This window comes from Vidua chalybeata, chromosome 3 (assembly GCF_026979565.1).
Source record: "Vidua chalybeata isolate OUT-0048 chromosome 3, bVidCha1 merged haplotype, whole genome shotgun sequence".
NCBI classification, from domain to species: Eukaryota; Metazoa; Chordata; class Aves; order Passeriformes; family Viduidae; genus Vidua; species Vidua chalybeata.
Window position 1 is genome coordinate 25,023,580 of NC_071532.1, and position 288,358 is coordinate 25,311,937.

The 288,358-nt window shown below is 39.7% G+C and overlaps 3 protein-coding genes and 1 long non-coding RNA gene across 6 annotated transcripts; 1 reads left to right on the forward strand and 3 right to left on the reverse strand.

The window, feature by feature from the left end:
* Positions 1-3,790: 3,790 nt before the first annotated feature.
* Positions 3,791-9,694, reverse strand: LOC128786368 (uncharacterized). The gene is made up of 4 exons (XR_008430260.1): positions 9,587-9,694; positions 8,586-8,700; positions 6,311-6,416; positions 3,791-4,018 (listed from the first exon to the last, which is right to left on the reverse strand). It is a non-coding gene; the product is annotated as an uncharacterized LOC128786368 (long non-coding RNA).
* A 6,719-nt stretch (positions 9,695-16,413) lies between these two features.
* Positions 16,414-50,235, reverse strand: CENPF (centromere protein F). The gene is made up of 20 exons (XM_053939306.1): positions 50,174-50,235; positions 49,525-49,729; positions 47,983-48,179; positions 46,558-46,673; positions 45,452-45,543; positions 42,841-43,108; positions 41,343-41,545; positions 38,468-38,593; positions 36,691-36,819; positions 34,950-35,072; positions 32,208-32,343; positions 28,290-31,741; positions 25,495-27,792; positions 24,800-24,940; positions 23,577-23,753; positions 22,821-22,982; positions 22,420-22,606; positions 21,245-21,724; positions 19,743-19,936; positions 16,414-17,212 (listed from the first exon to the last, which is right to left on the reverse strand). Exons 2-20 carry the CDS (start codon positions 49,684-49,686, stop codon positions 17,012-17,014), a joined length of 8,844 nt encoding a protein of 2,947 aa, XP_053795281.1. The 5' UTR covers positions 49,687-49,729; positions 50,174-50,235; the 3' UTR covers positions 16,414-17,011.
* A 13,010-nt stretch (positions 50,236-63,245) lies between these two features.
* Positions 63,246-173,173, forward strand: PTPN14 (protein tyrosine phosphatase non-receptor type 14). Its single transcript, XM_053937962.1, has 19 exons — positions 63,246-63,356; positions 102,628-102,952; positions 109,182-109,351; positions 132,416-132,513; positions 134,614-134,681; positions 137,623-137,693; positions 139,343-139,430; positions 141,857-141,945; positions 143,549-143,636; positions 144,305-144,387; positions 146,606-146,663; positions 149,896-149,974; positions 151,630-153,119; positions 155,581-155,724; positions 156,752-156,970; positions 160,033-160,161; positions 161,103-161,337; positions 163,302-163,465; positions 167,457-173,173. Exons 2-19 carry the CDS (start codon positions 102,779-102,781, stop codon positions 167,583-167,585), a joined length of 3,576 nt encoding a protein of 1,191 aa, XP_053793937.1. The 5' UTR covers positions 63,246-63,356; positions 102,628-102,778; the 3' UTR covers positions 167,586-173,173.
* SMYD2 (SET and MYND domain containing 2) lies at positions 162,000-203,530 on the reverse strand. 3 transcript variants are annotated; one of them, XR_008429866.1, is made up of 13 exons: positions 203,315-203,530; positions 200,578-200,641; positions 193,611-193,721; positions 191,967-192,027; positions 189,394-189,518; positions 185,692-185,759; positions 183,913-184,015; positions 180,713-180,823; positions 178,844-178,964; positions 178,471-178,645; positions 176,973-177,081; positions 174,836-174,996; positions 162,000-162,259 (listed from the first exon to the last, which is right to left on the reverse strand). XR_008429866.1 is itself a non-coding variant. In XM_053937963.1 (12 exons), the coding sequence occupies exons 1-12, from the start codon at positions 203,494-203,496 to the stop codon at positions 174,916-174,918; spliced, it is 1,311 nt and encodes a 436-aa protein (XP_053793938.1). In that variant the 5' UTR covers positions 203,497-203,530; the 3' UTR covers positions 173,585-174,915. The 3 variants fall into 3 exon arrangements, 1 of the variants encoding a protein (XP_053793938.1); XR_008429865.1 differs by lacking the exon at positions 162,000-162,259 and adding an exon at positions 165,836-166,757; XM_053937963.1 differs by lacking the exon at positions 162,000-162,259 and having other exon boundaries at positions 173,585-174,996.
* Between the last annotated feature and the right edge of the window lie 84,828 nt (positions 203,531-288,358).

Genomic DNA, 288,358 nt, shown 5'->3' on the forward strand with positions numbered 1-288,358 from the left:
ATTTAACAATATTAGCTGGAGAAGCTCTTACTTTCATTTGATGATCTGATCTGATTTTCTAAGTCCTCTTTCAAAAACACAAATGTATTTTGCATGCTGTTCTAAATAAAATGCTGTTGTATTTGTATGGAATCTGTAAAGATTTTCAATTTTGACACAAATTCTGATTTTCTTTATATTTGCTTCCTTTCTCTCAGGTTATACTAGCTGATTTCAATTTCTGCTAACATGAACCTACCCAATAATAATACTTATTCATTATTTACATGAGTGATTGACACCCAAGACATTTACTTCACATGAGCTGGAATGTGATATAGTTGTAATTTTGGTATATTGTGAAATCAGATTTCCCCTGGTACTCTGAATGGAAATAAATAATGATAATCCAAAGATAGTTAAATTATTTCCTTTTTCTCCTTTTCATTTTTGTGGCAGAACCATGAATTGTGGACTCATGATTCTGAAATGCCACTTTCTCCAGGATTACAACTTGAACAAGTGTAAGTCAAATGTTTGTTTGTCCCTTTCAACTATTTCTAAGCTTCATATCAAAATATTAAACTGGAAATGTAGTGGAAAATTGAAAACATTACACAAAAGCCTATTTTCAATGGCTGTATGCAGTGAGTAGAGGGATTCAATTGGGAATAAAGGATTCAGCTACTTGCTTGGGAAATGAGGGATCAGAAAGCTGGAAGAGTTTTTCTGGGTCATGCCACCCCTCCTACTGTAGGCAAGCTAAATATGTTAAGACTAACTAATAAATAAACAAAATTAAAATTATCTTCTGGTACCTACACTTTGTTCACTGGAACCATTTTTAACTGATTATTCACAAAAGGCATAGATCTTTTAGATTAATGAAATTTATGGATTAGAATATTTTGAGAGTTGATCAACAGAATTGTCAAAAACAGTTATTTAAAAACTTTTAAGCCTGATTAGCAAAAACTGAAGACTAGTAAATAGATTAAGCACTTTTGTTTAATTACTCTAAAACCACTGCATCTTTAATTGGTATTGTAAACCTTATTTGTATTCTGTGTATGTTAAAAAAGATGCTGACAGTTTGTGTGTTTGTATAGAGAAGAAGAATACCTTTGTTTTCTCCAGGATCTTACAAATGATATTTTGATTAGAAGTTGTTACCAAAAAGAGTGAGTGCTTTGACTTTAATATTTATTTATTTGAGAAATAAAATTTTGATGTATCAGTGTAAAGGACTGGTAGTTTTAATGACAGCAAAGTGTAACTCTGATTCAGCTTAATTGGATGAATACTTTTGTGACTGAACTGTATGGGAGTCATGATCTAAATTGAGTAGCTGAACAGAAAATACTCTCAGCCAGCCTCGTATTTCCCACTGACTTCTAGTAGAAACATGGAAATATCATGTTCGCTAACCCTGTTCTCAAGCTCATTCCTTTATACAGGATGGTGATGGATATTATTGTTACAACTGTCTCATTCCAGTTCCCAGCCAAACTTGAGCTAGCAACCCATGGAGTCTTCCCTAGCAAAGTTCATCAGAGCAAGATTCCCTGTTTAGAGTTCTTCCTCCCTCCTATCAAAGCAAAATAAATAAATGCAATGATTACTTTCTTTAGGATATGTGCAGTCTCAAGTTAATGATCCACACAAAGGTTAGAGCCAAACACACCTCGTGCTGCTGGTGTCTAAATGCAGCCAAAACTGGGTGTCCCTTTCCTAAGCAATTTCTTGTCTGCATCTTAACTGGAAGAAACTCCTCCTTTGATAGAGGATTTTATCTCAATGTTTAAGGTTTTAAGTGCTTGATGCTAGAGAGGTGCCAATCCCCCAGAATCAATCCATCTCAGCCTGACACCATGGTATTTCTTTTCCAGTTTAGAGGATTTGAGTTAAAATTCTTAAGACTCTTTAAAAAAAAAGTGGTCATTGACACAATGTTGTTAGTTTGTTTTCTGAGCAATCAATTAAAGGTAGGAGTTCCCCTCCTTCCTTCTAGGTATTATAGTTTTCAGACAAACATAAGGTCCAAATTAGAAGTGAATTTTCTAGATACACTGGGAGGAATACTAGCAGATTTGAAAGACACCGATTAATTTACATTGAAAAGATCACAAAGCACGGGGCCAGCCCATAGATACAGTAAAAAAAAGTTAAGGGTCTGTGTGTTTGTGTCCCCGCTTTGGCCTGCAGGGTGAGAGGACTACTCTTCTGGCTTTAGAGGGAGGTGGTTTAGATGCTGTGTACTCCTCCCTCAAAAGTAAAGTTTACTAAAAATATGTGAAAAATCACCCACTGTTGTTCTCGGGTTGTCTCTAATAACAGAACTTACTTGGTCTGAAGAAGAAAAGTGAACAATCAATAATATCCTTTCATTTTAAAGCACAATAATTTCTAAGTAGGTTTTATGTCTAACTAAGAAAGAGACACAACTAGTAGCCTTAGCTACCCTGCAGGATTAATATTACAGACACATTTTAAAGTTTCCATTTATTTAGGCTAGTATTCTGTAGATAAAATCATGAATGCCCTCTCAATTCTAATACAGGGTATAAAACCAAACCAGCTCTGCTGAGCCCTCCAGCTCATTGCAAGCATTGCTGGAAATGGGTTAGATTTAATTATGATTGCAGAACCTGGAGACCTAATTTCCCTAGTCAGATAGTTCTTTATTTTTATGAATTCACAAGTCTTTTGCTCATAGCTGTTCATGGCTCTAAAAATTTATTGGGAGAACTTTCTGACCATATCTGCCTTTCCCTAGTACACCTATTAAGCAACCTATGAGCACGAAAGTCCACCCTTCAGTGTTTCCCTAAGTTACTGAAAAGGAGACCCAAGAACAAAGAGATCACGCAAATGACCTTCAGAGTCTAAAAAGTGCTGGCTAGAGGCAGTTCCAAAGCCCTCTTTGAGTAGCACCATATATTGGACAAAGGAACAAGAGCTATAAATGAATCTAGGAGGCTGCTTGCAGTACTGCCCAGCACCCCAGTACCCCCAGCAGTTTCACTCAGTCAATGTGGTGGAACAGAACTTGGCAGTAGCAAGAGAGACTTAGGCCCCACCAAAACACAGAGGGGGACTACTACATTGTGATGGGGAGCACCAATACTTCCCATTTTAATTTTTTTATTAAAAGTAGGAGAAGAAATTAGAATTATATACACGAAAGTCTTTCCCTAACATAGTTCCTGCCAAACAGCAAGCACTTGGAATGAGAATATCCAACAACCTTAAAATGTTTAAGATTTTAGTTTTTAAATCCACTTACAGGAGGATGGGGAGGAGATGGAACAAAAGTGGAAGGTTGGGGTGTATGTTAAGTGATCTGAAAAACAGGCTGAGTAGTTATTTTTCATTTTGAAAGTATATGGACCTTGAACAGTTGAATTTTTTTGAACTGATGTTCCTTTTTCTTTTTTTTTTTAAGGGCACTAGAAGATATATTTCAAATGCACATTAAAAGTAAGAGGCACAACCTTGATGAGGTGAGCAAAAAAACATCTAATATTAAATATTCTGTCACCTCCAGTAGAAATGCTGTACATCAATGCTGAGCAACAATTTATGGCAGATCGACTACTACACAATTTTAATAAAAAGCAAGGAGAAATTCCCCCTACTAAGGCAGCAGTAAGGGTGTTTTCCATGGAGAGCTGGTAAAGAGAGATTTTTCTGTATATTTTTGTGTATTGCTCTAATAATGTTTCTAAAAGACAGATAATGTAGTTAGTATGCAGAATGACTTTAATTACATAAAACCTGTTCACAAAGAACATTTGTTGCTGCACTTTTTTGCTGTGACTGCCATTTTCTGGAGCAGACCAGCAAAATAGGCTTGGAGGCTGTGACTAGATCCAGTAAGAAGACTTTGCAATTTAATAGCTTGAATTTAGGAGTTTGGTCACCAGAACAAAATGTAAAATTCTAAGTCCAACATTAAGGCTCCCCAGGTGGTGCCTGCTGAGAATTATACACCTCAAAATGCTTGTCTGGACATCTCCCACGCTGAGAGGGAAGAGGCCTGTGGAGAAACAAAAAGAAATGCCAGGCACAAATACACAGCCACAGTCCTGTCTCTCCTGTCTGCAAGTCTGGCACCTTATCTAGGATGAGCAAAAGCACATTTGCCTGTGTTAATCCAGGGTTTAGAGCCCTCTCCTGAGAGCACAGCTTATAAGTGCCCTCTGAAAAAATTGGAAAGAAGATGCTGTTTTCCTTTTAAAAGTCATTTGCAGAGAAAGTGGTATTAGTGGCATTGCCATTGTCTTTGCTGTTATTCCAGTTTGGTTGAAGCACTTGCCCATGAAATGGGGAAAGCAGATTCCAAAGGCTGAAAAGACCAAAATCCAACACCTTATGAGCAGATGGTCCAACTGGGCTTTTGAACTAATTCCTCTAGGTTAAACTGTAGGAGCAAAATGAGGGACATGAGCACTGCAAACTGAGGCCGTAGCACTGATTTAAAAGGCACTAATTTTTTCTGCTTCCCAGTAACTGATAATAGAAATTCCTTCTTCTTTACAGACTCTGAATTAAAGGGAAAAAAAAAAGATAAAAACACATTCCCAAGGGCCTGCTGCAAAACCATGGGCTCTGCAGAGGGTGCAGAAATTCACTCACAGCTTTCCTTGCATTATCTGCCTACTGCTAATTGGAGGGACCCTGCCCAGTGCACAGGGCTTGGGGCTTTTTCATCCTGTGTTTCTCCCATGTCCCACAGGGACTGAGCCTGCTTATTCCAGCATTGAGAGGCATCTGATGCTTGAGTTCCTCTCTAGGTCCTACCTTAAAGGCCTCTGCACAAAAAGACATTTCATTGGGTCAGATGATCCAAAGGTTTCATGGTCAAGGACTCGGAGATTGCATTCTAAAGCACACTCAGGTGGGAACTTTTCTGAGAAACTGTCAGAATTCGGCTTTTAGACAAGCTACCTTGACTTATTTTTTTCTGCAAATTTTAACCATATAGAATCATGCTTCCTTCAACACTAGGTATGTGGGAGTTGCACATGATTTGCACATTGAATAAACAACAATCAAATGAATTATAAAATAATTAGAAAGCAGAATGTTATTTTGTCTTTTAAAGTGCTACAATTAGGGGAGAGGTGGTGTTTTGGTAACTGTTTAGTTGCTGGACTGACAGGCAGTAGGTGGAAAAACTGTTTAGGGAATGATCTGAGTTGAAATTAGTGAAATTTAAGTTGGTTTTGTGGGAAAAGAATCAGCAGCTGCACCTCAATTTGAGAGGATATGTATTTTACATCTGACTAGAGGATGCTGAGCATATTTGTAAGGTCAGCTGTTGCCTTAGAGATAGAGCTGAGAAACCTTTAATAGGAAACTGAAGGTATATGATTGCTTCTAGAAGGATGAGTTTGCAAGCTGTGGCAGATTTCCACTATGTCCCACTGCAACATGTTTGATATCTAGGAACACATTGTTCTGCACCTGAGTTGAGCTTAAGCCTGGTGTCTTCCCCTTCAAAAAAACTGACTAAAAATTTTAAAGAAGCTCAGAAGAGGGGAATAAAATGTAAAGATTATTTTACATTTATTTTTATGAGAACTGATGCAAAGATTATTGTTAATCAAATATTTGCATGTTTAGCCGTGCATCAATGAAAGGAAAAAGAACCAAACTACCTCTGTATAATAGAAGAACACAGCAAAAACAGGAGAAAGAAGTGTTCTTTGGAAAGGTTAAATATGAAGTGTAAGCATAACTTACACCACAAGAAGCTTGTGAGCAGTGACATTTATTAGACCAGGCACAGTTCCCACAAGAAAAGTAATGGAAGCTGAATCACTTTGTGGCTTTTAAAAGTGAACTGGCCAGTGGATGGAAATGAATTTCATAGTGAGTGGACTTTTGTCCTAGAAAATTTTTTCTCTTTTATTTTGTTGACTTTGGTTTTTTTTTTTTTTTTTTTTTTTTTAAAAAAACTCTTTCTATTTCCTATCACTGCTTTCTGGACCAGACAGACAAAATAAGAAGATGGAAACACTTATCAAGGTCTTTGCAATGTCTTTTTTTTACCCACACTGGATGCCTCAAAATTGTTATTTGGGTACTTCCTTCACTGGGCTCTGCTCTTCTGTGTACTTGCTATCCAAAACCAACACTCTCCTCTCCAAGTTCTTGCTGGCATTTGCTCCAGCACAGTGTCTGAGATCTGTTCCCTGAAACAACCTCCACGTTGGTCTACTGCCTGCTAAACATCATGAGGGTGCTTAAACCCCCCCAAACATGTTGCCTGACCCACTGTCCATGTTTGTCCACACACCATGTCCAAGCAATCCTCACGACTTACTAGGGAATTCACGGCTCTAGTACCTGCAGCCTCTTCTCCAGCTCTCAGAAAGAGAGTTGCTTTTCCAGGGAAATGGTCACACACTCAATAGGATGTTACATGGGGACTGAGGGAAAGAAGAATGCAATTAGTTGCCTAATTAAATTAGGAAATATAGATAGATAAGTTTTTTTGCTTTAGAACATGCAATCTCAAACAGCATGCCCAGGAGAAAGCATGCACCAATCCCTCCAGCAAATTTTTTTTCTGCTGTTCACACTATTTCACTGCCTCTGCAGACTGTATTCAGTGGTCTGCTTAGAAGATTTCAGCTGAGGGCTCTTTTCACCTGGCCAGTTCTGGATATTCAAACATTATTTTATGATTGAGTATAACAACTTTTTTTTTCTACCACATAAATTAAGAAACTGAAGAGTTTTTCCAACAAATTTTCACAGAGGAAACAGGTTGCCCCATTTTCTGTAGTAATGAAATGGTCTCCACTCAAGAAAGCTTGTAAAAATTGTCTAGACACTCGAATTGCTCAAATACACCATCAGTTTTATACCTTTAGAAGTGCAAGGATGACATATCTGCTGCAGAACCTGATCCATACTCAGATACATTTCAAGAAGCTATCAGTTCCATAAAAAATATTTCATTGAAAAGAAAAAAATGCTGGTCCTTGCTAAGAGGTACAAGTAAAAGGGTAGCTCTTATAATCCAGGAAAGTGGAAAATGTATCTCCTGGGTTTGAAATAGCCACTGAAATGGGTCTGTAAGTGCATTTCAGGAAATTGATGGGAAACTAACACAGCACCTGCAGGGGTGAGGGATCCAGTGCCCATCAGTCTTCCAATGAGCAAACTGTTCCAAGTAACTTATTTCTGGGAATTTTATAATATAAAACCAAAAGCTTCTGAAGACACAAAGTAATATCTTACACTTGTTTTATGCCTTTGCTTTTAGGAGGATCATAAAGTGTTCATTTTGAAAAAAAATACAGTGTAATGACACCAAAAGTTTTATCTCAGGTGAGGGGAAGATGGAAGACACCCGATAAATGGCACCCTGCAGTGTTACCAAACATTTCAGGACAGGAACATAAAACAGCATAGGCAGCTGAATATCACAGTGGTGTGGAAGCCCAAAAGCTGCTTTATTCAACCAAATAAAATCATTTCCTTTGATTACCATGCAAGTATGGCCTCAGTGATAAGGCCTGGCAGAAAGTGTCATAGCGTCTTTCACAGCCATTAGTGGAAATGTCTATTTTTACATTTCTAAGGGGGAAAAAAAATCCTTCTTTTTGATGTACCACACCTCAGCACTATCTTGAGTCACACTGAAGCAGACACAGGAGAAAGCAACCTCTGCTTAATCCCTGGCACTATCTCCTACATGTCCTTGGCCCTTCCCTTCTCAGATACTCTGCCATACTCTTTCTACTTAGCCCATGGTGCCTCATGGGATTGCCTAAGGAGGAGACACATCACAAACGACTGTGGTTTGGGATGCTAATGCAATAATTAGTGGCTTAATCATCAAAGCAACTTACAAACAGTCCCTTTCAGCCCTGTGCACTGTTACCATTTAAATACAGCATTTTGTAATGGACCATAATTAGATACTGCACATGAGAAAGTTTTAAAAGTAAACCAGTAAAAATGAAAATGACTGCTCTGAGATGAGCACAAGACCCAAGTTTATTCTTCTCACAACAGAAAATGTCAGTGATCTGGTATGTGGAAACTTTCTTCCAAACCTGTACTGACCCAGTGGCCCCATCACAGGCAGAAGGGGAAACGTCCTGTGAAACAAGTTCTCTTACCCATGTGACTTAAAGTAGGAATATTCTATCTTGGCAAAATTTTAGAAATTCCAGATCAAATAGTTTAATTTAAATTTCTTCAATTTCTTCTGAAGTTTCAACTGGATGTACTGATTTCACTGCCTGCTCTGGCCATTTATACAACAGAGCTCATCCCATTTCAAGTGGACATTCAGTGGTGTGGCTGCAGAGGCAAACACCCTTTTCTTCAAGTTGCCTATGTAAACCAGAGTTTCCAAACTTGAAGACAACTGGAAAACTGGACAAGTACCACCCAAACACAATCCATCTCCCTATTAGAGGACACATGTACGGTAGATTCTTCACACCTGCATTGGTTACTTTGGCCACTGAGACCAAGCCTAACCCAGACCATGATTTATTTATAGGTCACCAAGCTTTAAAATTAGGTCTAGAGGGGAAACTCTCATAGGTAAAACACACTTTTGTAAAACGAACACTCACCTAGTTAAACACAGGCAGCTCAGAACTGTGCAGGCCTGGCCACCAACTCTCACACTTCCCAGCCTTCCATAGCCTTGGCTGCTATACTGGATTTTTTCCTCTTGTTGAAGATTCACTTTAGCAGTCAAGTCAGCAAAACAGACCACAGAAGATAAAAAAATCACCTTATAATATGTACAAAAAGCAGTCTTGCAGATGGGTTTGAATAACTTTTATATTCATTCAGAAATTTTTGTGAGAATTTCTATAGAGTAATGGAAGAGGTTTTAAAGTTGCTCTTTTCACTTTCTTGGGTATTTCTTAATGTCTATCATAATACATTAAGGGCATAAACTTCTCAAAAGAAAAAAAATGCTGAATATTGCAAATCTCATCAGTCAGTTTGACAAAGTACATGCATGAAGAAATTCACTGGATCTATATCACAAGGAGTTTGCTCCTTATTTTCTGAACACTAGTTCTGAAAATGAGTAGTCTCAGCTACAAAAGTGACTTCTTTTGAAATACTGGATGTTTTGTGTTTCCAGCTTATAGAGTGTCCATTATCTTTAACATGTTTTAAAAGAACAAGTACTTTTCTCTTAAAGTGGTCAAGATTGAATCCTTGTCATAATGACCTTCAAATTGAACCAGAGTTTTAAAATTTTCCCAGTAAGCTCCTCAGAGTCTGCCCATTTTTTTCCCTTGCTGTGTGACAGCTTCCAGACTCCATTCCGTGCCATGAATACCCCCAGGTCTTCCTCCACAGAACAAAGAGGCCATCATGATTATTATCTCTTAATAAAGCAAAGTTCAGTGACAGTGCTCTAGGAATGCTAATTGATTAAACTGTAATCCATTTTCCCCTAGATTCATTCTGACAGTGATACTAATAATTTTCTCAGTCTTGAGCAAGTCAAACCACACTGGTCAGGTGCTCTCAGTCTACTCTGCAATCATCTGCCATTCAAAATCTATTCTTGTACTTTCCAAGATAGGTGAATTGTTTGCTTACTAACTACCTGCAATCCAGACTGCTGACTGCGCATTTCATCACCATTTTCCCTTCTCCCAGTATGATTATACTGGATCACAGAGGTTTTTTAATTCCAGTGGTCTTGGCTCTTTGTAAGGCTGAAATAGAGAAACACATGGGGTCACAACAAAATATGAAAAAGCACCTGTTTTTCTCCAATGAATTCTGGATGTTTAAGCTGGTGTCTTACCTATGAGGAACCTGAGCACATGGTAGGCCTAACCTTGGGCTACATGCAGTCCCAAGCTATGATGCAGCAATCTGCCACATTATTCTCACACAGAAAAGGTTAATTTGCTGCTACTTTATGCTGTGTGTTCCATGGAGCACTACTCCATGGGAGCTTATTGTAGGCAGACACTTCCCATAGAACATACTCCACCAAAAGAAGTTAACTTACTCTTAAAGGTAAGAGCCAAGTGCTTTCTAGCAGTTACCTGCATTGCAGGTGCCTAAGACACCCCTGTAAAGGCACAAAGTACCACAGATGATGCTCAAGCACTACTCATACTGCAACAGCTGTGATCTGGAAAAGAGGTTCTTGTTTCTAGCCTTTTCTGGTATTTAACATAGATGGAAACTGCATCTTCCAGAATGGGATTTTCCAGGAGAATTTAGCTAAAAGATAGATAATCTAGCAAAATGGAAGATAACTGCAAATAACTTGCAAATGGAAGACAAAGTCTCTGGGACTTGAGTGAGCTAGAGGAAATAAATGAATGAGGTAGTAGGGACAGAAGTGAAACACCTACTTAACTGAAACCTCATTTCAGTAGTTTTCTCCAGTTAATTAAGTATTGAGGAAAATGGATGCAGAAAGTACATTTTAAAGCAATCAAGTACTGCCAGAAATCAAACCAGCAATTTGAAAAGAGAACAACACTGCTCTCTGGCATCTGACAAAATAAGATATTTGACAGGGAACAATATGTGCAGTACTGGTTAATTGGGAGGCAAGGAGAAGAATAATCATAGCTGCATTACTGAATTTATGTAAGTGTCTCCAGTGTACCACAGGGACGATGTGAATTTGTGGAATCCTCCTGCCTGCTACAGCAAGCCAGCAATCACTTACATTCCCATCAACATTTTTTTCAATGTACCCTAGACAGCAATGCAGAAATAGCAACTGTGGTGGCTGAGCCCAGGAGAATTGCCTCTAAAATGACTGTAAAATCCCCCACTTTCCTCTATTGATGAAGAGATATTGGATAGGAAACAAGTGGGAAAGAATTAATACTTGGTCTCCTATGCTAAAGCTCATCAGAGCAGGGTACAACCCCTTCCCAGTTATCTGACTATGGAATATGGCTATTCCAGCATCAGTTCTAAACAGGGTAGGTTGACTGTGTGTTTTTGCAAAGCATCAGCTTTAGAGCAAAGACAAGACCTTAATTTCTTTCTCTTTTACTTCTAAGCTGTAGCCAAGCACCATGGGAACTCAACCCATAAACTCAGCTACATTTTGGAAGCTCTGGCAGAGCATTCAAGGCTATATTGTCTTCCCTGCAGCTGGTTCACTGACTTTCCATTTTTAACATGTCATTTTAAGCACATTAAAAGGATGCTTTCAACACAAGAGTGCTGCTTTGTCAAAGAAATCAGCAATGGATGGAGACACCTGAGCAAATCAATCATTTGGTACCCTTCCCAATCACACTTAAAGCAGTGTAAGGGGATGTGCACTTTGTGGGAGATTCTTATTTAGATTCTTTGATATAAACTAATACTTTAATGTGTCTCAGCAGTAAATTTGCTGACTTGAAGATAATATCAGGAACCAGATACCAAACACTTATATAAAAAGAGAAGTAAAGGGCAGCTAACCAAGTTAAACAAGCAGTGAAGCAAGTAGGAGATCTGGAAATCACAAAGATTCACATCGATTCTTTCCTCTGTAATTGCTCACAAGAATTTGAAGAGAAAGAAAAATCCCTTAGGATGAAATATCAGTCTTCTCCATTACTACTTTTAGCCTCTATGATCAGAATCTAAGGTAATTATGTTAGTTCAAAATTAAGTTAATCCAAACTATGTTTCCCTCAGAAGAACTAAAATCTTCAGTCCCTCAGTACCAGGCAGTGCCTAAAACCACACATAAGTTTAAATATCAACAACAGTGCTGAAAACAGAGTATTTTTCAATTTGAGGTCAAAAGAATACAGAACATTTCCCTTTCTCTTCCCATTTTGCCTCTAGAAGAAAAAATCAGTAGTCAGATGTGGATACACAGTCTTCATGAAAAAGTTAATCTTCCTTCACAAGTTCAGATGTATTTACACTGTATTTTATGTGATACTCAGCAGGCCACCTAAATAAAGAAGCCCTGAAATAAAGGAACCTCTGTATCCAGCACAGAACAGATTCTCACTAAGCTTCCATCTGCTCAATTTATGAAGCACAGAGCAGAAAAGCAAAATACAAAGAGCTGCTGATTTTTCTATGCACCCATCAGACCTTCCACTGAAATATTTCAACAGCTGTATTGTCAATAGAGACCATGATTTGTCTGCTGTTAAAAAAGCTTCCAGGAATAAAACCATGCAAAAAGCCAAACAAATTTAGCTGTTTCATAGCTACATCTTAGCTGTTTCATAGCTACATCCTGTTTTTCTATGTTCCATAGATTTTCTGAACTTGACACTGAAATAACTGCTTGGGTGTGCATATAAGTATGTCAGAGAATATGTACACACACAAATATATTCTATTTTATATACATGTAAATGATACAGATATTATATATATAAAAAGCTATCTATCTATCTATCTATATGTTTACAGAGATCATCTTCTATCTCCTGTCCCTAGAACGATAGACAAACTAGTCCATATATCAAGCAAGTCCACAACATTGCCTTTGAATACTACAATTGCAGTCTGCTTTCACCACAGTCCACCTTGCATCCAGTTGTCAACATTGTTAAGTTCCAAAAGCTGTTTTCAATTGCTGTTTTCTGCAGAAAATTACTGGCAGCCTTTTGTAATTTATGGCTATTTAGGATAAGATAGACAAAGCAGAGGGAGGTGGAATCATTTTAAGGGCTAGACAGCTGAAATCTTAAACAGCAAGAACAAGGCACCTGAAACTAGTTCTGGGACAAATCTGGTGTGTTCTCCAGCACTGGGCCATGCAGTGGCAAGCTTGTTTTCTCTTTTTCCTTACAGTGTTTACATTGTTCAGCAATATTACCCTGTGTAAAGGGAACTTGTTTGGCATGTGTTGCATGGAGAAGTTCCCCATTAGGTGTGTGTTGATCTTTTCTCTGTCATCACCTTCAAGGTTTTAGGGCACTATTTGCTTTGTTGTTCAATACACATTTCTGAGACCAGGCACGTTTGGATTCATTGCTGCTTCCCTGGTATTTTTCTTTCTCCTTAAAAGTTTATTAATTTGAATCAACTGAAGGGCACACCAAAAACATCAGCTGGATAGTAAGAGTGTGATTTTTTTTTTCAGCTCCATCTCTCCCTCCCACCGGCCATCACTGGATGTAGGCACACAGTATGTGGTAATTGGGAGTGGGGCTGTGGCACAGCCTCATCCCTAATGGGCTACAGCTGTGCAGGACAGGTGACCAGCACTGAAGGTAATGAGGCACTCCATGTCTCATTACTGAAACACTCCTGTGCCACTCTCTGTGCCGAGGCACTGACCAATCACAAAAGGGTAGAGAGGGCACACAGGTGCAATGCATGTAAGATGAAGCGTATAAAAGGTTGTGCTGAAGACCAATAAAGGGCTGATGCTTGAAGTCTTCTTTGGTGTCAGCTATACTCTGTACAGTGACAACTGGATGAGCAGATGCTTCCAAGTGGTCCCAGTGAGCCAACAAGCGTAGGAATGGCAGCACTGTCCCCAAGAGTGGAAATGCAGGGCAGTGCAGAGAACTCATGATCACCCCTGCAGCCAAGGGGGCTGCGTAAGTCACAGCAGGATCTGACATTTCAAACATTTTAAATTCTAGGAACATTTTAAATTATAACACCTGAGAGATCAGTTCAAACATTGGCTATTAATAATAAGAATCCAAGAAGAACAGCTGACAAACCAATCTCCTTTTATGTTTTTCTTTCATTACTAGGTAAAAATGAGAAGAATAGTTCAAAGTCTGAAGAAAGAGCTGAACATCACAAACCACCCAGACCCTTCCATCAGCTGTGGGGGAACATGGCAGAAGGATGGCAGCATTCCTGCAGCATGCTTTTAATGTACAGCCCTGGGCATTTCAGGGAGCATGCAAAACCACTTGGGACAGCAAACTAGATTTTACACCAATTATAATGTAAACCTTGGGTAAACAGGAAAGTGAAGAAGAGATCCAGCTAATGCATCTTCCTGTGATGTAAGACAGTATCACTATGGCAACAACCAGGTTAGCATGCTAAGAACAATAGTAGAGCACCAAAGACATTTTTACAGTCAGAATAGAAAGCCACATATAAGTGTCCTTTCATTCATTAGAGAGAGATGACAAAGCACGTCCTATGCAATCCTACTAGGAATCCTGATGAGGCCCTCTGATTCTTTTGTTCTGCATGTTTGATATACGTATAGGTTGGAAATTATGTTCTTGATAGAGCTTCCCTGTGTGGATTGTGACTTGAAGTCTCATCAGTTTGCAAGGGAATGTAAAGTATGAAGTCCCACTTTCAATAGATTCAGGCATTAATCTAAGACCTCTTAAAATCTTAACCTACAGCAAAATACATACATACCAGTACTCCAATACATACTAGACATTGTAACCTTTCAAAATGCAAACATTTCACACTTAATGAAATATAAAGGCTTATAAAATACAAATGCAGCTATGTAGGAAAACATGTAACAACTAAAGTCTCAATGCTTTCTTTTACTGATGATAATCACTTCTTTTGTTATAACATAGTTGTTCAAATTTGTCTGTTTAAGATTAGACAGTGTTCTAAAGATAGATATTTTTCCACACTCTTCTCCAAGTGGGACACTTTTCAAGGCATCAGATTAGAATAGAAAAACAATGATTTGGATAAATAAAACACACCAGCTTTGTTTGGGTTTTTTCTATTATCGGCTACCAAAGCCTCTTCATACCCATGCTTCTATCTCAAGACACTTATTTTTTTAATTGCTAATTCCACAGATGATTCCTTTGTCAAGATACAAAACTTGATCTGAAATAATTTAGCTTTTTTGAGCTTTGACAGTATCCTGACATAAGATGAGGAAATAAAATGCATCCTTTAAGATCGATCCCTTTCAGTCTACAAGGATTGCTTTAACTACCTAACACTTGAGTTAACAAACAACTTGAGATATTTAAGAAAAAGCCACAAGATCTACTGCTGTGACCCCAAGCACTGGTAATATCTAGTTACTGAAGGATAGTTTGTCTGGCAAGATTTTGACCTTTTGAACAATGAAAAATATTTTCATTTGCTGATTCTGTTACACATATTTCATACCAATGTTGAATTTCTTTAAAGATGTTTTGGTTAGACTGATGAGTAGATCATTTTTCTCCTAAACTGACTGCATTCTGACAGTACTGTAAGAAAGGCAGAATAATGGCGTGTATGTATATGTAGAAAAGAGAAAACCACTCTGCTCTGAGGGTGAAACTAACCATGAAATAGAAGGTATAATTATATTCTGAAAGTTCAGCTTGAAACATAAGTATTGTCTTTTAGTTTAAGAAAAATTTTTCAAGGTGTAGAAAACATTATTACACAGTTTTGTTGAAAGAAGAAACAACATCTTTCTGACACAGTAACAACAACAATGTGAAAATGCCTCTCTGCTGTGTATCTTGGAGCTTTAGGGCACTACTGCTCATGTACAGGAGCTTGATTTCCCTAATACCTGGCCAGGCCAGGTGAGCATAAGCAATATGAATTATCAGCAAGTAATTTCTGCTTAGGAGGGTAATGACTGATGTGGCTGTAATGTTAAATTAGTCTGTGCTGCTGGGCAAGTCCAGTTAGACCTCTGAAATTCACAAGCTGGGGTGAGCATTTTTGTAATGAATCATTCTAAATTCAAGTGCATGAAATGAATCCATGAACTGGATGGAGTTATTTCTCTTGTATTGATGATAGCAGAATCTTCTATGCTATTTCCAGAAAAGTCACTGTCAGTTGATATCTCAAAGATCTTTCCTGGATGAAAAGGAGGTAACCTAGGGCATTCCACACAGACATTTCTTGACACCTGAACATTTCCCAACACATCCATTCTCCTTACATCAGCTACAGATCTTCAGTGATTTTCACAGAGACAGATTTGAGGCTAAGAATTGTCAAAGTGAAGGGTGACCTGCAGCAGAGAAGTAGGCAGCCATTGCTGGTAGAACAAAACCAAATTTGTTGTTATAGGGTCCTTTCTGGCCTAGTACAAAGTGCTCATGCCCATCTTACTGAGGTTTACTGGCTGGCCAAGGGCCATTTGGCAGATGTGAAGATCAAAAAAAGACCTTCAGCTAGGGAAGTACATTGTCAGATGCTTAGTTTCAGGGAAACAGACAGTCCTCTTTGGCTTTGTTTGAATCATGTCTCACCCCTATTTGCACAGTATTATTCCATCAGGAAGAAGGGCTACCAAGACAGAGAACACTAGCTAGACCTGTGCACTGGATGCACTTTCTATCTGGTTCTATATTTTTGTCTTGCACTTAGAAAGTAAGTCACTGCTTCATTTTAAATCATCCAATAGCATTTGCCACATTTTTCCTGGAAACTAGTCTTTTTAGATATTTAAGTAAGTTTATTTTCCATTTGTAAATCAACCATTGGTACACAATAAAAATGACAACAATTAACTACATGGCAAAATGCGGCCACTTTTTCTATGTTTTAATTTTTTAACAGCTTTATAAAGACATATTTACAGAAAATTCTACAATTACATCTAAAAAGACATTCTAGCCAGGTGGGGGTTGGTCTCTTCTCTCAGTTAACCAGCAATAGGACAAGAGGACATACAGACTCAAGCTGCACCAGGGGAGGTTTAGGTTGGCCATTAGGGAGAAGTTCTTCACAGAAAGGGTGATTGGGCATTGGAATGGGCTGCCCTGGGGGTAGAATCACCATCCCTGAAGGTGTTTAAGAAAAGAATGGATGTGACACTCAGTGCCATGGTCTGGTTGACAAAGTGATGTTAGGTCATAGGTATGACTCAATGACCTCAAAGGTCTTTTCCAACATAATTGATTCTGTGATTCTATAAAAGGATCAATTATATCTGTTCACTATTATTTCAAAAGTTTGTGTGACTATTGGTATTAGTAAAGATTCACAAAGAAGCTCTACAGAATTCATATATTGTTATTCATTGGAGAAGAGAAAATGGTGCCCTCCATATAGCTCTCTGATATTTATTTTACAGACTGGTTTTCATCACCAGTTATTCTGAGTAGTGACTAAGTCAGGTTTACTGCACCTTACAATTTTCTTTTTGCTCATCTTGCCCAGATAATCCTTGTTCATTTAGGGAATTTTTTGCTTTGTGCATTGTACGACTCTCCCTAGTATTATCAGAGAGAGGTTTTGGGGATTGTTTATGCAGGCAAAGCGGTGACCTTGATGTAGAAGTCATCGGTGGAAAAGCTTGGGACTGCTGCTCATCATTTTCCTGTAATACAAACAAAAACATCCTTGTTTACTGGTAATAGAAAACCATATTAGTTTTCTGCCTTGGGTCAAAAGAGTTGCTGCAAAAGACTAAATATTGGGAATTTGCTAAAGACATAGACATATTGAAAGCAGAAAAATGTATTTTTAAGGCACTTATCACTCTGAATACACAACACAGTGAGGCTTGATAACTCTTGTTTTGTTGTGGTATGAGACGAAATATCTGCTATACTGTTGGCAAGCTATTTTCCAGGAGCAGAAAAAAGCTACACAAGGAACAGACAGTACTATTAAGCTGTTTACTAAAGTACCTGGTATTATGTATCAAGAGCTGTATTTAATTTTTTCCCTTCATATTCTGCAAATGTAAAGCATAGGTGTCACTTTTTTTGCTGACATCCGGGCAGAAACCACTGCTTTCACATTTTGACCGATGTGCAGTCAAAGCACTCAATTTAAATTCTACATTAAATTCACATAGAAAAGTGAATAAATTTGCATATGAACATGACAGGTACTTTTTAAACACCTTGAGAAATTTGAAACAGTTTGAAACTAGGTATTTGAAACAAAGTAGATACAAGTACCTGTCAAAGAGAAGGAAACAAGTTTGATTTCACTTTTAAAACAAGACACACCTTTTACTGCATTAATATAAAGAGTGAAACAACACGCTTTAATGGTTTCAACAAATGATGAAACAATATGAGCAATTCCTCCAGAAATTCCCAGATGTACATCATCTTGAACTAAAATAAACACACATATTCAAGCAGTGTCCAAGAGAAGGGTACAAATTCCTGGGACTGATGACTTTTGCATATTTACACTTGGGGGGAACAAAACCAACACTGAAATTTTAATTACTGCAATCTAGTTGAAGGTGAGGAGTAACCTGTCCTTGGACCTAGACAATACAATTTTAGACAACGAGGAGGAATGTTTGGGAAATCCCTCCTTCAGTTAAATGAGAAAATATTATTACTGATTAATTGTTACTTGCTATAACCCTGACTATGGTCAGCAAGAGCCTACAACAAGCTTACGCCATGCTGGCAGGTGATTACTACACAACTTTCTGTGACTAAGGCTTCCTTTCCTTTTTGCACTACTCAGATTCTTTACAAGCAATACCATTTGTTTCTAAGGTTATAGGGAAACAGACAAAGGAGTATAAATAAAATTTATTGGCATCACTTAATGAAACAGTAATAAAACACAGACCTCCAGGCAATGTCTGTAAGAAGCAGCAACCCTTGGCAAGTGGGGTAATTATCCCTTGAAACAACATACACAAATTCAGTGGATTCACTCTCACTGCCAAACACTGATTTCCTATTGCTGTAGCTCAAAAAATTATGGGTCTGATCCAATTTGTCTTCCCAGTGGTGCTTTCTGGCCTCAAAAGCTATACATCCACTAAACTATGTGGCATTTGCCTTTACTTACTTTTGGTATCTTGCCAACATACTTTATGTGCTAACACAAAATAACTGGATTTTTTTAAAAAAGGAAATCAAAATAGAAAAAAACCAAAAAGCTATGTGCAAGATTCTGCTGATTGTCAAGAAAATACTTTTGTGTAACCTGGCAAACTGGAAGGATTTTTATCTACTGACATATTTCTGTGTAGCCCTCATACAAAGAGCTACCAATAACTATTCTCTTACTGCTCAACTTGAGACAACATGGTTACAAACTTTGGAGGAGGTTTTGGACAACAAAAGGTTTATTTCTGTCCCAAAGTTGGAACAATTTTCTATAATCTGCAAAGCATTTGCATCATCTTAGAAAGAACACATTGCTCTGATATACTGTGAAACATTTAGCAATGTGGCTATTACTGAAAACACAAAGCTAACGTAAACTTCAGTTACTAACCTCTTTTTAATAACAATCCACTTTCAAAACATAACTCTGTAGTGTTTATTTGTTTTGGTAACATCCAAATCTGGTAAGCATGGCCAAGCTGGTCTAGTGGAAGGTGTCCTTGTCTGTGGCAGGGAGGTTGGAATTAGCTGATCTTTAATGTCCCTTCTACCACAATCCACTCTTTATAATCCAAATGTTCCCTATTTACTTGTTTAATAACCTCTCAAATATCTGTAGTTATTCTAGAAATTCCAAGAAGAGCTGTTTTCTGCAAACTTCAAGCTCAAACTCCCAAAGGTTAGTCTTTTTGGTGGTTACTTTCTCTATAACCTAAGAAGCCACAAGTATAAGGAATATCTGCTCTTTAATATCCATTATAAGAAATTGAAAATGTACCTGTATTGAATTTACATTTCTCACTGGTTGTTCCTATGAGTTCACAAATAAAAGCACATGAACAATTTGCACATTGATACTTTGGTAAGACCCATGTCATGTTTCAGTCATTCAGTATTTATGATCTTCTCTCCACTCTATTGTTGAGGAACACAAAGAATGACATGTCCTCAAATTCACTTGGCAAGATGAATATATTTAGTGAGTGCATTAAGTCTTCCCCATGACTTTCATACCCAGATAAAATTTTTCCAAGTTACCTTTTGTGGTTTGCTGCCACCAGGTGTCAAACAGCAGCGCTCACCAAGATGGTCTGGTCTGCACTTCTGTGAGTCCTGTGTAGGCAAAGGCCTCTTCTCACTTGAGGCAGCCAGATGGGGACTGGATCTGAGGTGCAGCGTTGTTCTACGTAAAATATAAGGGCTGACCTTGCCACTGGGGATGTCAGCAAACCCTGAAAAATAAACAGCTTCTATAAAAACCTAAAGTAATCACACTTCTTCAAATGGATTTCTTTTTTCACAATAGGAATAAAATAGCTAATTGAAATAAATCATCTGTTCCATTAGAGAAAATGGAACAAAGAGACTGCTGAACAGATCTTGCATATTCCAAAATTCAAATGCAAAACTTGTATATCACAGAAGAACCATTGAATTACAAGAGCAATTCTATAGAAAAATAAAAAAAATCAAACAAGTGTTAGGTCTTTTTCTTTACAGGCACATTATTATGTGAAGAGTAATTTCAAACTGAAAACTAGTACTGGTTAATTCATGATACCGTGACATGATGCTCTTGATTTTTAATACTTTTTTCTGTGTAGAACTATTTATGTATAGACTGGTTATTATCTCTTTATCTAGCCTAAAAGTCAAACATGAACTGACACATTTGTCCTCAGAACAGGGCTATTTTTAGAAGATATAGTAATACTGGTAAGAAAGTGAAACGCAAATAAAGTTTAGCTTTAGAAATCCTGACTTCTGGGAGTGACCAAAGTTGAGGCTATTCAGTATCCTTATGGTCTGTCCTTTAATGATGGCAATTACATTAATTATAAAGGGCAACTTAATAGATATTACAAGATATTTTTCAAGCCCTGATTTGTGTAGTCTTCTCAGTTACCCCCTGCTGCAGTGAACCCTTAAATGGAGTACTAGGTTGCCTAATTTCATGGCATTCATAGCAGACAGAAAGTGAACTCCCATAAAGATGAGAGTTTAATTAATTAATCTTCTCATGAAGATTAACGTCTAACTGCTGTGAGCAAGTCAGTTTCAACTCCAGGAATTTTAGTTGATTTAATGTTTTGCAAATTAACACACTTTTAATTACTGGTATTGAAAGAAATAAAAGCCTACAAATAGGCAAACACTTGGGGAACACACATGGGCTTCCCCCCAGACACCATTCCTCCCCAGTTTCTGGTCTTCAGTTTCCTCACTGCACACTACACCTGTGAGTGAGGTGATGGGAGCACAGAAGACTGCCAGGACCACTTAACTCTTAGCAGAATTGGAGTTATTAATCCAACAGAAATGTGTTCTGCTGGTCTAACACCGGCACTCCACAAAAGCTAACTTAGCACCAACTGCCACATCTGTCATTGACTCCTTTCAGCTTCCATCACTATCACCAAAAATGTTTGCATTGTCACCATTGTCTAATTGGCTTTAGAGTGGAAGCCATTCAACAAAACAAAAGAGAAAAGCACACCTGCTGTGCTCAGAGAACATTTGCCTTCACAAGATATAAATACCTTTTTTCACTATTTCTGGAAGCCCATCCAGCTCACAGTCAGTATTGTCCCGACCCTGCAGATTTTGAGAGATATCATACTTCCTTTTCTTTTTCAATGAAGTCTCTGGAGCAGGAGATCTTGGTTCTCCATTGTCTTTCCTGCTGTCTTCACATCTCTGCCTTTTACTTGAAAGCTTAGTGGTATCTTCGTCTGACCTTCTGTCTTTGACAGAGTGTTTGCTCTTCTGTGTTAATGACTTCTCTGAATTCAGCAAAGGAGTGCTGACAGCATCACTTGCTCGCCGTTTCAGCTGAGTACTCAACAAACTGACTTGTGTTTTTAGCATCTCATTTTCCTCCTCTAGTTTATGATATTTAACAATGAGAGAGCAGTATTTCTCCAAGTTCTCATTTGCTTCTCTGGTCTTCACTTCCATAGATTCCTGCAATTCTTCCAATTTTAACTTAATTTCTTCTGTAATGGCATTATCATCAGCATCTTCCAAAGAAAAACATGATTATTAACATAACTGACATAATAAAAGATGCATATGTAAGAATTTATAATGCAATGGTCATGCATCTTTTAATTACATGTTTTGTGACACTGCAACTATTAAAAAATGACTGTGAAACAAATTCAGTAATATGATAGACATAATAATGTCCCTGTTAAATAGACCACAAATATACAAATTTTGAAAAGAAGCCTTGACCAGTGCATGGGGAAACATTTTCCCTCTCATTTTGTAATTTCTGAACACTCTGTTTGTACCCTTAACTTGCTTTAAGTATCACTTACAATACAGTGCATCTCATGAGGTGAGCGAAAATATTCAGAACAAAGCATGAGAATCAGCAGGGAAAGCTTGTTAGAAAATAATAAAAGACTCGCACTTATTTAATAAGAAAAACATCCTTTTCTTCCTTAAGTCACTTATACCAAAAATGTAAGACTTAAGATATTTATTCAGAACCTAGTATTGTTTCTGAGAAAAAAAATAACACCATAAGAGAAAAAAGATTAGCTAGATTTTGAAAATGTTTGACGTTTGCACTTGTAACTTTTTATCCTTGTTAAGATTCATGCTCTGTACTAGAGCTGCATATGCAAGTGGACATTTTAGGGAACAAGAAAGTTTTACAGATTAATGCACCACTAAGAAAGCATTAAGACAATCTAGATTCAGTTACCTTCCTTATTATGCTTTGCCATAGTCAGATTTTCCTTCTTTAGCAGCTCATCATGTTCAGCAAGTTGTTTCTGCAACATTTCCTTTTCCTGTTCCAGCTGCTTACAGGATTTCATCCACATCTGCACTTTACTGTGGGCATATTCATTTTCCTTCTTCAGCTGAATTATAATGTTACTATTATCAGCCTAAAAAATAAGAAATTTGGTTATTTCACCAGAAACATAATTCTTCCTTTTAAACATTATAATTTTCTCCAGGCTCTATGTTCTCTTTAGTGAAACAAAGGCTGTATCAAAGTCAAGCCAAAGTTCTGGAGCACTGTTTCCCAATCCTATGTTTATTTTACAACACAGTGTCTGGAATCTCATGTAATTGGTCATACTTAAGGGTTTTTCTTACCTTAGTTTTTAGGAGTTCTCCTAAGGATTGATTAGCTTCTTTAAGGGAATTATTTAGCTGTTCTTTATTTGATTTCAGATGCTCAATTTCCAATTTTTGTGAGCTGATAATGTGCTCCAGTGAACTAATCTTCTCATGACAGGCCTCAATTTTTACTTCATTCTAAAGAAAGAAAATATGCCTAATTACTATGACACCAAAAAGGACACTGAGTTTTATTTTAAAGATGTACCTAACAGCATATCACAAACCCACAGGAATTCCACAGCAAATTTAATAATTATGTTTTAAGGAATTGAACATTGAAAGGGCAATTTGTCTCAAGTATATATTTTGAATACTAGAATCTTGCCTCTAAGAAGACTGACAGAAGAAAATCCTTATATATAGCACATCTGACAAATGTATTTCCAACAAATATGTCCTTATATCCTGAACTGGTTAAATTTTCTTTCCACTTCCTACCAAAACAACCATTTCCTGGATTAAACATACTGTTGCTTTCCCTTTTTCAAGGTTATAGTCCTAGTCAATTTTTATATAGATTAAATGCTTACTGAGTTGTGATTCACGTTTTAGAGCTTGCCACATGGAAAAAAGTTAACACTTACTGAGCTCCAAGGTAAGTATATGTAGATTTTTGAAATATTGTTAGGAAAGATAATTTTTTTTTGTAATAGGATGAGCAAAATTTTGTAAATTAGACAGAACTGAATTAAAAACTCACAGCACTACTTTTCCTATTTTCTGACTTACCTTTCGGTTTGCTTCTGTCAGAGCATCCTGATGTTCTTTCTCTGCTTGAAGTAGTCTGTCTTTGTATTCTGATACCTCTCTTTTAATTTCACTCTCTTTTTCTTGAAGTTGATTCTGGACCATCTCCAAGCACCTGGCCAGTTCACTTTTTTCTGAAGTTGTTAGATGCAGCTGAATCTGTAAATAGTAATAGTGCATCCTTTGGTATTTGGAGTTATCTCAACGGAGAAAGAGTCGACCCATTACACTGTTTAAATCTGAAGCATCTTTGAGTTTTCCAAAACAACTTGGTAAGAAAAAATATTTAACAGTGGCTAAACACACTGTAATCAAAGAAAAGAACATCTGAACTCAAAAGGTAGGACAGGACACAAAGGAAGGTTCTCTTAAAAGAAAGCAAGTGCAAGTTTGCCAACAGCATTAAATCAAGCAGTACCGCCAAAATCAAAGCTTAACCTCTCCCAGTGTTGTTCCCTCAGAGTGACTTGAGAGGTTAAGGGTCACTTTTTCACGTCTTACCTCTTTAAGACAACAAAACTTTTTAAGCATTTTCACCCATTTTTATAACTACTTTTTGGACAGCTGGCCTGTATTTCCATTTAGGATTTCTGAAAGTTGCAGAAATATCTGTTCTTTTCCCATCCCACTCAAAATCCTCAATGCCACATTAGAAACAATCCCCTGGTTAGAGAATTCTGTAAATAAAGTTCATAGGTCAGATGACCACAAACTGGTTTAAAGACATAAGATTGCTCACAAATAAGACCTAAAGTTTTCTAGATGATAAAATAGCCTCTAAGAATTAAATGCAAACAATTTATAAACAAAAGCTCCAAAACAGTTTCTTCCTTGACTATGTCCTGAATTAAATTAGCACTATTGATACACTGAAAGTAGTTTTGAGAAATGCTATATTTTTTATCTGCCCTCCTGAGTCTGATGACTGAAAGCCTGTAGTAGAGAATTTCTCAATACTGAAAAATGTCTAGATAACCAGAAGTGGCCTTTATGCTAAGAAAACATACTTTGGATGGAAGGAAGAGGGGGAAAAACTATTACATAATCATTTTATCCCAGAAGAGAACATTGTATTTTTTGAAATTTGGAAGCAATAACCTCTAATACTGTACATTATCACAGATCCCCTTGACCAGTCTCCACACAGGTACTGTACTTGAGCATCTGGCTTTGAACACAGAAATAATGCAGATGGAATAACTTACTTTGTTCTTTTCTGAATGTTCTTGAACACATTGCATTTCTTCAGCAAGCTTATTTCTTTCTTCCTGTAATTTGGCAATCTTCTGTTCAGTATTACTTAGCTGGACTTGCAGCTCAGTTCGACTTTCAGCCAGTTCATTTACCTGAGATAAAATTTTCCAGAATTATTTTTAATACATGTGCCATGACTGCCAAAGAATACACTTATATGTAACAAGCAGTTTTTAAGATGGATTATTTTATTCCCAGTTTGTCAAGTTTTAAGCAAAAGTCACAATAGGGTAATGATGTTTTCACATGGCAAGTGCACTATTGTTATTTCACTTTCTTTGGAGCTTCCAAAGTATTTATTCTTGATATGAAAACTCAGTCACCCAATACCAATTTGTTCTTCCTCCTTTTCTTCTAGAGGAAAGAGGAAACTAACCTGCATTATTTGACTGCTTAAACTTCTATGTCTACTTTCAAGCTACCTTCTCCTTCATTCTATGCAAAACAATGCCCTGCTTTCTAGCTCTGTAACTTCAATGAAAATTTATGATTGTATGGAAAACAATTTTAAAAATAGGATGTTTCCTGCAAAAGTCTGAGGTTAAAATTATTTTAGGATTTAATTTATTAAGGAAGTGGTAAACCCAGAGGACACTCTATCCTTGCTCCTACAAAGGGAACTTTACCCCAATGGAAACGATATTACCTTTTTACATAGAGTGCTCTTTTCAAAAAGTGTAGATTCCAGTTCCTTCTCAAGGTCCTTATAAGACATTTTTAGAACATTCAGGATATCTGGAGAGGTTTCGCCATCAGAAAAATGTTGCTCCTTCAGCTTCAACTCAGCAATCAAGTTCTGCAGCCTCTCTTTTTCCTGGTGCCAGCATTCAAGTTCATGCTGCATGTGAGTCAGCTGCAAAGAGAGTGCTTCTGTTTCTTTCACCTGCTTTTCAAGAGCACCATTTTCCTGCACTTTTTCATTGAGTTTTTGTTTACAATCCATCAATTCTTGAACAAGTACTTCCCTTGCTTGATCCAATTTGATGTTTTCATTTTTTATTTCCTGACATTCCTGTAACAGCGTTATTTTATCTTGCTCAAGACGAGCCACCTGACCAATCAAGATTTGCTCTTTTGCTCTAGCATCTGCTTCCTCCTTGCATGAAAACTCTAATTTCTCACTCATATCTTTGAGCTCAGATCTCAGCAATGCCACAGTATTTTCAAACTCATCTTTGATTTGTAGCTTTTCTTCCTCCTTTTCTTCCAACTGTTTTGCTGTAGCCAAATTTGAAGACTCCAGTTCAAGGAATCTTTCTTGCATTTCTTTTAATTCTTTAGCCAAACACTCTTTTTGTGAGGTGAGGACATCAATTTGTAAGTTAGAACATTTAAGCTTTTCAGTCATCTCTTCCATCTCTGTTGCTAATGTTTCTGCCTCTGCTTTGGCAGTCTCCAACTCAATAACTGTATCTTCTAGATTTTTCTCTGACATCTCCAATTCCCTTTCAAGCCTCTCTATTTTATCCTGAAGAGAGTCAGCTTTCCGTTCATTGTCTCTCAGCTTTTCAGCAATGTGACGTTTTTTCTTCTCATCAGACTCAATTTTTACTTTCAGCTTCTCAATTCCACATCGCAATTGGTCTGCTTCTTTCTGTGCTGCGCTGAGTCTTGCAGCAAGTTCTCCTTTTTCCATCAACAAGCCTTCCAAAGATTTGGAAAGCTTTGAATTTTCCATTTCTGATGTACCTAATTTATGCTGCATCATTCCCAACTCTCTTGCAATCAGCTCTTTTTCTTTCTTTGAATCTGCTGCTTCATTCTGGAATTTTTCTTTTTCTATGGTGAAAGATATAGCATCATTTTCTAAACTTTGCAGCTTCTGAAGAAGACTGTCTTTTTCATTGGATAATTGATCTGCATCAGATTTTGCAGCCTCAAGCAGATTTGCTTGTGTCCTCACTTCATCCTCTAACCTTCTAATGAATTCAGTAGAATCCATTTTAGTTAACTTGAATTCATTTAATTTCTCTTGTAGCTTTTGATACTTCTGATCCAGCTCTTTTTTGCTTTCAGACAAAATACTCAGTTCTTGGCCAATATAGTTTCTCTCAGCTGTAACCAAAACAAGGTGCTCTCGAAAGCTAGAAATAGTTTTCAGATTAACTTCCCTCTCCCTTTCTAATTGCTGACATTTTGCCTGAAGCATTTCAATGTCATGCTCTATGAACAAGGCATGGTTGTCAATATTAACTTGCTCAGATTTCAGACTCCTCCATTCATTTTCGGCTGCAAGAAATTGTTCCTGACCAGCTCTCTTGGTCATTTCTATATCATCAAACATGTCTGCTGCATTAGGCAATCTAACTTTACATATCTCCAGCTCAGACTTTAGGTTCTCAGGTTCTTTTTCTGATGAGACTACATGAAGAGATAATTCCTGCTTATTGACAGAAACTGATCTGTGTTTTTTATTTATGCCACAGTTTTCTTCCTTAACAGCTACAGTAGCTTCCTCCAGTCCTGCAAAAGCTGAGCTATTTGAAATCATTTGTGCCTCCTGGAAGTTCATCTCTGAGTTTGATTGCTCAACTCTTATTTTCAAATCTACATGGTTTTGTTCTTTTTCTAGTTCATAGATCAGCTTCAAATTTTTAGCAGTCTGTTGTTTTGCCTCTTCCTGAAGCATTTCAGTGGTTACTTGATTTTCACAGAAATCGCCAGCACTCAAAACCCTACTACTGGAAAATGACAATGCACTGGCATGGTCTGAGGGGCTGGTTATTTTTCCTGATGTATTTCTACACTCATGTTCTCCAGAAATTTTCTCAGTGTAATCTTCCATTAATCTTGCTTCTGCAGTGTCAGTTTCATTTTCACACACAGAGGCATCTCCTGCAGCCATTTTCTCAATGGGGATTATTTTAAGATTATTGTTTTTCAGAGCTGAGTTTTCAACAGGCACTCTTAATTTATAAGGAGTATTGTTTTCTTGTTCTATGTTCTACAAGGAATAAGAATCAATCAATTAAAAAAAAAGAGGGGGAAGAATACATATAAGAAAAAACAAAGTAAGTTTAAAAACTTTTCTTAAATTAGTAAAGCTCCTGCTCTTATGTAAAATAAATAGATATCCCTCCCTACTTCACAGTCTCCTTTCTTACATAAACATTTGACACTTATTTATAAACACATCTTTGGCCAAAAAGGTTTCAAAGGTATTGAGGGAGAAATTTCACATAAATTTGCTGAAAGACTATGTGCAAAGATACCACATCCCTCTGTATTTTGGGAAAATAGGTGTCCACATGACAAAGTGAATTATTATTAGCATTACTGAAGGGACAAAGATTACTGCTCAAGTATGGATTATTTTTCTTCTTTCTTCCACTGCTTCTGTGGGGCACAATTTTAAATAGAATTTTTGCAGTAAAATCTATCTGGGTGACCACAAATCAAAGGATTTACATAAAACTCATTTGCATGACAGCAATTACTCACATTTTCAATATCTGTGCAGAGCAGTGAATGAGAACTTAAATCAAGGACCTGTAGTTGGAGTCTTGCTGCTTCCAGCTCCAAAGAGAGATTCTGAGTTTGTTTTCTTTCTGCTGCCAGTTTGCACTCCATCTCCATGGTCACATTATTCAGCTTCTGCTGCCATTCTTCCTTTTCAGATAGATTTTGCTGTTTGAGATGATCTATTTCTTTCCTTTCAGAAAGTATGACTTCTTTCAGCTCTTGTATTTCCTCATTTTTCATATTCTCTTGAACATGAAACTGATCTTCAAGCACTTTGATGGCCTTCTCATATGTCTGACAGAGCATCTGAAGCTCTTCAATTCTATTTTCAAGGTTAGATTTTCTTGGAGTAATACTCCTGAGCTCTCTAATAGAATCCAAATTGTGATCATTATGACACTTTTCAACCAAAACTTCTGTTGCATCCTCTGAAATTACTTCTACAGAACTGTCTGTCTGATTCATTTTCTCTGTCCATTTGCAAGAAGCACTGTTATGAGACTCAACCACCTCACTTAGTTCTAATAAATGGGGATTTACAGAAAGGTCTGAGGAAGAATCCGTGGCCTTAGTTTCATCTAATTTAGGCAGCGTGTCATCTTGGCTGGATGACAGTGACACTTGCACAGAATCTACATGAGCACTGCTCTGACTTGCTGACAGTGAAGAATTTTCTGCTTTTAGTATTTCAATACAAGACTGCAGCTCACATATCTTTGAGCTCATACTACAGTGCTGTTCATATAATTTTAGGTGTTCATCCTGAAAAGTCAAAAGCTTCTCTCTTACTTCTGCAAAGTGTACCCTAACTTCTTTGCTGGACAATTTTAAATCTTCATAGTCAGAAGAACTGCATTCTTTAAGCCTGAAGTTCACTTCCTTATTATCAGAACGCATTCTCAGATCACTGTTATCACTTTGATCCATAAGTTCATCAGGAAGAACAGCTTTCTCAGCTTTTAAATTGCTATCTGCATTCATGATATCATCTGTCTCCTCTTCCTCTTTATTAATACCTGTGGTACCATTGGTTTTAGCATCTTTGAATCCAGAGGCTAATGCAGTGTTTTCATTCTGCAACCTCTCACACATTTTCTCAAGCTCACTCAGCTGGTTTATTGTTACCTGCAAAGAGGATGCCAGCAACACTGATGAAGGACTTTCATCTATTCCTCTTTTGCCACAATCCTGGGAAATGTCACTGTAATTATACTCCAATGAATGGCCATCTTCCTCTAACACTGTAAGTGAAGAATCTGCAGTTTTCAGTTCTTTAACAGACAGTAATTCTTGCTGCAGTCTCTCTTTCTCTCTCACATTTTTCTCAAGTTCTACTTCCATACCTTTTAAAGCCGTCTCCAGCTGCATCACTTCTAACCTGCAGTTCTTTAGAGAGAGTTCACTATCCTCAAAATCCATTTGAAGAAGCTCAAGTTTAACTTGGTATTTATTCAGCTCAATGTCCTTTTCTTCCATGGACTTTCTCAACTGTTCTGAACAGTGTCTTTGTTCACAATTAACACTGCACATTAGAGGTTCATTTTTTATTGGTAGTTCCTTCCCCAGTTGCTCCTTTTCTTGAAATACAAAGCCACATTTCTCGTGCATTGTATTTTGTGTTGTCCTAACATTTAACTTTTCCTGGCTTAAACAGTCAAGCTCCACAAAAGGCACATGTTGGATGTTGGAAAATTCTGACTGCAGTTGCTGGAGTTCATGAACCAAATCCTTTTTTATTTCTTCTGAGGCTATTAGTTTATGTAAGATATCTTTGTTCTCACTAAGTACCTGTTTCTCTTGTTCTAATTTTGCTTTTTTGTCATCTAATTCAGTTGTCTGCTCTCTCAGAATGTTCATAATTTTTCCATTTTCTTCTTCTACTAATTTATACTTTACCTGCAAAACTTCAAGCTCTGTTTTGATTTCTTCTGTTCTTGATTCAATACGCTGTCTTTCCTCCTCATGTTTTCCAGACATTTCAGAAATTATTTCTTCTCTTTCCTTTAAACTATCATAAATATTTTTATTTGCCTCCAGTAAAGTTATTTGTTCCTGCTTTAAAGCACTGCTTAAATCCCTAAGGGCTGTATTTTCTTCAGTAAGTTCACTAATTTTTTTACTGTATGAGCAAATCATTGAAGACATGTCCTTCTTCTCTGAATCCCATGTTGCAGACATAAGCTTCAGCTGTCTTAGTGAATCCTCAAGCAATTTATTAGTGATCTTTAAATTCTGAAGCTCAACTTGTTGGTTCTCTAATCTTTCATTCAAAGTTTGCAGTTGCATGTCCTTTTCCTCAAGAATAGCTGAAGTTTTTTCAACTAATTCTTGACGTGCTGAAATATCCGCTTGCAAATTACTGATGTGCTGCTCAGTTTCTGTCATGAAGCTTTTGTACATCTGTTCTACTGCAAATAACCTTTGTTCTGTTTCACTCTTTATTTGCAGTAAGCCTTCATACTGCTGCTGCTGATTTGAATTCAGCTGCTTTTGAGCCACTAAAGAACTCTCAAGAAACGAGATCTGCTCTTGTAAATTGGCCAGATCCTTAGTTTTTCCCATTTCTAGAACAGCTCCTGCACATCCATGATCCAACACTCTAGTGTTGGAATTAGTTGCTACAAATTGTATATTCTCTAAAGGAGTCTTTTCCTGTTTGCTTTGTAGATTAACTCCTCCATCTTCTGTCATTTCTGAAATATCTTTTGCTTTTACAAGACAACAGATTTTTTCATATTCACCAAGCAGGTCTTGATAGCACTGCTCCCTTTGCAGTCCTTGACTTGCTGCCAGCTGTAACTTTTCTTCCACTTCAGCAACTTGGTTGGTGAGCTGGAATATTTTACAGGACATATTTTCTATATCTTTGCAGTACTTTTTATCAGAACATTCTGCTTTCTGCTTAAGTTCATCAAAAGCTTTTTTTTGTTCTTCTAATTCTGCACTTTTACATTCCAGCATATCTTTAAGTTCTCTAATCTCTCTGGATTTCCTGTCACTTTCAGTTTGCATCATTCTAAGTTTCTCACTATGCTCGTGATTTTTGCTTTGCTGACTTTGAAGGGAACTCTCCAAGTCATTAATATGAGCCAGCATACCTTCCTTTTCAGACTTAAGTTTATTTATAAGATTATTAGTTTCATTTTTCCATTGAGAAAAAACAGTAGCCTCTTTTTGCAATTCTTCACATTCTCTCTGCTTTAATCCAAGAAGTCTCTGCAAAGCTTCTGATTCTCCCTCCATCTTACTTATTTTACAGTCTTGTTCTTTAATATGATTATCTTTTTCCTTGAGGAGACCTTGGGTAGACTCTCGTTGCTTTTCCATGTCATCTAAAGCTATTTTCAGGTTCTCCAGTGAAAGTGAGCTCTCTTGCCTTTTCAATTTCTCTTCCAGTAACTTCAGATCAATTTCCAGAACAGCATTCTTATCTGTAGAAGAAAATACCATCAAATCTTTGTCAGTCAATACTGGCAAGTCTACTGATAACTTTATAGATGAGGTGATACTATTTACTTTTACTATTTTCAATTCTCATTCTACTGCAAAGCATCTCTCAAGTTATATCACTGGATGAAGGATGTTTATATTACTTTACGCTATCACACAGTCAGCTTTCCATAAAGGAACTGCAAAACAGAAGTTTTCTATTTAAAAGAGATTCTATGAAAACAAATTTCCTGAGAAGTTCAGTACACTTTGATTTTCAAAGCAGTGTATCTTCAGGAACCGTACACATTCACAGACAAAAAACTCATTTTCGTTGACAAACTCAAAGTTCTTAAAAAACACTAATCATGTCCCCCAGCAGAAACTTTTAACTTAATTCACAATGAAACTTACAGCATTGCAGGAAACATTCAGAAAGAGTTCTGTAAATTTAAAATCATAACTCACTTTTCATCTCTTCTGCAAAATTTTGGCTTAGCTTTAGAGATTGCTTGATCATATTTAGTTCTTCTTCAAGCTGGTGGATCTCTTGTGATTTCTTTTCAAGTTGACAATTGAGAAGATTTTTTTCCTGCTTCACTTCCTAAACCAAAACCAAATGAGGCCATATTTCATGTAAATTGATAAGGAGATCAACGGACTCAGTTCATTTAAATCAAAGTAAAGATATTCCATTAGATCCTGTTAAGACTTTGGGAATCTATGCCTGGGTTCTTAAGCACTGCTTGGAAACATAAGCTGAATTTTTTATTCTTAGCAAATTGACAGCATCTGAGAGATGCTGCCAGTTGATGCAGCCAGTGCACTCCCTGTTAGCATAGAACAAACAGCTCCACATGACTTCACAGAGATGGGACAGGACAGATTCTACAAAATCTGAGCTGATTAAATCAGGCTACTTTCCCAAAGCAGCTCGGTAAACAAATCTCTGCAATGACATCAAAATTAACATGAAATGTGTAGATCAGATTTTACCTGTCATCTCATGTAGAGACAAGTTCTCTTTCCACTGAACATCAACAATGTGGCAACATTGGTCAATTTATATTTAGAAGTGCTTACATTTTCAGATGGTTGTTTTGCAATTACCAGCAATTTCTTTCAAATAAACTGATTTTTAAAAAACTCCAAACAAGCAAACAAAACACACCAGGACCACCACCAAAAAATACTATGTAACTACATTGCACCCAGGAAACCAAATAAAAGTTCTTTTAAAGAGACTCATCCTTGTTCTCCAAACTCCTGTGCTCTGGCCAACAGATGCCATGGAACTGGCATAGCCCAAACGGAATCAGACTGTCAATTATTCATCCATTTACTACTACCAGATGGGCATAGGATTCACAAAAGCCAAGCTCAAGAAATGGAAAGGTCTGAATGGAAAAAATTAAAAGCTTGCTGGCATGGCAGGGTTGTTTTTGCAACAACATAAATAAATTACCCTCAGAACATGATTAAAACTGTCACTGTTGCTAACAGTTGCCTTCCCTTCTACTCACAGCCTTCCCTACCCACACTTTAAATAAAAAAAATCCAGTCACATATAAATTTAATGAATAAGCTTTCCAGCAATCTTAATAAATTTTCCAAGAAGTCCAAGCATCTAAACCCCTTGCATTCAAAGCTGCCAAAGATGCAATACAAGTACATGAATTAAACTAAGCCATTCATTAGAAAACCTAGGGTGATCTATGGAAAGAAAAACAAACAAGTTTATGGAATTAAAATGGCTGAAAGGTCCAATTATTTTTGATTTGGTGCAAACATTCCCAATATCCATAGAATCATACATTGGGTTGGAAGGGACCTTAAAGGTCATCTAGTTCCAACCTCCCTGCCATGGGCAGGGACCTCCCTTGCCAGACTGGGTACAGATTTTTTTCCTAGTGTCTAATACAAACCTACCCTCTGTCAGTTTGAAATAATTTCTTGTCCTGTCACTACATGCCCTTGTAAATAATTTTTTATAGGTTCCCTTCAGGGACTGGAAGACCACAGTTAGGTCACCCCAAAGCCTTTTCTTCTCCAGACTGAACAAACCCAATTCTCTCAGCCTTTCTTTTTAGGAGAGGTGCTCCATTCCTCTGATCATCCCCTTGGTGGCCTCCTCTGGATTTGCTCAACAAGTCAGTGTATGAGAGAGAGCCAGTCAGCTGGGCCAAAACCATGCAAAGTGTGGTTCCAATAACAGTCACATTCCAATCACTGGGAATGTTCTCAGACATTGCAATCTACCAGCAAGAACATACCTAAATTTTCACAATATACTAAACCCATACAAATGTTTGTGATGATCTGAACAAAACCCACGATTTTACTTTAGACTTTTGCAGAGAATTTTTAAGGTAATTTTTTGGCAGAGACTATGCCACGTTATTTTATATCTGGTGACAACTGGTAACAAGCAAAATAAGAATGTTTAACAAAACCAAACTGCAACATGGATTACATAGGTATCCAGCTGGTTTTCCTACTTACTGCTGATTCTCCAAATAGAGTATAAAATTTGCATTGAGAGGTCTCTAGTGGCAAAACTGGAACAATTTCAAGTGTAGGTGTTCTGGTTGCCACCAAAGCTAAACAAGGTAACTGAAGACAGAGGAGACTTTAAAGTGAAAAGGTTTTTGCATGTGTGAGTGAGGTAGCTTACAGAAACTCCTCTGAATTTACCTTAATTTGGGAGAAAGTCCAATAAATATACAGTGCTGGAAAAACTCTTATTCTAAGAGAGATGCTTTTTTTTTTTAAAGACCAAAATTTGCACAAAATCACTGAGTTTAACAGTATGAATCAAAGCAGCAGTCAATGATTCTAGAATTTACTTTCAAAATCAAACACTCATTTTATTATTATTTGATTTTTATTTCAGAATCAAAAGCAAGAATCTCTTGAAACACAATTTTTTTTAAAGTAAGTCCAACATGAACTAGAACCATATCATCAGCATTACAGCAATGAATAATCCTAACCACACAGCTAACTCCAGAAACTGCACTGATTTCCATGATGCTAGGGAAGGCCTCATTTTTTGTTACAACTAGGATGAGTTAAGGTAGTCCACAAATGTGTTTAAAGATTGCTTATGGGGAAACACACCATTGTGAGAAAATGCTCCAGAGTATTAAATGTTTACATATTGCTGATTTATGGTATTAATTCTGCCAAATACTCATCAGCATTGCTCACCTGAAAGCTTCTTGTCAGGTCAGCTTCCTTAGCCTGGGCAGCTGACAGAGCCTGCTCTGCTCTGCACAGCTTGTGGGTGAGATCACTGGTGTCGTGTTCCAAGCGTTGTTTTGCTGCCATTACCTGGAAAACCAACATCGTAATCACAGGTATGATTTCTTTCTTTAAACTCCCATTCTTGAACTCAACATTCTGTTACAAAATGAAACTACACTATTTTATCCCACCATGGACCCAAGGGTTGCTTTACTGCTTTTTAGAGAAAAGTTGCCTATTGCCTTTCCACTCCTTTGCTTCCAACCAAAAAGATGGGATGTCTCTAAAATACATACATTTCTGGACTGTCTGAAATAAGATTAATTCATCCAACTTGCAGCTACATCACCACAATAATATCTGTAGAATAGAAATTAAAATGGAATACAATTGCCTTTTTGCTAAGCTATGGGAATCAAAGTTAGGATCATAACTACAATTACTGCTCTGTTGACACAGATTTTGTAAAAAATGAACAGGTTTTAATGCTTTCAGAAGAGTCCTAAAACGTCCCAGATTAAAACAGATGGAAATTACACTACTGGATAAAAAAAGTCTGTTCTGAGGTCATCAAGTAATACATTACCTTTCTTTGAGAAGGAAGTAAAAGGCAGTTATTTTCCTCTCAATTAAATCAATTTTTCAGTAAGCATATACAAAAGAATATGCATATAATAAAGAAGCCCCCAGTAAAAACTTTTGACTGAATGTAGTCCCACAGCTATATTTCTAAAATAAAACAAGCCCGCAAGAAATCTGTTGGCAGTTTTAGAAACGATGTTTCAGTTTAGGCTGCCTACAAGTGGGGCTTCTCAATATAACTTTCAAGAACTTGTGGCTCTTTTTAGAAAATCAGTTAACTCTGCTGCTTGAGAAGTGCTCTCAAGGGTTTTTGGAAGCTTTTAAACATTCCTCTTTTCTGGTCACCCACTCCCGAGGCTTGTGCTGCTTCCTAAACTACTGAAAGTTGGGAGTTTGTGACAACTAATGTGTTTATAAATAGATAGCTACTGCCAAAGCAGAAAAACTCCTTCATACTTATCTTCTTCCTTACACAAGCCATGACACTCATCTAATTTTGTGTAGAACCAGTTCAGGGAGTTAAACTGATAGCAAACATTGTATATACATATGTTAATTTAAATGTAATATTTTCTTTGCTTTTTTATCTCCTCTATCATCTCTCCCCAGGATCACATGAGGAGTGTATGGCTAGGATATATGAAAATGGGACTGTTTTTCCAAAGGGCAACAACCTGTTGGTCAGTAGCTCTATCATCAAACTACCCCTCTGCATGTTTATGTAAAAAAAAAACAAAAACAAAAAAAAAACAAAAAAAAAAAAAAACACACACAAAAAAAAAACCACACACAAAAAAAAACACAAAAGTGTCTAGTGATCAGCCTTAGCTGCTCCTTTCTCAGATTTATTTTACCTGCACTGCCTGCATTTACAACTCCTTCCCTGTGAGAAGTGGACTAGCTAGACAAAAGTGGACAAACTTTTAGAAGCCTATAATTCACATTTAAATACATATTATTTTGGTAAGAAATGGTAATCACAAAACATCTAATACATACTGTAAAAACATTAATACAAGATGCCACATTAATTATTTTTTTGCTTTATGTATAATTAAGACAGTGCTGTTGAGACAACTAAATACCACTCTAGTAGTGGACTTTAATGCTAAAAAAAGCCTACTTTGTCAAATTCTGCCTGCAGAGCATTGAAGTCATTTTTGGCTTGCTGTAGCTCCTGGTTCAGTTTGCTTCTTATCTGGTTGCACTGCTGATCCAGTGTTTGCAAGGCACGCTGCTGACAAGAGAGTTCCTAGAAAACAGTGGCAGAAAAACAAAGAAATAAACACATGACCACAACAAGTCTCTATTTTGGTTACTGCAGAAATAACAACTGATTTTTTTCAGCAGGTACTGCCTGCTCAGGGACACTTGTCTTACACAGCAAACAGTTTAAACTCAGCTTTAATTCATAAGGCATATGCCACATAGGCAAGAATGACATTAACCTAATTTATGTCATCTGCTTAAGAACTTAATTACAGAAAGGGAAAAAAATTGAATCCTAAGGTAATGAAAGCAATAGTGTTAAAATTTTTCATACTAAAAGTAAATTTCATGTTTACTTGCACTGTAATGTAATTCTTACAAGTTCATCTCTGGTAATACTTACCGTACTATAAGTTTGGTTTTTCTCTACACTATTGCACAAATTTTGTTGCAAGAAGATATAACACAGAGCCTTTAAATAGGACTTAACAGACTAATATTATAAATAAATGAACATTAAACAAACATTTTAAGAACCTGCAACAGCGCATAGATCCTAACCATTGCAGAAAAAAAAGAGTTCTTCTCAATTAATGGCCTTGCTGAACAATTTAGAATGGCAGTGTGTGGGCTAACATATTAATCTTATGAAAGGCATTATTTAGCTAACTAAAAAAAAGGAAAGATCAGGACACAAGGTTCATAGGCCTTCAACCCATCTTTTGATCAATACAATGATACTACAACTATTCAAATGCAAAGATCAGTTGTTCCAATTTACCACTTCTAGACGAGGTTCAGCATCAATGTGAGATCCTGATGTAGCATCAAGACTAACAGACTTTGTAAAATCACTTTTTCACTCAATAGTGCTGGTAGCAGCACTGTTTATTGGCTACGCCACCAAAACTCCTCTGACAATTATTTTATCTTTCTGGACCTTTTCTTAGGGAAAAGGTTTCAGGTTAAACATTTGACACAACAAGCAGTCTTCCTCAGGGCAATGCCCTTATATTCAATCCCTAAAACAAACTTAAAATGCCCATCTAAAATAGCAATATCACTTCTGAATCTGTGTCTTGTATTTCCTAACACTTTATTAAGCTTAAAAAGAAAAATATAAAGAGTTTAGCCCTAATCCAAATCAGTATTAATTCTGGTAATGCTAAATATAACTTCATTACAGAAAAATTCCTGGCATAGTACTATACTACTTCTCTCTGCAAGAGCTAGCATGAAGGAAATGAAAGACAATTTGACTATATTAAGATCTTCTGAGCATGGACCAAAATTAGAATAGAGATATAGTCCTAAAGAAATGATTTTCTTCTGTGTGAAATGCATGCAAAATTAACTCAAAGTCCACAGAAATAATTGAGTTGGTTACTAAGTTTGAGCTCACATATACATAACTTTATGAAAAAATGGAGCCTAGTTTCTCATGGATGTGCATGTCATTCCATCTCTCAAACATGTTCTGTATCTTCCAGTGAATACCAACATAATCCTGCACCTCTCCAACAGCCTATCCCCACTATTGCGATATTTGTTTTCCATTTTTTCAATCACCTTTGCAACTTTTACCTCTTCATCAAATGTGATTGCAACTAACAGAAAAACAGATATACAACATAAGCCAAGTGATTTCACCTCCTCAGGAAGTCAAAGTTAAAAAGTTCTCCTTGCCTTACCTGTTGGTATTCCTTTTCCTTTGCCTTTATTTTCTGTTCTAAAGACTGACGAGCGCTCTCAGCATTTTGTCTTTGGCAATTCAGTTCTTCTGACAATCGCTTCACCTTTTGCTCCAACGCTTGGACCTATAATAATTTAGTTATCAATCACAAGTGTTAAAGGTGCAAGTGATGTTTCATTTAAATATATAAGCCCTCACATAAAAAGAACACTGCTGTCAGCTACTACAATTATTCTAGCATTCATATAAGCACAGTAACTTCAGCTGGTACCATATAAAATCTTAGCAATCCAAAGTACAAAACTCATTCATTCTTCCTTATGTTAGTGAGAAAATGTGTGTGTATGTATAGAAAGAGTAGATATACTTTAATATATATGTCATAAATGTGAATGTGTATACACACACAATGATAAAAACATCTTTAGATGATATATAAGATAACATTTTTACATATATTTAGATAGCACAATAAGAAAACATACAAGACACATATCATTATATATATTTAGATCATATAATAAGAAAATCAATGTTTTTGACAGTCTGCAGAAAGATGCCACATCTGGCACTAAGAATAGATTGTATTTTCAGTACCTCAGGTTGCTACCAACTAAAGAATGACTGTTAACTGCAAAGCAATTACATTTTTAGACTGAAAATAAATGGATATTCCACCGAGTTTCAAAATGATTCAGCAAGCTGATTTGGACAGAAAAAAAAGAAGTAACTATCTTAGTAAAAATAACAGTATTTTTTACAATTTAAACTTTAAAAAAAAGCTTTGTCTAGGTTCACCTCCACATTAACTTGTAATTTAATTCAGTTATGTTAATATTATGTCACCCAAGAGAGTGAAGCATTATTCACCTAACTTTCTGAACAAAAAAATGCAAATTTTATTCCAAACCAAATCAGTTAAAGCAAAATATGTACCTTTTTTCCCCCAGAGAGTAAGAAAAAATGGCAAAGGGTGACTGGGACTCTCTTCAGCAACAAGAGCTGTTTATTGAGTTAATGAAACGGTTGAAATAAGAAAATAAGAAGCAGGTAGTTGCATTGGGATGTCAGGTATTAGGCAGAGACTGCAGGGATTGTGAATTCCTGTAAGATCACATGGAAAGGTGATTGCAGAAAGGCTGCAAATCCCACAAGGAATGAAAATACTTGATAACACAGAGATGCTGGGCTTGAGGTCTGGGAATGGTACCAGTGACAGAGAAGTGTACAAGGGGGATTGCCAGGATTAAATCCAGGCTACAAGGCACGAACTGAAGTCCAAAATCTCAAAGCAGTTCTACTTTCGAAGTTCAGGGTGGGCAGGCAGAGATCCAATTCCAGTGCAAGAAAGAAGCAGCAGAACAGAAAGGAGTCACCTTCACAAGGCAGGACCAAAGGAACCTTCTGGGGCAAGATGCACTGCACCTTAAGGATGGGCTGCACATCAATTCCAATGGTGGCAAGTCCCATTTCTCCTTGTCCTTTCCCAGGCATGTTACTAGATGCATAACCTTGCCCCTTCCCTTGGGCTGCTTTTAATCCCCTTTGATTCCTTAGTAAAAGAATTCCACTCTCTTAAACCCACAGAAAATTAACAAGGGAAAATTAAATACATAATACCCTAATCTTTTAGGAAGTTGAATCAAGTCATTTTTGGAATCAAATAAATTAAAATTAAGCCCTTTTCAGAAAAATTGAGCTGTCAGACTGGGTCAGCTAGGTCTTCCCACAAACTCACCATGACAGTGCCTTTATGAAGTCAAGGGATTATGTCAGGTGTTTGCTTTTCCCTTATCCAGCCAAGACTTCCCCTAAACTAGTTCCTCACAGAATTATCAACTAGCAAATGTTGCTGCATCTCTGAGAAGGCAGAGTGATCAAGGTTTACATGCAAAGGTTTATTTTTTAAGGGCCAATTCAGGAGTTCTGGGAAATATTAGCTCACCAATATACTTAAGTAGCATGCAGAAACTTACTGACAAACATGGATAATTATTCTACCCAGAGAAGACACACACAGAAACATCTTTTTCCCTATGCTGTAGATGAACCACTAGTAGAGAAAAAAAAATTAAAATAGATAAAAATAAGATTCAAGGAATTATTACATCTGTGCAGTAATTTCAAATTTGTTAATTTGTTGTGAAAAGGGACTTTAGGAAGGTAATGCAACTTGATTAATCAAGGAAAATACTTGTTACCTTCTGCAGCTTAAATTACTTTAAGTACTGGCATTTGCCTTTTGCATATGATTACAAGCAAATATCTGAACCATTTCAGATTTTTATGTGTATTTACTTACATACACTCTGTAAATTCTTGACTAAGCAGTGTACTATTTTAGTGTGAATTCAAACTCCCCAGGATTAAGCTGTGAAATTCCATTTAGAAACTGCATATATTCTTAATCTTGCATTGCATTTTTACCTAGACATTATTTAAAACAAGCAATTTACAATACAAGGACTATGCCCCCACAACATCCTGTAGTATAAGCAACAAATTCTGATTTTCAGCCAAAGATGCAAGAGTCTTTTTCAGGTCAGAACTTGCCACCAGATGTCATTGTTGCTCTATGCAACTTGATCAGTAAATATTTTTCAGAATCTGTGTCAATCTTACCCGAGTATGAAAATTATTTCTTCAGGTGGTGTAAGAACCTTCCAGAAAATGGGCAACTGCTTACATGTATTAATGCTTTTACATATAGTACATATCAAACTAGCATATACTTCTCAAAACTTGATCCTTAGTGAACTCTCGAGAAACTTTGTCTGAGAACCTTGGTTCTTACCGAATGGCTGAAAACGGACACACAGGAAAACTGAAAGTGAATTGTAAGGACAGTCAGAAGATGTGTGACAACATTTTACCTGCGTGGTAGCTTGATCAAGTTGTGTACTCGTTTGAGTCAGTTTATCTCTGGTTTTGTTCAGAGTTTTATCCTTCTCAGTTAATTCCAACTTCAATTTGTCCAGCTCCAGTTCAGTCTCTTGATGTTTATTCATATGGGACCTCTTCAGCTTTTCTTGAGCTTGCAATTGCTGTTCTAGGTCTTTAATAATGGAATTTAGTTCTGAATTTTAAAAAAAGTAAATATTAAGGATACTTTTTGCTTTGGAAGGTACCTCGTTCTACACACTTACTATTTAAAATGTTTGAAAACTCCCCAGTTTCCTGGCACAGGCAGACACCCTGTAAACTTTTCAGCAAGTTAAAACAAGTTTTAACTGTGTTCTACTATGACATCAATAACAGAAACTATCAAGACTGAAAGACAGTTGACTGTAAATCAGTAATTCCTACTTCATGAGAAAGAACACAAACACAAGAGCTCAGGAACAAGTGCTGCAAAGGCAAAAACAATTTGTTCCTCCTGCTGGCTTTTTTTGTTTTGTTACTGTTTTTAAACATGCAGAAACATGTCACTTGAAATAACTATTACATTTTTTTATAAGTCTATCCAACTACAAGCATTTCCTTAGCTCAACTGTCAGCTACAGGAAGCATTATCAAGAATTAATATTATCTGGTTTTGTGTGTTTTTTGTTAAAAGACGTCCTGTCTTCCTGATTCTGAATTTGTATGGCTTCCAAGTTGAAAAAGCCACCAAAATTGAAGCTGTATGTGAGGTATTAGAATGAAGAGTTTGGAGAGTTCGGGGACTTGTAAAACAGTAGAAAAGCTGTCCAAAGAGTACAAATAGCAGGCTCAAGTGAATGCTCAACAAATCAAAAAAATCCCAGCTATTTTCTTTCTTACAACTATCAGGTATCAGGAATGATTATTTCTTCATGTCAGTATGTGTAATACAAGACCATATATTGGGTTTTGATTGCACTTCTTGCAGCATACTTCATTTTGTGCTGCCAGTAGCATCCATCATGTACCAACTCAGTTACGCACTAAGCATGTTCAATCATCAAATTTTTAAGACATAATTGCTCAGTCAAAAAGTATCAATAATATAGAAAAATAAGGAAACAATATGATTTAATTTAACAGTGAGATACAATGAAATCCTAAAGAGTTTTTTTAACTGTTTTAAGAAGATTGTTCCAGGAGCAACGGATTAATGGAAAAAGGCATTTTTCCTTTTCAATGACGTTCCCTACTCAGCCCAAAAATACAATTCTAATTCTCATACCCCTTATGCAAAATATACCACAGCTTGTGGGCAATCTCTGTGTACGGCTGATCACTGAAAATACACCAGTAGCCAACAGGGCCAGCTGGCAAAGGCAACAGAAAGTATCTTTCTCTTTTCCTTGTTAAAGCACTAATTTCAATAGCCTGCTTCTAGCTGCACATAAGCTTTCATGAAACCATACAGGAGACTGCCTCTAGGTCTTAAAGAAATGCATCAGATACCTTGGTTCTGTGCTCTCAGCTGGATCATGAGGGAGGAATTCGAGTTCTCAGTAAAACTGTTGTCAAACTCGTTTTTCTCTGATAGAATACTTGAATTTGTGTCTTTATCCCAAGGAAAGGAGGATGCTGCAGAACTTCCCCTTGCCGGTGTTTCTGAGTTTCTAGAAGGTGTCTTTTCCTGTTGCCATGAAAACACGGATGAGGAAGCCTGATGCCGTGCAATCTCTCTGTGACTCAAAGAGCTTTGAGGATGAGGCTGATTGATTTTCTGTGTCCAAAAAAAGAAAAGGATGTACCTTTACACAGTTCCTTATCCAACATAAAACAAAATAACTAACTTAACATTAATAGCTAATAGGTCATCATCATTACACATAGGTATAACATCACAGCACCCACCAGTGCAAAACCCTGATACATGTTATTATTGTCTATGCTATGTAAATTAAATAACTTTAGCACAAGATTCCAAGCATAGCTGATACTTATAAATACAAACCAGGATATCAAAGAAAGCATTTTGATCTGTGTATCTTTATAAGCAACATACATAAATTTTTGTCTTTTTCAAGAGAGAGCCCATCATTTTACTCCTACATTTTTTTAAATTGAATCATACATTTTTGCAGGTAAGTGAAGACAATTAAGTTACAAAAAAAATAATAATAGAAGTCTAAACTAAGATATCTGATATTTGACTAACATTTAGTTCTACTGGAGAAGCACAGGTAAATTCAAAACACATTTAATTATTTAAACTTATAAAAAGAGTATTCCAAAACTGCAATAATAAAATCTGCCAGGTACAAGCTTCCAGTATTTCCCCATAGAAAAATTAAACAGAGCAAAAAAAATAGATTTTTATCTTGTTCTTAAGTGAAAAAAACCCCAAACAAGGAAAACCTCAAACAGCAAAGCCCCTATTGCTTTTTTAACTGGATTTTTGAATGCAGCTCATTTGAATTACTTTTTCTTAAACTAAATCCCTAAACCATGTAATACCCAGTGTGACTTCTCAGTCAAACTAGAGAATATGCTGTTATCTAGGACTGTGTCAAGACCAAAAATCTATATTACATTGTCCAGAATGCTGTGTCCAGTCCTGTAAAATTATTTGTTAACAGACAAAGAGGAAAGGAAAACTAATTATGTATGCAGTAATCATTTTCCCTATATGCCATTTAAATTTATAGTTTCTGAGACAAAAGTTTGGATCCAGAACTAGCCACAATGACAAACAAATGCTTCCTGGAATCATAGACCTGAAGTCCAAATGTATCAGGTATTCCTTTTTCAAATTATGTTTTCCTGATGTAGTAATTCACTATTCTCTTTTAAGCTGAATTTTACTCACCATCTTAATTATTGCAAGTGTTACAAAATACTGTGTGGTCGTCAACCATATTATTCAACTCTTTTTCACAACACTAATCAATATGCTGAATAGCACAGTTCTCTTTACCAAGCCTTTTCAGGCTCCTCTGTTGACCATTCCCCAGTAAAAACAAGCCATTTTTTGCCACTCTGCACTCAATCTTTTTCTTTAAATTTGCAGGAACTCCCCTTATCAAATTTTTTCCCTTTCATCAGTGCATATCCAACAACATTACACTGAGTTGCACTTGACTTACACATTTTCTGATTTGTTCTCAAAAGAAAAACCCCAAAAGGTCTGAAAATATATGATGCATGATTTGACTTTCTCAGCAAATAGTTGACCTTTTCTCCATATGCCTACACATGCTTCAATAAACATATCGTGTCATATTTCTAACAATTTGCCCAGGACATAATGTTGGCCTGACTAAACTGTATTTCCAAGAAGCAGCACGGTGTTTTTTTTCTAATGTCACCAACCTTGTCCCTTTCCAGTGTCAAGAGAAGAATGAGGCAACATTGCACATCACAGTGATTCATCAGTCCCACACCGCAGTGCCCTATCAATTAAGGGGAAAATATTCTCTGCATCTGATGATTTTTTAAATTACTATTCATTTTAGCAATCTAATTTAAGACTACTTCTGACTTTCCAATTTGAGTCTGTGCCACAGATTCAACCCCAACAAAAAAACAAGGCTCTGATATAGAAAAGTTTTAAACCTTTACATAGTAAGTACCAAAGATAAAATTATCTCACATTTTCTGCAATGGCTTTTTCCTTGAGGGCTTTCAAATCTTATTCATCTTGTTCTCAGAGATTAGCTAATACTGTTCCTCCTTCGTATATGCTTGAAAGATTTATAGGTTTCTATTTTCTAGGTGTGAATTATTACAACATTTTTCAAGGCTATTTTATTATTATATAATATTTAACTTGGCATAACTGACACTGTTTTATCTTGTCCTTGCTTGCAGGAGACTTCCAGTTTCTGAAGGATGTGTTCTCATTTTTAATGTCCTCCTTTCCTTCGCTATTCAAAGAGGATGGCTTTTCTGAATTCTCCAAGATTACTTCTGAATGGCAGTACACACAGATTAATTCTCTCTTTCTTTTGAAATTATATTTTATGTGCTGTATAATATTTTTCACTAGTTTTCCATTTCATTTTCCAGCTTCACTTAGTGGTTACTTTCTTAGATAACACACAAACCATTCCTAAGAAATACTTACCTTAAACTGGATGGTTCTCAGTTGTAATTCCAGCTCTTTATTTTCTTGTACTTTTTTCTTGTATTTTTCTTCTAGTTCTTCAAACTTAGCATCTACAAAGTCATGATGAATAGTTCTTCATAATCTGTCTTAGTCCAACCAGTTTTTCACCCAGTCCAGCCACGTTTTCCCACCCCTATGGGTCCCTTCCAACGTGAAATATTCTAGGATTCAATTATTTTAATGAATTTAAGACTCCAGCTTTCAAAGGAAAATATCTCCCTAAGAATATAATTTTAAATAAAGTTAGGTAAATAAATTTAATCTTATCCCTCTTTCAGGAGTGCCATGCTTAGCAGAATGCTTGACATTGTCACTAACTGCACCCCTTTTCAGATATGTATAAAGTGAAAGGAACAAGAGTAAGAGATTATGTCAGATTTCCACTGGAGTAAGACTGAGATGCCAAACTCACAGAACATTTGTTCATAGCACTGAAAGAGGTAAATAACACGTATCATATTGAACACAAAGCTTTTCAGCATAAAGAGTATAAGGGTGTCCAGCCACAGAATTCTCTACTTAAGGAAGCTTCCTGTCATTTTTCTAGTTCATTCAAATATTTTAAATATTTTTGATGTCACTAATTTGAAGATAGAAGTGATGCTTTGAAATGGATACAGAGCATTAATTGTGTAGATTATCATGCACACTAACAGTCTGTGCAAAAAATAACTTTCCAAATAAATAACACATTTAACTGTTGACTGCATTTTAGTTTAAAGTACCTGTGGTACAGGGAGAAATTTGCTCCCCACAACATGAAGAGAAGAGCTGATACCAGGAACAGAGATTCAAAAGATTGCTGCAGTCTACTGAAGAAACATTTTATCACTATTCCATGTTCAGCAATGTAGCATTGAAAAGATGTAATACTTGTGATGTGCTCAATCTGCACTAATAACTTTTAAAATAGAAACCTAGGGTGCTACAAATTAGATACTTTCATAATAACTTATAAAAGAGGGGCTAGGCAACTCAGTACAAGTGTAATGTTTAAAATACTCAACCTTCCAAGAAAACTGACAGTCAACTGTCTGTGCTGGATGAAGAAAAGGATTATTTACCATTATTACTTTGAACGGGTGTTAAAGGAGCAGTAAAACTTCTCTGTGGAGTGGCACTGAGTGATACATCTCCTGCAGTCAATGTTTGCTGGCTTCTCTCAAGCTCACATTTGCATCTGTTTAGGAAAGAAGCAGCAGCATAAATTAATAATGGAAACTAAAAAGCTAATTAGCTATTTTTAACAGCCTAACATACACTAACAAATTACATTGTTCTAAGGACTTAGTTTAAAGATCAAGTCAAGACATATCCACTGAAAAATTTTAGGGGGTGTAACACAAAAATATAAATGACATTTTATTTAGAGTTTCAACATAGTTAATCAATTACACAGGAGTCAGAGCTAAAAAACAAAATCAAAACCCCAAGTAGAAGAAAATCTGTTAGAACTCCTTGAGGTCTTACTGTATGAAGCTGTAGTTCAGCTAAACATAACCAAATCACTGTAAGCACTGAGAATATCAAACTCTTACTCTTCAGTGAGCATCTTTATGGCAGGAAACACAACTTTCAGTTGTTATGTTCTGATACTGCACACTTTCAGAAAACTGTGTGCACAGTTTTCATGAAAACGCAAGGGAATAATCTCCACTCAACAGTGAATCTCTCATGTGTTCCATTTACATCACCACCCAAAACACCACAGCAGACAACCCATTTGAGGGACTTTTGTGAGATTGAAGATACCGGGGCATCCAATGAAACCATATAACTAGTTCAGAGGCCACACAGTAACTTTTGTCCAGCTCAATGAGCACAGGTTGATAAGATGATAGTCTCAGGCTGTAGCCCACTGCATCAGTGACTTCACTTTTGCCTTTTTTATTTTCCCTCTCTTTTACAGCTCAATGCCAAGAACTCCTCTTCCAGAGGATCATCAGTTGGGATGAAGTGGCAAATGATCACATACCAAACAAAAGGCAGACAAATACAAAAATCACAATGGCCAAGAATGAGGTACATGCAGTAACTGATATTTTGTAATGAACAGTTACATAAATTAATATAATGGGAAGGGGGAACTCAGCAAACCAACTTACTTTTGGGAATAGATAAATGGAACACATATCCTCAGCTCACAACTTCTTTGTCCCAACATTTGACAGCAGATACAGAGAACATTAGTGAGGTTCTATCAACCCTGATGAATCTCACTAGATTCTTCACTGGTGGATCTCAGCAACTCCTTACACAAAGTTGGTGTTTCTACATGCCATAAATTATGCTGCATTATTTATCATAGCAGTCAAATACCTCAACTCTCTTCAGTTTTCACAAAAATCAAAGAGAAAAAAAGAAAAAAAAATTGAAAGAGCAACACAGCTTCCTCTTTATTTGCTTCTATTAGGACATCTATGAGGCATGAGGAAAAAATTATGAAATAACCATTGTAAATATATTAGAGACATACAGCAAGTCCTCACCTTTTCAGTTCTTGTTCTAGCCTTTCAATATCCTTCTTGCATGAATTCAGCTGACCTGACTGAATGTTGACCTGACATTCTTTTACTTGAAGATCATGTGAAATTTTCTGCTTTGCTTTCTCAAGATTATCACACAATTCCATCAAGCTCTGGTTTTCTCTTTTTAGTATTGCAGATTCATTCTTTTCACTTTCGACCTAGTTGGAACACAGAGACATTTTTGAAATTATCAACTCCTCTCTATACTTCAGTGCATTTATTATTTTAGTAACACGAAGTTCAGATGTTTGCGGTGGGTTCGGCACAATGCTGTTATTTTCTTCCTAACACTTCAAAATCCTGACAGCTCTAAAACCTCAGATGTACACATTGTTTAAATATTCTTAGGTGTGAACAAAACTCACATTTGCCAAAATTCAACTCAGTGACGTTAACAGTTTCTATTTATTGACGAGACATGAACTCAAAAAAATCATCAATCCCTAAATACTAATAATCATCATTAAGCCACATTCTTCACTGATCATCTCACTTCCCTTTCCAGCCTATCTTTAGCAGCCAGAAGGCCTTGGCTCACTCCACAAAGTGTGCACAGTAATTATCAAATGTCACAGCTTTGAAGATAGAGTCTGGCAGAAAAGATGTCCTTCTCCTCCCTGGAGTAACATCCAAGGGGCATCATCTTTGGCACAGTGCTGTTCTTTTGACTGACAATTGCATTACCTGCTACTTCTAAGAGTTTTAAAGTACCTCTTCTTTTTGTTTAGGGACCACAGCAGTTCATTGGAATGGTTGAAACAATTTTCTGGAAACTCACAGGAAGAAACTCAAAGAAAACTGCTAGGCTTAAGGTTTTCTAGAAGATTGGTACAATCTAAAGAGAATAACAAGCAACCTTTGTAAATTGTCTCTGAGCTGTAGTCAAAGAACAGAAAACAAAATTGAACCAAATGGGTCACTGCTGACCTGAAGCATGGCAGGACCCTGACCAATCAGGTCTTCAGTCCCCTGGTTACTGGGCTGATAGGGTAGAGTCAGATGAGGTGCAAAATTACCCCTAAAACCAAAAAGGAATACCAAATCCTAAACCCCCAGTCTCTACAAAGAAAAAAAACTAAGGAATAACATAAACTAAGATTATAGATATCTGTAGGCAAGGTGAAATAGGAAGAGGCTGCCAACTGTGCAGCTCTGGTATATAAAATAGGCCCAATCGTTATCATGGATTTTAATGAATATAACAATAAAATGTTTATTTTCTAATCATAAAGAGCTGTAGAAAAACCTCAAAGTGCACATAAATAACTAGAAATGGACAAGTAGATAGGAAGCAGGAATCATATTTCCAACCAAAAAGAATTAAACAGAGGGAAGAACATAATGAATATTAAGAAAGATGAAGATAAACAGTTTATAATTCAGTGCTACCTTTCCTTTCAGTCAGGGAGAAGAATCAAAACATTAACCCATTCCCTAACAATAACCACCAGAAAATAAACTGCTATAACAGTGTTTGGCATGAAGAACTGCATTTTGGGTTACCTTCTGCTTCTGTTTCTGCAAAGCTGCCTCCAAAGTCTCTAGCTGGTATTGCCTTTGCTGACGCTCCTTTTTAAGCTTATCCACTTGACTTTCCAGCTCATGGATCTTCTGCAGGATTCTGGGGGAGAGGCCCTCTTTCCATTCCTCCACAGCCCAGCTCATATTGTCCAGATTCTTGTTTCACATAAAATGGATAGTATTATGCCTGAAACACAAAGACAACAACGAGAGCTTCCAAGAGCTGAAGTAAGCGTCCCTTTGAAAGAAATTGCATATTTTAAGCTTAGCAGCGATTAGAATACAGGTTTCCTGACCTAAACACCAAGCAGCACCTTAAAGCATTAGGTCCTACTTTGACACGCTTCTACGCAGTTAAGAGCAGAACCTCGCTGTAATGAATCTCCCGGCAGCAACAGGGTTTCTACTCTTAGACCTGCATGACAGCTCTACCTCAGGTGGCATCTCCTTGCCAAAACACATAGCTCCGTAGGCCTCAGCAACGCTTCTTTATTTACTTTTCAAAGAACGTGACTGAGCTCGGGGTATCTCAGAGAAACTAAAACTAGTGACCAACGACAGGCGGAGAGAGCCCTCACAGAACAGGGCGGCTGCCTGCCACCGTCAGCCCCGCGCCCGACCGCTCACTCACTGTTAAGCGCCGACCGGAGCCCAGCGACAGCGACTGGAGCCCGGTGCCCGCTGCCGATGCAGCCGGGTGCCCGCAGCCCTCACGGCCGGCCGCGCTCCCGCCGCGACTCAAAGCCGGCGCCGCCGCCCCGCGGCCGTTTGCGCCCGCCCCCGCCATGCCGCGGCCCTGCGCGCTGATTGGCCCGCTCACCACGCCGCTCGCCACGCGACCGCGGCCCCGCGGCCAATGGGAGCGCAGCGCGGCGCCGCCTGCCCTCCTGAGTGGCTGGTTCGGAAGCGTTCAAACTCCATTGGAGGCCGCGGCGCAGGCGCACGGCGGCCTCGAGGCCGTTGCCCTCAGCTGGGCGGGGCGGTGCCCGCAGTTGGGCGGGGCGGGAAGGGAATGAGGGTGGGCAAAGGGAGCGGCAAGGAAGCGGCAGTTGTGGGGTGTAACGGCCGTGTCTCATCTTTATCCAAAACCACTTTCCCGGCTCCAAAGAAAGCCTGAATTTTGAGAAAAGGAAAGAGAATACGCTGTCCCGGTCGTCTCCCGTTCACTTGGAAAGGAAGGATCCCGAAGTGCTTTCGTATTCAATTCTGCTCCCGGGGCTTGGGGTTCCTTTTTTCTTTAGTTGTTTGTTTGTTTGTTTGTTTTTGAGGCGAAGGGAGACAATTTAGCCCAATATTACACATTTTCTACCCAGAAATACACACTTAATCAAAAAGCCCCAAATAGTTTGTAACTATGGTCTAACACAGAGCACAGAATGGACAATAGCAACACTGAAGGCCAAAGGATTCTAAAGTTCCTGTAAACTTCCCTGGGTACCCGTGACTGGTTTTTCAAACCCTCTGGTATTCCCCTCCCTACCCCCAATGGCCTCTCAGAGGGGAGTTTCAGATTTGAAGTTCAATGTTCCTTTCCATCAGAATCCATGACTTGTGACTCTATGATCTGATTGCCATTTTACCTATTCTGCTTCTCGTAATCATTCTGAGAATATTTACTTAAGCACGGTTCTTTTAATCATATTTAGGAAATTGAGTTAAACAAATCTTGCGTGAGAAATTAAACAGCTCACCAGTCAGCTGGTGAGAGCTCTGATTATAAATAAACACAGCACAATAAACTCACCAGCATATTGTTAAAAAATCTCCGAACTATCTCCTGAATAAAACAAGCCATTACAGTGATGGAACTGATCCAGCATAAATACCTCTTCACAAATAACGATTAAAAAAAAAAAAAAACCAAAACAACCAGACAGGCTAGAATTTTCCATGGTGAACTTTATGCAGGTGTTCCTGGGGGAACAGCACAGAACAGCAGTGCAGCAGGAACTGTTTCAGAAGAGTGGAAAACCCTCACACAGTACTCTGAAATAATTAATGAAAGCTGAGAACCAGTCTGAACTGAAGGGGATCCTCTGTGTGGTGGACAAATGTTCTGTAAGAATAAAATACTCATTATATGCTACTTTCAGTGTTTCCCATTGGACAGTAGCAAATGCTACTTAATCAATTGTAGAAGTTGAAGAGTTTTCATTTTTTACAGATGATATTACAGTGGGACTACTGATGGACGTGGAGCTCTAGCATTTAAAGCAGTTCATCATGATTAATCCTTCAGGGAAAACTTCAGTGAAACAGTTTCAACTTCCATGACTGGTGGCATATTTTTCAGAAAGGGACGAATTATTAGAGACAGGCTCCACCGTTCTTATAAGGCATGAAAAATGAAAAATCAGCTGGTGTGTGCAGAGCTTTTAAGATGCAGTCTGATTAATATCTGGATAACTGAGGCTAAAGGAAGGGAACCTGACTGCTGTTGTCAACTTAAATATGAGAAAACATTCTTCTGAAGCTGATTTCTAAGAATGGTCAGGTTTGTACTGGGTTAATGATTTACAAGTTAATTTTTTCATATTTGACAACCTTTATGTAACTATTGCAGGAATTAACTAATTATCATGAAAGATAAAATACTCATAAAGGGTACAGAAACTTGCTTTTTCTTTTGCCACATCAACTTATTCTGCACAATACCTTTGTAAATGTCAAGATATTAATTACAAGAAGTAACTATAAGAATAAAAATATTAATTAGTAAATGTAAGATTGAATTATGAGATACAAAAATAAGATCAAATACTCTGAAAAAATAATAACAAGTTATAAAGAATGTTAATAGTAACCATCAGTTCATCTAACACTTGTAATTATTTTCATTATTCGCTACTGGCTAGAATTCTTAGAGTCTTTCTAAGAGGCTCTCAATCCCCTGTGTTTGAGTTCCCCCTGACTTTGAGCAAAGACTACCTCAAGTCTTGTGAAATAGCTTTTCTCTGTCCTTGAAATTCCATTCAGGTTTTGCCAAATGACAAACATCACCATTTACGTTTTCTCACCTGAATTCTTCACTGTTTCTAGTAAGGGGCCAAAACAGTAAGTAGAATGCAAAAGCCACTAAATGTTAAATTTGTATTGCTATAGCTTATGTCAGAGCACATGATGGAGCAAAACCAGAAGGGGAAAAAAAGTTCTGATGAGAAAATCTCCCCCTTCTTGGATATGACAAGAAGCAGAAACCAGATAGAGCTTTTCCTCCAAATCTTCTCCATATTCTTCCTTGCTGGACTCAGAATCCATCAGGAAAGGCCAAATTCATGTAAATGTATATATAAATGCATATGCACATCAAAGAGCACTTGAGGAGCTGGAGCAATCCCGTTCACCCAGGGAAAGTGATAAATGGGCTGGTACTCTGTGTCTGATGGGGTTCAACCTTCCCAGATTCCCTGTGGAGGCACCAGAGGCAGACACTCTGCCAGGCTGGGTGTGAAAGAGAAGATGGATCATTTTCCTTAGCCTCACCCAAACCCCACACTATACTAAGTGATGCCTCTTGCCTCTGGAAAACAAAATTCCCCATCTCTGCTGTGGATTCTCTGCTTGTTTTTTCTACATCTGTTGGGGTCAGGATTGAAGGCACTCCAGACAATAGTTCACGTTCAGACTCAGGTGTTTATTGTTTCTTATCAGTGCTACAGCCTCACAATTGTGAGTTCTGCAGTCTTTCATTAGCAGGGCACAAAATAGCTAACTATCTCTTATTACAAGGTCTTCTAAGACTAAATTATCCAATTAAGAAATGACACCTAGATTATTTTCCCTTTTAACACAATAACTGATCCCTCGAAACCAACAATGTGGACTTTTCTGTCCAATTACAAAACACCATCCAAACCCATGAAGAAGAAGGTGAAGAAGAACAATCTGTCTCCACCCTAAACCCTCCATCTTGCTTCATATTTATTTCTATATTCTAAAACCCCAAACTCTAAATTTTCCACCCTGTGATATTACACACTAACCAACTACACACCCATAATTGCAGTGCTATTAATCAATTTTGGAAGCCTTCTCCACAGCCTCAGGTCAAATGCAGTGCTCTCTTGCGAGTCTGTGCCTCTCAGCACAGAAAGTTTAAAATTCTCAGCATCCAGGGTTCCAACATTTGCCAATGCAGAAAGTAACTGAGAAGATGGTGGTGGTTTAGGTGTCAGTACTTCAGCTGCATGGTTAAGTCTACATTAATAGAACCAGTGAGCTACTATTGTAAAATACCTTTGGTTGTTTGTACACCCTTAGATTCCCTATTCTTCACATGGTTTTTCACAGAGCACGTAGCTTGTCTGGGGAACAGAATGAACCTTACACCCTTCGTTTCTCAACTGCTTTTTGCTCTTGAAAAAATGTTGATGTGTCCTGCACAATCTTTTTTCACAGTTTATTAACAAAACCAGGGACCACAGCATATCACAAATGGTAACTCTGTTCCCAATGGAGATGGGGGTGTTTCTCTAGTGAGTATTAGAGTATTTTTTGTGTACCAATTGAAACTGTTACTGAAGCACTAATGCCTACACCTGTGCTAGGGTCAATTGGATGAATGTATTAGTGGATCAAATACCTACTGTTGCTCTATTGCTTGGGATCACGTTGGCTAATACAGCCTACTAAACACCAGTGGGGAGGTTTCCTAGTACTGAGAAGGTGACTGAGGTTACCTGGCTTGTCTAAGGTGACACAGTGAATCACATGCAGGTGCTGGATATGGACCCACAGCTGCGGCTCCTGGCAGTTTAAAACACCTCCAGACAATGTTGCCACACTGCCACGCTGCACCCTCTCTTCTGTTCCCCACCTTGCCACTGGTCCTTTGTGACAACTTTGGTGCTGATCTGAACTGCCAGGTGAGAAGGTTAAACAGGTAAGGGATATTATGTCAAGCAAAGACCTTTCTGGTAGCATCACATGTACACATATACATTGGGCTACAAACTGCTGTCTGGTCAGATAAATACCTGTTCCAGCTCAGCAGGTGGAGCAGGGATATGCAGGAGAGAGTGAAGAGGGCTGTGGAACACCAGCTCAAATAAGTTAAAACATCATGTAACAAGACCCTAAGTCCCTGTGCTCTAATCCGTAACACCTATATATATATATATATATATATATACACTACACCTATCTATATATATATACACTATATATATAGTAAGAAACCTTTACACAATAAGTGAATTCTTGGGTTTTATAACCAGTGTGTTTTACAGGGATAAAACTATCTTACAGCTTCTGTTTTCAATTAGTTAATTACCCTGATATATTTAAGGCAATTACTCTGAATAATTTTCATCACAGGAAAGTATTCTCTGACCTTTACATGCAGTGTAGTATTATTGTGATTTTTTAATAATCTATAAAATTCTGAAGAAGTGCTAACCACTGGATTTAAAGCTGCTGAGTAGTTACAAAGATAGACCCACTACAACAAACAATAGTAACTTAATTAACCATATAAAGGATTGAAAACCACGGGGCTTGTGAGTTGATGTTAGTAAAAGTTACTTGTTTAACACTTGTTAGTATATTGGAAGAGTGGAGGAAGAAAGCAAACATCTAAAATGATATGCTTTTTATGTAAGTGAACACATACCCTCCTACCTGGAGATGGGTTTGCAGCTATAGCAATAGTTGCAGTAGCGAAAAGATATTAATGTCTTGCTGTCTTGTTCTAAAAACATTATTTTCAAACTCTATGAATACAGCTATTAGCATAATGCTTAAAGGGCTGATGTACAGTTAAGAAAATGTTAAATAATTACAGCAATTACATTATGATCTGGCACATCAAGTCCATATTGTCGAGGGCTTCAAATTACCAGTTACTAAACTGTAAATAAGATTGGAACACTTCTTTTTCTTTAATGGTGATTTCCCTCTCTTTATAGTTCTGTTGCCAAATAGAAATGACAATACCAAGCAAATGTTTCACACTACATATGTTAACACAAAAAATACATTTATTATACTATCAAACACTGTTATATCTTATGGGCAATGAATTATCAGATTTCAAAGAACATTTGGTAAGATGGGAACACGTATCCTTCGTGGTCCACTCTTCCCTAACTTTCATGGATCTATAGCTAGCATCTCCTTTGGCCCCCATTTTTGTTAGAACTGTATGCTTAACCACACACAAATGCATCTACTGTGAATATCATCCTCATCTAACCAGAGAGAAAAGCAATTAAGAGAGAAGTGTACTACATACAAACTAAAAGGTGTGTACTTTTTTATAGCCATCTCTGACTCCTGTCACCTTAACCACCAACTTTTTAAAATGGGGCATTTAAAAAATGTCAGCTGGTAAGTTAGGTTACCTCTATTTCTTGTCAGACCTCCCTAAGGTTTGTTTTTCTTTGTCTTACATTCAATGATTTTCTCCCTCTATCACCTTTATCTACTTTATTAACTTTTCCACTACTTTTTAATTTCCCATTTCCTCAAAGGCCATCTCTCCCAGTGGTGCCTGGCCATAATATCTATAAGATTGCCTTCACAAGTCTGAGTTTTATTTCTTTGTTGGCTTCTCTGTTCTACGTTCTTGATCATTTATCATGGCTGCTCTTGCTCTGCTTAATCTCCAGTTTGAACATCCCCTTCCTATGAATTACCCAAATTAAAGTCTTGAGCTCATACTTTGCTTCTCCCTTGTTATGATCTGGGATGCACATAAGAATTCAAGTTTTTTTTGTTTTCTAGTCACTGGCCCAAATTTCAGCTTTTTGTCATGGAAGTTGATTTGTGTTTCTATTATTTTTTGAACATCCACATTGTCTAGGAAAGATACAAATCCGTACCCTTTGGAAACACCAGTTCTGTCAGTAATCTTTCACCTCACAATACACAGTATTGTATCATTTAAAGAAACTCCAGATTTCTGCTCCATTCACCCTTAAATGAATTCCACCAGAATTCATTTAAGACTGTGTTTGGCATGATTTTTCCTTCTGGCGAAACATGACCTTGACTGACTGTTGACAAATAGGTGTTACCTTCTGAAATACTTGCACAGTGGGTCTCTGCATTTGCACACATCATTCACAGAAGCTGAGGTTGTGCCCACACACTTAAAAATAAATGAGGCTTCTAAAACAAAAACAATATGAACTTTTCTGAAAAAAAAAAAAACCCAAACCAAACCTGCAGACATGGGGTTTTTATTGGGGGGGGGGGGGGGGCGTTGGTGTTTGGTTTTTTCCCCAGAAGTGGATACTGGCAGCTGTGTACAAACTTCTGCCTCATTAATTGTGTACAATGGATCTCATCTGGATTTACATGGGACTGCTTTCTATTTGAATCCCTATAGGTTACCTTGAGCCCAGGTAATTATCTCAGGTGCTGGATACTCTTCTCTGTGGTGTTCTACCTGCTTGGGCACACCACTAGATCATCCTGGAAAGAATGCTTGAGAAGAGTCACCAGAACACTAAAGGACACATTCAGCACACTGAATTCTTTCATATATCAGATGGCTTATCTGCTGGTATCTCCTGTTCAGCTTCCAATTTCTTGCTCAGTGCAAGACTTAGATAAGCCTTTCCACTGATCATTATCCCTGTTAAAAGGTTAAGTCTTTACCTCATTTCAGCCCTGCTGACTGCTTGCCATCTGACTTAATCTGGCCACAGACACTGGACTTTAGGTCCACAGTGTGTCTGCAGCCTGAAGCCCAGGATTTAAGCTGAAATATTGGTCTTCCAACAACCAAGAATTCATTGGGAGTAAATTCCACTGTTATTTACTCTACACATATATTTGTAATACGTATATGTGTATGTATATGTGAGTTTATATGTCAGTTTTATCTGAGAATCTATATACTTGCTTTGTGTTGTGTTCACTTACTGGTCAAACAATTTATTACACAGTGAGATAATTAAGAACATCCCTTACACCATTCATGACAAAGTAATAAAATCATTTATTAGCCTCTACCTATCTTAATGTTGTCTCTAAAATCTTCCAGTGTGTCTCTCTGAAAAGTTTGATTATTTAAGACAAAAGTACACTTCCTTATCCTACACTCAACCACCCCAAGATTACTCCTTCCATTTTTACAGGAAAGCTCTACAGTGAGTTTTCAGTCACCCAATTAATTGTAATAAGAAACCCATCTCAAATTGCCATAGTTTATGAGCCACTAACTGAAATGATCCAACAAACTAAGTATGGAAGTAGGAAACAACTGCTCTCTACATCTTAATGACTTTGGTTATCATTTTATCTCCTCACCTCTTCCAAATCTAAATATCAACAGTTTTGTTGATATTTCCTATAATATTCTTGTATTAGTCCTTTCCAGGAAAATGGTTTTTTATGTATTTCAAGTCTTTCCAGAGCATCTATCTTATCACGTAAATGACAGTCAGAATAGAAAATAATATTTATAATATTATTTTTATAATATTTATAATATTTGTATATACACCTCTCAGCATACCAAACTGCTCTAACTCAGAGCAAGTTCCCTGTTTGTTTTGACCAAAAGTGAGAATAAGAATCAGAGCTTTTTTTAGAAACAATATACAGATTCCAAAAAGCTGCAATACATCTAGCTGAGGTTTTATTCTTTTACAGTACACTTCAGAAAATAATTTCAGAAAATTTTAAAATCTGGAGTTTCGGAGTGCTCTCATACCCAAGCATGGTCTTAGACCCATATCACAGAGATAAGCAAATATTAATGGCTAAGTTGAAGTTACACAGGTTTGTGACAGTCCCAGATCCACATTTTAGATTATGACATTAGCTCTTTGCTTTCTCAAGAAACCATTTATCTCTGAGTGGTGACAAAGTACTTTCAATGGGGTGCCCACAGTCAGACACATAAATCCACACTGAGATGCATGAAGATTTTCGGAAGTGGGCAGCCACTGAAGCATCTACAAATAAGTGGTGTATCCTGACTTCAAGGCAAGCTGAAAAACTAAGTTCTGCTAAAAGCTAGTAATTTTGTTTGTTTGGGTTGGGTTGTATTTTTTTTTTTCCTCAAGAGTTTTCAGAAATCTGAAGACCTAATACCATGCTAAATGGTACATTCAAAAATATTCAAATTGGTAATCCATGAAAACTGTAAAAATGTTATTCATTCTGTCATTGGACAGTAGTAACAGTTGCATAGTAAGCTACATTCATTGTCCCAAACCCCTTTGGAGTACTGGCAACCATGGAATCAAAAGTTCATTACTTTATTCACAAATACTAAAAAGTTTTTTGTTTTACTGCTATCACTGGAGACCTGAAAAGAGACACAGTTATTAAACAAGTCCTCAGGCAGAATACAACCCTAAGGAAACTAGAATATTCAACACAGCGTAGTTTATTTGCACAGATAATCAACCAAGACTTTTTCTGGATGACAAGACTGGGTGCTGGCTTAGTTGTGATAAGCCACAGAGTATTATAACATGTTAGCTCATGCTTGGTGGCAACAGGTTTGTTTTCCAAGGTTGTGTAATCCAAATTCCTTCTCTAAGAGATGATTTTGAGAAGCACTATTAAATGGAATAATTAATGAGTGCACTGAATACTAGAGAAGTTCTTTTTTTTTTTTTTTTTTTTTTTTTTTTTGTGGTGAGCTTCAAACATTTAAAGTATCAATTTATAAAGAACTAATATCATTTTAGGAATGGGAATTTCTGCTAATGCACTAAGTTTCTGCTTACATTACAATCAGGTCAGTGTTCCCAGCTGTAGCACATGACAGAGATTTTAGGAACACAGTTAAGGTGACATTTACAATACAAATCGGGAATGTGTTGCAACTGCATTCCCTGCAACTGCATTTCTATGATTTGATTGTAATGTAGATGACTGTAAAGCTAATTAAACATCATCTACTGTTCACAGGAGAAACCACCAGCTGTTGCTTTAGCACATTCTAAAGACAGTTTTGTATGAAACAGGTTATGACACGGTTTCACCAACCAACAAAGGACTGAGATTTTTCCGTGTTATAACGAGATTTTTTAACACACTCAAAATATGTTTAATACAGGTTTTGCTATCAAGGTGCTAAGCCACTTCAAAATTCCAAGTTTCATAATAAATGTCTCCTATATTTTGACATAGATAAAGTCAGTTTTCCTCTGCTGATAGTTAACCATTTGGTCAAGCTGAATGGTATTGGGCTTTATTTTCATGAGGGTTTGAGAAAACGTTCAGGTCTAACAAATCCAAAATTTGGGTAAAAGAAAAAAAAAGCCTCTCTCTTGTACGTTGCTTTCATCTGGAAATAAAAAAAAAGGCATCTTCTTAAGATCACTATCACTATCTCAATTTTCAAACAAGAAAACAGACACAGGGATGTGCTGCTACATGCCCAACATCAGCCATAAAACTGGTAGCTAAGGTAACTGAGATACAATCCTATGTCAATGAGTTATTTCCCATTTGCTGAGATGTTTATATTTGTATGTTATTTAGATATTTATTCTATTTTGTAGAGCACTTAATACAATAATCCTGGTGATACTGTACAAGGATCCAGTGTAAAAATTTAATTATACCAGAGCAGAGGAAATATTCTTGAGATAGAATCTATAAATCATTACAACAAGTCAATAAAATCTCTAAATATAATTTATAGGAGACGTGTTTTCAGGTAAAAAGAATTGCTGTAAAATTCCCTAGCAGCATAGAAAGATAGTACATAATGCAGCTCACATATGACTGGTACAAGATTAACCATTAATGTTTGCTGGACAAATTTGAACCAGCACAGGCATCTGGAACCAAATCAATAATTTTTATCTTGTAATCTTTGTAATTTGTAAAAATAATTTTTTACCTCCAATCCTTGAAACAGTTCAAGCAACAACTAAGCTAGTTTTAGTCTTTTATTAATCTTTTAGTCTTTTATAAAATCACTCCCCAACTAGCAGATAAGAACAGTTAGTTTTAATCTCAAATTCATATACTCCTGACTGCTCTTGAGGAACAAAGATATACGTAAAGATTGCAGATTTTATTGGTCCTAGAAAACTGTAGTAGCACCAACACAGCAGCAGATTTGCATATGGAAACCGCTTTGCAGGAACTGGCTATAAACTGTCTGTCAAGTTTGGTGTTTTAATGCACCTACTGCTACAATCTCTGAAAGTCTAATACAGATATCAATCACTGCATTAAGTAATCTCCTGAAAAGTAATGATCATCACAATTCCCTGTTTCGGGAGCTTCTCTTGGTTGGGTAGATTTGTAATGCATTTTATTTTGCAGAGTTTGTTGAGCTGATCTTGCTCTTGCTGAGAAGCAGTATGATTTTATTTATTCTAGTTAATTTTATTTCTTCTAGGGGACCTGATCCTGTGCGTAACCAATATGTCAAATCTCCCCTGCGAAATCTTCCCATCCTTCAGCGCATCAGTGATTCTTGTAACATTGTTTCTTTTGCAGTAAAGCTCCCTAAATAAGTTTATTTCAAACGCTGAGATATCTGAGAAAGTGAAAGTGACCAGCTGCAAACCAGGAATCCGACTAAAAGGTTTTAGGGAGCCAGAACACCACCTTGAGGCACAGATGCAAAAGTCAGTATTTACTGTGTTAAGAACAGCATCCTTACACCTGGCCCATCATGGGGAGGACAGGACTGCAACCAAACAAGTAAAATCCTAGTTTTGATGTGTACTATCCTCTTTTGCAACTTTCTACTCAGTAAGGTAATCCCTTTTCTGTATCAGTTCAGGGCACAGCGGCTTCATGATCCATTTTATCATTTTATTCTGACACCTGATATTTCTTCCAGATTGTTACACTAAGTTCTCGTATCTACACAGGGTCAAGTACAATTCAAGTTTAAATCTTAAATGGTGTCACTTCTTAGTGCCTCAGTGTAGCCATATGTAAAATGGGGATAATTACCTACTTCATTAAGGTGTGGTGCTTGTAAAATGCTTGAGAGTCTCAGATGAAAAGGAGTGCTTGCAAAATGTAATTATAATATTATTATGCCAGAGGTAAGGCATAGACTTGTGATTCCATGTATAGTGTTTAAATACAATTACTTATCTATCAAAATCAAGAATCTGTGCTATTTCTCCTTCTCAGCTCCTGATCCTCTTACCATTAATAATCTGAGTAATCCTGATGCCAGTGAATCTGCTCACTTACTCCTTCAGTAAGGTGTACAAGAAACAAACAGTAACAGCAACTCCAAAATAGTATCAATTCTCATTCATCATTATTTTTAATAATCTCCCCTGTTTGCAAGTCCTCAAAGTGTCACAGTTGTTTTAAAGGGACACCTGCCTTTGACATTTCTGTAGATGCCTATTCCTACCAGAGGTATTTGTACACACTTTCTAGAATGTGGATTATTTTTGGAAAGTGGATAATTTTAAATAAGTGTAATTTTTTAGGCAAAAATAATTTTGCAAATTGCCCATTAGCTATGATGCACAAGAGCATCTACACATAACTTCTAATATTCACATTGACCATAAGCCTACTTGATTTGGTGTGATATATTCAACACTGTTGGTAGCCTCAACCTTCCTGACAGTATTCCTACAGCGTGATGTGTTCCCTGTTCCTTTTGTCATTTACACGAGGCATCAGATGGGTTTTTCTACATCTGCCAAGTCCTGGGCATTTAGTGTAGTCCTGGGCAGCACGTTTTAGGCCAACTTCAGGTTTTCTCCTGTTTGCTTTCCAGCAAAGCACAGAGGCATGGCGGCAGCATCATGAGTGTTTTCCCATCAAGGGTATTTTACCCTCTGTGCAGCTGGAAGAGCAGGGGTAACCACACTTCTACAAGTGAGGGTCATACCGTAAGCAGGAGACCGAAAGGGCTGAGATGGGAAGAGCAGAAGCAATCACAGGGAAGAATGGAGAGAAACGACGCTGTCGCGCAAGGTTGCAGGAGATGGACAGGGAGTTAAGGAAGGGCAGAAAAGTGGTTACAGAGAAGCAGGGCGGCACCGCGCCTTCGTACGGGAGGGCTGGAAGGAGAATCTCAGGAGCTGCCAGGCCCACGCGTGCAGAGCCTGTCTCAGCTCCCCGCCCGCCCATTCCCAAAGTCTGTCTGGGGGTGCTTCCCCAGCTCCCCGAAACTCCCGGGCGGGCCGGGCCGACACGTGCGTGGAGCCCCACGGCGGGAGAGCCGGGAAGGGGCCGGCACCCGCACCTGGCAGCTCTGCCCTCCTCGGGAGAGCCGCCGCCGGCACCCGCCCGGATTGGCAGGAGCCTGCGCCCTCCTCTTCCTCTCTCCTTTTCCCTCCTCCGCGGGGTGGGTTTCAACCCTCCTCCGCCTTCCTTGGGGAGGGGGTAAGAGTTGAAAAAGAAAAAAAAAAAAAAAAGAAAAAAAAAGAAGAAAAAAAATAAAGAAGGAAGGAAGGAGAAAGAGAAAAGAAATCCCAAGTCGCATCCCCGACGTCTCCGGGCCCCGCGGCCGCAGCGGCCGCCCCACATTCCTGGCATTCCTGGGCCGTGACTCCCCGCGCCGCCCCAGCCCCAGCCCGGCCCCGGCCCCGCCGCCTCCAGCTCGCCCGCCCGCCGGCCCCGCTCGCCCCCGCGGGACACCAGTCTCCTCCCTCCCGCCCTGCCTCCCTCCTTCCCGCACCCCGCGGCCGGCAGCAGGAGCTCAGGGCGCCCGGCCCTCCGCGCCGCCACCGGCGGCCGCAGCGCCCTCCCGGCCGCCCCGCCGAAGTTCCCCGCGGTGGCCGGGCCGGGGCGGCGGGAGCCGCTCTCCCTCCGCAGCGCCGGGTGCCGAGGGCAGCCGCTGCCCGCGGGCCGGGACCGCCGCCTCCCGCGGGTGCGCACAAAGCCGGAGCCGCCGCGCTGCCCAGCAGGTAAGGAGCCGCCGCCACCGAGTTCGCTCGAGTTCGGGCGCGTCCCCGCGCAGACTTTGAAACAGCCCGAGCAGTGCCTTGCACTCGGAGTGTGCGGTCGGCAGCGTTTGCGTGGGGCTCGCTGTGCGCGGCAGCGGGCTAGCACAGCCCCGCCGGGTGTGCACCGCTCTCTGTGAACCACCAAAATAGCCACGCTTGGGTTACAAATGCCAGTCGGTGACCTGCGATAAGCGAGCCTGGACGGTCCGTCCGGCCCGTGAATTAAATCTGTTAGACACTCAGATAACACGGCATTTGTCTAGTCAAGAGGTATTTGTAAATAGCGAGGAACGGGCAGGGCTCCGTGCTGGGCTGCCTCTATTTACATCGCGGCATGCCCGTGTTTGCCTTCCCCTCCGCCCGGGGCTTTACCTTGCTCTTTGTTAGTTACAGTCAAGCCTAAACTGGCCGTCTTCAGCAAGTCTGTAACTCCGCCGAATGCTGTAGCAAAGATCGCAGCGAGGCAGGGAAGAGTGACATCTGCTCTCGTTTCTGATGTGGCAAAGTCGATGAATTGTTAAGATCTCAAACCAGCTCACTTTATTGGGGTGTATTTGGGACGAGCGTTACATAACGTATGTGTGGTATGTGGATATGATGTGTGCTGGAGCTTTCCTATTGAGTATGCTTTATCTCTCTGATTTGCATAAAATAATCATATGTTTCCATTATAAGCAACTCTTTGGTTGTTTGTAACTTTAACAAGGTGGGAACAGTGACCCGTAAAAGGCTCAGATTCAATATACTGTTGCCCAAGAAGTTTTCTGGGATTTTTGGCATGTAGCCTGAAACCATAGAAGAAATGCTTTTAGCAGAAGCCAGTTCTTTTTTCTTTAAACTCTATACAGATAGTTTCTACAGGGTTTGGTTATTCCAAAAGTACTCTTACATGCTGCAGTTCTTCAGAGTTTGGAAAAATATTCATATAAAATGGCTCCCCCCCCCCCCCAAATCACAAGTCACCACCTGCCAACTTCCATATTATGAGAGGAGATAGCTCTTTTTGAGGAGAGATGTGAGGGGAGGCAGTCCCAGCAGGGTCTGTGTTCTTGTTATCCAGCTGAGAATGTCCCATCAAATATGAGTGACAAAATACAGATTAAACTCCTTTTGCTCTTGGCCTCTGGGGGTTTTGTTGCTGACATCTAGTAGTTGTTATGTGGTATAAAATAGAGGGTGTGTTGACATTATAGTAATGCCAATAAGCTTTAGGACCTATTCTGTTACTGGCACTGCTTGAACTCTTTCTGGTATCTTTAGAAGGCTGAGCCAGAGTTGCTTACAGACAGAGGGCACTTGTGTATATCTCACAGGTCATGATACAAAACCTGGGAGCTTTGCAAATTTATGGGCTGAAGTACAGCCCATCAGCTAAAAGATAGCCCCCAAAATCTGTGGCAGAGCTTGTAGGCCATCAGTTCTGCCAGTGCATTTGTGTGTGAGAAGCTGTATAAAGTATGTCTGCCTTGATGCATCCTCAAGGAATCCAGTGGTGCATACCAAGGCCAGAGCAAGGGCTGCTGGGCTGATCTCTGTACTGAGCAATATGAGCTTTTGTATGTACATTATATTTAGAGTTTTACACGTGCCTTTTAAATGTTTCTGTAATAGTAGCAGAAGTAGCTTTGGTGCAGCATTGTTCATGAGGGTTAATTAGCAACCAGTGTTAGTACTAATGACTGACTTTTCTCCTGGTCATTCTCGTCCAGCAGAAGCCCATGAGTCAGTTATTGTAACTTAGGTATGGAATGACTTTCTATGAAATGCATCTACTCTTGTGCACTTAGCAAATTGCTTTGGCCAACAGTGGCTCCTCCAATCATGGAGAAAGTATTTTATATATATATACGTACAAATAGAGTTGTGTGCATATTTCTGATAACTCTATGGCTCCTTTTTCTATGCTTATAGAGCTGAGCCAATCTGCTGCTCTTCGTTTTGTTTCTCTTTATATGGAGCAAGGCTGTGTTTGATTAATTGTTACTTAAGTAGCTCATTTTAATATTGATTTACATTTAGCATGGGTATATGCAGTATGAAAAGTGTACTTGAACTCCATCTCCTCAGCTGGCAGTGAATCCTCTGTTGCAAGGGTTTGTCAGCTGAGGGGGAAACATATAAACTGCTGGTCGTATACAACAGGTACAAAGTTTTCAGCAGGCAGTGCTGCTCAGCAGCATATACATCCTAGTCCTGCAAAGACCCACCCATGTGTTTCAATTCACCTTGCCTTTCAAATGCCTTTGAAACATTTTATATATGTAATAATAAATGTGTATACAAGTCCTTGCAGGAGCTGGGCTATAATACTTAGTATGCAGTATATTTGTGCATTTGTATCCAGCTCAGTTGTAAGAAGATTTCAGTAAAGGCCTAATTTTTAAGCTGAGCAGATGCCATAGAAGTTTTTTTTATGTCTAAGTCCACTGTGAAGTACAGCATACCTTCGCCTATTACGCTTTGTGGAGATCCATTGCAACACATCCTGATCTTTGAAAACAAAGCACTACCATGGAGTTTTTCCTCCTGTGTGGAGGGAGTATGGTACAAGATTGTGCACAAGATTCTCTGAAATTTTATGTGAAAAAGTCAGGTTCCTTTTTTTAAATCTACTGCTTTTCTATTCAGAGACTTCATGAAAGTTGCTGCCTCCACCTATGAAATTGTTAGAAATATATATTAAAAAACAAGAATTAAAGAGTCGTTCCTAAAGGAATGGAGGTAGACCGGAGCTGAAGTCCATGTTTGGGGTAAAAATATGATTTTGGTTTCATTGTCTAACCCCTATCCTCCTGTGCCTGGTGCACAGGACCTTAAAACTCAGTGGGCTGGTGCAGCATCCTCTGGTGGTGCTGGATTCAGTCCATGTCCACAGCAAGTGTAGCCTGTCCCATGGGCTGCCCTTGTTCTCTTTAAAGCCTTTTGGTTTGCTGTGCATGTGGAACTGAAGAGGTGATTGGTGAGGAGACACGTCACACCCTCTGAAGGAACAGGGCTCCTCACCAACATGGAGATAGCCCCAGCAGCAGGAACTGCATTCCATGACTCTTCCCCTTTCCTTTGGGCTGTCGGTGGGAATGAGGAGAAATCAGGAATGTAAAAGGAATTAAGGACACAAGATTATGGTGCAGCACAAAATACGTAAAAAGAAGTGCATATTTGTTCTAAAATGTATTTCCTACCTTATCATGGCTGTCCTAATAAGCAGTTGAACATGTTATTGTCAGCTATAAGTGAATACCTAAGTGACTGTAAATTTATCTAACATTAAGAAGGTTTTCTGACCAAAGGACTTCTCAGGAGGATGTTGGGTATATGACATAATGGATGCATGCTAGCTTGGGAAGAAGAGAATGCTGACCCCTCTGATGTCCTGTAGCCATTGTGACAGTCTTATTTTCTGCTCATGTAAAGAGTTTAAGTACTGAGCTTTGTTCAACACCAAGCACATCTTTTGGAAACTACAACTCTTCTTTCTAATTCTCACTCAGTCTACCTGGTCTTATGACTAAGAATACTTTTTTATTTTTTCAGTAACAATGTAAACCTAAAATTACATTATGTGATATATAAACACCTCTGAAAAGAGGGTGGTGAACAAGCACCCTCTGGTGCTTGGTGATCTAATAAATTAGATGAATGATGGTGTGCCAAAACTTGCTAATGATGCAAAAGTATTTGGATTAGGCAAGATTGAAGAAGACTGAGAAATTGTAAAGGGAATCCAAGAAAGCTGGGTGAAAGGGAAGCATAGCAGATCATGTTGATAAATTCAAGAATATGCATGTTAGATGGAATAATCAAATTACTTGTTCATGTTACTGGATTGTAAATTACCTATATTTATTAAGGTGGAGAGGAAGATTTCAACAATGTTTTATTTGAACTTGTGCGCCTTCTTAATGCTTAGTGTTAGGCAGAAGAAAAATGCCGTAGTTATTTTTCAATATTGTGTTAATGAGACAAAGGAGGTTGTTTAACTGGTGCTCGAATTCACCTGGAATAATCAGTTTGTGGTCTCCTATCACAGGAGAGCGATTGGAAAATATTTCTATGGCATTGAAAATAGACAGAAAATATTCATGTAGGATTGTTTCAAGGGGCTCAGTTAGAGGAGGTAGGATGTATATGTGCAAAACAGTGGTTGACCATTACCCTTTGATACAATGACTTGTTATAGGGAGTAGTTTGAAAGACAAAGTGTATAATACTTCTAAATCACCATTTCCGGTGTATACCACCAAAGGAATTATATAAACCAAAGCCTGTTAGGATGAGCAAGATAAGTGGTCCTAGGGACAAGAAGAACAGTCACAGCTACAATGAAGAGATGTTAACTGTACTGCTCTAGGGCGTAAATCAACCCTATCTGACAGGGATTGAGAAATTTCTCTTAGGACAGATGCCCGTTTGTGATATTTTGTATGTTTTCTTACAGGGTAAGCTGCTCTGAGAAGCAGGGTATTGGGCTGATGATTAGGCACACTATAGTAATTTAGTTTCTCTATTGTACTGTGAATGATGCTGATTTTAATTGCATATTCATGCAGGGGGAATTGAAAGATTAATTTTTTTGTATATGTTCAGGTTTCATGGAAAGCATGTCTTGGACTTTAAGTCTTTGACACATTCAAGTTTGATGTTTTAACTTATTGAGATGTGCTCTGCTATGGCTGGGCTGGCATAGAGAAGGACAGAAGTGATGGCTAGGCTTCATTTAAAAGGCAGATAGCACTGCTATCTATTAGTCAATTTGGTTATGATTTCTAGTATGTTTTCTGATGGACAAAGGGTATTTTAAAATTTGAGTTAATATAAGTAGTTAATATAAATAGTTTTGATTTCTGTAACAGAATGATAGCTCTGTGGCTGTGAGAAGCACAAGGACTGGTTTATGGAGGTAACTACCATCTCTTGCAGCTTAGTGGGTGTTTCAAAGAAAATATTGTCAAAGCAGTAGCATACCAACACCACAGAATACTTGATTCTTTCAGCTGGGGGAAAGATTGATTTAGTAGCAGGCATTGTGTGATTGGTCTAACAATCAACACCTTATGTTAACAGATTAGTGTATGTAGTGTATAACATAGTTAAGAGTTGTATGTAGAGCTTCCAGTAAAATATGCTATAGCTGAAAGAATAAAAAGCCAGGACTTGTGCAACTTTTAGGTGGGCTAACCAGCCAGAATGAGCTGTCTTATAGCCTGCCTGCCTTGCAGCTATCTGCAAAATAAAATGTGGACTGACTTTGCCTTCCCTGTTGAAAAGGCTGAAGCTGTGTGAAGGGAGCCTCGCACTGCTTTTTGAACTTGGATAATAAAGTTTATGGGAAGGCTGTCATTTGTAAAGGTGCATAAAAGTGATACTCTCTCCTGGGACGTTCTTTGGCCATTGGGCTGGATTCAGAGCATATCTCTCTGAAGGACGGAGGGTAGGACCTTAGCCCAGGAGAAGTTGGCAGTGTCAGAGAAGCAGGAGGCTACCAGTAGTTGTTTTAACTTGTGTTTGTGAAATTCTTTCTTGTTTTTACAACTGAGAAAATAGTTTGCATTCCTAAGGTTTTTGAGATTAGCTCTTATCATGGAACTCCCTTTTTTGAGAGGAGGCATTCACTACCGTGTAGATAAAATGCCTTTAGGTTTTTATTGGTGATGATAATTGAGCCTGGTTTTTGGACAAGCCTGGGCAAAATCAGGGGACTTAGCCAATCAGAGATTCAACAGATAGAAGCCAGAACCTGTTTTTGATGTCTATCACTGGTGCCATTTTGATTTTGACCTCTTCACACAGGACTTTCATTTGTCCTTTCAGTGTTGGTGGTGGAAACCCTGCATTTTCTGGTTATGTGATATGCAGTGCTTATCTCAGGTGCTTTGAAGGGGAGACAGTGTGTAAAGGAATTTCTACACAAAACATTGTGCCTGTTGTTTACCAGAACGGAGGGGAAGGCAATGTATTTAGGTTTAATTTGCCCTGTGCTGAGGTGGAGTGAAACTTCTGATGCCTTCAGGTGGATATTGAAAGTCCTACCTCAAACATAGAAAAGAGGAAATGTGACTTCTCCCTTAAGAGCTTTGCAAAATGCCCCATGTGAACAGACCTGCCTCAGGGAGAAAAGCCCTGATGGGCTTTAGGGGTGGGAATTTATTTCAAAGGTTCTGGAAAACAGGCATCTGAAATGATAATATTTTTTCTTTTCTTTTTCTTGTTTTTCCTAGTTTGGCATACTTTTAAGAGCTACTGAGTGTAATTGGTGTCTATTTACATTCCTTATAGTGTTGTGAAGATTCAGCCTGTTTAGGAAGATGCTTTGCTCAGCTTACCAGATAAAGAAATCGTCTGCTATTTGAAGGGGATGGCTGGTGTAGTCTGCTGCTGGTAGACAGAAATACTGACAGATCTTCAGAGCTCTGTCAGTTTCAGAATGGAGGGTGGACAGGGCAAGTTTCTGCTTGTGAATAAAACAACTCATGTAGACATACTTAAGTTCCTGTGATTCCTTCCACCTTTGCCAAGACTGTGCTGTGGGAATCTGTGACAGCAGAGGAAGCTAAATCACAGTATTCATGTGCTTCTGTTCCCCACTTTGTTGTGGTTTGACAGTGACAGGATTTTTTTTGCAAAAAAAAACCCTCTTCCATGTATCCATGTTCCCCTTTTTAGCTTGGTGCCCCAAAATGCATCAGTGCAGAGCTGGAAATCTTGTTTGTAGAACAGAACTGAAATATTGCAGGGGAGCATTACTGAGGTAACATTTAACATCCAAATGTTAAGTAGGTTGGTTGCTAGCATTTTCACTTCCTTTTTTTTTTTTATCTTCCTTTCTGACAAGGGGAAATAAAAGCTGCCATTTAAAGATGAATGTTATTTTTATTTTTTGCATATTTTAGGACTTTTGCTATGCAATTTGATGTTGCATGCTGCTTAACATTATCTACAAAGAAGTGTTTAAATATAATGTTGTATACGGAGAAATACATCTCAATTCATAAGTAATGTTTTTGCATTCCTTTCTGTATTGTAGAATGTACTGGGAAATGTACAAACAGGAAAAGACAAAATACATTACTTGAATTACATTCTAAGGAAGAGGAGAAGAAACGGTTTGGTGCAATAGGCACACTCTTGTGTGTTGGGGAATGCTGGCCAGTATTATTAAGGATTTTGGTTACTTTGGTCATAGTCTGCCCTCTGCAGCTGGTTCACCTCTTGAAAGCTTTTCTGGTTTCTGCATTTGATTAGGAAATTGCCATGTGCATTTGAATATGCAAATTCAGAAATGCAGATTTATGGTTCAGTAATTGATACAGTTGTTTTGGAAGAAAATTACTGATACCACCTCAGGACTTGCTTGACTTTGTGAAGTGATGGGCATTTCTCTGGAGAATGCAGTAGCTGGGGGTAGGAGATCTCTGCTAGCTCTGTGTTAGTTTTGCTCTAGCTGCTCTTGTTCCTTGCTGCTGGTGTAGTAACCTAAAACTGTTGGTCACAGAATGGCTCTGAGTTCTTACAGTGTACATTTACATATAACCTTTCACTGCTGAAAGGGTAAATTATTACTGTGGATAGGTTGAGCTTTCAAAACCTTGTCTAACGATGGCCCAGTTGTCTCTTTTGATGTACAAATGGGTTTATCCAGAGAGACTGATGTAGTCATACAGTTTTTCCTTGAACCTGACTCAGGTATGAAGATTGCCACCCATGCACTAATTAATCTGTCAAAATATCTGACAAAGGGTGGGTGCATTTTGGAGACAATTAGTCATTTTATCTATTAGTTAATAATGTCAACTTTAGTTGATGTTATATAAGGTTTCTTACCTACCTTTGTAATTTCGGCTTGTGTTACAGTAGAAGTTTGTGAACACGTGGCTTAACTTCCGTGTTAGCTTTGTGTTGTCAGTGTCCTTTGCAAATAATCACTAGTTCTCTGCATACAGCTGTGACATTCTGCATTTCCTACCCCCCATACATTCAGCAATACACTGCAATGGTCATGACTGGCTGGACTATGAGCTGGTGATAGTAAAGTCCTCTGCATGTAAATGTGTTCAATAAGAGGGGCATTTAGCTAACTTCAGGTAACATTGTCCACTGTTAAATGCCACTTAATTTTTCTCTCTCTGCTGTATTTAATAGTGTGGATTTATAAAGTAATTTATTTTTTAACTTGTGGTGGAATTGGAGCAAGCCCATTTGTCAGTCTCTTCATGTTGTATGTTTCAATAAAAGCAGCAGAGGATGGGACAATAACAGTGAAGGCTAATCCTCCATTATTCCAATAGTTTCTTATGATGAAGAAAACATGCACAAACGTGTTTATCTCAAGAAGGCTTTTTACCACAACCTGAGCGCCCCATGGCAGTGGTTTTGAAAGCAGAACATGTTAGTTTTAAGTGCCTTTTGCAAAGGTTAAGATATGTAAATGAAAATTACATTTAAAACTTACATGTTGAAAAAGACCCTTTGGTAATACAGTTAATAAAATAATTTTATAAGTTCAAGGCAGAATCTAGATTGTTTATTAGGAAAAGTTCCCAATAATAAGCTCTATGATTTATAGTATTAGTTTCTTAGGAATTGCTCTGTTGTAGGAACTGTGTTAACATAAGACTCAGCAGTCCACTGAAGCATTCACTGAAGAGTCAAAGTCTTTGTCAGAAAAATGGACAAGGTTCTGGCTTTGTAATCAAAGAGGTCACTTTCTCCATAGTGGTTTGAAATCATAAAGTATTTTTTTTTAAATTTAAAAACCTGTAATATTAGCTCAAGTTGGGTTTTTTTTTGCCATTCTTTTAGAGAGAAATATGAATTGGGTTACTGACCTTGGGGAAAAAATCAAGGTTTTTTTCGTTGTTTTGTGGGGTTTCTTTTTTTGCTTAAGTATTTGAACCCATTTTTTAGCAAAGGATCTGGTAAAATCTGGTAAAATGGTAGTATAAAACCAATCCAGAAATCTTTAAGTAAGTACCTTTGGCAGTGCAGTGTTTTGGGACCTTTGCAGTATTTCATATCTTCATACCTGTACTTTGGTAGACACATTTGCTTTATCCTGAAGCATTTGACAGGCTATGCATTCATCCACCTGTGTTTGTTCCTGCCCCACCTGTGGCTGTCTTGAGGTGTGATGCCCAGGAATGTTTCACGTTGGCCACGCTGGGTGCTTTGTACACCATGTTCCGTTGGGCATCATTCGACCTCTCTCTGCAACATGCTCCAAGCAAGGTCCTAAATGCCTCTCACAGAGAACCAGCATGGATAGGAACTGTTTGGGTGATGGCTTAAATGTAGATTTCCTTCACTGTTATCTCAGTGAAGTTATTATACTGGTATGCGTGGTGATTTTGTTTACTGGTATGTGTGGTGATTTCTGTGTACAGCGGTCAAACCTGTGAGAATTTAATCAGGGTAACAAACTGATAGGGCTGCACAGAAAGGGGCTCTGCATCCAATAGTGCAGAATCTGTTCTGATGATGTTGTCAGTGTTTCATTAAGTCTTTATGCGGTGATTCCTCTACCTGTTAGGAAAAGAGATCAAGGAGAGCGTGAAATGTTTGTGGGGTTTTTTTTAGTTTTGTTTTATTTTAAAACATCTTTCATCCCCATAGTGGTAGAGATATATAGGAAAGGTAAATGAAGTTTATAAAATAACAAAGGTATACAACTTTTAAGAGTAGTTCTGTCAAGAGATGAAGACCATTAATCTGTAGTCTCCCAGATGTGGTGTTCTTTATTATGGACTGTGAACGATTGTGCTGCAAGCTGCCTATCACCACAAGCGTTGTGGCATTGTGCACTGGATAAGTAGTGTCTAGACATGACCGTGAGCTTTACCTCTGCAGTTTATATCTTTCAGAAGTTAGAAATGTCAGACAATGAAAAGCTCACTTTGTTTTTAGGACACTTTGAAATACTAGAATCAATTATGGTATTTCATTGTAGCAAGTCTGTATATGCCTTTAAAGACTATGTGTCAAATTTTTCATATTTTCCGTGATTTCTATACTTTCACATCTTCTTGACTTAAGGAATATGGCAAAGAGTGGTGATTCTGAAGATCTGGTGAAATGTTGAGCGGAAGACGTTATTGAGTGTGTGGAAGCAGTTTGTGTACTAAGTTTGTGCAAACATAGATACCTTAGCTCGTGAACAGTGAGAACTCTACAAGGACAAACTGCAAGGTCAGAGGAAATTAAAAACAAAAGAATGCCTTATTGCCATGTCTGCTGAGACTGAGCACTGATTACACTATCCTTGTCCTGCCAGGATCATGATGATGACAACTGTGTCTTATGTCCTTTGACCAGAATCATAGAATATCTTGAGTTGGAAGGGACCCACAAGGATCATGGAGTGCAACTCCTGTCCCTGCACAGGATGAGATCCAGAATTACACCATGTGTCTGAGAATGTTGTCCAAATACTTCTTAAATTGTCAGTCTCAGTAGATTACAAGGCAGAAATAACTGAGACTTTGTTAGATTAAATTCAGCCCTCTTTTGGTGGAGGAGCAGCATAATTAGACAAAAGGGGCTGAGAGTCTTGTGCAAGAGGAGGCACTTCAATACCCATGGGTTCTAAGATTCGGAAGGTTAAGTGTTGCAGTTGGGTACATCCTGGCACTCTAAGGCACCTCACATCGTTATGTTACGTGCCAGGAGAGCGGAAAATTACAACTCAGTTATTCAAGACTGTAGTAAATCTAGTTAATACCTCATACCTCTGACACATCTGTCAGTGTGGTATCATAATTATTTACCTTGGCACTGTAAGCTCCAGGCAGGAAGTCCAGTTGGTGAGCATTACATCCCCAAGCATCCAGCATGTGCTTGCCAGCCCCGCTGCCACCGGCGCAGTTGGCAGCCCTGCTTACCAAAACAGGGCATTCGTGTGAGCAGAGGTTTGCAGGATCAGGAGACCAGTTTGCAACAGGAAATTGCACTTCCAAAGGTGAGTGTGTGAAAGGGATCAGTAACTCCTGACAGCTTGTACCAAAGTAAATTCTGTGGGAGGTTATTACCTGCCAGGTTGGGTGCTGTGATTTTATTTTAAAACAAGAGGCTGTAGCAGTAAGTCTGGTGTGTTCCTTTTGCACACTTTTTAGCTTCGTCTGAGAATAAGTAAACACCTAAAATAATCTCTGGTTTTGTCATCTCTTTGGTAGCATGCTTGCTTCCTGTATTATGAAATTTATCGTTAGATTAGCTGTGTTTAAGCTTCCTGTCTCACCAGGGTTTTTTCCATTATTTTTACAATCTCTTTCAGGAGGTACCAGTATCATGTTTCTGTAATAAAAGTTTCACTTAAATTATGTATTGGTTTTTTTTTTTTCCTGTTGTTTTGAAAAATTTTTTCTCTGTCCACTTTCCTTACTTTGTCTGAAATATCTTTTCAACTCTGATACTTAACCAGGTTTGGTTTTTTTTTTTTTTATTTAATGGCAGATGCTATTGTAATAACATGCAGGCCAAGAAAGCATAATGCAACTTCTGTCTGCAACTGGTGTGCTTATATAAATAGTAGAAAAAGCTCAACCACCTGCTTTGCTGTATTGCTACTTAGTCTTGCTCTTGTGGGGAAAGTGCTGTTGTTTGATAGGCAACCCTGCAGTTGTGAACTCTGGCTGAGAAAATAAATAACTGAGATGCACAGTGTCATGTTTGGCTCATCTAGAGTAGAAATTGAATACATAAGTCTGGAAATACATTATCTTTAGTGTATTCTCTTACCATTAAGTGTGAAAACTGTGGCCACTGAAAATAATGGAGTTTTGGGATTTTACATGTGCTCATTTACTTATCAAACCAAAAGGTAAAGCTAGACCTGAGGTTTTAAAGCAAAAGTGGAACTGAATTTTCAGAATGGTGAGGTAGAACTCTCTCAGGTCTGTTCAGCCTTAGATCATGGGCAAACATTTTGCCATTGCTGTGTACCTTGCTCAACCTTCTGCGTGTCCCTTATGGTTAAGTCTCATTTCTCACTAATAGATGTCATTTGCTTGCTAAGGGTGTATGTTTGCCTGTAGTGTTGTGTACAAGTGCACTTTTTAGTGTAGGTGAAGACTGGATGTAAAAGTCTTTAGGCTTGCCTTTAGCTTTTATCCTTTTTTATAAAACTTTTTTTGGCTTTGCAAATGCAGCTGCTGTCTTGCCAATTAGTATTTCTTTGTGAATTTTATATCAAGTCTTGTGTTACTGCTGTAGAATATACACTAGATCCTTTTGTCATTTTACCTTCAGTTGTATTACTAATTTTGAGAGTTACCAGGATAATATTTAGATTTTTTGTCATATTTTATTTTTGGGGATGCCAACTACTTTCTTGGTTCATTGCAAGCTATTTAATACTTAAAATGTTCCATAACAGTTTCTTTCTGTGTTCATTGATTCATTTATTGTATCATTTAGACTGTTGCTAAATGTGTACCTGTAGTGCATTTAGGAGAGTTTTGCCCAATTTGATACCAGCATTCATGTTAATCCACTAATTCAAGTCTCTTTTTTCCTAAGCTCAGCAGCAGTGCTGTGGTATAAAATCTTGATCTTGCTTCATAATGATGCTTCTCCTTTACAGTAACTATCTGTCATTCAATTTATTTGCTTCTAAAAGCTGTGTATTATTTTAGTAAATGACATGTTTATATTTTGAATTTCTAGCCTATGACTGCAGTAATGAGTAGCCCTTTCCTTTCTCTTCCTTTCTCTTGAAAGATAGTTTCAGGCTCATCCTAATTGATTGCTTTCACTCATTTGCTATGTTGTGCTCTTCATTTGAACATCATTGTCTTGGTGGTAATTAAACAAAAGCCCAATTAAGTCTCCCGCTATACTGGGAAGCAGCTTGCCAGAATTTGACAGTACAACAAAGGACATTTCATTGAGCAATTTCTTCCGAAGGAATTCTCAGTGGAGGCCTGGAAAGCAGCACGTTTGATTTTAGACACTTTACAGCTATCATTTTTAAATTATTTTAAATCTGTGACTGAGCCTTCTGCTCTGCTGCAAAGATGTGACTCAGAACACTATTTGTGGTGGAGAGCTAATTTCCATCCACTGACAACGTGAAAGCCCTCTTGAAACACCATATTTCCAAAGCAAGCAAAGTGAGAGTAAGTAACCTCTTAGCTTCTTGGAGTATTTTTCACCATAGGGCTTATGATAAAAAGACAGGATTAAAAATTGTCTTTGTTTGTCCAAAATATAAGCCTGTAAATCCCACTTAACTGAAGCTATCGTAGTTATTGCTCTTAATATTTTTGTTTCAGAAGCTGTAAATTGGAAGAGCCACTTTAGAACTGAAAAAAGAAGAATTAATTAGAACAATGGTTTTCCAAACTGAGCCATGCATGGCTGTTGGCATTCATTCTGCTGAGTAAAGTGGCTTGAGAAAGGGGAGGGAACACACAAGATGAAGATAAAAAATGACCCAGAAGAGCCTGCTTTGACAGGACTCTAAGAAAGTCACAGGACCACTGCCTCACTGCATGAAAACTTGTAAAATGTATGAAAAGAGAATTTCAATTGAGTCCCCAGCTCTCTCTCTCTCTTTTACCATTAACTTTTTTTTTAATGCCACAGCTCTGTATCATTGTATATCAAGACCAAGACAATAATTGTCAACAGTTCCAAGTACGTGTGTACATGATTATGTTTCCACCAAGCTATAAACAGTCTTTGTCCTTTGCCTTTTACTAGTTATTGGCTTGGCTATTCCTTGTGGACAGGAAAGCTGTGTTTAATGCTTTGTAAAGTGGCCATCAGTTCCTTGCTTTTATCTTTATTCAGCATAAATTATTTTCAGCAAGGCCACAGAAGCATTCTGGCCAAGATTTGCAGGTGCCCCTTGTGGAGAGCTATTTCAGGATAAAGGCTTAATCTTGCTGTGTCTTTCCTCCCCTTCTCTCATTTCTTCTCTCCTTGAAGAATACTAATCCTGAATGATAGGAGCCCATGGCTGGTCTCCTCCCTCCTCCATGGCTCACTTCTGTTGTTGTTTTTTTTTTTTTTTTTGTCATTTTCAGAATTAACCCTCAACTGGATAAGCTGAAGCATATTCTTTTACCCTTAAGCTTGAAAACTTCGTGTGCACTGCCACTGCAATATTTCTAAGGGGAAATTCAGCCCCTAATTATCAAATTAGATGCACATTCTGGTTCTTTGGCACGACTTTACTTCTGTCCATCTGTTAGGTTGGCACTGTGCCCTCTCAGAAAGTAGCCAACCAGTTTCAGCTGAGCAGAGGAGCCAACCAAAGATGGGTTAAGAGAGGCAGCCCGCAGAACACTTTATGTTCTACTCCTCTTGCCAAAAGCTCTTCCTGTTTGCAAACAATGTCAGCTTAAGCCCATATGCTCCATTACATGGGATGACATCTGTGGAGACAGATGCAGGGATGGCAATACAAATGACATTTGATAAGGAAGGGCATATGTTATGAAACCAGACACCACTATGAGTTTAAGACCCTGTCTGTACTGCACATGCATACAGAAAAATAGATTGCTTCTGTATTTCAGTGTGTGAGTGCATTCATCAGCCCCAGGGTTGGGCTTTTGAAGTACATCATTGTTCAAGATTTGTGCTAGGTGTACCTGCAGTTTTATGGTTTGGTTGTTGCACATTATTAGCTGAGGTCAATATTTTGCTTCAGTACTCTTTCGATGGTGATGTGCATTAAGGGTCCAGTAGTTTGCACCATGTAAAGAAACTGGACAATGCCAGTGTAAGAGGAGCCTGTTGTAGCAGAGGGTTCTGCTGTGAAATGTCTTTCTGAAGGATTTCAGCATTACCTTCCAAAAATCTATTTTAGCATTTAGAAATGAACTATTTGTGTGTGAATTTTACATGTCTGGGTAGAAGAGATGTAAAAACCTCTTCCTTTGACATGGTCTCTTTGCCCCTTTGCTAGATTTTGCTTTTTCACCAGAGGTCAACTTTGTATCTAAAGCTCTTCTTCATCAAGCTTTTAGCACCCTTTCCTTGTTCTTCATATTGCTAAGGCTGACGGAAAAAGTAGCAAGTTTTCATTAAACAGACTTTGCACATAATCCATTTTAACAATTTGAAGAATGAAGATTTACATCGAGGAAATACATTTAATTGATTTGGAGCACAAGCAAAAATAAAACGGTGCTGTATTTGAAATATATGCCTTACCAGCCATACTTGAAGACTGTATTTTTAGTATTGGTCTGAATGGCAAACACACTTTTCAAAAAAAATGAACAGGTATTGGCAAAGGCCTCTCTTCCATTAAAAATAAAAATAACTTGCACATGAGTATGTTTTTAATATCCTTTTAATGGAGTTAATAGTTGTTTACAAACCTGAGAATGTTTTTTGGTGCTTTGTCTGGCTTTTTGTTGAAAAGCATTTATCCAAGTGACATAATGTATTAATTCAGATACTGTAGGACTGTAATAAATAGTTGTAGGTGGCTTGTAATTTTTCATTCATTGAGATTTATTTTTGGAGCAGTTCCTGGAATGGTGACAATCTTTCTTTGGTAGCTTAAGGGCAATGTTATATTTGCTGGCTAAAAGACCTCCTAAGATGTATATAGCTGTTAAAGACTTGGGCCAAATGTGGCTTGTTGAATTTGTCGTGTCGTGGTGGGGAAACCCATCTGGAGGAAGAGGATTTCCTTAATCATAGTGATACAGTCACTTTCTCTGCACAGCTTTTTTTCTGCACTTCAAAAAGGATAATTTCACTTCTAGATTGGATTAAACAAAAGAGTTCTCCAAAGCATTGAGGAGTGTTGGTTCTCTGGTTGGGCTTATTAAGAAACTTTAAGCATCTCATTTTCTTGGTTGTTTTATCTGTAATAAAGGGTTAATAGTAATGATGATAATATCTGGGTTTTATTCTCTCTGTCCCCTGAATTCTGCAAAGTATTTTTCTTCTGTTTACTCTGTATTACTCAAGTTACACTCGTTAACTTTTTCCTTGAAGTGTCACCCCCTAAAAGGTGAAAATAAGTGCTTCCCTTTTTCCTTTTATAAATTGGTTTAGTAGCTGCAAAATGTGATTCCTGGTAACTGTAGATTAGGTTACTATAGGTAACCTGATAGTAGATGAAGATTCAGTGCAAGTAAAAAGGATTAAATTGTAGATACTGAGATGTGAACTGGAATTTATTTTCTCACTGTATTCAACTGCTAAAAATGCAGCTTTTTTTGTAAAAGGAGCATTTTTGTATTAAATTGCCTGGATTTTGCAGATACAGAGTGCTTCTGGTGCATTCAATGTCAGTTTTTTATACAATTTCCAGAAAAATTTGTGTTACATTGCAAGAGGTCGAGGATGCCCTTATAATTTCCTTGTAAATTTTTTTTATACAAAAAGCCTGGCTTTACTCTGCAGTTCTTTGTTATCAATGAACCTCTCCACAAGTACATGCACATGTACTTTCTCCTATTGAAGGATCAAATAACTGTTTTATTTATTTGGTTATGTGATGAATTGCATTAACTTATTGCCTATGCAAAGTAGCCAGTGGAAATGGCCTCAAGTGGACCAGGGGAGGTTCAGGTTGAACATCAGGAAAAAATTCTTCACTGAAAGGTTGGGTAAGCATTGGGATGGGCAGGCCAGGGGGGTGGTGGAGTGACCACCCCTAGAAGTGGAAAACATCTTGACATGGCACTTACTTAGTTGGCATGGTAGTGTTCAGTCAAAAATTGTATTTGATAATTTTGGAGGTCTTTTCCAACCTTAATGATTCGGTGGTCTCAGAGGTCTGTTGAGTACATGAAGCAGTGCACAAGCTGCTTTAGTAATCGGAATCTTCTCTTCTAATGGGAATTGCTCTTCTTGCCTCTTTTTATTGCTGACAAGTGTTTTCAGTGCATTGATTTTTTCATGCAAGCTTTGACATTTTGCTAGCTGTAGGATCAGGCTCTCTGTCCAAGACAACCCCTAAAGGCTGTTTGTTACAGTTTTAGGACCAGCACTTGGAGGGTTCTGAGGAAATCTGTCACCTGATGCTACCAGCCCAGCAGCTGCAGGAGACTTCAAAGCTCTAGCCTGACACACTGGAGAAACAGTTTTGATTTACAGAAACTCTCCTGTCAGTGCTTATCAGAGAATTTAGATGTTGTGAACTTCCTTAGATAGACCATCTCCAGTAGAGATGGCTTGCTTTGAAAAGCCTGTTTGCTTGGCCCTCTGGAACAATAGTGGCAGCTATCTTGAAAGGAGGAGTTGGACAATTCTGAGATACCATCTGGACTGACTTGGGGATCAAAACAATTCTCTTTTAGAGGAACACTGAAAGGAATTCCAAAACTTGAAGGCTGCCGCATCTTGCTCACCAGATGCTCTATGAGTGCTGAATACATTGACGTCAGCCAGTAAGGGAATAACAGTGAGGTGTATGACTTGGTACTGTTTCAAAATGTGCTAAATTAAAATTCCAGGTCTACTCCAAATAGGTATCACCATTAAATTTATATTTCTTTAAAGAAATAAAATAATGATGGTGCCTGCATTGTAGTGGCTGAAGAATTGAGAAGTAGAACACTATCAGAAAAAAACAATTTTCAGAGAATCTTGGAAATTTCATTCCCTTGATTACTTTCTTTACAGACAGAACTTGCAGCTTATCTCTTGGTTGTTACAAGATTCAGAGTGGTTATGGCATTGCATATCTCTCCTAATGATATTAATCCTAACCATGATAACTAATGATATTAATCCTCTGATGCAAGTTCCCACTACTGTGATCATTCGTGCACAGTGCTTTTAAGGCGGGCGAAAAAAAATGTCAGCAACTAGATATTACTTGGGGAGCATGCAAGTTAAACACCTGACATCTGGTGAGTCACCTTCCAAGTATGTGTGATTGAATGATGGTTAACTGATTGCTGCGGTTAACTAAGACCAAATGTGTCTGAAATGTGAAACACTTTATTTTTGAAGATAGTAAAAAGTGTGCTGTAAACACCCATAGTTTACAGACCTTGGTACAATATAACTGTCTGCAACCCACTCCCCAGTCGTCCTCAGAAAAAGGTTTGTGCATTGTTTATTGTTGCCAAGCAAGTATTTCTAATGTTTTTAATGCCCTTTGTAAACATTGTTGTTAATTGTTTTCTAAGGCTCGAGGGGAATTGCTACACCTGGTTGTTTTCTGGTTGATTCTTTTCTAATGAAGTGACCTGCCCATTTAGAAGTTTCTGTGCTATCTTGATGTAAAACTGTGTCTGGGGGAAAAATGCAAATGCTGAACCAATTTTTTTTATGGTCCACATGTTCACCATGACAAAGAGAGACTCAGTCTTCTGGTGCGATGAGCAGGTACCAATCATGGTGAGATACGTTCTCTAAAATACAGATGCTGGGAGCGCACAGGGTAAGGACCGAAGAAGCTTTGACCATCTGATGCAATAGCTAAAAGCGCAGGTTGTTCATCATTTAGCTCTGTTGGGTTCTCAGGGAGAACAGAATAACATCTAGTAAGCCTCAAATAACATTGTAAATAATTAATCATTTCAAAATGTGATTATGGTTGTAACGCTACAGGATGCAGGTTGGGCCTGAGCACTGACAAACAGGCTTGTTGGAGAGGCAGAGAGCCACCTCACCTTCTGCAGCTGTGTGGTCACTGGCCATTAGTTGTACAAGCAGGTGGTTATTCAAGTGCTTAAATATAGATTGAGGAACTTAATGCTAAATAGCTATTTGAATGATTGCTGTTCCTAGTTCAATACTTAAGCCACTATTTACTGTTGCAAAAGTTGTCTGAGCAAACAGTAATGATACTATGGCTTAAAAAAATTGGTGAAAATACAAATAGTGAAATTTTGTGTTGGACTGATTGGCAGTAACTCATTGCTGGAATGCAAAACAGTAGTCCAAAATTAGTTAAATGTTTATAGATGGATTATTGAAATGATGAAGCTGTTTGGAATGTCAGGTTTTGAAACAACTAATCCAGGGCAGTGCTTATGTTTTGATAGTTTTGTAGACGGTTTTGTATCTTTGGAAGGAGTTATGACTATTGTTTCTGGTATTGTACATGCTTAGTGCACAAGCTTTTAGTAAATTACCATTGTTAGACTTGCATCTTGTTAAACAAACATAGATTGAAACAGATTCCGTGCTGTAAAAACAACTGCTTGCAAGCCAACTTCTTTGTGCATGTGGGTTATGTATCATTTCCCCTCAGGAATTAACAACATACCTTGAACTTCACTTTTTAAATTGATTGAAAGAAAGAGCCTTGCACAGAGAAGAATAAAAACTCTCAGACTGTAATCTCTTAATCTCCATAAAATTCTTGAATGTTTAGCTTTGATAATATATGAAACAAATCTGGTGGTCTGTAATATTTCTGATGTGCGTTTCGTTTTTTGTAGCAAAAAAAAGAAATCAAAGCAGACATAAAACAATATATGACAGATGGGTTAGTGTTGGTGAGAGTTAGCCCTCAAGCATGAAGAAATTCCATACCCCTAACTCACCCTTCTAATATGCTAGTGGAAAATCATTTTGATAGCCTAGTAATTCCTTTGCCAATGTTAGTTTTCTTTCCAGTGGGATCACCACACACTCTGTGGACTTCTGTATTAGGCTTTTTGGTGCTAGAGAAGAGACTATCAAGGAGTAATATCAAGGAATGGACCTTTTGGGCTCACAACCTTTTGTGCTTGGAGGCTGCTGAAAAATATGTGGAACCTTCCTCATGCTTGGGATCAGGAGCTCGTTGAAATACAAAATTGGATAACTGAGATGAGAAGGTGCACATAGGCCCAGCTCTAGCATAGCTTTTCCAGCAAAGAAAGAGGTTTGCAGAATTGGTACATGCAAGGGCAAGGACATTTTTTCCATCTGTTTTCTTATATGCTTTTTTTTTCAAGGGGAGATAGTTCTTGGGGTCCTAAACCAAAACTTACTTTCCTTCCACCTTCCTCCAGGGGAGCAGGAGAGAACTGAGCCCTGGTTTTGGCACATCCTCACAGGTGAGGTGATCTCCAAACATGTAGTAACTATTCTGCTATAATTAGTTTCTTCTGGTTTTTTAGTCTCTAGGGCTGGAAGACTGGTTTTTTTTGTTGTTGTTGATGATTGGGGGTTTTTTAGTAGGTGCAGTGGTTTCATCTTTCCATTGTATCTCATACAACTAACATGTTGTGGTTGTCTAAATGCTGGCAAAATATACATGTTTTAGAAGTGCTTTTAGCTCTTAAAGTAGACATCTGACCTTTGTATTGAACCACTTGGCCCTCAAGTTTTTCCCACCTTTGGGATCTTACACTGGAATTTTAAAAAAAAAATTGCTTCAGAGGAGGATTATCTGTCTGAAAAGTCTGCTCCAGAAATGCTTGCAGGACCAAATCAGAATAAGAAAGAAAATACTGACTCTACATGATGTGTGGATGAGATTGGTAGGAAACTGGACCATAGTTAACTTCACTCATGTGTACTGAAAACACACCGAACCCCACACCCACATTGTTGGTCTTAGTCTTTAAAGTTTTGTTGGCAAAGCTCTTCCTTTTATGAGTGGGAAAACAAGTCATACCCACAGCAGATGCAGTTATGCTGGCAAAAAAACTCAGTGTGGCCTCTGCCAGTTGAATGAAATCCTCTGACGTATGTATTTTATTCCATTTGAGGAAGAGCCTTGGCTACCTCTTCCCTGCCCCCCTCATCCTTTTTTTTTCTCCAGCCCAGCAGAAGCTGTTTCTCCACTAGTGGGAATTGCAGAGGTAACACTGCCTAGTGCAGTCTCTTTTAAGTGTTGGTAAGCCTTTAGAAGCATCTGCTGTCATCTTGGATCTTAATTTGTTTCAGTAGGTAAAGAGAAAAATGCTATCAGAGGAGAGAGAGAGATCACTTGGAGGAATTGCATGAGATAAGTACTGTCAGAAGTGCCAAAGCGTCAGATGAGGTCCCTTGGGAGTTGTGAACCTTAGTGCACCATCTTCACTTTCTCAGTGACATGGTTTTGCCTGGAGGCAGCAGTAAACCATCAATATCCTGGTGTGACTGGAAAGGATCTTGGGGATCTAGGTCTCCCAAGGCTGTCAACTGACTGATGCAAGCTATCACCAAGTAGAAGCTACAGTTTTGGAGGGATTTTTTAATTGTTTGTTTGTTTTCTTATTCTGAGAAGGAAAAGTTGCATGGGTTTTTTACACACCACCAGCTGCTCATAGAAGATAAGAAATTGCAGCAGCCAAAGCTTTAGATTTATTGCTGTGGCCAATTTCCTGTTATTTTTAATAGGATACGGCCCCTCCACTTCTGAACTCGTGAGCTGTATCAAAGGGACTGTATCGTGTTTCAAACCACTCTGTCAGGTCCTGAACACACCAACAGGGTTCTGGCTTCCTATACAGCATTATATCTGGCTGAGGTATTTTTTGTCTGTGTGCATCCACGGACAAGTTTCAACTCCCTGTTATGGGGGTTTTTAGGAACGTCTGTTTGTTTTGTTTTCAAGTCATATTGTTTGAAAAGAAGAATTTGTGTCGAGGTTTGCCAGCACAGGGAGGGGGAAGCAAGGAGAGTACCTGGTTGTCACGGCACCTCTGGCTCAGCATGGGTCAGTGCTTGGGTTGGAAATTAGGGAATTGGCTGCTGTGAGAGAGATTCAGCCTCTTCACAGTGCCTGAATGGCTGGGGCAGAGGGAGGAAGTCTGGCTGGTAAACTTTTAGCAGATAAAATTTGGGGTAAAAGCTAAGTTTTTAAAATAGGGAAATATGTTGTGTATCACTGTTTTCTCTTGATAAATTTTATTTGGATTATTTTGGCTATTTTAATTCAAAAACATATTGAACATTGTAAGTAGTCTAAATATCCCAGTGTTCTCATATGTGATAAAAATAAGGAAACAGAAAATTGAGTCAGGCACTAACAAAAAACCACAGAGGGAGTTAAAGGAGGGACATAGTTGGTGTGTATTTTAAAAGGGACTTAGTAGGACTTTGAGATGGGGGTGCTAGTGCCCTGCATGAGATTCAGTGTAACTAGCTGGATTTATGTAATGCAATGGTAATTTTACAAGCTAAATTTGTAACTGTAATTGTTCAGTGGCTATTTCTAGACATTATAGTAAATTTCAAAACTGCCCTTTAAAAAATGCACTGTTACTTTTTTTTCTGGCCTTTTGTTTTTTTGTTGGCCTTGGGTGGTTACTTTGTCCTTAGACCATCTATGTAAAACTTAGTATTAATGAACAATGAGGTTAATTTTAGTTATGTGTATTTTAATGTTTGGTTTTTTAACCAAGATAATTGAATTGCAAATTGGATTAAACAGGAGGTGCATTTCTGGACAATTTTTTATTGAATTTAAGGCCAGGGAGATATATTTCTTAGGATTTAGCATTATTAATGTTTCAGTTTGAACAATGAATTTTTTGTTTTCGTCTTTAGAAAGTCACAAGCCCTGTCATACTTTTGACATCATGATAATTCAATTATTTTTTCTTTCTCTGTCCCTCTGGATAATATTCTTTTGCCTTCTGTTAATGATATAGTTAACAAACAAAACCTAGGATTTAGGATCATCCCAAGATTGTGAATTTGATTTCTGATTGGTACAATCATGTGGGGAGTTTCTTCGAGCAAGAGCTGGAGAAAGAAAACAGATGTAATTTTTAAGTTCAGCTGACCTGGACAGTTTAAATAGGATTCAGTATGCCTTGAGGACTGGTAAACTTCTGTCCACTAATTCTGGACAAAAAAAATCAGAAATGCAAGGCAGGCTTCAATTCTGAAGGTGAGATAGCAATACTTGTTTTCATGGATCTTAATTAACAGTATATTTAAAGAATGAAAGTGTTTTATAAATTGCATAACACAACCTGAAGGTATAGCTGAATTACAATGCTTGTTCATAATTGAAACTAGCTAGCTAACTCAGTTGCTAATTAGTTTGTAATTCTGATGAATAAACTTTTCTGGTACTGGAAACTAGTGAGTTTTACTTTGTTGAGACTGCTGATACCTTTAGCAGCTACCTAAGGTAAGTACAATGACTTTGCCATATCTTGGTTTTAGCATGAATTTTCCAGCACTGGCACTCCATTTCTAAGGAGAATCTGGCCTTTTGTTCCAGAACCCATAACATCCATGGGTTTTATCCATTTCCTCTTTTTAGATGCTTGCTTTTGTTGTTTGCCTCTTCATTAAAGCACACTGGTTCTGTATGAACATAAATATTTTTCTTTATATTTCTTTACATTTCACATACTGGCTTTTACTGTTTTGTAGTAGCAAGAACTACAGTATGTGATGAATATGTGCTTGCATGCAATAAAACTATCTCGCCATCTCTATCTCCCTCAGATTATAGGAAGAAAAATTGCCCAGTTGAGTTTCTGAAGAGTTCTGGCCAAATTCTGTAAGCCAAAACCACTGTGACTTTGGAAAATAAAGTGTATAATTACAAGCAGACATTGCAGTTGCTTTTATGGAACCATCATAATGCCAATCTCTGTGCTTGCTAACATGACACAGGGCTTGACAATGGCCGCAAAGGCTCACAAGGTATCAACCTGCCCAAAGCTTTTCCACTGGAAAAAAATTAGTGTATCAAGCTGGCAGTAAGATGTGATGGCTTTAACTGTAACCTGTCTATTTCAGATGCCCACAAAAGCTTTGCTTTCCTCATGGGCACTTGCCCAACCCAGTCCTTACTACATTTTGTGCACTTCACGTATTGTCATATTTCCTTTCCATAAGACTTGTAATAACTGTTTCTTTCTTACCATTTCCCCCCCCCACCCGGTGCTGGAGTGGGAGAATTACTTGTCTTTCTAAAATTAGATATCCATGGATACATATAATATTTTTCTCTTTTTAAACTTGGCAGTTCAAATTGCACATGGAAAAGAAAATTGTGTTCCACTACAGGAAATCTGGGTGTTGTGTTCTTCATTTACAGGAGAATAAAATGTCATATGGGGTATTTCACTCTTAGTTCTGTAGAAGGAGAACAATACTTATAAAAGCACATTTATACGGATGTCTATAGCCAGACTCTTCCTCTCTTTTCATTATGTGGTGTTCAATGTTCCACCCTGTGAAGAGACGCTAACTATATATGGGATACAGCTAAGGGACATAATTTTTATACCACTTGAGAGCTTTTATAGAATTCCTGTCTTCTTTCTCCAGCTGAAAGAAGGTGTTGAAACCTCCTCAGCTTTGTGGACCATTGTTCAATTTAGGTGTCCTTGCTTCACCATCTCCCTTTTTTTCTCAAGATCACAGATAAACTTGTCTCATTTGCAATTTCTTATGATTCCATAGCTGTAGTAGTGGAAGAAAATTATATAGTACATTATTACTTTTCTTGTCTATGAAAATAGTTAATTTTGTTTTCCACACCCCCTTAAGATGCACAAAGACTGTTCCAAGGAAAAGCAAAGTGAGAAACTGGGAGGCTATTTGATGTCTAGGGTTGCAGGCAGGCTTGATTCCAAAATGGGATAATTAATATTTCTGACTTTTTGAAACTGCTGTAATATTGGTGTACAAATGAGAAAAAAGTATAATTCTCACATCTGTGAGGTACAAGATGATAGCAGTATGCAAATGTGAACTTATTTTCATGGAATGGTGTAATTGCTCTCATCTGTTGTCTTGAGTAATGACACACATAAAAGGATGAGCCTGACTCTTGAGAATGAGTAGTGAGTAGTCTTAGTTATGTTGGACCTCTCTACTGAAGGAGCTAAACATAAATTAGGATTGAGGTGGTTTCTAGATTTCTTTTTGATCAGTAATATGAGACCCAGATTTTTCTGCATTTTTTTATGTTTAGAACACAAGTTAGATGAGTTAGAGTTGCTTTTTACTAGTTCTCTGTCAAAAAAAAAAAAAAAAAAAAAACAAAAAAAAAACCAACCAAAAAAACCCCATGAACTTCAATTGCAGTGGGAAAAAGTGCACTCTGAATAGGCAAAGGAGTTTAGAAGTCTTGTGAATTATGTATGTTACATGAAATTCATGCCACTCACTGTTTTACTTCTTCAGAACACTTAAAACTTATAAAAATTGGCCAACAGCTGGAAAGTTGTTTCCTTTTTTATGTGCACTGAAAAAATGTTTTCTCTATGTTCTTTGCTTATCTTTGCCAATCTTTTTTCTTTTTCTCCTTATCTCTCTCTACTTTATGCCAAAGTGATGTTTTTTTCCCCTCTGCAAATTATATTAACTAAATTAAAACTAACAAAGTAAATAGTGTCTGTTTTTTTCCTAGTGTCAGACTGAAAACTTTCATAAGTCATAGTAGTGAAGGGGTGCTATTTGAGTCTTGCTTATATAGCCCAGTGACCTGAAGAAGATTCCAGCAATATCAACTTGGTCTTTTGGCTCTACTAGTTTATTTTTTGAATTTCCATTGTGAAAACATGGTAATAGATTTGGTGCTGTCCTTGTCATTGTCAGGACATAAATCTGCCAGTACATACATCCTACTGCCAATTAAAATGTTTGGTTTACTGGAGTGTTTAGAAATGGAAACAAAGGATTTTGAAATTTGTCCATCCTGAGTAGCAGGTTAGCTTTTCTTCCAAACTACATTTTTTTTGCTTACTTTTTCTTGATATAATCATAATGCCTATGCTTGGATATTTTGCAGCACTCATCTTCTAATTGAATTCTAGGCTTTGTGATTCTAATAGCTTCATATTATTTTTGGCGTGAATTGTAATATTAAGGGTCAGCTATTTTTTTGCTTTGACAAGTTTATATATCAAAGCTTAGGAAAAAGCCTGAAAAAAATCTAGCAGCTTTATTTGGGGCATGTAATCAATGGTTGCCAATGAAAACCAGTGTTATAAAATTCCATAAGGATAGGATCATATTCCATCAAATCTTCTTGGCTTGTGACCAAAGAGAAACATGAAGGTGTATGAGTATTAATTAAGCACAGTTAATGCTTCTTGTTTCCAGAAACTTTATAAAAATAACCAGGTATAATAACAATAAATTCATTTTTCTTAGGAGGATATCCGGAATTTGACATGTCAGTATATGACTTTGAATTCTAGCCCTACTGAAAAATGGAGATTGTTTTGAAGACAGCTCTTCAGAAGGATTCTCTTATTTATGCTATGTGAATGCCTGTGTTATATTTAGGCACTGAAAATGCTTCTGGACTGAGCGTCCTGTATTCTGCAGTGGGGGAGTGGCTGGGGAAGACATGAGCTGTTCTGCCTTTCACAAGGGTTTTTAAAACTCTTTTCCAGTGATCTTGTTCCCTCTTAGAGAGTCATGGCTGAACTGTGCTGCCTCCAGTCACCCTCCCACAAGAGCAGGTTGTAAACCCTCCTTATTCTGAAGTGCAGGGCAGTGGTTTGTACTGCAGCTACAGCTTTTATTTAGCTGAAAGGGAACACTTCATTTCTGTCACAATTGGGTTGGTTACCTTCCAAACCAAAGCAAGGCAACATCACCTCTTCATGATGTCTATCTACTGTGTGATGGGCTTGATTTCATCTTTTTTTACCTTCCTGAATAGACCCAGTATGGAGTTGGAAATGGAGAATTAAAGGTCTTGAGTCATTATAGTCTATCACTATAAAGAGGAAAGAGCAGAGCTGGTGCTATCTCAGAATCGCACTTCACAGCGATAGACAATAAATTGCAGGAATTTCTCATTCCTTACTCTGCATGATCTTTCTAATGGCTTTATCTGTCACTTCATCCCTGGCATCCATTCTGTAAATAATTACCCTGTGACCCTTTGGTCCTGAGTAACTCTTTCAAAGCACAGCTAACCATTTAAAAAAAAGACAGGGCAGTTAATTCTTGGCAAGTTTGTCCCAGAACTTTGCATCTGCAAATGGGAACGCTGAACTTCAGCAGCAATAAATAAATAGCTTGGGTGGAATTGCAGAGCTCTGGCGACTTGGTGGGGAGCATTTTCCTTTCCCTGCCCACTGACACTGGTGTCTTGTGTGCAGTAGATGTTGCTGTGAGACAGCATCAGGCATGGTTTGGTCTGCTCCATTTTTTTCACCACATACAGCAACTTGCTATGCTGTGATTATAGGAATTTGTGTTAGCACAGGCTTGTCTTTGTGGCAAATTGTTGAATGAAATGCACAGTGGTGTCACGTCTTTGCTGTTTCATTTCTGTTCAGCCGGTTGCATCTCTGCACTGGTTTTAGAAGGGCTGAAGTTGGATACTTGGCTGTGTTGGTACAGGGTGTTTAATTTCCTAGGACTGGTGGTCACACTTAACAGCACTTCAGGAGGCTTGAGTGTCTTCACAACTGCCAGGGGTAGATTTTACTTACTTTTGGTAAAGGCAATCACTACATCCATACGGCATTGCCTTTGCAACAAAACTAGGAATTAAGAAATTTAATTTCCTTTTTCTTCAAAGTGGATGGGAATGTAAGGTTTCTTGCTATCCCTCTTGGAGTTTGTGGGCTTGCTGTGCTAATCATTTAGCTCCTTTAAGACATGAGTGCGATCTGTAGTCCATGTCCACATTAAGCCACAAAGGAATGTGAATATCAGGCTTCAAGTCAGAGAAATGAAATGCTTCCAACTTGCTAACCAGAGACAGAATTACAGGGAGGGCTGTACCATATGGACTTTCTCCACTTTTTATTTTTGTTTCTTCTCTTGCTTCTCTCTGTGTTGCAGTTAAACTGTGTGTAAGTCTTAGGGATACCTTGTCACTTTAGCATTCTGGGAGTCCAGATCTTATGTGATAACAAATAAGATAACCTGATGCATACAGAGAGACTGTTTAATTATTATTTTACTCCACCTTCTCCTCTTTTGGTGTTTAGGTTTCGTACTTAGAAAAAAATAAACGTACATAACCTATATATAGTATTTTTCTTTGCCTACAGAACTTCAATGGCCACTGCAGTGGTTCTAGTGGATCAAAGGCCTATTTGTACCACTTTGATACAAATGTACAATAAATACACCTACCTGTGGTTGTATAGAAGGTGTTTTGATTTTGTGCAAGTTGTGCTCAGATCCAGGCTATTTTAATAAATTGTGCAATTTAAATTTAGAGTATTTAAATTTGAATTTGCTGCTTTTCATTTGAGAACTAGAAGCCAGACTAACTCTTGTGTTTCAAAGCTGAGTTCCTGATAAAGAACAGCAAAACAAGATAATGTTAATGTTCTGTTTTGATGTTTTTTTCTCTCTCCATTTTAATATATGAAGTCTTCTTTTTAATATACAAAGTCTACTACAGGAGCTACAGAGGGTCACAAGCTTGCAAGTAAATTTTGACATTTATTGCACCAATCAAATGCTAAAATGTTAACATAAAAATGGATTAATATGAGCAAGAAATAGCTATTTATTTTTTTTTTTAAAGAAGAATTTCTTTTCAGGTGATGACAAAGTAAAATTTTCTGCCAAGCAATTTTTCACTCTGAAATGTTACAAAGCAACTGCTTTCTCTAACATGGGCAGTTAACAAGAATCAGGCTATAATCTCATTAAAAGCTGATAACCTCAGATATGATTCCAAATAAACCTATCACCATATGTTAAAGGGTGAGTATTTTGTGCAGACTTACGGTGACAGGTTGTAAAGTTATTATCAAAGTACTGTTTGGAAAGGTGAACAAAGAATGGCATGCCACAGTTTTTAGAATTTATTACAGTGGGTTTGTGTATAAAGCTGCAGCATGTATTTTGCACTCCAGAACTATTAGTTTTACTAGCCTTCACTGCAAAGCTGTTCTCTTGAGTAGAATTAATGACAAATAATATGTTAGAGGAAATAAGCAGCCAGTCTAAACCAATTGATCATAGTGCTGCTGCAACCAAAAAAGGAAAATTTTACTTTTGTACAATGAAATAATATGGGGTTCCAGTTGACACAATTTCTTCCTCTATCAATGTAATTAGCAACACTTTTTGGAATACTTTGTAAGTAAACTCCTGATTTTTCTCTCAGGTTCACTTGAAACCTTTTGAAAAACATAGTACTGAAGGATTAATGTTGACGGCTGAAGTAGTGTTTCAGGTATAAGAGTTTTTCTGTTAAAAAACATTAGAAAATAAAAAGACATTTGTTGTTCATAATATCTCAGTCACTATGTGCTATCCAGCACTGTGATTCCCAGGTAATTGTTTTCAAATCTTGTTTATCAATATGATCTGCCACAGAGATGAAGGAAGAATGCAGGGGGCTGCTCACAGAGAGGGGTTCTTTTGTAGCCTTGTAATTCTGAGATACCGGTCAAAGAAGTCAGTCACTTCAAAGAAGGTTCCCCCATAGCCTCCCCCTTTTTAGCCATAAATCTTACTTCTAAGTATTTTGACTGTTTCAGTCTAGTGTTTAAGCCCACACAGTGGGCACTGGAAAATAATCCTTTAATACAGAAAGAAAAGTACCATTAGCTCATTTCCGGCAGCTATTCTGTATTTCAGATGAGGTGTTTTGCTGTTGAAACAAATGCAGTTATTCACAGGCTTTGGCTGTGTGATTTACATCAAGGCCTATATTCAGTAAAGATAACAGATTTGCTTTCTTCATGCATGTGCCCACAATATAATCCTCCTTTGATACAACTTGAAGGAATTTTTTCAGCATTTTGTAGCATTGATGTTTTAATGCATTAAGTAGTGGAGAGGCTTTTTTCTGTGCAAGTTCAAAAGTTCATGTTATGATCTTGTGTGAAGTATCTACTTGTGTAACTAAATGTGTCTGGTTGCGGTTTGGGATTGACAGTGTGCAAGCTTTTTTAACACTATTTTTCTTCTTTCTCTCCCTCTCTTCTCTTTTTTCTTCACCCTATCATGCTTGGCTCTCATAGCGTACCTGCAGCCACTTTTCCTCCATTGTCTGTTCATTACCTAATACATGAATGGGACTAATTGAGGCTCTCCAGGAGAGCAGACCATTGTTCTAAATTTCAAGAAACGGAATGAAGTTTTTTTCTTACTGCAATTCCTCAGGCATGGGTCTTGCTTCACTTGGTGCCAGTCTTCTTAGTGACATCAGCAGGAGCAGGACTGGATTTTGCTCCTGTAAGGAGAAGGGCAGGTTGGCAGGTCACAGAATTCACAGAACGACTGGGTTGGAAGAGACCTTCAAGATTATCGGGTCCAACCCATGCCCTAACACCTCAACTAGACCATGGCACCGAGTGCCACATCCAGTCTTTTCTTAAACGCATCCAGGGATGGTGACTCCACCACCCCCCCAGGCAGGCCATTCCAGAACTTTATCACTCTTTCCATGAAAAACCTTTTCCTAATATCCAACCTATATTTCCCTTGACGCAGCTTGAGACTCTGTCTTCTGGTTCTGTCAGTTGCTGCCAGGTGAAAGAGACCAAAAGTGGCGACCACATTGTTAACATTTGAGATGTTGCAAATTCAGTGCTTCTTGTTGATCTTTCCCCTCTCCCCCAATTGTACATATTAAGAAAACATTTTCTTTCCTGGTGGGCCAAGGAATCCGAGTATTGCAACTTGCTTATATGAAACAAATACTTTTTTGACTTTTGCAAGAGTTGGAGGTAATGTGATGCATTTTGGAAATCCATAGTTATAACCCAGGTTTTCCCAGATTCTGTTTATTTGAAAGACTTTACAATCTTCCATATATAGATAGATATATATTTAAAAAAAAATAAGAAGAATGGAAGGTACACAAAAATACCACTAAGCAGAAATTGTAAAAAATCACTTGTATAAGCCATTTTAAAAACAGAAGGTGGGAGCAGAAATATCACACCTTAATTAAATGCATGGGACCATATTTTGCTGCAGTAACACACCTTTCCAGCAGGATCTCAGCTGAGAGCAGCATTGTGTGAATCCAGGTAAGCAGCTTCCAGTCTCCATCTGACACCAGAGCCGTGTAATGAGCTGCAGGCACATATATGAGCAGTGTGGCTATTTGCTTCCTAATCTCCAAGTGCTCTCTTGTAACTCTCTTGTAACTGCTCCACTGCACAGAAGTGAAACTGCAGCCACCTCTTGAGGATAGATATCTTCTTATTAAAGCAGGATAGGTGATGTTTGAACTTTTGTGTCTTTCTTTTTAATAAAGTTTTTATTGCATTATTTAAAATAATACACCAACTGGCACCAGTTTGTGCTAGTGCATGTTTAGCTAGTGAGAATGCTCTGGGGTATATAATTTTACCCCCTATCTGATACTTGGATCTGTTGGAGCTATTGATTCTGCTCTAAATGTTATCCTGTGTTTAGGACGTCTTAGTTTTACTCATGTCTTTCTTTGTAACATGAGAGAATAATGAAACATGCCATAAGAAGTTTTTCTGTGTTTTTTACTAAGCATATCATTCATTGTTTTTGTAGTGTTTTTTCATGGCCATCAATCACATTTGGCAGGAAATGTAACCTCGTAAAAATCACTGTCGCTCCAGCAAGTCTGAAGGAGTTGAAAACCTTTAGAAAGCTAACTAACTATAAGGAAAAGCACATGGCACCAATACTATGTTGCTACTGATTGTAGCCAGTAGGGTTAAAATAGGGAGAAAAGGTAAAGAATCCAGTAGGGTTAAAATAGGGAGAAAAGGTAAAGAATCCTGTCAAATATACTCAGACATTTTTAAGTCACTTGATTATAATGAATTTTAGATAGTTGACCCTTACAATAATGGTTAAGCTTTCCTGATCTTTGATTACTATGAAGTGTTCAGTGAAAATTTAGGCTGCAGGACCTTGTGCCTTTTCTAAAGGGTGGCACTTAGAGACCAGTTATTGTACGAGGTCTAAAAGAAAGATGTGCCAAAATACCAGAATGCTGGTCTTGGTTTTGCTTCTCTTCTGAATGGCTTGTCCCATGCAGAAAACATAACACATAGAGACAGTGCAATACTAACTCCTCTTATAGACATTCAATTACAGATTGCTGTATTTTGGAGGGGGGAACAAAAAAAAATAGTGCAATTTGAATCAACTGGTTATTTCACATAAAGCAATTTTGATGCCAACATAGCTTTGCAATACAGGAATAATGGGGATGTGTTCTGGGGGGCTCCTCTGCTTGCTGAGACCAGGAGCCTTCCTTGGGCTGTTATTTAACAAACTGCTCTCCAGACCTGACCAGCTGCTTCAGTGAAGGCAGAATTGCTCTTATTTTTCCTTCTCTGAGCTGTGTGGTTCTTTTCTTCCCTCTGCCAGATGAGCTACTGTGGGCTCTGTTGTGAGCTATCTAAACTCACTAACCAAGCTGAAAAGGATCATATTCTCTTACTGAGTGAGGGAGGTGAAGTGGCTAAACAAGGAGGAGGTTACAGCAGATTTTCAGAGCTGGCACAAGACAGGTTGTAATGTGCTCTGGAATTAAGGGAGGGAGAAGAGATCAGGACCTCTCTATTCCTAGCAGAAGTGAGCTCTTAAATGAGATTGCCTCAGGTACAAAACTGAATCCTTGGACAGATGCCATCCAGGCTCTTGGCTGTGTCTAATTTGAGGTCTTGCAATAACAAGGTGTGAGAGGGCTGTAAATGGTTAACTGCTGTACCCTGCAGACCTAAACCCTGCCCTGACAGTGAGGTGGAGCTGCTGCACATACCTGGCATAGACAGGCAGCATTTCCTATTTGGAAGGGAAAAATACTGGAGTCTGGCATTTTGATTTGGTAGGTTGTTTTTGTTTTATCTTTTAACTTTAGAACATGATGTTCTACAAGGGGAATGGTAACTCCACATTTGTTACTGATATGATGTGGATTAAAACTGGTCACAATGGCAATGCAATCGTCATGTAGGTATGTCACTTCATGCAGATGTTACTCCTAACTTGAATGCTTAGACTACCTCAAAAAGAGCTCTCCATCAGTAGTTGCCTTAGAAAGACCTGTTGAATTGCTATGGGTATTCTGGAGTGATAAGTAAGGAAGTAATGGATAAGGAGCTAATTTGCAGTTTGGGAAGTTCACATCTTGTCTGCCATGGAAACTTTGTTGGACACAGACTTGCTAGAACCTATAGAAATACTTGGTACCTGTGGACCTTGTCACAAAAGAGGACTTAGGTGCTGCCTGACAGATTTGTACCCACAAAATGGCATAGTTCTGTGGGTGCACAAAAAAGGTGCATTTACACTAAAAGTGTGGTACTTCAGCACGGGAGACAAGGAGGGACTAAAACGTGGTGCATGTACTAATCTCTGTGTGCTTCAGAATTATTGAGTATGTACTCTTTTGGGTACTGCCACAAAGGAGAGGAAAGGGCAGAATTCTAACTGGTTTGAATTGAAATTGTTATTTTGACTTTATTTAAAGCTCTCTAAATGTTTTATTTGGACTACTGAAACCAGAAACTGACCCAAGTTGGATACACTGAAAACACACCACTTAGATCAAAAAAGATCTGTTACAGCAGAGGTGGATCTGATGGAGAACACAAGTTTTCCTGGAAAGGGAAAGCTGTGATTGGATTGGGAAAGTAGAAATGCTAACTGAGATGGTTTTTGATCTCTGTTGTCTGATGACTCACAGTAGTGGTAACAGTAGCAGTTGTCTTCTGAGTTCAGTGTCCCAGAGAAGCCTTGGCATGTCTGTGCATGCAGGTATGGGATCTCTAGAAGGTTACAGACTCTAAAAGTTCTGTGTAGAATATTAGTTATAAAAACTAAATTACATTGTAATTTGATTCCTTTCTCAGAATGTAAAGCTGAGAGTGTTAATAGTTTGATTACTGTTTGGATTAGGGAAATATTTAAATTTCTGCCTGCAAAAATTTTTAAGGAGATTTAAATGCCTGAGGATGAGGCCTATGTTTCATCAGGGACTGTATAAACAAGTAGTTGAAGACAGTGGCCTTGTGGCAGAAGACTTGTTATTATGTAAGGGTTAAAATCCCCTTTCATCTGTCCAGAGATGAATTTGACTGCTGAGAGGCTTTATGGGACTTCCACCCATAACTGGGTGGGATACAGACACCTTGTTAGGCACAGAAATGTTCCTTGCTGTGCTCTACTTGCATGAAACTCTCCCATGAGAGCACTCAAGGGAGAGAAAGCTGTTTCACAGGGAGAGAGATCTCCTCAAGACACAACTCAGCTAGGTGGCGATGGATTGTGTCAGACCTTGTCTCCCATGCACTGTTATTTTTACGCTTCCCTAAAACTGCAGGCCAGCACAGCACTTGCAGCTGCCCTGCCATGCTGCGGTCTCTGCCCAGCCCAGGGTTACATACTTCCCTTAGGTGTGCTGCTGCTCCTGCAGTGCCAGGAATGCTGGAGAGCTGCCAGGTGCTGTTGGTAAATACAGGCTGCAGTTTGACATAATTGCTTTCTTCCTGGAGTCTCAGAAATTACATACAAAAGCAAACAAAGTGAAGGAAAGCATTCTGCTTTAAGTGCATTTTGTATCAGATGATAGTTATTCTTTTTTTATGCTCCTTTGAATGTAGTACAGTCTGTACCTGTTGTCTGTAATAGAGGAGGGAGTCACCTACTTGGAAATGTCCTGAGAGTTATATTGGCCCTAATTATTTATAGGCTTCTCTTCACTTCTGGCCTTCAGATAAATTTAACAAAGTGAGAGAATGTCCAGTGACTGGAGCAGTGCCCTTCACCTCACAAAGCAGCTTCTGCTTGATGGCCTCTTCTTCATGAACCACCAAACAGCTCGGCTTACCTTGATCCCTTGAGTCTGTCTTTTAAAATTACTAACAAACAAAAATATTGCCAGCCCCAGCTGACTTTGGGAGAACTAAGAAAGATTTTTTTTTTTTTTATATTTCTAGCTTCTTTTGGTTTTAGGTTTGGAAAATGTGTAAAATATTACTTCATTTGCTTTTTGTGTAGTAGTGATTTGACCTGGTTTCACTGTAATGTCTCATTAAAAATAAAAAAAAACCCAAGAAAATTACTGGTTTGGAAAAGCACAAATTTTTATCTGTATCAGGTAATTTAAATTCATAGGGAGAGTTTCTATTCTATGCAGAAACTAACAAAGTTTTCTTAAAAATCAGAAGCAATTCTGTGCTATATATCACAGTGTGAATCTGACCTAGGTCTTCATGTAGGACTGGCCAGTGAAGAAGAGTACTTGCTAATGTCACTAATAGGTAGCACTAAATGGATTAGCCTTTTCCCTCTAAACCATATAGCTGTGTCATCTTGAAGATGTTTGTTTGGTCCCCAGCATTGTGCTTGCAAGATATCCTTGGTTGTATGAGTTATGCCTTTTCTCCCCCTACCTTATGGTATATGAACAGCAGTATTCTATGATTGAACAGTGGGCAATGGTACCTCTTGAAACCCCTTCTATACAGAGAAGGATTTTTTGCAAGAAGATCGAGGATTCCTTCTTTCCCCCCTTGCAAGATGCAGTGGTGCTGTGGAGGAATCAAATACTGTTGGAGAGATCCATACCTCTGTGTCTGCTGCCTTTGCACAGACAGTGTTCTGGTAAGGCTTCCAGGCAAATAGAGATGTTTCTCTTCAGTCACACGTAGAGAAAGAGATAGGTAAGAGTGTCCGGAGCTGAGACTTAATGTGGTTTTCTTTAAGCTGTTTGCTAGTGAAGGCTCTTAGGAGAACTTGTGCTTGGCATGAGATCGTGGATTAAAGGTTTCATTTTATTCTGTGTCAGATTTGGAATTTGTTTTGTTCCTTATTGTGTTTTCCCATTTTTGGTCTTCCCCATTCAACAGCCATTGACTTTATCCATAAGGCTTTTTCAAGTAAATACCATAAAAAGTCTGATTCCAATGTCTGTGATAGCAAAGGAACTGTCTTGTTCAATTGTCTTTTGGTCTGTTGAAGTAAGGAAATACAAATTTTTACCAAGAATCCACATAGATATTGTATCTCTTTGCCTTTGAACTGATGAAACTTCATTTAGGCTACTTATTTTTTTTTAGTAGCTGTTTTCTGAGGAATGGTAGAAGGACTTTAAGGTTTTGTGTGTGTTTTGTAGGCCTACAGAGTAAGTACTTTAAACATAAGGAATTTCCACTTAGCAGAATGTTTAAATTCCAAAGCTTATGCTCTAACTAAGAACTTTGTTTAATTCAACATACTTCTATAGAATGAGCTTAATTTGCAAAGAGCAATTGATACACAAAAAAGAAAAAAGTACCCAAAGGAGCCCAGTGTAATTTCTCTTCAGAAAAATAAATTCTTAATAGAAAATGTTAGTTTAAGATGTTGTGTCTCCCTTTCACACCTGAAATACTCTTAATAGGAATCCTTTGATAACATTAGAACAAGTTCATGGTTATCTGATAAGCTGTTTATAGGCTTGCATTAGTTTCACTGGTTGGTTTTGTTTTAAGTGGAAGAGTGAGTTTGAGGAGGGGAGTGTTATGAATGCCTGCACAGTTGGGATGATTTTGTTAGGGACATTGCTTCTCCCAGGCAACCTTTAAATGGGGAAAGGAGTTCCTGTAATGGAATAATCCTTCATTTGGAAGGCCAAAACATTTCTGTCTCTCAATGGCATTTTTTTTCAGTCATCTACAAAATAACCATGAATAAAAATGAATGCTCCTGATGCTTTTAAGATGATGCTAACATTGAAGAACCTAGTTTACCTTTAGGTGCCTGTAAGAGACTCGTCTTTGAGATCTTACTTAGTAACCTTAACAGAAAACCCAGTGAGAAATTGGTCAGCCATCCAGAATATGTGTAAACAGAAAACTCGGACATCTGCATTGATTTGAGAATTAATAGTTTTTACAAGCTGGGGCAATCTGAGCTGTTTTTAAGCATTTCCAGCCTTGCCATCCCATTTAATTCTTTAACTGGAAACTAGTTTAAGTGTGACCTTTCATGTGAGTGACTTGTCATTGAGCATTCATATATATATTTGAATTAAATGAAAAAGTAACCCAGTCCATATTACACAAAGTGCATCTGCACCTTGAGAAAATGGTGGCAGCTGATTGCCCTCAGCAGAATTAAGGGAAAACTCCTTTTCCTTTACTGCTTTTGAAAAGCAGGGGAAATACTGGCCTTGTTTTCCTGAGTGTATGATACAACTTAGAGCAATTAATGTCCCATCCATGTTGACATTTCTGGTACACAGGAGCTGATGGGCTTGTTCCAGAATAGCGTGTTTGCACACGCACCTTCTGGGATGGCTTGTCCAGCTGTAGCTGTACCTGGACACCAAGGCCAAACACTTGGGGGTTTTTAATTAACATTTATTTCATCCTTAGGCTACTGCTAACTGTACAATTACTATACAGGGAATGGCTCGTGCTCTGCAAGGAAATGTGTGCAACTAACAGTAGTGAAAGAGAAAAATCTTTTTTGAAATTGAATTAGCTAGCTAAAACTCTCCTTGTGTCCAACTTAAAATAATCTGTGAAGCCAGAGACTGAACAAAAATGCTGTCCTTGACAAGACATAGTCCTCCACACCCTTTCCTCTCTGTAATTTCCTTTCATTCTTCCCACTTTTCAGATTCAGGCAGTAGTTTCAGATAGGTTGGTCAGCAAGGTAGTTGGCAAGTAGTTGGCTAGGGGTTAAAGCAGTAGCCTGTCCTGCATGGTTATTATGAGGTCTGCAGCCACTGTCCTGAGCAGTGTTGGACAAGCTGGTGAATGTTTGTTCCAACTCCTTTTGTGTGAGTCTTGGGTAACATGTCCCTGCCTCATCTGATTGTTGTGAGGATGTATTTATATGTCTTTGATGGCTTCTGATGTTAGAGCAATGCAAGGTATAACAGCTCTCTTATGCAATTACGTGAAAACAATACATTATGTAGGTACCCATGAAAGCTAAAAATGGGAGATTAAACCACAGCAGCTAATTTGATAGGTTTGTTTGCACATCAGTCAAATAGCAGTGTTCCCTCTGTCTCTAGGCTTTTGTCTGGTGATGCTGGTAGACTACCAGGCTAGTCACACGCCTAACCAGTAGTTTTCTGTTTGTGTGGGTTTTTTTTTTTTTTATTTGCTGTGTTCGTGTTGCTCTAACTCCCTAATAAATGTCAAGTTATACTGGCTTTGAAAAATACACTTAATGTAAAAATGTGATAGTTATTTTTCTAATGTAATGATAAACACTGTAGTCAATTGGGCAGCTTCTAATTATCTCCATAGCAACTAAATTCAGTAAAAACTGAAAATAACTGATTCATGCAGTTCTATGCCAAGGGATGCATGTGGGCAATGTACTATCTGTTTGAAATGTCACACTCAGCTGGTGCATTCAAATGATGCATACTCTGCTGGCAGTGCCTCCCATTGCTTCTCTTAAGAAATAAGGAAATAGGATCTAGTTTTTCATTTGCAGTACTATTGGTTAAGAGAAATGGGCTCTTAAATGCCACCATTAGCGTTCCTCTACTTTTTGCTCCAGAATATTCAAAGAAAACCAGGAAGATCTGGTAGCAAGTAATTTGCTCTTTGCTTTGTTCCTCTCAGCCCATGGAAAGTGGCATTTTAGAGCTGTTTGTGTCAGTGCAAATGTTTTGTTTTAGTTAATATTGAACCTGCTCTTAACTAAACTTCTTTGGTTTGTTTCGCTTTAAAAGAAGTGGTTCTTGCAGGTGAGGATCATACATCTTAAATGTCATTACTCCTGTACCTCTAGTTCTTCTGTCTACTTTGTGTTTTGGCTCAGCAGTTGCATATGTCCCTGATAAATTTTAGGAGTACTAGTTAGAAACAATATCCAGAATATGTGTTCTCTTCCTCCCACTCGGTGTTGCCCTGGTCTCTGGCAGCCGCGTTCCTGCCATTACTCATTCCACCTAGGAGGGTTTGGAGCTGGAAGCCAGCAAAATGCGAGGGATTGCCTCGGAGGAGGCTCCTCTGAAATGGCTCGGATGCTTCTTGCTTTTCACATGCATATTTTAGGTTTGATTTTTTTCGGAGGTGCTGAGTGCCTGCATTTCCTGCGGACCTGCAGCCAGCCTTTCTTTCAAGATCGCACCTCTTTTCAAAGCCTCTATTCCTTAGCTTTTTAAACTAGTTCTCAAAGCTGGCCCGAGGGCATGAAAACTCGAAGATTATGTTATAGACCCCTGTGGTGGGGGTAATGGTGGGAGAGTTAGCACCTCTGGATGAGTGCCCTGTAGAGTTGCTGTTTGTACTGAGCCTCTCAAAGAACGGCTTTGCAATTAAATCCGTGCTTTAAATTCAGCGCCAAAACAGTATTTTGGAAGATTTGTTGTACAAGGTCTTCATCTGGGATATGTAGTAAGTGCCTGGCAATCCTGTGCGTGGAGGTGTTTATGTCATGGTTTTAAATGTGACTCTTAAACTTTTTTTCTTTCCCACTGAACTTCAGGAACATCTTGTTTCACACTTCAGTCTACTTACTTGTGTGTGTTTTGCAGGAATCTCTCGGAGCTTGCCCCAGGAATGGACAGCTACCTCCGTTTCTGGAGAAGAGTAGTGCCAGCTGAAGAAGCCTTCGAGGCGAGTCGACAAGTGTTCTGATAGCTCTGGGAAGAGCCGGGGAAGGGGCGACCCTGCAGACTTTCAGCCATGCCTTTCGGGCTGAAACTGCGGCGGACCAGGCGCTACAACGTCCTGAGCAAGAACTGCTTTGTGACCAGGATCCGTCTGCTGGACAGCAACGTGATCGAGTGCACCCTGTCCGTGGAGAGCACGGGGCAGGAGTGCCTGGAAGCTGTCGCTCAGAGGCTGGAATTACGCGAGGTAAGGGTAGCCCGAAGGACCATCTGTCACTGGCTAATTGGACACATTTTTAGCTCAGGCAGTCTGTGCGTTTGAGTCATGTTCTCGGGGCTGGCCAGATATGATCAGCAGCTGGAGCTTGGACAAACATACTCTGTATGTAAACATGTAAACCGACGGCAGAACGGCGCTCGGGGTTTTGGGCTGTTGCTCATCCATCATAGTTTTGAGAGCTCTTTGTAACACGAGTTTCTTTTCTTAGAAAGCCATGAGTGTTACTTTTTGAGCTGGGATGCCAGAGGACAAGTTACAGTAATTTTTTTTCTGAACGTAGCCCTGGTTTCACGACACTGATGGCTGAGTTATGCAGGTGGGAAGGAGACTACCCGCTTTTAAACATCTGCCTTCATGTAAATACTCTTGTTACTATAAAACTAAAGTGGGCAACAGTAACAACTAACAGTTGTGTTTTACTAGTAACAGTTGGAGGATGGTGGGTTTTCTTTTGGTTTTGTTTAATATTTCACATCTGAAATCCTAAAAGATTTCTTTTACATTCCCAATGCTTCTGGAAATGTTGAAGAAACCAGTCTCTATTCAAGACTGAAATCTTTAATTTTCTACTTCTTGCAGTAGAGTTTATTATTTAAGTGTTGAATCCTTTATAGAAATCCCTCTCCAATGTACCTGGCACAGGTGAACTGACTGACTTTTCTTATCTTCTGTGGCTCTCTGTGTGTATCCTACATGCTTCTAGACTTCTGCAGATCATAAATGGAAAGCCATTGCCTGGAAGTTGCTGTGTTATCATCTGGCTGTCTTGGCTGATACTGTCTGTAAGCACAGCTGAGAAATTAAAAAACTTGCAGTGTCTTATGCAGTTTGCCCATGGTAGTGGGGCAGCTGGAAGGTAGCATACAAATAACTACAATATCTGAAAACTAGAAAAAAAAAAAAAAAAAATTTTATTCTTTTTTTATAATGATAAAGAATGGGAGAAGAATCTCACTCTATGTATGTGTGTCCAGAATAGTCTGGAGAATATGCAGGAAGGAACAGAGCAGAGGGAATATTACATAGTGTTTTTCATAATTGGGTGGGTGGGGGGTTTGTTTGTTTGGTTGGTTTTTTTAACAAGAATTTTAGTAGAATCATCTTCCCCCCTTTACTTATAGAGATTAAGATTTATGAATAGATAATTTTTCCCTTCTCTTTTCTTTCTGTTGGTGATGCCCTAGGGTGTTCTTAGGGAAGAACTTCTCTCTTTCCTTCCAATGCAGAAAACATTGAAATGAATGAAGTGATTCTCCTCATGTTCCTTGTGAGCTTATCTAGTTGGTGCAGCAGAAATCTGGGGCCTTCTGATTCTCTCTGGAGGTTCACCTGCATTTGCAAACAATAGCTCTGTCAGCAGGTTAATGTTCTTTTCCACAAAACATTTTGTGATTTTAGAACATGTTTTGTTCCACTTTTGAACTGAAGTTCCAAAATTTTCCAGAGAAATGAAATTAGACAGTAAAGTAGCAAAAGAAGCTGTTTTGGTCCATGTTCAGTTCTATGGGGGTTTTCTATTGCTTTGGGTTTTTTTTAATTTTCAAAATTAATTCTGTCATGCAAAAAGAAATATGTCAGTACAAAAAGTTTGTGTTTCAAGATAAAAAAATATTTTAACAACATAGAAGAGAATGCTTTGATGTTGTTGGAACGCATTCCCTTTCTTTCATCACCCTCCCTGCTTTTTTTTCTAAACAAGGTTTTGGCATCATTGAACTGGTTTTGTAAAGTGCAGATTTCAACAGTGCAGCATTTTTTGACAGAAGTGGGTGTTTTGGGTTTTTTTTTAAGGAGAGAATTACCTAGCTCTTTCAACTCTGAGAGGGTCTCCCTATATCTTCTTTTGCTCCTTGGATGAGAAATAATTGGAGCTGGCAAGGTTGGAGGGGACTGGTGCTGTTCTTTCTTTCAGGCCCCAAATTCAGTTCTTCTTCTGCCCTTGTAGTCTTCCTGCCGCTGTTCATAAGGATGATGAGGTAATTTGATGACTGTCCCCTTTCCTCTCTGAGCTTTGTGAAAATATTTTTGACCCTTCTGTAGAATTTGGGTGGTCAGTGAGTTCAAAAACTATGGTAAACCTACATTTCTACAAGATTTTGTGCAACTGGATAGCTGGGTAGAGAAGCCTGTTAAGTATACCTTAGGTATACTTTTTACCTGAGGCAAAAATCCTTGCAAGCATTCGTATCAGAGATAGACTCTTAAAATTCCCTGAATGCAGCAAAAACTGCAGCTGGCATATATGCCTTTTCTTAGAATCCTGATTTGCAGACTGTGATGTACAAGTAAGGATAAGCCAACCTTCATTAAGTCCCATGCTAACAAAACAGTGCTAAAATCCTGTTTGTCTCCTCCATGCAGTCTCAGTTTGGTAACTGAGGTAATACCTCAGTTTGGTCTTATGTTCAAATAAATCCCAGATGTACCACAACTTTTACCTTCAAGTTAGGAATGCATCCATGTCTCACTCAATCCAATTTCTTAGAAATAAACAAAAAACTGTCCAAACCCTCCCTGCTGGAAAGCAAAAATCTTTGAGATTATGCCTTGTTGTGAGGGACTGTCGATCATACCACACATGACTGAAAAACAGTATCTGGTGGATTATGCATATTTCTATTTGATCTCTGGGGAATGCAACTCCCTGCCTGACTGACTCAGGGTTCAGGAATAGGTCAGTAGAAAGTGGAGCCATGTAACTACTGTAAAATCTGGTTTTATCCTTTTCAGCAAAGCTCTTGACAAAGCATCAGGTCTTCTACTTGAACAGTTACTGGTTCCAATAAAATGAGTTCTTATTCCAGCATTATGTAAAAGGTAAAGAGAAGAAGAGGCGAGGAAGGGAGAGGAAAGACAAGGTCAAGAATGTCATTTTATAATCTTGTATGTATGTGCACATATTGTAGAAAGGATTTTTTTCCCCAGTATAATGGCATTTTCCCATTCCACTTCCAGACTAAGTGAACCTGCTTGAAGTAGCAGAGTAATCTGTACAAATCTGTTGGGAGTCTTCATGTTTCCTTATTCTTTTTGTTCTTTTAAATTCACTTTCTAAAATGTTAAAATGTTTAAAGGTGGTCTGCTATGATATATTGTAAGTGGGGGAGAGGGCAAAATGGTTCTTTCCAACCAAAATTATTCTTGTGAGCCAAAGATAGCAGGGCTTAATGTTTTTTGCCTCGAGAACCTGGAACTCCAGCTTTAGTTGGCCAGTTAACCAGATGCTTTAACAAACACTGAGCTGGGCTTGATGAATCTTTTAGAATTACATTTGCTTGTTTAGTAATATTCTGTCATCTCCTGAGGGTGACAATTCTACTTGTTTGGCCAAGCGTAAAGGCAGGGGGACTTGGACTTGGACTGGACTTGGGAGGATAGCAAGTCCAAAACAAATATGTTGCCTTCTGAACTGGCAGCTATAATGTCACCTATTTTAAGACTTCCCAGTGCAGTTTTTGTATGTCCGGCGTTGCAACTCGCTGTATTTTGAGAATCGCCTTTTCATTCGGGCATCCAAGTGCTCTGGTTCTTGTTTGCTGCTTTAGCAGAGGACCACAGCTCCTGGAGGCGTGTAAACCAATTTCCTTGTACCACATATGAAGTCACATGTGGTAGGTGAGACAAATTTTAAAACCTCAAGGGTAATATGTGTTACTTCAGAGCCTGACAGCTGTAGGAAATCTGAGTGAAGTCAGTGGTTCACTTTGTGCAGACGGACAAACAGACCAGCTTTTGGAATCAACCTAGTTTTCATTCGGCTGCTTATGGATAGAAGATCTCATTTTTTTATAACCTCAACTAGTTTTTGGGGTGCTTTGTGGGCTGGACAGCATGGCATGACTTGCCTTCTGGAGAGCCAAGTGCCTTCTCATAGCATGCTGAACTTGATGGTCCAGCCGTTTCCAGTTCCACATTCTTCTGTTCCTTTTTGGGGATTACTGATATTCCTAGAGGGGAGGGTCTCTTCAGGTGTGCACAGTAGTGGCTACAGAAGTCCTCCACTCTAGGTTCTTAAAAAACACATTACATTTTCAAGAAGTGAAGTTGCTGACAACAGGGACCTGTTGTTCAAATAACTGTGTGGATTGTCTCTCCAAAGTGCATGAATTTGTGACATGAACTCTGATCTGATATCAGTTCCTGTGCTTCAGCTGCAATAGCTTGATCCTCTCCAGGCTGCTTTCCAGGAAAACAATTGTCTTCTAGTTGTGCAAAATGCGTGCTGCCATGTTTGCTCCACAGTACCTGCTGTAATCTAGAAGCTTCAACACTGTATTTCATTTACTTCTTGTTCCTTGGAATTGCTTCTAGATTTGGTACTTGAAGAACCTTTCTACTGCAGCAAATCTAAACTTGTGCTGTCTCCCAGCCCCCACTCAAAGGAGAGGGACTGTGCTCATTTGAGCTGTTTAACTGCAATACCTTAATTCCTTGAATAACTCTTCTAGACTTCAGAGTCCAAATCTTCTTCTTTGGTAGATGTTTTACAAGTACTTCACACTTCAGATTTGGGTTCTAGGTGTTGTGAATGTTTACTTTTTCAAGTAATACGGAAGCTCTGTTTTCGCATCTCCACAGTGTTTCTTGCTGAGGATGAGCTTCCCTGCAGTGATTTTCAAGTGTGTTAAAGGGTCTCCCTTAAGAGGTGGTAAAATCACTGTTTTTTTCTGCCTTCACATTAGTTCCTTTTCTCTGCTGCCTCTACTGTCCCTCCCACCTTCATTTTAATCTAATTACTACCATGGTGAACTCATCAGAAAGAACTTTTTATCCACTGGTGACTACAAAGGGAGAGTAGAAATATATCAGGGAATATTTGTGAGGTTATTTTTGTTTGATATTTATCCTGTGGGAGGCTCTGACTTCTTGATTTATTTGTGCCCTAGATAGGTAGATTGATTGACTGATTATTGAAGATACTTTTAATTTCTAGGAGGAAATACTACAAAAGAACAAGTTTGCTTCACTGTACCAGACTGAGCAGTGCTCAAGCTGTTTGTCAGGCTTAAATGAGGAATCAAGTTCAATTAGTTATCTCCTTAGTTAAATGCTAGTCTGGATTTTGTCCAAAGTTGAAAATATGTATGTAATGAGACCCTAAAGTAAGTACACCTGTGCTCCCATTCAGAGTCTTGCATTATTGTCTCTTGCATGCCCTCAGCTGTAAAGTAGTTGGAACAGTGTTTCCCCTGCTGGTTTGTTGCTGTTTGTAAACATTTAAAATTTTTGGTATTGCATTACTTGTCCCTGTGTTGTGTGCTAAGTCATACCAGAATGAAGCAGGCTGTTCATGGTGGATTTTGCAAAGTTTAACATCTGCAATTTGTCTGCTATGGTGTTTTTCACTTTTTCTTCAGATCTGTAGTCATAGTACTTGATGTTTAAGTGCTTTTAAATAAAATCTTTCATGATGGATTGGCTATTCTTCAGCTGCTTTATTGCCACTTTGTAGCTCTAGTTCCAAGTGCTGTTCTGTGTTAATTCCTCTTCACCGGCAGCAGTCCCACGTGGCTCATACAGTAGCTGCTACAGCCGTTTAGATTTGCGCTGGGCAGGAAACAGCTGAGGTTTCCAACCTGGTATTTCTGTAGAGCCTAGAGCAAACAACTTGTGTGTGATGTGCACGTTCTAAGTGTATGCTTGTCCATCATAAAACGTTGTGAGTGTGTTAAAAAAAAGAAGAGTGAACAATTCTGTGTTGGGTAAATGATTCTGATATTGGTTGATATATTTTGACATATGCATGTGGGTTTGCATTCTTTTTTTTTTCTAGTTGGAAGAGTCCTTGTGCTTTGTGTGCAGTGGGCCTGATCCAAAGTCTCATGAAGCCTTTGCACTTTAATTCAGGCTTAGTGTTTGCTGTCTGTTCACAAAGAACAGGTGTCCCTTAAGAAAACACTCAGGCACTTTCTGTAAATCATTTATGTCACCTGTGTCGCAATGTCAGGTAAAACTCTTCAATATGCATTTGGGAGAGATGGTAGGAGGCAGATAGTGCACTGTGAAGTATATTGCAATATCAATTTGTCATTGTCTTCAAAATGTCCCACAAAAAAGGGCAATAAAAAAGAAATTACTCTGATTTTGCATATGGAAAAAAGTACACAATGCCATCTGTTCATATTTGCATTTGTGACATTGTGTGTGTGATCTAGCTGGCAAAGGTAAACTGACACTCATGTGTTTCTTTATCTAGACTCACTACTTCGGCCTTTGGTTTCTCAGCAAGAGCCAGCAAGACCGCTGGGTTGAACTGGAAAAGCCTCTGAAGAAGCAGCTGGACAAATTTGCCAATGAGCCTTTGCTTTTCTTTGGGGTAATGTTCTATGTGCCCAGTGTTTCCCGACTGCAGCAGGAGGTAACAAGGTATGTGCTTCCCTCTGTTCACAGTCTTGTGATGGAGCTGGGAGAGGATGGGACTGTGATAGAGCATCTGAGAGAAACAGTTGCTCTGTTTCTGGCATTCAGTATTTGCTCAGGTGTCATCTGGTTATTTCCTTTCCTGATGATTGCCCAAATGGGAAAAAAAATTGGAGTAGTCACCACTTGATTATGTCTGCTTGGGAAGAAGAAAAAGAAAGCTGTCTCACTGAATGATTGTGCATGACCAACTGCAGGGTAAAAATGGGAGTAAGAGTTATATGACTAAAAACCTGACATAAATTTTAAAAAGGACCATGGTGACCATGCTTTTTCTTCTGTAACTTTCTACTGATGAAAAGGAAGCCACAAAGAAACTCTATATAGAGTTTTAGTTTATGATTCTTAAGCCTACGTGTGCTTTGGTGAAAGTGAACTTTGGCATTTTTTTTCCCAAGTTTTGCTCATCCCACTCTTGATTTTCCCGTATGCTTCACAAAAAGATTAAAACTGTTAATAGGGCATTAGTCCTTTAATTATGATTAGGGCGTATCTTTGCAAACAACTTCAGTGGGAATTAGTCTTTTATTCAGAGCCCTGTGCTACAGTTGTAACAATACAACTGTTTTGGGGGGCTATTTTTGTAAACCACATCACTGTGTGGTTTTTGCACATCTGTGCTGTATTGAAATTTAATAATACAAAAAAGAGAGTGAGGAGAAAAAAAGCCCACCTCACCTAAAAAGGGGTGGAATTGTTTTCTTTTTAACCAAAATTATTTCATTTATCTAGTCTGAGCAAAGTTGTGTCAGCACTACTAAAGGTAAAGCCTGGAATAAGTGGGTGAAGGCTTCAGGGTGGCAGAAGCCTTGCCACTGAAAAAAACCTGCTGTTGCTGAAACCCTAGAATTCACTAATTGGTCATAATAGCTAGGAAAAGATATATAAATAGTGAAGAAAGAATGGACTTAATCTTAGAAGGCATGCAAGATATGAAGCAATTTTTAATATTGTAGATTGTATATTTTAAAGGATCTTTATTTGACACTGAACTGGGGAGTTGGTGTTGGTAGGATATGAAATAATTATGTCTTGAAATGGCAGCTGTCAAGCCTTGACTACAATGTATGCTGAATTCTTGCCAAAGAGTGGGATAAAAGCATCATAAAACTTCAATTTCTCTGAAAACAGACCAAACACTGATGCTTGTCTGTATCTGTGTGTTCCTCCTTAGTACGTGCTGGGAGAGGGAAGCCTCAGTACCTTTTCCTTCAGAATTATTTTAACGTGCAGACGGAATGTCTGAAATGTTGTGTTGCTCAATTTGTCAGCCCAATCCTGGCCTAGTTGTGTGCAAGGAAGAAGCATTGTAGCTACTTGGATGCTATTATCTCTTCAAGCTGCAGCCTGCAGTGCTGATTGCTCATTCATAGCTCACCTGCCGAGGTATATTTGCTCATTCTGCCCAGGCTGGTAGTAACAAAGCATTTCAGTGACAATTGAACTTCACAGAACTCTCAACTGGAGTGGCTGCTGAATTGTTTTTTTTTCTGAAGTGATTGATAGCATAAGCTGTAGAGTCTTATAAGTGCCTTTTATGTTTCTTTAAAGGTGTGTAGCAAAGCCAGCAATTTACTAGAGGATTTCAGATACAGAATCGCCTGTTAAGATTTGTTTGTTTGTTTCATGGAGTGGAATTGCTGCACTGTGATGGCAGCAAACCTTCAACCGTGCAGTAGGTAGATTCATGTTTGAGGCAATGGTGGGGACTTGGAGGATTCTTCTGAAACAACTGGCAGAGAAAGGCTTTGTTTAAAACCTGATTAGATGCACAGATGGATGTGGGCTTATAGGCTTTTTTTTTTTGTCTCTTGCTAAATTGATTCAACATTTGCTTTTATTTTGTTAGTGGCTGCTTCTAGGATTAGACTTGATCATGATATGATTACATGTGATATTGAGGTAGGCACTGGACTCACCCACTCAGTGCCTGTGTATTTGACTTATATTTAGGTACAAATGACAAATCTGTCTGAAATGTAGAACTTGTGATGAGACACTTCATCCCCTTCTGGGAGGCTGCAGAACCACCACAAAAAAACCCAACCCCAAAACACAACCACCACCAAAGGCCGAAGATGCAGAGGTGGTGACAGTACTGCCAGCAGTTGATCTGACACCTTTGTAACCTTCTCCAAGTGGAAACATCTCCAGCCCTGAGCTTGCCTGGCTGTGTTTGGAATTGGAGGTGAAACCCATCTCTCAGCAGCAAGCTTTTAGTTAATTGTAGACTCCAGGGTTTCCAGGGTTGATTAATATTCCTTGAAGATGATGAAGTCTTCTGAGAATGCTTCAGCAAACACTGACATAATGCACAAGTATTCAAAAACTAGGGAGTTGGTTTCCTGAGCTGGTTTACTCTGCCTCTGAGCTGTAGGATTATAGACTTGATAGCTGGTTTTGAAAAATTTGTCGCCAAATTGAATATTCCTTCCTGTTTCCAGTGACTGCAACCTCCTGCCTCATATACTGTCATTGCAAAAAGGAAAAATGATGCAAGTCTTTTAGGCTTTATTGGATGAGATGAGCATTACTTAGGGTGTCAGTCACTGGCTCTGAGGTAGTGTTCCTTAATAATTTTGTTTGAAAGATCATCTGAAAGATCTCTTCAAAACAGTATGTGAACCATTTTCTGTTTGGCTGTTCTTAGTGGTTGGGACCAACAGGAAGACTCCTGATACCAACACTACAGTATTTATAAAATTATAACTCCTTTACATCTTATCATTACTACTGGAGGTAGAAAATGCTAATTATGCCTCCAGGCCCCTGGATTTTAACTGCCTGCAGGTTTTGGTAGTGGTCAGGAGCTCTTTGTGGTTTCTCTGGTAACCTCCTGTATTGACAAGCCAAGTTTGGAGGCAGAAATAAAGGTGAGTAACATTGCTCCAAGAACTGTGTCCCAGTGCTGGACACAGACTCGATGGAAACCTGTCCACATGTGCCATGCTGGGAGAGGAGTGGAATAGCAGTGTAGTGAGAAGTCAGTTCTGTCCCTCACAGGGTGTCACAGTGTGGGAAGGGCAGATGCTTTACTGAAGTCAAACGCAAGCAGCAGTTGCAGAGTGGTTGAGGTTGGAAGGTATCTCTGGAGATTGTCTGCTCAGAGCAAGGTCAGCTAGGGGAGATTGCTCTAGGACCATTTCCCATTGGGTATGGAAGGAGAGATTCCACACTTACTCTGGGAAATCTTTTCAGTCACTCTTGCAATAAAGAAGGGGGTTTATGTTTAGAAGGCGTGCCATGTATTTCACTTTGTGCCCAAATGACCCCATAATTTCAAATTGTTCATTGATGCTGAGTTGGTGAGTGGGTTACCTGGGTTGGCCATGTAACTGATTATTTAGGACCTGTAGAGCTGCAGGCACCTGCCATATAAATACAAGTACTGTCATGTCTTCATTTGGGATGGCTGCCTGTAGTTAATTTGTAAGAGGTGTTTCTGATAATATGAGAGCCTGTGATAAAGAAAATGAAAAGACAAGACTGCCAGAGCAGTTTGTTTAGCTCTTAAGCTCTTAAAAGCCAACCTCTGAGACCTGCAAGAAAAGATGAAGCAAAGAGTACTCTGGGGAGCACATTAATTGTTTTAGTAGGTCACATCTGATTGTGGCTTGCAGCCCTTTCCTTCTTTGCTACAAGACTGACATTTGCTTGAAGATGAAAATATTAGTGGTGTAGAGGTTTTTTTTCTCTCTGAATGAAGTTAATCACTGGGACAGGGTAAGAAGCACCTGCAGGACATTGCCAGTCTTGTTCAATTCGTGGTTTTGAATGCAAATGCTGGGGCTACTCAGGGCAGTCATGTTTTCTGACCTGTGATGGATGCTTCCCAAGGATGTCCCAGGGAAATGTACAGAAAGCAGACACCAGTTGTAGAGTACCTGTTTTTTGTTTCTGGCAGTGGCCATGACATAAATATTATTGCTATGCCTTACTTTCAGTGCATTGTACTCTTGGCATTAAGCCTTCTCCTAGGAAAGCTATTTCCTACATTCTAGGCCTCTTATTTCTCTACCCTTTCTATGCTGTTTCTTTTTGCTTGAATTGAGGCTCCCATCTGTATATATTCCCTGTTCTAATCCTGTCTCTTCCAAGCTCTCAGTGACTCCAGCATCTCCCTGGCCACTGGTCGTGGCATTCTACTGGTCCCCAGTCCCACAGATGTTTTCCATTTTCACAGATTAATTAAACCTCCATGATAATTCCTTAAGTTGTCGGTAGGAGTTTTCACCATGTTATTATTTTTACAATTTGAAAATTTCTAGAAGAATTTGTGATAAACAGAATTAAAAAACCAAAACAAGCAAACAACACCAAAAAACCCCTCTTCAGACTCAATGGCAGTTATAGCAGGAGTAATTTGGTGGGAGTATGGGGATTGGCACATTAGCAAAAAGCATTTTTCATGGAAGGCTACTTAGACAACCTCTTTTTAGTCATCCAGCTGTTCTCAGTGAGCAGCCATCGCAGATGGAGATGCTGTGTGTGCTTTTGGCATATTTAAAGCACCTGGGATCTGCATACTGTCTGATATAAAGCAGTCTTTGTGATGCCCTGTAGAGTAGATATTTGCATAGATTAGACATATAAATCTGCCTTTTATTTTCTGCTAACTCCTCAGAGAGGAGGCATCCTTTCAAGCATTTATTTTAAAAAAAGTCTTTGTACAGTGTCTAAAGTAAACAAGCTTGCTTTCACTGTGCTCTTGTTCCAAAAACAGAGAACCCACACACTCTTGTGGCTTTCTGAAAACGTGGGTGCAATGCTGCTTTCTGCACAATTATCAGACAATTCAGGGCCTTTTTCTTTTCTCTCCTTTCCACAGTTCTAAGGGAAAACTGAAGTCACATTTTGCTCCCCACGGTATCTCTTTCTTAGCGCATGATACTGCTGTGCTTTGGTCTGGTTTTCTTTTTTCTTTCCTGGAAGAAGTTTTCAGTATCTTACTAGGTGCTCTGTACTCAGTAGTATCCAGTGGCTTTTGTGGTATTGCAGAGTGGGATATAATTCTGGGAAGTGAGAGCAGTTCCCAGTGTGGGTGCCCCCATGGAGCCGAGCTCCCGTGGTGCTCTGCATGGTAGGTCTGGCATACACAACTCTGTAGGGAGGGAGATGTTCCAGCACCTGAAGTGTGCTGCATTGGGCTTCTGCCCCAAGTTCAGCTGTCAGCTCTGCATTTCCCCAGAAGAACGTGCTGTACAGCTTTCCTGTGAAAGGAAGCAGTGTTTGGAATGGGATGGCTGCACCTGCAAAGTGTGGGAATAAATGTGTTTGCAGGTGGAAAATTAGAGCCTCCCAGGCCTCTTTTCTGGATGGTATGTGAAAATTCAGCCTCAAACTTACCCTCTTTTAACTAAGTGAATATTTATTTCCCTGATATTTTGCTGCCATTCCCTTTTCTTCACCATTTCTTGTGGCTGTTTTTTTTAATTGTCTTTTAAGGAAATATTTCTTCTTCACTGTTCCCAGCCTTTCCCTGTCTTTGTTTTTCTATGCGTGTTAGTTGAAGACCTTTTAAGTAGAAGTTCTTCTAAAGCATAAAGAGGTACAGACTCCTAGGACTATATGAATTTTTAAATTATGTGAGTATAAAGTAGAGGGGAAAAATTAGTGTTTGAGTGCTTCATATTTACAGGGAAAAATGCTTTCACAAATCTGTTTATAAGAAAACTGGATTTTTTACCTTCCCTCAAAAAAGTCCTTGTCTACTTGAGCTTATCTTTGCTTTTAGTCTGCTGTGCTTTTCTTTTTTTTTATTTTTTTTAAAGCTAAAGTTTCACATCCTCCTGTGTAGCTAGCTTTTAATACAAGTCCAATCAGCTGCAGATTTCTACCAGTCCCTGCAGTCTTTTCTGCTAGTTACTGCTCCTTACACTGTGCTTTTAATTTCTGCGTTAAGGCTGGATATCACATATCCTCCTGTGCCAGCCTGGTTTTGTGGCAAGCTCAGTGAAGTGGAACTCTTTTGGCTGTTAAGGATGTGACATTTACATGTGACAAGTACATGAGGCTGCTTTGCTTTTTATGGTCAGTCACACCTGCAGCTTGTGGCTGCAGAAGTTTCTGTGTGTACTTTTGAGCTCATGGTAGTTGGTTTGGCTTCATTGTCCAAAATAATTATTTTGAATATCACACTGTGCTGGAAAAAACAGCACAATGTGTACAATCAGATTTGGTCCAGACATCCTGGACTGTGCTTGCCTGAAGCGAGGACTAACCAATTGTGTGCCCGTGCTTGTTACTACGCCACAGAAAGACCTATAGGATTTTTTAAAATGCCAGTGGTTCTCAAAAATGTACGAACACTTAACAAATTTTTGATGAAAGTACAGAAAAATAGCATGCAGGATGGGAGGAGAAAAGAGATACCTGTTTTAGTTGAGTGGATTGATAAATGAGAGAGAACTGAGTGATATGTGGCAAATGGGAAGGTGGAGTGTTTAAAGCAAAAAAACTCCAGAGTTGGTCTTTTACATATGGAGGTTTAAGTCAGAATTTAACCCTTCAATGTTACTGGTGTGTAACAGAGTGAAAAAAAAGTTTAGTTTTCAGGCAGCAGAAGTCTCACTGCCTTGCCTCTTCCTAGGAGCCTTTGTCAGTTTGTGTTTATAGTGTACTTACCATCACATGTTTTAGGGGCATGCCTGCTGTCTTGGAAAGATCTTATCTGGAGGCAAGCTATGTAGTTTCCAGAAAAATTATTGCACTCATTGCCTGCTTTTCTGGGAAGTGTCATGGCTACATTGCTCGTGCTGATGAGCTCTAATCACACCACACAGGAAAGGCCCTGACACACAGCCCTCCCTCTTGGCACCAGAAACAGCTGCGTGCTGGAAAGATGATGTACCTCCTCTTCACTAAGGAGCAAAAGTATTGTCTCCAACATAAATATGATATTAATGGTCAGAAGAGTCATGTATTTTTAACTATTTCCAGTTATAAAGTTTGTCAGTTCCCTTTCTTTCTTAGATTGAACTGGACACTTGTGTAGCATAAACTAGTGTAGCATCTTTCTTTTAGAATATTTCCAACTTTATAGTTATATATATATTTATATATATATATATATCATATTTCTATTTTATAGAGAGATTTGGATCAATGGACTGCAATGTTAAATGATATACATGAATTAAACCAGTTTCTGCTATACATAGAATCTGTATCAAATGAACAGAAAAGGACAGGGTAAGAATGTATAAGAATGGCAGACCTTAGAAAGGGAAGATAATTTAATCCCATCAATCTTGTCAAAACTTGTGTTCTCAGCTAAATGATTTGGGGAGTCAAATTACTGGGTAAGTTTTGACAGAGGAATGGTGTGAAACAACAGTGAAAGGGCATGGGGTGCCAACTGCCCCATATGTGGTGGTACTGATTCTTTCCTGTTTAACTAGAAGAACTAATAGAGGGTGCTGTAGGTATGTGCTGAGTAATGAAACACAGCAAAAGAAGAGCTGGGACAAATACTAATATAAGTGCCTTATTCATGAGAGTATTTGTGAGATATCATGGTGAAATCTCCCAGAGCAAGTAGTAGGAACTCTGGAGCTGAAATTTTATAAATTGAGGCAAATAAATTTTTGCTGGAACAGAATTCCTTTGGTTTTAGATGGCTGTTGACAGCCTGCATGACCATACAAACCCCAGTTCTGTTCAGGGTCCTCAAGTTGATTCTTACAATTGGAACTGCACCCCATCTCCCAAAGCTGGGAGAAAGGCAAGCTCTGGGATTCATTGCTAAGTGGAGCCAGGGAGTCCTGAGTCCTCAGGGATCCCAGCTGTCTTCTGTTGGACAAGATTGTAGGGGAGTTGGGAAGTAACTTGTAAGTGTTAGGGTATTTTTTTCCCCTTTTCCTGTTTTTTTAAATTTTTTTTTCTTTTTTTTTTTTTTTTTTTCTTTTCTTTTCCTTCTAGCTGCAGGAATTAGGGCTCATGTTGTCCACGCAAGGGAGCAGTTCTGAAACTGCATGCAAGCTGGATGAGTCCTAAAAGCCCTGGGTAGCCACCCAGGCTTAGACAGTCTGGGATATTCGCATTTTGGTGCTCCTTTGATGGCTTTATTGTTTTGTTTTAATTATTAGACTTTTTAAATATTAGTGGCTACTGCAGCATGAAACACACGCATTAGGCTTGTACTTGCCTTGTTGTAAACACCCTGATACTTAATTAGCTTTCATGTTGTATTTAGAGAACAGCAACAACAAATAATGTGCAGTATTTGCCTGGTTCTTAATGTGTTCATATTATTGCAGCGTATGTGTTGTTTCGCTTTTCAGTAATATTTTTCAGTTGGTTCTTTTTGGATGTGTATTTTAGTGGATGTTTAAACTTTGACTTAAAAGTAAGAACTCCTTCAAGGCAGACCTAAGATTGAACATTAATTCCCTGTTTATAAAATATTTGCTGAGCAGGGCAAACCCTTCTCCCAGCTGACTTTCTTCAGTGAATGGGGAGCTTGTTCTCTGTGTGTTGGGTATTGAAAGCTGAGCTCTTTGTGCTAGATATTTTAAGAAACTGTTGATGCTTAGATCTAATCTATTACATTATACTGTGCTTTTAGACCAGAAAGTGAATGTGTTTTCATGTGTGTGGTTGGGCAGTACATATGTAGCAACTCTGAAAAATAGTGTTGCATAACTATAAATACAGTGTAGGATACTTTCAGCCTGCATTCTTGCTTTACTGTGTTTTGAAGGCAGTGGCTGTCATGGTTAGAAATGTTGCAAGAGGAGTGTCTTGGCATTGGGCAGATTCACATTTATATCTGATCATAAGGAAATAATACTAATTTTATGCTCTGGGGCTTAGTCACATGTGCTAACATATTGCTTTCCTGATGGGAGCTATTTCTACATTCATTTCTGGTAGAACAAATACTTTTGGAGTAATCTAGCCTTTTTTATTGGGCCTTTTTAAATGGAAGCAAGGATTGCATTCTGAGGTTCTGCTCTACTACTAGAGTAGTAGAGCATACATCATTTACACAAATTGAGAGAGCTTCCTCTCTGGTCTTAGATAGTCCAGGTTGAATCCTTCCATGCAGGTGTGGTAGCAGAAGCATTTACATTTGGGTAAAAGTACTTTGGATCTCCTTTTCTTGTCCACCTGAGCATGTGTGCTGTTGGAGACATTGGCTGAGCCTGTATGTTGGATAAGCAATGTGGATGGCTTTTACCATGGCTGACAGCCATAAATGATTCAGATTTTAAAGAAACAATTACACAGCTGGCTACAATGTAGCAATTTTATTGTCTATGCTTGTGATTTTTATTATGTTAGGGTTTTCCCTAAACTTTGAAGATCTTGGAATGAGGTAATGATATGAATTTCAGTCTGGGATTTTTTTACATGTTCAGAACAAATCTCAGACTAGATTAGTAAAGGGCCAGTAAAGAAGGGCATGAAAGGTATGATTCCAAATATTTTATAGTTTTCAAAAACCAGAAGGAAAAAAACCCCTAGTTTTACCAAAGAAAGAAATATCATTCTTCAATAATAGTATGGCTTTGAGGGGTCACAGAATCTCTCAAGTTGGAAGGGGCCCGTAACAATCACTGAGCCCAACTCCCTGCTCCTGTTAGAACTACCTAAAACTAAATAATGTGATTTAAAGCATCATTCAGATGCTCCTTGAACACCATCAGGCTGGTACTGTAGTCAGTTCCCTGAGAGCCTGTTCTAGTGACTGACTACCCTACAGGTGAAGAATCTTTTCCTCATATCCAATTTGAACTTGGAATCACAGAAGAATCATGGAATAATTTGGGTTAGAAGTGACCTTTAGAGGTCATATCTAGTCCAACCCACCTGCAGTGAGCAGGGACTAGGTGAGGGTTCCCAGAGCTCCATCCAGCCTGATCTTAAGTGTTTCCAGGGATGGGACAGCCATTGCCTCTCTGGGCAACCTCTTCCAGGCCCTCACCACCTCCCACTGTAAATAATTTCTTCATTATATCTAGACTAAATCTACCCTCATTTAGTTTAAAAACATTACCCCTTGTCTTATCATAGCAAGCCCTGCTTTGTCCCTGTTCTACAATCCCAGTTGTAAGTCCTTCCCCTAAGGCAGCTTCATCTCATTTCCTTGTGTCCTATTCCTGGTCACCAGAGGAAGTGATTGTTTATAATTAGGATACGGCTGCAAACTACGGTGTTAAAAATGTGTCTTGATTACATAGACTGCCAGGATTGAACCTTAATTCCAGAAGGAAGAGCTGAGGGTCCATGAGGCTGAACCTAGTACTTGAGACATTTTATAAACCCTAAAGAGAAGGAAATATATTAAGCATTTTGAAACTTGCTTTGAAGGTCTAACCAGCTTCTCTTGCAGGAAAAAAAAAGTTCTTTTGCCTTTCTGCATGGAAACAAAACCAATTTGAGTGGCCTATATATTTATTTTGTGATATCTGACAGCTGAAATGGTGCTGAGGCTAGAAATCTGGGCTTCTGCTTTCATCAGTGAAGAGCTTGCTTTATGTATGGAGCTCTGTTTGGATGAGTCACATGGACTGCTTTTTGTTTCTCAGCCTCTGAGGAAGCTGTCCTCACCGCTGCTTAGTGATAAGCACTTTTGTTAGGAGGATCACTGTGATAACCTGGAGTTGTCTTCTATTTAAATCCAGCTTTCCTTGCTCCTTGGCTTTCTCCTGTTAGATTTCCCAGTGCCACATAGACACATGGTTGCATATCTGTAGCTGTACTGCTAGCAGTACCCATTCCATGTGTGTGTGTATTTATAGAAAATCTGTTGAAGATCTACTTGTATGATCTGGACATGTCCCTTTGTCTCATTTTGTATTAGTAAGCCATCTATCTTAAATAGCGCTGAAAGGAGATTTTTAATCTTGCTGTAATTGGCAGTAGAACCTCAAGAAAACTGTGACTTAACCTACCTTTTGGAATGAAGTGGAGAATTGTGTCCTGCTTTCTTTGAACTGCAGTGTCTTAAGGCAAGAGGATGAGAGTATGGATAGTAAGCTTCTGCTTACATAGCTGGAGGATGTGTCAAAAGTTGTATTTAACAACATGGCCTTGCTGCATCTACTTACACTTGTAACTCTACAGGAAACCTTCACCTAGGTATTTACTCTTGAGGACTGTGTCAGGCCTAAGACAGGATGCAGAGATACAAAAGGCAGAGAAACAAAGAATAGACTTTGATTCATAATGGTTTTATTTCTAAATAGAAATAATATTCTGTAGACTGGAAATTTGAGTCTAATGTTTCCTGACTGGTGGGAGCATGCTGCCATCACCATGATGGACAGGGATTCCCACCCACAAACTGGGAGGTTTCTGTAAACTTAATGAAAAAGTCTCTGCTGCTGGAATGACTGTCAATAGAATAAGTTATGATAGATTTTGCTCCCTGAAGGTTCTTAGTGTACTGTTGTCTCCTTAAACAAGACAGATGCAACTAAAAGCAAATAGAGGGTTTTAGAAAAAAAGATGATAGCTTCAATGTTTTGGTTCAAAGGAGAAAGGATAAAAAAAGTGGAAAAAGGAAAAACATTTGTCATCCCTAGCTGCTTGAGTCATGGAAGTGCCCATCAGCGTTTTTGCATCTCCTCAAAAGAAGATGAAAAGGATAATTCTTCCTCTAGTTTAGAAATTGAGCTGCTCACTGCCTTTGTCATTTAGACTGTTGCAAACTGCTTGGCTGCCCTTTTTTTCCCCTCAGGTGTAGCAGCAATGTGTGTCACTGCAGAGGGAGGTTTCCCACTCATTAGGGAGCGCTGTGCACAGGGTGGCGGTTCTGGTGCACCTCACACACTGGCATGTGCTTTGGCCTTGTCTCCCAGAGTAGTTTAGGGCACTGGTTTGGACAGGTGACTGCATTACCTAGGCTGGGGCTGGTACTCTCCTGTCTGTCTTCCCATATGATGCAGTAACAGGGACTTAGCAGTTTCTCCTCAGGGAAGTGCAGACTGCCAGGGGATGTACTCCTTAAACTCTTCGTGACATACACCAATCCTGCCTCAGTCATGTTGCTGATAAAGCCTTACAGAGTGAGGGTTGCTCGAGACTTCCTGTGCAATCAGTGAGAAGTGGGCATTTTCACAGTGTGATTCAGGATTCCTCTGTTGTGCATCACTTTCTGCAAGTGATTCATTTTCTGTTTCCTACTGTGTGTTTTGAAAAGGGAACTGTGGATCATTGGTCTTCTATTTAGAAGTCCCAGATAGATGTCTGAATTTTTTTCTACAGCATCAGGGAGAGGGTCAAGCCACTAGCAGCAGCAACATGAGAGCAAAGATGTGTGGGTTTTGACTGGGATTTCTATCAGCTTTTTAAATTTTGAGAATTAAATAGGCAGTGGAAATCTTGGTTATGGTAGCACTGCCAGTCTTCATTTAAATTTATTCAATATTGAGGTTTGAACTTGCAGGCTGGAGCAAACTTTTTCCCTTCTCTTGTAGCTGAGACACAGATCATGAAAACTTAGTTCTAAACTTACCTTTTGCAGTGATCTGAATAATCTTAATTTTTTTGCCTTACTGGCAGGGTATAGCACTAAAGGATCTGCAACTGGATGTCAGTACAACCCTCAAGTCTCCAAACGTGTTTAAAAGAAGCATTTGTGTGGAGGCCCTTATGCAGTTGAGAATCTCAACAAGAATTTGGCAGAAATCTCAGTGTCGGAAGATGGCAGATTCCTGTGCAGTGAGATGTTTACTGGTTCACTGTTTTATCTTTGGCAGCTGCTTTTGCACTTGATATCTTCATCTGTTTTTGAAGCTTTTACAAAGAATAATTATTCATTTCATGAAATGGATCTATTTTACCCACCCAACAGGGCACTGATTCACTTATTTCCCTGGCAACATCCCGTTGTTATCAGAGCTGTGTTCACTTTTGCAGGATTGCGTTCACTGGGATGTTACAACTTCCTGGGCCGTGGTTTTATTGCATGATGTACTGAGGTGTGGGGTGACTGTTTTCAATTATTCCTTTGGAAATACCAGGGTCACTGGGGTCTCTGGGAGATGGAAGCAACCTGAGTTTTCTGTTTGCTGCTGGCAGTGATGCTAAGGTTCAACAATCTTTTCGCAGGAATATAAGGTGTTGTGCTGACGACCTATAGATAGGCAGCAACTTCATCGTGTCACATTTCAAGCAGTGTTTTCTTATTGCCAGGACAGATTACTGTAAAAGGCAGTAGCCAATGGACTGGATTTTTAACTCCACACCAGGTAAAATTCCACTAAATCAGTACAGCTTTCTCAGACATTGATTATGTGAGGTTGGGACGCTACATAAAGGTTTAATTGATGGGTTTTTTAAATGAGTTCTATAAATTCATGAACGAGGTTTCACTGCAGGCTCACCAGAGCTTTTTTTTTTTGTTTGTTTGTTTTGTTAAGTTCAGGCTAAGCACACATTCTTTTGTAAGTCTGAACGTGTTCACTTGCTCTTTGAATAAAGTAACACCTGAATATACTTGCATGCTGCTCTGCACCCACAAAGCAATTATTTTGTGATGTTCTGGATGCTTACATAGGTATGCCGGCTGTTCACTGGTATATGTGCTCACTCCGTTCAGCTTTTGCATGAGTGCACAGCAGAACACACTATGTTTAGCCAGAAAAACATGGTGGACTTGAGTAATTCCAGAGTTTAGAGTGGTATGGATGGAGAATCTTTAAAATATATATTGAAAAATAAAATGGGGTTTATGGGGTATATACATTATATTTTATTGTTACAACTGACACGGTGTGGGGAAGAGAATGGAGCAGTGAGAACTCTTCATGGTTTTTTTTGGGTCCAAAGAAAAAGAAATAGTTATGCCTGTACTAAAGCACCATTTAAAAAAAATGTTATCTATTTGTTTTCAGTATTGCATTGTATGAGCTCGAGTATACATTTGTTCTAGTTAACTCACCACATTTTTTTAGCATGATATTCTAACCTGCTTGGCCATTAACCTGGCTGGTTACCAGGAGAATTTTCAAACTGTTGACTCATATTGCTTCCATATGTAGCTTAAACCACCTTTTCCCACAGTAGATAGAGCTTGAGGGTTAGCTGTCTTGTTTTTCAGGGTAGGGAGAAGCATATTTTGAACTGAGTCAACACATACAAATAGAGTAAATATAAGCTGTTATTAACCTTTTGGGGTCCAATCTCATTTTTGCCAAAATCTAGTTCCAATTCAGGAAAGACTAACAGAATTTTTTTTTGTGCTCCTCTTCCCCAGGAGGTTAAGCACTCTTCAGCCTACATAGCCATGGCTTATCTTTGCACTTTTGCATCTTTGTGAGGATGAATCTTTACAGCTGCCTTTTCAGGATTTTTTTTTTTTTTGTCTTATTCCATCTGGAGATCTGGGGACATGAGTTGCTCTGTGTGTGTGGGACCTGCTGTTGTGAGGATGTGACTAACCAGTGACACACAGGCTGCATGCCACGGCACCTCAGTGAGCGCCTGTGTGTAGGTGGGGCCTATATGTGGTTGTAGCTTCTGCTCTTAGTTGGAGCCCATGCTGTGTGTCAGGCACCAAAGGACAGGTGCTGGCTGGGAGAATTGCTTTATTATCCAAAATCCTGCATCAAAGCTGTAGCTGCCTCTGGGACACACAGTTCAGGGTGAGGAGGAAGAGCCCTGGGACCCTATATGGGAATTGGGAAGATTGTGTTTGGAGGAAGGTGAAGGTGGAGGCAGCAGCTGTGGGAGATATTGTGGGTTTGCACTTAAAAAAACCCAACCATGTTGTGAAAAGCAATATGTGGCATTGCTGTATTTCACCTACCAGACTGAGTCTTAATATTTTTTTTTCTTTTTGTGATCAAAAAAGAACACAAAACTAAAAAGAAAAAATAATTTCCTGAGCTGTGACCTTTGGATCTCTGTAGCCAAGTGCAAGTGTTCTGCTCAGTTCAGGCACATAGCTGAGCATGTTTTCAAGCTTAGGCTGAACAACAGACTGAACAATAACACTTTTAGCCTGTGTTTAAAACCCAAATGAAATGGATACATGGCTTTTTTCAAAGACATGGATAACAAACTCTTTGCTCCCAAATTTTTTATTCTACTGTTTCTGTGGAATATTTATACTTGCACTGAATATTTTTTTTCAGTTAGAAAATGAAATGCTAAATACATTAGCTTAGAAATGCTAAAATACAGATTTCTTTGCATTATATGATTTTGTTTTGCTTTACTTTTGCAATCTCACTCCAGCCTTTATAAAGGTGAATTCTATGGTGATGTCACCAGGGTTTGCTGGACTCCAATTGACTCCAATTTGCAGAGACCAAACATAGCCTTTTCTAAATGAAAAGGTTCAGTAGACAAGAGAATATGGCTTCCCTGCTTTTTTGTTTTTTTTTTTTTTTTACTCTAAAAGGCACATCGAAGTTTTGTGCTGTATAATTCTTTAGGTATTTGGATTAACTCTGATAAAATTATAGGTGGTTGTAAGGGAGTTTATTGTGCTTATAAATTGTAGTGGGGCTCCCTGTAATTTGTTATAATTAATTCAATAGTTCAAGAGCAGAAAATCAAGATCAGGTTGTGGCATGTCTTCCTTTCTTGCAAAAGCATGCCATTACTGGCCTTTTTATTTAAAGTTTCACTTTGTGCTTGTGGGTTTATTTGAACTTGGAGTATGCAAAATGCGTAATATGCTCTTAAAAAAAACCCATACAAGTACAGAGGATGGACCTGTTGTGGTTGGGGGGGGGGTCTGTTTAAATATAGAGAAATTGGTGGATACTGTGAAGCTGCATCTGGTGGCTAAGCCTCTCATGGAAGGAGTGCGTGTTTTGGAAGGTTTGTGTCATGTCTGTGGGCTGCAACAGGGCCTGGGTGCATGTCTGTGCTTGTGGTCCATCAGAAATGGCAGGAAAAGAAAACCACTGGCAGAGCACTTCTTTCCTATGCATACTCTCTCTCTGCCAGTGAGAACGCAGAATGTGACGCTGTTGTCTCCTGGCTCATTGCTGAGGGCTTCGCTGGCCATCCCTTGAACTCTGGGCAGCAGAGAGCCACAGCAGTTTGAGATCAAGGCTACACTGGAAGCATGTAATGCTTATATGGGAGAGGTTATAGACCCTGTGTTACTTTCCTAAAAAGTCAATGTCCATTTGTAATACAAACATAGTTTTCTTTAAGTGCCCTATTTTTCTGCAGAAATTTGACATTATTGACTAATTCATGCCAAAATAAAAACCTTATTGCTCTTAAAATACTTTGCATTTACTTCTGAAATCATGTGCCAGCTGTGTAAAGAACTGAAGGAGCTGGAGCTCTGGAATTTTAATTGTCTTTTGGGGAATGCACGCAAAGGAACAACCTTTCAGTAGTCAACTGTTGAAATGGAGGTGGTAAGCAACAACTAAGCAATGCACAATTCTCATCCTGCTGTCTTTAGCTGTGCAAAGGTTTTCCTGTTCTAGTATCCTTGGCCAGGAGCTGACTGTGGAGCTGGCCCTCAACTTCTGGAAGGCATTGGCCTTTGGTAGGAACCTCACTGATCAGCTGTGGTAACTGGCCTTTCACTGTGTGCCTCGGTGCAGCTCACCAAGCAAGCCAGGCATCCAGGCTCTGCGTCATTTGTCCTTATCTCACAACCTGCACATCAAAATATATGGAAAGTGACCATCGCTGTGAAGTTAGTCTGTTGTAGCCAAATCTCCTCTTTTCCCCTTCAACTATAATTTGTTGCTTTTAAAGAGAGAGATTGAGTGATCTGGAAGTAGGTGATAGGAACTGTGTTTTGATCTGTTCTCCTTTTTTTCAGTCAAATGTGTAAATATGATGCTATCCCACCATTGTTCTGTCTCATTAGGAAGGGCAATGACACAAATCTTTCCATGTATTTATTTTGGTTTTAGTGTCAGTCATGTTTTCCATCCAGCTGCTGGAGGAAGCCAGGATGTAGGCAGTTGGATGCTGCTTTTGAGGAGAGCAATTTCTCAGTTACCTGAAGCTAGCCTTGATCTATCCTCTAAGGTTGTTATGATCAAAGAGCTCTTACCCTGGAAGATGTTATGACTCTGTTTTTACTATTGGCATTGACAGTTTGAGCTTCTGAAGGAATTTCCTCCTGCATATGTGACAAAAGCTCTTTCGTCTCCTTTGCTCTCTTTTTCTGGCAAGTCTGCTGATGTTCCTGAAGGTCTGTGGCAGGGTGTGGTAGACTCATTCTCAATAATACCCTTCCAAAAATATTACCCTTCTATTATTGGAAACACTGTCATTGCTTTTTATGTTCTAACATAAATCCCAGATAAATGGCTGTTGTCTAATACTGTGAAACACCAGACTTTTGCTGGGAGAGATGTTGATGAAATTCCAAAGGAGTGAACTAGAGATGTTCCATTTATCAACACCATCTAAGTTTTAAAGTGGCAAAGACGAGGCATTAGCTCTGTGTTACTGAAAATGACATAATGGATCTATGTATCTCTCTTTTTTTTTTTAAGTGCCTTTAGATTAAGATGTGCTGATTGAATCCTTGCCTCCAGAATGTGTTTCAGCATGCACAGGCTCAGAAATCATAACACCATCTTTGCCAATATACTGATGTTGCATTTGAAAAGACCAGTCTTGTCTGCCTGTCTGCCTTCCTTACCGTATAAAATCCAGTCCAAGTTTGCAAGCCAGATTTGTTGCAGTGTATTGAATGACCCACGTGAAATAAGCAGCATTCAGTAAGTAGTACTCTAGATTGAGACTTGGGAACAAAACCTTAGATCTCCCAAATCTACCTTGGATTCCTGCTCAGGTTTACATGAATAGCTTCACCAACCTCAGATATTCTATGAAATTAGGCTAATGATCATTAGGTTAATGACTAATACATTAAAGCATGTTTTTCTCTGAAAAGCTACCTGTAAGAGTTAAGTAGTAATGCAATTGTCCTAAGTATGTAATAAATAAACAGAATTTACTTTTCAGTCATTATCAGTGAGTTCCTTTGGTTCCCCTGAATAGCCAAGTCATTGGCTCCTCTACCTCAAACAGTGAGAAAATATATCCACAAAATAAAAAATGGGCTTCTATTTCAAATGTAGCATATAGGTATCTGTGGAATCCTGTTTCTAAATAGTATAAAAGCTAAAATCATGGCAGGTTTTAAGGTGTAAGGTGAACAGTAGACACATGAATACCAAAGCTGGTGTTTAAAATAATTTTAGTAAATGATAAAAGACCTCTGTGCTGGAGAAACTGCTTCCCCTGTGGGCAGATTATTGCATAAGTGTACACTGCAACGTCTCTCCTCAGAAATATATTACCATACTAAGATAATCTCAAATGAGCTGACTCGGACTGTTGTTGTGACTCAATAAGACTTTTATTGTGTTCCTAATTTTAGAAGATTGTATTATACTCTAATTGCTTTTTTTTTTTTAAGTTGGAAAAGAGCTGAAGTTCTTGAGCTAAACCACTGGTGGACCAATCTGTTTTTCCTTTGAGTCTTAAAGATTTCTTCTTTTGGAGGCATGAAATGGTAAAGCAGTTCTCTTTTCCTCCAGAGAAGTTAAATTACATAGCTATGCAGTTATCCAATAGATAGGCTTGGTGCCAAAATGGTACCTAATGAGTTATAAAAAAGTTAGTCATGCCAGTAATAGCATCATTAGAAATTATTATAAAGGAGTTGTACCTCTTGGGTAACTAATACATGTTTTGTAGTGCTTTGTTTATTTTCAGATACACTCAAGGTAAATATTTATTGGTATTGAAACTGATGTGTTTATACTGGCTCAAAATTTCCAAATAAACAAACTGATTAAAAAAAAAAAAAAAGAAAAAAAAAAAAAAAAAGAAAAGCTTTTAAAGTGTTTTCTGCTGCATTGGAGGTACAAACCCTCCCTGATATACAGAGAAGGAAAGTAAAACCAGGGAAAAATAACAAAAATCCAGACAGGTCACTGTCACCTTTTTGTATAAAACATACATCTAGATTGTAAATCCCCGGGACAAAAATAATTTTTTGTTCAGTTCCTTTACATATACTAGCAGAGTTTGATGCTGCTTGATTACTAAGGCTAGTTGATCTGATAATACTGAATAATGATTAAGGTAAGGAAGTATTTGCCTTGTGGTTCTTTGTGGAAGTCACTAGTAAGAAAATCCTGAAGATGCAGTGCAATTACTCTGCAAACCTAACCCATATTCTTACTTTTGTAAACAATCTTTTAATTTCTCTGCAAAAACCTCACTTCTTGTATTGTCAGGCCAGGTTCTGTGTAGCTTGTGATATATGAAATGTTGGTTGTTGAGGAGAATAGAAATCAGTGAAATTGAGTTATTTTCTATGTGTATCAAATAGCAACAGGGATTTTACATCAGGCAAACAGTGGTGATGGAAGGGTGCAATGAATTCAGTGACATATACAAACACCCATGTTCTTTTTTGAAGTGACAGGAGAGCAAATGTGAACCCTGGTCCTGGGGGAGGTCCATGCAGAATTGTTTAAGCAAATGGGGTTTCCCTACATTTATGCAGCTGTAGCAGAGTTTGAATCTGGGTGTTGCAATTAAATTTTAAAATAGTACCCTTAGATCCTGCTCACTAATACTATCGGGTTTTGGTGGGCTTTTTTTCCTTTAATGGTATGGATTGCCAAAATACAGATTCTGGAGTTGAGATGTTGTCTCATAGTCATCCAGTTGCAGCTTCTTTACTCTATAAAAATATGCTTTTTGATGCCATACATGCAAATATACTTCCAGTGTTTTGTGTGTTGGCTAAATAGAGTTGTGGGAAATGATATCCTTATAATGATGGCTTTGTTCAGACTTGTTGTCCACTCCCATTCCCCTTGGAATTAGCTACAGGCTGGCAAACTGCAGTAGCCTTTATTATATTAAATACATAATGGCTCTGCTAGTAAAGTTTAACCCAAAGAGAGCAATGAAGGTGAGAGATTTCAGCTCTAGGCTGACTCTGGTGGTGTCTTTGCTGCCCTGCACTCCTCTGGTATGCCAGAATGGCTTTGTGATTAAAGCTTTGTAAATTTTAATTTTGAATTTTTTGTCTTTTATTATTTGGGGGTCCAGATTGCAAACTTCTCTTTTGTTCACTTTCCATATGCTTTCCCAACTAAACCACTTAATAGAAGGCTTCTGAAATGCATGTTTTTATCTGCTGTCCTGGAACAACTTTCCTCAGTGAATCTATAACTCAAACATTTTTAAAATATTTGATTTCCCTCAAATTATAGATCTACTTTTGCAATCCAAGTGAACAAAGAGCAGTTTCTGTTAGCATAGTGGTATAATAACAGCATTTAATTTAATTTCAGATGGAGGAACCTCAAATCCCTGACAGAACATGGGCCAATTGCTTCTCTCTGTTGGCTGGGCAGGGAGCCTGACCGCAGTTTTGCAGCATGGCTGAGCCATGAATCTGTGGCTGGTGGAGTTATTAGAGCCTTCTAATGGAGCTTCCTCCAGGGTATCCTCCTCCTCTGCCTTGACACTGGAATTAGCCACCCCAGTCCATGCCTGGGGACAGGTGTCCCAGTCCATGCTTGATTTGGACACCTTGGAAAGACATATCGGGGACTCTTTAGGTGGATGTCACTTGTCACTGTCAGTCCAGGGTTAAAGGGGAAGCAGGTACCAACCACAGGTTTCTGCCTCAATCTTCTTCAGATTATCTTGGCAATTCCACTGAAACAGGTGGCAGAGCCACAGCAGATTGCATTTCAGTGAGTTTGCCTGTGAGAAGTGACATCTTTCCCCACGAGATTTTTTTCCTGACAGATACACTAGTTAATGTCAGAGCTCTAATTATGTACATCCCTTAAACTCTTACTGCATGTCAATCTACAATATATAATAAAACCTAAAGTCACTAGATGGTCTTAAAGGTCCATTCCAACCCAACTCATTCTGTGATTCCATAATGTTATAGAATATTCCTAATAAGATTTTTAAATGTGACCCCTTCCTGATGATCAAGTGAAACAGCTGTAAATAGACATCGTTCTCAGATTGTGGGTGCTATCTGCTGTCTTTGTGAATGTGTAATTGGGTGAGTGAGTGTGAGTGTGTAATAGTGAGTGTGTAACAGTGTGTGTGAGTGCTCCTTATTTGCCCTGACATTTCTAACATCTGTCTAGGGTTGTACTTTTTTTTTTTTTTTTTTTTTTTTTTTTTTAATTTTGGCAACTATAGGTCAAAGACAGTGTTGGGGGAAAACTGTGGAGAGAGCTCTTGAGAATTCCACATTGTTCAAGGCAGATGCTAAGCAATGTTTCCTCCTTGCTTACATCGTATTCCGATGGCAAGTCAAATGGCAACTCAAACCCCACAGCAATGTTTCTTTTGAAAGCCTAGGTCATAATATTTGATACTACAGTAACTGCATTGGCACTGTATTTTGTAGATGCTTACTTAAGTAATCCTTCCTGTGATTTGTCTGTAGTTGTGTGGACACTGTGCTTGAAATCATGGCTCCTCTACAGTGATATTCTTGACTTTTGTACAGCTGGGATGTTACTATAAGATTTGACATTGGTTCGAGTCTCATTTAGCCTCTTAATACTGTGTTTGTTTAACAATAGCCTAATTTTTATGGCAGATACGGATTTTATTCTCCTTGTTAGACTAGAATACATAACTTGTGTGTATATGTAGCATGGACCCAAATAGCTGCTTTTGAGATTACAAGTCTTAAAGACCAAATTCATCAAACATTTGCTCACCTACATAGTTGATAAAGCAGCTTATGTCAAGCTTCTATGAAAGCATGCATGTTTTCAGAATTGGGATTTAGTCACTGCAAAGGAGTGGGAAGAAGCTGGTTTGTCTCTTGGACCAAGCGAGTGTGAATCCTGGGGCTGAGGCACAGGGCCCAAGCTGAGAAGCCGTGTCCTTTTCAGCTTGCCTCTCTCAATCAAATTTCAAAATCCCCTCAAGTTTTAATCTTTATTAGGCTGTCTGAAAGCCAAATCTGAGCATTTTAAATGAGATTATATTTTTCTTATACCTCAAACAGTAATATTCGCAAGCATAGTTAAGGCAGCACAGTTCGTGTTCTGTGGGTGATGTTGCAGTGGTTCTCCCTTCTGCTGGGATTGGGAAGGGGACTTACAGTCTAAAGCAAGGCCAGAGCAGCTTCTTTGTCAAGAGGTTCAGAGGTAAGGTCAGATGTGGTTATAGCTGAGTACAGTTAGGAGTTTGCTGCCCACAGACTTTGATTGCTCTTCACTGTCTGCCTTGCAGAGCTTGCAGTCTCTGGGACTGGCTGGTGTGCTTACCAATTCTTTCTATCCCAGTTTATCTCAAGCAATTATTTCTTAAATCCATGGCATTTTAAGTGGATGCTCTTCACTTTCAGTTTCAGGGGGCGAGCAGGCATGCAGCTGAAGGGTGCAGTAACCTCTGTGCTGCTGTGTCTGCTCACAGCCTGAAAAAGCCCATTTGTTGGGTTTTGAGGTTCTTAATTTGGATCACCCAGGTGTACACAGGGGTTGGAAGCATGAGGCTGAATGCACACATGGACTGTGCTAGAAGCTGTGTTTGCTTGGTTTGTGTGTCTTAGTCATCCTTCTTACACATGAAAAATGACAGTTAAAAAACCTTTTATAGGGGCCATAGTTTAAGGTAAATCAGCAGACCAAAGTGTATGGCTAAAATTCTATTTCTTCAATAAAAATGGTGACAATGGAGCAAAACCAGTATAAACAATATGGAAAAGCCCCTTTTTGCATTGCGGATTGCATGGTCTCTATAAACTTTACAAAAGAATGATCTTAACAGATGCCCCTCTTCTATGTGGTCTGGGGAACCCAAACTAGAACCTTGTATTTTCCCTTTCATTCATCTGGAAGCACTGCACAGGTAGGGATTGTATTGGTTTGTTATGGTAATGTGGAGCTTCTGAAGCCGGTACAGACCTGCTGTTCAACAGCCCGGCCTGTTTGGGGTGATTTTTTTTCCTTCCTTTCCACAATCTTTTTTTTTCCCTGTAAGAAATGTGCAAGCATAGAGATATTATAATTTGTGCCTTTTTTTTTTTTTTTTTTTTTTCTTTTTTTGTAGATATCAGTATTACCTACAGGTGAAAAAGGATGTTCTTGATGGGCGATTGATATCCTCATTCGAGCAGGGAATTCGACTGGCTGGTCTGGCAGTGCAAGGTAGGATGATGTGACCCCATGGCCTTTGTCCAGGAATGGCTCTTTTGCTTTGTCCTTCATCTTGACTGGGCACTGAGGCCTTGTATGACTCCTGCTCACAGCAGCTGGGTTTCTAATTGATTCCAAAATGCATGGGTGGACTGCCATGGATGAAACACTCACAGCCTCAGGGTGGGAATGAGGGACCACATCACAGTGCTCAACTTTCCTATTTCTAAAATTCATGCAAGCAAATCTCAACAAAACTCCAGTTCTTCCAGCCCTGACTACGGAGTACTTTGCAGTAATGAATTTGCTTCACGTTCTCTGGTTTCAAATGCAAATTACATCAAAAAACACGGCAGCAGCTTTAATTTTGCCTTTAATTAAAATCTCATTTTGCTGTATAGTGCTATATGAAGTATGAAAGAACACATGACCATAATTGTTATGTGAGTTATAAGTTAATAATAAACTACTTCTTACAATATGATTTTTAATCTGAGACTCCTAAGGACATCAATAAAAGTAGGATCATTAAATATGTATGTGCAGAGGAAGAAGCCCTGTATTTGGATAAAGTATGTTTCAGTCTATCCACAACTGACTATGAGAACTTGAGGCAGAGTTTCAGCAATGATGTTCTCTGCATGCTCTCTGATGAGTGGGAAGGGGGAAGTAGATACATAAATAGCAAACATGAGCATCTGATTCTTGACAATTAAAGGTTCAACGGGGAGAAATGCTTATATGGTGTTTTTTTAGAGCAGTAGAAATGCTGTGTTTGTATCTTATATCTTTGCCAAAAATTGAAGGGAAAATGTTTCTTGTCAAATATGTGCATAAGATTCCATAATGAATCTTTTAATTTAGGTAAATGAAGATTTTCCAGTATGTAAGTTAGGTCTGAATAGATGCTTAATATGTTTGACTGTATTTTTGGAGCTTTTTCCTAATTTTGAGAGTGAGTCGATCCTCCTGTTCCTGACCTTGTATTACTTCCTTTGTCCTTTGCATGTGATGCAACCAAAGGTATTTGAAATACTTACTTCTTTTAAACTTGCAGACTCTGTTTCATGCCCATTTTGATTCCTTTCTGTTTATGTTAAAACATAACTCTGAGGTAGAAACAAAATGAAACTGCATTTTTGGCATCCTGCAATATGTGAGATTGTCTAGTAGCTTTGAAAGAATGTTTAGATAAAATGATTTATGGTGGGGATTTCCAGCTCCTGTAATATGAGAATCTTGTAGATGGCGTTTGATCCTGTTCAATTAATATAAAATAAAAACCTCCTGGCAAGATACTCTTTTGATATAAGCTGTTGTATATTTAACAGATAGATAAATATAGGCATTGTTTGGGGTTTTTTAATGTAGTTTAGCCTTTAAGTAAGCATTTCCAAAACTCCACAGTCCTAAGGACATTTAGACAAGAATCCTCAGCCTGACAAATGAGTGAATGTGAGCATGGAGATGAGCATCTTTTGGAGAGATGTAGAAGAAGCAGAGAAGTGAGTAGAAAGGTGTGGGCCAGTCAGTTAAACCAACACAGTGCCTGCACTGCTAGGTTGGCTGCAGAAGGATAAACCTTCCCCCATGCTGCTTATTGACAAATTTTAATTAAATTGACTACTGTATTTTAGCCTTTATAGGCTGTAAAATTAATCTTTTGTTCAACTGTGTAGAATTGTAGCAGAGTCAGGTCAAATTTTCTTTATTTTTGCCTGGTCAGTGCTGGAAATGGTGGAGAAGCAAAAGCGTGCATGATTTTTAAAGGGGCTGAGCAATCCCAGCATTTTTTTAATGGGGGTATGAGTTCAAGAATGCTGCAGAAAAACAAACTCTCGCACTCCTGATGGTTAAGCATTGCAAATAGTCATTATATTAGGGATCAAAAGAAAGAAATTACTTGTTGGCTGTCACTTGATCTCTGGTAATAACACAATTATTTTAGACCTCCATGTTAAAAGCTAAAGTGCAAGCAAAAGTCTTTGTGCTGGGCTGTGGCTTCAGAGAGAACTTGCCCACTTGAAATTAAGCATCTGTGCAAAGGTTGAGTGTGGTCTTGACATGTGTGGAAAGTGCCAAAATGAGTAATTGTGTTGTTTTTTTTTCCAGCGGATTTTGGGGACTATAATCAGTTTGAATCTCATGACTTCCTGCGAGAATATGTCTTGTTTCCTATGGTAAGTTCCTTATCCCTCTCTTTTGTGGTCTTTTGTGAATAATTTCTCCATGAGTCAGAGGTGGCTTTGTTGATAACAGAGTAAAAGCACCAGCACTGGACTAGTGAAAGCAAAATTTTCTCCCCAAAACTTGATTGCAACTGAATTATTCTATGCTGTGGAATGTCAGCCCATTTTCAGTTCTTGTTGAACCTCCACAAGGAACTGGTGCCCACAGAAGAAACAGACATCTTTGAATCATAAAAGAATTTGTAGCTGTTGTAGAAGGTGTATATTAACAGTATTGTGTTACTAAAAACATAGCATATCAAGGGGATATAAGGGCTGCTGCTGTAGTAAATGTTGTGTCACAGGACAAACCATGCAGCCATTCCTGAAGAGAATGTGGATTTACATCAGCTGACTGTTGCACTCAAGTGAAGCCTGAATCAGGTCTTCTTAAAATGTTCTCCAAGGAACATTTGCTGTAAATTTAGTTTACACTTGGAAACAAGCAAATAACTTGAATGCTTAGGGAAGGAGCTTAGATCACTAATGATGCTGGAAATTTGGTGACAAAACAGACTTGCAGTCTGTGACATTGAGATTCTCTGTGAGGATTAATTAATAAGAAAAAAAACCAAAACAAATGCCTGTTGAAGCTAAGGCTGGCTTTGTCTTAGATGGAGAAGTCCATCAGCATGAGTATTTAGTGTAATCTTCATATATATAAAAGATCATGGAATTCTTTCCAACTGGAAAAAATATCTGGAAGCAGGGTGGGGTTCCCATGCCCTGAGTGTAGCTGCCTGGAAGTTAAGGCATCTGGTTTCCCTCTGCAATTAGTGGAGCAGTAGAGGGAGAATGATTCATCTCCCTGTAATTTGAAGGCTTGAGAAGCATTTCATCCCACTTACCCATGCTCTTTGTACAGGAACTGCAGTGGACAGTTCGTCTTAACTCCGTAAAGGTGACATCTGCCTGGTTTTTTGAAGTGAAAGTGCAATTTTGAGCCACCAGAAAGTTCAATATTATCTGAAAAAATCAGAAGGAAGAAGGAATGTACAGAGATCTGAATATGCTTTGTGTAGAATATACATGTAAAATGTGGCTTCAATATTAACCTTTCACTAATAAACTGCTGTTATCTTCTCTATGGAGCAGAATTTCTTTGGTTAGCCATCTTATCTATTGATAAGTAATTGATGATCTTGTGTATAGTTGATGGCTTATGAAGTCATGTATGGTAGCCTAAATGGGAAAGAAGATGGCTGAAAAAATATATGAAGAAAAGTGTTGTTGTCAGGGTGTCATTTTGTAAATGAACTTCTGCAAAGTTCTTTCAATACAAAATTAATCATAGAGTGGTTTGGGTTGGAAGGGACCTTAAGGATCATACAGTTTCAAGCCCCCTGCTGTGAGAAGAGACACCTACCACTAGACCAGGTTGCTCAATGCCCCATCCAACCTGGCCTTGAACACTGCCAGGGATATACTGGTACTATTTTTCTATTCAGAATAAAACTAGGGGAGGTTTTAGGTCTCTACATGAACTTTCAGGTGGTTAATTTCTCTGTGTTTCAGCAATTTACTCTTTGGGCCCATCTCTTAGAATATGTTTTTGTGTCAGCTGCCTCCATGGTGGTGTGGTCAGCTCCCTTCTATTTTGCATATTTACCATTGCTTTGTGGTATTCTGCCTTTCATCCATGCAACTTTTGCTAAATTTAAGAAGATCAGCAGAGCGTCTGCTTCCTACACCTTCAGAATCTTACTCTTAAATCAACTATTTTTGTTGACATTTCTTTAACTACTTCTCTTTGCTCTTCTGGGGAGGATGGATAACCTAATAGTAAATATCTTACTGCAAGTTCAGTGAAAGTGGCTAAGTGCTGCAGATACAAACGAGTCTCTAAGCAAGTTGGAGGATTTGGAGTGAATTTGGGGCATAGAAAAAGCCTCAAAGGAGAACATTGCTATAAATTCATTAGTGAAGTGAGCTTGTGGATGAGGGAGGGGCATCTGCATTCGTGCTGTTTGATCTTGTGAGGCTACAGTGTGTGTCAAATGGCATTTCTTCAGCAGTGAAAAGAACAAAGTTATGTACACAGTACACCCCACAGGTGTGTGGCTGTGCATAGGCATGTACCATGCCATTTTTCATTAGCACGCTACCACTTTCACATTTTTTTGTGGCAGAAGCAAATATCAGAGGTGAGGGCCCCACTGAGCAAGAAGCAGTGTATTTAAGTACATTACATGCAGCCTTAAGGCTTTTTAAAATAAAAGTAAGAACTTTGAGGTTTTGCAAGAAAGTTTTTCAGCTTCCTTTTTTTGGCCTTGCATTTATGAGTAGACTTCCTTTATTAACTTGCTCCCAATTATTTCAGAATTGTTTCTACCGCATGTTATTAAATTTGGAGAGTATAAAAATTTCTGCTCAGAAATGTGTTGCAAGCATAAAGTAGGTTTTAATGCAACTTCGAAGAAGTAGCAAAACTTTCAACCCCTTTAACATGAGGAAGGGAGTACCTGTATGTTGCAGGACAAAAAATATTCATTAATTAATTTTCCATGGTCTATGTATTATTTTGGACTGTTTTTAAAAGGTATATATTATTTTGTAGGTTTCCAAATTTTTTAAGGACTTGTTCAGTCTTATCCAGGAAAAGCTCCTTTATCTGTGCTCTGTATTCTGTTCTCTATTTTGGAGTAATAAGGACCTTACCCCTATTTTTAACAGTATCTCTTTACCCTCTCAAAAGAAGGTAAAAAAAAATTGGAGTTTTGTGTTCTTCTCAAATAATTTCAGCATCCCATGCTTTGAATTTTCAATGCAGTCAGTGATAGGTTCTCTGTCTGTAACTACAAGTCTTGAACTGTCTGCTGTCATAATTTCTGTCTGCCATTTTATCCTCTCTCTTTGGTTGACTAGTTTTTGATGCTGCTTCATGTTCTTACAGGATTGGACCCAGGATGAAGCTGTCCTGGAGGACCTGACTCAGAAGGTTGCTCAGGAGCACCGAAATCACAGGTGAGCTTGACATGATAAAGTTTGTGCTATTTTTTTTTTAAATTTTGTCATCGTTCTAGTACTTCCCTGCCTCCCTATGCATTCCTGGCAGTGTTTAACTAGCTTATCTTCATGTTGCTATTATGCTTTGTGTCACTGGATTTTTAATTAGTCCATCACAGAAGATTATCTGCCTCTTGTAAACACAAAATGGCTGAGGAACTTAATCCCAAATAAACAAGCATTTACACCCTTAAGTTTAATGAGCATGTGTAACACTACTTGTGCTATGCAGTAGACTCCTTTCTTTTTTTGATTTCATTTAAATCCAGATGATGAAAGACCCTGTGACTTGATCGGTGGCGATCCAAGGGCCTCTTTCAAGAGGAGGGGGATACAAATGCTCTCAATATAATGGAAATTAAAATAACAGGAATTGGGTTTGAAGTCTCAAGGAGAAGACACAATATGGTGTTACTAGTTAATGAGCTAGGAGTGTGAGCATTAGTGCTTCAGTAAAAAAACCTTCTTTGTGAGCAAGCGTCTTTCATGTTGTCCAGGTGTTCCTGTGGTGGAAGTGTTCAAACCTCTAGAGTGCTGTTATGGGAAAAATGGCAGTGCCCACTTGTCATATGCAATAGGAATGTTATGTGAAGGATGCTGCATTCCCCATTACATGAGAGAAAGTGGTTGTAAAAGGACAAATACCAGTCTGTGAGTCTAAGGCCGTTCTCAGTTTTGAGTTTCAGTGCAAGCCTGGGCCTTTGATGCAACCAAAGGAATAGCTTCCAAGCCGGCCATGAACAGGCCTGGTTCTGTTCTCTCCCTGCCATAGGCTGCTTGTGTGATCTTGGTTAACTCACAGACTTGAAAGGAAAGATTTCCCACCTGCTGTGCTCTATAGTGCTATTTCTGCAACACAAAGAGCAAATACTTCCCCTCACTTCAGTAGGTAGATCGTATTCCACCTCCCTTCTCCCAGGTATTTGTCTGGTTCCTGTATTTCCTGTATTTGTTTGTAAGCTGTAGTAAGGAGGAGTAAAGAGGAGAAAAATTAATAGTGGCCTTTTTTTGGAGCAACCTGCGATTCTGACCTGCTTTTGAGAATTGAAGTCTGTTTGAATTCCTGAGCTGTGACAGGAGCGTGTGTAGACATGTGTGTAAAAGTTTTCAGCTGGTTTGTTCTCTCTTATGAAAGAGAATCTGTTCAACTTTTGGATTTAGTGCCTGTGTTTTTGAACAGCCAACTTGAAAATGTAGGTCTTTCCTTTTAAGTCATTTTAGGAAGCTCCAGTGGTCTTGTATAATATTCAGGCAGATTAGCACCCCTGTGGTTCAAGTTGTCCATCCAAAACTATCCACAACCTGATGGTTTAATAAAGCCCAGAGAAGATGTGTTTGGAAGAAGCTGAGTAATGTGATCAGTTCTGTTTGTTCCTCCTGTCATTTGAACTGTGCTTTGTACCTTAGCTTAATGACATTTAGTAAAATTTCCCCCCTTGCTGAAAATGATCCTAATGTTGAAAGTTACCTTTGTGTTGTACATTTCTAGGCAGTGTTTCCAAAGTGTCTTCTCAAGTGGTTTGTGAAACTCACATTTTTTTTGCCAGTATTTGTGTGTGTGTGTGTAATATTGACCTATTCGCTGCCTTTTGTTAATCTAATTGCAGTGGCATTACTGCAGCAGAGGCTGAGCTAATGTACATCAATGAAGTGGAACGTCTGGATGGGTTTGGACAGGAAATTTTCCCTGTGAAGGTATGTTAGTGTATATTATAAAGGAACCTCTGAATCAAACGATGCAGAACTCCTGCAGCAACCTTTGGTCTGCATGCAAGTCATGTTTGTCCAAAAGAGAAGGACTTGTTTAACTGCTCCAGAGGGCGAAATGACTGCTGGTAGTTTGAATGGACGTTGCAACATGAGGGTTACTTGGGCCTATAGTGCTGCTTCTCTTCCATGAAAATCCTTGCTACAGAAGAGGTTGCTATATTCTCTTCAGAATAAGAGATACTCCCTTTTTGTTTCTTTCATGTGCTGTCTATGGGAGAGTGGCTAGGGCAAATGAATCTCAGCTCTGGTCTTCTTTAACAGGATAGGAAAATGAGACCTTTTCGTGTCTTTCTAAGTTGCTAATTACCAAGCATTAACTTCACTTTTCCTTAGTTTCCTATATGTGCACACAGGTCCTCCACGTATTTTTAATTAGGGGGAATTTCTGGGATTATTTTGCATTTGCAGTCACTTTCCCTTCACTGGAAGTCCCATCCTGCCATGGATTGTCTGGATGTGTGGCCTTATGGAGCACATGCTGCCATGATAAAGTTGTGTTGAGGAACTTAAAACTGCTGTTCCCAACATGACCCATTTCTTTTTGCTAACCTACCCAACCACCATAAGTGGTGGATTGTGAGTGGTTTTCCTGCTAGTTAAAGATAACTTGGAATTTAAAAACAAACCCAGATGCACACCAAACAAAACAAACTTCCTGCTGAAGTTAAAATTGATCCTTTGGTGCCAATCTCAGAATTGACCTGAAGGGGAGGAGCTGAATGGCAAAAAACTTTCAACCCGCCAAAAAAATTTTGGAATGTTTATTGCCAATGAACTAAATGAAAGCTTTTCTCAAATTCATTTGGAATAATGCTGAACACTACTGCAAAAGATTTCTGTGTTGAAAGTCTCATTAGATACTATTGCATGTGTCTGTAAGGTAAGTATGAGCAGTGGACTGGGCGCTCTGCAAAATGGCAGGAAGGTGTTAGGTTTGCATCAAGGAGCAGCATGCTGGCCGTGGACACAAACAGAACTGCATTCAAAGGGGAAAACAAAATGTTTCTCCTTTTTTCCTGGTAGAAAATGTTATTAGAATTACATGTCTTTCTTTCCATGTGGGTATTTGTGTGTATACACACACACATGTAGATATAGGTACTTACATATCTGTATGTATGTAAAAAAAAATACATACATTTCCCCCCACATATTCCCAATCATTTTGCCTTGTAAAACTCCCTCTGGCACAGGGCAGAAGAATGTGTTGTCCTCTAACCAGACTAGACTGCTGACTCTCAGCTTGTGGATGAATTGCTAGCCATGGTTTGTTTGCAAGAGGACTAGCACTCAGTAGTTAAACAGGTGCAGAGACTCCATCGTTGCCTTCTGAGGATCAAGCACAGCAATGCCAGGAGAACAGCTCTAACCTGGTCTATTGAAATGCAGGGGCATGTGATGGTTTGTACAGTGTGCAGGCATAGTGCGTTAACTTCTCTCGTATCCTTTCCTCTTGCCATGCTTTCTAACCACACTTGTGTTGTTAGTGTGATTTCTGTTTACCACTTTAAAGTGTGAATCAATTATTATATATGCAGCTGAGGGGGAACTGTTCTTGCTTGTTGATAAATGTAGAAAATGTACTGTTGACTCTTTGTCAACAGTATTAAGCATTTGCAGCCAAAAAAAAAAAAGGAAAAGGTTTTTTAAGAAAACTGATTGCAAAATGGATCAGGAGTGTGTGGTTTTCAAACGGGAGCCTACGAGGAGACATGGGTAGGTGCAAAAGCAATAGGACTTCTTAGATTGCACTGGCTTTGCATTGTTTTTATGTGGTGTGTGCAGCTGAATATTTAACCCAACATCTGGAAATCAATGGAGGATGTATCTGCATAGAGATGGAAGTACTTTTTGGGGTGACATGCTGTGAACTTCTACATGGAGTACTTAAAGGAGGAAGTGTGAAGGGTAGAGCTTTTGAGAGGGATTCCATCTCCAGGTGTGGTGTTCTGAAATCTGTGCATGTTTTAACAGGTGTCTGGAGAAATACCATGACTGTGAAAGAGAACTATTGCTTTTGGTATTCCTACAGGCTCTAGATAGCTGTAATCACCAATACAGGGGGTATGGGATATTATACAATGAATGCCAGGTTTTGGTCTGCATGGTGTTTGAGAGAGGATAACTTAGAGCTCATTTATCCTTCTTCTGTTCTCACTAATCAGCACGATGAATCAACTTAAGTGCTAACTGCTCTTAAATAATGAAAATCAGAGTCCAGTCAAGCAGCAAAATATAGGTTAGTCTTGCATCCATACTGAAGGGCTTCTCTTTGGTACTTCAGCATGCATTCCTATAAATCTATTGACCAGTTTATATATTAAATTACATTTATTATCCTTTCTATGCAGGATAACCATGGAAATGACATACACCTTGGTATTTTCTTCATGGGCATCTTCATAAAAAACAGAATTGGAAGGACAACTGTGATTTATAGGTAAAAGTAGGGTCTTTTGTATTTAAAATGAGTTTCTTTCCAGAGCTGTGTGTATGGGATTTTTTCTTGACTTGCATATGTGACTGTAACAGTGCCAATCCTCTAAGGAGTAGTAACCTTGCTGTTTTCAGGATTGGTCTCTTGGCCCAAAGAGATAAGATAAAGAACAACTTCTGATGTCTGTGAATGGGTTGGATGGCAAGAAAGTAGTAGTAGCCTGCCATGTATCTTGTTCTAGTTTACAAGGCTTTGATCCCTTTTCTTCTCTTGTCTTTGTCTTCTTCTTTGATGCTTCTGAATGCAAATCTGTTAAACCTCACAGCTGGCAGCCTAAGAGCTCAACACTTCTGAAAATCTGGTTGCCACATTTAGGTGCCCCACTAAAAAAATGTTGAACTTTCTCGTTCTGTGATTTTGAAAATCATGCCTGCGTCACTCTATTGTTTCTACTGCAGTTTATTTTGGTTAGTAAGAATGACTTATCTACTAATTTTCTTTTGTGGGTTTTTTCTGTATGAAAATGTTGCTAGAAATCTCCATGATTCCAGGGAGGATAGTTTCGCTCTTCTTTGCTACTCTTCTAGTAGGTATTTTTATTACTGCTGCTGTTTACTTGAAGTAGATTTTTACTAATCCCTGTGATTAGAGTAGGAATTTTGTGCTGCCTGAAAGTTGTAGTTTCTGAGATGTGCTGATTTTCAGTCAGTAGCTAAGGCTTATATCAGACTTCAACTGGAATTTTGGAGGGAGGGTTGCCTTAAAAGAGCTTTCATTAGTCAGTTTAAAAAATGTTAGTGCTCCCTTTTCCCTGTAGCTGATGTTTTGCATATGTAATTTTGAGAAGGAATTAGATAATCCTTTAATTGGGCCAGGTGACAAAAGCAAGAAGTTTCTTTACATATAGAAATGAGAGTTGGTGCTGGGATTCTAACTCTTAGGAAATGTGCACTGCAAGCATCCTGCCATGACATGAAGAGGAATGCATGCTGCAAACAGAACAAACAAGTCCTTTCCATAGCCGTGGATTGCATGCAATGTACGCAAATGTCTGTCAGCTATTTGTAAGAAGATTATAACTCAGATCTTGGGCAACCTGACAATTACTTGGGGGAAAAAAAAAAAAAAGATTGCAAACATAGGACCAGAGTATTAACATGGTATGCATAGCCTACATAACCACGTAGTCAAACTTCTTTAGCAAGAATTAGCACTGAATGAAAGGTGGAAACAGCATTTGGGGAGGAATGACACTTACAATAACTTTATTACATGTGGTTAAAATCAATCAGTTCCAAAATGCCACAGTTCAGTAAAATGGTTATCAGGACTGTGTTTTCAGTGTGTCTTCTATTGTGGGTCTTCAAATTAGTGTTTTTAAAGAGAGCTTTTAACTCTCCTACTTTGGGTTAAGAGCTGACTAAGAGCTGACACTTTTAATCAGAACATGATTTCCTTGTTTTCCTGACCAGGTTTCTTCAACAAAAATTTACTGAAAACCTTTCCCATAAAATGAGACTGATGTTGACTAAGGGATTCTTACTGTGTTTGTGAAATGTGTGAATGTATGTGTTGGCAAACTCCAATGCCTTTTTTTACTCTGCAGGTGGAATGACATTGGGAATATTGCTCATAACAAGTCTTCAATTGTTCTAGAGTTGATCAACAAAGAAGAGAATGTACTCTTTCACACAGTAAGAAAAAGATTTGATCAGTGTCATCATGAAAGCTACTTATGTAAAAATAAACCTTTGAAATGCCACTTTCCCAAAGAGGCTCACTTGCATAACACCACCCCCCTCACATTCCTGTTGTACTTTATGCAGAAAGAGAAAGTAACTTCATTTAGCTATTAATTTCTGTATTTTCTTCCAAGCATCCTGAAATATCCTGTGCTGGGAAGTCTGCAAAAAAACTGAAGCACTTTTTGAATGGCATAAATACAGCAGCATAAGTAGAAACTGGGCATGAGCTACCATGTGTGCACATACTGGAACTCAGAGGGCCACAGTGCTGTTCTGTACTGTTTAAAATCATTCCACATCTTATTGAACCAAGGCCAGTACACAAACTGGACAGCAAGCTTGAGCCATTTTATTGTTGCGGTCCCCCGCTACTGTGCCTTAGCAGTGAAGTGGCAGTGTGTAAATGCACACCACAGGGTTTCAGTAATCCTATGCCCTCAGTGCTCTTGAGACCACTAGATGTGTTCTCAGGAGCCAAATTCCATGGTAGACCATGGACTAGCCCATGGTAGACCTTACCCAGCATTCCTGCAACTGGATTTTCAAAAAGCTTTTGTCCCTTCTTGGTAAGAATAACAAAATAAATTATTTTTCCTATTTTTTTCTCATTTTTAAAGGATGATCTTGAAAATGCCAAATATATTTCACGTCTCTTTGCATTAAGACACAAGTTTTACAAACAGAACAAAATCTGCACAGAGTGAGTACTTTTGCTTCACAGTTGTTTTCTGACACCTTGCTTTGGAATTGGTCTGAGTTTTGGCATGTCTGGTTTTGTTTGGTTTTTGGGGTTTTTTAGGTTGGTTTTTTTTTTTTTTTTCCCTAGTCATATATGTCAGTTATTCTTCTCCCCTTTCCCTTTTTTTCTGGCTTTGTTTTAACCAACAGCAAGAACAGATAGTTGAGAATAAAATTTCATTCTGAGCCTTATGAGCTTTGATGTTCTCCAAGCAGCCAAATCCTACAGAGAGTCTTGAATCAAAGGCCTTGGTGTCTGCTGTTGACAGCCCAGATTATTGGCCTAAACTGGAGTGAAAGGTGACATAGATTATCATGTCAAAATGTGAGCTGTAGCAGTAGATGCACTGCCCATCCAGCAGCTAAAGGTGCTGGAAAGTGGAGGTTGTCATCTTCTAGTTTGGGCAGGATAATTTATCTGCCTCTTGTGCATGCTGAACGAGGGAGGACACCTGGGTGTGTTAATCAGCATAGCTGTGCTACCACAACACAGCAGAGATTGTAAATCTAAACCTGAAGTCTCCTTTAGGCTCTGGTTTGAGCACTTTCTTAGAAACTGGCCTTGAGCTAGTCCTCTCACACAGGTGGATTCCTTCTAACTGAAGGAGGAATTCATTAGGCTTTAGCTTTAATTCAAAAGTCTGTTTCTTAGCTGAGATGTTTAATTTACACCAGCACACATTTTCAGATTGAGATAAATTTGGCTTTCAAAAGGTTAGAGTTTTGAGAAATTTTCCTGGTGTGCTGGGTGTGTATAGCAGAGAAAATTAAATTCTTGTAAAACTTACCATGAAGAAGTCTCATCTCTATCAACAACTCTAGTTAGAGCTGGACATCCCATCTGTTCAGCTGGGTAATGCCATCTGTTGGAAAATAAAGCCAAAATTATGAGGGGAAGATTGGAAGGTCTTTCACGTGTGCACACATTATATTAACATATGGTGAGTTAGAGCACAGGAGAGTCCAGTGAGGTGAACTGCTCTGAGTGATCTTTGCGCTTACAGAAAAGAGATGATGGTTAGATTTTACATGTTGCTTACAGTTCCTGGGAGGTGAGTGGAAGACTGGGAAAGACATTTCTTAGCAGCATATAATGGATTTCAATAGTGCAATGCTAAATTCAGTTTAATGGTTCCAGAGGGATTGAATTCAAAGGGAGCTCCTGATTGTTTTCCCTGTGACAGTCAAAAACCATAGTCTGTCACCTTGGGATATTCCCCCTTTGAAGCTGTGTTGGGGTCAACAGAGAGAACTCTCTGTTACCAGTCACAATCCATAGCTTTTGATCACGTTTCTCCCCAAACACTGAATCATAAGTATGTGGGTCCTATGAATGTGTTGTATGTAGCAGATTCATAGGCCACTTGCAGACATTTGGACTAATAAAGGTAGGGGATGTCATGAAGTCAAAGAGTGAAATAACAAGTTTCAATGTATTTTTGTCATTAGAATTGCTCTTCTTTCCATAATCTCACGTGGTATAAGCTTGTGTGCTAGAGCTACAGATATTGATGGCAGCATATGCTGGTGTGTGTTTTCTAGCCAAATAATTTTCCTGTCCTCTGTGTTAAAATGATAGTTGTTTGTTTTCCTGTGTGCCTTTCCTCTAATTGCACATAACATCATTCACCAGATCAGAAACTGTAAGAGGACAAATTCCACCTTTCCTCTCTTCACGTAAGCACTATATTTCTACCTCCTTCAACTTGTTTCTTTCCCTTCCTCATTTTTTTTTCCTTCTACATTCCTTGTTCCTTCAACTGCACCTGGCTACTCTAACATTGTATGTGGCTCTGCTAGTATTGTCTAACAGTTGTTTTTTTTCCTTTTCTTCCTGATCTGTGTGCATTGCTTTGGAGTGATTGCTATCAATTTCATAAGATCGTCCTTGTTTTAATGTTCACATTAAATCACCTGAGACTGTACCTGTCTGCCATGTTCAGTTTTTTTACTTGAGACATGTTTCCAAGTGAGTCAAATGGACAAAAGGCATGTATAATTTGGAATGGGAACATTTCCTGTATTTAAAGGAGAACCTGAATTATTTTCATTTATTCATATATCTGAAAATCTCAGTAATGAGCAATATGAACGGGTTCTTCACATCTTGTTTTTCCCATTCATTCTTGACTCAGAATTGAGATATTGTGGTTTCTATCATTTCTCTTTTTCCTCCACAGACAATCAAATTCTCCTCCCCCTATCCGACGACGGCCAACCTGGAGTAGGTCTTCTTTGGTACGTGCCACTGTGAGGTCTTTAAGAATATCTATACCATTTTTGATGGGATGAGGCATTGTGTAAGGTGAACTACTTTCTAAATTTCAAATAAGCCCATTAACTCACTTCTTGTTGGCAATGTGATTGGAATGAGTTTCAAGAGTGTGACTGCCCAGATTGATTAACTGGATAAGATCACCAGTGAGCAGTAAAAATTACAGTCTTCAAGGCATTGTACTTTTCTTTGCCCTTTAGAAATTGAGCATTTTTTCTGCTGCATTGAGGTTATTTCAATATGTAGAGAAAATAATCCTCTAGAAAGGATTTGAAATGTCTTGTGCTCTATGCATCAAATCTAGTCATTATAAAATGTTACCTTTCACATTTCTTCAATCCTCATGTTTTTGTATAAAGACTACTTAGAATTTAGCAGCCTCTTGGGTTAAGACCCTATTTTATGTGTGAAGTTACTGTTAATTTAAGTTAAACTATTAGAATCAGTCAGTATTGCGATTCAGAGTTTTTCTTAAATTGTTTTTATTTCCATTAAACTAATCCCCAGAAACACTATGAATCTGACAAAACTGGGTAATTTTTTCCTGAAATATTTACAAAAAAAAGGTCATGTGTGAGTATTTTTTTTTTCTCCCATCCATTCTAAAAAAGCTGGTTTTGGATTAAGTTTTAGCATGTAGCATGTCAATATTTTTTAATCTTATTTAACAGATTCTAAATTTCTGTAGCAGTAGCATTGCTGGTTCCTTGGACAGAGGGCAATAATATCTCTATGCAGGTTGCCAGTTTTCATGTGTGGTATAGGTTATACCTCCTTTGTAGACCTTTCCAGAGTGAAAAGTCCATTACCCTATTGCTGCATGGCAGGAAGCTGATGTGGGCAAGTCTTTTCTTGACATTTCCCCACATTATGGTTACAGTTTGTGAAAATGTTCCATTTAGGATAGCTTTATCCTTGCAGATTTCAACACGGGTTATTTTCCTGTGTCTATGTATACATAATCCATTAGATCTAAAAGTTGCACTCTGTTTTCCAGGCACTGGCAGGAAAGCTGCTGTAGCTGCCTTGAGATTTCTTTGTCCTTCCATTGTTAAGGTGTTTCTAAGGTGTCATGATGCAGTACACAGGCTGTGTATTGCATTCTCTGTGGCATATTTACAGTATTTTTGGTTTCTATGAGTTAGAACCCTGGAAATTACTATGAAAAACTGAAGGTGAAAAAATGAATGATGCTTTGCATTTTTATGCTACAGCCTCTGTTATATCATGAGGGGTAAAAGTGAACTGCTTTCTAAATTATATATGAAAAATGGAAGTCTGCTCTTTCAAAAGAAAAACAAATTGTGCTGCCACTTTGTTTTAAACATAAGCATGCAACAAGCTTTAAATCCCCAAAGTCTCAGGAAGATTAAGAGGAAGAATTTGGCCCATCAATTGAAAAGTGTACTGGGCTGCTGATTACTCACAGTGAACTTTCAGCTGCCTTTTTCATAATTGTTTTGTTAACTTGTTGGAACAGTTCTCTTTGGGAGGAAAAAAAAAAGCCCTCCTGACTGTTGTCTGAACTGCACATACCTTCATACACCTACCTATTCATTTGTCCTGTGTAGCAATAAATCAGTAGGCAGAAATGGGAAGTGAAGTGGAATCTTTGGGGTGAGGCTCTGCCACTTCACTAGGGATCATGTTCTTTACTTTCAGATCAAGACCCTTTATATGGTTTTGGCATGGTTTCTGCTCTCTCTTTTTCCTGCCAGACCACCCAGCAATGTTGGTTTTCCAGAAAAAAACCCTCAGTGTAGGAGATCTTAATATAATGGTGTGTTTAATTACCTGATTTCTAAAAAAAACCAAGTCATCATTAATTTGGATATTGTTGTTCTGCAGACCCCAGGGTTCTCTTTTTTCAAAGGAGGCAGATGGGCCTTAGAAATACAAATTCCAGATTCCTTGCCGATACCTTTCGTAACATCTAACACAAAGAAAACTGTCTGCTCCAGTTGTATGCATTCTTAGTAGAAGTCACTTCTCTTTCCTTGCACTTTTCCTCTGCCCTCCATTTGTTAGGCTTTCCAGCATCTCAGTTAGTTCCAGCCTCAAATTATCAACAGCAGTCTCCTTGGCCCAGGTTGTTCAGTGAGACTAGGGTTTTATACCTTTGGAATTAATTCTTGTAGCAAAAATACTTCTTGTTGTTTTCCAGCTCTGGCTTAACACAACTATTTTATATGCAAGAATTCATACTGAGCTCAGTATCTTTGATTCTCATTCCTTCTCACCATTTACATGGAAAATGTAAATCTTACCCCTTTCCCACCCCCTCTTTGCTAGCAAACTTGCATGGTGCTCATTTGGTGCATGTGCACGCAAAGGCAGATTATGTGGGGTTTTTTGCCTGGGGCATCCACAGTATTCCTTAATAGTCTGAGCTACATGAATCAGCCTGGATGAAAAGCCCTTATTCTGCTGCTAAGGAAGATACTTTCATGAAACAGAAGTGTCTTCCTTGTCTTTCTGCTTACTTCATATGTTGAAATATGTTTTCATAAACTTTGCTCAGTGACACCAGACAGAACGTAGCAGTGCAGGTGGCAAAGTAGAATTGCAAAACATGTTGGTTTACCAAGGGACAAAGCTGGGGAATACGGCATCAGCACTGAATTATTTTCTGTAAATGGTCCTACTGATTTACTGCTGAATTGCCCCCTCTGAGATTTGCATTAAAATAATTCTTTCAGTGTAGATTATTGGCGTAAACTCGATTTCATTATCTAAGGAATTCAATGTTTGTGTAATTTACAGAGTTATTTTAAGTCCATATGTTGTCTTATTGTGGGAATAACAGTGTCCTAAGTCCTTGACTTTGTTCCTTGTCTGCTTTTGTCCTGATTAGGTGTCTGTTTTGTTTGCATTTAATTCTTCAAGGGCAAGGGCTTTTAATAAAAATGTGAAGAATTTTAAAATAGTTGAAATTGTGGATGTTTTTTTTTGTGAAGTAGTTGTGCTTAAAGGAGTCTTAACTGGTCAGTTTTGTACTCTGTAACAAAATTTAGCAAGCAATTTACAAAAAGTTATTCTCTGTTCTATAAGGAACTTCCAAGATGTGTTTTTGGCTAGGTAAGAAAGAGCAGTATTTAGTAGAAAGGGCACAGAACCATGTTTCCAGTTTCAGTTGCAAAAATTGTAGCAAGTGAAGTTCTAATGCTTTTTTATTTCCTTGTGCTTTTATTTCAGCCAAGACAACATCCTTTTATACTGCCTCCTATGCATGTCCAGTGTGGAGAGCACTACACTGAAACACATAATTCACAAGGTACTTACAGCATATATTTTCCCTTTAATGTACTTCAATTTTATGTGTATGCAAAGAAGCTCCTATGCCTTATATCTAGATTTATAATGCCATCATAGTCAAATGGGAGCTGCTGCTGCAGGAGAACTAGCAGTTTTATAGTTAATGTTGCAGTAAGTCTTCTGTTTGAAGTCCGATTTCAGTTTTCAAATTTCCCTAAAATATCTGTGTATGATTATATGGACCTTAACCTTGGTATTCCAGTTCAGTGAGCTGAAAAAATAATTTCTAAAGGGAGTATGATGGCTGTACTCAAAGGCCGTGCCAGCTGGGGCCAGGGAGAGAAACCGAGTGAGGGAAAAGGAGACAGCAAAAAGCTTTTACTGTAGGAGAAGTCATAATGTTCTGTCCATGAAGCTGTATCTGTAGACAACCTTTTCTGCTGATTTTTCACCACCATCTGTCTGCATTGTTAGCCTTACAGACACAAGGAGGGTTAACTATTTTCACGCCCATGTTTGACAAATAAATTCTTTAAGAGGTTGTGCCAGGTTACTTTGATCAAGTCTGGGAATAGAGCCCAGCCCCTAAACAGCTTGAGTCTCACACCCTTAACCCCACCTTTTGGAATACACGTAGCCAGGTCTGTTAGGCTGCTGTTCTTTGCAATTCATGACAGGTACAGCTGAAGTACTCTCACCAGCAGAGGAACTCTCAATCACACCTGTTAGTGTTTTGGGTTGTGGGGTCTGACTATTTTTAAGGTAGAATTTGGGAAATTTTGAAAGGAGCCATTTAGTAGAGTTCCTTGCATACAGTAGGATTGACTTAGTGGCTACTACTATTCTACTGTGAAGGTAAGGCTGTGAAGAATATTCTCAATTTTAGAAGAATTGTAAAATTCCCTTAGTTTTACAACAGACTTTTCTACATTTTCAAAGAACTAGCTGATTTCAGAGTTTGGGAAGCTATTACTCTTTTCTTACAGGATTTTCAACAAGGGCAGTCTTGCAGTAAAGTTGTGATCCAGTATATGATCTTTACTGTCTTGATTTCCTCTCAGGGTTTTGCTGAAGTATTTAACATTCTATAGTGCATCTGCAGGGTGGTTTGTTGTTTGTTTGTTTGTTTGTTTTTTTCTTTTTTTTTTCCTGAGCTTTGATCACTCAGATGTGTCTTACTTCAGATCCTCAAAACTGTTGATTGGTCTAACTTAGGCTTTCCAATTTCACAGTTCTCTGCTACTCTGAATCTCAGACAGCCATGTATCAACAGAAGAGACAAGAGAATTTTTCAGGTTAACCATATGCTTGCAGCACTGGAGTTTTATGGTGTCAGCATCAGTGAACCCTTTCACCATGCTAAGGGAGGAGATTCCCCTTTATTCTTCCTTGCCACCTCAGGCAAAAACACTTCCTCTCTTTCCCCTTTCATTTTTCCCACGAGGATCTGAACTACTACCATGTTTTGCTAAGTGCTGGGAATGTTTACGTTGGTAGCTTTGCTTTATTTCTATTTTGATGGCTCAAGGATGCTCCCAAGACCAAACATTCCCTACACTTGTGCACTAAGCTGTCTCTGTACTCAGCGGTGCAGACTGCATTTGAAGTTTTGTTATCAGTGAATAAGTCCTTGTGGGTTAAAATTGTCAACATTTCTCTCTCTACTCTACACAGATAGCATTTTCCATGGAAATGAAGAAACTTTCTACTGTAGGTCTCAGACCAGTTTGGATAGGTGTCCAGTGGACTTCAGCTACTTGAATGGTAATGGACCCAATGGGAGTGTATGCAGTGCCCACAGCATGAACTCCCTCAATCGCTCACAGAACTTCATCCAGGCATCTCCAATGTCCTCAAATCTGAGCATCCCAGGAAGTGACATCATGCGAGCAGACTATATCCCCAGCCATAGACACAGTGCAATCATCGTCCCGTCTTACAGGCCAACTCCAGATTATGAAACTGTCATGAGGCAAATGAAGAGAGGGGTGATCCAGATGGACAGCCAAAGCCAGTCTTTGAGGAATCTCAATATTGGAAACACGCATGCTTACAACCAGCCAGAGGACCTAGTTTACAGCCAGCCTGAGATTCGAGAGAGGCACCCTTACACGATCACCTATGGGCCCCAGGGGGGTGGCTATAACAAGCCTGTGGCCCCGTCTGACCAAATGAACCCTAACAATGCTGCTCAGAATAAGACAGCTGCCAGCGCCATATCCCACACGGTCAGCACCCCAGAACTGGCCAACATGCAGCTGCAGAGCAGCCAGAGCTACACCACCACCCACATGCTCAAGAACTATCTCTTCAGACCCCCGCCTCCGTACCCGCGCCCACGCCCCGCCACCAGCACGCCCGACCTGGCCAGCCACCGGCACAAGTACGTCAGCGGCAGCAGCCCCGACTTGGTCACTCGTAAGGTCCAGCTCTCAGTGAAAACCTTCCAGGAGGACAGCTCGCCGGTGGTGCGCCAGTCGCTGCAGGAGGTCAGCGAGCCCCTCATGGCCGTGAAGCATCACGCGGCGGTGAACAAGCGCCACAGCCTGGAGGTCATCAGCAATATGGTGCGCGGGATAGAAGCCATGGCCTTAAAAACTTTAAACGCCCCTCTGCCGCGCAGGAACACTTTGCGGGAGCAGGTGCAGCCAGAAGAGTCGGTTCAGATGGGGCACGAAGTTCAGCAAGTCCCTCACTACCACCACAAAAAGACGTTTTCTGATGCCACAATGCTGATACACAGCAGTGAAAGCGAAGAGGAAGAAGAAACGCAGGAATCCATGTCCCGGATAGCAGCCCTCCATGAGAACATGGAGTACAGTGCTCAGCTGCAAGCTGCCTTGGCTAGAATACCAAATAAACCTCCTCCGGAGTATCCTGGGCCTCGTAAAAGTGTCAGCAACGGAGCACTGAGGCAGGACCACGTTAGCATTTCTGTGGCTGTAGCCAGGGCCAAGGCCATGAGGCCGGGGCCTTCCAAAGCCATCAGTGTCTCTCGAACTGATCAAGTGGCAATAAATGGGTCTTCACTGGGGCCCTCTATCTCGGAACCTGACCTCACCAGTGTGAAGGAGCGGGTCAAGAAAGAGCCGGTCAAGGAAAGGCCTGTGTCTGAAATGTTTTCTATCGAGGACAGCATTATAGAAAGAGAGATCATGATGAGGGTAAGTGCCTTCCTCTGTTGCGGTGGCTTCTTGGAAATTAGTAATCACACAGGTCAACTTCCATCCCAAAAAACTGTTGGGTCAGTAAACTGCAGGGAACGTGTGGGTGGGAAGCTGTGGATTTGCTTATATTTGGGAAATGTGATATTAAGTGCCACATGCAATTTGGTTTTGTGGGCTGTCAAGAGGGCAGATCCCATGCACTGCTTGGGCTTGTCTGTTGCCTCAGCTGTGGCTCTTTGGCTGCTGGCCAGACCTGCGTCTGACCCAGCTGAGGATGCCACCGGCCTGGCAGCAGTGCTGGCTGGAGATGGGTGGATGGCAGGGCAGGCATCTGGGGATGAGGAGGCTGATGGCAAAGCCCCCCTTGATGCCTACTTCCCTTTAGGATTTGAGAGCAGGGCGAGTCTGGAATGCATTTGCCAAGATGGGTGGGAGGTTGAGTTTTTGGCACTGGTGTTCTATTCCTCATTTGCAAGGGTGTCAGGTGAAGTATCACATAACATAATGGCAACTCAGGATTTTTTTCAAATGATCTTTAATTCCCTTCCTGCCACTTTATGTAATGTAGTTCTCTGAATAAAACCCTGGTAGCCCTAGAATATGGATTGTCGGTTTTGCCAGTAACTGAGGAGCCGGATATCTAAATAGAGAAGCAGCAGATGTAGAGGCTGTGTGGTTGAGCATCTGGATTGTTTATTTTGTTAAAAATGCACTCAAGTATGAGAAGCAGAGTTCTGTTAAACTTGCAACAAATTCAAAATAAGAAGTATTTAAAGGCAATGACAGATATATGAGGGGTGCTTATCCTTTAGTGACCTACATATATAGTGACTACACCTGGTGTAGTGCTGTGAGCAGTGCAACTGCAGTCACAGAAACCCAAGTGTATGCTTCAGTTCTCATTTTCAGCACTGTCTGAAACAAAAATAATTCCTGAAACAAATTAATAAAGCACCTAAATGGTCCAAAGCAGAAAAGAGTTTGTAGTGTACTAGATCAATGATTCGCTAGATTTAAATACTACTGTATATTCAAAGAAATGTTCTAAACATGTCCAATGCTGTTCTTGTCCATTGGGCATCCTTATGCTGATGTAACTGTTAGCAATACAGCCTGAGCTACTAAATTGCAACATGGAGACTGAGTTTAGTCCTTGACAACTCCTAAACTTTAAATGTAAAATAGAAAGTAAAAAGGAAAAAAAGGAAGTAAAGGGGTAGCCTTAGCCTTAAGTTTCTAAAGGTGGTTTCAGCCTAGATCAGGAATCTTGACATGTGTGGACCTTCTTTATGTCACAGGAATCAGGTGTTATATTAATGGTAATTTGGTGACCTTGATCTGTCAAGCATAAACTTTTTTCTGTTTCACCTTTGAAGTAGTAAAAATAATAAAGTTCCCAAACAAAAGAAAAATACTTGCATTTTCCTGCCTTCTGTAAGTATAAAAAGAAGCCAGAGTGGGTTTGGATGTTTGTTTTTTGTTTTTTTTTTTTTTTCTTATGCTCTGGAGTAACCCAGTGGTGAGGAAAAAGCTCACAAGCTTTTGAAAAATCAAGGCATATCTATATGTCTGAGGGCATTCATGTTCCATCGTGTATTTCTAGGAGCTGGGTTTGGCCCATCTGGTGACTGCAGCTTCCAAATGTGTACTGAGAACCAGGCACCCCTTCTGCTTCTCCCTTCTTCCAAATCCAGCAGAAAGAGCTGTTAAGGAAATGGAATAAAATATTCCTAATTTGGGCACTTCTGGAGATGCTCTGTCTTTTTTGATGCTTCAACTCCCAGTGGCATAAGGAGGAGGCAGCAGGATGAATTTAAAATTCATTTTCTGGTTCTCCATGTCATACCATAATATGATTCATGAATATGATAAATAATATCCCTCCCTGGCTGCTATTGCATTCAGTTTCTGGGACATGCAAGCTCAGTTTTTAGTGCAGAATATATCACGGGTGCTGTTTGAATCACCATAAAAGCTAAGTGCATCAGAAGACTTCTCATTTTAAGCATTATCATCACAGAAGAGAAACAATGGCCTGTGTTTTAGTATTTGTTGTTATAGATTGAAATTATTGCATTTCAAAAGATGCCCCAGGTATCTTGGCTTTGGTAGTGCTACTTTAACGTAATAGGGTGATGCTTTGTGCGTCCTGCATCCAGAATAATGTCTGCAGGAAAATGCTTGAGATTGTATTTGTGTGTCTTTTGATGGCATGTAAACTGTATTACATGCTGGGATTGCTTCTTTGAAATTAAAATTCTGTGCTCATGTAGGAGCAGGCCTTTGAGGAATAGCAGGAAGAATAGAGGTTGTATTTGAATTTACGATGCTAATGGTGATCATCTGCATTCCTTGGCCAGAGAGTTGCAGATTTTGGAGATTAAAAAAACATTCCAGCATTTTACTGGCATTATAAATAATCACACAGAGATGAAAACGTGCCTTTTCTTGCCAAAAGAATCTAGAAAAGCAGAAGATGGCAGGCCTGGAGGCCCAGAAGAGGCCCTTGATGTTGGCAGCACTGAACGGACTCTCAGTTGCTAGGGTTCCAGTGCCGGAGGACAGCCAGGATGAAGTCACCAAGGTGCCAATGGATGAGAGGGTAAGATGGAGCCTCGCGAAATGTTGCTTGTTCTCTTTGTTCCCAGCAGCATGAAGTATCTAAAATACTAAAATCTGATTTAAAATGTGAAAAAAAATGTCTCTTATAAGCTTTCAGAGCCATTAATGCAAAAGGTCTGTGGCTAACACTGGTATGTCTTTGAATGCAGGTGAAAAATCAAATGTGTTGAACATTTACTGAAGTCAGTGGAAATGGAGGCTGTTCTGTTTCACCTGACTGTACAATGTCATTCAAGATTAATCTGTAAATCTAAAACTTTGCACATTTTTCACTTGATCGGGTGAAGTTCTACAGTGCTCACCCACAGAAACTGTTTTTCACGTTCTGATACAGATAAGGAGTTTGGTTAATGACTCTAATGGGATTAAATTAAAAAAAAAAAAGTTGTTTGCCTCCTGCTGTTTGCACACATAGGAGTGTGTGTGTGTGTGTGTGTATGGAATTTCAGATATTAAAAACAGTTGCTGCTGTTAAGATTTGAGAAGCAAATTTGCAAAGAATCATTCTGGTTTTCTGGATAGAAATTTGCAGCCTTGTGTTGTCTGGCACCCAGGGAGTAGAGCTTCACCTCCAGCTTGTCTGTATGTGGGGTTGTGTTCAACCACAGGCATTGCATCCTTGTGAGTTAGGCAGTATTTTGAAAATGTGGGCCATATCACGCTTCTTGCAGTACGATCTTCTTCCTGGAAAAACAAAAATATCTGTTATGTTGCAATCATATATTCATGCTGAAATTCTTGCTGAACCAAGATTATTTAGCACAGGTTTGCCTTTTATGCTATCAGTCTTCAAAAATGCGGAGGTGGAATGTAAAACTGTAAAATTTCCCAGTGGTTTAACTTGGTAGAAATAAGTGTGTCATATTTCTTCAAATAAATGGAGAAGGAGTGAGTGAGAGAATGCTATGGCTGTGTATTGGAATTCAAAGAATGGATGGATGAGTCTAGTGGTAAATGTTCTTCCCAGAAGCATTAATGGGTCGGTGCTCCTTTCTGTTAAATCCTAGTGCAAAATCTTGAAGAGGAAGCTGGAGGAGGGGATGGTGTTTACAGAATACGAGCAGATTCCAAAGAAAAAGGCAGATGGGATCTTCACCACTGCTGCCCTGCCTGAAAACACGGAGCGCAACCGCGTCAGGGAGGTCGTTCCTTACGAGGAGAACCGAGTGGAGCTGGTGCCGACCAAAGAAAACAATACAGGCTACATCAATGCTTCACACATAAAGGTAAAAACTTGCTTGAGTTTCGCTTGGCAAATGAAGGTGTGCTAAAGCTTTGTTTGCATTTCTGCCTGCACAGCAGCATCTTCTGTACCTCTGGAGCTTCTGAAAAGGTTAAGGATGTATCGTTATGCCTTTGTGTGTCACCGTGGGCATCTCTAAAGTCTCCTATCAACTAAGATGCATAAGTTGATTTAACTGCTGGAGACTGGGAAGTCATTTTAGAGAGGCATCCTGGCTTTTTTGTGCCCACCTCTGCCAGCTTGTTGTGGAATGACTCTCCTGGTTTGTGTAGAAAGAGGTGCCATGTTTCTCAAACCTCATGAGAAGGCATTAGATCAGCCCTAGTACCTGCAGTGTGATAGAGCAATGTTTTAAAGTATGCATTGAACTTACCAGCAAGATCCCTGCATCTCTGACTGGAAACTGCATTGAACTTCCATGTTTCAAATTATGTTTTGAACAAGAAACTTCAGATTTTGTGTTAATTCATTATAGAAATAGAGATACAACCTGACTGTTTTAACGAGCATGATCCGTTTTAACAGTGAACTATGCTCCAGTGACTACAGATGCTTGTTTTTCTTTAAGCTTACAGCAGTATTTTCAAAGTCCTCTGCTGGCTTTTACTGTGCCCTGAGAGAAGTAACAGAAATCCTCTGCATCAGGTGACAGATTCTGTTGTAAGAGAGGGTTTTCTGTGTTTTCTCATTGCCAAATCCAAATTAAAAAGAAATAATTCAAAAATAATGAATAAAACATCTTGTTAAATTAATATTTTCCTTGAGTAAAAGCCTTTTAAAGTTTAAAGAGACTTGCTGGCCTTGGCTATGATTTCAGTTTTAGATCCTGGTGATTCAAATCTGAACTTTTTATCTGAATAATTTCTGAACCAGGATCCTGGCAGTTTGTTGCTTTTCTGCATAGCCTGGTAGGAAGCAGATACTGAGTTTTTGTGTAATCAGACATTGCTATGATGATGAATTTCTGAGCCCCAAATTTTCTACCTACAAAGTAGGTGGAGAAAAAGAAAAAGATATTCCTAAATGATGCTATTTTCCCTGGCTAGTTTTGAGCCCACATTTTATCTTGTGTGTCACTGTTGGACACAGACACATCTTGTGTCCTTGGAGCACCCAGGACCAGGCAGCAGTGCTTTGATGCCTGACAGAGGGCCTTGGCAGGGTTTCCCTCCTGCACTTGGAGCGGCGCTTTCAGAAGCCAAGCAGATGTGCTTTTGCTTAGAAGGTGAAATTGCATCTGTGAAATTTACCTCAGCAGCACAGTGTGTGCCTGTGTTTTCAGCCCAATATTTAATTTTTAATTTCCTGCAGTTAGGGCATTAGAATGCAGTAAACATTCCAGGCATCCCATTCCCTTCAGACTATTTATGGGCCTTTCATGTCATGTGCCAGGAGGCTTGGATGAGAAGTCAGTAGACAAAGAAAACTCCTCTGTCATCCTGATAAGATCCATGCCTGAAGGATTCCAGCTCCCACTGCTTGGTCTGCAAGCCCCACAGTTTAACAATAATTCTCTGCTTATTTACCATGGATCATTGCTAAGATTCAAAGATCATCATCTATACCAAAGAGAAAAATTGTAATTAAATGTATGGATTAAGCACAAAGGTTCTCAAGAGCACTTCATCTGACTGACTGTGTCAGGTCAGTATTGACTTAGAAAGCTCAGTGACGCTGTACCAGCACTCATGGCTGCAGACCATCAGTCCAAGTGCAGGATGATGCTTAGGGCTGTGCAGTTTATATTAATTCTCATCTAGTACAAGAACTTAAGAAGTCTACCAGCCTTGGTCTTGCTGTTTTTAACCATCATTCAAAAAAGAAAATGCTGCATAGTATGAAATAAAGAAAAGGAGCCTGTTGTACAGGGTCAAAGAGTTTTCCAGTGAAATGAGAAACTTGTTATTGTACAAAAACTGTTATTTACAGGTGTAAAACCCTAAGCATCCCAGATCAATAAGCAGTTGTTTGACTAATAAATAAATTGATTTTATTATTTCTGAGAATGTATTCAAAGACCTCAAACACAGTATGTGGTTGAACCTGTCAGAGTTATTGATTATTCCTCGTAGCATTGTCTGCCAGTACGTTGATATTTATGGATGTGTCAGCATTGTTGTTGTAAATCTTCTTCTCTGGGATTTATAACTGTGGGAGAAGTGACTCTGGGCTAATAAACAGAATAAGGAGGCCTTAGCCTGAGAAGGAAAAGTATTTCAACTTTCCAAAATAATGAGTTTGTCTGGTTCTTCTGGTAAGCATATTTTTGAAGTGCTGTGTAATAGTTCTAAAAGCACTTCAGTTTTTTACCTAAGATGTTAGAAAAAAGATTTTGTAAGCCTTTTCTTCTGTATAGCAAGTTATGTGTCATAAAATTATGATTTTTTTAATACACAAGTGATTTTTTTTAAACTGCCTCTGTCAGTTAAACAAAGCAGTGTTTTATACTGGCTAACTGCAAGGTAATGCTGACTCTGTTCAGGGCACTTCAGAATTTACACTCTGTAAGTCTGTGTGTTAGTGCTTTGAAAAGAATTTCATTACTTGTCATGCAAATACACAAATACTTCTGTAAGATGTGGTTGGTAAACCAGTTGCATATTGGGAAATAGATTTACATGACTACAGCTTTGGGTAATTTTAAATTTCTCATGGTGTTTTAAAGTATCTGATGTGCTGGATTTATTCTATGGTAGTTTTCAGGTTCTGGACTGAAAAACCCAAGGTGAGTAAAATGCGCAGATTTGTTTATTTGGTTGGTGGTTGGGTTTTTTTTTGTCTGTATGATCCAGATGCAATGGCAAAAAAGACGCAAGAAAGCTTTATGGTTATGGACATCAAGACAGGACATGGAAGCACTGAAGGTTGTTTTGTCAGATTTGCTCTTATCAAAAAGATGATTTTTGTTCACAATTTTAACCAAAAGTAGAAGAACAAATAAGTAAAGATTTCACTGTAGTTTCTTTTGTTTAAAAGGCAGTTCTGGCACAGACACTGCTGAGAATTCAGGCACTAACTGGTGGTTTCTTTTTCCCTTCCTCCCAGGTGACTGTAGGTGGAGAGGAGTGGCACTACATTGCTACCCAAGGGCCCCTGCCACACACATGCCATGACTTCTGGCAGATGGTGTGGGAACAGGGGGTGAATGTTATAGCCATGGTCACAGCTGAAGAGGTATGTGAAATCACAGAATTGTTCTTTCTGATGTGAGCCAATCTCCTGTTATCATCACTTCCCACTCCAGTAACCTGTTTTTCCTATCAAGATCCCCTTTTCCTCTGGCTCTGTTTGAACATATGCCTGTACTGCTCTCATATTATACTTCCTAACTTCCTGACACTCAGTTTGGCAAATGCTGAAGTGAAACAAGCAGGAGCCCTCCTTCCCCCTGCTTGGGCCAAGCCAAACAAAGATGTTTCCATTGGAATGTGAGAGCACTGAACTTACTCCTGGTTAAAATGACAGAGATTTCCACACCGTCCAAGGCCAATTCTGTATACCATCACTCTTATCAGCTGAAAAGAGAACAGAAGCTGTTCTTTCCATAGAAGTGTCCATGTAAAAAAAAAAAAAAAGGCAAAAAATCCCCAAACAAAAGCACCCCACAACTTTTTATTCTTATGCCAAGCAAAACAGTTATTCCTATTATAATCCAAGAACTATGTGCTATGTTGTAAAAACTGGCACATGTTGTTAACTAACACCGCATTCGGTTTCATGCCTGAATGTTTGCTTTCAGCAAACACAGGGAGTAACAGAGCTCATCAAGTCACTGTCCAGTTCCCAAGGCTGATCAAGAACAGACACACAAAAACTGCTGAAGAGATTTTCCTCCTAATTAAAGGAGAGTCTTCCCCAGGAGAAGAATATTTACCAAGGTGTTTTAGACAGTATCTGTCTTTTGTCATGAGACAAGAGTCTTCAAGTAGTTTTACACTTAAAAACATTACATGGCTGAGAGGTTTAAGTTTTAATGGGTATTTTCTTAACTTTGTGGCATGCTCCTTACTCTTCCAGTGCTTTAAAATAAGAATACTTGGCTAATCCGGAGAGTTTTATGCCCTTTCTTTATAATTGCAGAAACTAATGGCTTTTTGCCTTGTTTTTTTATCAAGGAGGGAGGAAGAAGTAAGAGCCATCGTTACTGGCCTAAACTGGGCTCTAAGCACAGCTCAGCCACTTATGGGAAGTTCAAGGTGACAACAAAGTTCCGCACAGACTCTGGCTGCTTTGCAACTACCGGTCTGAAGGTCAAGCATCTTCTCTCTGGACAAGAGAGGACAGTGTGGCATTTGCAGTATACTGACTGGCCAGACCATGGGTGTCCAGAAGAAGTCCAAGGCTTTTTATGTAAGATTCCTTTATTTTGCATGATATATCAAGAAAAAGATTGCTCACACTGGATTCAGTTCACTGTACCTAATTAGAGCTGGAACTGATATCAAGTGGTTGTTGTGGTGTACACAGGCCTCAACTAGGTTATACTTTGCTGCTATTTGGAGGAAAAAAAAAAGTGTTATTCCAGAGGTAGGAGCTAAGGTGATTAGCTGGAGGAAAAATCCAAGGCAGCAGCACTGTCAAAAACTCAGGAAATTTTAAATAGTAGGATACTTCTGCTAGCTGATATGATGGTGTAACTTACTGCCATTTCCCAACTACTTAGGAGATAATAGGCTGTACACAAATGTGATTAGAATGGTCTGGATGAGAGAGGATTAGTTGCTATTGAAATAAGGTGCATCTCCTCCAGTTTTTCTTTTTGCAAAAGAGCAGAGGGCTCTATCACACATGCATTAAGTCTGAACTCACTGCCATCCTTGTAACCACATGTACCCGGGCAATGCTTAAGGGCCTCCCCAATTACATAGGGTCCTGGTTCATGTTTTTCTGAAAATACAGCAATGATATTCATCTGTAATGTGTCAGAAATGCTTCCTGATTCTTGGCAAGTAATAAGCACTCCCATATTAAGTAATAGGAATTCAACCTTTATTTAAGATACGTCTCTGGCAATACAGTAGGGAATGATGCAGAAATCTTTAAATTACCACCGAAGGAGTCTGTACATAGTGTACTGATGTGCTGGAGATGTCTGTTGTCTTAGTTTCTGAAAGCTTTGCAGCGGCAGTGTCTCTCTGTGGCAGCTAAGTCCTCTCTTAGGAAGATCCATTAGTTCTACTTCAGTCTTGCCACAGCTACAGTCCTTTAGTGATACATTCTCTGTTGCTTGGTACACGCTGGATGTAAATAGTGCATTCTCCTTTCCCCAGGTCTGTCACCAAGGCAAAAAATAAAAAACGACATTTCAGCTTCAGCAAAGGAGTACCAGGGAAACTGTCTTCAAGGAAAAGCTATTGCCCAATTCCTCGTTTGTTTCATAATTTGTTTCTCCTACCAACCTCTGTAGCTGTGGTTGGGCATGGCAGTAATTGGAACCTGATTGTCCCCATTTCCTCTATCCCATTGTTTGCCACCACTTAGAGTCCTGTTTCCTTGTGTGCATTGAAATGCAGCTTTTCTGATGTTGGTAGGCCTCCAGCCCCATCCTGCCTGTGGGGAGAGGATGGCTGGAGCTGCAGTGCCCTGACACCAAGTGTCACAGCAGGAGAGTTCAGCTCAGGTCTCACTTCCCACTTGGAGTGCTGGGAAGCCAAGTGAGCTTCCAGCATGTGAGGTTCACAGCATGATCTGACAGCAGGATGTGTTGAATGATGCTGGGACAGCCACAGAAGCCAGCTCTTCCTGAGTCCCTAGCTTTCTGCAAATGGCTTCAGGGAAAACAAGGCAGTGATCTCCCAGAAGGGCTTGTAGCAATTGAGAAACAAACCCTGAGCAGAGAGTAGGGGGGAGAGGTTCTGTCAGAGTCTAGAAGGGAGAAGGAAGAGAGGAAACAGGGCAGATGGACACTTGCTTCCCATGTGATACTGGCTTTGACAGGCAGTAGTTTCAATGGGACTTAGCTGTTGTTTTGATCCCAGCCTGTTAATAGCAGGAATTGCTGTAAGTAATGTCTAGAATCACCTGCTTAGGGGATCTGGAGATTTGCAAGGGGGAAAACAGAATTTAATTTTTTAAAATAACTATTTAATTTAAAGGAACAGACTCCCAAGTAATAATTAACACCCAGCTGGTATTTGCTGGATGCAGTGCGGTTCAGCACACCCTGGCCAAGATAATTATTATGTTGTAAAAAATGTAAATTATTGCCACTTTGACAGAGAACAACTTTTCCACACTCTTTCCCCTTCCCCACCTAATTTTTACATTTAGACATGTAGATGTTTGCAACTTTGCCTTGCTTTCTCTTCTTGCAGCTTACTTGGAGGAGATACAGTCAGTGCGTCGGCACACCAACAGTGTGCTGGACAGCAGCAACACCTGCAACCCTCCCATTGTGGTCCACTGCAGCGCAGGGGTGGGGAGGACTGGAGTGGTGATCCTAACAGAGCTCATGATTGGCTGCTTGGAGCATAACGAAGTAAGTCAGCTTCCTTTCAAACCCCAAGCTCATCCCTTGGCTAACTGGCTACATTGCTGAGGTTGAAATTAAAAGGCATTGAAGTGCTTTCTTTCTGTTACCTGTGTGAGCAAGACAAGGACCTTAAATGTGACAGGCAGAGATTCTCCATGGCAGGTTACTTGCTGTAGTTTTCTGTATAGTTGATATAATTTTTTTATTAGAATAATTTTAATACATTCAAAGTTAGGGCTTTCTTCCCTCTTGTAAGAATTTAGTCTAATCTATACCTGTATTTAATTAAAAGGTTAGAGACGGTGTGTTTACAAGCAGTACCTGAGAGAGGCTAGAGAATAATTGCTCTTTGCTCTTTTAATTGAAGTTTTCTGCTCTCTAAATTCTCTCCTTGGGTTCCTTCCTCTCTCTTGTAATCTCACCTGGAATGAAACTTAGCTGTGTTTTAAGAATAAGTGCATTTATATATTCCTGTGGGGAATAAGGCTTTAGGGTTTGCAGCCAGCTTTATAAGTAGCACAAACTGGAGTCACGAACAAGTGCCCCAGTAGAGCAACCATGGTTAACAACTTAATTTTCATCTGTCACTGGGAAACTGTCTAGGAAGAATATCACATCTTGACTAACAATGTGCCACACAGTTTTCATGACAACTGTGGAAACCAGGGATTTCTCTTGCCAAAGAAAATGCTCAAAGACCAAAGCTGCTTGTAGAGATAAGAATGCAGCAAGAGTGACAAATAAACATATATCATCTGCCCCTTCCAATAATCTGCCACTGGGTGAGTTCAGGGAAGACTGAGGACTCCAGCAGCTCATCATTCTGGAGTTACAAGACCCCTACAGATCCTGGGCTCAGATCAGCTGGGACAAATCTCCAGCTTTGCTTGGGCCTCACTGAAGGTGAAGCTGTCCTGTAGATATGTGTCACAGGTGACGCTTTGTTCTTTTGCTTTTTATTTGGGGGAGAAAGGGAAAAGAGGAGGTATCCTGGCCAAGAAAGAGCCCACAGAGATGTGCCTTGGGAATCCAGCAGCCTCCCAGTGCTGACTGCTGCTCAGTAGCTGCTCCAGTGTGGGGCAATGGCTCCAAAGTCAAGACCCTGCTTGACTTTCCTTATGCACTGATGCATGGAAATGCCTGCTTCTGTTATTCACATAGCAGCCACAAATTTCTGTGTGCCAGAGGAAAGCTGGAGAGTTAGAAGAGCCATCCTGAATTGCTTGTGAGCATCAGCGTAGTTGTGTATACTTTACAGCACCCTGTGTATGTGCACAGAAGCAATGTCCAAGGGTTGTGCAACAGGGTCTGGCTACCTCTGTTTACAGAAGTCAGTCTGTGGTTTTCCGAAGTCACCCACTGGGCAAAGAGTAGCTTTGGCACCTCAACATCTAAGCCTTGACATCATTCATATGAGTTTTCATCAACTTCACTCGGACCTGATGGTAGTGCTCAACAATAAGGGATTTCTCTGATGCCCCTTAAAGCATTCTTTTGTCTTGATTAATAATGAAAATCAACATTAACAATAAATACAATTTTCATTAAGGCCTTTGTTTCTCTAGATTGTACCAAGTTAATGGTTTTGGTTTGTTAAAACCTGATTTTAAAAAAATATTTAAAATCTTGACAGTATGTTTTCAGTTTGTGACAGATTCTGCACAGAGGGCTTCCTTTTCATTTGTTCATTTTGTACTTTCATTTTCCTGAAATAAAATTACTTATCACTTAAAATATTTTAGTCTTAGGAACTGGTTTTCACAGAAGTGTCCTAGCAAGTAAATGCATTAACATTTTAGCAGTGAAGAAAAATTGTGAGGGAGTTTGAAAATTTTGATAAAGAGCATTTTGGAAAGCCTGCAGTAGTGCTGGAACAAAAACCAGAACTCTTGAGCCTGAGGTTTCAGGTTCAGGTAAAAAGCCATGTTTAATCAAATTCTATACAGCTTCAGTCACTGTGGCTTCTGGGCAATGGCTGGTTGAGTCTAAAGCTGTATCTCATTGCAAGATAGAGTTTCAGTAACTGCTGCATGGCAAGTAAATGTCACATCATTACATCCTTACTGCTGTAGACACATAGTACGAGAAAGTAATTGAGAACCTGCTCTATCAACTTTTAGTCCAGACTTGGCACTGGGACATTAACTCATGATTGCATCTACAGCAGGCTTTCACATGGGAGATCTTCAGTCTGGGAGGCAGAAATAAGTAGCATTTTTGTTTGTTCTGTTTGCAAGTGCCAGCTTAGCAATGCAGTAGGTAGTGGGGGTTTTTTTGTGGTTTTTTTTTGGTTTTTTGTGTTTTTTTTTTTTTTTTTTTTTGGGTTTTTTTTTTTTTTTTTTGGTTTTTTTTTTTGACATGTACATTGTAATGAAGGTGAATTTAAGGATTCTCCTTACCTGGAATCAAATACTAAGCTGGCTATAAATAGTAAGCCTGAATAGGCAGGATGGGGTTTTCTTCCATTTCTGAGATAAGGCAAAGCCATCTCCATTTTGAGGAGGTGCATGGATCACTGTGTGCCCACTAAAAGCTAATGAAAAAGCTGAGAGAGGAACATTATGTGAAGGTCAAGGCTGGCCTGCATTTTTGTTATAGTTGTTCAGGTGAGATCAGGTTCCACATGACTCTGCTCAGCAAAGACCATTTCATAAGCATCTGAGTCCACAGGGAGGCCTCCTCCAAGTTAGCCAAGTTAACTGGAAAGTGCTTCCATTTTTCTTTGCACCTGTTTGATAATAATATGACATTACTCATCTCAAATATTTACACTCGTTGACTCTCTAGAGATGTCCTTTTATAACAGCTTATTGGGGTATGTGGCAGAATATTTGGCCTTGTTTTCAGAAAGTGATAGCCTATGAGTTAATACTTGTTTACATGGAATGGAGATTCTGAGTTTTATATATATGGACAGAAATGGATATGCAGCGTGACTTTTATTTTAAACTTTCCAGGAAACTTCAGATGTGCCTGGAAGCAGATTCCATGCTCAGTTGGGGCTCCAAGGGTTAGCAGCAATCTCAGTCAAAAGACTTGCTGAGTTTCTCTTGGTGTTTCTGCAAGCAGGCACTACAAAGTGCAGTTTATGTTGCCTGATAGGGTAGCTGTTCTTCAGTTTTGTATCTTGAACTGCTTAAGGACTTCCTCAAAACCAGTGTGTATCTTATTGCTCACTTTTACTGCTGCCATAGAAGGTTTGTGTTCCTCAGCTTGGCTCACATTACACGCTGCTTGAATTTAAGCCTGGCAGGCTGAGCTTCATGGCTCAACAACTTCTCAATAGCTCCTCGTGTACCTGTTGTAACAGATAAAACACAACACCATCATAGGTTTTTAGCTCCCTAAATGTCAGAAATCTGATGACAGCATCCTAATGAAATATGCAGTAATTTCTAATGCTTCACCTCATGGGCCTCTGTTTCACAGAACTCATTTGGTTTTGAGTTCAAACCATTACAGGCTTCCTGTGCCTGCTCGATGGGGTTAGTGCTGTGCCTTCCCAGTGGATTTCCTTATCTGTGCTTTAGTACTGTACTTTACTTCCTGATGCAGACCATTTTCAGGGCACACAAGTGAGTTTCTTTTTGGTGAAACTAAGCTGGAAGATGCCTTCTTGGAGAACCCCTAATATGTCCCAGTGGATATTCAGTAGGTGGCAACAAACTGATGCTGGCCTAGAGTCTGCAAAACACGTATTGTGGATACTGGGTCCTTGTTTCACTTCACAGACCTATATCTCTTGGACCATTATTTGCTAACATGCTGTGACAGATCAGATGTTGGGGTTTCTGGATCTTTTGGTGGCAATGAGTTCCCTTCCCCTTCAGTGAAAGAATCTGTATCTTTGCCTGCACATTTAATTTTGTCCACAGAAACATTGTCTTCTATAACTATAGTATAGTTGCCTGTGTCAGATAACTGATATTTGAGGCAGTCATTGTTTGATTTACTGAACCCACATCCTCATGATTTTTTTTTCCCCTCTGCTTTACAGAAAATGGATGTTCCTGTCATGCTGAGACACCTGCGGGAGCAGAGAGTGTTTATGATCCAGACCATAGCCCAGTACAAATTTGTCTACCAAGTGCTCATACAATTCCTGCAAAACTCAAGACTTATTTAATCTTTTTAAGCATCCCAGACCCAGCATTGTGGATCTGACTGAACCTTACTGATGAACAAGGGGGGAACTGCCTTGACAACACTGTGTGCATATATTGCACTTTTTAAAGTTGTCTTGAAAGTAAGGAATGATGGTTCTTTACTAGTCTCCCATGGATTATTTTATACAAGATATAATTTATTTTTCTTGGAATAACTTTTGAATTACTTTCATAACTCATAAAACTTATAGTCACCTTCAAAGTGAACCACATTTGACATGACTAGTCTGCATTGTAACATGTCTGTAAGGAAAGCAATCCTTTGTAAAGGTAGTTTGCTGGCTTTTATTTTGCTACACAGCTTCTGAAACCTACAGTTATTTGGCAGTGGGCTTTTTTCACATAAGGACATTCTGGACCCATATGTGGCTTCTCTGGTAAAAACAAGACCTGCTAGATGTCAGCTGTAGCTCTGTGTGAGTGGATGCTGAGGGTGCACAGCACGGAGACCTGAGCTTCTGCACGTGCAGCCAGGCACGTTACAGAGGGCTCAAGCACAGGACATTGTGAGGACAGAGAGTTTTGGGTGCTAAACTGTTCGAATTCCACAAGAATTATGGTTTTAGACTAGTCCTTGAAAAAAAATCAATATTGTATCTTTTTAAGGAGGCCTTTTGCTGCTGTGTAAACCCTTGAAGGGAATCATAAGCAGCAATGTAGGGTGAAGTGCAGTGACCTACAGCAGGCTGAAGTCAGTGAATGACTCTTTCCAATAACTCTGGTGATGTGAGAGTTTAATAGCGGAGGATTTTCAACCAAACGTATCTGGAAAAAAAGCCAAATCAAGCACCTTCTCATGAATTACACTGAAAGTATTATTGCCTTGAGGCTCACCCTCTGTAGAAAAGAAATCTCATTTAAATTAGGCATCTCCAGTTGCCTTAGTCTTCAGGTGTGAACTATTGTTGGATGGTTGGAGAAGGAATCAGGCTAAAGAGGTGCCTTGGAGGTCTCTGGACTCAGCCCCACTCACCCCAGTGCTGACTTTAAACTTCGATAGGCTTGTCCAGAGTCACATCCAGTTTCAGAATTCTCAAGGGTGAAGATTTCATAGCCTCTCAGGGTACGTGATGCAATGCAGTTACTTTGTCGTGGTGAAATCACCTTTCTCGGTATCCCTTTCCCAGATACTTTTAATATTTTAATCCTACTATTGCTTTTCTGTTGCATCCCCACCTCCAAACCCTGGTCAATGTACAAAGGCCTAAGCCTACAAGCACTCTTAATTTCAGCACTAAAGGGACTAAAATTAGTGGGGAGCTTAAGCTAATGTTCTGTACCAGAATGTTCCTTGAATGCATTTAAAACTGCACTGTGTTGATTTGGTGCTCTGCAATACAGGCCTAACATGATGACAAAGTCTCTGGTGAAGACTTGTAACCACCAACAAATGGAGAGGAATTATTTTGCGGTAATACTTTGACCATGTTCTTTTTAGGGATCAGTTGAGCTTTCAGTCAACTTCAGTTTTCCTCTAATTTTTTCTGCCAGTGCCAACATATCTCTTGTTAAATTAGGAGCAACCATTTAAAGTCTTTTCAGTAGCATCTGCATGATAATTGCAGAGAGATGCTCTATATCTGGGAAAAAAGCCAAGGAATAAACCTTGAAGCAAAGTGTATTAAATTAGTTATCTCGTTATAACTTTTTGAATAATTTCCTAATGATGAATTAAGTTTGAACTCAGAGCTGTCAAGTCCCATTGCTCCACTTGGATGTGAGAAGTAGAAAATCAGGAGGGAAAAAAATCTGTTCCCCTGTCTTATTATTCAGCTGCTCTTGGCTGCAATGTGTATTTCTGCTGCTACAGTGAGCACAGGAAAGTTATTGCATAAGAGAGTGTGAAGAGCTGTGTTTGAAAGAAAGAAAATTAAGCAAATGTTTTTTTTATGCAAAGATGCATCATAGGTGTCTTAGAAAAACATTAATTAGAAAAAGGCACTAAAAATCCTTTCCAAATTAAGTCAGTGCCCATTAATGAGCCAAATAAGTGGCCATGTGGTAAGCAGTCATTTCCAATTAACTCCTAACGTGGCTGGTATGGTAGATAGAGGCCAATGTGAGTCACTTTTTCCTTTTCATTGTCAAAGAATGGTAATTTTAAACTTTTCCTTTCATCTGACTTCAATGTATTTTTCCCTGCTAGATTTTATCTTGACTAGATCTGTTAATATCATAAGTGAATTGGGCTGGTGCATGTCTTCAGAGGTTCTTTTCCACCCCAGCTTACAAGCAGCCCTCAGCATGCTGATGTTTTATGGTTGAAATGTGGTACAGTTTTGTAAGGGGAAAAAATTAACCTTCTCACTTTGAACCTGTTGTCATTTTATCAGGCCAAAACTGCTTGGGCAGTATTTCCTAACCTTTAGGGAGTGACAGGAAAATGCATTTTGCATCCAATTTTTTTAGTCATGGCAGGAATGAACACATGGGCCTTAAAGCAACAGTGCTGTTAAGTTTCCGTTCTGCAGACTTTTAAACAGCAGAACCCTTGAGGAGAAAAGGACAGTTTGGAGTTGCTGTTTGTTATGTTGCATGTTTTTTAACATGAAAGCATAACAGTAGTTTGAGACCAGTTCATCCATTCGGAGTAAAGTCTAGACTGAAAATCTCACAATGATTCATCAGTGAACACAATTTTGACAGAAGCAGTCTTCTTCCAGGGCACCCACCTTGCAGTCTGGCATGTTCAGCCTACACTCCCTGATGCTTTCCAAGAGAGAACTTGCAGCAGATGAGTAAGTCTGGCTTGGGCATCTGTTGCGTCTGTTTTTCTTTTAGTACACTCTTCATCTGTATTTAACAACCTTTGCCTTTTTAATTTAAACTCTTACCAACTATAGTATTGAGATGCTGGCATCAGCTTTTTGCTTAAAGTTATGGTCTGAGCATTTCATGCTTCCCATTGTTCGAGAGATGACAGCTGAGCTGTGACACTGCTCAGTGCTGTGGGGATCCTCTTTCTGTCCTCTGTGAGTCACACTGGAGGATGGTGGACATCAGCTGCTCAGGTCCTACTTGTTTCAGGTCCTACAAAGGCTTGTTTTGGCACTTCCTGTCCTTGACTACATGAGGAAAGATGAAGCTTGTTCCCACAAACATTTTCCTGCATAGGCATACAGGGGTCCTAAATGCTCAGCCTTATCAGAAGTTCCCTAAGCTAATTTTAGCTGGCAGAAGACACATCTCTGAGAGCTTACTCAACCTATTGCCAGCACAGTCCTTGAAGTATATTGAAGTGCATTTCTGTTCTACTTATTTAAATCAGCTGCCTCAGCTACAAATATTATTAAATATTTGCATGATTTCAAAAGCTGTTTTTTTTTTTATTAATTTCTTGTAAACAAACAGAAATGCAAATGGCAAAACACAGACTTACTCATTCTTTTCCAACCTAATACGTGCTTCAATAGCACTTGTCATTGCCAACCAGGAGATTATTTTTTGATCCAATACCTGCTATGTCTGTGTAGTCCACAAGCAACTCTAAAAGAAATGTTGATGGGCAATCTTGTACTTGGATATAGCACAGAAATCTGTAGGGAAAATTCAGCAGAGCTAACTGACAGTGCTGCATTTCCAACAGCTGACTTCCCACTGGTCTCCTGGGAGGAGATGATGACTGAATTAGCTGCTGTCAGCCTCACTAACAGTTTGTGGTCTGTGTGCTCAGAAAGTGGAATCATCAGGCAGATCTCTTGTTGTAGCAGCTCTCATGCATCACTGAGGGAGGTCTGAGTTAAATTTTGCTGCTTGTCTTGGTGGATGAAAAAATGCTAGGGTGGCAGCCACTGCAGTAAAGGCCTACATCACATTGCAGGAGCAAATTCCTGAGCTGGCCATGAGAGGAAGACTGCATGAAAACAGCCTTTGACCCTTCTACAAAATGAATATAAAGCTGCTGATGTATACTTCAAGGCATATAGAATTTGGGATAGGTTTTGATGCCAGTAAGAGAAAGGCTGCAAGTCCAGAACCCCAAAAGCAATTGTCCCCAGCTCACTCTTAGCCTTCTAGAGTGGTTTTCTTGTAGGATCTGGTGCTAAGGGAGCTATAGATGCCATCTAAGTCTTTAGAGAGAAGGACATTATACATGCAGCCGCTTCCAGGGATTGGGGATTTGCGGAAGGGAACAGATGGCTGTGGGGCAACAAGATGGAGGTATTAACCATAAATAAACTATTGCTAGATTGTGAAACAAAACAGGGCACAGGTAAAAAATAGCAGTGTTTTATGAAAATATTTAAACTAAATAAATTTAGTCAGTGTTTTTGGAGTATCTTAGATTACAGTTCCATTGGTTTCTGTTGGCTGTTTTTTGGCTAGCATTTCTTTGAACTTTTGTTGCCTGTGCTTTCTGTGCACCCTCACCGAGAGTTTCCCACATGCTTTAACAACAGGACTTTGCCTTTGGAGAGTGAATTGGAAATCACTGAAAACAGGAGCTCCCACTGGAGAATTCCAGCATTATATAACAGCAAGGGAAGGACTGCCGCTGATTCTCAGTGGTTGGACAGTCAGTTCCAGTTATTTCAGGGGCAGTGTTCCTTGATTAGTCAGGGAGAAAAGAGGAATGCTTCCCACAAACTGTTTTCATGTCAGGCTGGGGGGCACCCCCTGACTTAGACAGTGGCTGGTAGCTGAGGAAGAAATAGGGATGTGTATAGAAAAGGGTGCTCAGCCCCACTGGTGCACCTGGCAGCCAGTCCTTTAGGGGTTTCCTGAGGCCAAAGCTGTATCCTGCTCACTGTGTGTAGTACCTCCTGATGGATCCATCTTCCATGAATCACATTACCTTCTCTTTAGAAGCCATTTATTCCTCTGGCCTTCACAATGTCCTGTGCTGGTGAGTTCCATAACTTATAGATGTAATGTATAAGAACTTCCTTTTTGTGTATGTTAAATAAAAGTATTTTCTTGCTTCTGCTTGATTGTTAAAAGAAAGTAAATTTCTAGTGCCAGAAACACTGGTAATAGGATGTTTATCCTGTTGAGGTTGCTCCATATGGGTAATACATTTTCCTCACTAGTAGAGTACCTTTCTTTGGTTATTTTACAAAGGAAAAAGTTTACACATGCAGACGACTGTAATATTCCCATATGTTATTGTGTGGAATGTGGTAAATGAGATAACGTGTTTAAGTTTTATGTCACTGGATTTTACTGTCCTGTTTTACTTCAGTATTGTGATGCCTCTGGTTTTATTTGTTCTGTAATTTTGTACCTAACAATTTAGCACAAAACAGTGATCTGAATCTCACCACCTCACTGTATGTACACATTTTGTAGAAAATGAGACATCAGTTATGTGCCCTTCCTGCCCCCAACCCCTCCTGTTAGGGCTGAATGGCAGAATTATTCTGTGCTATTGAAAGCCTTTAAAAAAAAAAAAACTATGCATGCTATTTTATATTCTAATGTATTATTCATATCAGTACATAAGCTTATGCTTGTCAGTTTTATCTTGTGTATAGAACTGATTACTTTTGACAGTATTTTTGCACTGTTTCTTTTCTTTCTCTTTTTATAATAAAAAGTTCTATCAGCATTAATTGACTGCAATAATTTTTTTACCCCTTTCACTACCTTTGTGTAAATAGTTTCTTATATGCTTTTGCAAATGTGAGAATGTCTTCAGTCACTAAGGTTTTCTTGGTAAGGCTGTCCTTCATATTCACAGTATACAATAAACCATTTTTTTTCAAGGAAAACAATGTTTGTGTTCTTTTCTGTATCAGCTTAAGGGTTTTGTATTTACACCTACACTGCTTGAGTTCGTTTCCCATGTTAAACTGATAGGCACAGCCAGGGCCACAATGAGCTTTGAATAACCACCTGTAAATAGTAATCCAAGTTTCACAGGGGCAAGGCTCCCACTGGTGCCTCATGTTCAGCTAATCCAATTCTTTGGTGTTGAAGTGTGGTGTGGGCTCTGGACAGACTTGCTGAAGTAAAGGTATTATTTCCCAGGACAAGAGTTTATTTGACAAGACAAAGTTAGGATAAAAATAGTCAGCTAGTGCCCTCTTCCTAGGTTTGGCTGTAGTTAAATGGCCTTGGCTTTCTGGAATTGTAGATCTGCTGCAGTTTTATGTACTCCAGCAACAACTGCTGGCTGGAGAGCAATGAAAGATTTCAGCAAAATGAGCTGACAAACCCTTATTCTAGCAGTTTTATTCTCAGAGCAGTGCTTACAAGGAAGAAAATACAATGAAGTTCTTAAGGGTGATGTGTTCTTTCTCATCATACTTTATAAACTGTGAAAACAGTAAAGAGGCAGGTAATTTTATTGTGCACTATATTTCAATTTTGATGCTAGAAGTTTATAGCTACACTCTTTTTTTCCCCCCATCCTTAAAAGCACACTCTTGCCATTGATCTAAATGGAGGGGAAAAAAATCTTCTTGTTTTGTATATGGGTAGAGAAAACTAAGTCCTGGACTTTTTCCTCAGAAAGTGTTCCTGTCCCTCTCTTAAAAATAATTGCTAACATATTATTTACAGTAGTTGTAATCCACTGGAGGTGAAGGTATGGCTGTAAGGAAATATGAGCTCTTTGCAATAACTCACTTTAACTTGTAAAGGAGTCTAAAAAGGCAGAAGTTGCATAGTTCATGTCTTGTGCGAGCCTTCAAGCTCCAACATAGGTGTCAGTATTTTCTGTACAAAACAAATTGAGCTCTAGGTCTTTGCTGTGATGAATCCTCATCTGCCAGGAGCAGTGACGGACCTGCATATTAACTGGTTGAGGGAACATTGGTGGCATTGCTGTAAAATGTATATAATTCATCACCCTATTTCTCCTCTTTCTCAGTTAAGCCACTGCAAATAAAAATGATGCAAGAAAAAAAGGAAATATGCACCAAACCACAACAGAAGAAGTAGGGCTTTTGCTAATTTTTCAGATGAAGCAAAACTATTTGGGCAAAAGTACATATCACAAAACTATTGCACCCATTTAAGTGTACAAGTGGAATCAAGAGGGGCTAAGACCACTTTATTTACTTAACACAAATAAGATCCACACCAACACCCCTAAAGAAAAAAAATGACCATTTCTGCACATGAGCCATCAAAAGGCATAACCTTTAAGAAACCACAGATGCTTCTTTAAAAAAAAAAAAAAAAAAGGCAATTGTAGATGTGTGGAAGCTAGGCCTACGTGTGTTTGTCTTTCCAATTATAGGACAGAACTGTGTTCATACTCTACCGCTTTTCAAAGCGCTCCTGAAGGTTTCCATAACAAGGCTTTTTAAATAAAGGTTTGAAGGATTGCATAGATTCAAAGGCTCAGTGGTCCTCTAATTCCTTTTTGATCTCTGAAATGTATGGATGATCTTTCCCATGTGCTACTTCCATGATAGCAATTGCCTATGAAAAGAAAAAAAAAAAATATTCACACAATTGATTCATATATAACACCAGGCTATAAATACTCTCTTTAGAGGTTTGAAGCAGTCTGACACCTCTAGCTACTTTTTGTCCCCTTGTAGTCATAAACCCAGTAGGAAATAAAATGAAATTCAAAACTAAGTAATAAAGGTTTTATATTCAGAGAATACATCTTTGATCTTAAAGGAGCCCAAAGCACCTTTCAAAATTATATTCCTGACAAAACTACTTTGAATGCAACCAGCTCCAGAATAGAAAACTGCAAGTGTGATGGGTAATATTCCAGCAGAGGACTTAGCCAGTATCAGAGTGAGCTCTGCTCCTACCAATTTATCCTTCAGCTGTCACAAACATGCAGACCTAGTGCAGGAGTACTGCTGAGGCATTTCAAACTTGTCTCTAAACCCTCTGCTCCTTCCAGGGGCTGCCAATGCTTTAGGAAGGAAGCAACTTCTTAGGCAAAAGTGAGATTCCATAAGATTCAGACAGACACTGCTGTGCCCATCTCCCAGTGTTTTGCCTGCTCCAGGCCCGGGAGGGAATGTTGCAGGCAGCCAAATCCCTGACTGGCACCTTTCCTGCCCTGGAGTGTGTGCTGGGGCAAGATTTTCACTTGAGAAAAGATGTGATAAAAGGCAACACTAAACAGAACTGAGAAAAAAGTTTAGTGTAAGTCTGAGAGTGGTTAAAAACCAATAGAGCTAAGACAGAGCAAAGAATTGCAGTATCCTGGCCCTCTGAGCATTTCGTCATTTCATCCTTGGGAAACTATTATGCTCTTGTATTTGTTAAGTCAGTACAGCAAGGGCTTTTGGTTCCACCTCAGCAGCGAGAAATTACTCCACCCCTCCTCCTGCCCAAAAAAGAAAGGAGGACCTTCTGGATGAGCTGCTCACAAACTGACAGGGAACAATAGGTTTGCTTTTCCACTAAATCCCAAACATCAGAGGCTGGGATAACTCTGGGCAGTTCCTATAGACAGCTTCTGGAAGTGAGTCATTAGAAAATGTTTGTGTTAGGAAACTAACGATGCCAACAATTTTACCTCACGGTTCCCTACCCCCTTATCCCATGCTCCTACTGGCACAATTCCCATTTCTACTCAAGGGTTTAACACCACAGTGAAGGAAAACCTATGCCAATTTCAAACCAGGTAACAGTTAAATTTTAGAGCATATATTCTTCTAGCATCTTTCACCATGGTTGGATGGTGCTGGCTAAAACTTGCCAGCATCTAAAAAGCAAGAAGAAATAAATACGTTCCATACTGAGTCATTATATGCTACAGTAGTCATTGATGCTTAAGAAACTAAAATAAATTTCTGTCCAACAACAATAGGGGAAAATAGTCAAGAAACATAGTATAGACTAATAAAAAATAGCAGAATAAAAAACTAAAGAATAAGGCACAGACTAATAAAAAGGGGTGAAGAAAAACATAAAACCAAAATGCTGTATTTGCCAATTTCAGCATTACCAGATGCATTGAATTCCCTTCAGCTATGTAAAAATCGATTGGTTCCAGGACAAATAACTATCAAAAGCATGCCTAGTTTAAGTTGGATATAGAAATCACAGACTTCAATGAAACACTATGTGCCTTTTATAAGAGCCAAGCATTTTTCCTGTCCTTACCCAGCAAATGAGGGGAAGATAGGGTTCTGCTTCATTTACATTAGTGCAGCTCTAGCTCAGTGAGGAGCTCAGAGCAAATGTTTAAGCATAATTCTCACTCCAGCTGCTGCAGTATGAGCCCACTGTGAAAAGGCACCCAAGAGCAGACCTATCCTCCATCTCTAGAAAAATCAAATCTGAGCCAAAAATCCCGTGACCAAATATATTAACACATGGTGTATTTCCTACCACACCAGGCTCACTGACAGAGAAGCACACAGTATTTCAACGACCCCACGGCTGAACTGATGTTATTAATGGAGGAACCAGGCAATAAATACCCTCTTCAAGGCTTTAACTCCAGCCGTCCTGTTCTTCAGTGCCATGTACAGTCTCCCTAATTTCAGCCACATGGAGGCAACATTCAGCGAGTAGGAGGGATAATGTTTACTGCAAGAGAGAAAGAAATTCAGCTTCATCAACTTTGGCAGTTTCATAGCATTTTCCCAGTTCTGTCTCCCTCTCATGGGGTAAGAAGCTGCCTCTCGGTGCCCCTGCCCATTCAGCGCTCATCCCCTCTGCCGTGACTGCCAGGAGCCCGTGCCAATTGTGTCTGGGATGGGGACGCCTGTCAGCTGGGAATTGGACTGAAACTACCATATGCCTCTGAACAGCTGTCAGATGGCAATGACTTTCTGCCACTAGTTTTAATCTAGCCAGCTACAGAGAGAGCCTGCATTGTTATGAGTTTTTGGAGCCACCCTGCACCCGCAGCAGTAGCTCTGTGTGTTCCACAATGGTTGGTGGGCTGGAAAGCGAGGGGCCCTCCGCAGTGTGCAGGGCACACATGGCAGTCTGTGCTCGTGCACACTGAGCAGGCACAGCCCGCCTCGGCAGATCTGACCTGGAATGCCAGGCTCAGAGCCAGAGGAGCTAGGCAAGTCCCAGGGAAGATAAATAGTACTGAGCCCCCAGGGGGGGAATGTTGGCTCCTTCTTTGTATCACTGCTCTCTGCCAAGTGATCTGTGACTTTATGTTGGCATCTGTTCCAAAGGGAGAGCTTTTCTTGCACTCCCCCCAGCTGGCAAGAAAGTCACGTCTCAAGATGAGAATCTGTTTGGGAGATTCACGGCAGGACCAGACACAGCCAGCGTAACTGGCTGGCTCACTACTGCAGAAACAGAGAACTTGATCAGAAACAGCATTCGTATCTCCTGCAGAGGCTGTGTGCTTGCCCCATGCAGGGTTTCAGCCTGGGCATTGTCCCACGCCTCCAGCTCTAGGGCAGAGGGATCAGGGACGTGGGGCACCCAGAGCTCTGAGTGCAGGAGCTGACCTCGGCTCCAGCTCCCTCTGCTGCTCGGCCCCAGCCCTGGGACACGGCTCTGCTCTCCTATAGCCGTGCCGACTGTGTTGCTGCAGAGAGAGAGGACTGGGAGACTGTGGGAGGCTGACAGCAACACAGGATTTGCCTCCATTACCTTGTACAAAATATTGGCTGCAGATGAAGTTTGAAGCCCTTCTTTAGTAAAAAATGATGGTATTTTAGAAACCAGCATTTATCCAGCTAAGCAGAATTATCATGGCACTCAAGGTGGCACAAAATTATTTTGAGAACCCAAAGCAAGGATTTCAAAGTCAGTCCTGCTATACATTGCAGACGACATTCTGACAGTAACAAACACTGTCCTAGCATTTAAATATTCCTTTTTGAGTAGTGGTATAATGAATAGAATGTTTACACAATATATACTGAGAAAAGTGATCTCTGCACAAACTTGTCTTAATTGTTCAGATTATTAATTAGAGCATTAAAAAAAATAGTCTGTCATATTTACCTGTAGGGTCTGATAATTTTTTGCCCATAACACAGTGCACCTTCCCAGTCCTGCACGTAGAGACAGACACCCATGGCCTGATACATCATATGTAACATATAAACATTACTGTCTTCAAACACTGCACCCATCTTGTCCAGGCTGAGTTCACAGATCTCCAGTAATTCACTAGGGGGTAGGAAGAAGTCAAGGAACGCAATAACTCGATGACCTCTCATTATGCAATTACCTGACAATGCCTTCAGCCACAAAGAGGACAGAGAGAAGTTTAATTTCTACTGGTCATAGTATTTCTCCTGCATGTACTTCTGAAGTCCAGCAGGCAAGATTTTTAGGTCACACACCAGTGGAGTCAGGGTAAGACAAAGGATATATTTGTAGTGTTTGGCTCGCCTGAATTCCTCAATCACGTTCCTGGCATATTTGATCATGTCCTTTACTGTCTCTGCTGACGGAGGATCATTCAGCTTGCAGATTTCCAGTTTCTCTTTATCCTGAAGGAAACACAATGGACCTTACAAAGGCAGGTTCCAAGCCCTACAAATAAAAGTGCACCTGCTATACAAAATTTCTCTAATAAAAAGACACAGATGTGAACTTAAGCTCTTCAAAGAATGAAAAAACAAAGGTAGAATGTACACCTGCAATTTTTCTCTAAAGCCTTGGCTAGAAATCCTAGGATCCCCTGGCCTTCCACTTCATCTGCCATTCTTTACTTCCACTAAGTCTCTTTCTTTTGAAAGATTGAAGAGCTTTCCGATTTTGTGTTGCAAGTGGTTTTACATAAGAAATTTCACTGCTTTCAAAAGATTAGGGTTTAAAACAAATTTAGGCTTATTTTTAAAGCTATACCTGCTCAAGTACCTCAGGTTAACTACCAAATGATATCTCTGTGGAAAACGACATGATCTTAAATACAGAAAAGGATCCTTCAGATCTATAGACAAAACCACATTTCCATATATTTTGTTATTTCTGCTGGACAGCTCCACTTTCTCTTATCTCTCTAACATACTATTTCATGAGGAGCCAGCTACAATCTTGAGAGAATTTTTTGCTGTTTAAGTTTCACATTGTTGCAAGATTTTTTTCTTTTATTATTTAATCTGCCAGCTGAGAGAGCTACAGGGACTCTTTCCAATACTGAAGGAGGCTGAGTGACAGGTGGCTCCCAGAGTAGCACATTGTTGAAAATCATAGATGAAATCCTGGCTTCATTAAACTCAGTGGCAAAATTATCAAGGTAACTGTGGGAAAGAATGGTATCAACAGAAGGGCCTCAAGCAACAATACTGGGTACTATCTGGAAAAAAAAATCACAAAAAATTACATCATTTAGGGGAAGGAAATGGTTGTCTGGTCACTTTGGGAAGCCTGGTGAAAATGGGAGGAAAATTTATCTGGAACTTAAGGATTAGATTATGCCAGACACACTGATCTTGTCTGGAATGACAGATAAACTACACAGAGCTCAATTCTTGTAGGACCTTCAGTGAAAGAGGTCCAAATGGTTGCACAGGCACAGCTGTCTCAGTATCTGTTGGGTTTGAGTACCTTTTCCCTGCAAGAAGTGCTTTTCTTTAAAACACCTAAGACCTTGTTGTCAGGATCACTGTCTGGATCTTCCTTTGTACTTTGAGGGGCACCAGCTCACGTTTAATGAATGTAACTCTGGCCTGCACATCACAAGGGGCTGTGACTCAGGACCACCTGAGCAGACCAGTATGAGGCTATTGTAGAAAAGATCATTCCTCAGATTCTGCTGTGTCTCCAAACCATCCAGACATGCCATACAATGACCCCTAGAATTGACTGAAATGTCCTACCAAGGAAATGCAGCAGCACTCTATCCCAGAAATGCCCCAAGCAATATTTACTTGCTAGGAGTTGGTAGAAAGGATGAAATTAAAAAAAAAAAAAAAAAAAGTTCTGAGCTAAATTTGTTTGCCCAAGTAGCTTAGACACAGTATAATTATCTACTTTTAACAATGTTTTCATCTTTGCTTTGTAGCTCAGCTTTAAATAGGCTTCTACCAGGAAATTTCCTGGTGTGTCATGATTACAGTGGAAAGAATGAGTATCAGAAAGCATTCTGGACAGAAAGACAGAAAAACACAACCACCTCCCCCCATCCCCATTATCCTACTTTCCAAAATGTAATTAAGCCAGAGAGGATATTACATCTAAGGACATGGGTAGGTGCCCTGACAGTCAGAAGTACATTTCACACCAATTCCATTACCTTTTCTTTTGTAGTACACTCCCTGCAATCACAACTAAAGAAATAGGAATCTCTTAACCGGTCATTTCTGTCTTCTGTGGGATACAGCAGGTCAATATAGCTGCTAAAAATCTACATGGTGAAAAAAAAACAAACAACAGTTAGTGAGGAGCAGCATCACTAAACATATTTATTATACTTGTTCTGATATATGTAGTATGACAATGACATATTCATACAGCTTGTGGACCCCTGCAGCCACATCACCTGCCTGGTGCCTCGCATTCCAAGCCCCTTGGCAGCATCAGGAGTTGTCACTTGTGAGTGCAACCTGACAGAGAAATGTTCCTTTCCTATTCGTTATGGAATTTCCCTCAAATATTACCCTGGCTTGCACCCAGGACAGCAAGATTCAGGTGTGGATAAGGAAACTATCACAGCATAAATCTCAGGCTCCTGTCAGACTACAAAGAAATGCTTCCTTTTCAGAAGTAAAATAATGATTTCAGGTATCCAGCCTAGGATATATTACAGCGGCCTGGTTTTTTGGAGGCTGGAATCTCAAATTTTTCTCTCTGAAAACCTACAAAAATTGGGGCAACAGCAGTCACTAGTAGCTTTAGAAACTTAGGACAAGACCTTTAGATCTCTGAAAAGAAGAGAGGCCCAGTGCTCCAGTTCAAGGAGAATGAATATCAGATTTACTTCAGCAGCAATATTTTAAAGCAAAGAAAACCTGCTTTTGAACATTTTAAAGGCCCTTCATATACACTATTCTTAAGTTTTCCTCTATTTCAATGGTCTTCAGAAAAGAACCCCTGCAACTAGCTTTAATGCTGTGCTTTTAAAACGAGATCTCCACCAAGAAACACATCCTATGCACAGTGCAGTTGATCATTCCACAGACCAAGGAACAGCTTTAGCTCTGTTTCTGCATTTACAGTTATTTGAAATGCTTTGCTCAGCCTTTATACTTAAAGTTTCTCGTTTCTTCAGACGTAAAATTACATGTAATTTCATACAGCGCACCTTCTTCTTAAGTGTAAGCGTGTCATCTCACACTTTCCCTCATGCTCCTCTCCTCCCTTCGATATTTTCAAAGCATGTGGAATACACGAACCACATTTACAGCAAAAAAAAAAAAACTTTAAAACGTTGCCCTGCAATGGCTACACGGAGCCTGAAGATGGAGACACAGGCTGAGAGACTGCACAGCGACCACACACAGCCACAGCTCACGTTTAGAACATTCTGAAGTGTCAGAAAAGCAAATGTGCAAAACCTGTGAGGTCCTGAAGAGCTAATGCAACTTCTAGGGCAGAATTCAATTCAACCTGAAGATGATGTCTTGCAAGGTAAATACTCCACATCTCTATCTCTAATGATACACCTTCCCTCAAAATGCTGAAAATGTCTGAGAGTCCACAACAAAATTCTGAAGCCAGAAGCAGAATCAGTCCTGTTGGTTACCACAATGTATTTGCAGTGAGTGCCAACATCACAGACAAAAATCATCACTGGCAAATGGTATCAAAAGAAGTTGCTCACCCGAGTCATTCACCCTTGGCTAAAGTAACTTTGTTCATAAGGGGGATCAGGTACAATCCACAAAAATAACATCTCTAACTTTCTTCCAGGCTGCTATTACACACCTCAGAAGACGTTATCCAAAGACTTTATCCAAAAAATCAAATCTGAGCTTATCAGCATTAACTTTGCCCATTAAATTATCATTTACAAGTGAGCCATTGAAATTCTGCACAAACTCCATCCCCAGAGCGGATGTTCAGTATCTTCATTCCCTACAGGTATTTGAACATCCTCCCTGACGGGGCTCACCCCCAGACTGGGGTGACCCCAGGAGGTGGTAAAGTCTCTCCTCCAACCTGGGCCTTCAAAGAAAGACTCAGTAGTCTTCAGTTGTCTGGTCTCAAGGTAGTTTATTGCATGTTATCTCAAGGCACACACACTCCCTGACATTCTCTCTGACTTCTTCCCCCTCTGCGTCTCTGTCTCTCTCCTGACTCTGTCTCCGTCTCTCAAGGGGCTGGTGCCATCTTTTATATCACACATTACATATTAAATGTTTATAGTTTTTCCCCAATGCCTATCACCTATATTGAACAGTGACTTTCTACTCTAAACCAATCTGTGAGTGCCAACATCACCAAGAACACAGAGGAGAGAAAGGAGAAAGAAGAAGGACAGGGCATGCCCAAATCCCTCCATCTTAGAACTTCTGACCTCCATGTACAAAAGTCAGACCCCTCTGTACAAGGCCTAAAACCCCCCTGTACAGCACTCAAAGATTCTTCCTTTCATTTTGTGACTACTTCTATTATAATATCTAAACTTTTGTGATTTCTTGTTCTTCCTGCAAAGTTGGTAAATTGTTCCATGGATCAAATTCAAAACCACAGGGGTTTCCGGCTGCCTGCCAGGGTCTCAGATGCTTCTGACCTGGGCCCAGCACATCCAAGAGTGTCTGAGGGACACCTTGGGTTCTGACACCTCCCCAGCTCTACTTAACATCTTTTTTTTTGCTTGTTTGTTGTTTTTTTTTTAGTAAAGTGCAGCTCTACTGTTTAAAACTCCCTGCCAAATTCATTATTTGATTGAGAAAGTTTCAAAGTAAACCCAGAGCCTTACTCAACTTCACAGATTTCCTCTCTGTTCAGTTTCACTCTACCTAAAACCACACATTTGTTCTTCTGTGATTTCCCAGGAAATGCCACTGAGGTGATATGACCAAGTCCCATGTTTTGTGGATGCTCTGTCCAAACAGAAGTCAGAGGATTTATCTGTACCCATCTACCTTGTTTATTCTGGCTTCAATTTCAACACATTACTATTATACTGGGAACTATTATAGCAGTAATAATTTGCTTTGATCTTGGAATTTCAAAGCACCAGCCAAACATCAGTAAACTCAGCCTCATTTTACAGATGGGTAAACTGAGAGAGAGGCTGGCAGATACACAGTGACTGCTGCAGGTGCCCTTCCCATATTTTAGCAAAAAACAGGGTACTGCCTCCAAAAATCCCTTCACTCCTCCTGAGCCACCCTAATTTTTCCAAAGCACCATCTTGCATTTCTCTGAGGAACAAGAGATCCTTCCTTCCTGTTATTAAATTGCCATCTAATTGAAATTATCCCTGAGAAGTAGAATGAATCCTGTCAGGCTGCACGAGAACAGAGCACATTCAAACACTGCATTTACCTCCTCTCCAGGCTCAATCTCTCTAACAGCTCTGACTTCAGCCAAGGTTCCCTTGTAAGTCACAATCACATTTGGGCAACAGCTATGGTTCATCAATGCAACACTGTAAAAGTAGAAAAGTAAATGTTTTCCCCAACCATCACCACAAGCAACATGCAAACAGTTAAGCACCACTTCACAAAATCAATAAGTCTGAAAGATTGAGTCAGTCTGTCTCTCTAAGCTGTTTTTATTCTGAGGCTTAACATGAAGGTAACCTTGGGAAAATCTATTGTACTGTTATTTATTCTAATGATATGGAGAATGGCTGTGCTAATGAATCATTACAATTTTTAAATCCTATTATTGCAGAACTAGGCAACTTATTATTTTTCCCTTCTTACGGTGCTACAGGATAGCTGACAGGTATGTTCATACAGCTTTACTATCAACATAATAGACAGACTATTTTCCTCAGAGGAGAAAGAAAAACATGTTTAACCTAAAAGGAAACAAGTAAATACAGGAAAACAAAAGTCTTCGCTGCATTGCAAGTTGAAATGGGTGTTAAAATTTTAGCTGGCTTCTATTCAAATGAGGGAGATCTTTGTTATACAAGCACATGACTTGGACAAAAACCTGGATGGATAAAGTAAACCCCTTATTACCAAGCTTGGAGAAAGTGCAGTTCACTACTTATCTGAGATAAAATTTGTAATTTTAATTATTTCTCTTCCAATCTAGCAAAATAACAACTGTGTCTTCAGTATTTTTAGCTCACAGGCATAACTGTTAAGTAGGAAAGATCTGACTCCTGTATCCTGAGCATTTACAAAGTGGTGGTGCTGGACATTTTTCCAGAACATCCTGGTTTAATACTCTCCTCTTTCCACAATAACTCTGATCCTGGGCATTTCAAGGCATTAATTTCCCATCTGTAGATCAGGGATATGAACATCAGACAGACCTGCCTGAAGAAGAAGAAGAATCTGTGAAGCAAGGACTAGCTACTACTGCTTGTCTGCAGCACTTGGCAAAATCACATCTAGCTTTGAGTGGGCATCCGTAAGTTTCAGGTTACTTTGACACAGATAAGCTATGAGTAATCCAAGCCTCACCAGGAAGCCAAACTAAGCCTCAGTGCTAATACCTTCATACAGGCTGTGCAAAGATCAGGGGCAGAAAATACCCTCCTCTGCTACAATATTAAACGGGAAGGACAGATTTAAAAATGCAAGAAACATTTCTTGGCCCTAAAGAAAGCTGCAGGCCCCCATTCATGAACTGCAGTTAACACTTAACATCTGCAGTTTATTTGTAAAGCTAAGAAGCTTGTACATTTTTTTTTCCACTGTCATGGCAAGGAGGCTCAAAGAAGCTATGAAAGGGATTTACTATTTGCCAAGGAACAAAGGTAGAAGGGATATTGTTCAGAGAGCACTAGGGGAAGGATTATACCCAGCCAAAACAGGAAGTTGTGAAAAGAGCAAGTCACCTGCAATCCTTTTCATTTGGTTTGATCATTACTTGATGTCCCTGTTCAGAACCTGCTACCCAAGTAATTGTTTTTTACCAACCTGAATATTGTTCACAATCTAAGTTTCAAAACAAATTACATGTACAATTTTACCAAAATTACTGGATTTTAAAGAAAAACTGCTGCAAATAATTTGCCACATTTTATTTGCCAATTAAAGATATTTAAAACAAGATAAATTAATTCTTTTGGTAGATATCTACTTCCTCTATTTGTTTTTAAATAAGTAAATCTTATCTTTTTAAATATTAAAATCAACCTACTCAGGAAATATGGCTGATCCCAAATGAGAGAGTTCTTCATCTTCAATTGTGAAGCCATTACAGTTAACCTAAGAAAAAAGAGAAAGGTGCTGGATGAGATTCTGGTCAGCTGAGTACTCTCCATGTATTCACATGTCACATTCTCATACATCAAGCACAATTGCAGAAATTTGCTTACAATTTTTCATCCACCTCTTCAGGACTCACAGGGAACTCCATGACATCTTGACAAGTGAAGTGAGGACAAAGTCCCACTCCAGAGGAATGCACAGGACACTAAAGAACTGATGGTCCAACACTTGCACCTGCTCAGGACACATCTAGTGAATTGCTCCTTGGAAGGCCAACCAAGAGAAACGGGGCTCAAAAACAGCACACAAAACCTCGCCCCAGCATGGGGCAAGGAGATTTCATTGGGCCATAAGAAGGAAAGGGCCAAAGCAGAACTACACATGCAAGGAGCAATGTAGGAAAGAAGGGCAGCAAACTCAGCCAGGCTGGGGCAGTGCAGAGCCTTGATGGATCATATGTCACAGAGACCTGCCACAATGGCACGTGTCATCAAAGACTGCACATATCAGCTACAGCTAAAGTACATGTGAAAACAATAAAGGCACCAAGAAAGACTTGAACCTCATAAAGACATAGAATAGGAGGGGAGAGAAAAAGGACAGAGTATGAGAGGAAGTGCATTCCTAATTTAAACAGACACAGGGCCAAAAGAACTTGTTCACAAAACTCTCTTACAGAATAGATTCAAGCAGGTTTTAAAACCTTCTCACTTTTGTTCTCATCCAAGTCAGAGGAATCTTACAGAAGTTTCAGCTTTTTTCATATGGTTTGTATGACTTCAAGTGGCCAAAATGCACCTCAGTCAAGTACTTTATTCCACTTCCACTTCAAATCCCACACATACCGACACAAAGAGAACCTCTCCACATTCACCATTATGTCCCTACAAACATGAAAAAAGCTCAGTAAAACAACATGGGCAAGTACAGTTAAAGCTAGAAAGGGCACAGGAAGAGTCAATCAAGTATAGTGCAGCATTTGTTTTGGACAGGGTAAGAGTTGACAACAAATACTACCAACAGTAATCACAGAACCATTGAATGGTTTGGGTTGGAAGGGACCATAAAGATCAAGTTCCAATCTTTTCCTTTTCTACAATCCCCAGAGGCAGGGACACCTTCCAGTAGACCAGGTTGCTCACCAAGCAAAATTAAATGCCCGACAAGCTGGAATGCAGCCTGGACTGGCTTTTAGAAATACACAAATACCCAAAGCCACTCCCCAGGTATGAACTGTTCAGGAAAATTCACAATTAAGGCAAGTATCCTGATTCACTCATCAGTATCTCTGCTATCTTTGCTTGATTTTTATCCTGTTATTTTTAGAAATATAGCACCCAAAGGTTCCCAGTCTCTCAAGATAGGCATGCTAGTGCACTGGCCAATGTAAGAGCATACCTGAACCAAAACCAAAATATAATTGCTGAATGCACAAACAATAGAAGGGAAAGATAATATCAACAGCAAGAACATAAGGCTACAAAAGGCTAACAAATAACAGCTTGATGATTCTGAATCACAGGGAAATATTTAAAAATATGTAGTGAGTTATCATCAACTGCCCTCCACTACGCCAGAGACAACACACTTCATGACAGTATCATATTAGAAATGACACAAGAGGAGGGATTAGAAGGGATGAGATATCACTGGTTTCACCAGATGAATGCATGACTAAAAACAGGCAAAGTGGGGAGAGTGAAGAGACAGCAGCAGTAAAATTGGAGTTCAAAGTTGTTCCCAATGGTGGAAAAGAGAATGTGCAAAGGAAGGCACAAAATGCAAAGTCTTCAAGGAAAGGGTGAGATGCTGGAACTTGAGGCAAGTGAGAAACTGTTTGAAAAGTATGTCAAGATGAGGCTGAGGAAGAAAAGCTCCAGCCTCAAGAGTTATATTCCATGGGGACAAAAGAGAGTAGAATAATGCCAACAGCTGGAGAGGAGAGCAGTGAAAGGCAAGGACTTTGGACAAAAGACCCCTATTCCACTCAAAAGGACCACTTACGCTTTAGCTGTGTAAGGAAGAGCACCAGGCAAAGTTCACTAAAAGCAATGAGAAGGAGTCAGAGGTGTTCAAGTCCCAGTGACTGCCCTGAACCACAGGGAGAAACAATGGGGAATGGAGAAGCAATAGACCACATGAGGTCAAAGTAAGTGTTGAAGGAAAACAAAGAAGTAGCAGCATATCCATACTACTGGTTCTAGGTCAAGTTAACTAAATCCCATTCTTCTGAAAAGATTTATCCTGGGACTAACACCTCAGAAGGTTGCATCCTGTAAAACACTTCTGAGAAGCATCCAGATGACTTCTGGAGATTTTAGTTCAAAAAATTCTAATGTCCACAGTGGCAGAGAGTTACCTGATGATCAGGATGAGCTTAAGGTAACACCTATGGGTGACATCCATAGAGAAGACTGGATGGTATGTGAGATCCGGGAGTCAACAGCTCACAGAAGTCGGTTAAAGTACCACAATCTGATGGAGCTGCTCTTAGACAGGATATGAAACAAAAGTTATTATAGCCAAAATAATGAAATCTTTGGGGAATTCTGGCTACATTCTAACAAAAATATTCAAAAATAGCACAAGAAACTGGTTGTAGTAACATCTTCGAAGTATCCCTCTGACATATAAATTTTAAAGTTTTCAAAAGAGAAAAAAACCCTCACCATTGAAAGGAAATATGCAATTAGAAACAACACAAGGGATGATAAGCAGATACTAAACATCCTAAAGAATCATTCCCCTACAGAATAAGAGTACCTCTGTAGTAAGGAAATAGTAACTGTGCCTCCTTGTTGGTAGATGCCCAGCTCCACCAAACAGGATATTTCCATCTCAGTTTTCATCACAGAAGTGCATCAACATTTGCCCCCATCTCAAGATATTATTTTACTCAGAAACCTAAGTACAAAAGTAGCTCATATTGAAGCAAAAGAGGGAAAAGAAGAAAATAGATCTTTCAGTATTCCACTGGTGTATTATTCCATCCACTACAATACATCCAATTCAGATGCATATGAAAAGTAGGTGAGAAAAAAGAAGTGACATATCAGAAGTTATCTAACAAGACATCCTGTCTTTCCTTCATCTCTCCAGATGGCCAAACCACCTGACTACATTTTAAAAGCCACACACCAGATAAAAGTTTTAGGCTGCGCTTTCTGCTGCTCTTTCTACATCTCTGAAGTTTATTCCCTGTGAAGGTCAAACACAATGATGACCTGACCAGCAAGGATTTCCACAAGTTTGAAGCCTGAATGAAGGATTTGCCTCTGCAGGGTCTCAGGCCAGCAGCCTGCCATGTTAGCTCAACAACAGCCACACAATGTTTGGCCCACAAGAAGCTTAACTTTGACAGGGTTTATTAAAGGCTGTTTCCCCTTCTCTTCAATGTTTGAGAAGCACCTCATGCAAAGTCTGCAGACAAGAGTCTCTCCCCTCAGGATGGAAGTGGGGCACATCCAGCCACTACTGCTCAGTGAAGCACATCTCCATCAAGTATAGTCATCTGTCCCTAAGATAAGCAAAGAGCTACCATTTCCATTGCCATTAACATTCTCCCACTTTGAGGAAGGCTAAACTCCTACAGCACCATCCACCTAAGCAGGCTGTGTTCTAGCCAACTTACTTGTGCAAAGAGAACTACAAGGGCAGCATTGTCAGGGTAGTCCAAGTGCTTTGAGTAAAAGTGATGAAGAGCAGCAATGTCGTTCTGAATCAGCTCTCTCTTTTCATTGTCTAGTTTGTCAAGGTCTGTGGACAAAAAATATATTTCATTTCAGTAACAGGAAAACCCCTCCAGGTAGCTTTAGGTTAGAAGAGGCCCAGACTTTAACAGAAACCCCTGAGGGACAAGCCACTTGGAAGTACTGCAAGAAGTGCCTGCTCTTCCACACACATAATGTTGCCTCTGCTAAAGCCACACGTGCGCCACAAGAACATAAAATCACAGAATCACAAGGTTGGAAGAGACCTTCAAGATCATCCAGTCCAGCACATGCCCAACACGAAGGATTAAAAAGCATTTTCTGACATCTTTAGGTTAGCAGATAATTGGATACAGACTACTTTCTTGGGAGAAGGGTTGTAGTCTTTAAAGCACACTTGTGAACTCCAGCAAACAGCCCAGCAGCCCTGGCCCTCTGGAAGCCTTTCAGCTGGGGATAGCTGTCCTCAGCTGTCTGACACGACCTTATCAGCTACATGGTCCCACCCACTGCGGCATGAGCTAACACTAAACATCACCCACCTGAAAGCATGCTTTCTATAATGAAACTTTCTCATACAGACCTATTCCTTATCAGCACAAACCAGCCCAAACTGCTGCTAAGGCTGTTTATCCCTGCTGCTTTTAAAAGACGTGGTCTTTCCTAGCACAGAAGCCCCGGCTATTTGTGGCCACACATGATAGGGATCCAGCAACAACACTGGGGCTGGCTACAGCTGTTTGCTTTGCAGCAAGAGGAGGATAATATGAGGGTGCCCAGGAATGCAATCCACCTACCTATTGCAGGTACCTGCTTTAGGAGGTAGCAAACAGTGCCTAAAGTGCCCATATCTCCACGGGCTGGGGGGTGACCACCAACAGAGATGTGTTCAGACATCTATTAATAGGAGACAGCAGGAACATCAGTGGAAATGTCCTGGCACACCTGCCAACTGTATTTCATTATGGGTTTCTCCAGAGATTTACCCTCAGGTCCATGACAAGTTCTAGCCAAAGCCATGGCCACTGAACCTTTCCCTACCTGGTCCATGCAGAGTAAGCTAGATGATCCACCATATGCTCCTGGTACCCTCTCTCTACCCTCAAGAGCAGAATGCTTGGAAGTTTTTTCCTAATCCACCCTCTCATAGTGGCAGTGTTACTAATTCTCTCCTGCTCTCTCCAACTCAAAATAATAATGGAGAGAAAAGGCTGCACAACAGTCAGAGAAGGAGGAAATTATTTGTAAGAGCAGATGTGAATAATGGGGGAGTCACAAAAACCAGATGAGAATGAAGACAAATAAGAAATAAGAAATTCTGAGCTTCCAACTGACAGCTAGGTACCTTTTCCTGTCCTGCGTATGGTGTTGCAAAGCAAAAGACAAGTGATAAAGGTGTGCCAAGCAGTGAGGTGAGTCAAAAAGCGGCAGGAACAGGGGTGCTTGCTAACAAAACAAAGGCTTCTAGAGGACAAGTGGGACACTGCAACAGAAAAAACCATTTCAGCCTTTTATCTCTCAAATCAATAAATTATTGAATACAAGCTACAATGCAGAAGAATACACAGAAACTTATCCATTCTCCTCAACCTCAATCCTGCCAACTTACCTGTAGAATTATCCATGCCATAGGCCAAGTTAAATGTTGGCATTTTTCCCCCTTGTTCCCCCAGTTGTCCCAAAAGCAATGACAGGAGCTTTTGTTCAGGAAGCAAATAAGACTACTGTGCTTGGTTATTCTGCTACCTCAAGTCCTAGCAATGAGTACACTTATTCAGCATTTTGTAAAAGGTTTTGGAAGCTATCAGAGTGAGTAATGTGAATATACAACCCATTGCCTCTGTGTATGTTATGCTTAGCACTAAGAAAGAAAACAACAGACTGGTGAAAACTGTGCCAGGATGGGTATTAATGGTCGGTTTCTAACTCCAGCCTTACTGGATGTAAACAGTAGCTTTCCAGTTAAAAGCAAGCCATTGCCTTATCTCTTTCTTTAGATTATTTTAGAGCATTTAGGACATGGAATCATATATAACATGTCAAATTTGACTGGCAGTGACAGATACTGAAGCACAGTCCAGAGGGTTCTGCAATTAGCCCCTTAGTCACTGTCACCATCAAGCAACTCTGCTGTCTCTGATTTTATGCCTCCTGGTAACAAATACCGGCTATTTTAATTTTGCAACATTACAATTCTCAAAAGACACTAGAATACCAGAGAAGCAAGAGAAGGATGTATGCTACATAATTAACTCTGTCTAGGTTTTCATCCTTGTCTCACAGCTCCCACAAACAGCCAAGGAAAAAAAAAAAAAAGAAAGAAGAGCACTGCACTTTCAAAAAAATGAGGAACTACAGTTCTCTTTGTTTACTCCTTTCCTCCAGCAGAAGCGGGATGTTCTGAAAGGTGTTGATGGAGGGAAGCCATGGGGAAACAAATCATTAATACAGTTAAGTCAAAACCTCTGCTTACCTGCAAGCCTTTTTTACTTACGTGATTCAAACTCTTTTACAGCAAGCAGCTTCTCTGACTGTGTTCTTTCAGGGTGAGTTTTCTAACAACAAGGGGAAAAAGAAAAAGAAATATTTTAATGTTTCACTTCAGCAGTTTTGTGTACTCATTCAGAATTTGGGAACTCCTACCTGTAAGACAAACCCAAATCCACAGTCTATGGAATTTATAAGAGTGGATGAACAGCAATGAGTTAAATTGACTGCCCTAACTAAATGCATAGAAATATTCTCTCCACATCAAATTAGGCAGCCAAAGATGAACTCCTCTCAAATTTATATACATAAACTGAACAGTATTTTAAATATGTCATTTGCTTTGTTCTAGACACCCAGAAAGCTGCTAACAATAGCAAGCAGGCAGAAGAGAGGCTTTGCTTTGAGGAAAGTGAATAAACTGACTGTTGACAGAGTTCAAAAGCAATGCTCCACTGTTGGCCTAAGGCCACTTCTTTGTAATCTTGGCCATTAAATATGGCTTTGCAGGTGGCCCAGCAGCTGAGGTTCAGGGACTATGGTTTGCATATTTAGCTTTTATATGACATGTAGGGTTCTCACCCCTCCCTGTAAGCGATAAAAGCAGAAATTTACTCCAACGACTTTTTGTCATTAAACATTCGATTTTGTTTGTGGATCACCCCCAAACGGCACTTTAATTAAGTCACACACATGTACATTCATGCACACACATCTACACACACAGCAAGGATGCAGCTACCTTCCCAGCAGGCCACCAAAATCCTCCCTTACATACAGTATCCAGGTTGCCCTTGTCACATAAGCAGACAAAAATTTGCTTCAAAGAGGATTTGTTTTTGCAGAGAGAGTTTAGAGCTCTACAAAGACACACAGCACAATAACCTTGAAACTCATTAATCCCATCCCCTCCCTGTAAGCACTTGTGTTATCCTCAGTATCCATATAGTTAAGGAACACTGAAATGGAGGCTGACATTGCAATCTTCTTTCCTTACTCACAATATTCTTTTTTTCAAACACCAAGGGTCTCTCTCAAACTCTGGTTTTCACCAGCTAACTCATAATCATAAATGTTTATACCTCAATACCTCAGAGGTGCTTTGACTCACAAATGTACTGGGAGTTATATGCTACACAATGTTATGCAACTGTAGCTGAAAAATACTACAACAGACAACTGCTTAATAAAGGTATCAGTGCCTGCAGCCAGATAACCCCAGAAGCATTCATTGGAATTAAACCCAAATACCAAATCTTATTCTTCTTTCTCTTAATTAGTGTGGTCTTGGTGTTTGCCCACACATGTAACCAAGAGTTCAAAAGTACCAGAACAGCAGCTGAAACACCAATGTGAAACCATCAGTAAAGATTTCCAGGCTCTGTTCAGCACTACCTTGGCCATAGGTTACAGCTGAAGACCTCACTAACCTTTCACTAGCTCCCATGCTGGCCCTGACCCTGCTGCAGTGGTCTGATGGTCAGTTCATTCAGCTGCTCAAGCTCTGTGTTACACCTGTCTGTACACAGGAAACTCGTGTGTGTGAGTGTGTGTGCTTTGCAGGGACAGTTACTGTCGGTCAATTTTCATTTTCCTGCCTTCCCTGACACCAGAGCAGGAGCAAACCTCCCAAGCCTCGCCTTCTGCTCACCTGTTTGGCAAGGATCCTTGCTGTTAGCCTCACAGTCTCTGAGGGATGCCAGTTCTGCCCAAAAGTGCACATGGAGGCGCATTCCAGTTTGTGCATTGGCCAGTCTTCCTTCTGAAAACAGAGAAAAAAAATTTAAAAAAAAAAGTGCCATGGTGATAAACTTATGAAAAAGGGGATGAAGCAAGTCCTGCCAGATCCTAGAGGTCAAGTGAAATGTGTTTCCTTTAAAAAATAAGGTGACGCTCACTAAATTGGAACAAAAGCTTGAGTCACATTTAAGGGGTACAGCTATCCTGCTTTTTTTCAAACAAATTCACAAGGGATGAGCTGAGGTCAAAACATCTTCATTTACTCAATGGAAAAAAAGTATTAAATGACAAAGAAGCAAACAGACAACATTATTTACAAATCACCAGTTCTTATTGTTCAGATCAAGAACGTGAGGATGTAGTAGGTCTGAGCTTGATGACTTTATTGGGTTCATTTCCATTTAATACTTTGGCCCCTCATTATGAGGTGACCCTGGTGTAATCAGGAGTAATGTGTCTGAAGTCAATGGATTCACAATCACTAAGAATCATTTGACTGTAAGGTCAAACACAAACATTCTGATGGAATCATCAGATTTTTTTCCTTAAATGTTGAAGAATAGAAGTACAGCTAGACAATGAAAAAACACTAATACAGACAAACATTTTAGTTAAATGTATAGAATATAGTTTAGGTAAGGGATAGCATATTCCTAGCTCAATAGACAGTAACAACATACAGGGGTGATGGCACAAGGCACTCACTGGCTTTTGTCACTCCACAAATTTCACACAAGGCCACAGAATGTTCCAAACAATAGCACAGAATCACATATTAACAGTCTGCACTAGCAGAGGCTGTCCTCAGACTGGATTAAATTTCATTCATTAATTTCATTAATTCATTTAAATATGGAAATATTAAAGCAAGGCACAGTTATTTTTTGCTATATCTCATCCCAAACACACATATATAGCACTTTGTTAGAACAGACCTATAGTGTTCTGTCTGCTTAGGGAGCATTAAATTTTCCTTTCATACCAGATTCAAACTGGTGGAAAATACTAGCAGAAAAAAAAAAACAAAAAAAACCCACAATAAATCCCACAAATCTGTAAGTGAAAACTTGAAAATCTTTTAGCACCTTCCAGAATGTTCTTAAATCCCATTAATATGAGTCACTCAGTATGGCAGACCCTGTGTTGGCCAACTCACCTCCAGTTTTTAGAAATAATTTTAAAAACCCACCAATTTGGCCCATCACAGTGACTGAGTGGCACAGAAGGAACAATTTCCCTCAGCTGCCTAACCACTAAAGGCAAGAGCTGTTTGAAACACCAGGGACACACACTGGAGGCTGTCTGAAGCATCTACACAGGACTGGAAGATATGCTACAGATCTACTGGGAGATGGATTCTTTGTGGGAACTACATCGAGCACCCCAAAGCAGGAAAAAGTCAGAGGAATCAGGACCCTCAGTGCCTCCTGCTGGTCAGCTTATTTACAGGTTTTGCAGATCAAAACAAAAGCCAAGATTACTAATTTCAAGTTCATACACCAAAATTTCTTCCATTGAAAAAACAGTTATTTTAAATCTCCTGGGCACAGTCAGCTTTAGGAGGTTTTTTTATTAGGAAAAGAAAGGTCAGCACCTGCACCAGCCTTGGGTAGGATTTGAAGCAGTGCAACACTGCAAGGGTATTCAAGCCCTCACAATGTCAACTTTGCTGTCCTCGATATCTCAGTATGGTACTTCCAAAAAACCCTACATACAGGCTGCTTGAAATAAGCTCCAGTGTAAATATTCTAAGAGGATGTGGCAATACAGACCAGAACCAAAATAGTATATTACACTGTAATCATGTCATGTGAAATTACACTCTCAACTCTCCTACAGCTGTCACACTACGAAATGCATCCCCAGAGAGACCCATTTCCTACATATGCCCCAAAACCTTTTCTGGAAAATTCCTGACAGCCTTTGCCTAGGAATCTACAGGCTAAAGGCTAAAAAGAGACAGAGGGAAATCTCATCTCTCACCTCTTCTTGCTTACCCAGGACACCCACTAACTTTAGCATGATTGTTCAAAAAGTGAAGGCACTGAACCTGAAGCTTTGCAGGATTCTCATCCATACACACTCATTAAATAAACAGGAGAAATTACCTGATATAACAAAAAAATCAAAATGCAAAATCACATGTCTGTCTCTAAGCAGTGTTTTTTTTTAAAAAAAATCCATTTGTCCCTTTATTCTTTACACATTGTTAATTAAAATCTTTCCCCAGGCAGAATCATACTGAGTTATATGAACTGGTAGGGAGGTTAAAGGGACAAGATATGGCTGAATTGTGCAAAATGAGATAAAAGCCTCAAACACCACAAAAAAAGGAGAGTTTTGATGACTGAGTAATATCTGGGATAGAAACACCATGACAGCAGCTTTCCCTGCGATCGCAGCAGGACTGTATTTTGCATTCTTTTCCACATTTTCCTCCAGGTAGTTTGAATTATAACAAGTAGCATTGTTCTAGCTGAATCCCTAATGCTACATTAATGATCTTTTCTTCCTATTTTCATTACATCCACAATATTTTTCCCTTCATTTAGGAGTGACAACATTTTTTGAAGGGAAGTTCTTTAAAGCCTTTTACATCAAAGCATGGGAACACTCCTCTTCACCAAGTTCTTCAAAAAGATTCTGACATCCAGGACTACTGGATTGATTCCCAGAACGCTGTCTTATACTTCACCGTAGGAGAAAAACAACAAGTGACAAAATATTAAAAAAAATAAAACTCATGTCCAAGCAAATGTTCTCATACCTCCTTTTTCACATGGGCTTTTCCAATACTAAATAAAAACTCTGTTCTATTTCACTCAATTGAAAAGAAACACACATAAATACCAGTGAGAAATTATGGGCAAGTCAGTGCAGGGGTTAAGCTCACTTCTTCAAAATATTTAGGCCCAATTGTGATCAAATGGCATCCAAATCCTTAACTGAATTTCAGTGAGGCAACTTCTGATATCTGATATTAATTGGTAAAGTTCTCTGATACAGCCTTTCAACAAACAGTGAAGGTAGAAGTTTTATGTATCTTCACAGCCATCCTTCCCTATCATCATTTACCAAACGCTGGGCTATAGAGGGTGACTTTCATGGGTCAACATTTAACATGTTCACAGAGACATTTACCAAAGAAAAATACATTGGAAAACTTTTTGTATAGGGGGATAGACACCCATTGCAATCTTGCAGTGTCAAAATCCTTTTGTGCAGAATCATTACAGCAAAAAATGCTGTATTTTTTCTACATCTTAACAAAGAGGAGCAGGCAATTTCTACAAGGTCTCATTTAAAACACACCTGCTTAATGCTAATTACAGGTGTGCAACTACATTTTGAGACTTACTAGCTGGTTAAAAATACCTGTTTCACTCACTCCAGCAATTACCAACTACAAATACCAACTACAGCAACCTTTAATGTGACATGTTAAGAAAAACCCATAAATGGTTTGCTCAAAATACATTTCAAATGCCGAAAATCACCACAGAAACATCTCTTTCTGCACACTGGCTAGCTGATCTCCACTCTCTTTGGGATAAATGATAGCTATGTGTAATAACAGCAAGAGGAGTTCAGTAGCTGGTTCAAGTTCACCAGGTCCAAAGTTGCAACCACATAACTGTCTTAAAACATTTCTCTTCAGGGTGTTTCAGCAGCTAATTTCTAAAGAGACAAAATGAGCACAGGTCTGCTCCTGCTTGACTAAAATTATAATATAGGAAGTCAAGACCTGAACAGCTGCAGATGGGGGCTGAAAGCCACTATTATAATAACAGGCGTGTGCTCCAAGGAGGTGAAACTGGAGAGTGGGATGGTGCGAATCTGCTGGAAATCACAATCCTTTTATAAGGAGACCTGGATTAGGGCTTGAAAAAAGAAAGACCCAGCAAACCCAGACTAGATTCATCCCACAAAGCATTAAAAGCAGCAAGGACAGGTAGTAAAGGCAACTTCCACTCTTATGTGACCTGAATCCACACCTACACAAACATCCAGCTTAATATAGGCTAAACATGTGATTATCCACCCCAAAAGCAAAATAAGAGACCAAAATAAGAACATTAAGAAGCTGTGCCAAAGCCTGTGTGTGTGCATAGATCCACCCCTCATAGATCCACCTCTCCCCACAATGAGCAAGAATTCCTATGAATTGTGGTATAGGACATCTTTAAGTAAGAAAAGAGCAAGCTCAAAAGCTTTGGGTTTTGGCTTTTTATCCCAGTATGCCTCATGTGGTAAACATTTGTCTAACTGCACTGTATTGACTAACAAGGTATTAACCAACATATGAAATCATACCATGCCCTTGTTGGGTGCATAAAATTTTTAGCTGAACTGAGCAAAAAAAAATGGATTTACAGGGAAAAATTAACTTATAAAATAAAAATTAAATTAACAATACCATGACAGTTCTCAAGTACAGCCCTGGCCTTTTATGACTGTCGCATGATGTCTCATATCCATGCAGGCAAAAGGAACACATTTCCTGTACATTCCAGTATTACAAATTCAGTATCAAGGCACAGATATCCTTTTTAGCTTTTACAAAGAATTGCTGAACTGCTGAAAAGTGCCTTTGAACAAGACAGGGATGAAGATGCAATGCACACTGTGTAGCACAGTCAGTGGAGACCGGTTTCTAGACAATATTGTGCTTGAATGTAATTTTGAAAGAATGCCAAAGAATTCAATATCAGCAACGTTCATAAATTTCATCAGACTGACTCAGAAGGGCCCAAAAGATGGAAGACAGTGTTATATCAACTAGGGAATCAAAAGCCATACGTATATCACCAGCAAGAGTGAGGTGCTATACCTGTGCACATCATACTACAGTTTAGACATCAACAAAATCTAAAAAAGGACTTTATATCTAGAGCATCATACCACACACCAATAGGTGGGAAAAATTCTAATTCACTAACTTATCAGACAGACAAGCTTTTCTGAGCATCAGCTTTAGCAGACTTAAGGACTTCAGTTTGAGCAGTTCAGGTTTTTACTTGAGGAACATGTCCCTCTAGAGAGAGGGAATTCTGACCACCAAAAAAGAAAAATTAAAAAAAAATTAATCTACAAAAAAGAAATACATAGACAAAATTTTAGCAGGGAAAAAAAAAAAAAGAAAATAAATCAATCCCTCCTTGTTTGTAAATATAAAAGTATAAACTTTGTCAAGGCTGGAAGACAGGACACTGAAGGAGGGCCACTTCGTGGTGAAAGTAATGGACCATGGATGAGAAGAAATAAGTTCTTCTACTTCCAACATAACATCTACTTGCTATTTTTCCCAGCACAAATTACTAAGATTTCCTACTTCAGAAAATCTTGCACAGCTGTTTCATAAACCATTGTACATTTTATATAGTAAGAGAAGAAACTCAGATAAAAGCTGCTAAACAGCTGTTTTGTTCAGGGATTTCCTTACATCATCTAGTTAAAAGCTTGTAAGAAATAATGACATGAGGAAACATTTCTTAGAAATAAGCATTTTTCATGAGCAAATCATAGGCTTTCTCTGCACTGTTTTTAAAGATCACCCAGATTTCTCTCAAGACCCTTAAAGATGCTCATGCAGTAAACTTTCATTTTGGAAATCTCATGAAGTACTGCAAATTTTGTAAAAAACGCATTTCTGTTACGCCTTTTGAGTTCTCCTGGTGCCTGAAAACCAAAAGGCTATTTCATTCACCCACAGCTCACTAGGATTCTGTGGGGAAGCAGGAAGTTGGGGAAGTAATAGAAGGAAAACTGAGGATAGGTCAGGCTTCTTTTGAAACTTGTGCAACAGGAGAATAAGAGACATCCTCGAAATAAAAGCAACAGCCATGTCCAAAGTGCTTGGGAACTGAGCAGCACAAATCATGACATCTCTGTCCAGGTAATGACAACAGAGACTATTTGGCATGGACCCACAAACCCAACAGCACGTTAACATGTGGGACAAGGTTTGGATTATTTATAGCTAACACACAGTTGCATGCCAGACCTTAGGACACTCAAATCCTTCATATGCATTGTTCCACACTCTATGCTCAGCACCACAGACCTTGCATAGCTCATGTTATTCAACCAGCAACCCAGCTGAGTTTTTCCACACAGAAACGGGATAATTCTTCCCCATCAAGCTAAGGGCCCAAAAAGGCTAGATTCTAATATTCTAATCCTCTCTTTTTTTCTCTTTTTTTTTAAAGATGCTTATTCTAATTTGAATTAAAAACTGAGTTAAAACTGCATGCAAATGTTTTGGACGTCTATGTATTGCTCTACTTTAGTGTGTACTTATATGCTACATCCAGGGGCTTTTAAAAAAACAAAAAGAATAAAAGTTGCCACAGTGAGTAAGTTAGGGAGAAAGCCTGATAGGTTTCAAGTGGTTATGGCTGCCATCAGCTGTGGTACTCTCAATACTCAAAATACTTCAAATATTCTAAAAAAAAAAAAAATCCTGAAAGAAAAGTCTTTCTCTCTCTCCTAAGATGGCTATTTAGTGATTTGATTTTTTTCCATTAGACACAGGATCTTTTACCAGTTTAGTGAGCTAATGCTAAATTATCTGGTCTGTCCTTAAAGGAAGAAGTAATACAGACATAATTAGTGGGTTGACAGGCAGATCTAATCAAAGTCTCAGTAGTACCAAGCCCTGAAGCTACTGATCTTGAAAGATTCATGCAGACCTTGTTGAAATCCTGTAATTGTCCAATGCACAACTCTATGGTCAGTATCTGTGGGATGCTGGAACTGACTGGACTGCTATTAACCATAGCTACAATTAGAACATATCAATTCCACACAAACAAAAAACTGGAGTTCTGCAACCCTCACCCTCCTTCCCCCTACCCTCACAAATTGCAGGACCATACCTGACATTCCACATTGCAATAAAAGGCCTGTTTGCATCTTCCACACTTGGACAATCCTTCTTTCCTTAAAAAGAAAACAGAAGTTATTCTGTTTTAGAAACATGAATGAAATAAACATGTATAGTGGATCATTTTTTGCACACTATTTTGCATTTCACAATGAAAACTGTATTGGACTTTCAAAAGAACATTTTTCCAAGCAACTCTCATTATGCAAAAGCACTCTGCTTTCTTTATAAATTGCTGGGTTTGGAAACATGTTACTACTCTATGCTATTTGACAGACAGCATCATTTTTTTGCCAATATATGAAGCACAGGGAGCTAAACTTCTGGTGCTTTGCAAACTTTAAAACTGCTCTGTGTACTTGTTCACCAATATTAACCCTTTGGCTCTGCTATGACAACTCTACTGCTTCTTTGGTTATAGAATGCATGACCTTTGTTGAGTAAGTGCCTCCAAAAGCCAAGAAAAAATAGTGCATTATTAAATATACTGTTTGATCTCCTGTCACCTGTGATCTCCTTACTGTCCCACCCTGTCTGCTCTGGTATCTGTGTATTCTGAGCAGACCTAAGGCTCACACTGTCCTTTTTTATATTTGTATATACCCCACCAGAGGGAACTGCCATGAGGAAGGTCCTTTTCTGCTTTAAAGTGCATGTGTGCAACAGATCCCACCAAAAATAGAACATGTGTTACCCAACAAGTGACATTTTGGTATGACAGCAATAGGGATCTCTCAGCAGTATTGAATGCTTTTAAAATGTCTGCCCACCCTCCCTGGTGTAAGTAGCAAAAAAAAAAAAAAAAAATTTAAAAAATAGACTTAACAATGAGGTAAGCTCACTGGAATAAATCAAGGGTGAGGGACCTCATATTATGTGATAGTGTACAACATTTTGGTGGTCACTGGCATTTGGAGCCCATAAAACCCAGCAAGTCTGGCGTCCTCTGATTGTATTTGCAAAGCACACAAGGCGCAACATGAGCGAGCCGGGCTAACACCACGACTCCTCTCGCTGAAATTACAACCGCGTATTTAAAGTAACAACCCCTATCTCATGCAAATACAATGTTACGGCCTCATTTTGCCCATGTTACCACAAAAGTTTTCACGATGACTTCGCCAAGTTTCCCTTCCCACGGCTGGTGTGGAGGCCACAACGTCCCCGCTAGGGCTCTTTGCAAGTTCAACCAGCAGAGTTTGGAATCTCGTACGTGCTAGTTCAGCGCTAATGCAACAGTCACAGACACAGAACACATGTCTGAGCACTGGCGGATCACTTTACATCACCGAGACATCGTTCCTCTTAGTGGCACTTCATCACCCTGGTGTGAAATAAGTTTCAGGTTACCCCACTAGCTGCTGTCCTGCTGCAGTCAGTTCTTTGATCGCTGTGCTCCTCCAGAGCTCCAAAGGAGAAGTCTGCATGGATAACAAGCAGCTGCTCCCGAAGATAACTAAAAGCTATTCCATGAGATAACTATTATCCTTACAGTGTTACCTCATATCAGTGAAATATGGAAGTATTCCCCAGTCCTTTGGCAGACAAATCTGAATATGATAAACAAAACCAGACAGCTTCTGTGGCACAAGGAAATTTGTGGTTAGGTACAAAAGCTAAAAAAAACCCTAAAACCAAACACAACACTTCAATGCAAACCTTACAGGCTGGGAAAAGGTGTAAAGGAGAGGAGGAAAATCACCTCAGCTGCACCCTTCTTCAAATTAATGGAACTCGCTTCACCAGCTTCACTAGGAACTATATTAGGTGCTCATATGCAAAGAGAGGGGTGAATCAAGAGACCAAGTCATAAGTAGATAAGGTAATGAGGAAAGAAAAAGGATGTATGGATAAAAATAGCACAATTGCAACAGTTTTTTGTTTGTTTGTTTTTACTGAGGCAACTACTAACATTTTTTCTGAGTTATAATCAGGTAAGCACTTAATTCCTCAGTAAGCTGCCAGAAGCCACAAAAGTACTACACCTTCTAAAAATATGGTATGGTGTGACATGCCAGTGTCATATCTCTGCTGAATTTGCTAACTCTAATACACCTTTTAATACATCCTGCAGCAGCTCATACCGAGAGGCTTGAGGCAAACATTTGAATACCTCCTCTTCACACAGGTGAGGAGGCAGCTGCAGAGGCCCCGGCAAACTCGAGCCCCTCGCTTCCCTCCAGCGCCAAGGAATCCCGAAGCACCCAGGAGCAGGCAGCACTCCAGTCCCACTGTTCCCAGCCATGCGACAAACAAGTTCTTGCATTGCCTGCGCTCTGCCCCAGTAAAAGTAATTTGCAGACTAAGGTTTCAGACAGAGGTAATATACAAGTATTTCTGTATATTTCAATACGGATATATACATTTCATTCATAGATATTCCATCCGCACTAGGGAATGTGAAGTGTGAATTAGGCGATTGCAGACCCTTTCTCCCTTACCACAGCTTCATTAAAACCAGAGAACACGAAGTTATTACAAAACTAGGCGGATCAATGAAACTTCCTGTGGGAGGATGGTTACGCACGTGTCTACATGACCGCCAGAGCACGGGAAGAGCAGAATTTTATTTTTTTTTTTTTTCCTTTCTCTTTCCTGAGCTGCTGAGCACGGAAAACCAGCAGTGACTTTAAACCTCCACGCTGCCACAGCACCAGGAGCCGAGGAGGGGGAAAGTTCTGCTGCCGCCCCGCAGAAGCCGCGGCCGCCCGGCGCCGCCCGGGCCCTACCTGGCGAAGCAGCCGTCGCAGTGGCTGCCGCGCTCGCTGACGGTCAGCACGGCCACGTAGGCCGGGCAGCTGAGCAGCAGCTCGCCCACGGCGAAGCGCCGCCGCGCCCGCAGCCCCCGGCCCTTGCCGGCGCTGGCGAACCTCTCCAGGCCGCCCAGCTGCGGCGCCGCCTCCGAGCGCATCCCGGCCGCGGGGAAGGCAGGGGAGCCAGGCGAGCTCCAGAGCTGCTCTCGGGAGCCCGGGGCCGCCGCCGCGCCGCCGCCCGCCCGCCGCGGGAAGCGCCTCCTCCGGGCGGCGCGGGCTCCGCCGGCGGCTGCGCAACGGGAGCCGCTGCCCGCCGAGGCCTGCCCGCAGCTCCGAGCCCTGCCCGCAGCTCCGAGCCCTGCCCGCAGCTCCGAGCCCTGCCCGGCCCGCGGACACGCTGCCCGCCCGCTCCGGGCTGGCCTCGGGAGGGGCTGCCCACGCCAACCTGTGTGCGGTGGAAACATCCCCCAGACCCACCTGGATCACGGGCAGCGAGGGCACCGGGGCAGGGGCTCTCCCGCTGGCCTCACGACCCTCTCGTTAATATTAGCACCTAATACAACTCCCGGTGAAGTCAGTGAAGCGAGTCCGATTCACTTGAAGAAAGGTACAACTGAGTGATTTTGCTCTCTTCCTTCACACCAGTGTCTTTCTCCAGCCTCTAAGATTCGCGTTGAGCTGCTGGTTTTTGTTTTGTTTGTTTGTTTTTTTTTTTTTTTGGTTTTTTTTTTTTGTTTGTTTTTGTTGTTTTTGGTTTTTTTTAATTTTTTTTTATTTATGTGTCTAACCACAAATTTTCTTGTGCCATAGGAAGTGGCTGGTTTTGTTTTATCACATTTAGAAGATTACTGTCTGCCAAAGGACCAAGAAACATTTCCATGCTCCACTGCTATGCAGTAATATTGTGAATATCATAGTTATCTCGGGGAATAGCTTTTAAGTATCATCAGGAGCAGCTGCTTGTTATCTATGCAAGCTTCTCCTTTGGAGCTCAGGAGGAACACAGTGAGCAAGGAATATACTGATTGCATTAGCAGAATAGTTAGGGGGGTAATCTGAAACTTATTTCACACCAGGGTGATGAAGTGCCATTGAGAGGAGCAGCAAGGCCTCCCAGACCAAGGCACCTCTGTCATGAGCAGGTTTGCAGTTCAGGTCACAGGGAGCTCAGGTGTTGTGGCCTCCTGGACAGATAACCAGGGCAGGGAGAGAACGTGGCAAGCCCAGCCTCTCCCTGCAGGTTAATTGACAGCCCCAGACACGGGCAGGGGTGAGCCAGGTGCCAGGGGCAGCAGGAGACAAGATGGGTGGGAGGCCCGAGGGAAGCTGGACAGGAAAATTAAGGTATAGTTGTGCCCTCAGGGCCCTAACAATACACTATTCCATATAATTAATTTATATCCAATTGCATATCTTTAACTTCTCTGATATTGTCATCCATCATAACATGATGACATTAGTGGATCCTGCAAAAATAATGTATCTTTCTGGACGAGCATTATTTGAATTAGTTAAAATATCACTGTTTTCACAAGGAAAGACTGAGCAATGAAAATAGGTTCAGTCCTTGAAAAACATCCTATCACCCTCAACAACTGAGCTAGATGTTGATCACGACCCACTGTAGACCTGCAGGGATGGAATTAGGGTATCCAGTTAAAGTAATAAGAGCAGTATCTAAACAAGTACCTCATCTAGTGCATGAGGACTGCCATTTACATCCCATTTCAGTGCAGACTGAGGATGTCAAACTCAAAGGCCTGGACTCTTAATTATAGGCTATTTTATATCTAAGTATATTTCAAAATAATGATTGATAATGTATGCACTTTAAGAATGAATTAACATTAACTGGGAAACTGCCCTTATGGTCAATCCAGGTTGATTAATTTATAGATCCATTATAGTTAGACAAATAGAGTCACAACTCGTAAATCCATCTACTCTGACTTCTTACATTGCACAAGCTAGTAAATTCCTTGAACTAATTCCTGCTCAAAGTAGAGAAAAACTTCTAGGAAATAACTAGTCTTGATTTTAAAATTTTCTTAGTAAGGGGTTTTACAAAAAAAAAAAAAGCAAAACTAGTAAACACATATACGTTATTTTCACCTTTAAAATGCCCAGTTGTTTCTTCAGCTGCTGTATTGTGTATTGTGTGTTATTTTGAAATATTCTCAGCTTTTTTTCTCCCTACACCAGTAAAATGAAATGGTTGAGCACTTGCTTCTGAAATCTGAAAATAACGTGATATACTCCAGTAGCAAAATCCTGGTCACACTGACAGTGTGAAATCAGTGACAAATTCCAACATTTTTTCCAGAAGTCACCATTTAATTTATGTTTCAAATTATGCTGTGTTCAAATAAAACAAGTCTAACAACTCATATCTATGATCTTGATCACTCAACTCGATAATCTTGGAGGTGTTTCCCAACCTTAATGATTCTCTGATGTTCATTATCAATCACTTCTAGACAATAACTTGTGCTTCTCTAAGATTGTGTGGATTCACTGATGAGAAGGTTGTGAGAAGGTGTCTTCTGGAGGGAACCAGCTGGAATGATGGCAGATGTTATCACACTTCTGTTTCACATTATCACCCTTGTAAAACAGCTGATAATTTGATTATGCCTCAGGTAATGAGGAAAAATTCAAATTTCAGTAGGTCTCTTTTTTAATAAAGAGTAATTTAGTTTTAAAAACAAAAATAATAATTTACTAAATAGGCTTTATTCCACCCTGAAAGATATTGCTTTCCAAAAGACAATGCATGGATTTATTCACAAGAGTAAAATTCAGCACCGGCCTGCAGTCCCATTCAAACCCTCCAGGAGAAATTCAACCAGCTGCCTGCATAGCTTTTAGCTTCCTTTGGATGTTTTCAAAAATAAAACTGGTTTGATAAGTTATTAATGAAAACAGTTTGGTGACTGCTTTGTTAGAGTATTTATCCCATCCTGTTTTCTGTATTTATACAAAACCTGTAAATAAAACATATTCTTTTGGATTTCCCTATTTTATCTCTGTTTTCATACCATGTTCATCAGAAAATCTGAATGTGGGTTTTTATGAATCAATATGAATGCCTAAATAAATAATAGTTTATTACAAAACACAGACTTGGTAATCAATTCATGAAGACTCTCAAGGCTTTAGCCATATAAATATGCATGCAAAAGCTGAATGAACAGTCAACACCAGGGAGTTTCCTGCAACCAGAAAAAGACTGGAGTCTTTTTCTCTCCATGGTTCACAAGATGAGTGGAGGAGTCACTGCAGAACGTGTTGAGGACCTGGCAAGATTGGGTGACAACATACTTTGCTAAATTATACCTTACATCTGCAGAGACTTGTACTTCTCATATCTTCTGATTTTTTTTAACTTCTGTTGTGTCTGCTTTAAATAAGAAAGATGATGGCTCATGAAAGAATATGAAGTAGGGTGTAGGTTTAAGTCACAGAACAAAGTGTCATGCTGGGTCTTTGAATTTCTTAAAATTAAGGAGTCTTTAGAAGCAGAGCTGTTCACCTTCACTCACAACCTTGGAGCTGCTCTATGGAAAACCTTCTATGTTTGACAGGAAAAGACCCGTCCCTCTTAGTCACTTTTAGTTAGGCTTAATCACTTAATCTTCCAGAAACGGTACCGCCGAACCACAGCCTGCTCTCTCCAGGAGCGGCTGTGTGCCCTGTGCCCAGAGCTGTCTTTTTGTGTTATGTGTCACTGCAGACTTTAGCCAGAAAGGTTCTGAACTTGGAAAGGGAGCAGGGAGTCACTGGCTAAGACACAGGGCCCCGAGCAAACTGGGAGCGGGCTAGGAATAAACAATAAAATCAGCTACAGGGTAGGTACAAGAAACAATCATAGGCCAGCAGCCTATGGGGAGAGAAAGGACAGAGGAAACGGTATATAACCTTTTCTATATTTAATGCAATTATATCCAGAGAGATCTGGTATAGTAACCTTGTCTTTTTTATCCTTTGGTTTTTTGTTTTTGTTTTTGTTTTTGTTTTGTTTTTTTCCTCTGAACCTTTTGGTACCATCAGCTGCTTTCAGCTCACCAGTATAGGTACTCACAACAGGGGCAGCTGGAAGCACATCACACAGTGCAGTGTAAGTAACAAAAACTCAGCATAAGCTGGTTTAATAGGTTTTGTGGGTAGATTTCATGTCTTGTCCTAAACTCTGTCCTGCTGTAACTAGGCAGCTCTTTCTGGTATCTTTGCAATTTATGAGTAGTTTGGGTTCAGATTTGCACCTTTTTAGCAGGTGAGTGCATTATTCATTGTGAACCAGAGATTAAGTGTGAATGTAAAAACTCAACAGGAGCTGGGAAATGCTGTCTTTCAAAGAAAAGTGCAGTTGATCACTTTTAGGAAATAACCTGCAAGGTGGGTGGGAGTTCAGGGATGGCAATGAGTTCGGAATTCAGGGGGGGCTGCAAGGATGGTGTGTCACCCATGCATCTCTAGGCAGATGTGCTACCAGCCCTGGAGGGGCCTGGGTGTGACATTCAAAATCTGTCCTCATGTTATCTTCTACATCTGTGCCACTAATTTTTGACATGTTGACAGTGTTGACATTGCCGACTACTGAAACACAAACAAAAATACTCTAGAGATGCTGTGGTTCTGTTGATAGTCAGAACTTTGTTCCCAGTCAAAGAGGACTGGTGGAAGTGGAGAAAATGGGCAAATGGCAACCCTATGAAGATATTGGACTTCTCTTTAGAAACATTGTGATGTTAAAGACACAGACATCTAGAAAGATCTAATTTTTTTTTTCATTAAAAGAACAAACTCACTGCCCTCACCTATCAGGTTTTATCAGTATTAACATCCCTACTGCAAGTGCAGAACTAGAAGTAGTAAAGACTCATGTTTCTGCCGAATATATGGAAGTGATTTTCCTTGGTTAAACATATTGTAATCCACTCATTTGAAGTTTACAAGCATTTTTAGTATGTCATTATAGAAAGCCTGTACACAAATTTCCAAAGACAAAAAGTGACAGCAGCACAAATGTGGTTTCAGGAACACACCATGATGACAGAGCTCGATGGCTGTGGGGAACAGGCAAGGGCAGCAGTTAGGTGTGAATGTGACACTCAACACTCAGATGCTTGCAGTTCACAATTTGCTTTTATCAGAATCAGCAACCTCACAACTGCCTTTCTGTGTTAACTCCAGCCTGCCCCTGGCAGACCTGCATTAACCTTTGCTTATGGAGCCACGGCAGGACTCAAGCAAATAAAAAAACATATTATGTCAGATTCTCTATTGGTGTAAATTAGCATCTCTCCACTGACTTTGAAGGAGTGGCACCTGCTTGCTCAAGTTGAGGATCTTACCGGGTGCTACTATAGCATCATTAAGTTGTCACATTCTTCCCCTGCCTCTCCTTTTGTTGTCTAGCTGCAACTTTTCTGAGTTGAAGACTAGAGAAGGGTCTTTGATCCTCTGATAACTCCTTGAGGCTCCCTAGGATAATTGGCCAGGACACTTTCTGAATTATCCAGGGTCATTTTATCTTGCCCTTTTACTTGGAGAGGGATTACAAGCAAGAGAAAAATCTTGGAGCCTTCATAGATGCAGACGACCTACACAAGTGCTGCCGTGTGTAGTAGGTCAGGCACCCCTCCTGACATGAGGGACACCCCATTGCCACCAGGCTGTATTTAACCTATCCTGCTACTGATGTGGAAACAGAAGCCCTTCAGGGTCACCTGGGCCCTAAGACTGCCTAACTCTTTTTTCCAAGCACACTGGGGATGCTGAGAAAAGGAAAGTAAGTGAGCTGCTTTTCTGCTGATGGAGCTGTTTACTCACTGCAACCAAGCAATATCTCCATATTCTATAAAGTTCTCACAGTAAGGCATTTTCTTCAGCTCCAACAATGAATTTTGCAGCTATTCTTTAAACCTCTGGGGTTTTTTTCAGCATTGTGAAATGTACGATCACTGAAAAAGTGAAGTATTTCAGTAACCACACCAATGCTGTATAAAGATGTAACATCACATCTATGTACATATTGGTTACTTTTCTATTTGTTTTTGCAAATATTGCATTAGCAGTACAATCAACAGTAATTTATACTTAACTCAGCTACAAAAATGCTCAAATGCTATGCCTAAGACTGACCCTTTCCCAGCCATGCTAAAAATATCTATATTCAGTGATGACTTCCCAGAGATAAAACATTTTTGAGATTTGCTGCTTAATAAAAGCATTGTTCTGCTACGGGGTATTTCACCAGGGCTGTACAATATTTTTTTTTAAATCAAAATGTTTTGCAAAATTAAATCAAATGCCTACAAATGTCTCAGTATATCACACTGAGGCAGTTAGCTTTTTAACTGAATTTGTAATCTAATCAGGTTTGTCTGACAAGACCTATTTTCCATAAAACTATGCTGACTGGCATTAATTACTTCCTGTCCTTTCATTCTTTATCAGTTGAATCCCATATTCTATTATTTTGCTCCCCCCTCACCTCCTCTCCAGTTTGAAGTTAGGTTCACTGGCTTGTATTCATCAAGGTCGTCATGTTCGTCCTTGCTGAATACTGGCAAAACATCAGTCTTCTTCCAGTCTTCTGGAATTTCTGTGTTATTTCAAGACCCATTAAAAATTAACATGTGGAAGGAAGAATGTCCTCCCCCAACTATTTGAGACTCCTCAGGTGCAAGTTATCTGGGCCTGATGAATTACAGGTTTTTATCACAAGTAGATATTTAACATCCTATTTGGTTACTAATGGACTGAAAAAGGCTTTGGCTGCCTGATATGATACTGCTGTTATCCTGCTTTTTCCAAATCAAGGAGAGACATATTTATTGGATATGGCTTCCTACATTATTAATGATTTTACCACCTTCATCTAGTTCCTGGCAAATTCCATTGCTGGGATCTCTTCTGTGCATAATATACTTCACATACTCCCTTTATTTTTCCCTGCTGGATATACAGATATCTTAATCTTCAGTGTCCTGCATGTCATAATTTTCCTTTCTCTTCCTTTTTGCAGCAGACCACTACTTCTCCTTCTAATCTCTTCTCCAACAAAATGAAGTAACAGCCAGAAGGAGGGAGAACTGTAACTAATATTGTTCATATTGTTCTTACCTTCTTCCCTTACTGTCCTGGTTTAATTTCATGAATAAAAACAACACCACCACCAACAAAAAAAAAAAAAAAAAAAAAAAAAAAGCATTGAGTGGATGGATTCTGGAAACCAAAGAGCCTTCTTTGAGTATACCAGCTCCGTCTTATAGGGTATGATTCCCTGTTGTCTGAGGAGCCTGTCTTTCAGGAGGCTAATTCATGTCCACATTGTGGGTGTTTTCCCTGTCAACTATCTCTTCTGCTTTTCCTTCTGTGCCTGCTTTTCTTCATGGACAGAAGCAGAGAACACACAGATTTTGCTGAGACAAGAGCCACCATCCATCATCAGATGGCAGGTACTTTACTTCTTGAACGATGAAACCTGGTCCAGCAGAGTACTAAATACTGGTAGAGGGACACTGTGGTGAGAAGTATCACACCAGCTGAAGCTGGAAGGCTTCCAGATGTGTCCATACAGAAATGTGGTGCTCTTCCACCTCTGCATTAAGTGCCAGAGTGCATTTGAAAATTAAATCAAGTATAGAGTATTTTTATTACAATCAGTGGCTTTGGGAATTCTCATTACTTGAAACAATTTTTTTTGGTAGTCATTTAGCTTGTGTGGCATCCACTAAGCAAATGGGAGAAAAAAAAATGTAGTCAAGACTTGGGAGTTCTGCTCTGGGCCTGGGCTAGTGAGGCTTTGGCCCATGGACAGCACTCTTAATTTTTGGTGTTTGCTCAATGTTTATGGAATAATGTGTCCCTGAATCTACTAACACAGCCCCAGTGGTGCTGGTTCCAAGGGGCAGAGTTCTGTGAGCTCAGGGATGGGGCACAGGGAATACTTGAAGGGCTGGATGTTGTGAGATAATATGGTGCAGTCTTGTCCGTGTTGCCTCTGGGAGTGCTTTCTGGAGGAAACCATCTGTCACACAGCCATTGCACTCTTTTGGGGATGCTCTTGGAATGATCCAGAACGGAGACAGAAAAAGTGTGAACTGATCAGGGATTTCAGGTATTCAGCACTATGGAGAATTGTGCTGTGAAAGTATTTTAGATACAGACAAGTAGATTTTAGAGAAATACTCACATCTCCCTTGTCCATTGTCAGTACCTATTAGCTTTTGGAGGTGAGAGAATGGCAATAATATAATAATAATAGTGATAAAACTACAATTAATCTTATCTTAAGTATGGCTGCCTTGCAGGTTTATATCTCTGAGAAGCCTCTTAATGGGGGTGAGAAAGAAAGGCTGTGTGGGACTTGGAGTTGTCAGAATCCATATATGCAGTTGGAGCACCTGGACTGCAGAGGGTAAATGAACTTCAGGGCCCAAGCATGTAAAGGGACCAGTATGGCAGATATGATTGACTGGATGGAAAAGCAAATGTTCTTTAAGACAACAATTTGGAGAATCCCAATCTGTTAGATTGTCCTATCTCTACCTTCCCTTATACAAAGTTGCTCTCTATCTCTCTTGTAGGTCCCTCTAGATCCATAAGGCTTCTGTAAGGTCTCCTGGAGCTTTCTCTTCTCCAAGATGAACAACCCTCTCAGCCTATCTTTGCATAACAGAGGTGCTCCAGCCCTGAGATCATTGTTGTGGACTCATTACAGCAGATCAATGTCCTTTCTCTGTTGGGGGCTGGACACAACACCTCAGGTGAGGTCTCACCAGAGCAGAGTAGAGGGGGCAATCACCTCCCTGGACCTGCTGCCCATACTGCTTTGATGCAGCCCAGTACACAGCTGGCTTTCTGGGCTGCCAGGGTGCATTGTCAAGTCATATTGAGCTTCTCACCCACTAACACCCCCATGTCCTCTGAAGGACTGCTCTCAATCCCTTCATCCCCTAGCTTGTACCTGTGCTAGGGATCACCCTGACCCATGTGCAGGATCTTGCTCTTGGCCTCATTGGACTTCGTGGATATATTTACATGTTATTTTACTCTGTTTCATCAAAATAATAATAAATAAAAACAGCAATTCATGGACAAATACATCAATCATAAATTCTGTCACAAAACCACTGCATTAACAAAGTCAGGATTTTTTCAAACACTAGAAAACTAGGAACAGAAATCTGCATTCCCAAAGATTAATATGACACTTTTCCTCCAGTGCTAGAAGGGGAGTAGGGATTCTCCATACTTCAAGAATTATCTTAAGGAACGAAAGAAAGACGGAGAACAGGAGATGCACTGGGATTGCAGTACTGAGTTGAAAACTGTGTTCAGCTGGACCACAGTAGCAACTTCAGCGAACACACTCACAAAGAGAATGAGACCACTGCTCAGTCAGTCTGGGAAACAGTGTTAAAATCACAGCTCATCAGTTAAAACATCTTCAGAGAAAATCCAGAGAGACAAAACTTTCTTAAAGAGGGAAAAGAAAGAAAATGAGTCAATGCAAAGCTGCTTCTCAAGGGAGTTATATAAAAAAGGAAAAGTTCTGAAATGTATGCAGGAGCTAGATGAATTGAAACAATCATGAAAGCAGTAAGACATAATATAGTCGTCTCAGGAATGAAATAAAGATTTGATAATAAAAATAATTGGATACACAATCCACATTAACACTTAGGGAATTTGAACTAATCCCTTTTTATGACATCTGATGATGCTTTGGATAGAAATGAATTGTGATTCATGTATTCAGAAAACTTTTTATACCATCAAAGGCATTCTTATGAACAAAATAAGCTCTCGAAGAGTCAAAACTGACACAAAATTTTTGTTTAATAAATTAAGTTAATCAACTCAAGGAGGATTGCTCTTACTTTTATAGTTTCTACGTGTCCTTTTTAAAGACATTCTCATTTTATCAAACCTTTCTGGGGTCCCTTCTCTTCAAGCCATAAAAACTGGCAAGGGTATCCTTGTGTCAAGAATCAGTGACTAAAAATAGTTGTCTCAAATTGATAAACTAAATCTTGCCACTTTGTTTTAAGCTTCCCACTCCTGCCTCTCTGAGATCAAAACACAGTTACTCTGTGAAATTTATGGAAGAGAAAAAAATAATAGACCACATGACCTTCATTGGTTCAATTTCCTTAACTTTTAGTCTTCTACACATTTCTTAATATACCCAGCATTTGCCTTCATAGATGTGGAATTACTTATTTTAATCACTAACTCTTTAAATGCAAAAAATGAGTAATGAAACTTATTTCTTAGATAACATCTCTTTAGTCACTGTAATTTTTATTGCTCATCGTAAGGCCATACAGAGTATCTTGTGTTCCTTTTCCCCTCTGAACAATGTATGTGAAGACAATTTCATGTCTGGAGCCATGGCCATGCTAAACAGGGACTAGTGAATCCAGTATTGTTATAACACAGTTGATTTGGTGACCTTTTCAATGAAAAATCTATTTATATTGCTGTCATTTCTCCAGTCCATTTTGGAATAAGCTGGCCTCTAATTATTAGCTCAAACAATAGTCTGAGCTATCTTTCCTTGGTGGATTAGCACCTTCAGATTATAAAGGCATCAGATCACCTTTGAAGTACCTTCTGTCTTTGCCCACTAACAAATATTAAGCAGCCCAAAATCACAGAAATTATTTTGGAAATGGAAATTAATTGACACCCAAGACAAAACCACTGTATTCCAAAAACACAGATATGTAAGAATTACATCATAATTTTAAGACTGTGATGTGCCAAACACTTGCTTAAGACTTTTCTCTTGGAGCTAAATTAACCCTTGCTCTACTTATTTCACCTTTTAACATAAAGTCCTGAGAGGATAGCTGCCAAGAAAGGTTTCTGTAAGTGTTTATAGTTTGGGCTTTACTTCAAAATTATAGGAAAAAAAGATTGAAAGCTCATGTTTTTCTCCATCTTCTACACTAATGTTGTTTCATTGGCCTAATCAAGACGAGAAGGCAGTTGTAAATTTATATTTGTCTGGCTTTGATAGTTTTCTTACTAATTTACTAAGCTTCCTAGCCAAAAGACAAATAATGCTTTTGCCACGTATGGGAATTTAATATGCCTAAAATCATGGAGTTGTAAGAAACACATCTTGTAATGTATATATCTCTACACATTTTGTTAAAGGAAAACAGAAAGAGAGGGAAAGGACCTGTTATAAGATAGGCCTTTTATGAAAAGTTCTGGATAACATAATTGGAATGGAAACAAGGGGGTCCTATAGAAATGTAACAAAACACTATAAAATTACTCTAAAACCTATGGAGCATTATATCTTTTATATAAAGTTTTTTGAGCCATTGTATAGAATTTAATAGAAGAGGTATCTGAGCTATAGGACGGTAAGAAAAAAAAAAAAAAGCTGTAGAAATCGTTATCATTTTGTGTTAAATTCCACAGGAGTTTTCCATAAGGGCTGGGCTGTTTCTGAGTGTTATCCTGTGCATGTTTCTTCTCTCTCTACTCCTGTGGCGAGCTGAACTTTGGTTTTAGTCTGCAGCACATTCTGAATGCACGAGTAGCCTTTTGTGGGGAAAAAAAGAAGATAGTTCTCTGTCTCATTAATCTGCAGATTCATGTGGAAGTCTATGCTGTCTTAAACTTTGTTGGCAGGTCACCATGCAGCTGCATGAGCCATTGTGTTTGAGTTCTAAATGGGGACGTACAATAGGCACTGTACCTTCTGGTGTAAAACGTACACAGGAAATCACATACCACTACCATCAGCAACTGAGGTTTTGTATTATTTCAATGGCCTGAGGGCCCTTTTTTAGTGCACTAGGGAGCTAAGAAAGTGTACATAAAGGACAGCATAACAGCATCCTTGCCTGAGTTGGTAGAAATAAGAGAAACTTTTTTTTTTTTTTTAGTGTTGTTGATTATATCTGGAGCAGGTTGATTATCTGTGAGCCACAAACACAAGATTAGTGGTATTATGTTAAAAATATTACTTTTAGAAGCCAAACAGGTCAGATATTTAGAATTCTCAATTGTTCCTACCACAGTATTCAAAACAGAATTTGGGAAGACAGGAATTGGAAATGACAAAAGGGTCTAAGTTCTTTCAAATCTAGGAAGGAGAAAAAAATGTCAAAGCAGTAATAAACCACAACCAGGTCAACAGGTCCATCTACATGAGAAAACCAGAGAGGTCTCTGAAACTTCTGAAGAACAGAAGATTGGTAGGAAAGCAGTTTTATGAGAATTAAAATGTGCCTTCCTGTCAGGGAGGAAGGGTGTTGCAGGGTGCTTGAGAAATGGAAAAAAAAGTACCATTAAACCCCAATATGAATAAAGATCAGGTGAGAGAGGATGTCACCCTGTGGCCTCTGGAGCTGTATTTCTGCTGCCTCCTGAAATTATGTTTTCCTGAAACAAAGGAACAGTGTTATGAAAAAGTGGGTGCCAGATACTTTAGGAAAATGAGACACAGTGAAGCGGATAAAAGAGACAAAGACAATAGCAATCATATGCAATAAAGTGAAGGCAGCTGAGGTCTGAGACAAAGGTGAATATTCTGAGCCAGCAAGATGACTGAAGCAGGGGAAGGAAGGAGGGAAAGGTGATTCACAATAACATTTGAAAGACATTGGCTTGAATATTTATCAATGTCACAGCAAACTTAGCTTGGCAGCCTTGGTGGCTGACTTTGTTCTTTTGGCGGTTTCCCACCCTTGAGATGACAAACAGGAATGTGGTTCGAAGCACAGCTCTTAATGTGAGCCGAATGCAACAGCTCTTCGGCCCACATGCCAACTACACAGGCACTGCTGTGCCATTTTATAGCTTTACTATAGACATAGCTGAGGTTTTTACTCATATCAACATCCTGGATTCAGGAGGCAAACATACAGCAGGACATGCAGAAAATTCTGTGCAGCTTCTTTGAGTACCTCACTTGCTCTGAGTCTATTCAAGTGTAGGTTCTATGCCCTGCTCAATGACTCTGCTACATCTTTAGTTTAGAAATAACTAAAATAAGTCTGAAGTGATTAATCCACCTGATTTTTGATGGATACAAAAGTACTCCAGTAATTATTTTTTTTGGCTGATAGCAAAGGTCTAATTTATAGTGCTTTTGCAAGAGTTTCTTCTGCACATACATGATGGTACTCTGAAGTGACTGGTTGCTGAAGGGTAAGATACAGGGACTATTAAATACCTTAGAGAAGTGCCAAATCAATATATTTTGGAGCTCTACTCAGTGCTGTATCCCAGCTTCAAACTGCGGCCTAACTGTCATCTAAAGGTAAGGACAGCGGAAAGGTCATGCTACAAAAAGGCAGGAAAAGGACCATGGCTGCCCTTGGTGGCATTGGTAAAAGTGGAGTTAACTCCAAATGTCATAGGCTGTAACCAAGGGCAGAATTTGGCTATTTGTTTTGAATCAGTGCTATCAATAAAAGTCTGCCAAAAATAACCAACTGGTAAATATTAATTTAAACAGGAAAATTGGAAGTCGGTTGCACACTGAGTTGCAACATGGGGCCATTCCATGCTGGCAGTAAGAGGATAATGATGCGAAGTGCCAAAAAATACCTGGAAAGCATTACTTCTGTGTGACATCCAATAAAGATGCTGCACACGCCCCTACATTTTTCAGCAATTAAATATTTGAAAATGAAAGTGCTCTCTTTCCCCAGTTCCCCAACTGCAAAGGCCAAACTACAGCCCAGCAATGCTGCAATAGAAGTTTTTCAGGGTGGCCCCTCTGCACAACAGCTGTTTCTCAGTCTGATAGTAGCATCTCCAACCAGCTGCTTCAGTTTGCTCCTGGCTGTCACTGCTATAGGTTAATAGGAACAGAGGCAAGAGAAGGGCCTAGGCCAGCATAAAGCAGAAATAACAAAATTTTCTGCCAAAAGGGAGTGTGGGATAAGAACTTAAATGGGCAAGCAAACAAAGAATCAGACTGAAGCCTGAGGCGCTTCAGTGTGTTGGCAATAGACACACAGTCCTGGAACAAGTGCAGCCCAGAGTCTAAATCTGAAACGACTGTGGGGCCTCTGTGCCAATAAAGTTTGGCTCTGTGTATACATGTGTGCATGTATATCTATATCCCCACACCAAATATGTAGTTGTGATAATCGCGTAGTAAATTACAGAGCCATATGATGAACTGCATGTGCCTTTGACCACCTCACCTGCCCCCTGCCAGCTAATCCATCTCTATTTGGATTTGCTCTGTCATTACAAACCAAGGCTTTAATCCTGCAAACACTTATGTGTATACTTAACTTTAAGCACTGGAACACTCCCGTTGAAAACAAGTTTGGCTGGGTGTAATTTCAGCTTTGACTCCACGTGCAATCATAATCCTGCTTTCTACATTTGAGGGTAGCAATTTGGGCTCCTGATTTCTTTTATCTGGTAGGACAACACCTCTGGCACTTACTGCTGGTTTGGTGTGTACTGAGGATAAATCTGTATTATTCCACGGGCTTCAATTGTGTAACACCAATTTACACCACCTAAGAATCTGACCTGTTGAGAAAGGAAAGTCATAAGGATCACCAGATCTAATCTACAAATCTATACTGGGTGAGTATCAGTCCAAGCAGAAAACAAGGGCAGGGTGCAAGCACCAGATTTCTTATCCACACAGGACAGGGGGTGCAGGCTGATGGTGTTGCTCTACTGTGAGATCTATCTACCCACCCTCATTTCATGAATGTAAGGAAGGTCTTGCAGAGCTTCTGCCACCTGCTCTGTCATGGCTTCAGCTCCAGATTTTCTCTCTGTCCCCTTCCATACACTGTGTAGAAAACAAAGAGAAAGGCAGCAGAGGAGAAATGTAATTTTATACTGCAAAATAACATTCATAAGTCACACAAACACTGAACCCTACGAATAATGGATCTGTCCTTTAGGGACAGTCTTTTCCGTGTCATTGTCTGGTACTTATGTTGTTGTTCATCTAACTAATTACTGCTTCGAAAGGTATAGTCCTGCTGTCATGCCTAGATTAGCAGCAAGTGTTTGGCCAGCTACTTTCTTGTCACAGTTGATAATTATTTAATGAGTTCTGTTCTTCCCTAGGAAAGCAAGATTGGGATAGAATTGGACTTATTTTATCACAGTAGCATTGCTGCGCGTGTTGGCAGGTTTGACAGCAGCAGCACTGGATTTCAGCAAGACAGAAGAAGAAGAATTTCCATAAGTAGTTCCTGAATCAGTTGGAAGCAATGGGGAAATTAATAGTAATGAGTGAATCTCAATAGATACTTATTCATTACTGTGTTAGCTGCCAGCCCTTTCCTGCTGGAAGCTGTAGCTGTAGCTGTGCTGGAAGCTGGGTGATGCTCTTAGCTAACAGAAGAGCAACTGTAAGTGAGTACAATATGTTACTGAAATGGGAAACCTAACTTCAGATCTCCAGAGTCCTCCATCTGCAGGGGGCCACTGAAGTCACCTTTTTTTTTTTTTTTTTTTCCCCGGTGGACATCTATTGATAAAAAAGGAGTGTCATCACAGGACCACAAGGACCCTTCCTTCACATTAACAGTCTAAAAGAACATTTGGAGCAACAAAGGCAGTTAAAGAAACTCTGTGCTGAGAGCAGGTTAGAACAGCACAGTGAAAGCCTTAGTGTACATGCAGCTACCTGCTGCAGCGGGGTGTATTTTAAAAACTCTGTGGTACTTGTGCCCAGTTATTTTTCCTGCCTGTCAGGAACTTTTCAGAAAAACTTTATATGGAAAATGATAACTCTTTAAAATCTAAAAACCAGAAAAATGTAAAAAAAAATCCTGAGATCAAATTAAAGATATTACATTTTTATTTTAATTTCAAAATATATTTTAATTCAAACACTTTAAAATTTTCAAAGTCAAAGCAAAGCATTTGAGCTAATCTTAAATATTTTTTCTCTGTTAGCACTTAACTTCAAGGAAAAATTGGGAAGAATTTTTATTCAGTTTCAAAACAGAGACAATGTCAAAAATGTAGGCTTTCCCACAAAATGGGAACTAGTTTCAGCTTGCATTTACTGTTTCCCCTCCTATTGAGTTGTGTTTTTCTTCCCAAAGCTGTATAACCTTTCTAATTCCTCAAGGCTATATAGCATGGGGATCCTTTTTTTAAGGTTAGAGATTAATTTTGAGCTCGAGTGCAGTCCATTCCCTTATCCTCTCTCTTTCCAAAACATAATTCACCTGGCTATGTATGAGGTACAAAGATGGGGTTTTTCTGTCACTTATTTCCCTGGAAATGGCACTGAGTCATCAACTAACCAGCACCAGACAATGCCATGATGTCCTACATTAAAGTGCCTTCTATATGGCCACATCACTCAGGACAGTAGCGGTGGCCAGACAGGGAGAGGTTGGTTTGTCTGAAATAAATGACCTGAGGACTGCTGGTCTCAGCAAACTGCTCCTATAAACAGCAGGAGCAAGTGAACTCTGAAAACATAGGGATTTCTTGTTAAGCAAGCACCCCCAGTAATGATAATATATAATAATAATAACAAATTACTTAAAGTATACAAAATGGATGCCTGCCTTTAAAAAAATATATTTTAAAATATTTTTAATATTAAATCTATTATTTTTCCAAGACAAATGGTTTCTTAGCCACCATATTTTCCAAATTTTCTCATGGCTGTTTTCTGTTGTCTTTTTTAAACATAAATCTTGTGTTTAAAATGGTCTAATTCTAAACTTACCAAAGCCAGTGAGGAATTCCTATGTTGACTCCAACGGCTTTTGTATCATGTCAGAAGTATGGAAAGCAATTGCTTCCTCCTCATAGTCTTCATCATAAGTTCTGTAAAATGTATCCTGAGATGGTAAACAAATGTTTTTCTGGGAAAGCAAATACAAAAGTAATAACTGATAAGCATATAGAAGCTGAAAGGGGATTAAAATATTAGTTTGAATAATCTGTGGAAGAAACTGTTCTTGGTTTAATTCATGTTCCTGCTAGGAGGTGTGGGTTCCTTACCAAGAAGTGAAGGCTGTTCTGACTGTGGCCCACTGGATCATTCTCCAAAGAACAAGATCACACAATACATTCATGGCTGCAAACAACACCACTGCTGCAGTTCAGTGATCAGCACTTTCACGTTTTCACAGCAATGTGTCAGCTAGTAATGAAGCAGTAATGATTTACTAGCAGTTCTATGACAACATTTACCTCAGGTATAAGATTTATGTGTATTTTTTTGCTCATGATACTGGAGATGGCACCCCAATAGGCATTGTTTTCTGTTGACAAGCACATACACCAATTACTTTGGAGGGATTTCCCCTCTGCTAGCTGAATAAGTAAATAATGTTCTGTGCTGATTTATTTGCAAGAGAATGCATAAAGTTGCTGAGAAGAGATTCCATGTCAATGAGGTGGCTGTTTTTGCAGTTAAACACTGGAATTTACCTTTTTCTATACGCAGGTTGGTATACAGGGCCATGGTTTCATTGTGGATGCCATTTTCCTTGCAGATAACCAGTTACTGAGTTACTCCTGAAAGGTGAGGAAATTTCAAGTGATTCAATTTTTTCTTTACCTCCCTAACATGATGTATTTTGTATTAAACTCATTGTCATCCCAAGTGAAGATCATGCCATCAGGGAAAGAGGTTTACCTGGTTAGCTTGATGTGTCCTAAAATTATATCAAGGATTTGGATAACCTGTAAGTTACTGAAGTAAGGGCATTCCTGTCTCTGACATATCTTTTATCCTTCCTTCCTGTCTCACTGGCTGAGCTATGCCATGATAATTGCAGAAGAGAGACAGCCCCAGAAAGGAGCCATTCATGCAAAATAAGGCACTAAACAAATTCTAAATCCCCTCATCTGGAGAGACTTTAGGGCTGAGTTTGAATCTGATCTTTACAGTCACTTTCAAATGTATCCATATTTTCACTACAAGATACAATAAGCTGTAAATGTTCCTGTGTCCAGATGGTGCTAATGAGAGTCCCTCTTGCCTCCTCCAGTAAATCTACCTCCTCCTTATCTTCTCTCACTTTGGGTATTATGGCAGAAGCATTTAAGCATCTTATGTCAGGTCTTGCCAGGCAATGTCTGAAGAAAGTTCACCCACTGTAGATATCATAAAATCAAGGGGCAACTGCAGTTTTATAGGGACAAGAAAACAAGAGTCATGAGTGAATGAAATCCTTGTCTGCCTTATACCAGCTCAGTATGACTCCCACCAATATGTTTTCTCTATGCAAAAATCAAAAGAAGTTCTGTTTGCAGAAGAAATAAAGGCAAAAGGGAAAAAATAGCCAATTGCTCTGTGGATAAACTAATTAGCAGTACAAAATGCAAGTGGCAATAATGCCCTTCCATTCAAGATATTCTTATTTTATTTTGAACCCAGCATGCATCTGGTGAGGTTTTAAAGCACTGCACATTTACTCATTTGACAGGGGTGAATGACACAAAGTCAGCATCTTGTGATCAACAGGAAAGGAAAAGAAAAGAAGAGCACACGTTATTCTGATGTCATGTCCCATTGTTATTGTTGTTGTTCCTCCAAATAATGGAATTCTGGAAGCAAGACCATAAATCTCAAAGCTCAGCATTGTCTCATTTGGAAATCAAGGTCCTGGTTGCTGATTGATTCATGCATTTTTCATTTGGCTAGCTAATATCCTTTAAATGGAACAGACACTTAGGCAGTGAAACTGGAGCTATTCTCCCCTCCCCTCAAAAGATTTAGTCTATAAGTTAACAAATTGCTCATATGATAGAGAATATGATTTGTGGAAAACAATGAATATTATTTGCCTCAAAAGTCTAACATTAATTTTCTTGGCAATGAGCCCGGTGCCAGGGTGCATTGAGAGCACTCAGCTTCTAAGGTTAGATTGTGATACCTTTTTCAAGTTGCATAATACCTAATTATTTGAATTATCCCATTGGAATGAAGAATTAAGACATCACTTGAAACTATAAGAGTATCACAATCTAACCCTTAATGCAATTTGTAGAAGCTGAGTGTCCTCTAGAAGAATGAGTACATAATCCATATTTTTATGGATATGTTCTACCTCCATTTGTAGTCTTCAAACAGATGCATGGTCATGGCACTGATGTAGCTGCTTATATTTCACTACACCTTTGGTGATTTTAAAGCTGTCTGAGATTGTTGGAGTAGTATAATCATAGAAAATTACATTTTCTTCCAAGTTTTAAATGTTAATTTTTTTTATGAACAGGATGAAGAATATAATTTTAAAAACATCTGTTCAGGGATCACAGAACTCACTATGACATGTGATGAAGAGATGATACAGACAGCTTTGCTCTAAGGAGTCATTTGTTTTTTCTTCAGACCCTTAGGTAAATTCCAGCTTACGTCAGGCTTATGATATAAATCTAAATGGCTCAATGAATGTTGATGTCTTTCCTCTTTGATCCTGCTTCAGTTCTGGCTACAGTTCTCTCAAAAACTCACCTTCCTGGTAAATATTACAATCTCTCAAGCATTCCTTTGCAGTGGGATTACAGTGATCACAAGTAATAATTTTTCTCTACTGCTTTAGATTCGAAAGTGCATGTTGAACCTGTACCTCCTAAAACATAGCCAAAAAGATATTTGGATTGCTGCTTAGCACAAGCAAAACCTAAGAGGAGTGTGAGGTATCAGGATCAAAACAGCAACACCAATACCTCCATCCATTTGATAACAACTGCTTGATGGAAAATATTGCTGTACCCAGTGTAGCTCTTTGCCATTCATGGTTCTGTTAGATTCCCTCTAAAATTATAACAATCTTAAAATTTCATGTCTTATGGCACATTGAGTTATTTTCCTTCAGCACACAGAGTATTGGGATTCCCAAAGGACCTGTGCTCACCCTTCCTGAACTGGGGTTTGGGCTCAGGATGACTCCAGAGTGGTCAAAGATTGCCTAAATGCCTCCTAAATGCCTGCCTTCCTGGATACAATAGGCTGCTGGGAACAGTGCATCAGCAGCTGAGATGTACCCTTTTTTTGTCAGGAAAAAAAATAGAGCAGCAGTGAGGAAAAAAAGATAGAGCAGCGGTAAAGAAAACAGCTGAAAGAACTTTCCATCAGAGTTAATTGAGTCATTGAAAGAGAAATCTGTCAAGACAAAGAAAGGAACAGTGAGAGGCATGAATAGTGTGAAGAGGGGATAATAAGTTAGAAGGAACTGTGTGAAATGCTGAAACTGTGTGGCTCTTCCTCCTGGTAACAAACATCCCACTAAAAAATTAAAATATATGATTCTGGATTAGCAAAATAACTCACAGTTCCAGGTTATATCTGTAATCAAAGGAGAAGGGACATGACATGACATTTAAGCTGAGAATCAAATGTTTAGAAAAGTATATATTGAACTTATTCAATATGAATATATGTTAAATATATTCTGCATTATCATTCCAGGCATTGATTGGGCTCAGAGCTTTACTAGCTGAGGTAGGTCCATCTCCTCATGCTGAGAGAAAAACAGCCGTGGGACAGGGAAAGTTTTCACACCCGAGCAGAGTTCTTACAGCAGCGTTTTCTGAGGGTCTTCTGAGCAGACAGAGGGACAAGAGGATCTGACCTTTTTCCTGCTGGACTTCAAAGGTTATTTCCTGCACTGTCAGAACATCACATCTGATCTTGCATCTGTGCTGGTGTTTTGAGAAAGACTGTTATTCTGGTGCATACTGGAAAATAGATTAAATTCTTCTGGAGGCTGTGGATATTTTCTGTAAAAATGAAGTGCTACAGAAGAGTTTTGGGTTTGTTTTTCTTTTTCCTTTTTTTTTTTTTTTTTTTTTTTAAACTTACCTCCTCCCTGACTTTCCTTCCAGGTAATTCTCAGAACTTCATGACTAACTTCTCATGTCATCTGTTGATTCTTTCTTTATGCTGAGGAGAAATTGGGAGTTTCCAGGCCTTAATTCCACAAATCATTTAAGCACACATTTAAATGCTTCTCTGTTCAGGCACAGAATTGAAACACCTGCTTTAATCCTGCTAGTACATGTTTTCGTTTACAGCAACATAAGCTGGATAGGGGAATAATGACCTCAGGACTGACTGGATCTGAACCCTGTGGAAAAACTCACACTGGCACCAGTAAACCTCTCGGATCGCAGCCTCCCTTGCTGAGTTTTGCAATAAATAGTCCAGGGGTATTTTGCAGGAAGGTAAGGGGCAGGGGGGAGAGGGTGGGATGACAAGGAGCCGTGTTGTGGGTGTCAGGCCCTGCTGGCCTCCAACACCTGTATTCACTCCTCCGTGCTGCAGCCCACGGGAGAAACCCTGCAATAACAAATACACCTGTGCAAATACCCTTGGTTTCATGTTTTCTTGGGGTTACTGTAGCAATAGCAATGTAGCATAAAAGAAAATACGAAGCTAAGCTCCGTGGGAACCTGCTCTGCCTGGTTTCAGGGAGGTAAACATTAATGCTAGTGATATCTTTTGGCTTTGGGTGAATTTTTATTAATGCACCATGGGAACCTGAAGAATCAGCTGCTGCAATTAATAAGATGTAAGATAACATAAATTGGTCTTTAAACCTAATTTTCTTGATTTTCAAATTTGATATTGTAAATCTTATTCAGCAATGTTCTTACATCTTTTACTCCTGAAACTATAGGTCTTTCTGGAGCTTCTGTGCTTCAGACTTTCTGGTCCATCTTAAATGGACTTAAATCCAGTGCACACATATTTTTAGATACTCTCCAGCCCCATCTCCACATTGCCTATTTCCCCTGTATTCCTTCCATACACAGGTTATGAGTAGGGAATTTACTATAACTTCCTGACATCATCTAGAATTTGCACTGATGAATTTTCATCTTCTTATTCTCATCTGTCTTCTTCATTGGTTTGAGCATAGATGAAGTACTGCCTGCCTGGAGAATTCCCTGAGAGGACCAGGGCAGAAGGGTTTGTTCTTGCTTCACTTCAGCTGCCTATAAATATCAAGGAGCAAGTCCTTTGGGGACAGTATTTTCTGTGCTTGGTGACAATTCAGACAGCTGGGGCAGAGTTGGCAAAGCCTTTGGCATACTCATATTTTTCTGCATAGGTTCCAATCTCTTTTCATGCTCAGATAATGCCAAACCACCTGAAATGGGTTTCAAACTAGGACCAAAAAATGTAAATTACCCAATGCAGAAAAACACATTCAGTGAAATATGAGGGTTGAACTATGTGAGAAAGATTTCTTTGTGGATAGTTGAGACTTAAAAAGAAAGCCCAATAACAAGAAAAAAGTTAGGCGAAACTACTTGATGCTACTTGAATGTCTCTTAATTCTATTAAAAAGTTTCCTTAATTGCTTTTTCATCAAATGCTTCTGTAATCTGTTTGCTTTAATCAGATGCCTTCTAGGTCTTCCTGTAAAGGTTGGAAATCTGAATAACAAATTGATGTGTGGCCCTGAGTGAGAAAAGTTTATATTTTTCCAAAGAGTCACAAAAAAGACTTAAAGCCAGCAGGGCCTCTTGGTGTGTGCTGACCTGTCTGCTTCCAGCTGAAGCTTTGAGTGGTTTACTCAAAACTTCAGATGCAGGACACTGATTTCATTCTGCTTTCCTGAATGCCTCTGGGACTCGGTGCAAACACAGATTGCTCCAAGCTTTATTGTGATATTTTGCTTCAACCTCCTGTAGCAAATGGACAACAATTTCCCACATGCCTTTTCAACAATCACACAGCTCCAGTTTCCTTGATGAGGGGATGAGTTGTTCATCAAGAAGTGCACAAAGAATTAGAATTTGCTGCCTCACCCTTATTTCTGCTAGTGAGGCCAGGACTGAGGTAGTAGTCAGCAAATAACTGTGAGGCCAGGATTGAGTCAGTAGTCAGCAAATAACTTGCAGGATGTTTTTCTGGGATCTGTTTTTCTGCCTGGAACACTAAAACCACAGTAAGAACTAAACTACTCTTATACCCACCAGCTATAAAAAGTCCTGATATGAAACCTCCTGGTTACATTAAATATTGTTTCTGAGAAGTGTCAGCAGATCTATTTGAGGTTATGAAGAGGATGAGTATTGAGTTGAATGCATTCAATTTCCACTTCTGGCTCTGGCCATAGCAAAATCTAATCCTGTACCTTTATAAAAGCATGTCACAGTGATATAAGCACTGTTATATGGGGGTTGCTGTGATGCTATTTTGCCACTTGAGGCAATTCTTAAACCTGTACAGTGAGAGTCTGGGGATAGAGCTTTACAGTTTGGTTCTGCTGTTATTTTCACTGCTCTTCTTAGCGGTGGCTTGTCGGCAGATCCAGCGACATACTGGCTATTTGTATGTGGCAGAACAGGAGGTTCCAGCGAGGGCTTCCCAGCGCTGTTGTTTTGCCATATTTCATTTATTAGTAGGAAAGTACCAGCCTTACTGTCTTCCCCGGCCCGGGTCGCCTGATGCTCCCCGTCGCTCCAGTGTCCTGTGGGGCAGTGCCACTTTCCCCAGGTGGAAATTGGTCTTGGCATCACGGCAGTTTCCCTCATTCCAGGACGGGTTTAGGAGGGGATCACACCAACAGAAAGCAGCTGGAAGGTGGCTGCAGGCGGTCGCAGCTCCTGCTCTGGATGGCGATGCCATGGGTGATGGGATGGCTCGGATGCCCCGAGGTCGCAGAGCAGGTTGGGTGCAGGCAACCCCAAATTCACGCTCTGTTGCGAGGCTCAGGACTGCATTTTATTATCGCTTGCTGACATCTGCTGGCAGCGCCACGAACTATTTCAGAGGGACACGAGAGAGTCATTAGGAACAAGCTCCTCGCTCCGAAGCACGTAAGCAGCTTTTGGGAGAGCCGGGAAAAGGGGGGATTGCAGGTAGACTGCAGTGCTCACTTGGCCATGCTGGGTCCACTTAAGGCTATCCCTTTCCTGTGTTTGCAGAGGAAAACTGTAATAGGCTGCCCTGCTAAGGAAGGAGTCTGTGGCCAGTCCATCCATCCATCCATCCATCCATCCATCCATCCATCCATCCATCCATCAGCAGCCCCTTGCCTTTAACCATTTTACTCAAGATACCCGGAATGTAAATAACATGCTCAAGGCCAAAAGGTGAGTTAATGACAGAATAAGACTCCAGTTGTTCTTCAACAACATGCCTTTAAGGGCCTTCATAATCACCAGCAAATGAAGGCTGGAGTGGTCCCTGGCTGTTGCAGGAGTTGTTATAGTTGTCACTATTGACTGCATGAGTCAACTGAAATGAAGAATTGCAAATCTTAGAACCATAGAATGGCTTGAGTTTGAAGGGGCCTTAAAGACCACGTAGTTCCAACCCCCTGACATGGGCAGGGACAACTAAACCAGGCTGCTCAGAGCTCCATCCATCCTGGCCTTGAACCCTCTCAAGGATGGGGCATCCACAACCTGCTTTAAACTGCATTAGGAGAAAAGGCCAGGTGTAGGATTTCTACACAGGTGTTCAGGTTATTTTTGAGCAGATCTCTGGTGTTTCAAATTAGTGCTGCCTCAAAGTATTTACCTGGAAATGTTTCAAGCAGTTATTTGTCCTTAACATGCCACTTAGGAATAAAGCTGTTTGTGGCCTAAGGGACTAGAAGGAAGCAGGCATTACTTTTAATGTGCAGCTCGTGTCCAAGTCCTCAGGGCACTACATAGCACTGTAGACTTTTACTATGCCATGGAAATCACATGGACACTGCTGGCAGAGTGCTGTGGCCTTCCACTCTCTTGGCATAAATGCCATTTTGGGTGGCTCATGCTCTAGGGTGTCCTGGAATTAAGAGCTGCATAAAAAAAAAAAAAAAAAAAAAAAAAAAAAAAAAAAAGTAAAAACTGTCTCAGATGGAAAAAAAAATTATGCAGGAGAAAATACTCATTGGGAATCCAGGGTCCCTTTTACCTTACCCTTACTGTGCTCTTTTTCACTGAGCTGGAAGAAAATCAAATTAATCACCTTGATGTACATTAATACACAGATGGTAATTGTGTCATTTACTGTATCTTAAATGCTGGAACTGATTAGCTTTTATCAATCCTCTGAGCACTCTAAGAGGACGAGGCACCTAGTAAACAATGACAAAGTATTCTTCTCTGATAGAAGTGGTGAAAGGAGAGACTATTTATAAGGGATAGGAGGGTATTTTTTACTTTGCAGTGGAAAATGAACAGTTAGCTTGTTAGCCATTAAAGCCTTTAAAAGCAACTTGAGTTTACTAGCTATCTAAAATCCTCCTATACTTTAGCTCATGTATGGGTACTGGGAATTATTTCTTTGTTTTTAATGTGTTGATGTACAGCTAAAAATAGCTCTGTCCTATTCAGAGTTTACACATTGCCAAGAAAATAAAAGTGAGAATTTCAAATCACCAAAAGAAAAATCCAAATATCTGCACCAAAGAGAGGTGTGGCCAAAATATTCCCTGAATAGCAGACAGTGTGGATTGATATATAAGCACTTCTGGCCATTCCTATCAGAAATTATGCACTGTGTGGGATTCACTGATCCAAGCCAAATGACAAACACAAAGAAGTCACATGAGTTGTGCAAAGGAAGCTTTCAGTGTTCTCAGAGCTCAGGGAGTCATCTTTTCGGCAGGCATGTCTGAATTCCATTCCCAGAAAGAATACTTTGAAGCAGGAGCTCTCAACAGCTTCTGATTTGTAACCCTTGAAAATGTTTCTGCTGAATGTTTAGGTTCTTAACAAAAAAATAATATAACTATTTGCAGTTCACTTTTCTTAGGCATTCCTTAGAAATAACTCACAGATCTCCTAGGGTTTTTACCTCATGTTAGAAACCCTTGCACTAAAACCCAAGTATTGGTAAAAAGAATTAAAATCTCATGTGCAGAGCATACAGATGATACAGACTTGAAATTCCTGATTTCATGAAGAAATGTTGTAGGCATGTGTTCAGAACACTATTTTAAATACTTAATTAAATATGAAATCAAGGAGAAGAATTGATTAATAATTAAGGGAAGGAATATGCTTCTTCCTTTTGACACTTAACTAAGAGATGACACACATGTTATGGACCAGGTAGATATGTGGACAGCTTATGTACATGGCAGGAAGAAGTCATAACACTGTATGCCACAGCTGGGGTCTCTCTGAAAGATAGTAATCCTAGAAATCCTTTGGGCCTGGGGTAGTTGTGCCAAGTGGGCTGACTTAGGGCTGTCCATGCATGCCAAATTTCAAGGATTGTCTCCCAACAGACAGAGAATTGAGACGAGGAAGATATTGTGGCTAACACCATGCAGACCTTTTGGCATTGATGGTGAAGAGATGCAGGCTTCTTGGTTTCTGCTAAAATTCTGGCTATTCAATCTTCTGCTAGCACAAGCCATGAAAGGGTGAAATGCCAAGTACCGATCCAGAATTTTAATATATAATTCAGGGATTTCTGTATCAAATGGTCACTGCCTAATGAGAATGGCAGTTTTATTGTGTTCCAAAACAATTGCACAATTGTGTGTTTTATTTTCCACATCAGATAACTACATTGTTTGTAAAACCACTGCTATAATGCAAAATGGGAACTTCACTTTCACTGAAATAATCTGGAAATACATGATTGAAACTCCCAAAACAACTTTACCCTGCCATGTTACAGCTATATACCTGCTGCTAGACTTGCAAATGACCCATTTTCAGTTGGGTAGAACAGAGAGTGGAAATGATACAAATTCTCACATCTGCAATGTTTTGTATCACAGTCAGCAATGATGATGTTGGGTATGTTTCCCCATTCACTTCTGTTTCTCAATAAAATTTACTTTAAAAGTCAAAGTTCAGTGAAAAGTAGAAATAAATGGTGGAGAGACTGCTGAGGGAAGTTCACTCGTCTCTGTTAGGGAAATGATTTGTCATGGGGTTTTTGCCTTTGTTGGTCTTTTTTTTTTTTTTCAGACAGCTGTCTGGATAACACTGGAAAATTCTTCCATTGCAAGAACTGACACTGCTGCACATTACTTTAAATGTGCAGAGGACACACACAGAAAGGCCACTTCTAGACCTGCTATCCATTTAAAATGCATTATCCATTCTTCTACTATTGTTCCATCCTCTCGGTATCTTTCTCAGTATCTTTCTCAGTCCCTTCCCATAATTTAGACTCAACTGCTTTCCCAGAGTGTTTCTCACAGCCTGGTGTCACAGTAACCCTCTCTCAGGCAGTGTTCTGGCTGTGATGAGGAACCCCACAGGCAAACCAAGAGTTAATGCCCCCCCCCCCCCCCCCCTCCTTCCCCAGACCAGCCAGGGGCCCTACAGCTGCTCAGAGCTGCCAAGCAATTAGGCTTGTCAACATCCCTCAAATAAACTCCGGCAGTATTATCAAACCCCATTGTTACCTGATCCCCCAGAGCCTGGGGAGGCTGCTCTATCAGGACTGCAAACTGCAAAGAGCCATGTCTGTTTTCTCTTTTTTAAATTCTGAATGACCCATCCTTTACTGGTTGGAACTGAGTCTCAAGAAAGACGTATCTTTTGGGGAAGGATTAAACCTCTACTGTAATACAAGTCTGGTGGGAAATCATGGAGTGTTTTACCCAGGAACCACATTCAGCACGTCCTTGTGGTTTTGTCTGAAAGCAACAGCCTGCTTCAGTGGGCTACCTTAAAAACAATGGGATGCAAGCTGCCATCTTAAGGAGAAAAATGTTGCCAGAAAAGAGTATTTATTGCTCCATCTAGGATTGCTACCTTGGAAATCCAAAACCCAAGTCACTTCAGACAAACAGATCAGTCCATGTGTGGGCCAAACTGGGCACTGTGATTGGAAAGCAGGCAGCTAACAGCCCTACCTGAAGCCAAGAATGTGTTTGGAGGACTGAGTTCCAAGTTCAGTAGTGTCACAATAAGCCCATGTATTTACAGAGACATGCAAAGATGGCAAACCCACAGTTTTCCCTTGAATACATCATTTTTAGCCTTCATTTTTGTTCAGACATTGCAAAAATGTGATCTGAATTAAGCAACACAATTTTGTCCACCTGAGCCTACAACCCAACTAAAACAACTGCCCTAAACTGACTTTTTGATCATTCCAGTTATTTTGCACTTTGAAGTCTGTTGCTCTGGGTACAACATCAAGTAGCACCGGTGGGGCAGGGAAGTGGGACTACCATGCCACCACAGTTTTGTTGGAATGGATGAAAGGCAGAGATGTAGCAAGAACTTAGGAAAAGGTCCAGCAGTACCAGACTTCCCTCAGAGACAGACAGCACCCAGGGACAAATACTAGCAAGCCTTGTGGCTGCATGAATGCCAGGCACCTCTTCCAGGAAGGGACTTTAATTATGAGCATTTAAGGTGAAATAGTTTTGGTTTTTGGCAAAGCATAGTATATTATGCTTAAAATGCTTTGGGTTTGGTGCCATTTTTAAGAGCAAGTAACTATAAACTCTTTCTAGGAGGCTGAACAATTGCACACACAAGCTGACATCCACACAAAAAAAAGCCTTTCAGCATCTAGAATTTCTTTTCATTCAAAATCCAGAATCTCAATGTAAATCTTCGTTTGAATTGAAAACCATAAGGTTTTACTGGCCACAGGCAAAAATAAAGTGAGATGAAAAAACGCCTGGTACAGAGGAAAGATGATCTTGCAAGATGGAAAATACTCAGGACACACAACTCTTCTCTCTCTCTCGATGCACATATAATGCCCTATGCATTCAGGTGGATAAGCTTTTTGTTAGCACCAGCACTGCTACCCATTTTACAGGGGTATGGAGGGGCTGACCCTTTAATTCAGAAGCCATGATTTATTCACTTTCATTGTACCACGGTGACTCTCAGTGTTCAAATATGCTTTTTTCCATATGTGAGAAAATATATTGTATCAAGGCCAGAACTGAACTGCAAACTGCTTTCCCTTCCCTACCCAAACCAGTTTGTGTTATTTGTAAATCTAACAATAACAAAGATTCAAAGGTCTATTACTCAGCGTCTCTTGATTTCCCTGTTTTATTTTGTGCCCCTTATCGATACTCTTCAGAGCTCAGGGCTGAGGCAGCATAATGGGAGCCTGGAGACATTGTCTGCATCTCAACTAGGGTCTTGGCATTTGGTAACAGCACCAGGTTGTTTTTTTTTCTTCTTTTCAAAGCAAAACAGCTGGTGAGTATTTGACTGTGTGCTGGTGGCAGAGAACTTGCAGTAGAACTGGCTGTGACTCCTGCTGCAGAAGCAGTTTCAAGACACTAGCACTGAGCAAAGAGGCATGACAGAGAAATAAGACAAAATGCAAAATATGCTTCTTTGCTGTTGATCAGGAGTTACAATTTTTTCAAAAGGCTCGAGGTCTTTACAGATGCTTTCTTCCACATTATGTACATGTCTTCCATGACTGAATAAAAGTCTTCCCCTTAACCTGCAGCCTTCTTTCATTTAAGTTTTCTGAAACACCTTGCTATTATAGTGATAGAAGTGATAATTCATCATTATTTAATGATGACTTCCCTGACATGTCAATAATGTTTATCTGATTACTTTGGATGGTGAAGAGGGACGATAAGAGCTTGAGGGAAAAGCCCTGTTTGTTTCTAATGCCTCAAGAGGTATCATTTCTGAAAGAAGGACTCTCTGTAGAAGCAATTTTTTTACTGGGCTTGGCAGATACATCTTCATAAATGTGCACATCAAATGCACATTAATACATTATTCACTCAGTCATTCAGATGAACTGACACTTTTATTTAATCCTAAAAGACATTATAGTCCAGATCGACAGTACTAGTATTAATGGGAGTCTGAAAAAATTGAGTATTTGTTTTTCTTACTGTACTTTATACCATCCTCTAAAGTATTAACTCTTGGCTTTATTATTCACAAACCTTATTCATGCATTACAGAACAAACTGTTCATGCTGCATCAGGCAGACAGATAAATGCAGATTCTGACTTTAAAAAGATAAAATTTAGGCAGAACTCTTTTACTCTTAAATGCATGGACATGCATGCCCACATGTAAACCCTAAATATTTACATTTCTAAAGATGCCACTATTAAATTTTATAAATATCAAGGGAAGCCCATCTCAAAAAAATTGAATTCCAGTCCTGGTACAAAGCACAATAATCAAAACTCTAGATTAAAAAAAAAAAAAACAATCCAAACAAAAAAAAAATTTAATTATACCAAATTAAAGGTATAATCCCTGTTTGCTATTAATATGCTTTAAAAAAATTAATTATGCACACTGTCTAGAGCTGTACTGGGATATTTTTTAAAATAGTATGAATCTGGAAAAGCTCAGCAAAGGAGAGGGCAGTGGCCCCAGATGAATGTTAACATTGCCAACTGCCCAGTCAAGTCCGAACAACTCCCCAGCACTGATCACTCCAAAGCAATTCTGGGATGCATAAATTTCTCTGTAACAGACAACATATTCCAAAGCATGTGCAAAATTACCTGCCCACACATTCATCAAAGTGTATGGTGAACTTTCATAAATCTCCTGTTACTTTTCCTCAGCTCTTTTTTTCTTGGCTGGTAAGAGTCACAGAGGAATTTTTTTCCTTTCAACATTTCAGTATTTGATATTACACCAAGGCAGGGTGCTGCCTGCACATTGGGTTAGTTTATGCAATACACTATAAAGTACAAAAATGACATGACAGAAAGGAAAAAAGAGTTTTCTAATGTCTAACCTGAAAAAGAAAATGTGAGCAGCAAACCCGACTGCAATTTTTATTAGGCAATTAAGCTGATTGCTTTTGTGAAGTGGCCACAAACTTGAGTTACCTGCAGTCAGTTGGTGAGCACAGGGATTTGGATCCCCACACATCTCAAGTGCAATAGATTCATACACCTCAGCTTTGATATTTCCCATGGTTCAGCTTAAAAAAACCCCACACAGTAAACAACTGTTCTGTCTCAATCATTTATCCCTCAAACTCCGTTGTCAAGGGGCAGTAAAGCATTGCTGAGGAAAGGTCTATGTAAGAATATTGCCAGATGGATTTGTGCAGAAATGGATAATTAAGTAATGACCAATTAAAATACAATCTGTAAATCTAGTAGCAGGAAAAATAAATTGTTAGGCTAGATCTTAATTAGTTTTCCATTTGAAATTGTTCTCTCCTAATAAAAAACTAGTATATTTTAATCTCAAATTATAGTTTATCTTTTCATCTCTGTAGAGAGCTGTATGTCAATTGATGTGCATTCACATATACATTCACATGACTACTTACTGAGTAACACTGCAAAAAAAATGAGTCTTAGTTTCTGCACAAAAACCTATAGGAATATATGCTGTTCAAAAAGGTAAATCTGCAACAGAAAGATACTGCTAATATAGACTAAAATGAGACTTAAACTATCCTCAGCAAACATCACTGGTAAAGCTTCATTAGTATGTATTTTCACATAATTCAATTAGCCAAAATACATACAACTGCTGGCAGTGCTGTTCCCTGCTCAGGGAGCGTCAGTGAAGCTTTAAACAGATCTGAAACAAAATTGCATAAATGGCATGTAAAGCCCTGTGCATACAAAGATACCTTCAGGGTTCTAATAAATTCATGAAACTTTTTAAAGTATGATTTCCTAGCAGGCAATCACTTTTAATTAACAGGATCACCTACAGCAACACATGTCCTTCAAAAACTTACATTATTTTTTCTTTTTGAATTTCAAAGTTTCTGTAGTAAAAGTTGAATAGCTGAGTAGCTTAACCTCAAAAGGATTGCAGGCTTTTATGACAGTTATAAACCACTGTGGTGCCTTCTTTATAAGAAGAAAAGATTCTTAACACAACAGAGAAAGAAGGAAATCTCTTTTTAGTCATAGCTAGAAGCAAGCATTTCCTCCAAAGGTCAGAAAACTTTTCCTCAGTTAAAGAATATTTTTAAGGACATTGCAGGCTACTTGTACAAGTAATAGCTGTTAATTTGCTCTATGAATTACACATATAATTTCCAATATTTATTATTTTATATATTTTGGCATTTTCTTTTGTTTCTCTGAGGTCTCAGTATACAGTTTTGGTAAACACAGGGATCAACTGGTGAAACTGGCCTCCATAATGAGCTTTACATGACAGAGAGCAATGGGAAGCTCATCTCTTCATTAAAAAAAATTGTCATACTAATTTACTGAGCACATCTTCTAGGGCTGTGTGTTTGAGTTGGTGCTTGCCACTTGCTAGGAAGCACATTGCCATGTTCCAAAGCTGGCTAATCTTCTTCCCTGCAGATCTAAAGTCACAATATTCCATATTTTGAGTTTGAAAGAAAAAAAAGAGGAAAACCATAGAAAAAGTGTTAACACACTTTACAGGGACAATCCCCTCTGCAGCCCTCCCTTACATTAATCAGATCATTGATATTGGTATCTGAAAAAATCGAGTAGGATCTGCATAAATTAATTTAGGAAGAAGGATTATCAGGGTGTGTTGTGCTGGCTTTATCCAGGAGGTTTAGATGATACTGTGTATTCTCTAACAGTGGCCAATAGTAAATATATTTTTTTCCTTTTTTTGCACATGCCTTCCAGGTGGCCATGCTTTTGGAACTTGGGGAAGGTGGTAGAGGCTGAATTTATGTGTTTTAGCAGAACAGTCAACACCATGTCAGGGATATGCATGATGTCGTGTGTGAAAGCATTGGTACATTGTTCTCAGATGCATATTCTGACTGGGGGAAGAGCAGACATGGTAAAACTCTGGCAATGGAGAAGGTTACAAGCACCCTTGCAGCATTTGAAAGTCCTACTCAAGAAATAGTTCTGAGGCACAGGTGGGCATCTAAGAGGACCAAAAGAGTAAAAAGCATGTTTATGGATCAAACAGCCTTTCTGGCTGAAAGGAGCATGGCACTTGCAGTGCCCCTGTATTTGAAATGAACATGTAAGGACAAAGCCACGTGCTACGGAGAACTGGCCACGTTCAGAATGATTGTGCTGTGTAAAAGCAAAGTTCTCACAGCGCTGAGCATCCTTCAGGTGAATGTGCACCCTGTGCTTACACCCAGTGGTATCTCTGCCATGGTGTGAGTAGCCTTTAATGGCACCCTGGCCAGGGCAAGTTCAGCACATCCTCCTGACTCAGCACAGTGCCTTTTGCACCCTGCAGTGGGGCTTTCCAGCTCTTCATTGCTCCTCTGCAAATTCCCTCTTTTCCAGCAGTCTCTCACATCTTTAATTATTCCTAAAGCTGCCTTGCCACCAATGGCTGTCCTATCTCTTGTCTGGGGTTAGGCTCATCCTGTGTTCAGACAGAAGCTTACAGGAGCTGCCGTGCCCCTGGGAATTTGGGCAAGTCTCTTTTCTTTGTATTTAATCTCAACCTGTTCTCATCTCTCCTGTACCTTAGAGTGCCTTTGGAGCAGTGGCTTATTCTTCTTCCATGGTTGTAGAGCACCCAGTACAAAGGCTGCTTTTTCTTGGCAGAGGCCTCCCTCGAGTTTTTACAGAAGACCAAATGCAGGAGATTAACTGTTAAGACTAGTGTAACATTTCTCTGCATGGGAAATGCTAATGACTTGTTGTCAGAAAAGGCACAGAAAGCTTTAGTCTGCAGTTGTTGCACACAGTTGACAATATTTCTAATCAGTTCAATAACTGAGTTTTGCTTTATTTTTTTTAAATTAATGAGGCCATGTATGCATGTATGCTGTCTGTCTATGTGTACCTCACAAAGTGTCACCCATGTCTGGTATAAACTGTGTGTGTGCAGTTGTGTATGTAGTGTTGACATAGATTACTGTATATTTTACTGTAGCCAGCAGCTGGATTGCAAAGGACAACCACTGGACAATTAAAAAACATTCAGAAGGACACAGCCACAGTGCAATCATCAAGATATGCCAAAATAAATTAGCATCATGCAAAGATAGGCAATGTTTAATTCATAGATCATGCCTATATTTAGCCATCTTATTATTTGCAATATAATCCATTCATTTATTGAAGGTTAATGCTAAGTTTTTCTCCTGGGCATTTGGTAGATGTGTCACAGGGCAGTGCAGCCCTTCTGATTTTCATTCACTAGCTGGACAGAATTTGCTATAAAAATATATATGCTTGTGTGTGGGTGTGCACATTCAATCTGGTTTGATGTAAGCACAGTCAACAAAAACGGGGAGAATTCCATAAGCATTGTTGTGACACCCTCTGTCATTCCATTTTTCCAGGGAAAGGCCACAGGTGAAATACTAATGTTGGTTTATGAAAGAACAGTTTCACTATATTCATAAAAAGACTGTTGTTGATTTTGCAAAGGTGCATATAAGGAACAATGACTGAAGAGAAAGCAAATCACCACTCACTTTGGGGGCACTCTGTGAGATGGTGTAGGAAAGTCTCACAGGGCACCACAGAAAGAGATCCTTTGAAAATTATATGAAATGTAGGAAGAGGGCTGAAGAACAGAAGGAAAAGCATCAAAACAGCAGTTTGATTGGAGACATTAAAAGGTGACTATCCTGAGACCATATCTGGGAAATGATGTTTGTTCTGGTGCTGATGTGACCAAAAGTAGAGCTGGCCTAATAGAATGGAGAACACGAATAGTCTAACCAGACTGAACAGGGTAAATGAAACTGTTCTTCTGCACAGAAACTGGACTGGATTTTGTAGACATTTAATACATTTTTTTGACAGGGTTTTGAAGCAATGTGATTTGGAATTAGTGACAAGATTTTGAAGGAGGGATACTTTCATATAGATCACACTGTCTAGGGATACTACTGGTGCCAATCATTCTGATATCTACGCACAAGAGAGCCTGGTTTTCAAAGGTGCTGAGCACACACACACAGATCTTGTTCACTTCACAGGGAATTTTTTTTTTTTTTGTGGTACTCAACACTCAAATATTAGGCCCTCAGTATCTGACCATTAAGAAACTACAATGTTATTGTAAATGAGGAAGGACAAATTATAAAATCTTATCTATGGAGAAAAAACAGTAAGTCTTTTTGGAAACAAGATGAGGCCTTTCATACAGAAGAAAAAGCTCAACATTGTAGAATTATCTTGGTAGTTGCACAGCTTAAAAATGCAGAAGAGGAAAGGCGTATCTGTAAAGCTGGCAAAACAGTGTTGGTCGGACGATAAATCTGTATTTCTACATAGTTTGCCAGCATTAGGGGAGGTCTTGGAAGCAAAGCTTTCACTGGCATATCAGACTTTTGACTCAGAGGAAGTCTGTACCCACCTCTTTTGAATGTCTGTCTTCCATCTCTCTCTGATCTCTATTGGCCACATCTTTTATCCTGTCTAATCCTACTGGTGCCCACCAGATTCCCAGCTCCTTGGTTGTTTTTTGTGACCTTCCCTCAAGATATTGGAGAGCACTGTGTGGTAGGTGACATTCTTGACAGAGTTAATGAATCTTTCAGATAATGGTCATAGCAGTGTAGGAGATCTCCTGCACACAGTGATCCTTCATGATTCCTCAATTTCCCTGAAAACAGGTTCTCCAAGGCAAAGTTTTTGCAAAGATAGAAGTGTGTATCTCCCAAGGGGAGAGAGGAAAGGTTTGGAAGAAAAGTATCTACTTCCAGGTCAGGCTGGAAAATCAAGTGTGGGTTTTGGTACAAAAATAGTCCCTTGTGGTCTAGAGCAGAAGTGTCAGCAAGCTAAGGAAAGGCTGGGAACAGTCTCTCTGAGTTGGACTGAACTATGCTGGTCAGCTGGGCAATTTTAGAGAAAAGAGTGGCTGGTGCCTCTGGAGCAGACAAAGGAGTCCTTTGGTTCTCTTGGGCAGAAAAAATACTGGGAGGGCTGGAGACTGGCAGCTGCTGCAGCTGAGCCAGTAAGGGCTGGGCGTCACTTTAACATCAGCCAACCCCTACCCAGTGGACCTGCGACTGCCAGTATCCACTGGAGCTACAAGTACTTCCCATCCCTTTTGCAAAAGTACATGTTAATACATCCATTTATTTATTCACTCTTAGACTTGCAAGCAGCATGACTTTAACTCCTCCATGAGGGTTCAATAACTGGAGACACCGACGCCTGTAAGCACTGAGTGAGGGGAGTTAAGTTCTCTGACGTTGGGAGGAGAAAGGATGTGTAGACTTCCATGGGAGCTATCACTCTCAGATCTTATTTAGTTCTTATTTCCTTTTTGAATAGGAAAAACCAATACTGTCAAAGTTCTTTCTCCACAAACTGCCTGTGGCTGCCCCAGAGATTATCAACTATAGTTGCTTTTTTGTCAGATGGCTGAAGGCGTCTGCACAGATTGCCGGAGAAATGAGTAAAATCCCAGATACACTTATATTCCTTATACAACCAACTACATAAATGTAGTACCCATAAAAAGAGTAGAATAAACATAACAAATGAGCTTGAACTCATTTATAGCTGTTCATAATTGTAAACTATTTTGTCAACATTGTGAAGTACAGCCCAAGGAATTTTTTTATTTTTTTTCTTCAGAAAGACCAAATGAAGGCACCCAATCCAGAGTAACAAATACTGGGGAACTGCCTGGAAAAACTGAGGGACGTCTATGGTCGCTCCTAGTGGGTACTTGGAGAAGGCACGAGTAGAATTGTATTCTACTCTTAGCTCTGCTATGTAACCTTATTAAGTCATTTCAACTCTATGCTTCTCTTTCCATTGCCACTTTAAGTATCTATTTTTTATTTTTTATTGCGAGTCCTTTGCAGGAGAGAACATCCATTACCTTGAGTTGGTACAGTAGCTAGGAGAACTGGGCCATAACATCACTTGCAGCTTCCTCTGTTGCTAGAAACTTTCATGACAACAAATTTCTGAAGGTTGGAGAAAATCCAGTTTTTCTGACTCACAGTGGAATTATGCTTAAAACTCAGAAAAGCAAAACAAGTTTTGGGTACTGTTTTAATATTTTAAAATATTTTTAAATTTTTTAAAATATTTTTTTAATTTAGATGAAAATAGGCTTCCTTTACTCTTGCTGATTTTTGTGAAGCTGGAACACAATGGGTAATATTTTTGTCAATTACACTGGTGCAGCCCACATCCATTTCACCTCCAGTGATTTTTGGCTTTATGTCTGCAGGTTGCAAGGCATCTATCCTTGAGCTTGGTAGTTAGAGGCAAAGCTGCAACTCCCTCTGCCTTGGGATTTAGGTCAGAGTCCACCCATCATGAAACAGAGCCTGACCCAGTGTGTTTAAAGCGAATAGATGGAGCAAGTACTGCTGGGCCACATCATGGAACATACTCATTGCCTTCCGTGGACAGATGATTTGACCTGCTGTCATGGGTTATGCTGTTTTGAAGCAGCTGCTGAGTTTTGGTTGGCCCCAGGGAGAGAACCTGAGGAAAAGTGGTTCTTTAAGGGAAAAATAATTCTCTTAGGCTTCACCTTATCCTGCTTTCAGATGGATTACATGTTACCTGCCTCAGAGCAAGGATAGAGTAATTAGCAAAATAGATTTCAGTCTGATGGCTGGTGCAGGTGGAGGAAAGGAATAGCAGAAAGAAGATGGGTACCATGTTCCCTTATACAGACTACAACACAAAGTAAAAAAGGTACTGATAGCTGTAGGGCAGGATACGTTTCTAATCAGGATTTAAATCCAGAATGAATGGATGCCAGTAATTCATTACTCCTTTCCTACTAATTAACAGAGTGTTTTACAGCACCCTCTAGAGAGCCCAGCCAGAGCACTGTTGTGCTATGTGTGCTTCATACAGTTCTCTGCTATCTCTATTATCCTTCTGTAGAGAGAGGGGCTTTTTCATAATTTGACATCAAAGTGCTTGGAAACAGCTGAAATTAGTTGTTACCTCAGTAGGCCAGCTGCTTCTGAGGAGACTGGTGCTCAGTCTTAACTTGCAGTCATCTTGTTTTTCTGGTCCATCTGAAAGTTACTTTAATGTTTAATTTACTTGATGTAATGCTCACAAGAAACAGAGAAATGGAAAAAATCTGGTAGAAGAGGACTAAGGAATTGAGGACAGGAGTGAGCAAGGAATGTTTGTAAGTAATAGGCGTCTGCTTCTCTAAAAATGCCTCACTGCAGGAGGGAGTAATACTAAGAAAAGTATTTCAATTTCTACTTGGTTTTGCATGGCTGAGAGCTTGGCTATTTAACTTGGTGTAGGAAAAAAAGGTTGTGGTATGTGCGCAGCCACAACGTAGCTGAGCAGCTAGAGCATGAAACAAAGAATGCTTATATGAAAATAAAAGGATCTGCCTGTAGATCAAATGTAGCATTTGTACAGAACCCTATTCAAAATGGATACTAATCAGTACCCTCAGTTCCTCAGAATTATAGGTGACTCAAAGGAAAATTACATCCAGAAAGATAAAGCAATCAACCAGCAGCCTTACCATGTGAGAGGCAGAGATGCAACTTTGAAGCTTCCCGTATGGCTTGCCAAATAGGCAGATGTTGCAGGTGGAACAATGTCCTTTCTGGCTTAGCATCTGGTTCCTGTCATTCTGATCCATAGAAAAAGGAGATGAGGAAGGATGTGGTAAAAATCATTTTATAACTTCATTTAAGAAAAGAGTGTTTTCGATTGCTCTTGTAATAAAATCACATTTGAAATGAGCATTTTTCTTCAGAAGTGGAGGCTATCACAGACAAATTAATACAGGATCTTCATCTTTTGCTGCAAAGTGCTTACTTTGTTGGATCTTGAACAACCAATTTCTTGGCCAATAAGAGATTATATAGCCCCAAGAAGTAACATAACCCAGAAAAATCATTGTTCTTCACATTTGATGGGCAGTATTAACTATGTGTGAGAGCAAGGATTTGGGATTTATTAGACCCTTGGTTCCATTCTTGACCCTGTCACTCACAGGCACTTTATGTACTCTAGGTTATTCTCACCTCTTTAAAGGTACAATGGTGAGCAGCTTTCTTAGACATGTGGATAAAATAATACCAATCTGTACAAGGTCTTAATACATATCTTTTTTTAAAGGCATGCAACAAGTTCAGTTCCTGGTCTCCCACAATTTCTGCCTAGTCTTTACTGGTATTTCAGTTTTCCTTGAAGAAGATGTGTCACCCAGATACATAAAAACAGAAAGCCAGCCACATCAGTTGCTCTTCCTTCCTTTCTCATCCTCTCTGCACACAGTCCATCTCCAACAGGAAGAAAGACACAGTTGCTACTGTACTAGGCACTATAAAACCTACTTTGAAGAACTGATTATAATGATTCTCCTTGAATTTACTCTCTTTATGACAAAGCCTCATTCCTATTAATTAAGTTACTTTGGTTGTGTGCTAATTTATATTGATTGGTTAATCTGTGTTTTTCTCTTACTTGAGTACTTTCCATCAAGAAGGCCGAGTTTGCAGCATGTGAGAAGGGTAATACTGCTGGGGAAAAGAAAAAAAAAAAAGACCTGTAGATTGAGGATGTAATGTCAGGTTCACAAAGAGGACATTGCTAAGCAGATCACAAGGCAAATGACAGGAAATATGAGTACAAATGAGTTGATCACTCTGCCAGAATCCAATTTTATGTGGCTGCTGGATCCTTGTGATAGTTTACCGTGAAGGACAGAAAGCACATTCCTTTTGGCTTTTTTTTTTTTCACGGTGTACCATACATCAGGCCAACAGCAAAGTCTCAGTTTGAGGTCAGTTTTATTATTTTAATTCCAAAAATGTTTTATGTTACTCCAGAAGTTGTAAAAAATAATATTGCTCCAAACATGCCCCATGACCACTGGGAAGGGGCTCATGAAACTCCATATATGCAGCCCTGTAGGCAGTGTCACATGAAATACGATATGACATGGTAACATAACAGACACTGACAGGTTATCCAAGTGCTTCCAGCAAGAAGGAAAGTATCTTAGTACCACTGGCACATCATTATAGAAATTACCAGTGAGCTATTGTCTACTGTAAGTTTCAGAAGGTGCCTCTGGGGAGAGGAGGGGGTTTCTGAGAGGAGTCACAAACTCTCTGAGTTTGTGAGAGCAGATTCCACTGCAACTGGGCCATCAAACAGAGATTAGCAATCAATTAATGCGTAACAGTGAGAAAGTTGGTGGCTGGGAGAATCCACAGCAATGCTTGCACAAAACCTTGAAACGATTTCCTCTTATTATTTCCACACCATGATCACCAAAATCAGACTGGTGTTCTATGAGAAGGACTGCTTAATGTTTGTTATAATTTCTGAAAGCAATTATTGCTGTTTACATCTGACCTTCTGGCCTATACAGTTAAAAACAGGTGATGTCCAAGGCTTCTGGCAGAGTCTGAGTGCTTTGATTACGTTAGTGCAATCAACTTCCTTGCTTTCTCCTGTGTCTCAAAGGCCAGAGTTTTCTGCTTTGTTTTTTCCACTAATAAAATATTTGAGACTATATCCCTCTGTGTTTATGCCCTATGGTTATAAAATTTTTTCACAGACTTGCCCTCAGGTCATGAGATGAGCCTGCCCAAAATTTTCACATCCATTTTTTTTCCTCCAGATTGGTGTAAGTATTTGTCTTTTATGAATAATATCTTTCTCAGGATGTGAAAATGAGTCAGAGGCAATGAAGAGAGTCAGACCCTATATTTGTAAGTATTCCCCTATTTCAAAATCATACAGGACTGTATTTGACATCAATATTACTCACAAATTTCAGCTGTCTGAGAAATTATATTCACATGCCATTTATAGCAATATTTGCTCCAATTTAGCCTAAATCAACAGTCTCATTCTAGATGAGTTCTTGTGTGTTTGTGGGCTTTTTTTTCCCTCAAAGCAGTTGGTTGATATCATCATGCTTGATTTTTCAATGTGGCATGTAAAGATTAAATTAAAACTTGGTATGGAATTCTTTCTGGGTCATATGCCAGTCTGGCTGAGTAAAGCTTATTATTTGTCAAGAAACTTCCACAAGTGCTAAGATGGACAGGTGGTGGCAAACTGCATCTGCGTAGTAAAATTTTACAGCAAAAAAAGAAGAGCAGTTGTGTCTTTCTGTCCAGGAAGTCATTCTATTTTAGTGTTCATAGAGTTACATATTTTGCTGCCTTCTGGCTCTGCATACTTTCCTTTTCCCACCTGGCAGACACTCACTTCCTTTGTACTTCCCTTACCCTTTCCACCCTGCAAGCTGCCTCCCTCCTCCCACCGTGTCAGAGATCCCGCGTGTCCCCCATTCCCCACATTCCCAAGCCTGCAGCTCTCACTTCTTTTTATCTCAGGAACCACGGTAGTAAATAAACTCCTAAGTGACTACCTAGTTCCAGGGTACTAGTTCCAGCCACCCTATTTTGGGGGAAAGCAAACTGATGGATGTGGGCACCAGACGTTTCATTCCACTTGGCCTCTAAACAGAGAGGCATCCGGGGCCTGTTTTATTTGGTCACACTGATACAGCCTGTGTGGTCGTTCACCCTCCCTCCCTTCCCAGCCCTGCTCTGCTATTTTAAAGGCCTCATATGCCTCTCCCCTATGCCATTTAGTGCTGCATTTTCACAAATATCTGTTTTAGGCTGCATTATTAATACTTCTGAGTGCCCAAAAATCATAAGACGCTGCAGCACAGAGTATTATGTCATTGGCTTAAATATTGGAAGATTAAAAATAATACCTTTTAGACCTTTTATTACCTCTGAGGGATTTTTTGGCAGGAGAGGAGAGGTTTTAGGACATATTTTGGTCATGCTTCCAAGCTTTCCTCTGCATCATTGATGGAAATTACCTTTTTATTATTAAATGAGAGTAGAGATTCTCAGCAAATCATATGATCCCAGGAGTAGGGGCTTTAACACTGATACAGTTGGCAGCAATAATTCAGAATAGAGGGATCTCATTAGCATTATCTCTGATCTTCTAGTTGTCAGAACTACAGGGATGGGGTCTTGGCCCTAAAGCTTTACCCAGAACTACCAGAAATGCACCACCACAAACACAGGTTTAAGCTATGTTTGCATGGCACAGTGCAATGCCGTGTAGAGACACTGCATTTTGGTCAATTAGAGCTAGTTCGGGTATCTTCATGTGGCACTCTGTTCACTGGAGATATACTCATTACCTTCTTTCAGTCTCTGCCAGAGTTTTCCTTGTGTGGGATAATGAAGGGGTCCCTTTGTTCCATGTTTGCTGCTTCTGCAGAGGGTAATGGACCGTGTTCAGGCAAGCCTGCTGCACTGACCTCCAGTACAACTCCCAACATACTTGCAAAATAAATGGCCAAAGCCATTTAAATACCAAAGCATTGATTTGGAGCTTAAACTTTATGCTCCTGCTTTGAAAATTTAAAACTTTTGTGCAGCAGTTAAGAAAAAAATATGCTTGCATTTGTGCTCTTATTAGTGGATACATTTTTCCCATTTGGTTATCATCAGAGGGAATCCACATAACTGATTTCAAAGCTGAGAGGAACAGTTTCTCACCCATGTGAATGGTCCCACTGTAAAACATGATATTGAAAACAGGAAAGAATTGCTGGATGTTGATCTTCTCAAATATACTCTAGGAAAAAAAGGGAAACTGTTCAGTTAGACCTATGAAGTTTAACACCTGTTAGCTAGAAAACACCACACACAAACACATATATAGACACAAATAAAAGGAAATCAGGGGTAACCAGGGAATAACACCTTTCTCTCTTCAGATAAATGGTTGCATCTGAGCTATAGCAGCTTACTGAACCATGAAGTTAGTGAAGCAGGGCACATAATTCATGTTTCGGGCCATTAGAATGAATTGAGTCTCCACAACTTTATAGAAACATCATCTCTTTAGCTCCATTTAAGCTATGTGCTCAGCCTCAGTGAATGCAAATATGAGCTCCAGCAAACAGCATTTTCTCAGGAGCAATAAATACTTTCATGGTCATAATTTTAGTGATGGTTTCTTAAATGATGCTTTTGAGTCTTGGGAGAATGTAAATGGCATGAAATGCAGTAAAGACAACACAAAAAGTCCATGAAAGAAGTGATCAATGGCAGCCTCTTTCAAGGAGTGGGCTAAATCATCATACCTGCAAAAAGAGTGGGCCTTGACTCCCACGAGTTATTTCCATCCCTTCTTTAGAAACACAATCACAGCTGTATCAGAAATAGCCAAACATGATCATAATTGCTCAGGCTCTTATATGGATAAGAGCTCAGGCTCTCCTTAAAAAGTGTATAAACCTCCTTGTTTCTAGCTCATTTTGGTGGACAAGAGGTCACCCCCTTTGGTGAGCTTTTTTAGATGATGTGCTGCTTCTTCCTGACATCAGTGTTATTCCTTACTTAGACTACAGCTTTGGCCACTTTTGTATATTCACAGACTGTAGCCAAAGGCCCTCCTGTTGCACTGTAAACAGCATCTACACATTTTTCACAATGGCTTCTAATTCACGTGACAAAATTTTGCTTAAGGCTATCCTTGGTAAGATATTTGGTGAAGAACAGTAATATCAAGATTGGTTTGCTGTTTTTTTTTTTTTTTTTTTTTTATTCTCATGGCTGTGCAATATGCAGGTGGCACTGATGAGTGTGCAGAGCCTTCATGGTGTTTGTGGGGTCATGTTAGAGGGGGTAGTCAATACCGGCATAGTGCAGACTAGTGGCAAGGGAAGCAGAGGGTCTAATTCTAATTTTTAAGGGTCTAATTCTGTTTTCTCAAGCATTTGCTGATGTAGGCAAAAGTACTTGTCCCCTGAGTGTCAGTTTTTCTGGTGCAAAAGACTTGTTTTGTGGGGCGTTGTGAGAATTCAACCTGTTTACAAACCTTGGTGGGATTCTGAGAGGGGGAGATGCTGCAGAAGTGTGAGGATTATTTACACCATGCTACCTGGCTGTGCTCTACAGAAGTGGCATCAGCCCCTAAGAATAAATCATGCAAAGTTACCTTGGAATTACGAAGGAGCAGGGGATACTTAGTGCACAATTTCATTAAGAACTGCGAGGGTAATTCTGGTATGTGAGATGATGTAGTGAAAGCTTGTATGGCCCACCATGGCATGAGAAATAAATGCCTTAGCCTAAAATTGTGACTTCAGATTAAAGTGTCACATGCAGTTATTTGGTTTCAAAACTTACTCAGAATGAAAACACATTTATTAGAGTAAGTGCAATCTATATCTGATAAATGGGAACACATCTGGTCCATATCCCTGATACAAACCCCTCTGTATTAATTATATTGATGGTTAAAGCTGAGGAGTGAGTTGAACATTATTTATAGTGATCTTTGCTAAGTAAATAATTTTAAAAATGGCTTTCTAAATGTAACATTTCCCTTTTAAGAAGCCCTACAGAATTAAAGAGGCTTTACAATGGAACATGAAACATATTGCAGAGGGAGAGACAGAAGCTTGCTTGATTAATGCACACGATTATCAGCGATGCAAATCACTTTCACTTATTAAGTCTTGTTTAATATCCTAATGAAGGCTTCCTGAGCAGATTTGATAATTCCAGAGAAAGTGACTGTGAACTAATGCCCTTTCAACATGTTGAGAATGAGCAGTGCTATAAAGAAAACCTCATTTACTATAATTCCCACCAAATGTGGTATCCTTTTCTAGACTCCTACCTCACAGCAGGAGACAATTAACCTTTTCAGTGCCAGAAGTGATTCCAACATGTTCCAGCTGTGAAGGCCAGCAGGTCAGGCATGAATGAAGTTTACCTTCCTCTTTTGGTCTGAAAAACCACAATTATGCAAACATGTCAAGAAAGCCCTGAGCAGCTCTGAGCTTTCACGTGGGTTCTGCCAGCTCGTGCAAATGTGCTTCTCACCTTAGAGGAGGGATCTGCATCAATTCAGCAAAGCGGGGAGCCTCTCTCAGGGAATGCTGTGTATTGCTCAAACGATTTCAAAGCAGCTCTTTCTGAATGCACTGCAACAACCCAGAAGATTCCCTCTCTGAATATCTGGGTAATTAGACTATTGTTGCTTCTAAGCCTGTACCAGTCAAATGGCTGGAGCCGTGATGGTCTAATGATAGAAGAGAGTCAAGGTGTGTTGTGGGAGGTAGTACCTTTTTTCCATACACCCAGCCTCACTTCTAAATTTGGAAGTGGTGGGAAGCAACGGAAAATGGAACATTTTCCCTTTCCCTCCCTTGACCCTGTCCATGCAACACATGACTTAACATTACCAGACTGTTCCAGAGCTGGGGTGGCCACACCTGTGCACCGGCAAATGAGCTGTTGATGCAGTGGGTTGGAAAGCTCTTTACACGTGGTAGGAGCTGGGAGCCCCCTGTTCAATTCCAGAGCTGTAAGCTTTGCCTTAAACCATGGCCTTTTCCAGACAGACCTGCAATTCAGTGCTTTGCAGTTTCAGAGCTTTACAGATTCCCCTTTAATTTAAAAGAACAAAACCAATGTCAAAGATATAAAGAAATAGCTTTACTGGAAAAAAAAGCTATTTCAACTTGTGCTTATCTGGAGATTTTCTAGGAAAAACAAGACTCATAGGTAGATTTGTTTTTAAAACAGCCAGTCCCTTGGGAAGGAAGCACCTGAGGGGGAGAAATTGAAAGGCAGCTAACCCTTAAGATTTTTGTGAACATTTTTATTAGATCTGTATTAGGGCAAGGAATATGGATTGGACTGTGCATTTGTAGACATTGTCAGGAAACAAGTTTTCTAATCCACATGCTCATATAGGACAGGCTTTTAATACAGATTTATAATAAATGCAGTTTTGTGGGACACATCTCCCACATGACTGAGAGCTGTCACATAAAATGAGACTGTAGGACTGGATTTGTGTCTTTATTTCTGTGTATAATGAGTTGAGAACAGCATTTCAGGTACTATGGGTGACAGGATGGATCTCAAAGGTATAATCACATTGCAGCTGCTAATATAGTAGTAGCAGGAAAAATAAGGATAATTTAAGAACTTGCTTTGTTAATAAAAGGCACCCAGGTTGTACCAGTGTCAAATTGAGGGGACTTTTACAGTTACCTTCTGAAGTTATGTAAAAGCAAATTAATTATTACAGTCCATCAATTAACCTTTCACAAGAAAAGCATTTCAGTATACATATTTATTTAGTATCATATGTTTAATTTAAATACAGAAAGCAGTCGAGACTGAAAAGCCCTCACGTACTACAAGAGTGAATAAAATGTACATATGTTGTTGACTTTCAGGCATCAGCTGAGGTAGATTGTTAAGTCACAAAACTTTTGTGCACGTTTGTTGCTGTATTTGCTGGTGACATCCAAGTCTTGTGTTCATGTGAGAGAATTGCTTGGTTTGAAATTCATCATGATTTCACCCAGACCAAATAACACATAAAAAAGTATCTAATGCTAGGACAAAGAAGAGGTGTTGCTCAAGTCCTCTTCTTAGATAGATGAAAATTAAGCATTTAAAGTCAAATGAGAAATATGTGATACTTTAGTCAGATTGCCTTCAAAGGGTGAGAAACAGCTGCCCTTTCCTTTTTTCTTTGACAAATCATTGTTTCAAAATAAAGGTATGTCAACACTTCTTTATTTTTATTAGAAATGAGAAAAGATGATTTCCAAACCAGTTCTCAGCCCTTGAAAAATGTTACTATAGAAAAGAAAAATAATAATTTTCACCGCCTACCTCTTGAAAATTTTCCAATAGACCTGTTGCACATACAACATTCTCTCACTTTCATTCTCTAGAGAGAATGAGAACAGCCATAGAACATGCACAACTCAGAGACTAAAAAGGTGTAATTGGAATAGTAGAAGGAAATCAGATGGGAGATAAAGCTGAGGAATGGAAAAACACATTTGGAGTCATATCATACCTACTAGTGTTATTCGGTTCCTAGATAATGGGTGTAGGGACATGTATTCCTAACTCTCATTATCAGCTGGTTCTGAGGCTGTCACTGCCCCTCTGTTACCAACATTTTCTTGTCCTTGGAACCTCTCTGTCACTGTAGTTTAATTGGCTTGAGTAAGCCCTGAAAGATTACTGCATTAGTAGTACCAAAGCACAGATGTATCCAAAAGAGTCTCTCCTGCTGCTTTGGGACCACTTGTGTGCTGGATCCAGCCTCTTGGAGCCCCTGGGAGCCGAGTTCCCTAAAACTAGCAGCGTTAGTTTAGTTCATGCCTCCTTCCACAAGGGTGTGGCCACACCCCAGAGAGTTGTAGTGTGCTCTGACAATTCTTTCCATTTTGGTGAAGTTGTTGATTGCCAGTGTAGCAATTATCTGGAGGGTGTGGCCAGGCCTGCTGTAGAGATCTGCAGTGTAGCTGGTGTCCTTCACCTCACTGGGTGCTCAACACGGTTCTGTGCCAAGTGTGGACCGTGGCGTATGAAATGTGCTGAGTTCTAGTCGTTGTTTTGTAAATTAGCCATGCCTCTTTAAACAACAGAGGCATGTGGGAATTTTTATCTGCTGAATTCTTTCTCCACTATCATAATTTAATAACATTCATATGCCAACATCTCTTTTTTTTAGAGGCAGCCCCGTCTAGATGGGGCTAGACATTTCTCTCTCTTTTCTTTGCTCTTTGCCTTCTTATTGGAGACACACGAGGGCATTTCCCTCTAAACTTATCTTATTCACACAGCCTATATAATGAAAAAGTCTGCCTGGAAGAGTGCTCCTAAAAGGTGTCTGTTTCCTAGCCCCAGGCATTTAGCAAACATCACAGAAATCCACACTTTAATTGTCTAACACACCTTTAGTGTGTAAAAGCATTTATACCCCCTGCCAACAGTCATAAGTGAGCAAGTGAAACCCAGAGTTGAAAAATATAATAATAATATATTTCATAAAACTACAAAATTATAAACTCCCCACCCTCTGTTTCAAATGAATCCCATGTAATCATTACAGAATAATTTCCTTTAGAGGCAGGAATTTTTTTACAAGGGGTTGCAATAAATATCTTTAACATATAGGTTACTGAGTGACTTAAAAGTATTGATGGCTACCAGTGCAGTTCCAAAGTGGCCCTACTGCAGAAATGACTGTTGTAACTGACATCCATCCCAATTACACAGGAAGAGAGGCCTTGAGCTGAGGGACGTGGAATCCAATTTCCCTCTTAGGTAGAGGAGTGTTTGCTGCCTGTCCAGATGAAGGCACTTGTGGGATGTTGTAGAGAAATCACCCAACGTCCTGTACATATTGGGTGAATACAGAGAATAAAGGAGTCTCCATGGGTACTAATCCACCATCTTCTATCAGACTATCCACACTGTTCTTTTCCTTCTTTTTTACCTTTATGAATACTGTGTTTCTGCATACTTTCAGTCCTTTGTGTTTTAAAGTACCCAAACAGATGAACCCACTTTATTGTCCTGCAGAGATTGGCTTTTCTTGGTGTTCTTGTCCTCTTATACTGTGAAATCATATAAGCATCTCCCTCCTGCATAGCACCAGCTTTCAGGAGCTATGAGTATTTAGGAAGACTTTGCACTAGTCACTAGTACTTGCAAACTAAAATCTCACCTAATTCCCTGAAAAAAAAGGAGTAAAACACTGGTTGGTTTGGAGTAAATGTATCCTTGACTTTGGCCTTCCCAAGATTGTATAAAGGCTGTTTATAAACACTTGTGTTTGTTATTAGTAATCCTGGCCTATTTTCTACAGAGGCTGAAATAAATCAGTGGCAAAGCACTAGATGATAATGATATGTATACACACAGACAAACTAATTTCCAGAGATTAAAGGAGAGTGAATTTCCTAGATGAACTGCAAATTTCACCCACCTGTAGGGTGTGTAAATATAGATATTGGGTGGGAAGCTGGTTTTGTTTTGCTACTGACGTGATGTAGTGATGAACTCTGACATGTTGCTGACTGTGGTTACTTGATAAGTGTAAGATGTGAAAAGCAAGCAATAACACTAGATGGTATCAGATCCCTAAAATAATATGTGTTTGAAGGTGTTAGGTATAAACGTGGCATTACAAAAATAAAAACAGACAAAGGCATAGTTTATTCATGAAGGGAAAGAAACATCAGAGGAAACAGACCTTTCTTTTTCTGTAGAGTTTCAACAAGGAAATTGATCACTAAAAAACAACAACTTTAAAATCATTTTTAATATTCTGGTAAAGCCAAAGGATGTGCTGCCAGAATTTTAACAGGAAAAGTTTCTGAAAAGTGCTCCTCCTTCACTGCTGAACCTTGTGGTGCCACCTGAGTAAGACCATTCTCTTCCCATCTTTGCCTCACAGATCAGCAATTACTTGTCCTTCTTACTTACCCCCCACTGCCTTTGCTGCTCTGTGGTACAACCTCCTTCTGCAATCAACCTAGGACTGTTCCTAAAGAGAGAGCAGTGTTGGCCAGGACTCACCCCTCTTGGTTCTTAAGGCATGTGGAAAAAGCTGTAAAAATATATTAACAAAAAAAAAAAAAAAATTAAATAAAAGATCTCTCTTTCCCTTGAATGATCAGACTACATGCATCCATTATTGGTCCAAATCAGTAAAGTCTTATTTGCACCAAATCCCTCTTGATTTCTTGTTTAACCAATTGTCTAAAGAGTGTGTTTGATGGTCTCAGGTCATTCAGACCAAAATTTCTGCTGGTGTTCATGTGTTCACCTGTCTTCTGCTGTCATCTGGATGTGTCATGAGAGCATTTTCTAGTTTTCTGCCTTTGGGTGCACCAGCATGATACCCTGTTACTTTTCTGCCCTTATGTTCCAGAGCTTGAGTAAGTTACCATGCTAAAAAAAAAAAAAAAAAAAAAAAAAAAAAAAAAAAAAAAATTCCAGATATCTTAGATTCTCAAAAATGTGTGCAATGACTTAACACTTCAGACTCAGAGCAGAAGGAATATATCTGTTTCTCCATCAAGAGATCACATTATGCAGAGAAGTGAAACTGGGTCAAATTTCTGGGCATTGTAAGTTTGAGCAGCTTCTTTGAAGCAAATGGACTTAGACCAATTAACACCAGCTAAGGATCTGCTTTGCTGAATTCCTGGTGAGTGCAAGAGGGCTGCCTAATGAGAATCAGTGGAGGAGGAACTGTAAAGGAAGGGATCTAAATAAATGGCAGACAACCCATCTACTCTACTTAAAATTGTTCTACCTGATGATATCAGTTAAGATCAAAGACAGGACAAGCAGGATATATGACAAATGCTCCTGGCTTGGGGAATTCTAGGGAAGAACTGTGGGCTTCCCTTCTCCATTGACCCCTGCAGCTGTCTTTGCCCCAGTTATACTTCTAAAGGTCTCTCTTATTTCTTACAAGCAATGCCTGTGCTTGCTCCTGCCCTTGCTTTCATTTCTTCAGCTAGATGGGGGCATGGATATTCCATCTCTCCCCATCTCCACTGATTTTGCTCTCCCTAATGGCAAAGTTACAGGAGTACAAGTCTGGACTCTGTCTGGACTCTGAGGGGTCAAGTCAAGATGTTTGGTGGTAAATATGGATTACAGAGATCTGTTTGACATCTTAAAAATATCCAGATTATCAGAAGGTGCTTAGTAGTTTCTGGAAAAGGAGTTCCTTTAAAATGCTTCTGCTTAAGCACCCAAGAGCAGAAGGGATTTTGTAAAGGGCTGGCCTCCTTATCTTGTGCTGGTGTGAACAACTGCTCCTGAAGCTCGGCTGGGCAGTGTTGGGATGCTCTCCACATTAGAAGCTCAGCATAAAGGTAAAGGCTGAACAGGTGAGTAATAAAAACAAGGCAAGCCCATGTGCCTTGCAAATAGCAAGACAAGAGGTTACGGCTGTCACCAGAGCTTTTGCCTTGCAGTTACCTTCCCTGCATCAGAGACCTGGATCAGGATGTCTCTGAACAATTACCCAGAATATGGACAGGCAAGGGAGTAAAAAAGGGAAAGTTCCCATATCAAATGCCATCTTGTTGCTTTGACCAGTCACCTTTTAAATATTTATGTTTTATTTTTATCTGCGTATTAGTGAGACATTATTTGTGCACAGGCTGTTAAAAACAGTTCTAAGGGAAACACACTTCCAGCTGGTTTCCTCCTGTTTTCCATCTGCTGTGTGTATGTGTCTTTGGAGGCATTTAACTGTTTCTTGTCATGGTAATTGGTATTTTTTTCAGTCGTGAAGGTGGGAGGGGTGGAGGAGAGAAACCCTAAGGCATCTGTGTTTGTGCTCAGTTGATCTCAAAGAGATTATCCTGGTTATTTCCTTACAAACATTATGTGCTTTAAAAAATATGGGGTGGGACAGTGGTAGGGTACCAAACATCAGGCAAAAATTTTTTAAGAGTTAACTTCCCTAAATTGTATCTTTGTATTCTTCTATTTATGCATCACTACTCTTTCCCCATTTAATCTTAAATATGTAAATCCTCAATTTATCTGGAATTACTTAGTGAAAGGCTGATGTGTGAGTGTGGCAGATTATAATATTCCATCGCCACCCCTGATCCTCTTTACCTCTTATTCTTTTCATAGCAGATCAAAAAAAGCTGTATGCATGCCACAAGAATATATTATTTTAAGAGACTTGGACTTAGAAATTGATTTCCTTGATGAGAAAAGGAAAAGTCTCCTTCTGACCTGAAGGGTCACTTCATAATCCTGTCACTCTACATCAAAAAGCTTTTTTTTTTCTTTTAGTAGAAGATGAGAATATTTCTGAAAAGGAATTAATTTTTCAGATACAGTGAAAATGATGACTTAAAGAGACTTAGCAGATGATAGAGGGCTGTCCTATTCAGAATACATCTCCTGTGATTAGAACAAGCTCTGAATATATTTTAGGGTCAGGCAGTTTTAGATGGAGATTGGGATTTGTACTTTGGGATGAAACTGATCTTATATTTTTATCGAAGTACTTAAGGTTTAAGCTGTAGTCTTCTTTTTTTTTGCAAAGGGATTTCACCAGGTTTTATGATGGGGATTGGTGCAAACAGCCAATAATTTCTGTGTATGGACTTTAGTTAATAGGATGTTTGAAATGAAATGACTTTCAGCACCAATAATTAGGCTCAGATACTAATGCTTTTCTTCATAGTACTTTTCTTAACAGAAAGCACCTGATACCAATGTAGACTTTCATAATCTATTTTATTTATGTAATTACTGAATATGTCTTAAGGAAATTCCTTTAAACAATATGCTTAAAAACCAGCAGTCCCAAATAGAGCTATGAATTAGTAAAATGGTGCTTCTGTATGTGTGCACAATGCACACAGGTGCTTATATTAGGTGTGATCATGTGTGGAGGTGTGAAATATTGGTTTAGAGATATATGCAAAAAACCCCATGAAATATACAATATATGACACATAGTTTAGGATTATAATATAATATAAAGCATAATATACAATATATAATTTAATATTTAATAGCAATATTTTAATGTATATGTTATTTGTGTATCAATTGATTATACATTGTATTTCTTATATATGCAACCATTTGATGCTTATATAATAGGAGCACTCAAAAGCTGTGAACAAGAGGCTCAAAACATTTTAAACAGCTTAAAAGCCTTTGTGCAGGTGCACTAATAAAACAAAAGGTCACTGTTCTGAAGACCGTAGAATTGCAATTTGTTTATATAGTGATAATTATTGTATGATACTGTGTATGTTTAACATAAGGTATATAAAGAGAAATGCAAATTCCCTTTCTGCAGATAAATTGGCTATTGTCTGAACTGTCTGTTAGTTGTTCTAATTGCTGGTCTGAAGGCAGCAGCAAAATATTGCCCACTGGTAAAACTGTTCTTGTGATGACGGCATGAAGTGCTAAAGTAAAAACAATTATTGAACAAAAAAAAGATTGTTTTTAATATGAGAACTGTTCTACCAGGGAATTTTTTCTTGTTTTTCTAGGCTTTTAAAAATGGGTAATTGATGACTATTTAGTGAAGGTTTCTTGCTCATATTACTGGCTGCATTTGGAGATCGACAGAGAGCTGTATCACATGTAAGAGCTGCAAAACTGAAGTAAATCCGTGGTTTGAGCTCTTGCTGGTGATTCCTGTATGAATCTGGCCCCTAAATGCTGATGATTGCTCCAAATTGTAACCAGAGGATCCCAACTGCTAACTTGAGTTGAATTGAATTGAAAAGCAGGGTTTTAGTCTAATAATCTAGTTTAGATCTGATACTCCCACAGGAGTCTGGCGAGAAGAGATGATACTTTTAATCACATTCACTGTGTTCAAGGTAGTGGCTGTCTGTGAGGATTTTGGAAATGTGGTGGAAGCCCTAATGTAAATATAAGGGCTGTGTCTACATCTAAAGCAGATAATACAGCCTTTACTAACAGAGAGTTAGTATTTCTTGAATTTTCTGAACCCTAGAAATATAACTCTAAATCTTAGAGTAATAAGTATGATTGAAATACAGTCGAGGGAAGTAGTGAGTTCCTCCAGGGCAAAACAGGAAAAATTATACTTTCACTCAGGAAAACACCAAAGCATGACGTGCCCAGGTACCTGCTGGGGGAAAGAAGAATTCAAAACGGGGAGTCCAGGGGCAGATGTCTATTGTCAGCCACGTAGAACAGCGATTTTCAAAAGGCAGAGCTGTGTCTGCTTGGTGAATGAGAGAAAAGAAAAATCCCAGGGTGAAAACTGTTTCCTCTTGTACCCTTGGGATGAGTTCAGGGTGCACTGGCTTGCAGTTATTTTTCATTTCACGAGCTCTGCGTGCAGTCGGGCTGGAAGGGCTGCTGTGGGGCTGGGCGGCGGCGCGGCGGGGATGCTCCGTCCGCGCTGCGGAGCGCACCCATCACCATGGCGCTCACGTGCCCCCGGGCCGCGCCGGCAGCATCTGCCGCGGCCGCCCGTCCTTTCTTCCACTGCCGCCCCTGAACTCGATCCACCCTGCCCTCTGCCTGACCTCTTCCCAAAGCCTCTCGCTCCCCGCTGCCCGGGCGCCCTGGCTCGGCTCCGCTTTTCAAACTCTCGCCCTTGGAAGTGCCTCCCCACCCTCCGCATTGGCTGCAAGACGGAGCCGGCGAGGAGCGATCTTGCCACGTGAACTTCCCTTTGTTTTTCCGTGCGCCCAAGACAGGCCGTCTCCCTAGTAACTTTTGTGGCACTACATGTGAAGGAGCTCATTATGTAAAACATGCATTTTCCTCCCTGCGAAAACTCCACGGAGCGTTCCGGCGGCTGCACGTTATGTGGGAATATTATCTACACCGCAACCCTCTGTTTATCAGCTCGCACATCGCTGCACCGTGGAGCTGCTCTAAGGACTGCTGAAATACAAACTTGCGGCATTTGATCCTAGCGGAAGCTGGATGCGGCTGCTCTCCGAGCCAGTTCTCAGAGCCCAGCCTTCAGAGGTCCTGTACCTATATTTGATCAAAGAATCTAAACCCACAAGTACAATGCATAAATATTGAAATGTAGCATGAAAATAAAATCCCTCCACCTCTCAGGACCGAGAATCCTGCACTGGCGGTGCAGGATTTTCCTATTGTCTCAGCAGAGGGGAAAAAGTTGACTTCAAGAATGATTTGCAAATACCAGTTCCCTGAAAAGAAAAATGTGGGGCCAGTTCCATAGTTTCCGAATGAAATGTAACCTTCAGCCAAAAATTGAGCTGTCCGGGTTGACAACATTTGGGAAACTGTGCTTTTCTGGAGAGATGACTGCAGTGGCAAAGATAAACCGGCAGGAAGGTTTCTTTGGAATGATATGAATTTAATGAATCATATCCACATAAAAAAATTCCCAGCTGGTCTTAAATTTCAGGGAGATTTAAGTGATAAAAGATATTTTCCCTGTCCCTTTAGATATGTATTAGATATGAGAGGCCTTAGATAAGCCCTCCTGGGAATCAAGCATTCCTTTTTCTTCAATTTGTTTTAAAGAAAGAAAAGAGGCAGGCATGCTTCTGAGTCTCAGACTGGTATAATTAGTTATTTGCTGTTACAGGACTTTTAAAAATTGTCTATTCCTACTCTTTTTGTATTAAATAATTTTCTTTTTTTTAAAATAAACCCTAATGACAAACTACATGCCCCTTCCCTCTCTCCTCAAAAAAAAAAAAAAAAAGGAAAGAGAATAGTTATGCTCATTTGCCTTCCCCCTTCCACCATCCTTGTACAGGGCGCATCCTTTCCCCTATTAACATATTGATTTATTTAAATTAAAAATAATGATCTCCTTTCCCCTCGCATCCTCCTCCCAGCAGCAGAGTCTGTCTCTGATCCTTATTAACAAATTGATTGCAGTATTGGTGTCAGTATGGCTCATTTAGTAGCTCTTTTGCCTAAGGTCCAGAAGGTTGGAGGAGGGAACAGCTTCCACACGTAGCTGCTGGCCTGGCTCCAAGGCTGACACTGCTCGGGTAGAAGGGACAGCTGCTAGAGAAAACATTTATACACTTAGTGGGGCCCCCTTTGGGTGGTGAGGATCTGGCTGGAAGTTGGAAACCCCACAGCAGCTCTTTAAAGTTGGTGTGAGGAAGCATCTCCACCGCGCCCCGTGTGTCTCCTCCTGACCTTCGCGCAGACGGAGTCCTCGCTGGTCCCTCACTGGTCCCAGGCGTCCAGTGCTGGCCCTTGCTGGATACAGCAGCAGCTGTGGGACACTTGCTTTGCCATACCAAGCACTAAGAGCTTGGGGATGTTGCAAGCCCTAAAGCTGCTATACAAACCTCGACCACCTTTTCTCTGTTGAAAACAAAGCTTCAAAATGTATCTTGGCCTTCTTGGCCCCATGCTCATTGCCCAGTTTTAGGGACAGCTCTGGTTCAAGCCCAGGGAAATGTGTGAAGCACTCCCAGTCAGTTCATCGTCATCAGCACGGGGCAGGCATTCCCACTAATGAACAGAAGCTGTGGGGCTGGAAGGGTCAGCAGCTGGGGGTGAAAAGCTGCAGCAAGAGCTGCTTGTCTCCCAGCCTTTTTGTCTCTGGCATTTAGCTGCTCACACCAGGCTTGCAGCAGATCCTGCTGAAGGGTGAGATGTGCCTGCTCTGCAGCCCCACAGCCAGCGTCTGAGAGCACCCTCGATAATAATGTGAAGTCTGACTTAATGACTCTGGGGGACTTGTGTCAACCTTTGTCACCTGCTGGCCTTCCTAATTCTACTTAGTGCTTGAGGGCTCATATTGCAGGGACATAGACCCAGAGCAGCCCCCCCCCCCCCCCCCCCCCCCCCCGAGCCTTGCTGTTTGTAAGGGAAAGGAGGAATAGAAATGAGCCTGTGCTGCCCCATTCTGCAGCTGAGAAGTGGAGGTGAAGAAGGGTGGAGACACTTACTCAAGGTCACAAAACAAGACACTGATTTCTCCTGCTAAGTGCCCCTACTTTGGGCCAAGAGCACCTGTTTCCAGCATTGTGCTGCCAGCTTTGGAGCATCTGCCTGATTCCACCCTGTTTTCAGTTAAGCCCTCAGGCTCCTGAAGTAGCCATGAAAACTGTGTTGTGGCCAGGACTTGTTTTATGATTTCCACTTCCTCTGCACCTCTGAAGGGCAGCTGCTCCACAACAAAAGCCCAAGGGAGCATGGAGGCTCAAGCCCAGAAGGAGGGAGATGGTTATTCTTGACATGTGCTTAGTCACCTAAAGCAGATGGTGTTGCTTCAGGTTCCTGATGGGATGACTTTCAGCTCCCAAAAACCTTTCAAGTTTGACCATGCAGACATGCTTGGAAGAATGTCAGATGAGTACACATCTGTCCAAGACCTTTTATCAAACAGCAACATGAGTACAATTAAATTAACAAAAGGAGAGTTCACGATTAAAGCTGGAGCGAATGCATGGCTTGCTTTCAAAGAATGGCTGGAAAAATGTTCCCATACCAGGCACACAGGCCAGAGCAATTTCTTCACGTTTCATTCCATGAAGTTTTATATTCTTCCTGTTGCATTTTGAAATACACTGAAATAAGAAGAAATGCAAACTTTACAAAAACTAGTTATTGATCTTCTACATCCTTCACCATCTGCTTAGTTCCAGTGTCTAAAAATACTCAGTCCTTGCTCTTGCTCACATGATTGTTGAGAAAATGCTAGAGCTGGTAAATCAGAAAAGCACATTGTGTATTGGGGGGAGGGGAGTTCCATCAGGAAAATATGCTGTCTGAAGGGAAAAATACAGAAAAAAAACAACCCAAGTCCTATACTTAAACAGACAAAAATTAAAGGAAAAAAATCAATACAAATCAAACTGTAGGGAGAAAAAAATGAAATATGCCTGTAATGTTACTTTCTTTTGAAAACTGGCTACACAAACTTGTGAACTGTACTGTACTTAAAAAATATATATTTGTTACATGCTTCAAAGAGTTGGGGAATATAAGATTCTTATTATACTTTTTTGAAAATTGAATCCAACTGAACAATTTATAGGTTAAAAATATTGAAACTGGAGAAGATATATCCACCTCCAGGATATAACAGCACAAGCACTGCCCAAAAAAGTGTATCTTGGGAAATTGTTGTAGGCTTAAAAAGCTGAAAAAGATTATCCTAATTTTGATTGAGAAACAAACATGCAGTATAGAGGACTTTATCTGACTTCTAGGATGACTGAGATTCTGAGGGCAAATAGCATCCATTTATTTCAGTGGGAACTGTATTAATAAATTCCCAGCTCAGCTTTAAAAACCTCCATTTCTCTCAGGGTTTTTGTATGGTGCCCACAACTACAAAACCTAAACATGGCTCAGAATAAATTTCATCACCATATGGAGGTCCCTAGTGAAATCAGCTAGATCATTCTCTGTTAGTTTGTGAATTGCTGATTGGAGTTTGAATGTGAACCCTCTGTCATGGGCTTTATGTGAGTCTCAGGGATGAGGAATTTGCTATTGTTAGAACAGATAAAAAGAAAAGTGGGATATGCTGCCATGTACTATTTAATGAATATTATTTACCTATTTATCCAAGCAGCCCTTTTGAGGTCTGCTGACATCTGTCACCCAAGGTGACTTTAAGAGGATAAAAAGGAAAATTTTAAAAAAACCACAAACTGGGACTAAAAAAGGGAGATTTAAACCAAAACTTCCTGGAGATTATCTGCGTGGAGGAAGAAATGTGGGTATGTCCTTCCTTCAGTGATTCAGGAAATGCAGCATTACCAGATACATTCTGTGTGTTTTAAGGGTCCTTTATTTTTGAATCTATTAAGTAGCAAACATGAATTGCCAATACCAAAGCAGAAAAACTGTTGGTTTATTTAATCTTATAACATCTTTGATGCTGATCAGCATCAGAAGGGAGGGCACAAACCCGCCATAATTTGCCTACACGAAGTCCTTTTCCTCACCTGCAGACCTGGTTATCTCATGTTAGACTATGAAGAAGCTAATTATACACCCAAACCCCCAAATCTCCCCTCAGTTCATCAGAGGTCACCCCTGAAGCTCTGAGGGTACACCAGAGCCAGACAGGAATTCTCGGATGGAAGAGATCTTTGTCATAAAAAACCAAATTGTTGGAACCAGAGTGTTTCTTGGAACCAGGCGGGTTTGGGGCCCTGCCAGCAGAACACAGGCAAAGGTTCCCCTGAAAGCCTTCCTGCATTCCAGGAAGGCTTCCCCTGCTGGGCTTCCAGGAGCCACAGATCCAGGGCTTCTCCATCACTTGGACCACTCTGGAGCTGGATCCCTCCTGACCCCCAGCTCCAAGGATGCTTGCTTCAGGTTCAATATCCCTAAGGCCTGCAGGCTTCCCATCACAAGGCTGGGAGCTGCAGAAGCCAGCTGGGGGTGAGGAGGCTGGGTATCCTGGAAAAGGGGAAAGCTGGAACCTTTCTTGTCAGGCCCATTTAACCAAATGCCATGGTTTCCCTCTCCAAACCTCCCTTCTAAGGCATATTTTGAAATGTCTGTTCTGAAACAGAGAAAGGGCACCTCCTTCACCCAAGTTCCCTAAAGTGATGCTATTCCAGTTGTTTGGAACTCATGATCTTGGGTGTGGTTGTGCACAGAAGCTTACAACAAACCTCAGATTTGGTCCTACTGGGATGCAACATTTGGCTCTTGGCCTAAGTAAGGAATGTCATAGAAAGTAAATAAAATACTAAATATCTAGGTTAGGGCTAGGCTTAATTAGGGATTGAAGAGTGTATCCAGGAGCTCAGATACTTGAGCTTCTGAGTGCCCCTTCCCCAAAGGGAAGTGATGGGGTAACTAACTATCCAAGTTTTCTGGCTAAGCAGGTGGGAAGAAAAAAATGACTCTTGGAAGTTCAGTAGATGAACTAATTACCAGCAAATGATTGCCTGGGGTTGGACCATTTATTATCTCATCAGCATTCAGTGCCACTTCCATAGGATGAAGGAGAAGGAAGAAGAAGAAAAAAAAAAAAAAGCCCAGAAACATGAGAAGGAGAGCAGATGAAAGGACAGCAGTTAGAAGGAAAAAAAATGCTTCTTAACTCTACTCTGTACTTTTTCTCTCTAATAGATCCCCCTCCCAATCCACCCTAAGTAGAGCAACTGGCAAGTAATGAATTCTGCAGGGATGGATTATCAGCAGCATGCCCTGAGATTTCTCACTTTGTGCTTGACTAGATCCCCAGATACCCCAAACTTTTGGGAGCAGAGCAAGAGTCAAGTGGAGGCAATACCTTTATATATATATATATATATATACACATTTAAAAAAATACATATGTATATACACACAGAATGACAACTTTCAGCTCACCAGCATTTCTCAGGACTTTGTTGCATCCATTGGCTGCAAGAATGGGTTGAATTGACATGAAGTTTCCATCTAGACTCTAAGCAAGATGTGCTTTGGACGCTGGTTTTGCTAGCACAAAGGTCTGCTTCCTGGAACTGAAGATGCCTCCTGGAACCACACCTGGGACATTTGGAAACTTGGATTTGCCTGGGGATAGTCACAGCTGAAATCTCAACTCTGCTACTGTATGAGATATTAAATATCTTCTCTCCTTGCACTGTGTCTTTTACCTTGGAGGTGGTCTTCCCCAGATAAAGCAGGATGCTGGCTCAGTGGAGATTGATGGGGAAAGGCTGCAGCCATCAATGTGCTCACTCTCCTTGCAGCTCCTGTGGGTGTGCCTGCCTGCCTGGTAGCACTTTTCTCATCTCTCTGTGCATGCTGTGGCGTTCCAGGAACTTCTGCCCTTTCCTTTTGGTGAGGTTTTCTTTCTCTACATGAAGCACGCCAAGGAAGCGATGCCTTGCAGGGAAGGTGCTAGCAAACCTGGCTCTTGCTCCTAGTACATTTTTAAAAAATGAGAACATCCTTCCAGTAATCCATGTTTGCATTAGATGGAAATGTTTTGGCTTCCCTCCTGTCCTTGAAAGCCCAGTGGTGTGATAGGAATTTGGGAAATGCAGACTCTCAAAAGTAATGTAAAGAACAGATCCACCTATTCGAATGCAAATTGCTAAAGAAGAAAACAAGGGAATTATTTTCCCTACAAAACCAAACAAAACCCCAACAAAATAATTAATTATTTTAAATTCAGGACTGCATCCTACATTTTTTAGATTATTTTTCTGTCAAATTTCTAGATTGCACTATCTCCAGATTCCCTTGTCCTGCTGGGACGCTTATTGAAGAGAGACTGAAGGAATTTTCTGTCAAAAGATTAGTGTCACACATGGGGCTGTCACTCCAGATCTTGTGGGAGGAACAAACCTCCTCCCTGGATGATTGCAAAAGTTGATAGTAACATCTGAAGAGAAGCCAGAAAACCCATGCAAGGAAATCAAATGCACACTGTGAGCAGTGCACGTTTCTGCAGTCTTTTGAGCTGCCTTGGGCCAGCTCAGCCCTGTTCTAAGACACTTCCACCTCCAGCTGCTAATGCGGGATGTCCATTTACTCTAAGGGCACTCCAGTGTGTGCTGTGAAGTGCCCAGCAGCTGCTGGGTGCTCAGCATGTGGGCAACTGAAGAAATGTAAATGGCCACAGACCTGTTGCTAGTCAGGGTTATACAACTAGTTTTTAAACCAGAAATTCACACTCCTAATGTTTTGTCTCGTACACACAAACTGCAGGGGAAATGACAACTGCATCTTTTCTACACAACACTCCCAAGCCTCAAATAAGGTAGGAAATTCTTTCTCATACTGCTCCAGTATAAGAACACAGATTTCAAAATTTGGAGGCGAGAATTAAGAGTTTGTGTGGTGAGACTGATTTTTCACTTTCCCTTTAATGCTCATCAAGCATCCAGAAACTGTGGGCTGAGCATGGCAAGAATCCTGATATCAAAATAAGCAAAGCTGTTGCTTGTTGCTGCTATGAACTGCATGCACTGTGTAAAGAGGGGCTGTTAATCTTGGACATAACCACAGTTACACCCATCTTCACATTGGAGATGCCTTTTGTCTTTGCTAGAGATGTACCAACAAAGGCTTGGTTGGGCATCCAGTCCTCCTGTAGCTCCAGGAGTCTACAGCCTCTTTTTTTTTTTTTTTTTTTTTTTTTTCTTTAAACAACTGGTGATAAGACAGACACAATCCTTCAACCAGGAATATCCTCAGAATTAGAGGATGTTCAGTGGAGCAGCTCAGGTATTGTACACTAAAGGCTAAGGTCAGTGTATATGGGCTTCTTTTAAAACACTGGATACTTGTCTTCTGTGACTGCTTCCACTGTTCTACAGGTAATTATTTTGCCCCATTTTTATAGTATTCAAAGAGATGGAGGTCGAATATTTTGCTTCAGTATTTTTTCTTCTCTTGGCCTCTGCCTCTTGTGTTTTTTGTACCTTTATTGTCGTTTCCTACCCTTGTAATTTTCTCAGATGATCAGTAGCTGTTTCCCTGAAATGTCTTAGCCCTCCTTACCACAGTCACACCTCCCCCCGGGTGATTAGAAGCACCACGGCTCTACAGCTATAGGGTATACTCTTGTGGTCTGTGAGTAGATGGTATTTGTGTGAATTAAGAAGGTGACTTGACTGCTGTCTGGGGCGTCAAATTTTCTTAAAATAAAGACTGACTTTAGGAAGAAAAATACTGCAGTGTAGCATGTTTATAATCTTCCTTGTTGACTATGAAAGGTGGGCTAGTTTTTACCCTTGGACTCTGCCTTTGAAAGTACCCGAGAGGTACTGGAGCCGGGAGAGGGAGAGACGGGTGCCCAGCGCCTTTCAAGAACCGGTCATCCCGCAGTGGCAAAGACAGTAATAAGTGAAGAGCAGAGGTCCCTGAGATGGAGTAAAAAATATTTTCCTTCAGCCGCAGGGCATCCCTGCTGCCTGCCGGGCCATCTCGCTTGCCCGCCCGCCGCGCTCGGTGTCGGCGGGCGCTGCGCTCTCCGCCGCAGCCGCTGGGTGTCAGTGAGCCTCTGGTTTAGCGCCCGGCCGCGAACGCAGAGCGCCGCGGCCGCAGCCTGCCCGCGGGATCGCTTTCGAAGCCGCCACTGTCATTTAGAAAGTTATTTCTCCCCCCTCGCTTTTCCTTCTTCTTCTTATTGTTCCCTCTGTTGGAAAATATTGAGATTAGATTTACACTTAAGACGGTAACTTTGCAGCGACGGCAAGGTTTTGAGCTTAAAAGACAACCAAACAGACCAAAATACGCACAAACAGACTCAGAAACGATGATTTTAGTATTTAAAATGTTGTTTTGAAATGTAATTTAACTCTGGTCTGGTCAGATCCACCGACTGATACTCTAATCCCAAGTGAAGCTTCTCGTTGATTTAAGAAGCTCCTGTTGGGCTGTTTTCTGGACACAGAAGAAAAAAACAGAAAGTGGATAGCTTTTTCTTTCAAGAGTTGAAAGCAGCACTCGTTTGAGGTTTTAAGAAGATTTAGAGAACGGGGATTGATCTGCTAACATCAGAGAAGAAGTCTGGTAGCAAATATCAAAACTTCATAGAATTCTTTACCACTGACAGATATTATTGACTATCACCTTTCTGGGCTGACAAACCCACCCATTGCTTATTCACAATTTTTAGTTGCACAAAAAGTATTCTCCAAGTTTGACCATGAGTGGCATAGAATTAGAAATAAAATTCCACCTGCCTCTGTAAAAACCTCACTGAGAAAAAGCTTAGACAAGTAAAGGAGCTGCTTCATCATAACCCTTCAAAATGTGCTGAGCCTCAGCTACCTGTAATACTACCTGATAATAACATGCAAAAACCTGGGTATCAAACACCTGACCCGACCTTGTTGTCACCTGGCAAATGTCAGCTCATAACAGAATTTCCTTAGAGCAGTCCCAGGGAGTTTTCATCACAAGGCCAGGTAAAGGAAGAGAAGCAGGGGAAACAGTCACCGTCAATGAAGGAAAGGGTTTGAGTGTTGCTTCTCCCACTGAAGACTCTGAGGAAACAGCCGTGAACCTCAAAACCTTTTGAAAGGGCTATTTGGAGGGAAAACCACTTCCAGCTGCCAGATTATATGAAGGTGAAGCCCTATATCTAACTCTGCAGATGTGTTCAAATTGTGGCTTTTGTGGGAAGGGGTAAGACAGAGAAATAGATTGCAAAAAGCAGACATTTTTCTTATTGCCATCTTTGATTCACATAATTGTTATTTGAATTCTAGTACTATATTAAAAGCAGTGTTTCATGCTTATGTCATCTCAAAGGATCTCAAGCAATTTATTAGAGACTTTACATTCATAGGAAGTGATTTACCCTTTGTGGTAATGCAGTTACCTTTGGAGTGAAAAGCAGCAACTGTTTGAGATCACACAGCCACAGTACCTGATAATTTAGCCTTGGACATTTCAGTGTCATGTGGAAATCATAAAGGGGAATTCAGAGAAGTGGGAAGTCATTTCATAACTGAGGAGGAATGTGGCAGGTAACACCCTTGCCCCAAGAAGTGAAAGAGCCTTTAAAAGCCATCAGTTACAGCACACTGCAAACACTACAAACTCCTACTGAATTGCAAAAATCTGTAACATTTATATTTTCATTAGAGGATTTTTGTCCAAGTTCTGGCCAGAGTCAAGTCTTTTGTAACTTGTGAGAGCTGTCAAGATCAGAGCCCCAGGTGGTAAAGCTGCAGGCCATGTTTAATAGTTAATGCTGAACAATGTTATATTTGTATCCTGTTATTCACATGCTATTGGAAGTTTGTGTTTTTTTTTTTAAAAAACACATGGTTGAAGACTGGATGAAACCTCAAGATAGAGCTTCTGATGCTTAGCCTATATTTTGAAGCTCTGGAGAACATTTGTGTATAATCTTGAATGTTCCAAGCAAATGTTGTCAGCTCTACTTGATGAGATTATAATTTCAAAGTCTGTTCTAACTTTTGTTTTGCTCAGAAATATGTATCTTGGCTGCAATGCGGAGTGCACATTGTGGATGCAAGGCTGAATTTTCATTTGGGTTTGCATGCATGATTCCTCTTGATTTAGCTGAAGCTGATCATGCATCTGAGACTACCGGAGCTGAGAACCTCAGCTGTGGTGTCACTGACCACAAAATGCTTCTTCCTGGGCCTTCAGTTCACCCTTCCAAGATGTAAAGGGATCAGTTTAGAGCTCTTTTTTCTGAAGCAGTTTGCTTATAAGGAAACATACAACAGGACAGACTGAAAACTGCTTTGGGCTGAGAAGGACCCCATTTTCTGCTGACAGAATCACAGGGTTTAGGAAGAAATGTGATGAGACGATCCTCTCCTTTCATGTGCATCACTTGAATTGGCCACTTGGCAATTTATAACCTCTATTGCAATATCCCTTCCCCCCCCCACCCCCCTTCCCCTTTCTAGAAGCAAGGCCCTGCTTTCCAAGAAGTGGCTCAGCACTGGAAAATGTGGATAGCCCAGGTGCTATGCTAATCAGATAGATGTTATTTTGGGGTGGGTGGGTAGGTACAATCTGCTATTCAAAGTGTATATGGATGGCAGGAACTGGCTGGCCATGAGTAGTTGCACCTGCATGTCTGGGAGATCAATATGATTGTAAATGCTCCTCTAGTCCCATGGAACAAAAGTCCCTGTCTCTCTCCCTTAATAACCACAGAAGTGTACATCCACAGGAAGAGATATCCCATACCTAGAGAAATAGAACCAATAACTTGGGGGAAAAAGAAGGAGCCATTACATTTATTTTACAAATAATGAGACTATCAGAAAAATGGCTGCCTGTGGAGAGTCAAGATTAAATCACAGGTCTTGAGATTCCCTTCTTCACTGAGTTGTATTTATGTTTTTTTTACAGACTCTGCTATCTCTGATTTATCATGAACACTAGCCTTAACTCTTATGGTTTTTCCCCCTTTTTTTTTTTTCTTTTCACCATTTCTTTCTTTTTCTCCCCGTAGCTATTTTTTTGAAGCAGACCTAGGGAAGTCCATGTTGGTAGCAGACTTGGAAATTGATTTTAACCATAAATTCCCATTCATACCCCACATAAATTTATTTATTTATTCATTTTTTTAGATCTATATTTTTTTCCAGTTCAGAACAGTGTAAATAGCCCCAATGAACCTTGAGGGCTCTCATTTGCTTAGAGAGATTAAAACAAGCTGCGAAGTCTCAAAGCACATGGGGCAGAAGGTACAAAATATACTTTAACTAGGACTGGTCAAATAATTCATCCCAGATTGTTTATGAGACCTGTTGTGCTTTTTTGTTTTTGTGTGGCTTTTATACTTGTATTTAAGTATTGCATTTTGTAAGCAAACCTGGCCTACAACTTGTTCAAAAGCTGGGTATTTTGGAGTATTTGCAATTGCTCAGCTCTTTTATGGGATTGATCAACTAAATCATACTGTGTTGTTGTTTTTTTTTTCACAGAAGCAATTTTTGCCTATTTGCATATAATACACAATTTCTTAATTCTATGATAAATAAATTTCATTTCAATGTGAATGATTATAAATACCCCTCTATTACTGGGATTTCCACACAAATTCACCTAAACTGGCATTCATGGTGTTTTTTACTGCTTGCAAGAAGGGGTAAGTCTTGCCCACCTGTTTACCGCTAAGGAAAGAGAGGGTATGTATCAGTCAGGAAAGCAAATCCATGAATGTGGCAGCACACACTGCACATGTTTTAGAAGCTCTTTGTTTTGCATTAAACTAATTTTTTTTTTTTTCTCGTTGGCCAGTTTACTGTGCAGTGGAAGTTGCACACAGATTGTGTCTAATGACACCATGATCTGCTAGTCCATACAGTTGCTTCATGGATCAAATCCTTTTTGAGTGTATGGGGTGGGATTATTTAGTATAAAAGCATATAGGGAAAACACCCTTGAGCCACGTTTTCTGAACAAGATCTCTGTCTCTCTCTTTCTCTCTCACAGAGAATGACTCTCTGTTCCACTTCCCCTGTATTATCTTACCTACACAGCTCCTTGGGAACTGCATGGCTGAGCAAGGATGCTTTGCCGCTCAAACAAAGCCTGGCATTGTCCAAGGGGCAGACGCACAAATCTGGACCTCGCCCCTGGAAGGGAGCAGAGTGACCCTGAACCCGAGCTCCCCCAAAAGCAAAATGCAGCAGCCATTTCTCTGACCTAGGGTTTGTTCAACAGCCCCTTCTGAGAGATGTTAACCTCCAGCTTGTACTACCACACGTAGGTAGGTAGAGGCTGAACAAAAATGTCAGAGCAGAGCTCCTGTTGGTTGCGTGGAAAAAAAAGGGAATGAAGTTGGTTTGTACACTTTAACTTTTGGAAAACCTCAGGCTATGGGTGCTGGAGCAATTCTTTCTGTGTATCCCTGGCTGACTGTGCTCAGCATAACCCTGAAATCTAACAAATGCTGACCTTGCTCGTAAAAGCAATACATTGTTTTTAAACATTAGTTTCCTATTCCTGACAGATAAGTTGAAAAGTTAACAATGCGCTAAGGCTGTAAAATGTTGGCCAGAGTTTCAATTTCACCTCTGTTTAACTTTTTGTCAACAGATTGGCATTTTCCTCCCCATTCAGAACAGTTGGGTTTTGCTTTCAGCACTGAGTAATAGCTCTTAGATGCTCTCTCACGCAGAGATTTGAGTTCAATATTAAAGCATTGATAACACTCTTATTATCAGAAAGACATGGCCTATGGGCTCAGAGGGAATCTAAAACAGCTCTTTCAGCGCAGTAAAAGAATAGCTCTACATTATGTGACATGAAGTTCCCAGATATATTACTTAACCAGATCACGGCATGCTAGCAGATTCAGGCCCATGCAGGCCTGCTAACTCTTTCTGAAATTACTTGCTTTCAAGAAAACAGTGCCCCAGTGCAAGATATCGTTGCTAACACACTGGGCATAAATGACTGCTCCTGCAAGTTAAAGTGCGCAGCCAATACTCCCTGGGAGAGGCCGTGTTGGTTCAGCAGGGTGACAGAATCCTGCCGCTGGGATTTCAAGAGTTAACGATGTTAGCTGGGGGCTATGTTTCAGTCGCTGTACTTTGTGCTGTGCTGGGTTTAAATGCTGTTGAATCTAAGTTAAGGGCAGTGCTGAATATCAGTATATCTACTGAGCCAAGGAGATCCATTTATTTTTAATTGAATTAAATTGCTCACAAAATGAAAGTAGCATACTTTCATTAATATTTCATTACTTACAGTGTTAAACAATGATCACAAAGAAAACTTTGCTGGTGTCTTTTCCATCTCTGATTTTTTCTGGTACTTTATTGCATGAGATGGTCCTGTTGGCCTTCCTGTGATTTGAATGTTAAATGCTACTAAGGCTGAGTGCTACTGCTGGGTTTTGTAGGCTGAGGAACAAACCTGAACCTTGGTACTGAAGCTGCTGTGGAGCTACAACTGAGGAAGGAAGAGTGGGAGATTTGCTGCCAGGTCAGAGAGAGTGGTTTTTTCTTCACAAAAAAAAAGGGGTTCACCTTAGCACTAGGCAGAAAGTCATCCATAGAAACATCAGTATCTCATCTGGAGCAAGAAAATACTGTCATGGCTACTGCCATTACTCTTTGTTATTTCAGTGAGCTCTGTGGTTGGTGGAGGTAAAAGAAAAAGATGTAGCATTTTCTTTCCAATCCAAAAGCAAAAGTTAAGCATGGTTTAGATATCTGTGAAATTAAAACCAGGCTCTGCTTGCACATTGCCAAAGAACTGAGTTGCTGAGGGAGTCAGTTATGCTTAAAATTTGCATTGCAACTCTTAATTTCATACTATGAATGTGGCCCATTGTTTTCCTCAGTGAGGTGCATTAGATGTGTATATATATTCTTTCACCTATTTATGTTAAGTCCAGCCAAGTATTTATGCAAAAAGGCAAGGTACTGCGATCACAGCAGAAATCACCATGGATGTTGCAGATCTGGCCAGATGGGTAAATTCCTCCGTATGTTTCCTGTCTTTCACAGCAAGCAAATAGCAAATAAAAATTACTAGAGACATTGAAGGTTCACAATATTTATTTTTGTGTATAGTGTTCTATTTAACATCATCCACTTCAGACAGAAATGAAACAAGTCCTGAGACTTGAGCTCCAGAGGTGTGAATGTTCTAGCTGCTTGTAGTGACGCTGGGCTGGTTTATCTCAGTGTGGCTTTCGGCAGCACCGGATGATTGAACTGAAGCTATAACTTTGAGGACTAAATATGTATTTGATACACTTTCAGTCAAGACTAACTCCTCTGTTTTTCACAGCATAGCCTTATATCACTCATAGAAAAGGTAACGCTATTAAACCAGAGCAAGGAATTATAGAAAGCATCTTCTAAATGAAGATGACTTGGTGTTTTCTCCTCAAAAGCTGTCTGTAACTTACATGCTGCATAAGAAATTACTCAGCTTCTCATTGCCATGCTGACTGTGTCTTCTTGGTTCAGAAAGCACTTATGGTTGGAAATGAGAGACCTGCTGTTTCAAAGCCACATTCAGATTGTGAATTCACTGCCCTTTTGTGGGCAGTGTATGTCATCTATTAAGGTTTAGGTCCATCTTCTCTCAGGCTCACTTTCCATGTAGCTTCAGGTGCTCAGATCTTTTGAAGGTGTAATCTTTCTCTGTCTTGAAGGAAGGAAATGGTAATTCCTTGGAGGTCCCATTGGAAAATGAAGAAATCATAAGAGAAGGGAAAAATGTCAATAAGATACTTCAAGTAGCACGTTTCCAGGCAATCATGCTACTTTTAGTGTGTTAAAGTCAGTTGGCCTTTGGACAAATGCCTCGTCATAACACCACCCGAGGTGTGTGATAATCGCCAAGAAATGCTCTACCTGTCATGTCTTATTGCTTAAATATTTATGCTTATGACATTTGATTCCTACACTCTATATGTCATCAGAATGTTTCACTCACAGTAGATATGTCATCACCCACCAGGAACAGCTGACACTAAGGATTAGAACACTTTCAAATTAAAAATCCCTAAACAAAGAAATGACATGCTAGTAATTGTCTGGGGTAGTATAAATCAAATATATGACGATATGAACTAATAGATTTATTACATTAAGCTGACCCAGCCATTTAATTTGATGATTCCTGTGCCTCGCTTAACTCTGTGAGGAAAGCAGAGAAAGAATAGGACTTGTGTTAATGGTACTTCTTATTTTGGTGAAGGTCAAGGAGTATTTCCTCTCAGTACCACCCTGAGGAGTCAACGGGGAAGAGTACAAATTCCATGGCAGAAATTGCTAGAGGGAACTAAGTGTGCAAAATTAAATCCTCCTGCCAAGCAGTTTCTATCTTGAAAGTTTGTTTTAAAATGTTCCCAGTACAATGTTGGGTGACCCTCAATAGGAGAGTGGCATCAAATAGACAATAGATTTCCAGCTACTCCATACAGGACAAATCCCAAACTTTTGGGTAGAAGAGATGGTGCTCCTGCCCCTAGCCCATGTTTTTCTGCTGTAGGTCAGGAGGAAGAGATGCCCATCCTCTGAGCCTCCAGCTGTGCCCAGGGCAGCAGTCCTGCCTCCAGGGAATGTCTAGAAACCCTCAGCTGGGCAGGGATGCAGGGATGCAGCAGAGGTGTTCAGCCTTCAGCACTGTTCTAGCAGCTGCTCTTGGTCTCTGCTGAGGCAACCACGGGTGCAGCCATTCCACAACTTAGGTATGGAGCCATGGGCTGCCAGCTGGATCACCCTAGTGCCAGATGTTTTTAATTGGATAAAAAAGCTGATATGCTGATATTTTCTAATGAGCCACTATATATGGATGCTGGTGCCCTTCACTGAGTAGAGTCAAAGCTGGTCAGTTATGTGTTTGAAGGCAGGGCTGCTGCTGGCATCAGGAGCCTCCCTTTAGACCAAGCACTCACAAAAAGTACAGTCTCACCTCTCTCATTAGTGCAGGGTGTGCACTGATCACTGCAACTAATCCTCTGATTGTATTCAGACATGCTTATTTAGGGTCTTTTTCTCTCTTGCATCCACCAATATTGATTCTAAACTAGGACATGGACACAAGCAGAATGAGAGTATAAGCTCATGCCACATGTGAAAACACACAAATTGAAATAGATATGTGACTGAGATGGACTGAAGATGCATAATTTCCATCTTAACTGTTCCTCTGCCATTTCTAGTCCAGAAATTTAAATTTTAAATTTAATAATAATGTTTAATTATTTTAAAATAAACATTATTAATCAAAACATTAGTCACTAGTGAAGGATAAAACCAAGTAGTTCTAATACTTTTATGCTTGAAGAATGTTATCAACTAATAGCTAGAGACTAATTTCTAGCATTCTTCAAGCAAAATTTTCCCCTCAGAGCTATGTGGCAGAACATGCTCTGGGACAATGTGCTCTGACTACACACATATAGTGCCCTTTGATATTAATGGAGGAATCCAGAACACTGGATTTGCTCTATGGCTCTAAGTGAAGGATTCTTCCTTTTGTGTCAGAGTCGCATGTGTCAGCGCTTTCACTCATGGATTCTGTACATCTCCCTCAAACCAGCCCAAATAAAGCCGGCACCATGTGATCTGTCCTGGCACTGGCTCAGCAGGGTGGCATTGAGCAGCTATATATATCTGGCACAATGTGGCTTGCACACTGCGTGTGGATTTGCTCGCCCCAAGAGGCCCGGCACACCCACAAACGACGGGCAAGCAGTCGCCCACAGCCACCGGCGACAGTAGGAGTGACTGCCTTCCATACCTGCTGCTGTGCACGTGCCCCTCCCACTTATAAAGTTATCAAATGGGATACCCTTCTCTCTAATAAAGGGGTTATCTGAGGGGAGGGAGGGGACGTTGTTTTGGCTGGAATTTCACAAGGCACAGGTGGTACAACCAGCTGCAAGATCTTTAGTTCTTGTTGGCTGTACACCAGCTCTTGGTCTTTTCATAGTTCTTTCACTGGTAGTGAAGGAGGAGGAGTGGCAGGAAGGGACAGTGGGCCCTTGATGATGTTGTTCAGCATCAGCAGCTGTCTCAGGTTGGCATTAGGCTCTGGAACAGTTCCTCAGGAGGTGTTTATGCTGAACCGTTCCCTGGTGACACTGGACGCGATAGCAGAAATAGTAATGCAGCGAAATGCTTACTGAAAGGAATCCATGCAAAAGTCTGCCCCATCTCTGAATTTCCCTGTGCAAAACCATCTTTTACTTTGTAAGCTGCCTGGGGTGCTACGACAAATAGGTATTTCTCCATAGCAAAGGATAGATTTTTCAACCGTTGCTTCCCCTGAGTGATACAGCACAAACTGTGGAAATGGACACAGCCCCCAAGCATATGCCTCTAATTAACCAGTTATTTCTGAGGCTGCTGAGAGTGGAAATTACTGGAGATAAGGGGCCAGATCTCGGGTTTGCACAAGATGGCATGTTCCTGAGAGAATAGAGAAAAAACCCAAATAATGTCAGGATGTGGAATTAGGAAGAATGCAAGCTCACAAGAAGGGAAAACAGTTTAAAGAAAAGAAATGGTTTAGGGAAGAACTAGGAGGAAGCTGGCAGTTGCTTCTGCAGAAAGCTGGGGGTTTCCCAAGAAGTACAAGAATTTTATAGGAATAAGACTAAAAACTTGAGTGCAAACAACACAGGGACTATTTTTCTCAGACTTCTATATTCTACCCTTCTTCATGTCTCAAATGCCTGTGGAGATCACAGGAGCTTAACTTTGATGGCAGAATATCTTGAGAAGCTGTTTGTATGGGAAGCCCTGTTTGATTTCTCCCTCTGTTAGCGTGTATACGCGTATGCTCTCAGAGGGCTTCTTGAAAAGTTCCTTTGAACTTTCATAACACTTTTTGACCATAGAAGTATGAAATGTAAGGGACTTCCTGGAGGTCATCTTGTTCAGCCTCTGGCTCAGTGCACAGCTATTACTAACTGGACAAATAATGTCACATCTGTTTTTTGGGTTTTTTTTCTTGATGAGTCTTGAAAACCTGCATGGACTGAGATACCAGCTCTTGGGTAGCTTGCTCCTGCACTAGGAATTTACTCCTCAAGTGAATAAGTGCTCTTTATTGTCTATTCTGAATCTTCTGGGCCACAGCTCATGATTATGTTGCTTGGAACGGAAAGAAAAACTTTCCAAACATTAAAGTGGTTGACATAAAGAGCAGTTCTTTAATGAACCTTTCAGGTGCACAAAATATAGCTATGCACACTCATGGCATCAGATTATCACCATTTTATAAGTTTAATTAATTAGTATGTCTAGCAAGTAGATCTAATAGGAGACCAGTTATCCTGGGAACCCACCCTGGGACCTGTCCTATTGGAAAGACTCCAAAGGGTTCTTCGCCCTATATTTTGTTATGTCTCCCAAGTGCTGGTGTAAAACAAGATGTCCTTGTTAGAAATTCTTTTCTTGGAAATAAGACTAAATAGAATTTCAAGAATGTGACATAATGTGTTAGAAAGGGTAATCTACTATTCTAAAGTGTAAGTAAATGCAAGAAACTATACATCTATAAGTTAAAAATCTACAAAACTACAAATAAATAAAAATACATATAAAAAGCAAAAAAAAAAATCTTTGGGCATCAGTTATTGCTCCTTGTTTTACTGTCACTCCCAAGAAAAGCAGCTCAGTTGTCCTTGTGACTACCCTTCCAACACTGACTTTGTGACTACCCTTCAAATATTGACTAGAGACCTCCCTTCCCAGCCTCCTCTTTACCTTCTTAATCGAGACCAGTTGCTTCAATCTTTCTTCAACACTCATGTGCTGATGATTCTGGTCTCCTTCTACTGGGGCCTTTCCAGTTTCTCAATATCCTCTTTGACTTCCAGAGTTGAGAGAGGTGATACTCCAGATGGGCCTAAATAGAAGGGGATGAAAACTTCCCTTGGTCTGCTGGTTGTGCTCTTAACATAGCTTGGTATGGGCTTTGCTTTATGTTTCCTTGGAAGAGGGTAACTACTAAAAGTAAAATGTTTAGACCAGTGATATTTGGCCTTCTTTTCATGGCCATGCTGTAGAAGACTCTCAGCAGTGAGACACAGAGCTAACAAAGAACAGATCTGGGGAAAGCAGTTTAGAATATTTTACACTGATTTTCTGAAATGGGGACATGCTTGTGTACCATGAGCAAGCAAAATGCAAGTGACTGCTAACAAAGTGAAACCTGCTGAAGCCACCTCGACACTTCAGAAAATGTGGCCCCGGGTTCGCCTCAGTCAGCTGTCTTTTTTCTGCTCTCGTGTGCATAATGTATTGTGGAAAGCCAGATAAGAGCATTTATTCAAATCCAGCAAAAATAAAGCTCTTCTTTCTCTGCTAAAACAGGTTTAGATTTGTATCCTGCAAACTGATACAAAAAGCCTTGCTTCTCCACACAAGAAAAGCCCATCCCTGGGAACACTGAATATACAGAACGTGTGAATAAAAAGAGGGGATGTAGCATTTGTGAGATGCTTGTGACAGCCACTCGGCAAATGAAACACATGTATTATGACAAAATCACAAACTGCTGGCTTGGCAGATTCCCTGGGAACGGGTGGGGAAGGTGATAGCTGCTCGAAAGTCAGAGAAAGGATCAATATTGAATAAATCAAAACAAATATGTGATAGGTTCTGAGAATGATATAAAAATTAAATACCAGTGAATTTGAGGCACGAAAATATCCAATTACCGGGCTAGTGCTACAGTCACTGTCATACTGAGAAAAGGGGGAGGGCAGAATGAAATTACTGAGGGGGTAATGGATGGAAGTAGTTTTGAAATTTATACACAGAGCCCCTGTCAATACACTGAGCACAGGAAGATACTTCCTACTGCTGGTATTTTATGGATAGAGAAGTTGAGGCACAGACCACAGTTCTTTTATTTGTCCTGGTCCTCCATTGGAGTCCACCACCTGTTCCCTTTCCCTCTGCTATCGATGCCTCTCCCAGTGTTTCACAGTGCTCGATTACAACCTGGATTTGCACAGCAATGGAAATGGCCACTTAGTCATAGAGGGACCAGCTTCTTTGTGGAGAGAATCTTCAAACCTAACACAGTGCAAGAGGAGAAGGATAATGGTGGAACACTGGGATTTTCCTTCTTAGAAGCCCTTTCCATTTACAAAACTCCTCTTTACTGTACATTTTTCTCCCACATCTGCCTGCTTGCATAATTTTATGCATTCTCAGGTGTTGTCCTTGTCTTTTAAATTTTGTTTACCTTTCACTTTACATTAAAGCACTAAAATAGAAGAAGCCATTACCACAAGCTTAGTGCTATATGGGCTTTGTGCTGCTATCCACTTGGAGAGAATTTCACTCTAGGAAGTTTTCCACCAGAGACAGGCTAAGATTCCAGGGATTAATTTCCTGGAAAAAATAGCCTCTTCTTTCTTTGTGTCAGTATTTTTTAGTATTTCTTATTTGTCTCATAACTGTGCTTAGTGAGCTAGTTGCCCTCTAACCCTAGATGAAAGGAGTCCTGCTTTTCTGGGAAGTTTCAAATTGCAACCCCATGCCTACATCTCCTGCCACCTTTCAATGCTGTGACTTACTCAGGTGTGAAATATATGTTCATAAGACTAAGATTTTAGAAAATATTTTCTATTCTAAAGAAACAAAGCCCGTGTCTTTCCAAACTTTCTTCACTGATATTTTTCTTCCTCTCCATTTTATGTCTCAGAAACCCGACATGCTGAGTGGTGCATGTTGATTTATGTTCCTTTAATGCAAGCATATCAGTGAACCTAGCAAAATGTATGGATTTTCTTTTATCCTTAACTGAGCATATAATATGTTAGCAAAATGAATATATACTGTCCCTAGCCTACTGAATTTCCCTCATATTTTTCACATAACTTTACCTTGCTCTTTCTATATTTCATTGAAGTAACATCTCGCCTTAGTTTATTTGTAAGGCCATCCGTGCTATCATATTACTGCAGATTCTATAGATAAAGATGAGGAGAAAGTGGAAGAATTGAAGGAATGGATGCAAGAGTAATGTTTATGAAGCACACAGATAACTTTCAGTAGAAGATGCTGTAAAAGTGCAAAGCTCTATTATTATTGCCATTATTACTTTATTATAGGTGGTTACCACACAGATCTCTGACTGGATGAATTAAACTCAAATAAAAGCAAGGACTGATTTCAGCTATTCCTTACTTAATCCTATAAACAGTCAATTGATATCTTAATATATATTGCTGCTGCTCCTGGCCAGGAAGTCATGGGAGGAGATAAGGTATTATTGGTTTTATCTGCTGTGTGCCTTACATAGAGGACAAATCCAGTGTTTCTTTTGTGTGGAAATATCTTGACATTTAGCTGGGGTCCTCTGATCTTGAAGCTTGAATTTTGTGGTGGAATACACCAATATATGGAAATTTGGGGCTTGGATATAGAATAAAAGTGGCATTCTGACTTAACACTAAAAAGGCAGGGAATTGCCCTTTGTTTTCAAGTGGAATCTACCTAAGAATTTTTCCAGGTGGGATAAACAGTTCGTGACTAATACAGCCCTTGTTTTCTATGCTGAAGTGGTGTATGGGGTAGCTCTGATAAGTGCAGATCTTGGAGGAGGTACCTGAGCAATGGCTTATAAAGATAAACTGCTGCTACTGTGCACAGAATGAAACCTCACCTGATGTAAGCTGATGTAACACTGCTAATGTCATAGTCTCTTCTGCTGACCTTGGTCTCTCAGTCCAGAGCACCAAAAATATCAGCAGCCACACCCCAACACGCCCAGCAAGATAAACTCCCCAGCTGCCAGCTCTGCAAGTCACATCGGCTGATTTAAAAGTACTACAGGATTTGTGGCTATCTTCCAAGTGATATGAACATATTCTCTAAGTTGTCTTTCTCCAGGCAGCTGGAGTGTGGTATTACCAGTTTTTAGCCTCAGAGCTGGTAACAACTGTTCATCCAGGGAGTCTCTATTTCTTTACTTGCAGAAAACAAGATTTGCAAACATCTACAAGTGCGCTCCTCCTCAATGCAAACCTTTGACCTTAGGCCTGTTTCTCCACTTATAATATACTCCTGTACTGATGTAAATCTGATTTTAGTCTGGATTCATGTGTTTATGCCTCACAGGGGTGGAGGGCTACACCCACAGAGGAAAGCAGGCAAGAACATTTCAGTACAGGCCTCCCCAGTATAAAAAAACTAACCAGGAATTAAATAGTAAAAGACTCAATCAATAAGAGGACAGCAAAGTTTCAGAATTCTTTTTTAAAACTGGAAAAATAATTTTAATTACTTAAAAGTGGAGGAGGCACCCCTCTGCTTCATTGACAAGCAGAGAACATTTGGGACTGCAGCCCCGAAGGCCCATGATCTCCTGTGCTCACTGTGGGATCATGTAGGTTTTGGGGATGTTGAAGAATGATTGGCCCCTTCTTCATGGTTTACAAGGTCCTGTAAGGATCTCAAAAGTTGGCCCCAAAGTCTGGGAGGAGGAGACATGGGTTTGATCCTGTGCTCCATAGGAGTTGCTCCAGCTGAGTCAACTAATTTTGTGTTTTCTTGCAGGATTCAGCTGCTTAATGGACATTTATTAGCATGTTAAAGCCTCTGTGATGCAGAACCCAAGCCTGGAATGGGGTCAGCAGGTGTACCCCTGGATACCAACTGCCTGGCTGGGAGTAAGTTGTACCAGATAAGAACACTGCCCTCTTCTCTGCCAGAGTCTTCTATGTGTCACTTATTTTTTGGGGTGTACAAAAAAATATCCTTTCACATCCCTTTCGAATCAAACCCATTTGAATCAGACCATTGCAGCAACAAAATCCCAACTAGGAGCAGCAGGGGAAAAAAAAAGCACACAAGCCACCACCATCCCCCACTTCCCAACCATCATCTTTTGCCATGAAGTAAAAACCAGCAGCTTCACTTGATTTCATTTTTGGTAATAACAACAACAGAAATTTGCATCTGGGCTGACAATGTGGATAGTGAGTGTTAGCCCAGTGCGATTTGAAATTGGCAAGTTATAGCAACCCTCTGGAAAACCAGGATTTACAAGGGAAATGCTGACAAACACTTAACTACAGTGGCACTTGCTCTATACTATATAACACATAAAACAGTGAAATGGAACATAAGTCTCTTCTAATTATTGAAAATATTTTGGGGCTGCCTTGTGCTAAAACACTAATTTTCATCTTGCCTTTCAGATAATCTTTTCTCTCTTAAAGCAAATTTTGTTCTAAGCCACCTATCTTTCAAAAAATGCTGTTAATCACCATTAAAAGAGCAGCATTCTGCATGTGATTTTTGGAAGGCTGTGTATAATAATAAGAATTTCAAGGCTGTGTGGACTTGCATGGCACCATATTATTGCATGAGCAAAAAACCAATACTGAATGGCAATGACCATTTGTCAGAGGTAGCATGGAGGATTATATTATAACCCTTTTTGTGTGTGTGTGTATGTGTGTCTGGATGTGTGTGTGTGTGTGTGTGTGTATCTATCCTATATAAAGCAATCAGACACCTTCCAATTTCCAAACACCTGATAATGCTAAAGTTTATTTTATTACAGCCAAGGTTATATTTTCTTTCACTTCATAGTGACCCTAGGAAGAAGAGGAATAATGGATCGGGAACCTATTATAGCTATTCTGTGTTAAACAGCCAAGTAAAGGGCAAATATAGTTCTGTAGTGGAATCAATCACTGAACCCATCAGTGAGAATGACCCTCCTGGCCCCCACCTTCTTCCCCATGCCTAAGAATTTGCCATATTCAATCTTTAGGCTCTGAACCCAAATGCCCTTTGAAAGTGAATTTATGATCACTTCATCACACTGTCTATTAGCTCACTTTCTAACAAATAGGATTGAGAAATATATGGCAGGAACTGCAACGGCACATTTCCAACTAATGGTTAAAATGTCAGGGTGATAATGTACAAGTGCATCTGCCCTCAAACACAAAATCAAATGCAGCTTTACAAGGGCTGTCGCCATTCCACTTTAGTTAAAGACTTGCAAGCTTCCTTCTTCCCTTTTTCAGGGCTGCAGTTTGGAAGCTGCTGCATCTCATCAGGGCTCGGTTTGCCAGTGCTGTACTGTACTTCATTAGGCAGCTCTATTTAATGGTTTCAACAAAAGCCATCATTTTAGCCCAACTGCCTTGACTAAATTAAAATTTCCAATCTCTGTTTTAGTGTTCTGCAACTGATGTATACATAAGCAAAACTGGTCAACATCTGCCAGGGGGTTGGCCAAAAGTTCTGTAAAGATGTACTTCACATTTCTGAAGCATGTGCAAAGTAACAACGTACTTATCCTCCTGAGGGCTCTCATGATTTTACTTCACCATTTGTTCAGACACACTTTAGCAGCATATAAGCCATACAGTTGATTCTCCCCTTGGTTGCAGTTTTATCTGTAGTGTCATTTTGAGTAATTGGGGTATGGTAGCTGATCAACTTTCAGGTTTCTCATTGGCAGAAAGGGACTGTATTGGCACCAAGAAAGAATATGATGGGTCCTCTCGGTGCCTGAGCAAGTGTCCCTCTTTTGCACTTGGCTACCCAAGGCCATTAGAAAATAAGCTTAATAAAGCAACTCAGTGTATACATCTTAACTATTCCCAGCCAAGGGGATGCAGCTATAGAAGAAATATTTTAAACCAATATGAAAGATGGTAAATGTACATATTTAGTCAGTGATCTGTGAAAGTTTTTGAATTAGTTTTTAAAGCTTTGTTAAGACCAGAACGCACAGATGTTGAAAACAAGTTCAGATGTAGCGACAGATGGTATTTGATTATGAAGCAGACTGTTCATATAATACAAAGATGCTGCTTCTGCCATACACAAGTAACTGCAGAGAGTGCAGTAGAAATTTTGGAAGGCAGAGCAGTTCAAGAGGTTCTTTGTGCGGCAATAACTTTCACGTTTTTCCAGCAGTGCTAGAATTGGGATAATTTTCTTTCTTTTACAGTCAACACCCTCACCCCCCCCCTTCCCCCACTCACCATTTTCTCCCTTGTTGTACAGCTCTCTTGCACTTTTTTGATCCTCTTTTCAGGTCATTTGAAATCAGATTAAGGATAACTACACTTTATTTATATTTATGGAATAACAAAGTTCCTTAAGGTTAATAATAACAACAATAGTTATTGCATATTGCTGATATTATCTATGTAAATAGAGTACCATGTTTTGGACAAAACTTGAATTTTGCAAGTGCTGTAACATGATATCCAGAATCGCTGGGCTATTGTCTTTTGCTGGGGACAATATACATGCCTGCTTACTGGGGCTGCTGCCACGTTCACCTTGTCAAAGCCACCGCCACCCCTGTTCACTTCCTCCCTCCAAAGAGATGTGAGCAGGGTACTGAAATCTGGAAATACAGGGAGGGAGCTGTGTGAAGGGCAGGGGTGCCTGCCACTGGGCACCAGCTTCACCCCACCGCTGTGGTGGGAGATCTGGACCCTTCCTGCCACTGCTGTCCTCCAGCACTCCCTGGGTGCCTTTTGGCCATCGGCTTTGGGCCCCTTTGCCCTGAGCAGGGAGCAGCTTCTGTGGCCTCAGGCAGCACCCATCTGCTCGGCCTTTGCACAGGGTCATTCTCTGGCAGAGCTGGGTTTTCCCCTTGCCTCACCACAGCACACCTTGAACTTTTCTTTCCCTGCCATCGCTGGCTGGGTCAGCCACCCTGTGCTGCCACCAGCAGCCGGCCATGGCCCTGGTTAAAGGCTGCTGAACACTCTGGAAATTTCTGGAAGGGCAGAAATACCGTTTAAGCAGCAGGCTCTCCCTTATGGGAGAGAGAAATCTGACACACGGGCAGGGGGACATCCTTGCCATGGATGGGTTTCTCCAATTCCTCTGCAGTTCCCCCCACGTTCTGGGAAAGCAAATGGCTGGGTAAAGAGTATTTTAACATATTGGCCACGCACAAAGATGCAAAAGGATGCCAGGAAGCAAGATTTCAGCTAGGAGCTAAAACGAGCAGGGCAGCAGTTTGTGGATTGTGCAATGTAACCCAGGGTCTTTGGGAGGGCTGTGCAGGACCCCCGTGTACAGGCTGTTAACCAGTAACCAGGCGTTAATGAGTAACGCGTGGGGCTGGCAGCGCCCGCCTGGGCTGGAGAGCAGGAGCTGTTCCCAGCTCTGCAGTGGGCAGGTGGGGGGTCCTGGGGACATTGTGCCACCATTCTGCATCTCCATTTCACTCCCTATAAAATGGGGACATGGAGTAGAAATAGATTTGGGCGCAGCTTTTTGAAAGTACTTGAGATTTTTCCCTGTGGCGCTCAGCAAGTGGTGGAGCTCCCCTCGCCTGAGTTCTAGGTTTCTCCCAAAGCTGGGAAGTCACAATGCATATGTTTGTGCAAGAAAGCAGTGAAGCTCATTTCATATTATACCACTTCCAAACACGCATATTTTATCAGGAAAAATTCAAAATACACCCCTTGACCTGAGTGCCCTTATGCTTCCAGACCGTTTGTGTGAGACAAGCTCTGGTTTTCAGATAAGCCTTTGAAGCAGTTTAAACCTCTGCCTCATGTGTTGTTCAAGATCCAACCCTGACTGTCCTGTGGCTTTCTTAAATGTGCCAGCAACTACTGCCATGCATGAGGGGCAGGTAAACCCTCAGTTTGAATGGCCAGTCTTCAGCCTGAGTCAGGCAGGCATGCAGTCCCTGGGGCGGATGTGTTGTCAGAGCCTTGTGTGGATTACTGAGAAATTGTAAAAATAATATAAAAAAAATCTAAAGTGCCTCCACTTCAGAGAAATCTGGCCTTATGGTTTTGACTGGAGCATCATCTCTTCCTTTAAAAGCTCTGACCAAATTATTGAGCTGATAAACGATTTCCCTTGGTTTTACATGTGCTGGCATGAATTATCCTTGAGTGCTGCATATTAGGGTTGTTTTGTACTAAAAGGTGTTAAACACTTGTAATAAATATTTTTCCTTATTTCCCCTAGGACACTGTTCCATCTCTGGTTGGTGAAGCATAAAAAAGAGCTGTCATGCCCAGTTTTAATAGGCAATAGGATTTCAAGCCCCCAGAGTTGTTTCACAGTCTGGCAGTGGCCATAATGAAACTGGCCACTGTTGCCACAAGACTTTTTCCTCTCATGCGTTCTCCCCTGTTACCTCCCACAGCTGCTTGACTGGCAGGTCTTTTGCAAACCACAAACATATTTACATTGGAGCCAGTAGTATTTCTTTAGCTATCTGTGCCATCTTTCTCGGTTTTTATTTTCCTTTGCCTAGATAGAGACTCAAACTTAAGCCTAATTTTAAAGAATAAAATTAAACCGTGCATGCAATTAACTGCATTTGGGTATGAACAGCAGTTCATTTTCATGTGTTTTGTTGTGAAGCAAATAACTTGTTTGTTTGTTTGTTTTTTCACACTGATTCTCAAATAAATGGGAAAGTACCACTATTCACTCGCCCAGGATTTATTCACGAAAATGCAATCACAGCCTCCCAGACTCTGGGCAGAGTGAGGTGGGGGGGGGTCCTTCTCTGAAGGAGAGTGAGTGTCTCAGTCTGCTCTGCAGCTCTGGAAAGGGTCAGGCTAACCTAAGCCAACTAGCATTCATTTGTGTGTCTAAAATATTTCAATATTTAAATAAAAGATACCTCTTTAATCTCTTTGAGGTACAGGTATGGTTGTGGTCCTAATAAACTGTACACAAAAATGGCCATTGTAGCAATTGAGGGATTTTCTGCACCCACCAATCTATCAAGCTTTCATAGGCAGCTTCTCCAAATGCCCCTGCCCACTGAAAAGCTGGGAGAGCAGGCAGGCCCTGCAATGCACCCAGAGGGTCAAACACTTAGACCAGGCAGGGAAACAACCCTCCTACCCCCCAGCCCTTTTTATCTAGCAGCTCTGCCTTCACCCTGGGAGCCCTCCATCCCCATTCAACAATAGAATTTAGCAAAGATTGAATTTTGCATATTGCGTTCTTAAAACAAACACAATGTCATGTTTTAAAAGTCACTAAGATGAGTTCAGGGGAGCACTGGAAGCCACTGCAAAGAGTGAGGGATGTATTTGCCATTATTTCCCAAACGCAGTCAGTCGTATGCTGCCACTCTCCCTTTCCCTCCTAACAAAGAGGGAAGACTGGATCAGAAGGGATCATCTCCATAGAAATTGTGTTGGCACAACCTAGACTGGGCATAAATAAGAGTACAGACCAAGAAAATGAGAGCAATTAACCCTTTCAGGCTCTCAAATGACAAAATGCAGTCTTCCACATTCAGCTGCTCAGTGATGTGAAGTGTAAAAGACCCCAATTGCTAGTGATGGCCTCAGTGACACAAAATTGTTCAGTTATTTGCCTTGCTCAGGGATAATTCATGTCTTCCTTATATTTTTTAAGCTAGAACATAGTATCTTTCTTATTGTAAAAATTCCAGGTATTAGGGGAACTGAGGATTTCCAAGCACAGATGGCCAGATCTGCAGAACTTGGATCATTTCAGGGTGCTTGAAGCCTGGGAAAGTTGATTTGGCCCTCTGCAATGACAGGGACTACTTGCCAAGTTCCAGTCTAGCTCTGAACTCCTGCAGTAGTCTGAGATGCCAATAACTAGGATTTCTTATTTAGAGATCTGTGTGCTTTCCACTGCAGGGTAAAATGGCAAATAGTGTCCTGCATTTCACAAAACCAGTATATTTGAGAGAAAAACTGATAGAGGCACAGAGTGAGCTGGCAATTACCCATACAGCTCAGATCCTTTGGTCCATTAACTGGGTGCCTGAGGATGATCTCCCTCTCCCTCATCTATTTAAGTCTTGATAACAGACAAAAACCTCCTTTACACCTTGTACTGATGTGGCCCAACAAATGCAATTCCAGTAGTATAAAAATACATGGATTTTAAACTGCTGTTGCAGATATGAAGTATTTATTTGGTTGTTACAATGAAGCTAAAGCTGGATTCAGGCTCAGCTCTGGTGTCCTGAAACTGAATCAGGGAAGATACTGAAAATAAATTACCTCAGATCAAAATATATTTTTAACATGCTTCTCCTTCAAAAATCAGAAGAGTCTTGCAGGATTTTGCAATCTAAATAAGCTACAGTCTTACTGCCATCTGCACCAATTCTAAGCCAAAAAGAGAACTTTCATATCTGAAACGCAATCAATCACGTAAATCAGAGGTCCACTCAACCCCAGAATTTTACAATACATATGAAACAGCAGACACAGGAAAGAGCAAAAGAAAAACCATGAACAAATACATTTTGAGGAATTGTGTAGGAACAAAGTAGTTTTATATAAAGCTAGTGAGTACTCAGCTTGAAACAGAAGAGATCCCTGAGTGATGGATTGTAACAATGAGAACAGAGGATGATATCTGGTCAGTACCATTAACAAGGCCAGACTGGTAAGAGTAACAAATGTGAATGAAGTGTGAACCACCACAGCTCAACAAGCACTATCCCTGCATTCACCCAGCCTGAGGAACCCCCTGTTGCAGGACACCAGCATGGCAGGTAAACCCAGGAAATGATTAAGCAGTATAAACAAAACAGCTCACATTGGCTCCATTTAATTTAAAGGGCTGTCTATGCCTCAGACATAACAGGTCTCTTCCAGGGAGTTATTCCTTGGCAGATAGACTATTGCAAAATAACATTCATTATCTTAACCGGTGCTGTGCTGGAGGTAGGACACCGAGGCCATAAATCATTATATCCATTTTGCAAGAGGGCTGGTAGTTTCATTAATAAATAATTTGAACTAAGGGGAGAAGAAAACCTTCAGAGGACTACAGTGTTAGGCACAGCCTGGCCACAGCCAAGAGGTTCAGGAGTTCACCTCTTGACGTAGGGCAACATAAACTTTGGGAAATAAATGTAAACAATGGCAATGAGCTTGTAATTTATATTTTATTTTGCACAAGCTTGCATATATACTGCACATACATTCAGTTTAGAGAAGATGGAAGGCACACAAGGCAATTGAACTACTGTATCCTTTAAGTGGTACAAAGCAAAAAGGTAAAAGTCTGGAGAGTATACAAAAGCTTTAAACACACAAAATAAAATCCACCCCCCCCAAACATTTTTCCTGTGTTTATCTTAAATTTAGTAGCTGCCAAGCTAGAATTGTAACTTTTTTTTTCAATCAATTGTCTACTGCACCTTTTTTTTCCAAACGGACAGGGGAGTCTTATTGTTTTATCTTGTCATCAATTAATATTACAGTACATCCTTGGTAATACAAAATTGTACACCTTCATCAAATAAATTAGGATAAATTAAACCAATAAATTATGCAAAGTCTTCAGAACAATAGACGACAACAAAAAAATCCACAGTTGAAATTGCCTCTAGCTAAAAAATAAAATAAAAAAAATCAAAAATTGACTTTATCAGTTCAGTTATTGTACTATGTTCAAATTAAAGGGTCTTTATTACAAAAAAAAAAGAGCTTAATAATGCTATTTACAACATATTGCTAAATAATATAAAGGCAGTGTTTTGTCACTTTTGTAACTATATACATATGAGTAATGGCTGGGACAATATCAGTTTAAACCTTAACCTTTGACTCTTCTGGGCAGCATTAAAACCAGCCTAAAGAGGCTTTTTTCCCCCTCCTTTTTTAGTTTCTGACTCTTACACCGTTATATGGTAATGAGATGGTTATTGTGTTTGTCTGCTATCTCACTCGAGTGGTACAATTAATGCAGAAGGTATGGATTTTAGAGAAAAATGTAAGCTCACTGTTTCTTCCAGATTTGTTTCTACATATCCCAGTATTTGTGCATTTGGAAGGTGGCTGCTTTGGGAGAGAGGTGACTGTGGCTCAGATGAAAAAACTGAATAAAGTCATAGTGCCACCACCTTTCATACACTAAAAAGGATATTCCTAAGAAGATACAAAGGTTAAATACCAGTTTTCATCCCAGCTCTAAATATGAGCATTTTTAGCTTCAGTTTATAGATGGTTTACAACCAACAGTTCTACAGAAAACAAAATTGCATTTCCTTCAACAGAACATTTAAGTGCAATACAGTAACTGCTTACTCATATAAACCA

What these genes read in the sequence shown, in the direction of transcription:
- CENPF (XM_053939306.1), bottom strand. Translation starts at nt 49,686, where the DNA reads ATGAGCTGGGCTGTGGAGGAATGGAAAGAGGGCCTCTCCCCCAGAATC. An exon ending in TGCAGGCAGAATTTGACAAA is followed by an intron (nt 35,073 to 36,690) that starts GTAGGCTTTTTT and finishes TTGGTTTTCCAG; the next exon opens with GTAATGGCAGCAAAACAACG. An exon ending in AACATTCAGAAAAGAACAAA is followed by an intron (nt 23,754 to 24,799) that starts GTAAGTTATTCC and finishes TACTATTTACAG; the next exon opens with ATTCAGCTGCATCTAACAAC.
- PTPN14 (XM_053937962.1), top strand. Translation starts at nt 102,779, where the DNA reads ATGCCTTTCGGGCTGAAACTGCGGCGGACCAGGCGCTACAACGTCCTG. An exon ending in CTGCAGCAGGAGGTAACAAG is followed by an intron (nt 109,352 to 132,415) that starts GTATGTGCTTCC and finishes CTTTTTTTGTAG; the next exon opens with ATATCAGTATTACCTACAGG. An exon ending in CAGGAGCACCGAAATCACAG is followed by an intron (nt 137,694 to 139,342) that starts GTGAGCTTGACA and finishes ATCTAATTGCAG; the next exon opens with TGGCATTACTGCAGCAGAGG.
- SMYD2 (XM_053937963.1), bottom strand. Translation starts at nt 203,496, where the DNA reads ATGCGCTCGGAGGCGGCGCCGCAGCTGGGCGGCCTGGAGAGGTTCGCC. An exon ending in ATTGCAATGTGGAATGTCAG is followed by an intron (nt 193,722 to 200,577) that starts GTATGGTCCTGC and finishes CTCTGTTTTCAG; the next exon opens with AAGGAAGACTGGCCAATGCA. An exon ending in GCGAGCCAAACACTACAAAT is followed by an intron (nt 178,646 to 178,843) that starts ATATCCTTTGTC and finishes ACTTCTTCCTAC; the next exon opens with CCCCTAGTGAATTACTGGAG.